Source organism: Taudactylus pleione, unplaced genomic scaffold (genome assembly GCF_031769625.1).
Source record: "Taudactylus pleione unplaced genomic scaffold, aTauple2 ptg000296l, whole genome shotgun sequence".
NCBI lineage: Eukaryota > Metazoa > Chordata > Amphibia > Anura > Myobatrachidae > Taudactylus > Taudactylus pleione.
The window spans coordinates 5,385,485-5,673,842 of NW_028284698.1; the positions used below are offsets into that span (position 1 = coordinate 5,385,485).

Consider the following 288,358-nt stretch of genomic DNA (forward strand, 5'->3'; position numbering starts at 1 on the left):
GGTACTAATGTGTGGCATAATGTGCATTTTGGCCATTATTTTGTAACATTATGTGAATAAGGGGCACCACCGTGGCGTAACATGAATAAAAGACACTACTGTGTGGCGTAATGCGAATAAGGGGCAGTACTGTGTGGCATAACATGAATTGTGGGCACTACTGTGTGGTTTATTTTTAATTGGTGGAATTACTTTAGTGGGCTGGAATATATCTAGCCCTCCATATCCCAGTTTGATACTGCCCCTACTGTTTATTTTTATTTCCCTTTAATTTGCCCCTACATGATGGACACATCCCCTACCTGGCACACTTGGGGAGTGGGGGCGCGGTAGCACACACATTCCCCCGGGCGCTATGGCTAACCGCTACACCCCTAGCTGCAGCAAACAGTGGGAGGGAAACAGATGACGATTTTCAGGCCTGGATTAAGGGCCACGGGCTGAAAATATTGAAGGGCTTATTATGAGAAGCAGAGAAGCTGTGACCAGTGCTGTGTGGGTGTGGCCAATGCAATGTGGGCGTGTACACTGTTACACTATCAGCCCCAATGTCTCCCTAAAGTGGAGATGTATCAAGATTTGGTGAGATAAAATTGAGAAGTTGCATAAAGCAACCAATCATTTTCTAACCATCACTTCAAAGACTGTGCAAGATAACAGTTAGTAGTGGATGGTTTACTTTAGGCGACTTCTCCATTTTATCTCTCTCCAATGCTTGATACATCTCCCCCATAATATGTAAAATTGAAAATTGCTTCATTTTGTGAGGAAAATAGAAATACAATTGTAACACTTATGATTTATGGCCGACTGTTTGGCCAGCTGGTGGCCGGTCATCATCATGCTGTCATGATGATGGGCCTATTTTTCATGTTGTGGCCTGGGGCTGGAGCTCCATCTGCCCAATTGTTAATATGGCCCTGTTTCTAGACTTTATGTTTGAGTGGAGAACCTTTCAGGGAACATGATTTGAATTCAATTGAAGACCAAATTCTCACATCGCCTCCCTCTCCTGTTGACTTCTAGCAGACTTTTGGAGCTACCACAGTTAAGGGGCCTATCCATTTAAAGACTTGAAGGTCTGAACGTCTAGCGTTCAGACCGTTAAGTTGCCGGGTGCTGAGCGGCACTGAACGTCTTTTCAGTGCTGCCGCACGTCCGGCTTCCTATCTCCTAACATGCCGAACCTGATGACGGTCGTCAGGTTGACCGGCATGTTGGAGAGATAGTCGGGGTCGGCAAGGACCCAGCATGCACGCACATCACTGGTCCTTGCCGGCTATCCACTAGCAGACTTTCTGCACGTTCCGACCAAAACCTCCTGGTTTTGGTCGCATCGTGCAGAAAGTCGGCAAATGAATAGGCCCCTTTACTGTTAATTTTTTTGCTGCAATAATATTAACCCTTTGTGCTGCAAAACAGCTGATATTTAAGCAGGGCTGCAGAAAAATAACCATCTTAGTAAATGACATTATTATTCATTGGAGCATATAAATTATGGTGCATACACACGGTCAGATTTTGTAGGACGATATAAACGATAACGATATTGTTTGTCTTTAATTAATTAATATCGTCCATTTTTTGGGGATGAAAGCAAATGACAATCAGCAATTTGCTCCCAAACGCCGCAAAATGGACTAAAAACTGAACAAATTGTTTTGATCAAACATTTAACAAACTTGTCTGACTACCATTTTCATCTGTTTTCTGGCATTTAGGAGCAAATTGCTGATCATCATTTACTCCCATACGTCACCAGATTTTTATTCCAACCAATCAACAAGTTGTTTGGTTGGGTGAAAGTTGGTCTAGTGTGTGGCTAGCTTTAGAGATGATTCCATGGAGTGAAGTATAAAAATAAAGTTTTTGGTACATTGTGTTTTTAAAATTATTTTAATTTTTTGAAAATTAATGTGAAAAATGTGAAAATATAATCAACTTTCAAAGAATGATGTTGTAATTATCTGATCTTGTTCATTTTTCACTGTTTATTCAACTGTTTTTTTTAACTGATCAGAAAGCAAAGTTAGTTTATCCACACTTCATGCATATCCACATCAAGATGCATCCCTCATCAAGCTGCCCCCAAGACTGAATGTCACTAAATAATATGGCTGATTAAGACACTGGCCTACATCTGAGCCACTGGTCAGCTGATTGAAATGCAGATTGATCAAAGGACATACATTGCACTGTGAGTTTAAGTAAGCAGGCAGTATGCCACTATACTATGCTTCAGTGAACCCCATCACAAACACAGGTAATGACTATTACTAGCAAGTCATAAAAGATGCACATATGTTAATGCACATATGTTAACAGACAGATGAATAGCATAGGTTGAAAATGCTGGTTGGAAGATGCACATACGTTTATAAACAGATGAATAGCATAGGTTGAAAATGCTGGTTGGAAGATGCACATACGTTTATAAACAGATGAATAGCATAGGTTGAAAATGCTGGTTGGAAGATGCACATACGTTTATAAACAGATGAATAGCATAGGTTGAAAATGCTGGTTGGAAGATGCACATACGTTTATAAACAGATGAATAGCATAGGTTGAAAATGCTGGTTGGAAGATGCACATACGTTTATAAACAGATGAATAGCATAGGTTGAAAATGCTGGTTGGAAGATGCACATACGTTTATAAACAGATGAATAGCATAGGTTGAAAATGCTGGTTGGAAGATGCACATACGTTTATAAACAGATGAATAGCATAGGTTGAAAATGCTGGTTGGAAGATGCACATACGTTTATAAACAGATGAATAGCATAGGTTGAAAATGCTGGTTGGAAGATGCACATACGTTTATAAACAGATGAATAGCATAGGTTGAAAATGCTGGTTGGAAGATGCACATACGTTTATAAACAGATGAATAGCATAGGTTGAAAATGCTGGTTGGAAGATGCACATACGTTTATAAACAGATGAATAGCATAGGTTGAAAATGCTGGTTGGAAGATGCACATACGTTTATAAACAGATGAATAGCATAGGTTGAAAATGCTGGTTGGAAGATGCACATACGTTTATAAACAGATGAATAGCATAGGTTGAAAATGCTGGTTGGAAGATGCACATACGTTTATAAACAGATGAATAGCATAGGTTGAAAATGCTGGTTGGAAGATGCACGTAAGTTTATAAACAGATGAATAGCATAGGTTGGAAATGCTGGTTGGAAGATACACATACCGGAAAGATGAAAAGAGAAGAAAGATGATTAGTCCAGTTTCATACAGGATATAACAGGTTTTTTTTAACTGTTCAGAACAGGGCCGGCTTTAGGGGTGTTCGACCTGTGCGGTCGAACAAGGGCGCTGACCTCTGGAGTCAGCCCTGGTTCAGAAAGCACACTTCGTGCATATCAAGCTGCACCCCTCATCAAGCTGCCCCTAAGACTGAATGAGGTGTATGAGTTCTAACCTCCAAATCGAGGTTAGGAAGCATAGCCATCTAGATCATACTTGCAGACAGTCAGCTCCCTCCTTCCAGGAGGGAGCTGAATGCCTGCATACAGTGGGGGGGCATGGCTGGGCAATGACTCAATATTGGGGGGGTGGGGCCAGTATGTGACAGCATGATCGCATCATCGTGGGCCCGCCCGCTCTTCACAATGCCAAAATTAAAAGGCATTGTGAAGTAGGGGGTGGGGCCACGATGATGCGAATCAGTGCAAATTGCAACATCGCCCCCCCCGCTGCGGGGGTTTCTATTAGTAGTCTGGAGGGACAGGCAGCAGTTGGGAGGCTTGCCTGCCTTTCCAGGTGGTCGGGAACAGCACCCGATATTCGGGAGGCTCCTGGCCAAATCGAGAGGGTAGGCAAGCCTGATCTAGATCCAATCTCCTTGAAGGTACTAAAATATTTAGTTTTAGCATATCCCATCAGTAAGGGGGCTTGCTCTGCTCAGTTTGGATCATTTCGACTTCAGGGCTTGGGGAAGAAAGGGCTCTGTTGTCTTTATGAGAAGACCTATAGTCCATGCTCTTGGGACATTTTGTTTTTGTACATGTGACTGAATCAAGATAATAATACAATAAATCAGGCACTTTTAGTCACCTGCGCTCAGTGTTGGACTGGGGCATTCAGCAGTAGGGGCCCAAGCTTAAGGGGTGTGCCAACCATTATAAAGTACATTCAAAGTACAGGGCCCCTTTATAAAGGAAAGACATGGGTGTGTCAGGACGGGATGCAGTCAATATCCCCGCAAAGGGGATGCCAGCGCTTAGAATACCGGCGCCAGAATCCCAACACCTGTCAGAATCCCAGCATCGACATCCCGAAGGTAAATACCTACAGGTGTCGGTATCCTAACCCTGTCTGTATGCTGGCTTCGGGACCACACACTCTGATTGGCAGAAGGGCTAATCTTGGTGTAGTTTCCACAGGAACAAACCAAGCACTCAAGTTCATCCATTATCCTACACCCAGTTACTGACCCCTAAAAGAGAGGGTGGAGCCCACCGGGGATTTCCCCTATACACCTGTTGGCCAGTCCAACACTGCCTATGAGGACCACATAGACCAGTGACAAGGAGGATCACCTACAGAGTCCAATAACATGGAGGATAATCTGCCTCAGCGATGTAACAGATCAGTAGTGAACAGACTAAACTCATGAAAATTGATTGAGCACACAAAATTGTCTCCTTCCACATAAGCACTTTAAGGGAATGACCACCTAATGACCTGTAGGTGTACTAACATATTTGTCTGGATAGTACTACATTTATTTGTGGTAATTGTTGTGATATTTACTAACACAACGGTAAATCTTCACAACATGACTTGGTGGGAAATATAAACTGGGGCGTGTTTCTCTACCGCCCAACCCCCCACCAATGTACTGCAGTTCCTGCCTCCCCTTTCCATTTTGTAAGTCTGTTTTAAGTTTTTACTGTGCAGAGCTTCCATAATGAAAATGATTTTATAAGACAACACAATATCAAATTATGACAGCAGAATGGAATTTTGTAAAAATCTCAGTTATAAATTTAATGAATTATGAATAAAATATAGGGATAGCATAAATATTGAATTTGAGCATTTAATAAAAAACACTTAAGGACCATTCAATATACAAAAAAGATTCCCAAGAACAGAGGACTACAAAATAGTATATAGGACAAAGCATAGCATGAATAGCAGACACAAGCTTGGTACATATGTAAACCACAGAGAAAGGATATAAAAATGAAAATATATATATTTTATATATACACACAGAAACACAGGAGGACAGATGTCTGTCCTATTTTTCTTGATTTCAAAGCAGTTTAGAACAACAAATTGATTATGTGGTTTTGAAAAGTGCATAGGTAATTGGAAAACTTGCAGATGCAGTCATAAATAATTGTGTATGAAGATGCAAATGTTTTACTCATGCTAAATCGCTTCCAAGATTGGAAGAAATGACAGGGTGCAAAATAATAATTATTTACAGTAAATATTACAAAGCTTAGAACACTGAACTTTACTTTCAAAGCAGGAAGAATATCTCGAGCATATCACACAAAAGTACTGTGATGTTTTTAAACAAGTAACACATTCAGCAAGAACAGTGGAAGACAGCAGATATTTATACAATGTTTTAGATTCTTAATGCACTAAACCTGTTCTACCATTCAACCAACTACCTTCAAAGAAAACCTTATAATATTTAAGAGATGGGCTTTTGTTGTGCTATTCCAAAAAAACCAAAATCAACATAACTGATCCACTTGAACTCAGCTGATGCAAACTTAAGCTAACAAGCGGTAAATTAGTATAACCATAACTAAGGATATTCTTCCAGGTATGTGACTTACATGCATAACACAATGGAAATGTGCATTATGGAAAGGTTGAGAGTTAGGAGCAAACAAAAAAGGAGCACTTTGTACCTTGGCAAAACCATGTTGCAATGCAGGTGGGCAGGTTTAAAATGTGTAAATATATTTAGAGTTAGGAAGGGGTGCGTCCTAGCTTAATTCGAGTTTTCAGCATAAAAACAAACCTGCTACATGCAAAGCAGCTAATATTTTACCTGCATGCAAAAAAAAAAAGAATTTACACCCTATGCATTTGAACATGGTTTGTTGCAATGCATAGGAATAAACTGCTCCTTGTACCTCCGTTTTTTTATTTGCTCCTAACTCTGAATCAGGCCCTATGTAAATAGTGAATATGCTATATAAACCCAAGCTTGTCGTTACATTTTACAAATGAAAGTAAGACACGTGGCAGTAGTAATAGCATGACTCAATGATGTAAGAGGACTATAGTGGAAAGTTTTGCAGTTTTAAGGAACTAAATTATAAGTAATTTTTGGCCCAAATTCTCCTCCTGGACTAAACATGTTACCTTACAGTAGTTGTATTTGTACAGTAGGTTATTGCCATATTAATGACAAAGCTTATCTATTCCCTAGGCTCAGTGAGGTCACTAGTTGCCAGTACTTTGATATACAATGCATCTGTAATATATGAAATTGTCCCTTAGAAACGTCCATTGACATTTCCCTGGAGAATTGTTCGAAACATTTTAATGCTTTTTATTAGCTATCAATATTAAGATGTGGTAGTAATTAGATAGTAGTAACCAACATTTAAGCTGTTGTATTATTTCTGTGTCAATGGAGTACAGCACTAGGGGGTGCTGAGAACCTGTGAAGATGTGGGAGCTCATGTATGCAATGTACAAGGGTTAAGGCACAGCACAGAATATTCTGTGATGGTTGTATGGTCACCAACTTGCTCCTAGATATCCACCAAGGCTCTTGGGTTTGTTAAGGAAGATGACGATATCTGCAGAATAATTTGGTGAAGAAAAGGTATTTCTGTTTATGTATGGACTGGGCAAACCAGTGCCCATAGTTTTTGGAGGGCACATTTGTTTGGTGAAATAGAGTAGTCTTAAAATATTATTGGGAAGCATTTTGCATAATTCTAAATAAAATATACATACAGAAAAAAGACCCATGTAATAAATGCTGCTTTCACTCCAATGATTCATTTTATACCTAAATGAATCCTAAAAAGAGCATTCTTTTAAGCTAAAAACACAAAAATGTAATTCAATGAAAGGGGTGTTCTACAGTGCTAGGTGGTTGGCTTCTTAATGCAACCTCTTCAAACGTCTTTGTCCCCCGTAAACCTAGAAGAAATTCTGTGGTGGAACTACCGTGGTTTTAGGGGAAACAGTAGCTACAGGGCACTGTGGTGAAGGTGCCCTTTGCGCTCCCCTAGCTCTCCCCCAAGGCCCCATTCTCCCACTCTGATCGTAAAATGTACATGCATACCCTGAAGACAACCCCACTCCAGTGACGTCCCTCTTCACTGCGTCACCCGATGCCGGGAGGGATGCTGTGCCTCCGAAAAGTGGACGTGACCTCTCAGGCAGAGGCGTAGTCATGCAGGAAGGGGGCGTGGCCTCACGGCCAAACCCACGTGGTCCCGTCACCATGCTTATTACTGGGGGGGCCGGAGGTGTGGCCTGCCCTGTGTGCAGTGCCGGCCGGCTCCCTCACAGTGTCAGGAGAAGAGTGCTGCGCTTAATTATACAGTGCAGCACCCGGCTCCTGTCACTGAAGGGGAGTCTGCACCCTGGTGTCACCCTTCAGTGGGTGACACCCGGGTGTGGCCCGAACCCACCTTGCGATGCCACTGCCCTACTCTACTCTTTTTTGGTGGCCCAGGAGGCTACAACAACATAGCTGGGCCACTAGGCAAGTTATTTTGCTATGAGGAACTGAGATGCACTACTCCGCCCTAGTTTGTGTTGGTATCTCCCAAGAGCAGACTGAATGCATAACAACATCTACAGCAGGTGCCAAGGTTAAAAAAAGAAAAGAAAGAGGGCGATTTATGTAACTCTAAGAGGTCCCTTCCAGGTCCATCCTTGGGTATTCCTCCCTCACCTTACACATGGATGGCCCTGCTATTTGCCACTCTTTTTTCAGTCGCCCCCCCATACACTTCACTTTTTATTTTTAAGATCTTAAATGTGTCTTTTTTGATCCGCATATGCTTTTATACAGTTGAAAGAAAAACTAAAAAAAAAAAAAAAACGGAAACAAAAACATACAAAAGGTGATGGATTATCAGTGAGGCTCTTTTAAAAAAAAAAAAGATCTTAAATATGCCTATTTTGATACACATATGCTTTTAAACAGTTGGAAACAAAACACAAGCAAAAGGTGATTATCGGTGAGGTTCATAAATAAGGATAACTGTACATGCTGAATTTAGCTTCAGAAACAAGTTGCCAAGTCATGGATGATGACTCACAAGAATGTGCAGATTAATAGCAAGATCAGGGGAAAAATGGCATATATTGTTTTAATTACAATGTGATTTACATGGTACATTTTTCAAAAATAAAAACCAAAAAAAAACAACAAATATTTTTATTCTACACCAAGCCCTTCGGTAGACAATAAGCAGCGTTTAGAGTTTATAAAATAAAAAATACTGCATCCCTTTTCTCAAGGCAATTTACAGACATCAAGACAGTTGAACAACTATTCATTGACTTAACTTTGTTCACAGTTAAAAACAAATAAGACATTTGTGACTACTGCACACTCTGGGGCATCTCACTCCAAGCCTTTGCTTTCTTCTTTGCCAAGGAAAACCATGGTGGTTCTTCTGGATTTTGTGGTTGAGAAGAGCGCATATTTCTCCCATCTTCCACCCGAACCTCTTCTGTTCCAGGTATACCTAAATAGGAGCACAGTGGCAATAAATACATACACTGTACCAAACATCTCTAGTAAGTCATATTACAAGATTTCCCTTGCAGTGGATGTTTTCCATTTCTGGGAAAGGGTGAAATAAATAGTGACTATTTATACATTTGTCTAATGAGGCCCATACATCTACGGCCCTGATTCCCCCGATGATCTGCGGTTTCCCGACTGCATACATTCCTGGCTGGCAATGCAGGAATGTGTAGCATTATCCATGGAGGAACAAGTGACAGTGAATATGAATCCACACAAAAGTAGTGCCAACCTCCTCTCCCTCCTCAGAGACCCATCACAACAACATGCCTATAGCTTATAAATGGGCTATCATGACAAAGAAAAAGGGTGAGAATTTTTATCATTGTTGGTGAATTGCTGTTATGTCTTATCGGAGAGGCCACTGAAGGTACTCTCTCATGTGACAGGCAAGGCTGGTATAATTACGTATTTGGCCACCACTAGTATAATTAGAAATTGTGGCACTGCTGGTTTAAGCAATGGTTAGAAAGGATCCTTTTTGTATAATCAGTGAGCAGGAACATAGGCCGTGATTCAGAGGCGCTCGCAAAAAGCGAGCGCTCGCTCTGAATCAGGGCGGGCGCTGTTTTTTTTAGTTGCGGCCTCTTGGCGCTCCCATATGCGAGCGGCCAGGTGATGGCAGCGATGGTCAAGACCATCGCGACCATTGGGCTTGCGACGAGACCCTTGTGGTAGGGTCTCTTTGCCGCAAGCCCAAGTGGACTTCCTGCTCTAATACAGCAGGAAGTCCACCTACTGACATCACGAGTGATGTCAGTAGGGCCGCCCACAAATGGCAGGCGTTCCTGCAGGAACGCCTCCATTTGCCCAGCCACCCCCCCTGCCCCGCCTTCCAAACGGGCCGAGCTGTCGATCAACATCGACAGCTGCCCCTTTTGGATGCGAGCGCCGGAGCGAGTGCTTTGTGCACTCGCTCCGGGGCTTGTGCGTGCGCACTGCCTAACAATCGACCCGCTTGCGAGCGGGTCTGAATCAAGCTCATAGTTTGTACTCCTGTTGTATAAGCAAAAGTTGTGGGAACAATTGTATAACAAACAGGTGGTAGTACTGTGGAGATAATGCTGGAAAGTCAGTGTAACTAATGCAGGGATTGATATAACCAAGCTCTCTAAATGGTGTCAATTTATCAAATGCATAAAAAAAAAACCGATGATTAAAAGACATGTTTGTAATATATTTTATTTCAATATCACATGTCATTACACAGGCTGCGGGAGGGCATGGTTAGGGTTAGGCAGCGGGAGGGGACGGTTTGGGTTAGGCAGCGGGAGGGGACGGTTTGGGTTAGGCTGCGGGAGGGGACGGTTTGGGTTAGGCTGCGGGAGGGGACGGTTTAGGTTAGGCTGCGGGAGGGGACGGTTAGGGATAGGCTGCGGGAGGGGGCGGTTTGGGTTAGGCTGCGGGAGGGGGCGGTTTGGGTTAGGCTGCGGGAGGGGGCGGTTAGGGTTAGGCTGCGGGAGGGGGCGGTTAGGGATAGGCTGCGGGAGGGCAAGGTTAGGGTTAGACTGCGGGAGGGGACGGTTAGGCACCTGGGAGAGACTTTAGAGTTAGGCTGCTGGAGGGGACAGTTAGGGTTGGGCTGCAGGAGGGGAACGTTAGGGTTGGGCTGCAGGAGGGGAACGTTAGGGTTGGGCTGCAGGAGGGGAACGTTAGGGTTGGGCTGCAGGAGGGGAACGTTAGGGTTGGGCTGCAGGAGGGGAACGTTAGGGTTGGGCTGCAGGAGGGGAACGTTAGGGTTGGGCTGCAGGAGGGGAACGTTAGGGTTGGGCTGCAGGAGGGGAACGTTAGGGTTGGGCTGCAGGAGGGGAACGTTAGGGTTGGGCTGCAGGAGGGGAACGTTAGGGTTGGGCTGCAGGAGGGGAACGTTAGGGTTGGGCTGCAGGAGGGGAACGTTAGGGTTGGGCTGCAGGAGGGGAACGTTAGGGTTGGGCTGCAGGAGGGGAACGTTAGGGTTGGGCTGCAGGAGGGGAACGTTAGGGTTGGGCTGCAGGAGGGGAACGTTAGGGTTGGGCTGCAGGAGGGGAACGTTAGGGTTGGGCTGCAGGAGGGGAACGTTAGGGTTGGGCTGCAGGAGGGGAACGTTAGGGTTGGGCTGCAGGAGGGGAACGTTAGGGTTGGGCTGCAGGAGGGGAACGTTAGGGTTGGGCTGCAGGAGGGGAACGTTAGGGTTGGGCTGCAGGAGGGGAACGTTAGGGTTGGGCTGCAGGAGGGGAACGTTAGGGTTGGGCTGCAGGAGGGGAACGTTAGGGTTGGGCTGCAGGAGGGGAACGTTAGGGTTGGGCTGCAGGAGGGGAACGTTAGGGTTGGGCTGCAGGAGGGGAACGTTAGGGTTGGGCTGCAGGAGGGGAACGTTAGGGTTGGGCTGCAGGAGGGGAACGTTAGGGTTGGGCTGCAGGAGGGGAACGTTAGGGTTGGGCTGCAGGAGGGGAACGTTAGGGTTGGGCTGCAGGAGGGGAACGTTAGGGTTGGGCTGCAGGAGGGGAACGTTAGGGTTGGGCTGCAGGAGGGGAACGTTAGGGTTGGGCTGCAGGAGGGGAACGTTAGGGTTGGGCTGCAGGAGGGGAACGTTAGGGTTGGGCTGCAGGAGGGGAACGTTAGGGTTGGGCTGCAGGAGGGGAACGTTAGGGTTGGGCTGCAGGAGGGGAACGTTAGGGTTGGGCTGCAGGAGGGGAACGTTAGGGTTGGGCTGCAGGAGGGGAACGTTAGGGTTGGGCTGCAGGAGGGGAACGTTAGGGTTGGGCTGCAGGAGGGGAACGTTAGGGTTGGGCTGCAGGAGGGGAACGTTAGGGTTGGGCTGCAGGAGGGGAACGTTAGGGTTGGGCTGCAGGAGGGGAACGTTAGGGTTGGGCTGCAGGAGGGGAACGTTAGGGTTGGGCTGCAGGAGGGGAACGTTAGGGTTGGGCTGCAGGAGGGGAACGTTAGGGTTGGGCTGCAGGAGGGGAACGTTAGGGTTGGGCTGCAGGAGGGGAACGTTAGGGTTGGGCTGCAGGAGGGGAACGTTAGGGTTGGGCTGCAGGAGGGGACGGTTAGGGTTAGGCTGCAGGTGAGGATGGTTAGGGTTAGGAGGAGTGGATTAGGGATAGAATTGGGGTTAGTATACTTACCAAAATAAGTTGGTATTCTTACCGTCTGCATTGTGATCATAGGGATCCCGTACCCAACTTGTCACTACACTCCTTTCTTAGCCTATCCTCAACTCGCTTAGTTGTCCCACCCCCCTCGCTGATAATTCCTATTTTTAAATTACCCGCATTTCAAGCCAATATCAGCCTTAGCTCCCTGGTTGGGAAGTGGCATTAGGTTTTTAAATGTTGTCTTTTCTGGTGTTTCATGACCTCCAGATTCAGCTGAGAATCACTCAAAAATTTTTTTTTTTAAATGTCTTCAAATCAGGCACCTCCATAACACATCTACATATCAGCATGGGGAAAGGCCTCTGAGCAGTTGTTCCCCAACTTCTTTAATGGGTGTTGGAGGGGTTTATCCTTTCTACACATATAGTGGACCTGTGCGAAACTTCAAGATTTTTGGAACAGGTGGTCAGAAGTGGGCCTGCATACGCTTGTCTACCATACCACCACCTCTCCTATTGCTTCAATTGAAATACTATCATAAACCAATCACCTTCATTTTCCATTCCACAACTTTTACATTTCCAACCACTGAAAACAGAATAATACAATTCATATTCAAAATAGGTGGCTGCCCCTCTCATCCCAAAATGTTATCTACTCCAGTTCTCAATCCAAATGTCATATCAGCACTAGAATAAATTAATACATCACTCCAGGCAACTGACAATTAGTGGCAGACTGAAAACTGCCATCAGCTTTTGGTGTCCACATTAATCTGGAACATGTTATGAATGGAATAAATCACATGTATTATCAACCATTCTCAAATTAAGGCACGACTACCAGGAAAGTCCGTATCCACCACCCCCAATGTTTGCTTTTTCACTATGAATTCCCTTTAAATCATTGTTTTCCCTTCTGTAACCCTTGAGAGCAGGTCCTGTGGCTATGATTACAAAAATGCTTGTCATATTGAGCTTTTCAGGGTCCTGTCAACCATGAAATAAATAAAACTTTTTAAAAATGTTGGTCTTAAATGTGAAAGCATGGAATCAAAACAAGTATATCACTATATCATTTGCTTAACATATGAGGTACATAATTTTTTACCTGGAATGTCAGTGGGTGCCAGCTCCGACTTCTTCACTTCTAGTTCCTGTGGACTGGTAACTATATTCTTTTTTGGGAAACATTCTGTGGTGCCCTAAAAAGTTACAAAGAAATTTGAAAAATAAATGACCATTTAGAAAGATCATGTTAATGGTATTGTATTGCAAAATCAATACATATATGTGGTGTGGTTAAATCTATGCAGAAATTAGCACAAATTATAGAAATTATGAAATATTCCTCGCGGATCAATTCCTGCCACAAAAATGGAAAATTAAGCTCTCATTTGGTTGTTACTCTCTGCCTAAGATAGGACAATAAGCACAGAGATAGGATAATATATATTCTCTTTTCTTCATACAGAGAATGTTCCAGCAAGAAAGGCACCAATACACCAATATCCTAGTTGCGGTTTTCTGTCTTCCTGAATGACGAACACTCATACAGCGCTCTCAGAGTGCGATGGCTCCATACATCCCCATTCTATTCCTTATGTCAATGCAGAACGATTTAATCAAAAATAATGTTCGAAATACTCATCTGACACCACCCTAAAGAACTAATAAAGTTAACAAATTATAAATTGCTTTATATAAATAATTAAAAAATAAACTATTAATATAATTTACAAATGTGTATGTGAACGTTTCAGAAGCTTAGCGGAATTTAAAATATTATATACAGGCTTGTGACTGTATGCTACCTGAGGGCAATGCTACTGAAGACACTGCAGCTAGCCTCCAGGTCTGTAACGTATTGGTATAAATGAATGGGTAACTCCACTTAGAAATGATGTTGACTCCAGGTGTTTTAACTTGTTGATAATACTAAATGAATTGTTTAACTCATATCCCATGCCAACTAAGATGCTTTTCTATGTGCTGGCCCATAATATGGAGAAGGCTTCAATAGTGTGAGTTGGCCTTTTCTTTATCCGTGTCAGAAAGACTATGTTTTATAGGAGTCTTTATAGAAAACCCTGCATAAATACTACTATATTGTAATGCCACTTTAATGCTACCTGCTACTGTTAAGTAAGCGATATGTCATCTGTATGGGATGTAGTCAGAAAGCCAACACTGTCAAAATATTGACAGTGAGAATGTCGACACATGAAATTAGGGTTATAGTTAAGGTTAGGTAGAGGTGGATGCAGGTGGGGGCAATCGCTCCACCACCCCCTCCCCACCACTTCTCGATGTTCTCCCGTAACACTTCTCTTCTGCCCACTACCGCAGGCCGCTATATAGTAGCGCAATGACACATCAGGCAGGTCTCTGCTCTCTTCCTGCTCTGATGTACTGCTATATAGTGGCCAGCGGTAATGGGCAGGACAGAAGTGTTACCGGGGGGGATTCTTAGCACGGACTACAGTTATTTGACAAACTTTTAAGTAATATGGAAAATTCTGACATCATCTGTGTCAATGTTCGGTCCAGATCAATATGCTGTTAGAATTGATTTTGTTCATAGATTTTAATATATTACACTTTGGCATCCTATTGAGTTATTTGCTGAGCACATCCATTTTCTGGTTCAGCTGGACTGGTATGGTGAGTGCCGGATGTGTGTATGGTTACATATTTTTATATACATATATATAATTATTATCTTTTATTTATACGGCGCCACTAGTGTTCCACAGCGCCTTACAAACTACATAAACAAATAAGTGAACAAGAAACCAGTGGCTTACAGTACAATACTGTGCAGGACAAGGACATTAGCAATTAAAACACTCAAAATAAGCAGCAGGGAGTCAGCAATCAAGTGTTAGGTGCCCTTGTGGGGAGAAAGGAGTAGAACAAAGTATAAGGAGAAGCACACGAGGGAAGAGGGCCCTGCTTGTGAGAGCTTACATTCTAAAGGCATGAGACAGATGGGGTAGACAGGGAGGAAAGAGCATGTAGTGGGTTAGGATGAGAGCTGGAAGGCCTTGATGAAGTAATGGGTCTTGAGAGCCCATTTGAAGATTTGTAGAGAGGTGGAGAGTCTGATAGGGAGAGGGAGAGAGTTTCAGAGGTAGGGAGCAGCACGGGCAAAATCTTGGAGGTGGGAGTGGGAGGAAGTCATTAGTTGGCAGGAGAGGCATTTGATGAGTGAAGTGGACAGCCATGAGTGTGAAAGGAGATGAGGGCAGAGATGTAATTGGGTGAGGGCTTTGTGAGTGCAAGAACCTTGAATTGGGTTCTGAAGGGGAAGGGGAGCCAGTGTAGGGCTTGAAGGAGAGGGAAGGCAGATGTAGAACATTTGGAGAGGAAGATGAGCCGAGCAGCAGCATTGAGGACAGATTGGAGTGGAGAAAGGTAGGAGTCTTGGAGGCCAGATAGAAGGAGGTTACAGCAGTCCAATCTGGAGATGGCCAGTGAGTGGATGAGGGTTTTAGTAGCATCCAGGGTGAGGTGCAGGGGTGTGGGTGTCTGTGTTTTCATTTATCATTTTTCAATGCATATAATTGTAATAATCGTTCGATCATACAACTTGCCTTTGTATGAATAGAATAAATTAGCATTTGGTCAATGTTTTACCCAAAAGTTAAAATCAGTACCTCAGCTTTGTCACTTTCAGTCGTAATACTCTGCTCTCTAGCAAGTGGATGATCCTGGAATCCTTTCTGCTTCAGTTTTGCCATCGTAATCCACGCAGGTTCTGAAGAGGAAAAACAACATGCATTCAATATACTTCATTGTCTAATTAAGTGCATATACGATTTATTATAGTGACTAGAAGAGCTTAACAAAGTTTCCCAAACTCTTGCTTAATAAAACAGTCACTGTTATTGCTCTCAGCTATACAAAGCAATACACACTTATAGGCTCAGCAAAGTTTATTAGTTACCAGTTATTTACATATTGTGCACACATAGGGTTTGATTCCGCCCAGGCACCGGACCCATACAGTGACAGCCTCAGTCACTCCGGTGGCATGTCGCTGCTGTTGAGGGAGGGGGGGGGGTGAGGCCGGGATCTTCATTGGCTGACAGAGATATCCTAGCCTCTTTCTCTGCAGCATCCGGCTTGCGTCACCCCATAGGTCATTTAGCCGGCTGATGTTCTTGCAGATTATACGATGCTGCGCTGTACAACACAGCTCAGGTAAGTAATGCATCTCGGAGGCATGATGTCTCCTGCTGCATTGCCATAATTGCATGGACGAAATTGCAAAGCTACTTGCGTGCAGCGTTGCAATTTTGTCCTAAGCTGAATCAGGCCCATATTCTATAGTTCTTTACAGAGAATATATGGCCATTCACGTTAGTCCCTGCCCCAATGGGGCTTACAATCCATGTTCCCTATCACATGCTCACACACACATACACACTAGGGTTAATTTTTTTGTCAGGAGCCAATTAACCTACCAGTATATTTTGGATTACGGGAAGAAACCAGAGAACCCTGAAGAAACCCATGCAAGAATGGGGAGAATATACAAACTCCACACAGTGAGGGCTAAGGTGGGAATCGAACCTAAACATTACACCATTTGTGCTGCCCAGTTTTAAAATGTTAAGCAGAGAATACAGAACACATCAATCAGATATTAGTTTTTAGTGTAGTGGCAGCAGTAATTGTGCTGGCTGAAGAGGATATGAAAATTATGCCATCCCATTATACACACTGAAAACAAATACTGTGATTATTATGATAAGGAACATGGCTAAAACTTTTCTAATGAAGTGTAAAGAAAGCAGATATTGGATTGGTTACTGTGGCTGATGTTCCTCTTACGCTAATGGCCTTACTTTTTAATTAACCGTACAGACGCAAAGCAGATATATAGTATAGAGTTACTATGTAAATCACATGGTTGCACCAATTAAAAGTACCTGCATTTTCTTGTGGTGACCGATCTTCTGCTTTTGGTCTCACTTGATTTCGATCTTCAGTGGCAGGAGCTGGTTTAGCAATTTTTATGCTATCAGAATGACCATGTAGAGTCTTTGTAGGAGTTTGCATGCTGCGAGCTGGAACCAATGACACAGTGTCCGCAGAAGTTGAGCCTTGCTTGGCAAACAAGTGTTCAGGGTTTTCATCACTGTATTTCCTGAAAGACGAAGTGCTCCTCAGCCTGACACCAAAAGGTACGCAAGATTCCTCATTGCTCATTTTAACAGTTTCATTTACCTTCTCACTGTTACTAAAATTAATGTCCATGATAGAATCATCTGTACCTTCAAATGATTCAGACCTGACTGTGCTAGCTGCCATATTCTTGCAGAAGGTGCTATCTTTCACATTAGATCCCACAGACAGTGCCCTTTGCCATGCTGGAGCTACAGTAAACCTCACTAGTTTGTTTGCTGTTTTATATTTACTGTCAGTGTTGGCATCAGTTGGTTTAGTTACTGGGGACACATCTGTGGAGGACTCCCTATTAGACAGAATGCCAACATCTCCGTCATGAGTCCCAGTGGCCAAGTGCATGGAGAATGAGTCACTAGTATGAGTCATTGGCGTAATTTCATTACTAGTGTCAGACTGACCCTTGCTGCTCTCGACAATCCTTATATAATCAAATGTCTCCACTTTCTGCTCGGATGGTGATGGGTCATTTTCAATGGATCCATCAATTTCAATATTTTCAACCAATTGATCTGAAGCTTCTGGAATTACTTCTGATAAGGTTATTTCCATTGTTACCGGGGTTTCTGCATGGATACTTTCACATACTGTAATACATTCTGGAGCAAATTTACCTATTTTTTCAACTTCATCATCATTTACAACAGAGGTAACTGGTTCTGATTTCACCAATTTATCTTTGGAGGTCTCACTTACAAGCAAGGTTACATCTGGTAAATCATTCTGGAGGTCTGATAAGCAGGCAAACACTTTCTCATCTTTATCTGTAAGGTTGTTCACGGTGACTTTATCCATTCCAGATACTGATGTGCTCTCCTGCTTTGTAATGGAATTTTCAGATACACCATACGCTAGAACTTGGCTGAGGTCTAAATGAACAGATTCTACTTCGGCATGGCTGAATTCGGAAAGTTTATCAATAGCTGTAATCTCATTCTGCTCTTCACAAGGTTGGAAACCGCAAGTCTTTGACAATGAAGAACTTTCTTTTGCCCTTTCTGTGTCATTCACAGCTGTGTCTAACAGATCTCCTATCGATAGCCGTTTTCCATGGAAATTCACATCGGCTTCATTATACATGGATTCATTTTGGACTGACACTATCGGCTTCCCAAGAGGCGAGGTCTCAGAATCCATAGTGGTATTGCAATGGTCTGTACTCGAGTTTGATGTATTCATTTCGAATGCAGTCATGTCCACTTCTGATTCCTGTACTACCATGTCTAAAAAGAATAAAAATTCAATCAGTACTTATTTTCCTCTATCATATCAGTTATTTCATTAATATACACCCCACTGATTTTCAAACCAGTCTACAGGCACCACCAGTGCAGATCTACTGATAAACTTAGAAGGTGTTGTACTGTGGCCTACAATTTATAAAACGATGGGGTCGCTTGTTTCATTTCTTTTATAATTTGTAGAACCTTTTTAAACGGAGGCAAATGTGAACTTGTTATAGGTTAATATGAATGGAATAGAGCACCCTAAAAGTCTGTGATTTCTCATAATGTAACAATGTCCAGATAAAAAAGTGACAAGTTCCAGCAGACTTGAGAAAGACAGAATGTCAAACAATATCTAATGAGTGGCCCTATCTGTATCTGTGTGATTGATCCACAACATAAAGATCAATGGGCATATACTGATGTGCTACAATAAATATAAATATATATATATATATATATATATATATACATATACATATACACACACACACACATTAATATATCCATAATATATATACACACACACGCACATTAAAATATATCTTACATATATACATACACTATATATATATATATATATATATATATATATATATATATATATATATACACATATATACACATACATACATACATACACACACACACACATATACATAAATATACAGTATATATTAGGGGTGAGCGGGTTCGGATTTCTGAAATCCGAACCCCCCCGATCCGAGGCAGATCCGAGTCAGGCTCGACTTTTCCCGCCTGACTCGGATCTGAAATCGAGGCAAAACGTCATCATCCCGCCTTCCGGGTCTCGCGGGTTTTGGATCCTATATAAGGTACCTGCGTCTGCGCCATTTTCTCACTCGGCTGTGGACAGTGAAGAGGGAGGGTGGGAGTTAGGGCTGGCTGGGCTGTGTAGTGTAGTGTAGTGTAGTGCAGTGCAGTGTTGTGCTGTGCTGCTGTTGTCCATAAGGGCTGTGTCCACTCCTCCAAAGTCCATAGGGGCTGGCTGTGTTGTGCTGTGCTGTGCTGCTGTTGTCCATAGCGGCTGTGTCCACTCCTCCAAAGTCCATAGGGGCTAGCTGGACTGTGGAGTGGACACAGCCCCTATGGACAACTGACTGCACAACAAAGTCCTGTCCTAAAGGGGTGCTGTAGTGTTGTCCAGGGGGTGCTCTGTCCATCAGGGGTGCTCCCCCCAAGTGCAAAAAAATATAAAATATTTTCTGTGTTTGTGAATTGTGTGCGCAGTAGCCGCACGTGCATCAACAAAGTAGTCCCAAGCGTGCGCCTGTATCCCATAAACAAAGGGCCGGCTGGATTGACCGCTAAAGGGTGCTGTAACCCCCAAAGTACACTCCAAACAAAATAAAAAAATATTTTCTGTGTTTGTGAATTGTGTGCACTGTGGCTGCACGTGCATCAACAAAGGAGCAGCGCCAAGCGTGCGCCTGTGTCCCATAAGTAAAGGGCCGGCTGGCTCATTTCTTAAAGGGTGGTGTAACCCACAAAGTGCACTAGTCTCCAACAAAAATAAAAAATTATTTTCTGCGTTTGTGTGCGCCTTAGCTGCACGTATATATCAATATAACATAAATGGAGGACCAAACTTTCGCCGATAAAAATAAAATAGGGAAAGATCAAGAACCACTTCCTCCTAGTGCTGAAGCTGCTGCCACTAGTCATGACATAGACGATAACATGCCATCAACGTCGTCTGCCAAGGCCGATGCCCAATGTCATAGCAGAGGGCACATACAATCCCAAATGACAAAGTTCAGGAAAATGACCTTGAAAAAAACATTTAAATCATCTGAAGAGAAACGTAAACTTGCCAATATGCCATTTACGACACGGAGTGGCAAGGAATGGCTAAGGTCTTTCCCTATGTTCATGACTAGTGGTTCAGCTTCACATGATGATGGAAGCCCTCCTCCCACTAAAAAAATCAAATGAGTTAAGCTGGCAAAAGCACAGCAAAGAACTGTGCGTTCTAAGAAGATATCACAAATCCCCAAGGAGAGTCCAAGTGTGGTGGTGGTTGCGATGCCTGACCTTCCCAGCACTGGACGGGAAGAAGTGGCTCTTTCCACCATTTGCACGCCCCCTGCAAGTGCTGAAAGGAGCACCCACAGTCCACTTGCTGATATGCAAATTGAAGATGTCACTGTTGAAGTACAACAGGATGAGGATACTGGTGTAGCTGGCGCTGAGGAGGAAGTTGGCGAAGAGGATTCTGATGGTGATGTGGTTTGTTTAAATCAGGCTCCGGGGGAGACAGTTGTTGTCTGTGGGATGAAAAAGCCCATCACGGTCATGCCTGGGAAGAAGACCAAACATTCCACCTCTTTGGTCTGGCAATATTTCTATCCAAATCCGGACAACAACTGTCTTGCCATATGTACCATATGTAAAAGGTGGAATAAGTAGGGGTAGGGACGTTAACCACCTAGGAACATCCTCCCTTATACAGCACCTGCAGCGCGTTCATAAAAAGTTACTGTCAAGTTCAGAAACTTTGGCTAAGACCGTAAGCAGTCCAGGGACACCTAAATCCCGTTGTCCTGTTGTATCCAAGCGCCTGCAAACCACACCGTCAACTCCCTTCTCGTCAATTTTCTCCTTAGTCAGGATCGGAAGTAGTCCTGCAGGCCATGTCACTGGCATGACTGACTCTCCTATCCGGGATTCCTCCGGAGGATCCTGCATTGCTACGCCTCCTGCTGCCGCTGCTGCTGGGAGTCGTTCATCATCCCATAGAGGAAGTAGGAACACCACTACTTTTACTAAACAATTGACCCTCCAACAGTCCTTAGCGAGGAGGATGAAGTACGACAACAGTCATCCTGAAGCAAAACGTATAACTGAGGCCTTGACTGCTATGTTGGTGTTAGACGTGCGTCCGGTATCCGCCATTAGAGCAGTGGGATTTAGACAATTGATGGAGGTAGTGTGTCCCCGGTTCCAAATCCCGGACAATTCCATCTTGCACCTCTTTTTTTTCTTTGCATTATGTACAGTTTGGGGCCTAGTTTTTCAAACTACCATCCTGTCTGCCACTGCAGTATCACTCCTAGATGGGTCACGTGTTTGTGCCGCCCACTCGTGTCGCTTAGCATAGTCATCCAGCTACCTCGGTGCAACCTTTTGGACATAAAAACACTATTGTGAGGTGTGAGGTGTTCAGAAAAGACAGGAAATGAGTGGAAATTAAGGTTATTGAGGTTAATAATAGCATAGGAGCAGAAAAACCAACACATTCTGTGATTTTAGCAGTTTTTATGCTTTTTTAAAAAGAAATACAGATCCAAAACACAAAACCCAAAACACGGAAGGGTGGTTTTGGCAAAACCAATCCAGATCCAAAACACTAAGAAAGATCCAGATCCAAAACACGAAAAGTGGCCGGTGCGCACACACATTATTTATTTATATTTATATTTATTTATATATATATACATACACACACACATATACACACACACACACACATATATATATATATACACACACACACATATATATATATATATATATATATATACATGCATACACACACACACAGTCAGGTCCATAAATATTGGGACATTGACAGAATTTTCAGATTTTGGCCTCTATTCACCACCACAATGGTTTTGAAATGACACAAACAAGATGTGCTTTAACTGCAGACTTTCAGATTTAATTTGAGGGTAATTACATCCAAATCGGGTGAACGGTGTAGGAATTACAACAGTTTCAATATGTGCCTCCCACTTTTTAAGGGGCCAAAAGTAATGGGACTATCAACTCAAAAGCTATTTCATGGACAGGTGTGAGCTATTCCCTCGTTATTTCATTATCAATTAAGCAGGTAAAAGGTCTGGAGTTGATTCTAGGTGTGACATTTGCATTTGGAATCAGTTGCTGTCGACTCTCAATATGAGATCCAAAGAGCTGTCACTATCAGCGAAGCAAGCCATCATTAGGCTGAAAAATCAAAACAAACCCATCAGAGAGATAGCAAAAACATTAGGTGTGGCCAAATCAACTGTTTGGAACATTCTTAAAAAGAAAGAACGCACCGGAGAGCTCAGTAACACCAAAACACTCGGAAGACCACGGGGAAACAACTGTGGTGGATGACAAAAGAATTATTTCCTTGGTGAAGAAAAACCCCTTCACAACAGTTGGCCAAATCAAGAACACTCTCCAGGAGGTAGATGTATATGTGTCAAAGTCAACAATCAAGAGAAGACTTCACAAGAGTGAATATAGAGGGTTCACCACAAGATGCAAACCATTGGTGAGCCACAAAAACAGGAAGACCAGATTAGAGTTTGCCAAACAACATCTAAAAAAGCCGTTACAGTTCTGGAACAACATCCTATGGACAGATGAGACAAAGATCAACTTGTACCAGAGTGATGGGAAGAGAAGAGAAGGAAAGGAACTGCTCATGATCCAAATCATACCACCTCATCAGTGAAGCATGGTGGTGGTAGTGTCATGGCGAGGGCATGTATGGCTGCCAATGGAACTGGTTCCCTTGTATTTATTGATGATGTGACTGCTGACAAAAGCAGCAGAATGAATTCTGAAGTGTTTCGGGCAATATTATATGCTCATATTCAGTCAAATACTTCAGAACTCATTGGACGGCGCTTCACAGTGCAGAATAACAATGACCCGAAGCATACTGCAAAAGCAACCAAAGAGTTTTTTAAGGCTAAAAAGTGGAATGTTATGCAATGGCCAAGTCAATCCCCTGACCTGAATCCAATTGAGCATGCATTTCACTTGATGAAGACAAAACTGAAGGGAAAATGCCCCAAGAACAAGCAGGAACTGAAGACATTTGCAGTAGAGGCCTGGCAGAGCATCACCAGGGATGAAATCCAGCGTCTGGTGATGTCTATGCGTTCCAGACTTCAGGCTGTAATTGCCTGCAAAGGATTTGCAACAAAGTATTAAAAAGTGAAAGTTAGATTTAGGATTGTTTAGTTTGTCCCATTACTTTTGGCCCCTTAAAAAGTGGGAGGCACATATAGAAACCGTTGTAATTCCTACACCGTTCACCTGATTTGGATGTAATTACCCTCAAATTAAATCTGAAAGTCTGCAGTTAAATAACATCTTGTTTGTTTCATTTCAAAGCCAATGTGGTGGTGAATAAAGACCAAAATATGAAAATTCTGTCAATGTCCCAATATTTATGGACCTGACTATCTATATATATATATATATATATATATATATATATATATATATAGTGATAGGATCACTGGTAAAGTGGTCTGTGGCAGGGACATTTGTCCCAGATTCCTGTCCTATGTGTTTTAAATCCCCAGGAGAAAGTCTGCGGTGTAGCAGACTTTGTCAAGATCGCACGCATAAGGGTCTTAAGGTAGGGAAACGGGAGTCCCAATCTGCCCTGTGGCATACAATCTCAGAACAGATAAAGGGGTCTATTTGTTAGGAGATAAAGTGAACGGAGATAAGGTACCAGCCAATCAGCTCCTAACTGCCATGTCACAGGCTGTGTTTGAAAAGTGGCAGTTAGGTGATAAAGTGAATGGAGACAAGGTACCAGCCAATCAGCTCCTAACAAAGCTTAGTAAATAGACCCCTAAGAGCCATGGTGCATAACTTACTGTGGTAACAGGGGAGGCATGCACAGCAGACACAGGGCCTATCCTCCTTGATGAGAGCCCGATGAGACACTAGTGGGGTTACAGACAAATTCTACCCTCTTTACACTTACTAAAACATGCTCTAATGGTTAGGCTGTGGCAGAGCCGTAACTAGACTTTTTGGTGCCCTGTGCCAGAAAGAGCCTTGGCACCCACCCCTCCCCCCACCTATTTTTAAATTAGGAATAAAAGACGCGTGCCCAAGAAAGGGGTATAAACTCATGGGAATAAAAAAAGGAAGCTACAAGTGCAAATGATTATAAATTAAAAATTTGAGAGCCCCCCCCCCCACCCTGCGTTGCCCTGGGCGCATGTCGTACCACCCTAGTTACCCTGGGCTATGGCGGCTGTCATTGTAACTCCTTACTATTAACTACTATTAGAGCAACATCCGACTAGTCACTAGGGGGATGTTCAGTAATTGAGTAGATGTTAAACTGCCCGCATCATGTACATAGAGGCCCTAGGTGTGGCATAAAGATCAACAGACAAAAGGTCGACAACACCAAATGGTCGACAGGTACAAAAGTTCAACAGGGACAAAAGCTTGACACAAAAATGGTAGTAATTTTTTTTCTACTTTAAGCCTAATCCTAACCCTCTCCCAGTGTCTAACCATAACCCACCCCCTGGTGCCTAAACCTAACCCTAACCCTCCCCCTAGTGCCTAACCCTAACCTTAAAAATGTGAAGTGTGTCAACTATTTTTGTGTCAACCATTTGAACCTGTTGACCTTTTGTCAGTCGACTTTTTGCCTGATGACCATTTGGTGTTGACCTATACATTGTTGACCTTTTCTCTGTTGACCTTTCATCCAGATACCAGACACTTTACAAGTTCTAATATGGTGCCCACAAGTGTCTATTTATGCGACTGGTGGGAGGAGAAACTGTCCCAAAAAGATCTTTACTGCTAAATACCATATAATATGGAACTCTGACCCAGAGAGCATTATAATATTTGAATAAAAATAAATAAACCAGTTACTTTATAATATAAAAGGTGTCCAAAGCCCAGACAAGCAGCATTATGGTCGTGTACTCCTGGAGCACAGATTGCGGTGCTCTGTAAAACACACTGGAGCATTCTTTCACTACCTTCTGTACATTTCACTTGCTCATTTGGTGCTTCTTGCTCTGCAGGTCGTTTTTCTGGGGGAGGAAGACTGACCAGTTGTTGTGCCTCAACCTTAGGAAAAAAACACAAACAAAATAGAGATTCATTTCCCCGTAATAGGAAATCTTTCATTTTAGAAGCAATTTATTTCACATGATAATAAATAAATGCTGGCTGTATAACATAATGAGCATTGAGAAACATATCAGTGAATATTACTACATCCTTTGCCATAAATAATAAGGCAGAAATGTATTCAGGGCCTGATTCAGAGCCGGACGCTATTTGCAGACGGTCGTTCTAAAAGAGGGGCCGGATATTTAAATTGAGTGCTCGCTCTTTGCGGTTTGTTGACGCCTCTGTCTGTGCGAGCGTCGAAAAATGCGCTCGCTATTTTGTAAAGACGCCCCTTCGCATCACACGTCATCTCCGGTATTTATTAGATTAATCTGGAACATCAAAAGGCATCTGAACTGCTCGCAGTGCTTGTGGTAGGATTTTCTTACCGCTATCACTGCGAGCAGTTCAGGCTAAAAGACAACCAAGTGACATGGTCGATGGCTCTTCTTTAATAATTATGCACTCCCATTAAACGCCCTTTTTACCGTTAGGCACGCCTGCGTTCGGATCTCCACTCCCCCGTTTTCAAGCACCTTCCCCTGTTACCACCCACAAACGGTACATTCTGTCAAATTAGCAGCCCCTCGCTGTTTTACGAGCACACGATTTCCAATCGCAATGACTGTTTTGCACATGCACATTACGACCCATACGCATGCGCAGTTGTGCGAACATCGCTCAGAGCGAACAAGCTGCTGCTTACGAGCGGCTCTGAATCAGGCCCTCAGTTCTAAAATTGTCTAACAAAGGCTCCACTAATTTCATTAGGTTGTTGCAGTTACAGTTGGCAATTCATCATCAACCAACATTTTTGAATAAAGTATTACTTTGAAATCGCATGCTTCTCTCCTTTGCTTTCAGCACCTTGCTACAGCCAGCTGCACAGGAATAGAGCAAGCTCTGCTGGAGTGTTAGTGAATTACACACAGGAAATGTGTTCAACGTACAGATCACTGTCCCTCCGGAGAGGAATACAGAAGAGCCCAAAAGCCCCTGATCAACGTTTTCAGCAATAGGGTCACCGGCACATCTAACAGTACATTATTAATAACAAATGTTCATATATAATATTATACATATATATATATATATATATATATATATATATATATATATATATATGTATGTATGTATGTATGTATGTATATATATATATATACACACACACACATATACATACACACACACACACAACTGCGATTTGAAGTCTGTCTTACTTGCTAAATAATGATTGAAAAATACAGATATTAGGCATTTGTATGCTGCCCAACCATTTAGATTGTGCAAACGATTAACCACATTTTGCCTGGGTACAGCTTGTTTAATCATCTGCAAATGCAGGGTCTTCTTCTCATTAGATTGCATTAAACTATCACCAGGTATGTCACCATACTTTATTTTTTCTTTGCTTACACCACTTACAGTTTCTCAATCACCACATAAATGCTCCCAGCGCTATGATCATATGGGCTTTTCTATGTCAGAGACACACTCATAATCCTGAATGGGCCCGGAACCTCCACAGTGTCATGCAGGTTCCTGCTATTGGTCCATTAACAGTCTTAAAGTTCCCAGAAAAGTGAAGTATGTCAGCTTCTGGGAAAGCGTTATGCATGTATGGTAAGGAAACAAGTGTTAAACGTTATTGTTAGCATGTACCTTTGTTGGCTTCACACTCATGGCCGGTCTTTTCCGCTTCTTTGGCTTAACAGCAATCCTGTGCTTTGCTGCTGAGTAATCCAGAAAGGCCACAAAAGTTGCCGGAGAAGTAAAATCTGCCGGGAGAAAGAGGCTAGCCGGAGAGGTGGGACACAAATGCACAGTGGAGTGCAATGGACTTAATAGGTGTGGAGATGATTCAGAAGATTCCTATAGAGAGAGTGGTAAACAGTCATTAATATGCGCATTAATTCTTCAAAGATGCAAACACAGTGCAAAAATATGTAAAAATACACCCCGCCAGCTAGTGTAGTGTCCCAATGTCTGCCTACACCACAGTAAGCAGGATTCTGCTAAATACACCACGCCAGCTAGTGTAGTGTCCCAATGTCTCCCAGCACCACAGTAAGCAGGATTCTGCTAAATACACCGCGCCAGCTAGTGTAGTGTCCCAATGTCTCCCTGCACCACACAGTAAGCAGGATTCTGCTAAATACACTCCGCCAGCTAGTGTAGTGTCCCAATGTCTCCCAGCACCACAGTAAGCAGGATTCTGCTAAATACACTGCGCCAGCTAGTGTAGTGTCCCAATGTCTACCTGCACCACAGTAAGCAGGATTCTGCTAAATACACCCCACCAGCTAGTGTAGTGTCCCAATGACTGCCTGCACCACAGTAAGCAGGATTCTGCTAAATACACTCCGCCAGCTAGTGTAGTGTCCCAATGTCTCCCTGCACCACAGTAAGCAGGATTCTGCTAAATACACCCCGCCAGCTAGTGTAGTGTCCCAATATCTGCCTGCACCACAGTAAGCAGGATTCTGCTAAATACGCCGCGCCAGCTAGTGTAGTGTCCCAATGTCTCCCTGCACCACAGTAAGCAGGATTCTGCAAAATACACCCCGCCAGCTAGTGTAGTGTCCCAATATCTGCCTGCACCACAGTAAGCAGGATTCTGCTAAATACACCGCGCCAGCTAGTGTAGTGTCCCAATGTCTCCCTGCACCACAGTAAGCAGGATTCTGCAAAATACACCCTGCCAGCTAGTGTAGTGTCCCAATATCTGCCTGCACCACAGTAAGCAGGATTCTGCTAAATACACCGCGCCAGCTAGTGTAGTGTCCCAATGTCTCCCTGCACCACAGTAAGCAGGATTCTGCTAAATACACCCCGCCAGCTAGTGTAGTGTCCCAATGTCTCCCTGCAACACAGTAAGCAGGATTCATCTAAATACACCCCGCCAGCTAGTGTAGTGTCCCAATGTCTCCCTGCACCACAGTAAGCAGGATTCTGCAAAATACACCCCGCCAGCTAGTGTAGTGTCCCAATGTCTCCCTGCACCACAGTAAGCAGGATTCTGCAAATTACACCACGCCAGCTAGTGTAGTGTGCCAATGTCTGCCTGCACCACAGTAAGCAGGATTCTGCAAATTACACCACGCCAGCTAGTGTAGTGTCCCAATGTCTGCCTGCATCACAGTAAGCAGGATTCTGAAAAATTACACACAGTGCAGCTACCATAGATATTAAACATATTTATCCATTTCTCACAGTGGTCACCACAATGGAATGCCAACTCAAGCCGCACAAAATATTATAGTGGTTGAATACCCTTGCTGCTTGCATTGTTTAGGATCTCTGTACGGTTTCTTAAGTTTAAGGTTAGTCCTCAGTCTGGGCAGCTTGGAGTAATGCAGTGGCTAAGCTGAATTATGGGTTAAGGATATTAAGGGGTAGATTTAATAAAGCTTGGAGAGAGATAAAATTGGAGATATATAGCACCAACCAACCAGCTCCTAACTGTCATATTTTCAACACAGACTGTAAAGTGACAGTTAGGAGCTGATTGCTTGGTGCTATTTATCTCCAATTTTATCTCTCTCCAAGCTTTAATAAATCTCCCCCTAAGTCTGGAATCATATTAGTGATACAATTAGAAATAACAAAATTACATTACAGTTGAAATGTGTACACATTATTCTTTGCCCCAGGAAATGGGAGGATAACTAATTAGGGAAATCATATGACTCCCTTGTTTGAAAGAGGAGACTCCTTTCTTTTAAACAATGTCTAGTGTCTTCCTAGGATGCCGGGTGATTATGAATGACTTTTCACCACCCATGCTCAATTACTATGAAACCCTTTAGAATTTTCATATATTTAAGAAGATATTCATAAATAAAATGAGTTTTCTACAATACAGTATATTTGAGAATGATTAATCTAATTAAACCATATTTGTAGAACCAAAAAGTAACCAATCCCATTATAAAACCACACCTAATGACTAAAGCATGCACATTTTATAGGATGACAATACTCCCACAAGCTGCACTTCATTTAATCATCACATCATATACGGTGCGTACATGCAACAGTAAAACTGAAACCCATGTGACCAAGCACACTAAACCTTTACAGTGTAATTTGACATCTGACTACTTCAACTACACAAAAGGGCTGATTTAGAGTTGGAAGTAAAACAAAAAAAAGCAAATAACTATACTTTGACAAACCACGCATTGGCTGTGCTGCACGGCCGATGGACAGACCGCCCGTACACACACAGCGGCAGCCGCGAGGAGGGGGGCAAGACACGCCCCCTGGCCGCCAGGACATGTGGACATGCAATGATGATGGTTTTTCAGGGTGTACGAACAACCATCATCTGCACATATATCTGTATAGTGTGTACCCACCATAAGATACATGCAGTATAATACAGATCCAGCCAGGAGCTGGTTAAGAAAGGACTTGACACAGGATTATGTATGCACAGTGATGGGATCCCGTCCTCCGGCATCTTAAACGTATCCCCTCCCGGGACTACCCAGTTGTAATATATAAGATTTTACATGTATATCAGTACAAAAGGTCTCTGTACTAGACATGTCGACAGTCATTTGACAATGCAATCACTTACAACAAGGGCATTTAATTTATTGTCAAGGTGTGAACAGAACATAAAAGTGATTATTAGAGTTTTACATTTTGAAAGAATCGACATTCTGCAAAAAGCATCTGGCACTGATGCTTCACATTTGTGCTGAGATCTTACATGTCATTAATCTTATTTCTTGCCAAAATTATCCACAAGGCAAACGCAGAAAACACCATCTGTTCTGATAAAAGCATCTAAATGGGGTTTAAACAAAAGCTGGGCATTCACTTATTATGCTTAACGTTATAAAACTGGACTGCAACAAGGCTTGTCCATGAGACTTATATGATAACCATGTAAACCCATAATCACCAAAAGGATCTATGTTATTATTAGCTGCTCTATATATTTTATCCATGTGTAATTAGAAGAATGTTTTATAGACAGATCAAAACACTGAGTGGCTTTAAAGTTGGCACCATAAACGGCGACTTCAGCTTCAATTTCCTAAACCATATGACTAAAATAGATCTTTAATATACACTGTGGTTTAACAATGCCCAACTTCTGACTGCCATTTATCCAAAGTCTTGATTATTTTGTCTCCCGGCCTGGAGATGGGCCATCTGTGGCTCTCTGAAATTCAGGTCAGCAGCTATCAATTGTGGTTTGTAGACCATTTTCAGAGTCATAGTTCAACTGTAATGACTGAAAGGCATCTGTGTCGTATCACATCAACAGGTGAACACAATATTCACTCCAAGAACATTGTGCATAGGGTTGCAAAAAAGCATTTTTTTAAAGAAATATTTTGCCATGGCAAAGAAACGCGTCAAGCCAATCAGTGTTTGGACTTTGATTTATTAAAAAAATTTTTTACCTTTGCAAGATCACCGATTTTGAATTTATACAGTGCTTGGACATGAATTGACTCTAGGATAAAGAGACTTAAAGGCAACCTAATAAAATTAACCCTACAGTGAAAGACCTGGAATTAAGGTGTTTTCAAGAAGAGGAATTCACACCAGCTGATTCTTGCCCTACATTTGTTAAACCACCTGCAACATATCCCAGCGGTCAGAATCCCAATGCCCGAATCCTGATGGTCAGCATTTTAGCCCTCCCCCTCTCCCAATCCTAACCCTCCCTCCCCAGTGCCTGACCCTAACCTCCCCCTCCCTGCACCCTAAACCTATCCCTCCGACCTTAGTGCCTAACCCTAACCCTCCCCTTAGTGCCTAACCCCTATCCTTCCCCCCAACCCTGCTACTTACCTTTGGGATTCCGCCGGACGGGATGACGGCGCTGGGATTGTCACAAGCGTCGGGACTCTGGCACCACCGGAATCCCACGGTCGGAATGTTGATCGCATATGTATATGTGTGAACAACCACAAAATACCCTTAATTTGCGCTACAATCAATTCTAGCAGTACCTCAAAGCGGGACCCCTGTCAGCGGGAACCTAACAGATACTATAAAAATAAAACAATAAACTTGAGAGCGCTAATATACAATGAATTACAAATTATTAAAATAATGTAACAACAATATTGAAATAAAATTTAAGGACAGTCCATATCTTTAAGGAGAATACTTGTGCTTGTTCCTATTTGAAGTGATTCAAAGCAGTCCAGAACAATTAGTCGCTTGATTTTTCTTCATAAGATGTGAAGGAACTGTAATGGTGAGTGGAAATGTCCTGTAAATGTACTGTCACACCAAAAAGTCAGAGGGCAGTGACTGTTTGTGGATCATGTTCCTATGTGTTTACAAGTAAGGCCTTAATTGGATGTTTCATTTGGGGAAACACTCATTAGTTGCATACTGCTTAGGACAAAGTAAAAATTCAATAATGAATGCGCAATAACAATAAGGTGCAGCTGAGGTGCAAAAGAAAGTACACACCCAAATGGTACTCAAATAAAGACAAAACAGAAAGTGAAAAACTATTGCATCTCTATAGCGCTCCCTATAGGACAAATTCACATGAAGAAAAAGCACCCTGTGTATGTAACACACAAAATGGGATATAATCACCTAAATAGACATATGAGAGTCCCCAATGGTGGAACTACTATGGTAGCTTGTCACTCCTTTGGACCTGGATACATCGATCCAATATACATGTACAGGAGAGAAAAAAATAATAATAGTGTAGTAGTCCTTTAAATGTTAAAAGGTTTAATAGTGGTTACACTTACAAACATAGAAGAAATAAAAGCATGTCATTGTATCTCCCAAGGCATATAGCAGGTCCGTGAGTCTTGAAAGCCAGATGGGTAAACAGATTAGGTCTCCGGATACCCAGTCTGGATAGGCAAAAAGACAACCACGATCCTCCAATTCCTTGGGACAGCAGAAAAAAACGATCTCCAGGAGGGCTGCTTAACGCGTTTCCGACCTAATGGTCCTTCATCAGAAGCATAGCCCTTGGGTGTGAAACAAACCTAATATATACCTACACTAATACAACACACCTGCTAACTAAAACAGCCGCTAATCGGTAAGTCCCGCTCTCTGCGCATGCGCACAGCTGATGCTGGTCACGTGAACTGTCACGTTCCACCTGCGTCACGCTGCCGCTGCGTTCCAAAAGTCCGGAAGTCCATCCATGACGCGGAAGTTCATCTCCCCCCACGTGTTATCAAACATCACGTTGCCGCTGCGTTCCAAAATACAGAAACTCCTTTTATTCCATAGCGCGGATCCAAAGGGTTGATGTATCCGTGTTCCACGGTGGGTTTCCATGGAAACAAACGGGGAAAAAAACTATGTCCTTATTCCACAACAGATCTCCATGGGAACCAAACGCAAACATAATATTATCTTCTTGGCAATGTATTGCGTTAGATGTTAAAGATCCTCAAATCCAATTATGTGGCACATACAACAAAATAAATAAAAATAAAAGATTAAAAGATAAAATCCATATAATATAAAATTCTACATATATGTGAAAGTGCTTATCATGCAGGAAAGTGTCTAATGTGCATAAAGTACAGAAAAAATTAAACCATTAAACCAGAAAACATTTTATCTCAAAGTCTCCATTTAGGCCCTTAGGTGTAAGGGTGCCTAATTTATGGATCCACTTCATTTCACTTTGAGACAAACGCCTCTCTATATCTCTCGTTCTCCACCTAGGTAAAATTTGTTGAATACCTACAAAATTTATTAAACCACATTCCTTGGAATCATGGAATTTTTTAAAATGGGCAGAGACTGAGTATGTTTCTAGGCCTTTACGTATATTATACACGTGTTCAGCCAGTCTTGTTTTTAAACACCTACTTGTTTTCCCCACATACAGGAGACCGCATGCACACTCCAGTACATAAATAAAATTTTTCGAGTGGCATGTGATGAAATCCCTAATGGGGAAAATACCTTTCTTTGTTTTTAATTCTATAATTTTACGATTTTCTGATTTTACACTCTTACACATTAAGCAACTTCCACAACGGTGAAACCCTTTAGTTCTCACACTATTAATTGTATCCTCATCAATGCTACTTTTGACAAGTTTATCTCTGAGTGCAGGTGCTTTTCTGTAAATAAAAACTGGCTTTATTGGTAATACGTCACCAATGATTGTATCCTGTTTAAGAAGATTCCAGTGATTATTAAAAATCTTTTCTATCTCTTTAAAAGCCACATTATAACGACTAATGAATGCCCATTGGAACTTATCATCCCTACTAGGTTTTCCCCCTTTGGGTTTGAGGAGGTCCTGTCTATTTATTAGATTTATTTTTTCTTGAGCTTTCTTTATCACTCCATTTGAATATCCCTTTGATAAAAACCGCTGTGATAGGTCTTCCATTTGACGTTCGCAGACCTCCTTTTCAGTACAATTTCTTTTAATGCGTGCATACTGACCAAAAGGAATATTATCAAGCCAATTGGAGTGATGTTGACTAGACCTATCCATAAAAGCATTAGAATCTGTCGGTTTTCTAAATGTCATTGTGTTCAAATGATCATCTATAATATAGATAGATAAATCTAAAAACGAGATCTCCTCATGACTACAAGAAAATGTCAAATTGATAGAAAAAGAATTAATATTTAAAACATTACAAAAATTTAAAAGGGCCTCTTCCTCTCCTCGCCAAATAAAAAAGACATCGTCAATAAACCGTTTCCAGGACACCAGGTTCGCCACCCTAGTCCCATTGGGCCATATTGTCAAATCTTCCCAATAGGCCATAAACATATTTGCGTAACTTGGGGCGAACCTGGTGCCCATCGCTGTACCAACCATTTGTAAATAAAAAATACCATCAAAATAAAAATAATTATTTGATAGTATAAAATCAATACTTTCTAAGATAAAAGTTTTTAAAACCTCATTATAGTTACTGGAATCTAAAAAATAGGAGACTGCTGCCATTCCTTTATCTTTCTCAATAATTGTATACAGCGTACTAACATCGGCACTACAAAGGAAATCTCCTTTTTGCCAAATGTATTCCGAAATCTTATTAAGTACATCACTGGTATCTTTAAGATATGCTTTTGTGGTCTGAACCAGTGGTTGAAGATAAAAATCTACTAGTGCAGATAAATTACTAGTAAGACTGTTACAACCCGAAATTATCGGGCGTCCTGGGGGATCTACAGGGTTCTTATGAACCTTTGGCAGTATATAAATAGTCGGAATAGAAGGATTCTTGATATTTAGAAAATTAAATTCATCTTGTGTTATAGCACCCTTCTCTAATGCTTTTGTTGTCAGATCTAACAACTGTTTACTAATCTTATTCGTAGGATCTGATCTAAGTTTCTTATATGTAATACCTTCATTTAATTGTCTGTATATTTCTTCCATATATTTTTCTTTTTTCAAAATTACAACCCCACCACCCTTATCCGCTGGTTTTATAATCACATTCTTGTCCTCCTTCAAGGATCTAACAGCTTGAAACTCATTCTTACTCAGATTTAATTTCCTTCTCTTGTATCATTACATATCATTTTATCAATTTCATCACATACCACTTTATTAAAACCATCAATACAGCTTCCTTTACAGGAAACTGAATAAAATGTTGAGGGAGGCTTAAATTTAGATCTATTAAGAGATTCATCACTCGTAGTGACCTCTTTTTCATTTTCTCTAATGAGAAAAAATCGTTTAATAGTCAATTTACGTATGTATTTTTGAACATCTAAAAATATTTCAAAAGAGTTAGGTAAATTAGAGGGGGCAAATTTTAGTCCCTTTTTTAGGACTACTTCCTCATGTTTAGTTAGGACATGATCAGTAAGGTTAAAAATCTTTCCATCATTTTGAACTCCTTCATTTAATCTGTCAATTCCCAACTGTTTCCTTTTAACTTTTTTATTATTTTTTCTCTTTCCCCCTCGTTTACCCCTATGATACGTAAATATACGTAAAGGCCTAGAAACACACTCAGTCTCTGCCCATTTTAAAAAATTCCATGATTCCAAGGAATGTGGTTTAATAAATTTTGAAAGGTATTCAACAAATTTTACCTAGGTGGAGAACGAGAGATATAGAGAGGCGTTTGTCTCAAAGTGAAATGAAGTGGATCCATAAATTAGGCACCCTTACACCTAAGGGCCTAAATGGAGACTTTGAGATAAAATGTTTTCTGGGTTAATGGTTTCATTTTTTCTGTACTTTATGCACATTAGACACTTTCCTGCATGATAAGCACTTTCACATATATGTAGAATTTTATATTATATGGATTTTATCTTTTAATCTTTTATTTTTATTTATTTTGTTGTATGTGCCGCATAATTGGATTTGAGGATCTTTAACATCTAACGCAATACATTGCCAAGAAGATAATATTATGTTTGCGTTTGGTTCCCATGGAGATCTGTTGTGGAATAAGGACAAAGTTTTTTTCCCCGTTTGTTTCCATGGAAACCCACCGTGGAACACGGATACATCAACCCTTTGGATCCGCGCTATGGAATAAAAGGAGTTTCTGTATTTTGGAACGCAGCAGCAACGTGATGTTTGATAACACGTGGGGGGAGATGAACTTCCGTGTCATGGATGGACTTCCGGACTTTTGGAACGCAGCGGCAGCGTGACGCAGGTGGAACGTGACAGTTCACGTGACCAGCATCAGCTGTGCGCATGCGCAGAGAGCGGGACTTACCGATTAGCGGCTGTTTTAGTTAGCAGGTGTGTTGTATTAGTGTAGGTATATATTAGGTTTGTTTCACACCCAAGGGCTATGCTTCTGATGAAGGACCATTAGGTCGGAAACGCGTTAAGCAGCCCTCCTGGAGATCGTTTTTTTCTGCTGTCCCAAGGAATTGGAGGATCGTGGTTGTCTTTTTGCCTATCCAGACTGGGTATCCGGAGACCTAATCTGTTTACCATCTGGCTTTCAAGACTCACGGACCTGCTATATGCCTTGGGAGATACAATGACATGCTTTTATTTCTTCTATGTTTGTAAGTGTAACCACTATTAAACCTTTTAACATTTAAAGGACTACTACACTATTATTTTTTTTCTCTCTCCTGTACATGTATATTGGATCGATGTATCCAGGTCCAAAGGAGTGACAAGCTACCATAGTAGTTCCACCATTGGGGACTCTCATATGTCTATTTAGGTGATTATATCCCATTTTGTGTGTTACATACACAGGGTGCTTTTTCTTTATGTGAATTTGTCCTATAGGGAGCGCTATAGAGATGCAATAGTTTTTCACTTTCTATACTGCTTAGGACACCAGGTCCTAACAGGATTATTCAGGGTTGAAAAGTTTAAAGTCTTTTTTCTTAAAGGTACAAATCTGTATTCCGATTGTACCCCTGAGGAAGTCCCATTTAAAGGGATGAAACGCGTAGGGTTATTGGTGCCATATCCATTTGTCCGTCAGGTTTCCACCTATGATCTCACACCCTTTGGGTGGTTAACATCTACCTAACAAAGACGTTGGCTATTTGACACCACTTTATTTGATGTAAGAAACTTTTTCTGAATTAATTTAATAAAAAACAAGAGATAAATTATCTTGTCAGTTATTAATACTAGGCCAATTGGCCAACTTTTTTGGGTGACTTTTTGGTGTGAGGGTATAATTACAGGACATTTCCACTCACCATAACAGTTCCTTCACATCTTATGAAGAAAAATCAAGTGACTAATTGTTCTGGACTGCTTTGATTCACTTCAAATAGGAACAAGCACAAGTATTCTCCTTAAAGATACGAACTGTCCTTAAATTTTATTTCAATATTTTTATTACATTATTTTAATAATTTGTAATTCATTGTATATTAGCACCCTCAGGTTTATTGTTATAATATATATATATATATATATATATATATATATATATATATATATATATTTATTACACATACACGCACACTGACTGTTTTTATCAGGAGATGACAGTGGTATAGAGACCAGTACTACAGTATATGCTTCTGATTTATGCCAGGTGATGTGGCTTGGTAGTAGTGGTAAAGGCTAAAGTTACAGTACACAGTATGGTACCTTCTTGAAGTGCCATATACATAGGACATTTATTAAAGCCAATGTGCATGTAAAATACAATTTACAAATGCAAAACAAAAAAACCCCTAAAAAACAGTACTACTGAATCGTCTATTAAAGCGATCGCTAAATTAATCCCTAACCTTATTATTTCTGTTTGGTATAGCATGGGTATATGTACATTGGGGACCTTATGGAAGGTAGTATAATTCTCCCGTTCTCTCTTTTACAGTCTCGTTATTCTTTGCCTGTGAGAGTTACTGCATTATATGCAATTTCGCCATTGGTTTCACAAACAGTCAGGCTCAAATGGCGTAACCCGTCCACCCCCTCATGTGCTCTGGTCTCAGCTACACAAAGGTCGGCCTAGAGAGGTGGCTTTTCATTTTGGTATAAAGTCCTACTTGGGCTATGTTCTTCTGATAGACCTGCAGCTCAGTTAACATGGTAGTCGGTGAAATGGATGGCTTGGCATGAATATGTAATGGACAGAGAGGGTGCTGCTCTCCCGACCAAATCATCCTGGTCGGATCCCCTTCAATTTAGTTTAAATTAATTTCCCACCTCTAGTTATCGTTTTACTTAGATATGTTTTACTATGTCTCTGTGATTATCCATTGTTTATATTATATTGATCTTCAGTTTCACATTATGTACTTTGATAACTATGTGCTTTGTATCCTCTCCCAATTCCCTTTTTGTCTGTACCCTACACAAATTTTCTCTAAAATATTATTGATTTGAATAAAAAAAAAAAAAACAGTATTAATTAAGTTCAATGAATACAAAAATCCATTTCCTTCACGGTAAGAAAAACATAATGTGTATTTTATTTTGAGCACTTAACTGCAAATTTCTAATAAATACTGCAATTAGATCACAGCAGCCACGCTAATAATAGTAATAGAATCAATAGGAGGGTTCAAAATGTACAAGATGCCAATCACAAGCGCATATTTTGCACCAGAGGTTGAGCACATGTACTTACTGTACTCAACCAACACTTGCACCCTCCGCCCACCACTGTCTGTTGCTTGGCCTTCATCAGACAGCCATGGACATGGATATATCTAATGCAGGTATCCTCATTCCTAGTCTGCCTATTATAAAATTATTTCTTATACAGCAGCGATTCTCAACTCCGGTCATCAAGTATCCCAAACAGGTCATATTTTCAGTATTTCTCTCTGTGGAAAAATATGGGATAATTATTGACCCACCAAAATACATGAACTCAACTGTGCACTATTAAGGAAATCCAGAAAACATGACCTGTTGTGGGTACTTGCGGCCTGGAGTGATGTATCACTGTAATACAGGAGAAAAGTTATGCACTTGACGTTAAAAACACAGCAATGGCACAAACTTACTTTATCTCATCCTGCATGAAGCGTTTCATTTATGAAACTTTATTAAAGAATTGAACAAAATAAATAAAGGAAAAACAGTGATAACTTTTAGAGATACAGGGGTCTATTTACTAAGCAGTGTTAGGAGACAGAGTGAAAAGTGATAAGTCTGTGATAAGGTGCCAGCCAATCAGCTTCCAACTGTCATTTTTCAAACACAGCCTGTGAGATGGCAGTTGGGAGCTGATTGGCTGGCCCCTTATCACAGATTTATCACTTTTCACCCTGTCTCATAACACTGCTAGTAAATAGACCCCACAGTGTGTAAAATTTAAAGTAACAGAAACAAAATCAGGACTTGTATTATCTATAAACATACATACATAAAATATGTACTAAGATCAGTAGCATAAAATTAAGGGGGGTGGTTGGCAAGTAAAAGTAGGAGAGAAAAAAAATAAATGAAGGGATTGGTGGAGGTAGAGCCGTATTACCAACAGGGTGGTCACCCAGGAGCCACACACATGGGACGGGGGTTGGAGGGGGGGCACACATAGCTACATCAACAGCGTTGGTGGCACTGTGGCATATGCAATCTAGGGTTTCTGTGTAACATAAGTGAACTGGGGGCATGACAGTGTGTCTAACACATTTCTGGTGCTGGAAGCATTTATACATATATTTCAATCGCCGGCATATCAGATTGGCAATTTTATTCCTATGGACCCCCACAAGAGTTCATCTGATCTTGGGTGATGATGTTTTATCAATTTATGAAGAAAAATACACATACTTGGTTAAAATGTAATATTTAACATAATATGAGATCCTCTGTTTAATACGGTGGAACAATCTAACAATAAATACATCATTTTTGCATGAGCACCAATGGATTAGCGACGGCAGTCGCAGAGAGGATTTATTCGCAAAGTGAGCGGTCACAGTTTAGGAAAGGTGACGAGGATGGTTAGAAACACGCAGACGTGGCGGGACCATTTCCTGGACGTGCTCTAGCTGCACAGACCCCGGCTCCTTTGGTGAGCCGATCTGTCTGAGACTGCATAGGATCACTAGGCTTACTCAGAAGTTCCATGTGTGACCGATGTTTCCGTAATTCCCAATTTTGTACATAAGCGCCGGATGTCATACACCAGAGGTAGGCGTCTCAGTGCACAATACGCTGGCTGAGACATTAGCATATTTTTGGAAATCTGCTGTATACAGAATCACAGTCGCGACGTAATTTGCGTCCATCTTCTTAATCATGCCCTATATCAAAAAGGCAGAAGCTGTGAGTTTTCAGTGCCAATATTAGGCAGAAGATGTAGGCTATGGCAAACTTCAGGAAATATTCAAGTAAACTGTAGTACATAGCATGCCTTTTGTCACTTATCGTATAGTCTGCTCTGACGGGGGAGGCTATCGGCATAAAGCAGATGAGCAAGGGATTAGCAGAAAATGCTTACACATTTGTGTCAACATGTTTTTCCATTAGTAATTACTTTCTGGAGGAGTTTTAACAAGCAAACAATAAAGCAGGTCCTCTAGAGAAGGCAGTTTGGTTTTAGGGGTGATTTAACCATTATATTATTGTTACAATCTAAAAGGATCTTTCAGACTTAACAAGAACTGAATCTTCAACTCCCAGTACTCTACAGGGTGGGAAAAGCAGAACATGACTGTTTATAACAGATCACAAAAGAGTGAGAGAAAAATGCAGCTAGAATATAATTGCATTCATAGCGGCATTCCATTGTGAAAATGGGAGACGTAAAAATAACAGCCCTTTCATCTGGCCTGCAGATGTCATGTCTCAGTATTTCCAGACTTTACAGCCCTGAAAGAGACTCTCTCAGCATTCTGTTGTTTACATGACCCTCTCCATGAGAAAAGTAGCATTGCTTTCATTCCACTTTCAAGTCAAAGAAAAAAAATCCTAAGTAATTTAAACCTTCATTGCACATGACATACACTTCCTATAAAGCTGGGTACACATTAGACTATGTGTACCCAGCAAGATCTCATGAGCAACGGGACCCGGCAGTACATACACAGTTACCGATGCCAGGAGCGATGGAGTGACGGCAGGGGGGGAGGGGGGGTAGCGGGGTCCAGGCTGCATTCGGCAGCATGGCTTTGCTAGCGACATCCTCAGATCTTACTGCATGTACAAAAGATCTGAGGATGCGATGGATGACCCGAGGGAGCGCGCGTCGGCATCCAGCGTACACACTGGACGATATGAACGATTTGCCGTTCCGCTGCATCGAAATCTGCCAAATCGCTCAAGATATTGTCTAGTGTGTAGGGGCCTTAAGACTCTGCCAGTTATCATACAATACCGCAATTATTACAATATATTCTTAAAAAAAATATATACAATATACCAACAAAATATTACAGAACCTGTGTAATATGATCAGGGAGAACATGAGGTAGGTATTTGGGGGCTCTGTGCAGGGGCGTTTCTAGAGAGGAGGGGGCCCATGTGCAGTCTCCAACACGGGCCCCCCTCCTCTCTGTCCGGTGGCCGGCAGCGCACTGAGCTGTGCGCGGCCAGCGCCGGAGTTATAGACTCTGGGCACTAGAGAGCACCTAGAGTTTATAGAGTATGTGCTGGTCATCGGGAAAATGGCAGCGGCGGCCATTTTCCCTGTACTGTGCATGCGCAAACTATGGGAAAATGGCCGCAGTGGCCATTTTCCAGTCGTTTTTACAGAGCCGGACCCATGCTTCGATGTGGGACTCTGGAGAGGTCATTAATACTATGGGTGTGTGGCCCCCTGGACCTAGGGGCCCGTGTGCCCTGCACACCCTGCACCCATTATAGATACGCCCCTGGCTCTGTGCAGACCCACAACTGACATTGTACAGTAGGGGTGGAGCCACAATGACACAGTCATGGCATCACAGACTCCAGGATTCTCCCAAAGTGTATATCTAAAAAGTTGGCAAGTACATATGATAATAGTGTGCTCTTCTATATTTTAGATCAAAAGATAAGTACTATAGAGTGTACAGGTTCCGATTTATATTAACATCTTATATCTGTAAAAATAAAATCTTACTTCTAATCAGGTCCTCTATGGCCAGAATTCAGCTAGTATTAGAACTGTAGTATTAACGTTTGCTAGGCAACGAACCAGTTAATTACCCTGCAGATGACTAAGAAAAATGTGGTGTGTACTAAACACTTGGCCTGCCAATGGCCCTCCAGGATGCGGATTGCATAACTCTACTTTATAACATAAATGATACTTCCCTTTCAATAGAATACTTATGATTTCCTGTAAAATACTCACTGCCAGTTAATACACAGTAATGTTTCTTCAATATCTATCACAGAGACCCCTGTTCCTCCAACGCAGATGCAATTGGGATTGTGGATTCAGGAGTTTGTCATAAAATTTGGGCAAACAAATGCCTTTTTGTACACTTTATTTGGGAGTGCCCCATATCCATACTTGGAGACAGGTCCAGCTGTACATTCACTGACATTCTTAACTATGGCCCCGAGGCCGGCCCATTCCTTAGGCAGCTGCCTAAGGGCGCTGGGACCTCAGGGGGCTGGAAAAAGAAAAAAGTAGAAGTATAACCACATACTGTATAAAAAATATCCTCGTTTTTGCCACATTTAGTAACCGCACTTTATCAAGAGAAAAATCTTTAAATACTGTACCTAAAGCATGGTGGGTAATGCAAATATAAAATATTTAAGAAGATAAAAAGGTGTACTAAGAAAAGATCTCCACGGAAAGGGTTTGGATAATCTTTAACTAGAGAATTAAACTTACGCTTCAGCAAACCTTTGATCTGTTACATTTCAAAAAGAGATACATTTAATATTATATTATTTATCATGGAGTATACTCTCAATACACTGCTATTACCCTTCATCATTCCACATTTAGCAGGATAGTCCTGATTTCTGTCTGGACAAAGGGTAGATCAGTTATAGGGCATGACCTCATATAAAATAAAATTTGGCTGGGTATGTCAAGGGAGTGGCTTGGCAAATCAAGGGCATGGCCAATTCACCCCAATTTCTATAACTTGAATGTTCTCAGATCGCTTGTTCCTAGTCATCAAGGGTGAGAATCTATAACTACGGTAATTAAATTAATTTACCTCTTTCAAATGTACTGAAACTTCCTACTTAGGTTGTTATTACTTGCCAAAGTGGCCCATTGTACAGACAGTGTAAATTAAATACATTATATAGCCAGCATACAGGTTTCATTTCTTCTGTCAAAACAATTATTACTTACAAGTATGTTTACAGTGTAAGGTTACGGTATGACGTTGTCCAAAATGGTCTCTTGATTGAAGATCAATTTAATCAGGGGTTAACATAAAGCATATAAAAGAGGTTCCAGACATATTTACAGGCTTGGATTGGAAAATAATAAAATAATAATTATAGCAATTTTGAAATAGTGCGATTATCCCTTAATTCATACAAAATGTAGTAAAACCAGACCTGAAAGATGCCTGTATGTACATACAAATATTGTACTGTAAGGAACATTCCAGTCATTGTGCTTGTTAAAAGGTCTTTTTATATGTGATTTTACAGTAGTAGTAATAATAATAATAATAATAATAATAATTATTATTATTATTGAATTTACATTTTTCTTTTAGGAGCAGTCAGAGCCTGATTAAGCGGGGGCTAGTTCCTCCGGGGGCCCCTCTCTCAGGGGGCACCCCTGGCCGGAGCTGCTCTGACCTAGTACTTGCAGTGCTAGTCACAGTGGTGCCCCACCAATTCAGCATTTTTTTTTTTTGAGACGATGGAGACACCTTTGTCTCCTTTTCGCACTGGCTTGGGACTGCGGTGCTTGATCAGGGCTGCCGTGCATGCATGGTAGTTCCTCAGATAGAGAGCTCGGGGTGAGATGTATTCTAGCAGCACTTATCGTGCCGCTACAGCTATTCCTGCTTCTCTCTTTACTGAGGCAAATATATGAACAAATATATAAACATTTCGTCTGCCCAAGTGGGGGAGTGAAAACTCCCCTCTCCGGCGATCCCTGACAGAGCACACAGCACATCAGCCTAGTGCTGATGCGCCACGGCTCACCTCCACTGGGCATATGCGAGATGTCCCATGCACAGCCCGAAGCACAGCAGCAGCCGCCGCAGCCAGGGCCAGTGCAGACCCTGCTGTGGTGGGGCAATGACAGCTGCAGAAATCAATAGCTGCAGCTGTCTGAATGGTCAGTGCCACTCATCATTCATACACTGGATGGCACATTGGCACGCTATCTTATAGATCGCAATGCCAATAATGATGGGGGTGCATAGCGCCACTGTCACTAAATCCCAATGTCACACCTTCATACATCTCCCCTTCTGTTTGGTAGAACTCTGACTGTATACAGCTGAGTCGTCCTGAAGCCGGGGGGCCGGATGTAACTTTTCCACTTCAGTCAGCTCACAATCACAGCCGGCATGCGAGCACTGCTGATACCAGTTCCTCTGTGTCTACCCGGCAGGTTTGAAGAGAGACTTACTCGCACGCAGCAGCCACTGCAAGTTAGCAGCCAGTGTTGGTGGGAGGCGGTACACAATGCTATTTGACTTTAGGTGGTGAGTAATGTGGGTGGGATGTAGTTATAACCGCCTCACGGGATGCCGCCAGGTTAAAATCCCGGCGCCCGTATCCCGAACAGCGGCCAGAACACCGGTGCCAGGATCCAGTCATCAGCTCAGATGCCGACGCCGGCATCCCGAACCTAAGTACAGCGGGCCAGGTTAGCTTGTAGCCGCATGGTGGGGGGGGGTGGAGGTTAGGTTTAGGCACCACAGGGGGGATAGGTTTAGGTTATGGGAAGGGGAAGTTTAGGGTTAGGCTGCGGATAGGGGGGCTTAGGTTTAGGCACCACCGGGGGGGAGGGGGTTAGGGTTAGGCAGTAAGGGGGGGGTGGTTAGGTTTAGGCACTAACAACAGACTTTGTGGGTGGCACAGTCGTCTGGAACGGCATCCTACTGCCAGAATCAATGCGGCAGTGCCATCCGTACCAGACAGGAACTCTACCCTGTTTGCTGACAGAAGAGTCTTGAAAACGCCGTGCACTGCTTTTTGAGTTCCAGGTGCCGGTGATGCTCCGGCTCTTATGTGTGATGTTATGATGTCATGCTCAAAGGGGCGGGTCTGGCACCGGGCAGCCGGAGTGCTAATTACGGCGCTGCCAAGGTGTGGTGATTCGTGTGGTGAGCAAAGGTTAGCCCGTTTGGTCCAACCCCACAGAAGGGCAACTGTAGCACAAATTGCTGAAAAGGTTAATGCTGGCTATGATAGAAAGGTGTCAGAACACAGTGTGCATCACAGCTTGCTGCGTATGGGGGCAGCATAGCCACAGACCGACCAGTGTGCCCATGCTGACCCTTGTCCACCTCCAAAAGCGCCTACAATGGGCGCTTGAGTAACAAAACTGGACCATGGAGAAATGGAAGAATGTGGCCTGGTCTAATGATTAACATTTTCTTTAAATCGTGTGGATGGCTGGGTGCGTGTGCATTGTTTGCCTGAGGAACAGTTGGCACCAGAATACACTATGGGAAGAAGGAAAGATGGCCAATATTCTGCTGGGAAACCTTGGGTCCTGGCAATCTTTGCCACACTGCAAAAATTGTTCAGGTATCGTTTGAGGAACTTGAAAAAGTTCAAGGTGTTGACTTGCCTTTCAAATTCCCCAGATCTAAATTCGATTGAGCATCTGTGAGATGTGCTGGAAAATGAAGTCCGAACCTTAGGGACCCCACCTTACAACTTACAGGACTTCTGCTAACGTCTTGGTACCAGATACCACAGGACACCTACAAAAGGTCTTGTGGAGTCCATGCCTCACTGGGAGAAGCTTGTGGTGGCGCGATGGGGACCTACACAATATTAGGCAGGTGGTTTTAATACTATGGCTAATGGGTTTATACATATTGTAACAGGATTAGGGGGACAGGTACCATTTCCTGGGGTAGATAGTAGTGACCAGCAGCCGAGAGATCAACCAAGTCTAAGGTTTATGGGACAAATTACCTCAAATAGTTTTATTAAGCTGAGAAATAAACTAAAACTTCAAAACAAACACATTGCCTGTCCGGCACAAACTATAAATAACTCTTTCCCTAACGTCAACTACAAAAGAATTGGAAGTTTCCGCAAGTATAGCTCACTTGTACCAAGTAGCAGGTTTGTTTTCTCACAGAGACTCTGCAGTCCCTTTTCCAAGCAGGGAGAGACTGCATGTCCAGCCTGACAACTTTTTCACATACTCACATAACTGCAAGTATTAATCGGCCTACTCTTAGGCTAGGGGCCCTAAAGACCTAAAATGTGCCTATGGATGGAGCCCGCTCTCACTCTCTATCCATAGCCCCAGGAACCCAAATTATCTTTTACCAAAGACCGAAAGCCCTTAGCAAACAGTTTAAACAACTGCAAATGTGTTCCTGGGGTTTTTAAAACATGCAGATCAGAAAACCTGCCTTCAAATACTATTCCAGTGTACGACTAACCACAGAATGGAGAAGCATTTTTCTGTGTGATATTCCACAAAGCTTCCAAGATTCCCCAAATGTGTACAACAATCCTCCAAAATCACAAAGATCCCATTAGCAAGCAGCTCACAATTCTAGAGACTTCTGTCCCGGCACTATAGTCCAAATATGTTCTCCCAGATGTTGGTTGTCAATGCAGCTGATAATCATCATTTGTACATATGCAAAGCCCAGGTTACAATTGAAGAGCCCTAAGGCAATGACAGTATGCATTAAACAGCAGGGGTGAGTTTCTCCTAAATAGCAGGGGTCCTGGTAACAGGACACATTTAGATTTGTTAGGGAGGGAGATTGTGGAGTCCTTGTTTAAAAAAAAATTCACAATAGTCCTACAGAACATAGCTGCTGGCTCACTGTGAGTTGCTACCTCGGTCAATCTCCTGCCCTTGGCTCATGTCTTGCTTAAATCCTACTTCCGTAATCCATTCCACTATCTGTGCTCAGCTGCTTAGCCAAGAGAAAGAAAAAAATAATACTGAGACAAGCAGGAATCCAATGTTAACAGCCCCTGGTTCTCATTCCCCCATTTATGCAGCTGTAACTTGAACGTTTGGCTATGATTTGGTGGAAAGCTCAATTTCAATTATTTTGCTCAGACACTAGAGTAAGTCACATATACATTTATAAAGCCCATTCTTACATATAGGAATTTTTCTTAGTAAATATACAGATTGTATTGCAATCCTCACACTTCGATTATAAAGTATAGTTACCGGTTCATCTTCACTGTCTGTCCCTCCTAAGCTTAAAGAGCTGCGTCTCTGTGTACTGCTGGGAGACTGACAAGTAGAAAAGAGAACAGAGGTTATCAATACATTTCATGAAAAAAGCTCTCCATGTAAGACGATTCAGCTGGGTCAGCAAAATCAACATAACATAGTGCCTGATTCAGAGACCGACGCTAATGCGATCGCAGCTGCGTTTTCTTACGTAACTGCGAAAATATGCTAGTGCAGAGGTTCAGAAACTTTTTAGAATCACAGCACCCTATAGCATTCAGCATTGTTTTCATGGCATCCCTAAGCCAAAATGTGTTATTGAAAAAGTCAGAAAAAAATAATTAAAAGTAAATTGTGATTGCCTGTCATCCTTACAGGGGCGTATCTATAATGGGTGCAGGGTGTGCGGGCAACACAGGCCCCTGGGTCAAGGGGGGCCCCGCACCGCACCGCACACCCTGCACCCATAATATTACTTACCTCTCCGGAGTCCCACGTCGGCGCGAGGGTCCGGCGCTGTAAAACGACTGGAAAATGGCTGCGGTGGCCATTTTCCCATCGTTTGCGCATGCGCAGTACAGGGAAAATACAGGGAAAATGGCCGCCGCGGCCATTTTCCCGGTGACCTGTGCACACACTATAGACTCTGGGCACACTCTAGAGCCGAGAGTCTATAACTCCGGTGCTGGCCACGTACAGCTCAGTGCGCTGCCAGGTGGAGAGAAGGGGGCCCGTATCGGAGACTGCACACGGGCCCCCTCCTCTCTAGAAATGCCCCTGCATCCTTAGGTTCAATTTTGTGGTAGTGGACAGGTTTATGCTTCTATTTGTCCACATATTTACATTACATTGACTTTAAAATAGTTTGATTTGATGTTAGACCACCAACCTGAGGCACCCCTGCAAGTGTCCCGAGCAGTGGAGGCTCCAGCACAGTTCAAAATTCAAATAGGGGAGTGAGCCCCTGTCAGCAGTGTTTGGCAGTGTTTGAAATGACAGTTGGTGTGGCTCCCCTATTTGAATTTTGAACTGCGCTGCAGCCCCACCACTGTAGCCGCCACTGGTCCCGAGGTACCCCAGGGTGCCACGGCAAACAGTTTGGGAACCACTGTGCAAAGATCACCCAAGCATAAAACCGCCCACTGCTGCCTTCTTACCGGTGTGATATTGCTGGCATTACCCTATAGAAGCCTATGGTCTTCTACTGCATCACGCTGCTATGAGGGATCCGATCGGATCCCTCCCAGCATGCTACGTGGCCGTCGCGTCACTCTGCACATGCGCAGATGGACTCCTGGGTCATAAACCTGGAAGTCCACGGCGCAGGGCAGATCGCAAAGGACAGCTCTTATCGGAAGAGCTGTCCTTTGTGCTGCTGATCGCATATGCGATCAGCAGGGAGGCGGTGACCGGCAGTAAGTGCTGCGAGATGTTAGTGCATCTCGCCCCTGAGCTGAAAGGGTGGATAGGAGATAGCTAAGATAGGAAGAGTGACAATATATTTAAACACATGTAAAGAAGATAAAATAGTTTGGGGTTAAAAGTAATTACAAAGTTATGCAGGTTTATAAAGTCTATATTAATTGTGGGACAAACACTAGATCAATAGTGTTACATTATTTCATGTACTATTAGTTGTATCTTTTATAGACTATTTGGTACTTGTGTAGTTTACAGACTCATTGCAGAGAGAACCAAAGTGTCCTAGACTCATTATTATTATCAATCATGGTAATGATTATTAATCATGGTAATGTCTAAATCCCCTTCACGGATAGTACCCTGAAGTCATGAGCCAGTGTCCAACGTCATTCCCTACCATCCAAGTGGGCATAGAGGGGTAATATAACCTTGTGGCGAGCGTTGCGAGCTACAGAGTCCAAAGGGTAGCGAGCGTAGGGAGCCCGCTAGGGGACAACTTTCTTCTTTAGGTGGGGACAACTTTCGGTACTTGTGTACGTAAAGTACACAAGTACCAATTAAAACATTCATTGGGTTCTCTCTGCAATGAGTCCATAAAGTACACAAGTAACCACTATTGTATACCATAAAATACAGAAACTCAACAGCTTTACAATATGTAATAATGTTTTATTGATAATCTTTCTCATGGACAATCATGTGCCTTATAGTTATACTATTCAGCTATAAACAAAGGCATGTCAGATAAGGCCTTAGAAACTTACCTTTCCCGATGACTGTGCAAGAATCTCATGCAATGAGTTTATCTCTGGAGGACTCCTTGGTAGCCCATCATCTTCTGAAAGTGCCCCAGAATCCTCCAGCTTCTTGGGGACAATAGCCTGTGGTGGGGAGCCTATACGAATGTTCTGCTGGAGCTGCCAAACACAACAACAATGTATGTTCAGCTCAACTACAGCGGGCTGAGCATTAAACTGTGCTGCTGAAGTGAGCCAGCTCAGCAACAAGATATTTTGTGAACAATTGGCTTCTGCATTTGATGAAAAGTAATTATTTATTTAGCAACTTCCATTATTTCTCAGTAGTATAAATGAACACGACTAAGCTTGGGAAATGCTAAAACTGCCTCATAAGCTAAGGGATTGCAGCCATTTCCTATTATATTCTACACATTTAAAAATTATATTTCTCAAGTTAGCAAAAGGCCCTAGAGTTTTTATTCCTTTGAGACATGGTTAGTCAAGCTTGTTCCATGGCCTCTCTAATATACTGACCTGCCACCTACATTTTTAAAGCAATAAAAACAGAATTACTCTATAACAAGGTACCCTTTTATCCCAGAAAACAAAGAAGTTTAGATGGGCAAGAATAAAATCCATTAAGTTCTGGTCTACCCAATGTAGCAAAAAGAATTTTAAGACCCCTTCCCACCATTTCTTGTAACCGGGATCAGGACCATGTTGTGTTACTCAAGGCAGCCGCTGCAGCTCACAGCACAAGAGGTCTCCAGGATTTTAAACAAAGCTGAATATAATCCTCAATTCAGGTTGCATGGTGGAATAGGACTTAGCTAATTGAGATTGTCCAAATTGTACTTTTTTCTATAGTAAGAAAATTGAGGTAGAATACAAGTGCTATTATTACGGCGATAACTATGGCTTCACAGCTTTCACTGCATATTGAAAGGAACCTTTATACTGTTACTGTGTAACATCCCATACCTGTAATACTTTCACTTTCCCAGGTGTGCTTTCCTGTGTAATATCCTCCTTCGTAGCGTTCTCCATCTCAGATATAAAGACGCTGTCATGGGACACCGCCTTGTTTCCCATATTTCCTCTGGCCCTTTAAAAAATAAATTTGGTAAAAATGAACACCTATTTGGGGGAAATGTATATACAATTACGTTGCACATATGAGTGGAAGTATGAGATCTCCATAACCTCCCGTCACTGCTAAGACACAGCGTCTGACTGGCTGCTGGATCTGCTGAACAAATGATCACTGCTAAATAAACAAAACAGAAGACGATGCTTTGGACATCTGAGGACCACATACAACAATCTTCATCTTCTACATCCAGAAACTGCAACCACTATCTCACTGCACTGCACAATGTGAATCTTGATAGTATTTCTTGCTACTTTCCAGATTATTTTCCCATGGTCCCTTGCCACTCATTCTCAGAACCCTACCTATCGTCGTTACTATCATCATATGGCATCATTTTACATTAAAAAATGCTTCAACCTTCCCTCCCACTTTATCCGTATTGCCACTTTACTACTCCACTTCCGTCTAATTTATAATCATGACCTCACTTTCCAAAATATTGCATTCTAAATCTTACAATCATCACCTCTACTTCTCTGTCATTATGGTTCAAATAGCTGTTGAGAGACCACCAAATTACGCCCGTCCCCATATCCCATGCTCTTCATTCGCATTCTGTGCTCTGCAAATGTCCAGCAAACCTCAAAACATAATCACCTGTCTCCTGACACTTTCATGATACTTTACATGTGACCTATTGAATGTGCACTCTGGGCCTGATTCTTGTGTGGCAATGATGCATTCGCAAAGAAGATATGTTTGCCATGGGTATGGGGATAGAATTGTGGGTTATACAGAGGTGAGTGTCAGTGGCGGGCTGGGCCGGGGGGCAGGGTGCCATGTGCCCCCCGGGCCGCAGCGTCATTCGGGCCACGGGCAGTCTGTGTCACTGTGACACAGACTGCACCGCGTGTGTAGCGCTGACCGAACGGAGTTCGGTCAGAGCTACACAAGTGACAAACACACAGCCGCCAGCACCGGCAGCTGTGTGTTTGTTTTGATCAGCAGCCAATGAGAGTCTGCCAGACTCTCATTAGCTGCTGCTGCTGCGCCCACTGCAGGAGCCGCTCCATCTTCTGGCTCCCGTAGTGGGCAATGGGAGAGGCGTCATAACGTCATATGACGTCTCTCCCATAATGCAGAGCGGCCCGGCCCAGGAAGGACAGACGGAGGAGCGGATGGCGACGGCGGGAGCGGGGATTCAGGTAAGTGTTTTTTGTTTTTTTTTACTACGTGTGTCTACTGGGGGGGGGGGGGGAGGCTGGCACTACAAGGGAGAGACCACTACTGGGGGCACCACAAGGGGGAGACCACTACTGGGGGCACCACAAGGGGGGGGACTACTACTAATGGGGGCAATACAAGGGGGGGGACTACTACTACTGGGGGCACTACAAGGGGGTGGGGGGACTACTGGGGTCACTACAAAGAGGGAACCACTACTGGGGGCACTACAAGAAAGAGGGACTACTACTGGGGGCATTACAAAGGGGGAACCACTACTGGGGGCACTACAAAAGGGAGGGACTACTACTGGGGCACTACAAGAGGGAGACCACTACTGGGGGTACTACAAGGGGGAGATCACTACTGGGGGCACTACAAGGGGAGACCACTACTGGGGATTATAACTGGGGGCACTACAAGGGGAGGACTACTACTACTATGGGCACTACAAGGGGAGGGGACAACTACTAGGGGCACTGCATATGGGGAGAGGACTACTACTAGGGGCACTACATATCTTGTCCATTAGATATAATTATCGGAAATATAGGAGAAACGGCGCACATAGAACAACATATACCATATAAACATTGACTGATGAATCACTGCCAAAGAGATGAATAAAACTCATACAACTTGGCAATAAATGGCTACTTTGTATCAGATATAAGGCAATATTGTGAATCACCAGAAATATTACAGATGAATGTTGCAAATAGGTTACAACATTGATAATCTAAGTTACAACTGCTTATATTGAAGCTGATAAATGGACTATTATTAAGTAGATCAAACCAGGTGATTGATACCAATTTGACTAATTATTCACAATACATAGTACGTGACCCAAGTGTAGTCAGGATTAATTTTTTATGTAGCACTTTTTTCTAACTTTTTCACATACATCTACCCTTTTTTTATATATTAGTTTTTCCTATTAAGATTAATTATTTTTAATGATATTAATAAAGGTTAAATTTTATTTCATGTGGATGCCAAGAAAGAAATACCAAGAATACAATACCAACTTCAAGAATTACATATAAGTGGAGCCAGCTCTTTATATATTTACTCTGATGTGCACCCGACAGTCTCAGTGCGTTTTTTCTTCTTTTTTTTTTTACACTTATGTACATTTCATGAGCAGGGTAGCACCATCCCCACCAATTGTTTCAGCCATATAGAGAAGGAGTATTCTGTTACCAATTGGAATATAATTAAGGGATGTGAGAGATTAACTATATATAACAATATTATGAGAGATTCAGTGCAGAATTTATTTTCTTTTAAAATTTAAATCATAATTGTTGATACAGTGATGCAATCTATGGTGGGTCCTACCTTTTTGAGGGAGGGGGAGTGCCCGTGCTGCAGTAGAGGTCGTGTCTGGAAGGAGATTCCAGACTTCATTCGATTGCACATGCATAAAAAAATCTAACAGGGGAGACAAGCCCAGCTTCAAGGGACTACATCAGCCGCACCCACAGAAGCCAGGTTTCACTGGAGCAATAGAAGCAGAAGTGGCTTCTCATTGGAAGTACTTTCTGCAAATGGCAGTCCAGACTGGCAGACCTGGGGGGAGAAAACACATACCCCTGGGACTGACAGTTTGGCGTGTGACTAGCAGAAAGCATTTCCAATGAGAAACCACTACCAGGGTACAAATTAAGGCACTTATTGAGAATGGTGGTGGATTCTACTGAGGGGCTGCAGCTCTTAGGTAAAATCTGCCACTGATACAAAGTCGTTACTCAAAAATGGCACCAATATATATCTCTTTACATTGTCTCAAAATATCTTTAACCTCAACTCATCTGCTCTGCCAAAGATCTGAACCTCTAATCCAGACTCATGATCTGCTTTCATACCTGTTTTCAGGACACCAAATGGCAAAAACGTATGTGAAATGGTTTACAAATTAATTGGGTAGCCTGTGTTCTGAAGTGATCAATTCAATATACTTTCTTATTAGAAACCTTAAACATTAGAGAACATTAGCATAGCAGTCCTAGGGATTCATTAAACAACTCTGCTAGCCTGACATTGATTTGTTCATGGCTACGGAAGAGGTTATGTCCTCTACAGCAGTGGTCGGGGAACAGGGGTAAATTACCCCACATGGGGTAAAAATGAAATTCTAGAGGGTAATGGACAGACAGCCGGGCATGCATATGAATTATTCTATAATATAGAATGATTGATATGCATGCCCAGCTGTGCCGTAGGGAGGCTCTAAGCCGGACGGCCACTGAGATGATGTTACCAGCGGGTGCCCGGCTCCTTCCCTGCAGCGCCGCGTTAGCCGGAGGCTGGAGTTCTCTTCTGAACTCCATGGAGCTTCCACCTCTCTCCATGCGCACTATGGGAGAGACGTCATGACTTATCGCTCCCATAGTTCAGACGAGCAGCCGGGGCGGACAGGACGGCGGTGGATGCAGGAGCGGGGATTAAGGTAAGTTTTTTTTTTTTTTTTACAAGCGGCACTACAGGGGCATTATATGGGGGCACTACTACAGGGGCACTATTATATGGGGCACAACTACGGGGGCACAACTATATGGGGGCACAACTACAGGGGCACTACTATATGATTTCCTTCCTTTCAAATCAAGGGGTAACATCTGTGTATCTAAATATATTTTGGGGTAAAAGGTAAAAAAGTTCCCTGACCCCTGCTCTACAGATAAGAGGCTTTTAGAGACATCTGGTTCAGCTGGTTGGACTTTAAGGTCTCTGCCACGTTTAAGGATCCCTTACTTTGCCTTCCCCATAGGTGGCACTTAGCACCTTGCTATGTTTCTTGGATTTCAGCCTCCTAGCGCTGACTAACTCCACTGGCTCTCTGGATGGTACTCCTAGGATTCCCATCATATTACCTTACATTTTGGGCCCTTGAACCGTCCCTTTATAATTCATGACAAGTTCATATGGAAAGGAATGTTATATACTCCCATCGTCACTCGCAGACACCCTACCCCTCCCCCCCACCCCTCTCTTTCCTTTGTCTATCTTTCCTTCCCCTTCTGTTATCCAAAAGTTATGTAAAGCATTTCCTCATATTTTGGTATTTGCAGATACAGAAATGTGCTTTGTCAACAATCTTTATTTTTTCCTAAGAACACCCACCCCCTTTTTTGTGATTTTCAGTGGGTTCAGATATACTCTCTGCATAAAAGCACATAAGAATATATTTCCATTATTTACCACTTCCTATAACAGCAGATTTGATTTGTACAATTACAGTAATATCCCAGGCCATGGGGGTGCACCTCTAAGTGTTTCTTACACAGGTTCATCAGCAGGATGAAAGGCAGTTGTTTTGGCCCCAGATGCACTGACATCACTGCTGGACTGGCTGGGTTTTAAGTTGCTCTCTGTGCTTGGAGCTGGGGATTCCTTTCTTTTCTTTTTGACAAATAATTTTTTGAATGCCTGGAATTTAGATTTCTTTTTTCCTGTTGAAAACAGATAAGAGAAAAAAAAAACACAATGTTAGCATACAGCAGAGGTTCCCAAACTCTGCCACTGCAGTCCAGGTTTTAAGGATATCCATGCTTGAGCACAGGTGACTTAATTAATACCTCAGTCAATTTGATTTAACCACCTAGACTGAAAAATGGATATCCCTAAAACATGGTCTCTAATGGGGGAGTTTGGTAAACCTGGCATACAGCGTTGAAATTATATTTGGTTTATTATGGGTTATGGGCACAATCAAAATATAAATAAGCGTATACCATTTTCACCATCAGCGTATACCAGTTTCATTGTTTCAGATTGTTCTCTTTACATTTAGAATAATAATTTGCACAGATAACTAATGCTGGGTACACACTGGCTGATATATTGGCCGCTCAACTGATCGGCCAATATATCGTGCCCCCATCGGCCAGTGTGTACAGACGATATGTATGTGAACAACGTTGTTCACAGACATATCACATTGGCTGTGCTGCACAGCTAATGAACAGATATGTCTGCAGACATAACTGTCCATCGGCAAGTGTGTACGGGCGATCAGCCGATCGCCCCATCACAGTGCAGATGGACAATGACCCGAAGCATACTCCAACAGCAACCAAAGAGTTTTTTAAGGCTAAAAAGTGGAATGTTATGCAATGGCCAAGTCAATCCCCTGACCTGAATCCGATTGAGCATGCATTTCACTTGATGAAGAGAAAACTGAAGGGAAAATGCCCCAAGAACAAGCAGGAACTGAAGACATTTGTAGTAGAGGCCTGGCAAAACATCACCAGGGTTGAAACCCAGCGTCTGGTGATGTCTATTCGTTCCAGACTTCAGGCTGTAATTGCCTGCGAAGGATTTGCAACAAAGTATTAAAAAGTGAAAGTTAGATTTAGGATTGTTTAGTTTGTCCCATTACTTTTGGCCCCTTAAAAAGTGGGAGGCACATATAGAAACCATTGTAATTCTTACACCGTTCACCTGATTTGGATGTAATTACCCTCAAATTAAATCTGAAAGTCTGCAGTTAAAGCACATCTGCAGTTAAAGCACACCATTGTGGTGTTGAATAGAGGCCAAAATATGAAAACTCTGTCAATGTCCCAATATTTATGCACCTGACTGTAGCTCTGGAGCCCCCTATTCTGCTCTACTCTGTATGCACAGGGGACCAGCATATGATTCTAACTGGAAGCCAGTTTAACCATCTAGTTTCACTACTTTAAACAAAAACAAAATGTTTTTTTTTTAAATTATAAAAATAACAACATACAAGATTTTCTACATAAAATACAATAGAAGGACAAAGATCCTATTCAGTTTACACCTTAAACTTTAAGGTGACCTGTGAAAAAAATAAATAAATCAAGAATATATATAAATTGTGGTTTATCTCCACAACAACAGTAGACAAACAAGGCAATTGTCAATGCACTTTTATTCACAGTTGTGTTAGCCCAGCAAAAGAGTTTTCAAACCCCTATTTACTTGCAGGTAAATTGGTCTGGATGGCATGCGGATTGTGCAAATTTGTGAACTGCTGGAGGTTACTTTCTGGCTTATAAAACACTGTGACTAATCAGTGAGACATTGCTTTGAAGTTTAGTAAATGTGTAGACCATAGTTGGGTGTAACACTATAACAGAGTTGCCTGTTCTATCTCAGTGTGGAAACCTTTTAAACAGAATCTGAGACAAAGACAATTTCTGGCCACATTGTAATGTTTGCTTTCCAGAAAATTAGAACTGCAACAATGTAAGTAAGAACACAGAGATCACTTTACAAGATTGATTCTTTGTTAGGAGTGGAGGAGAGAGAGTGAAATTATTCAACTGCAGAAGAGAAGAAGAAAAAAACATTTATACTGCTGTTTCCAAAAACATCTAAAATCTCAAATTTAAATAGCCATGACATACAATTAGTGATTAATGGACTTATTTAACCAAAATGTTGAAAAGTCCCTTCGCTGGAAAAATAGGCTTGTTTTCTCATTGCCGTATAAGCTAATGGGGTTACTGCCCACAAAAATGAGGATTATCCCACCCGCAATAACACTTTTGCATAGGGATGTCGGTATTGCTTTGTTAATGCCATGTCAACATTAACAATAAAAATAAATAAAACTGCAAATGTATTGATTAGATAAATTGTTTTCGCATTCCTTTAAAATAAATAATGTAATTGCCCTGCCCCTCACAAAATAAATTTATTTCTGACAAAGGGGACAGTAGTTAGTTATATCTACCACTGTAATTTATATGATTTTTTTTTAGTTTAGTATGTAATAGTAACGGCAGGTGGGGTAACTGTTCTGTGAGGTCTTGGAAGCTCCCAGACCTGCATCAGTTGTAATCAATTACACTAAAAAGAGACATTAGGTCAGTGTGATCCAGCACATGTCTGACATACACAACAAATGATTTTTCTGTAATGTGATTATTATTATTATCATTTATTTATATGGTGCCACAAGTGTTCCACAGCGCCTCACAAAGTACATAAAGAAATAGGTGACCAGTGACTTACAGAGCAATAGAATACAATACAGGACAAGGACATGGATAATATACATTGCTACATTAGCAACCACATGGATAATATACATAGCTACATTAGCAACCACATGGATAATATACATAGCTACATTAGCAACCATAACACCCACATAAGCAGACGAGCATAAGCAACCAAGTGTTAGGTGCCCTAGTGGTGAGTAAGAAGTAGATGAAAGTAAAGTAGGGAGAAGCACAAGAGGGTAGAGGGCCCTGCTCGTAAGAGCTTACATTCTAAAAGGGAGGACCAGACAAACAGGTGTGACACAGATGGGGTAGAAGGGGAGGATGGAGCATGTAGCAGTGAGTTAGGATGACAGCTTGAAGGCTTTGATGAAGTAGTGGGTCTTGAGAGCCCGTTTGAATGATTGTAAAAAGGTGGAGAGTCTGATGGGGAGAGGAAGAGAGTTCCAAAGGTGGGGAGCAGTGTGGGCAAAATCTTGAAGGCGGGAGTGGGAGGAAGTAATCAGTTGGCATGAAAGGCAACATGCATTAATAGAACGAAGAGGGCAGACAGGAGAGTGAAGGCAGATGAGATCAGAGATGTAAATGGGAGAAGATTGGGTGAGGGCTTTGTAAGCGAGAGTGAGAACCTTAAATTGGGTTCTGAAAGGTAAGGGGAGCCAGTGGAGGGCTTGTGGGAGAGGTGAGGCAGATGTAGAGCTTTTGGAGAGGAAGAGGAGCCGAGCAGCAGCACTGAGGACAGACTGGAGAGGAGAGAGATTGGATTTGGGTACGCCAGATAGGAGGAGGTTACAGTAGTCCAATCTGGAGATGACTAGTGAGTGTATGAGGGTTTTAGTAGCATCCTGGGTGAGATAGGGTCTGATCTTGGAAATGTTTTTGAGATGGAAACGACAGGACTGCATGAGGTTCTAGATATGTGGTTTGAAGGAGAGGGCTGAGTCCAGGATAACTCCAAGACAGTGTACTTTGGGGCTAGATGAGAGAGTTGTGCCACCAATTGATAAAGAAATAGTGGGAAGTGAGGTTATGTGGGAGGGTGGGAAGATGATCAGCCATGTCTTAAACATCTTAAGTTAAAGAAATCGCTGGGACATCCAGGAAGAGATAGTAGAGAGACAGTTGGGGATATGAGTCAGAAGAGAGGGGGAGAGATCAGGGGAGGAAAGGTTAATTTGAGTATCATCAGCATAGAGATGATAATGGAGGTCAAAACAGCTGATGAGTTCACCTAGAGAGGACGTATAGAGGAAGAATAAGAGTGGTCCAAGAACAGAACCTTGGGGAACATCTACTGTAAGAGACTGTGGGGGGGGGGGGGAGGAGTCATGAGAGGAAACAGAGAAGGATCGGTCAGAGAGGTAGGAGGAAGGCCAGAAGAAGATAGTGTCAAGTAGACCAAGGGAGTGAAGGATTTGCAGCAGGAGAGGGTGGTCCACAGTGTCGAAAGCAGCAGAGAAATCAAGGAGAGTGAGTAGAGAGTAGTGGCCTTTGGATTTGGTAGCAAGGAAGTCGCTGACGACTTTTGTGAGAGCAGTTTCAGTGGGGTGGAGAGAACGGAAGCCAGACTGAAAAGGGTCAAGGAGGGAGTGGGAGGAAAGAAAAGTGGTAAGGCGGTTGTAGACAATACGCTCAAGGAGTTTGGAGGCAAAAGGGAGGAGAGAGATGGGTCGGTAGTTAGAGAGAATATTAGGATCAAGGGTAGGTTTTTTAAGAATGGGAGAGACAAGGGCATGCTTTAATGCAGAAGGGACAGTGCTTGATGAGAGGGAGAGGTTAAGGAGGTGGGCAAGATGGGAGCAGGCAGGAGAAAGGTAGCGGAGGAGGCGGGAGGGGATAGGATCAAGGGGGAGGTGGAAGGGAGGAGGACCGGATGAGGGCCATGACTTCCTCTCCAAATACAGGGAAGAAGGATGATAGAGTTGGTATAGTGGATGGGGAGGGGTGATCCGGGAAAGGAGGAGGTGGAGAGCTGGGGGACTGGCTGGATATGATGTCCTGATGTACGGAATCAATTTTAGATGTAAAGTAGGTAGCAAAGTCAAGGGCAAAGATCAAGAAGGAGAGATGAGGAGGGAGTGGGCGGGGGATGGAGTTGAAAGTGGCGAAGAGACGCTGTGGATGAGAGGACTGAGAGATGAGGTTCTTGAAATATGACTGTTTAGAGAGGGAAAGGGCAGCACTGTAGAATGAGAGCATAATTTGAAATGGAGAAAATCTACCTTAGAGCGTGATCTTCTCCATTGTCGCTCAGTGGTTCATGAACACTTTTGCGGGTATCTGGTGCATTTGGAATGCCAGGGTTGAGGAGTGGATCTGCAAGTGTGAGTAGTGATCGCTGGAGCAACAGAGTCCAGAGCAGAAGTAAGGAAGGCATTGTATAAGGAAGCAGCTTGTTCAGGGCAGGAGAGAGAGAGGATAGGGGAGAGAAGTGAGTCAAGCAGGGAAGAAAAGGAAACGGTATTGATAGCCTCAATGTTACGCTTAGTGATGGTGGCTTTTGGAGGTAGAGGAGGGGAAGGAGAGAGGGACAGGTTAAAAGAGAGAAGGTGATGGTCAGAAAGGGGGAATGGGGAATTGGAGTAATCAGAAATATTGCAACAGTGAGTGAAGACCAGATCAAGCAAATGACCACTCACATGGGAGGGTGAGGAGGTCCATTGGGATAGGCCAAATGAAGATGTGAGGGTGAGGAGTTTGGAGGCAGAGGATTCTATGGGGATATCATTTGGAATATTGAAGTCACCTAGGATAATGGAGGGAAGGTCAAAATAGAGAAAGTGTGGGAGCCTGGAAGCAAAGTTGTCAAGGAATTTGGAGTGAGGGCCAGGGGGACAGTAAATGACAGCTACTCGGAGGTGTACTGTTAGAAGAGGCGTATAGCATGAACTTCAAATGTAGAGAATGTAAGGGATGGATCAGAGGGTATGGGTTCGTATGAGTAACTGGGGGATAGAAGGACCCCAACACCACCACCATGGCGACCCCCAGGTCGGGGGTGTGGGAGAAGGGGAGGCCCCCAGAGGAGAGAGCTGCAGGAGAAGTGGTGTCAGAGGGTAAAATCTAGGTTTCAGTAATGGCTAGGAGATTCAGGGAGATGTAGATGAAAAGGTCATGGGCAGGGGCGTAACAAGAGGTATGGGGGCCCCATAGCAAAATTTCCTCGGGGGCCCCCATAGGTCTACCTGTACAGTGCCCCTGTAGTTGTGCTCCTTATGCAATACCCCCTGTAGTAGTTCTCCTTATACAATGCCCCCTGTATTAAAGCCCCTTATGAAGTGCCCCCAGTAGTACCCCATATACATTGCCAATTATGCAGTGCCCTCTGAAATGTCCCCTGATGTCACTTATGCTGTGCCCCTGCTATTGCTCCTTATGGTGAACCTCCGGTAATGTCCCTTATGCTGTGCCCCTGCTATTGCCCCTTATGCTGAGCCTTCCGGTAATGCCCCTTATGCTGAGCCCCCAGGTAATGCCCCTTATGCCTGGCCCCCAGGTAATGCCCCTTATGCTGAGCCTCCGGTAATACCCCTGATGCTGAGCCCCCAGGTAATGCCCCTTATGCTGAGCTCCCAGGTAATGCCCCTTATGCTGAGCCTCCGGTAATGCCCCTTATGCTGAGCCCCCAGGTAATGCCCCTTATGCTGTGCCCCCAGGTAATGCCCCTTATGCTGTGCCCCCAGGTAATGCCCCTTATGCTGTGCCCCCAGGTAATGCCCCTTATGCTGTGCCCCCTCCGCTTTGTAGTACTTACCCGTCTCCACGCATGTCAGCGCTCGCCGCTCCGGTGTCTGTGCATGCCGCTGACAGGATCTAATTAGATCCGGCAGGCTCCTCACATGTCAGGTGATGCGGGTGACGTCATCACGTCACCCGCGCACTGCATCTCTGGAAACACTGGCCTCTGAAGCGATCAGAGGTGTCTTTAGTCTCTGATCGCCTCAGAGATCAGCGTTTCCAGTTACACCAGCTACAGAGGGTGCAGGGGGATGCTTGCTGGGCTGACGGGCCCCCTAAGCCGATGGGCCCCATAGCAAGCGCACCCCCTGCACCCTCTGTAGTTACGCCACTGGTCATGGGTGGGAACCAGTTTATTACAGACTGACCTGGCATTCCAGAGGGCACAGGATAGAGGGACAGAGTTTGTTGGAGAGATGTGATTGAGATTATCAGGGTTGCTATAGTGTGGAGGTGAAATTCATCTGGGGGACCGAGATGAAAAGAGAGTGTAGCAATAGTGCGGGCTCCAGTGCTAGGACGGGAACTTGTAGAAGGTGGGCAGGGAGGGAGATTATTGAGATGTGGATGGAGGTGGGGTGAAGTGACAGAGAGGAGGATGGGTGGAGAGATTAGCAGTGAGGTAGTAGGACTCCTATTGTGTAGTGATTTCCCCGTTTGGATTGCTCAGTGTTTAGAGCATTGTGCCTGTTTCATGTGTATATCTGACATCCGGAACATCCTAGCATAGCACTGCATCATAAAAAGTTATCTGAATGTGGTTGAGAACACTGGTTAGCCTGCTGTAAATGGGTGATTAATGCTCTGCTTTGTCACATGTACTTCTACTGCAATATGTTCAGCAGCCCTGTACACGTCTGTTTTGTTTCTGGCAATGTAACATAAGAGAATAAAATATAGGAGTACGCTTGGGAATAGCATATGGTTATTTACAAGCCAGATGTAGCATTTGAAAGGAGTATATAAACCACATTCTTCTAAGGGAAAGGCTTGTTATAAAGAGCAAGAAATAAACGGAGTAGCTCACAGATGTTATGTGGTGCGTACACATGTTCTGCAGAACAGTGTTTTTTTGGCTTAGTGTGTGTGTCTCCATGTGCTGGTCAAAGTTAGGAGATCAGTTCTGTCATCTGCATTGGATAACTCTTAATAAGGAAGTAGGCTCAACAATTGTTTACATAAGACCAGAAGAACATTAACATTGTAAGACAAGGTCCAAGTCTGAACTCTTATGCTTATTTGTATAACCTCATTCAAGCTCCATGTGCAGATTCCACTGGAGAAGTACAGTGGTCTAGTCAGCCTTGTTCGATCAGGCATAAATAGAAGCACTGCACCCAGACACCTATTAACATTAATATACAGGAACATCAAGTTAACAATATTTGTCATCTATTGCCTTATCATCTAAAAAGGCTCTTTTGTCATACCCCTTTCACATCGCAAAAATAACCCAGATATATTGACGGGTCAAGGTGCAGTGTGAATGTGCCACCAAACAAATTCCCAGGTAAAGCAACCTGGCATTTCAACCCTGCACTCGAGCAGGAATGAACACAAGAACAAGCCAGGTTGAAGTGCAATGTGAACAAGCCCTACCTGGGTTATCCAACCCGGGACTCAGCAAACATCGATAATTGAAAAGTCAATTTTTAAATGACATCCATAGGGTTTTACATGGCTGACCCGGGTCCAGTGTGAACAGGGCCAACCCGGGAATTACCCTGGTCGAAGGTGCAGTTTGAAAGGGGTCTGTCCTGGGACGTAGATGGGTTGGTTCAGTGTTCAAAATCCCGGGTCAGAGCAGAGTTTACGTTGTGAAAGGGGTATCAGTCTCACAGAGGTGTGATAATCCTTTCCAAGCATTATATTGGGTGCATGTTTTAGCTCACGCTAAATATTTGATTCAATTGAGGGAGAGAAGCGACATAGTCAGGTCTGGAAAGGTTTGGAAATCTATCCAAGAGCAGACAAAGCTCTTCAATTCAGAATTGATAAGAATGTAATTAAGTAATTAAGTTTTCTCCTCCATATTCCAAGTGTGCATAAAAAACACATTGATACATGAGAGAGTGCCCTGCATGTGGATGAAACATAAATCTAGTTGACAATGTCGCACAATGTTACATTGAAATTGGGCAGCATAGATGATATAATGGTTAGCATTACTCAGTGCTGTAAGTAGATATTTTGGTGCCATGTGCGAGAAGGATCATTGGTGCCACCCTTGGACAGCCAGGGCATGTTGAGACTTCTAGTCTTGAACACTATACATCACAGTCTGCATGTGGGCACTATACACTCTATACAGTACAGACAGCAGATGGGCACAATCAGTCAAAGTCCATGGACACCTGGTGACAGTAGCCATCACATGAGCCTAAGTTGGCACCCAACATCCGCCCTCACTCCTCCCCTGGAGCGACCACTGGGTATCCTCATCCTCCCTCTCCCCATATAAGTCTGCAATGCACCCAGGGCTCTATTCTGTACAGCAATTGGGTGATGCGAGCTCCTGCAGCCAGCTGCACTCATCTGCCAGCAGCAGATAGTGGGGTGACTTGCAGGGGGTGGGTGAGGATAGAAGGAGGGTGGCAGATAATGGAGACTGTCATGGGGTGGGCAGAGGGATAGTGGGCAGATCATAGAGGTGACTGGCAAGGGGTAGCAGATAGTGGGGTGACTTGCAGGGGGTGGGTGAGGATAGAAGGAGGGTGGCAGATAATGGGGACTGTCATGGGGTGGGCAGAGGGATAGTGGGCAGATCATAGAGGTGACTGGCAAGGGGTGGCAGATAGTGGAGTGACTAGCAGGGGGTGGCAGGGGATAGAAGGATGGTGGCAGATCATAGCCATGAGTAGCAATGGGTGGCATAGTGGGGATGGAAGATAATGGGGGGCTGGCTGGGGTGACAGGAGGTGGTAGATCATAGCGGTGACTGGTAAGGGGTGGCAGATGGTGGGGTTGGCTGATAATGGGGACTGGCTTGGGTGACAAAGAAGGTGGTAGATCATAGTGGTGCAAGGGGTGGCATATGGTGGGGTTGGCAGGGGATAGAAATAGCATGGCAGATAATGGGGTTTCTAGCTGGTGGGGGGCAGCCCCTGGTACTTCGTACCTGGCACAGGGGGCCCCCCCGACAGTCAGGGCAGTAAACACCACATCCATCACTCAAGCAGAGTCAGCTCAAGCCATTTAATACGGAGAAATGCGTTGAAGGCACAGGTGCTATCCTGCTGCTCTGTGTTACACTTGCTCTGACTATTCTGATTGCGCCCCGAATCAATTATCTACATCCGGGACCTTGCCAGCGTGGAACCTTTTGTCCCTTCGGGAACATATCCAGCTCAGCCCGCTCACGCTACTGCTTGCCGTGCTGTCGGCCACCTGCGAGTGAGGTTCCGCCACACAATGGGAGGACCAGCTGGCATTCATATCTGTTGTCAGCGGCAACATCGGTCCCGGTCTCTACCCACAAAGACTACCTATAGAGCAGCACGTCCATCTACTCTTACACTGGATGTGAGTCTGCAGCTCCCCAGTGAGATACTTTATACAGCGCAAGGTATCCGGACCAACTCCCGATAGCCGCTGGCTTACCTACTCTCCACTTTCTGGCATTCATGGACAGAAATTAAGTGTGGACCTTAGATTTTCACTTATTTCTGACTTGTGAGTATATCTCATTTTAATCCAAGTGGACAAGAGTCAGAGACTGTTTTCAAACAACACTGTCATCTTTATACATATTTAACATATTGGAATATTAAGAAAGGCTGACTTTGAGCTATATGCTCCCAGATTGATAAAAGATTCTGCTACTCTGTTTATATTGGAACCCCTCTACAATACAAGGCAACATTGGGTCACTTATATATTCTCAAACACCTTGGAACATCAATTAAATGCCGATTCTAAATATGCTTCCAGATTGCAATGAAAGACTGACATCTTGCCTATTTTGGCTCATTCTGAGTTCCTCTACAAAGTATCTATTAAACCAGTTCAATTGGGTCTCTGAAGGATTTGACTGTTTTTTTTATCATTTATTTTTATTTATGTTCATTTTTATTTATTTTTTATTTTCATTTATATGTATACTATTTATTAATTATTATTATTGATTCACATACTCCCGGGAGTTATAATCAAAATAAGAATAATTTATTGCATAGAAAATTTCATCCACATTGTATATATTTATCTAGTATTTTTGAGCGCCGCTAAGCACGGCACACATTTTCTGTATCACTATTTTTATGTGTGGAGATTGGCATTCTTCATGTGGTTTGTGCTGGTTGGCTGCTAGAGATACCTGATTAATACCAAAGACAGGTGTCTCATCTAACGTAAAGTTATTTGTTCTCCTTTTTTAGAGTCAGCACTGCGCCTGGAGTGGGGAAGGGTCTTAAGGATGCCGACCCCTCACCTCACCGCTAGTTTTCCCCCTCACATAGAGCAGACTCCCTGAACCCTGCCGCACCCTGGTGACAGAAAGTTTACCTGCGCTACTGAGGGCCGCCAGTGTCCTCCTCCTCTGTCCCACTGACTTCTCCATGCCTGTGTCTCCTTTCAGCTGCTGCCCTTCCATCCCCACATTGCGGGCTCCCACCATTGTCTGCCATCCAGTTACCTTGCACTGCCATTGGCCCAGGGAGATGTCTGTCAGAGCCAAGCAGCATGTGGGCCCTTACAATGCCCCAAAAGAAAGGGAGGAGGCAAATCTCTGGACTGCACAGAAGGAGCCAGACGCACTGCTAGTGACATACATTGCAGTGGGCGCCCGGCAACTAGATATTGCAGCGGCAGGAGGGCGTCCTGCTCTCTGTGCAATGGCACCAGCTGCATCGCTCTCGTTATGGCCCCGGGATTACTGCTTCACAGTACTGAGATCAGTGGTTTGATTCCCACCAAAGCCCTAACTGTGTGTAGTTTGTATATTGTCCCCATTTTTGCATTGGTTTCCTCCCACACTACAATTCATATAGGTGAATTGGCTGCCAACAGAAATTAACCCTTGTGTATATGTGTACACATGGTAGGGAACATAGATTGCAAACTCCACTGGGGCAGGGACTGATGTGAATGCCCACATATTCTCTGCAGGGGCGTAGAGAGCCCTGCAGGGCCCAGGTGAAGAGGGGCGTGGATTAATAGCGTGAGGCATGGCCACACACCCTTGAGAAAAGAAACACACACTTCTCCAGCGCCACTTCGCGCTGGGGAGGGGGGCAATGGGAGCAAAGCCAGGGGGGGCGCGATCAGTGTGATCGCTCTCCCCCACAGGCATAGGAGACTGCTGTGGCTGCTACTCAGCAACCACGAGCAGGCTCTCACTGCAGCTGTGTGCTGGGCTGCTGTGAGGGAGGGAGAAAAGGAGGGGGGGGTGGTGCCGGGCCCCTCAGAAAGCCCGGGCCTGGGTAAATAGTATCCGCTCCCCCCTTCTCGGCACCCCTGATTCTCTGTAAAGCGCTGCAGAATATGTACGCGCTATATAAATATCTGGTAATAAATAAAATTGAAATATATGACTGAGAATATAAATTAGTGAATCCGTTTGGCGAACACAATTCACACAATTTTCTGAAGCCTTGAATTCATTTGTTCAACCTTTATTTCAGCAAAATTAAGTAATATAATATAACGAGTTGCCAAAATTTTAAAATAACTTTACTAATTAGTAATCATTTTATGTAATAAACAATTAATATTAGTAATATAAATAATGTCCATATACCTAGAACATACTGTAGGCTATATCTAGCACAGACAATTCCTCTGTGGCAGCAAGCAAAGAATAATTTAAAACTGCAGTCACTGCAGCTGTCATTAGGGGGCAACCCATAATTGCTAAAGCAGTTGCCCCAGTGGAGTGGTTACAGAGTTAGGGGTGGGTAACTTACAATCTACAGAGCTCTGCAAGTTTTGTGGTCCCAGCTAGTACAAGTCTTGACGTCTCTCCCATAGTGCAGAGAGGAGCGGACGGCTGCGGTCACAAGCAGGAGCGGGGTTTCGGGTAAGTTTTTATTTTCTCTGTGTAAGGCGGCACTACTGGGGGCATACTACAAGGTGCACAACTACTGGAGGCACTTGTAATGGGGGCATACTACTGTGGGCACTTCTTTTTTTAAATCTCTTTATTTATTAAAAGGTAGATAACAGGTAAATACAAAAAGAAAAAAAATAATAATATACAGCCATAAAAAAAAGAAACAAAGCAATTATAGAAGCAAAACTACCATATTTTCTTGGTTTTGGTATTGAAAAACTGAACCATAAAAACAATAGCATCTAAAAGATATAATTAAGAGTATAAAATAAGAGAAAATGGATATAACAGGGGGGGGGGGGGGACAACCGGCAGCAGAGTTGAACAAAAAAGAAGGGAAATAAATAGAAGAGGTTCCAAGAATTCAAAAATTAAGGTCAAACTAGACCTGGAAGGGTGGTCCTATTAAAGTAAGAATACCAGGGGTTCCATACTTCATGAAATTTTGCTATTTTGTAATGGAGAAGGGCAGTGATATATTCCATGGAAGCAGTGGACCAGATTCTATTGAGTAATGCAGGCATGGGGGGTGAATATATTTTTTTCCGATTAATTGCAATCAGAATTTTAGCAGCGTTAAATACATGACCACATAGTCTGTTGTAGGGTTTAGGAGTGTCAGGAAATGGTTTACATAGCAAGACATGTAATGGATCTTTAATAGGTGCAGAATTGAAGATATTGCCTAGAAGCAATAAAACTTCATCCCAGTATGTTGAAATCAGTGGACAGTCCCATCATATGTGGAAGTAGGAGCCTTTATGTCCACACTGACGCCAACATAGATCTGATGTCAATGGGTAGATGGAATGAAGTTTTTCAGGAACCATATACTATCTGGTATAAAGTTTGTAAACAGTTTCTTTAAGGTTGGTCTTAATAGATGTCTTAGAGACCACCTGACGACTATCTGACCACTCCTCATCATCTAGATTCCTACCCAGGTTAGTCTCCCATGCTAGTTCAAATGGTTCCTTGAATTCAGTGGGGGACCCAGATAATAGAGAATATAGAATGAAAATAGCTCCTTTACGACCAGGGTTGTAAGTACAGAGTTGCTCAAAGGAGCGGAGTTCCCTGAAGGATCGTGATTTACTGAGGGAACTGATGAAACTAATTATCTGTAAATATGCAAAATAGTAATTCGGTTGCAAGCCATATTTTTCGCACAGTTCCTCAAAAGTGTGAGGGGCAAAATCCCCAACAACATGTAAAACTCTAGTGATACCCACCGCTACCCAGGGGCGCGAGTAAGGACCTACACAACCCAAAGGAAACTGAGGGTGTCTCCAAAGTAGGGATGTGCAGGCTCGCTTCTACTCGGTTCCGTTCGGTTTTTTATACCAAATCTTATTGGCTATCCAAAACTCGTGACAGCTGATACCCAATAAGATTCGGTAAAAAAAACGAACGGAACCGAGTAGAACCGAGCCTGCACATCCCTACTCCAAAGGGGTGTCAAGGGGGATGGATACGAGGCTAAGTCTAATCGTTTATTCACTCTGTCCCAAATACTCAAAGTGGCCTTGACATATGGAACCTTATGCACCGAGGCTGGTCTCCGATGTAGAGGGAACCATGGGAGAAAACCCACCCTCTGGTCCCCAATCAAATTGCTTTCAATATCCACTACTAGGGGCACTTCTAATGGGGGCATACTACAAGGGGCACAACTGCTGGGGGCATTTCTAATGGGGGCATACTACTAGGGGCACTTGTAATGGGGGCATACTACTGGAGGCACTACTACTGGGGGCACTACTACTGGGGGCATTGTGTAAGGGACACCAATGCTGGGGACATTGTGTAAGGGACACTATTGCTGTGGGCATTGTATAAGGGGCACTACTACTGTGAGCATTGTATAAGGGGCATTATTACTGTGGGCTTTGTGTATAAGGGTCACTAATGTGGACATTGTGTAAAAGGGGCACTACTGTGTGTCGTAACATAAATAAGAGACACTACTTTATGGTGTAATGTGAATCAGGGGCCCTATGTGCGGTGTAATGTGAATAAGATTGTGCACTGTGACTCCTAGGGCCGTAGCCCACTTTGTATACAAGTACTGTGACTCTGCTGGCCGTATCCCACTGGGTGGGTGCACTAACTTTCATTTCTGCCACTGCTGTGTGGCAATGTTTCATAGATGTGCTTTATACTGTGGTGTCTGTGTCGCTGCGCCGCTGCTCTGTCGCTTGGTAACCAGTCAGCTCACTGCAACCTTTGGCCAATAATGGTGAAAACTATAATTTAAACTGTGAGGTGGTCTAAATTGACTGTAAATGACTGGAAATTAATGTTATTGAGGTTAATAATACTCTAAAGTGATTAAAAATAGAATTAACAGCGCTCCAGAGAAAGGAATATCTAGGTGTCTCAGTGGTAGCAGCTCGGCAAGTGGGCAGTCCTACCCACGTAATATAATCTAAAACAATCAAGTACTATATCAAGCGCTAACCTCTGAGGATAAGTATTCGTGCATGTAGTGTAATTACATCCAAATACCAGACACGATGGGGGATGAACTCATCCGTTATGAGAGTACACAAATGAACTGCAACTAAGGATGATGGTGTATACCTACTGACTTAATGTTATGATAATCCAAACAATCCTAACAATCCTAAGGACATGCAAAAACGTTAATGTGATTTCAATATATTTATGAATAAAATATCACAGGATTTGTGTGCAAATCTGTATGACTATATGTGGCAGCTGTAGGTAGGGATCAAGTGGTAAGTTATGTCCAGGTAAGTCACTTTTGTAAACTTGGCATGCCCTGTATGATGATGAAGTAGTGTCTATAGAGATGCTGCGTCCCGCGATCTCTATGGGCTGAATGCCTGGTACCAAATATGCCAATAGAGTGAGGATGGTCGGTGGTGTGTCGTTGCCCGGGATGTCTTCGGGCTCGGGGGGACAAACACGGGTCTGACCAGTGTGTCCCGGACCGTGCTGCCCACAGTGTGGATCTGATCGGCTGTGCGCTACTGTGAAAGCGCCGGTCGCTCAGTCCAACCTCGTGGGTGAGCAGAGTCTGGGGAGGAAGCAAACCAGCTCAGGTGTGTGAACCCGACGTTGGATGCCCCCTCCAGTGAGCAGGAACTTACCTGGTCTGACCGCTCGTGAGTCATCCTCACCCCTCCAAGGAAGCCCTCTCTGTTCGGTCCTCTGCTTTGCTGATCCGCTTGCTTCCTGTGGACACTCGGTAATGTTGTTGTTTGTTCAAAACGCTCTGGTTTCCGTCTCTGTGCGCGTTGACGTGTTGGGTCACGTGACCGTAATCCCGATGATTGGTGACTAGGGGAAAAATACTGCCACTGATAGCTTGGTGTGCTGATGTCTCCAGGAATGTCTCAAACTCGTTTCGGCCCATAGAGATCGCTGGACGCCGCATCTCTATAGACACTACTTCATCATCATACAGGGAATGCCAAGTTTACAAAAGTGACTTACCTGGACATAACTTACCACTTGATCCCTACCTACAGCTGCCACATATAGATAGTCATACAGATTTGCACACAAATCCTGTGATATTTTATTAATAAATATATTAGGGATGAGCGGGTTCGGTTCCCTGAGAACCGAACCCACCCGAACTTCGGGGATCCGGGGCGATCCGAGCCCAAGCTCGGATCTCCCTGTCTGCCCCGGATCCCTCTCCCGAGGCAAAACCTCGAGATCTGCTGTCGGATCTCGAGGTTTTGCCTCGAGCGGCCATTTAAAAAAAAATGCCTTTGCCTTTAATGGGCAAAGTGCTGATTGGCTGACAGAGCCGTCTGTCACGGCTCTCAGCCAATCAGCATTATGGTGCTCATTTGCATGTAGCACGGACTCGTGAGATCCGTGCTACATGCATCTGTGTGATTGACAGTGACACAGAGCACAGATGGGTCAGTGAGACCCGTCTGTGCTGCTGTGTATTTCAATGACACAGATGCACGCACGGACCAGGAGATCCGTGCTACTTGCATCTGTGTCATTGACACAGAGCACTAACGGGTCCGTGAGACCCGTCTGTGCTGCTGTGGTAAATAAAAAAAAAAAAACCTGTGTAAAAAGAGAAAAAAATGGCGTCCTCCCCCCCAAAAAAAGAGCAACCAGCCCCGGGCATTAGTGACCCAGTGCTGGGTGTGCTTAAATACAGGGGACAAACGACATAGGGGTCCCCTGTACTTAAACACAACCAGCACCGGGCTAGTCAGAACCAGAGCTGGTTGCCAAAATACGGGGGACAAACGACGTAGGGGTCCCCCGTATTCTGCGCAACCAGCTCTGGGCTCTGATCCGGTCCTGGTTCTGGAAATACAGGGGAAAAAAATGAGTAGGGTTCCCCTGTATGTTCCAGAACCAGCACTGGACTTTTTCTAGCGGGGGGCTGATGCCACAGCCAGGGGAGCCCTTTCACCGGGCCCCCCAGCCGCAGCATCAGCCCTGACCGCTAGTCAGCCCAGGCCGGGGATCCCTGGAGAGCTGGGGACCCCCCCAATAAAGGGGTCACCCTCTCCAGGGCACCCCAGGCCCAGGCTGATAGCCCGGGGCTATCCCCGCCACCCCTGGTGGCGGTGGGTGGCGGGTTGATTGTGTGGTGTGGTGTAAATAAAGAATATCAAACATTGTCTTTACAAGTAGAACTGCAAGTCCCAGCAAGCCTGCCCCGCATGCTGGTACTTGGAGAACCACAAGTACCAGCATGCAGGGCATTAAGGGCCCACTAGTACCTGTAGTTCACCTGTAAAAAAATGTTTAAAAAAAACACAGGACACACACACCGTGACAGTATAAGTTTATTAAACATACATACACACACACACATGTACACATACTCACCTATGTAACCCTGTAGCATCGGTCCACTTGTCCGGTAAAGTATCCATAGGGGACCTGTGAAAAAAAACATACTCACCATCTCCTATGCGAGGTTCTGTCCTCTTCGTTCCAAAGTAGGCATCCCCGGACTTGGCAAAAAAAAAAAACGAAAACGCGATCCACGAACTTAGTACCGTTCTATAGAACGGTACTTCCCGAATGAGAGCTTAGCGGCGGGGTATCACCATGGAAACCCCGCTGCTAAGCGTTCATTGGCTGAGAGAGGCCATCTCCCGTCTCTCTCAGCCAATGAACGGCTCCCTCCATTGTAGTCAATGCTGGGAGCCGCAAGGTTATTAAAGTTTACCCTGCGGTTCCCACCATTGACTACAATGGAGGGAGCCGTTCATTGGCTGAGAGACGGGAGATGACCTCTCTCAGCCAATGAACGCTTAGCAGCGGGGTTTCCATGGTGATACCCCACCGCTAAGCTCTCATTCGGGAAGTACCGTTCTATAGAACGGTACTAAGTTCGTGGATCGCGTTTTCGTTTTTTTTTTTTTGCCAAGTCCGGGGATGCCTACTTTGGAACGAAGAGGACAGAACCTCGCATAGGAGATGGTGAGTATGTTTTTTTTCACAGGTCCCCTAGGGATACTTTACCGGACAAGTGGACCGATGCTACAGGTTACATAGGTGAGTATGTGTACATGTGTGTGTGTGTGTGTATGTTTAATAAACTTATACTGTCACGGTGTGTGTGTCCTGTGTTTTTTTAAACATTTTTTTTACAGGTGAACTACAGGTACTAGTGGGCCCTTAATGCCCTGCATGCTGGTACTTGTGGTTCTCCAAGTACCAGCATGCGGGGCAGGCTAGCTGGGACTTGCAGTTCTACTTGTAAAGACAATGTTTGATATTCTTTATTTACACCACACCACACAATCAACCCGCCACCCACCGCCACCAGGGGTGGCGGGGATAGCCCCGGGCTATCAGCCTGGGCCTGGGGTGCCCTGGAGAGGGTGACCCCTTTATTGGGGGGGTCCCCAGCTCTCCAGGGATCCCCGGCCTGGGCTGACTAGCGGTCAGGGTTGATGCTGCGGCTGGGGGGCCCGGTGAAAGGGCTCCCCTGGCTGTGGCATCAGCCCCCCGCTAGAAAAAGTCCAGTGCTGGTTCTGGAACATACAGGGGAACCCTACTCATTTTTTGTCCCCTATATTTCCAGAACCAGGACCGGATCAGAGCCCAGAGCTGGTTGCGCAGAATACAGGGGACCCCTACGTCGTTTGTCCCCCGTATTTTGGCAACCAGCGCTGGTTCTGACTAGCCCGGTGCTGGTTGTGCTTAAGTACAGGGGACCCCTACGTCGTTTGTCCCCTGTATTTAAGCACACCCAGCACTGGGTTACTAATGCCCGGGGCTGGTTGCTCTTTTTTGGGGGGGTGCACGCCATTTTTTTCTTTTTTTACACAGGTTTTTTTTTTTTTTTTTTACCACAGCAGCACAGACGGGTCTCACGGACCTGTCATTGCTCTGTGCCAATCACACAGATGCATGTAGCACGGATCTCCCGGGTTCGTGCTACATGCAAATGGGCACCATAACGCTGATTGGCTTCCTGTCTGCCACTGCAGTGCCACTCCTAGATGGGCCACGTGTTTGTGCCGCCCCCTTGTGTCGCTTAGCATAGTCATCCAGCTTCCTCGGTACAACCTTTTGGCCTAAAAACAATATTGTGAGGTGTGAGGTGTTCAGAATAGAGTGGAAATGAGTGGAAATTAATGTTATTGGGGTTATTAATAGCGTAGGAACAAAAAAAGGCCCATTTATGTGATTTTAGCGGGTTTTTTTTATTTTTTAAGAAAAAATCCAGATCCAAAACACAAAACCCAGAACCCAAAACACGGAAGGGTGGTTTTGGCAAAACCAATCCAGATCCAAAACACGAAGAAAGATCCAGATCCAAAACCAAAACACGAAAAGTGTCCGGTGCACACCCCTAAAATATATTGAAATCACATTAAAGTTTTGCATGTCCTTAGGATTGTTAGGATTATCATAACATTAAGTCAGTAGGTATACACCATCATCCTTAGTTGCAGTTCATTTGTGTACTCTCATAACGGATGAGTTCATCTCCCATCGTGTCTGGTATTTGGATGTAATTACACTACTCAGAGGTTAGCGCTTGACATAGTACTTGATTATTTTAGTTAATACTCTAGGAAGAAAAAAAAACTATTTATGTGATTTTAGCTTTTTTTTGTAAATTTTTGTAAAAAAAAATCCAAATCCAAAAGGCAGTCACCGCAGTTTGGAAAATCCAAATCCGGCAAAAATGGTCCGGCGCACATCCCTACTTATAACAACTATAAATTGTCACAAAAAGAAGGCAAAATTAAATGGTAATAACCCAGACAGTGCATACTAGAAGTAGTTGCTGTACTTGCACCTGCAGCACAAAGTCATGAAAATGTACAAGCAGCAGCACAGAAGTGCCTGTCCATATGCACTGTGTAAGTAGGGGCTCTGTGACATGCTTATGCATCCCATCCAAGCTTCCTTTGGTGGTGCTGTGTACCTTAATTTCCACCAAAGCCCATGGGTTTGTGTAGAAAAATGCTAGTATTTGAGAGGAGCAGAAATTAGATCTATAGGGGGAAAGTGGGCAGAGTGTGGGCCTTTCTTGATAGGATTGCACAAAGTTTTACAGAGCAGAGCAAAAATTAGATTTCATTTGTGGTACAATATTACGGATAGCAGATAAAATATAATAATAAACCCTTTACTTTTAAAAGGTACCAAAAAGTTCCCACTGCGCCATACAGAGAATATACATTGTAACAGCGAAATGTGACATATAATAGGTATAGCAAATGCAAGTAGATATATCTTTAGTACAACAGAGCAATAAAACAGACTAGGGGCCATATCCAATTAGCCGCGATAAGTCGCATTTCTGCCAAAAAATTTCACCGGTGCTAACTTTTCGCACAAAATGCGTGTCCTATTAGCTGCGGATTTTCGCACATGCGAATTCTTCATAGTCAAAAGCTGCAAAAAGTTCTCACCTTCTTAGAACAGGTGAAAAGTTGTGCAAAACCCCTATTTTTGGCTAAAAATTTCAGGAGTTGGTTCAGAACCCCTTGGACACCCCTCTTAATTGTTAATTAGGCAAAAATATTTGAATTAGCTTAATTTGGCCAATAATTACGTCATTTTTGGTGTGAAAAAGTAAAAAAAAAAAAGTGTTGGAAAATGGGTTTAAAGTAGTGGGATTGTTATTTTGGGGTGGTCTGTGGACTGGACAGGTGTTTTTAGGATTGCAGGTGCAGATGACAGGTGTATTTTTAAAAAAAATTAAAAATGCAGTTTTATGACACAAAAAATGTAACTACAGCATTTCATTTTTCAAAACATTGTAACTATAATTTTTTCACTGTTACCGAAAAATACATATAACAGCCATTTGACACAATTCAAGAACCCGGACAAGATAGAATAGGAACCCAGCGCCAATGAACAGAGGGATCAAACAATAGTTCAGCAGTCAAATAAGGTTATGTCAACCTTAATGAATAGAATAGAGCAAGAAAAAGAATGCGGGTGCGGGTTAGACTGTCGCCGCTTTCTATGTACTGATTGGTCAACCAAGCGGCTATAGACTATCCCCCACCCCCACGTGCTCCTTGTTTTATTCTTTATTATTTTTATTCTTTTTTCATTTGTTTGTTTACAAGTGAGCTATTAATTGCTCTGATGTCATATTGATATTTGTTTACATGTATATATGTTGTTCATGGATATACATATGTGTCCTTATGTGTTCACATATGCGTTCATATATGAGTATCTAGGTTTATAGTTTATTTAGGCATCAACATGGATGTAACATATTTACTACAGTGGTATACATTCACCGGATGGTCTCAACGAAGCACTTGAATTTTATGATTAATACATGCGGGTGCGGGTTGGACTGTCGCCGCTTTCTAAGTACTGACTGGTCAACCAAGCGGCTATAGCCTATCCCCCAAACCCACGTGCCCTTTGTTTTATTTTATTATTATTTTTTTGTTTGTTTATTTATAAGTGAGCTACTATTTGCTCTGATGTCATATTGATATTTGTTTACATTTATATATGGTGTTTTTTTTTCATGTGCATGCATGTGTGTCCTTATGTGTTTACATATGCGTTCATATATGTGTATTTAGGTTTATGGTTTATTTAGGCATCAACGTGGATGTAACATATTTACTACAGTGGTATACATCCACGTTTTAGATGAATGTATGGGGTTGATTTGTACATTGGATTTCGACCGATCCCTATGATAGGCTAGGTCGGTGACTATATGCACATCTCATACACATATATTTTTCTTTTTTCCTTATTACTTATTTTTTCCTAATTATGCATTTTTTGATATCCCTTTGAGGATCTCTATCTTCTCTCGTCAAGTAAACTTTTAATTGTATTAAGATTTATTCTATTTATTTATTAGTTAATTAATTATATTAACCTCGATTGTTTTGCATTTTATCTGTAGTTATATATATTTATAAGTAATACCCAGGTCTTTCAAGTTATATTTATACCGAGACATCAGACCAACTATGATGAGCATATATTTATATTATTTATATTATATTTTATTACTTTATTTATTGATATAATTTTATTTTGTTATTGTTATTTTATTCACTACTATTATTATTTCTATATAAATTGACTGTACTAATAATGTTCCGTTTATATTAATTACTGGTGTAACAGGATTGTTTATGGGTTGATCTGTGGCTTAATGGTTTAGCTTTACCCAGCTCTCTATAGATGGTTAATAATTGCAGCATAAGATCCATTGCAAGTAATTACAAACCTGTTGAATTAAACTCCTAATGAGTCACTATGGGTTAAGCCGACCAGATTGAGCTAATTAGCCAATCAATTTCATTTTAGGGTTATTTATACCTAATAACGGAGAACATTTTGGCTTGAAAAAGGCTACAGCAGTAGCCGAAACGCGTTGTCGTTCCCCTCTAGGAGCCTGGAGACCTTTCCTATTTTCCGACCATCTGCATCCCTCTAAACCAACAAGCCGGTGGATGCTGCCCTGACCTACCCTCGGTTCATCTGAATTTCTACCATTTAAAGATACAGTGACTGCACCTGGTAATCGAGCCGCAGGGCCCTTCATTTTCCACCACTGTCGGTGCCGCTGGCGGCTGCTACCCTGACCTAACCTCCGCTGCATTGAGACTTCTACTGCACTAAGGAGCTGAGACTTCACCTGTTTTTTGAGCCACAGGGATGTATACCTCTCCATTATTGCCTGTGTTGCTCTTTTGCTGAGACGTCAATACCTGGTCGTCATCCAAGCAAGAGGGAAAGCACCTTCCGTTATCATTCGTGCTGCCGCTACGCTGAGACGGCTGTTGCCCGGCACATCACATACAGGTGAAATTTGCTTACAGTCTCCACTTTACAGTGCCCCGGCTATTGATTGACTGTTTGGAGCTGGTATAGTGCTACTTGGAGTAGGCTGTCAGCCGCATCATATAACGCTGACTGCCCTTACCTGGCTTTATACAATTACTATCTTTGTTGCTCACGTCTCCTGATAAACATTTTCACTTCTATCGAGGTATCTATAGGGCTACAGCTCCAATCTTTGGAGATAGCTGAACGCTGGTATTCCAACTACAAGTGATTTTTTAATCCAGCCGCCCTTATATGCAGCGGCAATTAGTGACAAGGTGTATTCAGGAGAAGAGATGCCTATTGTGTTCCTTATATTGATGCTATAAACGAGACTTTTTACTGAAGATCGGCTATCACCATCTGGTCATATCGTATCCATACGAGACTCCTCATTGTCCCCTTAGGATCTCCATGGTCTCTATTATTATCATCATTAACGTTTTTAAATTAGTTATATTTGCATTACAGATTGCCTTTGTACTATTTGTGTATTTTTCACCCATTGTCCTTTAATATTGTGAGTCTGATCAACTCTATAGCATGTATATATGTTTATGTCATTTTTATGCATCTGGCTATTTAGCCTTATTATATTAAACCTATATTTCAATATATGTGTTGACACGGATGTCCCGGTATAGACTTTAGAGCGCAGTTTTTTTCTTGCTCTATACAATTCAAGAACCCCCAAATCTTTGATTATGTCCCCTAACAGACTTCTATACTGTTACCTAGTATTAGTTGGACTTTTTTGGGGTACTGGCAGTTTTTCCCATTTTCACCTGTACTTTTAGCCACTAACAGAATTGAGATTTTCGAACAAAAGCCGCATTGCGTCTTTTACAATAGTGCGAATAATGGGAGTGCGCATAAGTGCGAAAAGTGCCAGACTTGGGGTGAATGGTGCACTGTTACAAATGCAAAAACATAATGTTTTTGTGTCTAATTGAATATGGCCCTAGGTAGGAAGAGGGCTAGGAGCAGGAGTCGGGCAACTCATTGTAACTTTTTAAAGTAAGTGGCGGTGTAAGGCAATTTGGCACTTGATGAGCCTGTGCCGAATGTAACAGCACATAGTATCAGAGTCGCTGAAGAGCACTTGGAGACAACAGACAAGAGGTAGAAAGAATAGTGCTGACAGTAGAACATGAGGAAGGAGGGCCCTGCCTGTGAGAGGTTACATTCTAAGGCACACATTCATTTCAACTCCCCAAAAGGGCAATATTTTTCATCAGCTGAATTAACTGGGTTTTTGGAGGAAATGTATTAAACCTTTTAAAAAAGACAAGTGGAGTAGTTAACTAGGAACTGGTTGGTTGCTATGGGTATCATTTATCTAGTACATTCTATAATATGGTAGAGGATTGGCAGGTGTGTACATCAAATATATGTCTGTGAACGACTTCGTTCAAAGACATATCAGGTTGGCCCTGCAGCACAGCTGATGCTGATGTACCTGGCGGTAGGACCCGCTGACACTGACATCACAAATGGACGGGCAAATTTAAGTGCCCGCCCAGTTGTGATGTCAGTCCAGACACATCGAGCGGCCAATTAGTAAGTGTCTATATCTTACTAATCAGCTGCTCGGACGGCAGATCGGTCTATTGACTGATCCATTATCCTAGTGTACCCAGCATAGGTATCTTAAATGTTTTTTCCTCCACACACACAATAAGAGGAGAACTAGGCCATTATGGAGAGGCAACATCTGTGAAATGTTCTCTATGGACATATGGCAGTCTGAATGAGAAATACATTTTGTGGTCTAGCTGCTCTGTAATCTATTGAAATAAGCAGTCTAAATTATAGTATCATAGATTAGGAGAGAATTAAGTCTTATTTGTACAGACACATAAATGCAATTGTTATTTATTATGTACTGATTGAGCCATATCTCTTATTGTTCAATGTTAGGAATAAAAACAGCTGTGTGCATATAACCTGTCTCCCTTCCATCTCACATTATAAATAGACAATGAAGGACAAATCATATTAGCATAGAGATCCACAATCTCTAAGAGTAACCATCTACCTATAGAGATGTATGAAACCCAAAACTGACAGAATCTGAACTAAAAAGTTTTGTTACAGACATTAGGTAAACACTAAAGTCAAAATAAAGGTGGGTCTCCAATGGAAAAGAGATTGGCAGGTAGCTCCCCAAACTGAGAAAGCACCACCGCCTTCAGCAACAGTTGTTGGCGGTTTATGAAGGTGTCTTTAAGAGCTCTCTACAGACTATACTAGAAAAAGGGAAGTGCACCAGGAAACGTTAGTAAGCCTAATTAGATGCGCTACAAATCCAGTTATACTGTATTTAATAGTGCATTACATATTTAAGAAAATAAGGGGCATTTATCGAAACTAGTGCATTAAAAAAATAGTACTGAAAGATATTTGTTTATTTACTATGCTGCAATTTAAATATAAATGAACAAACAGTTACTTTGCAAGCAAATATTTACCTGAAACGTCTTCAGTAGCCTCTTTAGTTCCTATAGGATGCGTTCCCTCCGGCTGGTTTGCAGCCATAATTGTGTCACTGAAAAGAAGAAAACAACAATAAGGTATTTGAAACAATGCAGGGAAGTGTTGGTGGCTCACATATGGTATATCGTATATACGCAGTGTCATTACTCTGCAAAATGCAGCCTTTTATACCCTCACTGTTTGAATCTCACACATTTCACTAAGAAATTACGGAATCGGCATGAAAAGCCGGCTGTCAGGATGCCTCCTGGCAAAATACAGTCAGTGACATCCCAATGGTCGGCATCCAGACAGGGGTTGGGTATACTTCCCCCTTACCCGCCCTTCTTGTAGACTAACCCTAACCCTCACCATCCCACACCATAAACCCTAACACTTCCCGTTAGTGCCTAAACCGAAGTCTCCCCCCTTCGTACCTAAACCTAACCCTCCCCCCCTTAATGCCTAACCTAATCCCCCCCCCCCCCCTGCAGCTAACACTAAGGGTGCCCCGGACTTACCCCATTAGGGATGTTGTCCGTCTGTGTTCTGGCATCGGGATTATGATGGGTGTCGGTATTTTGACGCCTATCTTAAGTCCCGTCTCGGACTTTCAGCACCGGGATTGAGACCGCCGGCATCGCGGCCACCGGTCTCATAACTACATCCCGTTATTACTAGGCTTCACTTTATAATTAGTGTAGTAAACAAGTACCCTGGGACATCATACTCGGTATAGCATATCAACTTCCATCAACAACAGAGCTTAGTAAATCACAAGCACGCAGCAGGGACGGGGACAGACAGTGCTTGCCCTATTGCAAGTTTTAAGTAGAAGCCTGGCAAATCGACTCTATCCTCCCTTTCAATAAAGCAGAGTGGGGTCTCTGCTGAGCATGTGCCAGCACAGACCTCTGTTCTTGTGAGCATAGTATAGGGTTCTCAGGCAGGCACTGCCAGGAACCCCTACACCCCCTGCATCCACTGTAGTTCCACCTGTGGCATCAGGGCTCAAAAAAAATGTCTAGGGAAACTTCAGGTATCTACAGATTAAACAAATGAACTCAGGACCTCATTCGGAGGCGGTCGTTAGATGCAAGCAGTCGCACAGAATCAGGGCGGCCGCTTGCATCCTGAATGGCCACCTCCTTGGTCGATCGTTAAGCTGTGGGTTACCACCCACAGCTTAAAGACCGACCAGGTTGAAGGTCGCGATGGTGATCACCATCGCGACCATCAGGGCTTACGACCAGACCCTAGGGTAGGGTCTGGGTACTTGTAAGCCCCAGGGAGCTTTCTGCTCTGATGGAGCAGGAAGCTCCCCACTGACATCACTGATGATGTCAGTGCGGCCACCCACAAAACGCTAGGCATTCGTAAAGGAACGCCTCCGTTTTGGAAACCACCCCCCGGCCCGCCTACCAAACGGGGGCAGCTGTCGATCAACATCGACAGCTGCCCCTTTGGTAACGAGCTCCGGAGCGACAGAGTTTCTCTGTCGCTCTGGGGCTTGCGCACGCGCAGTGCGGCCGCTGCACGAGCGCAAGCCAAAGAATCGAGTCGGTTACGAGTGCATCGGCGCTCGCGACTGACTCTGAATGAGGTCCTCAGTCCAGTAATCTGCAAACCCTAAATCATGGCACTACTAATTCCCCCCAAGAAATATTTTCTAAACCATAACTGGTGATCTATTTGAAAAGCTCTCTGCTATTTAAGCAGATGTCCGAAGGTCAAAATAGCGATGCCTGTGAAGATGCAAAGGTTTAGGGCAGTGGTTCCCAAACTGTGCACCGTGGCATCCTGGGGTGCCTTGGGATACTTGCAGGGGTGCCTCAGGTAGGTGGTCCAGCACCAAATCAAATTATATATGGTCAATTTAATGCAAAAACATGACCAAACAGAAGTATAAACCTGTCCGCCACCACATAACTGAACCTAAGGATGACATATAAGCACAATTTACTTCACAATACAATTTTACTAGATTTGTTTCTGAATATCTCAATAACAAACTTACACTAAGGTGTGCCGTGCAAACAATGCTGATACTCTAGGGTGCCGTGATTCAAAAAAGTTTGGGAACCACTGGTTTAGGGGCCTATGTATTAATAATCCTGGCAGTGCTGCGATTATTAAAAGTCCGTCTTATGACTTTTTTTCATGTTACAAAAATGCCCCTGCTATGCACTCATTGTAACTGCAATTAACTTCAATTGCAGGGAGAGTGTAGCAATAACCTTTGTCCCTGCGAGTTACATTCCGGGCAAATTGGAGATGTCTTTCACATTTGTGAAAGACATTGCACATGCGCACAGCGTCAGTTACCAGAGCCAGATGGAGACTGCAGGTGAGGGATCTCCTGCAATTATGCCTCCATAGGCTTAAAGCGGTTTACGCCATCTGCGGATGGTGTAAGCCAACGTGGCCAAACATTGTATTCTATTCATGAGAGTGACGATTTCTTCCCAGACTCCAGCATCTTCAATTTCTACACGTGGTCTCTGCATAAGGAAGCCCTACTCTGCATTTGACTCCTATCACCAATTTTTTCTTTCTTAATACAAATTCAAGCCATATGCGTAATGTTAGTTTGATTTTTTTTATCATTTAAAGGAATGCCCTTGGTTAACTAGCAAAATGAAACATTTAACTAAAAAAAAAGTCACAAACTACTCACAACTGTATGAAAATATGTAATAACAGGGCACTCCCCTTATTTATTCCTACTTCAACCCTACCTCAGCCCAAGCATGCTTCAAACACAAGTTGTAATATAAAATGTAACTTACATTTACTAATGTGTCTAAATATATTACACTTTTAATCTGGTTTGCTGAAAGGATTTTAAGATGCAGTTATTGAAATCTGGATGAACAGCCTTCAAAAGTTCCAATTATCAACATTGCTTAAAATGCTGTGTTAGCCAGAGGCACAATAATCTTCCTTTTCTGCCAATGTAACTCAGTCTTTGGTGAGAATTAATCCTCTGCAATGGTTACATTAGTGCCCATTGAGCAGGGAGGAGACACCTGGCAGTTTGTTTCAGCCTGGGAGTTAGATACAAGTAATGCCGTCTACACACTATACGATGATTTGGATGATATGAACGATAACGATATCGTTAATCGCACTGAATATCATCCAGTGTGTATGCAAGACATCATTAACGATATGCGCTCCCGCAGATCATTATCGATGTCTTTCATCGCCCATACTTGCAGGGCAAACTGACAATATTGTCAGGTTCTGCAAGTACGGAGATGAGGGAGGGTGCCATCACTGAACGATATCGTTAATTATATCGTTTAGTGTGTATACTCAATGTTGTTAACAACATTAAGCCGGTCGTGCAGGGGAAACACTTAACGATATCGCTCATGGAGCATATTGCTAAGTGTGTATGAGCCTTGAGGTACAGACATACACACCTCACCTGTTGGTGAAATGACTGGAATGGTGATTAATGCTGAGGGCCGGATTCAGAGATGGACGCAATGCTGATATTTACACAGACTGAGCAATTGTTTGCCATTCATTGCACGTGTGCGTAAGCCGCATTGCGCACGCACCACTACTGATTTGCGAATACGGTCGCACAGAGGATTGACTCACAAATGTATTACTCTTCTACCTCATCACTTCTTACATCAATAGAAATCCCCGCTGAACAAAAATACAAAAAACGGAAAATATTTAATTAAAACAAAAAGGGGACCAAACAAATGTAATCAGCAAAATGAACCACTTAATAGGATTTTGGTCCATCACGTGCTGCTAATGTAGAGAATTGTGCAGGAAGGATGTATATACTGATCTATTGGTCTGGGGTTATGGTCATGTTTGATAGAGTTCCTACAGAAATGCATTAGATGCTCACCTCAGTCAGCGACTCGTAAATATCATGTCACCTGGCAATAAATGAGGATTTGTTCCTAATTTGAAGCCAGAAACATGAAATGTATCCCCACAACACCCTATGAATGTCAGTGTATAACTATCAATATAGTACAGAAAATTAAATTATTCAAACCACTATTGCACAGAAACGCTTTAAAAATCCTGCTTGTTATAACATATTTAGAACTGCAACTGTCCTATTTATCATTGTTTTTCTTTTATAATGCATCACAGATTCCATAACGCTGGACAATCTTACAAATATGACATACATGAATGCAATAACTATAATAAGATATACAATGATGATATAATAACACATATCTAGATAGTTATAAGCCAGCAACAACTGCTATGAATTTCAAGCTTGTAAATGAACAAACCGAAGAAAATTCAGCATGAAATGTCAGAGTCATACAAGGTAGACAGATGTGACACAAAGTAGAGAGCATCCTCCCAGTAAGAGTTTACAATCTATTAGGTACAAATATTTATCTATTGGCAGAATAGGTTACGTTTCTCAGAACATACTGTATTAATCTCAACCTCCTCACTGCTAGTAATGCAAAACAGCTGGCTGGGAAAAATGTAACAAAAGGAAATGCCTTTGGTGTAAAGGGTCACATTCAGTCTGTAATTACACTGAAAAGAAAAAAAGTGCAAGCTCTTACAACCGGTATCTATTCTGCAGACCAGTTCAAGTCATGGCTTTACACAGGTCATGTCAATGACTCAGCTAATGAAAGCTCTATTATTACTAAACACTGACAGACTTCTCCAGCTTTTGAAAACAGATGCTATAAAACAACAATAGAAATACAAGCGCTGACTCAATTTAACCAGCCCTACAGACCTTTCAATAAAATAAAGTGTATGCGAACAGAAGAATGCCATTGTTTTCATAAGAGCAACAAGTAAATACTGCATGGAAGTCTGTTTTGCAGACAGATCTTGGCGGGTATTCATGAAAGCGAAAAAATGGAGAGAGAAAGTGCCAACCAATGTGGTCCTGTCACTTTACAGGCTGTGTTTAAAAAAATGACAGGAGCTGATTGGTTGGTACTTTATCACTCTCCAAGGCTTAGTGAATAGACCCGCTTGTGAGGGTGTGTGTAGAGAGTGCTGTGGGCTATTATGAATTGTGCTTATCAATCTGATTTCAGACGGATCTCTTGCACTAGTTAGAGTGCTGGTGAAAGTGTTTGTTAATAATGATGATGGCTATTTGATCAAGTTCTTGGATAGATGCATGTAACCCAGCCTAAGGGTGAGTACCTGCATTTAGTTCCATGCATGCAACTCTGAATCGCCCCATCATCTATCCACATTGGGTTTGAGCTGAATTGTTCAGCCAGCTTTTTGTGCTACGCAGTGCAAAGCACTGATGTTGGCAGATAACGCAGTGGGGAGTGTTGGGCAAGGCAGATAGCTACATATGCCGAGCACATTGAAAACTAAAAATGATCGATACAGAAGATTCTGCTTATATTTTCAAAATAGTTGAGTCTGTTTTGCAACATTAACAATGTGCTTTTTTCTGTAATTAGGCAGTAAGTTTTGGAGGGCAATTTACAAAAGAAAAAAAAAATCTTAATGCAATTAGCAGTGTATTGGCACGTCCACACCCAATTGGAGCTACACCCATCTATGTAATTGGCCTGTACAATGTCAAAATGAATACAAATTGTTGTTTAAGATAGGATGTTGTCAGCATCACAGGATGCCGACAGTAAAAATACCAGCGGGATCCAGCTCCAGAATCCCGAACTCTGCATCCCGAAGATAAGTATCGGCGTTAGGGTTAAGCACTAAAAGGAGGGTTAGGCAGTAAGGGGGGAGGGTTAGGTTTAGGGTGAGGTGAAGGGAAGGTTAAGTTCAGGGTGCTGGGAAGAGGAGGTTAGGTTTATTGCGTGGGTAGGTTAGGTTTAGGCACTCAGGGGGTAGGGTTAGGTTTACGAAAGGGGGTGGTAAAGTTTAGGCACTGGGGAGGGGGGTTAGGTTTAGGCACCAGGGAGGGAGGGTTAGGGGTAAGGGTTAGCGTTAGGCTACTTACCTCGAAGTGTTGAGATTATGACTGTTGGGATGTCACCGTCGGTATTCTGACCAGCGGCATCCAGACTACCGGGATCCCATACCCAAACCCTTAAAAGGTTTATTACTAAAATGCATGTGTGGCCACTAAGTACCCAAATATGGTACAAAACCCACTGCAGTTTCCCCCCCTAGGTAATTCTAACAATTTGTACGAGTGACCAGATAAAAAATAAACTTTTTATATTTAATCATTCTTTTCAGTTGAAGTAAGTACAGTAAAGTCTGACTTATTGTCCAGCTATGTAACGAGCAAATATGAAATGTTTCAATTGACTACAAAGAAAGAATGCTTCATGTGTGATTATGCATGTGAGATTTCATATAAAAATGATTACAATAATACAAAGAAGATATTTATAACATAAATATCTTCTTTGTTTATCATTGTAAACCTGGGACTGCAAGGAGAAGAGAGATGAGGCAGCAACAAGTCAGCCTCGCTTCTGTATAGTCAGACACTGCTTGCAGGGCCACACCACTGGCAGTAAGCTGCACAGAAAAAGAGCTAAAAGAGGCATTCCTCTAAGTATCAGGGGGCGTGCCTTGAGCACTGGACACATTGGATGTGTCATGTGACCAGGAAGTGCACTGCGTAGAGATCTGAACTCAGTCAGCAGCAACAAGAGAAGACACAGTGATGCTGGTAGGAGAATCAATGGACACTGAAGCTTAGTGTAGTGAGGGGAGAGTTCGAGAGTAGGGGGTGACAAACTCCCAGCACCAGACCCATTTCCATGTGTGCCTCCCCAGCCATTGACCTCACCGCACGTCACTGCCGTAGATGTATCAACGGCCCTGCTCTGGAACTGCGTGAGGCAGTGCATTTCAGAGAGTTGGAGCCACAAAGCTAAAAGCTTAAGCCCAGAATGATATATGGGAGGCTATAGGTACTGCTAATATTCCTTTATCTAGTAAGCAAGTGGAAGGGTAAGGCATCATAATCTGCTTTAGTACAATTTGTTAGCCAATGACTATTGTTTGGTTGTCCAATGACAGGTCTGCATATATTTGGCCAACTTAAGACAGTATAATATTCATTGTTAGGTTTCCCAACATGGGCACATTATGTCAGAGCACCTTCACTTTTCTAGTGACAACAATAAAAACAAAAACACTGCATGCATGGGAATAACCAAGGATATTAAAATATTTACTCTCATAAAACCAACCCTGCCAATACAACTATACATCACACATGTAGATTTTGGTAAATCCTTTCAAACTACAAACAGCTGTAGTAACGAAGCTCTTATTTGAAATAAACTCTGGGAGGTTTAGAACATTGTTGTCTTTGAATACAACAAAACAGGATCACACTTTGCAGTAAAGTTGTTAAGTCTTTGATAGGACAAAACCACGGCTTGTTTTTAAAAATAGGAAAAGCTGCTAAATACAAGAAACGCTGCATGCGATTCAGACACAGCAGGCAGCCTACACTGCACTGGATCTAATATCAAAGGACTGAAAAATACAAAACTTTATCACTTCCCTTCCCGTGACCCACCCGCGCCCATAAAAAGCTCCAGCAATTTACTGTTCTGCAATTATAGCCATCATTGTGATGTGTTGTGACTGGAGCTCAGGGCAGCTCATGGTATCACGTCACATAGTGGTACAAACATTGTGACAAAGTATTGAGAGGGAGATGTTTCAAAGCTTGAGAGATAAAGTGGAGAGAGATAAAGTGGAGAGAGACTTTAATGTCACTCTGGTACACTTGTACTTTTATGGGGTGTGAGCAAAAACTAACAATATTATCCTGCCTGGCAACCTGTTTAATAGTAGCGCACGAGATTCAGATGGATCCTAGCTGCTATTTGAATCTGCCCCATAAATGTCCTGACATGCTAGTATAGAATTAATGCTATAGGCAGACTGACAAAATCTGGGCCTTTCAAGTGTTTAGATATAAATGTAATCTAAAGTGAAAAAAACAAAACAATAAATGCCACCAATGGAGTGGGTACAGCAAGTTTGTAGACTGAATCAATATTTTTTTACTCTTTGCTTTGGTGGGGATATGCCTCAATGTATGGGATACACATGCACTGTAGAAGAAGGGTTGGAGTGATTGGGTTGCTGTCAGGGAAAGAGGGTCCGAGTTTGAGAGAGGGAGATAAGAGCTGTCCGCAGCAGCTAACAGTCTGCAGTTCCCTCCCTTCAGTGCCTGCCCTCCTGTGTCCCAGGCAGCCGATGAACGGCGATGTGCTGCCGGGTGCAGGGGACAGAGAATCGGAGAGGGGGCCCCAGCTGTAGCTGTGAAGACCGGGGAGCAGCAGTACGCACCCTGCTCGGTTGAAGAGGTGTCAGCGATGGTCAAGTGCCCGGCAACAGCAGCTGAGCGCTGGACATGGACAGCTAACAGTGAAGCGTCCCACTGACAAAGAAGGCAGAGCTGCTGTCAGTTAGCAGAGCTGTGATGCTGTGTTAGTGGATAGTGGGCAGGTCCGGCTGTTCAGGAGGCGGAGATCCACATCTGGCATGGTTGCATCTGAAAAGGAGGCGGGGATCGTGGGGAGAGATGCCGCTGCGCTGGTAACCAGTCAGCACATAGACTGACCAGACAGCGGTGTCAGTGTATCCAGTGTTGTAGGCTGCCCGGAGGGAGCATGTTTCAGCAGCACTAGGAGATGTTAGTGGAGAGCATCCAGTAGCAAGTGGGTAACGGCAGTAGTACCGTGCCCATAGTGGATACAGTTTAATCCACCATACTCACCTAGACGCTGCTCAGCCATACAGCTTACAGACTTAATATTTGTATTAATATTACAGCAGCACCTGTGTGGAGAGCCTGGAGGCATACAGAAGTGATAGGGGAAATGAACCTGGGTACAGGTATTAGAGATTTTATGGGTAGCCCAGCTTTATTTCAGTGGAGAACGACAGCGTACACAGGCCTGCCATAGCAGCGGTTATTAGAATAATATATTCAGCAGCAGCGCAGAGGTCAGCACTAAATGAAAGGTGGAGGTCTATTATGGATCACTAAATGGTGCAAGCCACTTACAATAAACTTGTATAAGTTCCATTGTATCCATAGCTGACTGTCTGAAGGCCGAACTATGACCCAGGAAGCCTGTTCTGAGCCTTCCACTGGATGGATTTGGACGAAACTTCACAGTGTGATAACATTGGATTCTAGAAGATGTACTAGAGGATTAAGGTCCTGGTTGGACCCCCCCCCATTGGTGTACACTGGGCAGAATTTTAACCGAGGAAGCCTATTCTTGGACTTCCACTGAATGGATTTGGATGAGAACTTCACAGAGGGGTGGCAATTGGTCTTGGATGACTAATAAAGTGGTTGGGGTCCTGGTCAGAACTCATGGCGGAGTGCTCCAGGCACAACTTTGACCCAGGGAGTCTGTTCTAGGCCTTCCACTGGATAGATTTGGACGAAAACTTCACAGAGTGGTAACTTTGGATCCCAGAAGACATACTAGGGGGTTGAGGTCCTGGTTGGACCTCCAGTTGGTTTACGCTGGGCAGAACTTTGACCCGGGGAGTTCCGGGCCTTCCACTTTATAGATTTGGTTAAAAACTTTACACAGGGGTGGCAATTGATCTGGGATGCCTAATGGAGTGTTTGGGGTCCCGGTCAGACCTTACGGCAGAGTGTGCTGGGCAGAACTTTGACCCAGTGAGATTGTTCTGGGCTTTGGACGGATTTGTACGACATCACATAATAAAACTTAATAACTGGAAGATTTAAATCTAGGCAACGCCAGGTACTACAGCTAGTTAAAATAGAAGTCTACTTACTTGTCATATTCCATTCCTTATTATTTATTAACACACATGAGTTAGGGGTTTCCCAAACAGGCCCACACTGAGTACTAATACTTAGGTGGAGGCACTAACAAAAGGAGGTACACCACTTAGTGGGAGGATATGTGGGTAATAACAGGAAAAAGAAAAACCATATGGCACCTGGTCCCACACACCCTTGTTGGAATTGATCTTATTTGATTGCTGCAGCTATCTGTTTGGAGGGGATTGCCACCCCTCTCTATAATACAAGATTAAAAGATACACAATATGACAGACAGCGCTGCAAAATAGATCAATCACACATTGAATTTAAATAATTCAAAATATATATTTTTAATTATTTATATCAATGTGTGATTGATCTATTTTGCAGAGCTGTCTGTCATATTGTGTATCTTTTAATCTTGGATATGTGGGTACACTAAACCACAAGGGAGTTAGTAACCAAGTGTCCCTTTATAGAGGTTCAAGTGGGGTTACACCAGGAAAGTACATATACTGTAGTGGTAGAGGGTTGCTCCAAAGCGCCTAAAAGTTTAATGTCTATTATATGAATGGTCATGTATAAATAGCGTTTATGTATCAAGAAGTGAAAAGTGTGGAGTAGTACACCAGTGGAGAAGTTGCCCATAGCAACCAATCAGCTTTGAAGTAGCTTTTATCAAGTACAGTCTATAAAAAAAAAAGGTAGGAGCTTATTGGTTGCTATGGGCAACTTCTCCACGATTTTCAGTGCTTGATACATAAACCCCACTATGTGGTTATTGGCCTGGAATTAGTATGCATGAGTTATACTAAAAAAGGATAGTAAAAAATTTAATAAACAGAAAGAAAGAATAGTGTATTGGAGTGGTCTTACTAAGTTGCAATTCTTGTTGGTTAGTGACCTACAGTAGCCTGAGGAATGGACAAGGACCAGGAAATGAGAAACTTGACTAAGGAGAATTGCTGTGGTCCATCTTCAAAATACATCTAGAATATCATTGCATATAGCAATCACCGTCAGGAAACATTGTGAGTTTGTCCATGAAAATACTAGTACAGTGTCGTCACCCAATTCAATGCATGAAAAGCGTGGTGTTTTTGTTTTGTTTTTAATTGTATTTATTGATTTTTCAGAAAGACATTCAAGAAAATTCAATAAACAATTGTAAATTGTATATAAAACACAGAAAAGCCAATATTGTACACTGGGATAAAAATTGTGTGAAAATATACATTATAAACAACATACATTACTGTAGACCTCAATGTCTTCAAAAATAAATCTAGAGTACAGTTTCATCTAAACATGCCTTGGGAAATAGTTAGGGAGATTCTGAAATGAAATTCCTATATAAGAACCAGTCCGTATTTTCAAATATTTTAAATATTTGGGATTGGGTGTCAGGCATACTTGCCGACTATCTGGCTGCCCCTTCCGGGAGGGAGCAGCCAGATCGGCATGACTGGGGGGCGTGGCCAGCAAACAGGGGCGGGGCCGGCCAGACGACGATATTACAGGCAGTGTGAAGCAGGGGGCGGGGCCAAAATGACGCGATTCTGCGTGTCGAGCGAGATGATGTGGCAGTGCGGGAGACGGAGCAACGGCGTGGCCGCACGATCACATCATTGTATCCCCGCACCCTCTTTACAATACCTGCCTCCCACTGCGGGGGGGAGTCAGAGGCTGCCGGGAAGGCTTGCCTGCCTTTCCAGGTGGCAGGGGGTGACACCCAATTTTCAGGAGGCTCCCGGCTAAAATCGGGAGGGTAGGCAAGTATGTGGAAGAGTGGACTGTCTATCATAATATATTTTTAACAGTAATTAGATGACCTCGTTAAACATAGGAGGAGAAGTGGGGGATATCCAGGATTTTAAAATTACTTTCTGGACGCAAATGTTTATTATTACTACCACCATCTTCTAGTTTCCAAGACAAAAGTTAGCACAAAGAAAGGCCAAATGATCTAAAATTTTGAGTTTATAAAAGAAAGTAATTTGTTCCAAAAGTGCTGGATATATCTATACTCCCAAAAGTTATGGTAAAATGTAGCTAGAGAGCTTTTGCATTTTGGACAGTTACAAAGCAAAGCCCACCATAAGACTTCCTTATGCAGGTAATTCAAGCATTTAAATAGCACCTCTCTTGGTCAAGCCCCTGCATGAGTGCGTTGTGGCCCCACCCGATGAGCACGTTTAATAATCAAGTCTGTGCAGACATCCTGGATTTTTTAATAGAGCAGGAAGCGTATTACTAATAAAATCAGTTAATCCAGCACCTTTAATTGTTTCAGGTAAACCAATCAATCTCAGGTTATTGCAGCATGACCGGTTTTCTAGGTTGTCTTTTTTGTTATATATTTGATTATGGGTTTTAGAAATTTTGGCCGTGGTTTGCTTCAGCTCTGCCATGTCGTGAAACAATTTGCCTACATGATGTTCTGTGTCTAAAACTCTCTGTAAGAGTTGTGAAAGCTGTTGTTTAATGTCAGCTGTTTGTACCTGTAATAAGGGAAGCCAGTAGCTTCTCTTACTTTTCTAACCTTGTCCCCCATAAGTACCAGGTGTGTTTGGGGAAGATATCTGCTCTCCGGGGTCCGGAGAAATTGAGCCTGAAGCCCTAGAACCTTCCTCTGTAGGTAGCGTGAGGAGAGACGCGGTATGGTCTGCAGAGTGAACAGTGTCCAGCGCCATCTTGAATTCAGTGTGGCGTTGCTCCTGTCTCGGACTCTGGTTTATGCCCGGCATGAGAGGAAAAAAGTACCTATCCATGCAGTCAGGGCTGGATTAACAGGTGGGGGGGGCACGGAGTTTGGCGACAGGGGCGATCGTCCCTGGGCCCCCACACCTGAAGGGGTTAAAGTGAACCGGAGGAGACGGAACCAGTTCCGCCTCCTCCGGTCAACCTAACCCCGGCGCCGCAAGGAGGCACCATTTGCTGAGATTGTAACCAGCGGGCGCCCGGCTCCCTCCCAGCAGGGCAGCCAGAGCCGGAGACTGGACTGGAGGGTTCCGGGTCACGCAGTGCACTATGGGAGAGACGTCATGACGTCTCTCCCATGGTGCAGAGGAGTAGCCGTGCGGCCTGGACGTGGACGGCAGCGAGGCTTAAGGAAGTAATAGCTCTTTTTTTTTCTTTTTGTAGTGCAAGTGGTTATTGTACTGGGGGCATTACTCGGGGGGGGGGGGGACCATTACTGGGGGCATTACTCGGGGGGGGGAGCATTACTACTGGGGGCATTACTCAGGTGGGGGCACTACTATTGGGGGGCATTACTATTGGGGGCACCACTTCTGGGGGCATTGCTATTGGAGGCTCTACTACTTGAAGGCAGGGCATTACTACAGAGGAAGCATTACTATTAGGAGCACTACTACTGGGTGCATTTATAGAGAGGGTACTACTGCAGGGGGCATGACTACTGGGGCCACTATCACAGGGGCCATGACTACTGGGGGCACAACTACAGGGGTATTACTACTGAGGGCATTTAGACAGTGGGCATTACTATTGGGCACACACATGGACATGACTACTGGGGGGTATTACTATTGGGGGCACAACTACAGTGGTATTACTACTGGGGGTATTTATACAGGGGGCATTACTATTGGGGACACTACCACAGGGGGCATTACTACAGGGGGCATGACTACTGGGGGCACTACTAATGGGAGAAAAGCATAGGGGGCACCACTCCTGGGGGCACTACTACTGGGTGCACTGCAAAAAGGGCACCACTACTGTGGGCACCAACACTACTGAGGTCCCCATTGCACATACCCCCAGTTTGTCACATTTAATAAGGGCCCCCACATGTTTGTTGCCCAGGGGCCCCCACAGACCTTAATCCGGCCCTGCATACAGTGCATAACAAGCTCTGTGCCTGGGGGTGGCCAGAAGCTCAAGGTGGAGGCAGATATCAGCCTTGTAAAAGGTAAAGTAGGTGGTCAGCAGCGGATCTGTCTCTATGAGCTGCTGTACATGCTGTAGCCGGAAACGGAAGTCGTTAATCAAACAGGAAGGTTGGAAATAGAAACTGAAAGTGTGAGCAGCGCAATTCTACAGCTGCTTTTTCTACAAATATGAATTGTCCCTTTTCTTATAGATGCTACTATATACAGTATATCTATCTTTACAGTGTCTCTATATATACATATATAGGGGCGCCGAGAGGGGGGGGGGCGGGTACAGATTACCCGGGCCCGGGCTTCCTGAGGGGCCCGGGTCCGGCGCCGCTCCCTCCCTCATAGCAGCCCAGCACACAGCGTGTGCTGAGCTGCAGTTGGAGACTGCTCGTGGCTGCTGAGCAGCAGCCACAACAGTCTCCTATGCCTGTGTGGGGGAGCGATCACAGTCATCGCGCCCCCCCTGGCTTTGTGCCGGGCTGAGGGGGCTCAGGGCGCCCCTCCTCCCCAGCGCGCAAATCTTTTTTTTTTTCTCGGCAAGGGGGCGTGGCCACGCCTCCCTCAATTAGGCCACGCACCCTATTACCGGGGCCCGCCACGGCTCTTGGAGTGCCTGTACATATACACAGTATATGTATATATATATAAAATTTATGTGTGTGTGTGTGTGTGTGTGTGTGTGTGTGCATGTGTGTGTGAGTGATACATGCCTACCCCTCCAGGGACCTTCAGATTTTTCAGGTAACCCCCTGCACCCTGGATGAGTAGGCACTTCTCCTGCATTCCGCCCACTTCCTAGTAAAGTGGGCAAAATGGGGAGAATATTTCCTGGTATCGGCGGGTCCGTGAATAGGGGGGGGGGCACCTAATGGCTCTATTCTATGAAAATTGCATCATTTGGCCCCGTTCTCTATCTAAATATTACAGTGAGGGACGGGGGATCAATGACGCATCCCATCTGGCCCTATCGCCAACACCTCCTTCTCCTTCCCGGGCTTCTTCCCGGGGATGAAAACTTATAAGTCGGCAAGTATGGTGTGTGTCTGTGTGTGTGGCGTGTATGCAATGTATTATTCACCTATACATACAGTGTATACACTGTATATCTCTGAAGAGGAGGTCCCGATAACGGTTGATGATAATGAAGAAGACTATTATAACCATTTAAATCTTATAGAAAAATTAACAGTCAAGGAGTTAAAGGGGTGGTACGATGTGATAATACTAGAGAAATATCTTGAAGTGTGGCGCATACCTAGGGGTTTGAGATTATTTTTAAAAATCCTACCCTTAATACCCAGGATGAAACTTTTTGGGGTATTTGGAATTCCATTCTAGATGCTTGTTCAGCTAAACTTATAGAACTAATCATTACTGAACGCAAGAAGGAATTATTAAAGATTGAGGAGGAATCAGGTCAATTAGAGATGGCAGTAGCAAAATTCGAAAATAGTGAAGAGTTTAAAAAAAAGAGACGTTAATGATCCACAATTTGAATTGGAGGGTTTGGAAGATGAAATTATTTACGAGAAAACAAAAAGTTTAGTCGTGATAAAATAAAGATTATATATGTCAGTGGAAGAATCCACAATTGGTCTGACAATGATATGAGATTAGATGCAAATTTTCAAACAAATAACCAAATGTTGAAAAATACTAGATCTTATGATGACCATGTCAATAAGTCTTCTAATTTTAAGACTACCCGTAGATCTGATTGGCAAGATGTTAATTATGGGAGGAGAAGAAATCCATCTAACCAATTACCAGATTATGGTAATAGAAGGGAGAGATTCATTCCCCGTCAATATGGGAGTTACAGACAACGAATTCCCTTGAATATACAATCGAATATACACTTATAACAGACATGAGGCATTAAGATCACCTTCCCCTAATGTTGTTCATCAAAAAATATATAAAATATATATATATATATATATATATATATATATATATATATATATACACACACACACACAGTACACATATAAACAGTATAAACCACAAACACTTCCTGAAGCAGCAAAGTGTGAATAAAGGAACATTTCTACCTACTAAACGTGCGTGCTGTTTTTACACTTTGCTGCTTCAGGAAGTGTTAGTGGTTAATAATGTTTTGTTTACGACCGTGCACCCCCTTGCCTATTATGAATGAGTGCTACCTTCTCTGATCTACTGATCTCTATCTCATATATAGATTTACACTAACTTAAAAGTTAACTCTTTGATATATATATATATATATATTAGGGGTGAGCGGGTTCGGATTTCTGAAATCCGAACCCCCCCGAGCCCCCCCGATCCGAGTCCGATCCGAGTCAGGCTCGACTTTTCCCGCCTGACTCGGATCTGACATCGAGGCAAAACGTCATCATCCCGCCTTCCGAGTCTCGCGGGTTTTGGATCCTATATAAGGTACCCGCGTCGGCGCCATTTTCTCACTCGGCTGTGGACAGTGAAGAGGGAGGGTGGGAGTTAGTGCTGTGTAGTGTAGTGTAGTGTAGTGCTGCTGTTGTCCACTACTTCAAAGTCCATAGGGGCTGGCTGTGTTGTGCTGTGCTGCTGTTGTTAATAGGGGCTGTGTCCACTACTTCAAAGTCCATAGGGGCTGGCTGGACTGTGTTGTGCAGTCAGTTCTCCATAGGGGCTGTGTCCACTCCAAAGTCCTGTGCAGTGTCCCAGTCCTAAAGGGGTGCTGTAGTGTTGTCCAGGGGGTGCTCTGTCCATCAGGGGTGCTCCCCCCAAGTGCTAAAAAAATAATATATTTTCTGTGTTTGTGAATTGTGTGCGCAGTAGCCGCACGTGCATCAACAAAGTAGTGCCAAGCGTGCGCCTGTGTCATAAGTAAAGGGCCGGCTGGCTTGACCGTTAAGGGTGCTGTAACCCCCGAAAGTACACTCCAGTCCAAACCAAAAAAAAAATTATTTTCTGTGTTTGTGAATTGTGTGCGCAGTAGCCGCACGTGCATCAACAAAGTAGTGCCAAGCGTGCGCCTGTGTCATAAGTAAAGGGCCGGCTGGCTTGACCGTTAAGGGTGCTGTAACCCCCGAAAGTACACTCCAGTCCAAACCAAAAAAAAAATTATTTTCTGTGTTTGTGAATTGTGTGCGCAGTAGCCGCACGTGCATCAACAAAGTAGTGCCAAGCGTGCGCCTGTGTCATAAGTAAAGGGCCGGCTGGCTTGACCGTTAAGGGTGCTGTAACCCCCGAAAGTACACTCCAGTCCAAACCTAAAAAAAAATTATTTTCTGTGTTTGTGAATTGTGTGCGCAGTAGCCGCACGTGCATCAACAAAGTAGTGCCAAGCGTGCGCCTGTGTCATAAGTAAAGGGCCGGCTGGCTTGACCGTTAAAGGGTGCTGTAACCCCCGAAAGTACACTCCAGTCCAAACCAAAAAAAAATTATTTTCTGTGTTTGTGAATTGTGTGCGCAGTAGCCGCACGTGCATCAACAAAGTAGTGCCAAGCGTGCGCCTGTGTCATAAGTAAAGGGCCGGCTGGCTTGACCGTTAAGGGTGCTGTAACCCCCGAAAGTACACTCCAGTCCAAACCTAAAAAAAAATTATTTTCTGTGTTTGTGAATTGTGTGCGCAGTAGCCGCACGTGCATCAACAAAGTAGTGCCAAGAGTGCCCCTGTGTCATAAGTAAAGGGCCGGCTGGCTTGACCGTTAAAGGGTGCTGTAACCCCCAAAGTACACTCCAGTCCAAACCAAAAAAAAATTATTTTTTGTGTTTGTGAATTGTGTGCGCAGTAGCCGCACGTGCATCAACAAAGTAGTGCCAAGAGTGCGCCTGTGTCATAAGTAAAGGGCCGGCTGGCTTGACCGTTAAAGGGTGCTGTAACCCACAAAGTACACTCCAGTCCGAACCAAAAAAAAATTTATTTTCTGTGTTTAGCCGCACGTATATATCAAATCGATATAACATAAATGGAGGACCAAACTTTCTCCGATAAAAATAAAATAGAGAAAGATCAAGAACCACTTCCTCCTAGTGCTGAAGCTGCTGCCACTAGTCATGACATAGACGATAACATGCCATCAACGTCGTCTGCCAAGGCCGATGCCCAATGTCATAGTAGAGGGCACATACAATCCCAAATGGCAAAGTTCAGGAAAATGACCTTGAAAAAGACATTTAAATCAGCTGAAGAGAAACGTAAACTTGCCAATATGCCATTTACGACACGGAGTGGCAAGGAACGGCTAAGGTCGATCCCTAGTATGTTCATGACTAGTGGTTCAGCTTCACATGACGATGGAAGCACTCCTCCCACTAAAAAAATCAAAAGAGTTAAGCTGGCAAAAGCACAGCGAAGAACTGTGCTTTCTAAGAAGATATCACAAATCCCCAAAGAGAGTCCAAGTGTGGTGGTGGTTGCGATGCCTGACCTTCCCAGCACTGGACGGGAAGAGGTGGCTCTTTCCACCATTTGCACGCCCCCTGCAAGTGCTGAAAGGAGCACCCACAGTCCACTTGCTGATATGCAAATTGAAGATGTCACTGTTGAAGTACAACAGGATGAGGATACTGGTGTAGCTGGCGCTGAGGAGGAAGTTGGCGAGGAGGATTCTGATGGTGATGTGGTTTGTTTAAATCAGGCTCCGGGGGAGACAGTTGTTGTCCGTGGGATGAAAAAGCCCATCACGGTCATGCCTGGGCAGAAGACCAAACATTCCACCTCTTTGGTCTGGCAATATTTCTATCCAAATCCGGACAACAACTGTCTTGCCATATGTACCATATGTAAAGGTGAAATAAGTAGGGGTAGGGACGTCAACCACCTAGGAACATCCTCCCTTATACGGCACCTGCAGCGCGTTCATAAAAAGTTACTGTCAAGTTCAGAAACTTTGGCTCAGACCGTAAGCAGTCCAGGGACACCTAAATCCCGTTGTCCTGTTGTATCCAAGCGCCTGCAAACCACACCGTCAACTCCCTCCTCGTCAATTTCCTCCTTAGTCAGGATCGGAAGTAGTCCTGCAGGCCATATCACTGGCATGACTGACTCTCCTATCCGGGATTCCTCCGGAGGATCCTGCATTGCTACGCCTACTGCTGCCGCTGCTGCTGTTGCTGCTGCTGCTGGGAGTCGTTCATCATCCCAGAGAGGAAGTAGGAACACCACTACTTTTACTAAACAATTGACCCTCCAACAGTCCTTAGCGAGGAGGATGAAGTACGACAGCAGTCATCCTGAAGCAAAACGTATAACTGAGGCCTTGACTGCTATGTTGGTGTTAGACGTGCGTCCGGTATCCGCCATTAGTGCAGTGGGATTTAGACAATTGATGGAGGTAGTGTGTCCCCGGTTCCAAATCCCGTCTAGATTCCACTTCACTAGGCAGGCGATACCGAGACTGTACAGAAACGTCAGAAAAAGTGTCCTCAGTGTCCTGAAAAATGCCGTTGTACACAATGTCCACTTAACCACGGACATGTGGACAAGTGGAACAGGGCAGACTAAGGACTATATGACTGTGACAGCCCACTGGGTAGATGTATCACCTTACGCAGCAACAGCAGCAGCGTCACCAGTAGCAGCATCTCAGAAACGCCAGCTCGTTACAAGGCAGGCTACGCTGTGTATCACCGGTTTCAGTAAGAGGCACACCGCCGACAACCTCTTAGAGAAACTGAGGGAAATCATCGCCCAGTGGCTTACCCCACTTAGACTCTCCTGGGGATTTGTGATATCTGACAACGCCACCAATATTGTGCGGGCATTACATCTGGGCAAATTCCAGCACGTCCCATGTTTTGCTCACACAATAAACTTGGTGGTGCAGAATTTTCTGAAAAGCGACAGGGGCGTGCAGGAGACGCTTTGGGTGGCCCGAAAAATTTCTGGCCACTTTCGCCATTCAGCGACTGCGTGCCGAAGACTGGAGCGCCAGCAAACACTCTTGAACCTGCCCCGCCATCACCTGAAGCAAGAGGTTGTGACGCGGTGGAACTCAACCCTCTATATGCTTCAGAGGATGGAGGAGCAGCAAAAGGCCATACAAGCCTATACATCCACCTATGACATAGGCAAAGGAGGGGGTATGCACCTGACTCAAGCGCAGTGGAGAATGATTTCCGTGTTGTGCAAGGTTCTTCAGCCCTTCGAACTTGCCACACGTGAAGTCAGTTCAGACACTGCCAGCTTGAGTCAGGTCATTCCCCTCATCAGGCTTTTGCAGAAGCAGCTGGAGAAAGTGAAGGAGGAGCTAAGACGGAGCGATTCCGCTCGGCATGTGGGACTTGTGGATGAAGCCCTTCATTCGCTTTGCCAGGATTCCAGGGTGGTCAATCTGTTGAAATCAGACCACTACATTTTGGCCACCGTGCTCGATCCTAGGTTTAAAGCCTATGTGGTGTCTCTCTTTCCGGCCGACACAAGCCTGCAGAGGTGCAAAGACCTGCTGGTGAACACACTGTCAGCTGAAGCGGAACGTGACACGTCAACGGCTCCTTCTTCATTTTCTCCCGCAACTGGGGCTGCCAGGAAAAAACTTAGGTATCCTAAGCAACCCGCTGGCGGTGATGCAGGGCAGGCAGGACCAAGTTTGGACATCTGGTCCGGACTGAAGGACCTGGCAACAATTTCTGACATGTCTACTGTCACTGCATATGATACTGTCACCATTGACAGAATGGTGGAGGATTACATCGGTGACAGCATCCAAGTAGGCATGTCAGACAGTCCATACCTGTACTGGCAGGAAAAAGAGGCAATTTGGAGGCCCCTGTACAAACTGGCTCTATTTTACCTGAGTTGCCCCCCCTCCAGTGTGTACTCCGAAAGAGTGTTTAGTGCAGCCGGGAACCTTGTCAGCGAAAGGCGTAGGAGGTTGCTTCCACAGAATGTGGAGAAGATGATGTTCATCAAAATGAATTATCAGCTCTTCCAGGGAGACCAGCCTCCAGAAGGTACAGAGGGACCTGTGGTGGTGGATTCAAGTGGGGACGAGTTAATACTTTGTGAGGATGAGGATGTACACACTGAAGAGGGTGAGGAATCGGTGGATGAGGAGGATGAGGATGACATCTTGCCTCCGTAGAGCCAGTTTGTGCAGGGACACATTAATTGCCAGCTTGTTTTGTGGGGGCCCAAACGAACCAATCATTTCAGCCACAGTTGTGTGGCAGACCCTGGCGCTGAAATGATTGATTTGTTAAAGTGTGCATGTCCTGTTTATACAACATAAGGGTGGGTGGGAGGGCCCAAGGACAATTCCATCTTGCACCTCTTTTTTTCTTTGCATTATGTACAGTTTGGGGCCTAGTTTTTCTAACTGCCATCCTGTCTGCCACTGCAGTGTCACTCCTAGATGGGTCACGTGTTTGTGCCGCCCACTCGTGTCGCTTAGCATAGTCATCCAGCTACCTCGGTGCAACCTTTTGGACATAAAAACACTATTGTGAGGTGTGAGGTGTTCAGAATAGACTGGAAATGAGTGGAAATGAAGGTTATTGAGGTTAATAATAGCATAGGAGCAGAAAAACCTACAAATTCTGTGATTTTAGCTGTTTTTATGCTTTTTTTCAAAAAAATACAGATCCAAAACACAAAACCCAGAACCCAAAACACGGAAGGGTGGTTTTGGCAAAACCAATCCAGATCCAAAACACGAAGAAAGATCCAGATCCAAAACCAAAACACAAAACACGAAAAGTGGCCGGTGCACACCCCTAATATATATATATATATATACATACATACATACATACACACACCCTCCCCTAAATAACCTGTGAATTTATGTATGTGTGTAATATGTGTATATGTGTGAGACTATGGGGGTCATTCAGACCCACTCGCGAGCGGCAGTACGCTCGCAAGTGGATCGATCTTCCCCACTGCGCATGCGCACGACGGAGGGAGCTCCGTCGTGTGCATGCGCGAGACCCGGCGAGCAACGGGCTTTCCATCGCTCGGGGTCTTGCACCAAAGGGGGCGTGCTGTCGATGTTGATTGACAGCACGCCCCCTTTGGTGGGCGTGCCGGGGGCGTGCCTGCCAGACGGAGGCGTTCCCATGGGAACGCCTACCGTCTGAAGCCGGCCCCACTGACATCACTAGTGATGTCAGTGGGAGTGATTTTGGCTCTGATAGAGCCAAAATCACTCCTGGCCTTGCGGCTGGGAAACCCAACCGCAGGGTTTCCCTCGCAAGTCCGATGGTCGCGATGGTCAAGACCATCGCGACCATCTTTTTGCACGCTCGTATATGCTGTGGGTGGTGACCCACAGCTATACGAGCGCCCAGGAGGACGCTCCATTTTAATGGAGGAGGGCCCTGATTCAGAGCGAGCGCTCTGGTCAGAGCGTCCGGCTCTGAAATCAGGGCCTATGTATGTATGTACACTGGTGGCCAAAATTGCGAACACATTTTGAAATTTGAATGTTTATCAACTTCAAATGCTTCTAAAAAACGGTTTCACTTCATGCAGTGCAATGATTCATATATCAAATGAAAGAAAATTTAATGCTGAATTCAACACAATAAACAGAAGTCAAATATTTGCATTACAAGGGAAGTTATGCCGTGAAAACAACACTTAGGGTGAAAATCCCTGTGTACTTATGATGTTACTGTCCTATCAGTATTTTGTTGGGTATCCTTTATTTTTCAAGACCGCAGCACAGCGACGTGATCCAGGATTGTAGTGTTAAGTGAAAATGGTCTTTCGAATGCAGCAATTGCGAGAGAAATTGGTGGGAATGTGACATCAGGAGTACGAAAGTTTTGTTTACGCTATCAGGAAACACAATCTATACAAAACAAAGAAGGAAAAGGCCGGAAAAAGTGCACAACAGCTGTTGATGATAGGAGAATAAAACAAATTTGCGTCAGGGACAGATGGATGTCATCTGCGGCCATTAGCAGTAAACTGAGTGCAACTGGTGTTTTTGTCAGTGCAAGAACGGTACGGAGAAGACTAACGGAGGTTGGCCTAAACGGTAGGATTCCCCGAAAAACACCATCCTACAACCAAAACTTCTACCTTCTATCAGGGATCTTTTTCCAGATAATGCCCCATTTTTTTTTCCAGCAGGATTCAGCTCCCTGCCACACTGCACGGACATGCAAAAAGGGGTTCACAGAGAATGACATACAGGAGCTGGGATGGCCAGGAAACAGCCCAGACCTGATCCCCATAGAACATTTGTGGTTCTGTTTGAAAAAACTGGTACATCTGAGGCGTCCATCCAATAAAAGACAATTAATTGAGGCTATAATTGTCTCATGGCACCACATAAAAAAGAAGGAAGAGCTCCAAACATTGGTTGGCTCAATGACACATTGCTGTGCTGCTGTCTTGAAAAATAAAGGATACCCAACGAAATACTGATAGGACAGTAACATCATAAGTACACAGGGATTTTCACCTTAAGTGTTGATTTCACTGCATAACTTCCCTTGTAATGCAAATATTTGACCTCTGTTTATTGTGTTGAATTCAGCATTACATTTCCTTTCATTTGATATATGAATCATTGCACTGCATGAAGTGTAACAGTTTTTATAAGCATTTGAGGTTGAAAAACAATCAAATTTCAAAAAGTGTCCGCAATTTTGGCCACCACTGTATGTATGTATGTATGTATGTATAAACCCTGGAACAGTCCTGCATTTCAGGGTGAGGGGTAAGTAGGGAACACTAACCTGCTGTGCAAGGCTGGGGAAGCAATTTACACCCCCCAGTGTGACATGACATAGGGATGTGATGTGTTGTCATGCCCCTTTTTCATATGTGCGCCAAAGGCTTGCACGTGTAAACCAGATCTCTGTGTCCCAAATGATGCACTTTAGGGCCCCCCAATCTTTAGTACCCCGGACCCACCAAATCCTTAATCCAGCTCTGGACGTCTCTCCTCTCCAGGCTCCACACTCCCACAGTGGCAAGATTGAGGTGTGAGGAGCCGTTTTTCTGGTCGCGTAGGCAGCGTCCAGTACAGTAACTGACTGTGGGACACAGTACATACTGTACACAAGGCGGCAGACATACAGCCCTCAGACCACTCCAGACACAGTTGTCAGTCTCTGTGTCTGGTCAGAGTATAAATGACCAGGTGAGTGCTGACTACATCTGGGAGAGAGTTCTGGTGAGGGGGATGGGGTAGGGTATTTCTACGGTGTGGGTTATGCGTGTGGGGGCATTTTTACTGTGTGGCATATAATGTGTAAAAGGGGGGATTTTCAATATGTATAGAGTATTACTACTATGGTCATACTGTGTAAGGTTAATTACTACTGTGTTTCATAATGTGTGAGGGACACTACTACTGTGCAGGGACACTACTAATATGAATGGAGGGTGCTATAGTTTGGCCACACCTCTTCCCCACAAGACCAAGGTCCTGTTTGGTGCGCTTGGGAAGGGGGAGATGGGGGGGGGGGGGGGGCGCCAAAGCTCTTTCTTGCACAGGGCACCAAAATGTCTAGCTACGGCTCTGTCAGGGGGATTGCTACTATTTCAGGGAGTCTCCCTGACAATCAGGGAGAGTTGGCAAGTATGGTTGATGTGTAATAATAAGTTAGTGCTACTTATATTAGCAGGGGGTCTATGTACTAAGCCTTGAAGAGAGATAAAGTGGCGAGAGATAAAGTACAAACCAATCAGCTCCTGTCATTTTCAAATACACAGACTGTGAAAGGAAACTTACTGGCTGATTGGTTGGTACTTTATCTCTCTCCAAGGCTTAGTACATCCCCGTTCCCCTAGGTCATCTGTCATTAGATTATAAAGTACCACTCACAATATGTGTAAAGACAATATAGGCAGAAAGCTAAAAAATACCAAATGTTTATTTTATTTGCTGGCAAACCTGATCTCCCAGTTGGCAATACTTAAGCGAACACCCAGAACGATTGTTGAGGAGCAAAGGCCCCCATACACGGTGCGATATGCACCGTGTGATGCGACGAGGGATCCGACGTCTGACATATCGGGCAGTCCCCACACACGGAGCGATCGGGTGTCCAACCACCCGATATGCTGGCTGCCCCTTCCCCCACCTGCATGGCGCTGCATGGGATCGCACATCGCATCCCCGGATCAACTGAACCTGCAGTAAGATCTGGAGGCGCGATGGACGACCCCACAGGTGCGCGCCAAATCGTACCAATCCGTCAGATCGGCTGCTTTATCACACCGTGTATGGGCACCTTAAGAGTCCTTCTAATGTAAGCCAGACTGGTCTATGAAAATATATGGGAACAATGTTTTGCAATGCAAACTATTAGTTATCTATGTAATATAGAAACTAGGGGTGTGCACCGGCCACTTTTCGTGTTTTGTGTTTTGGTTTTGGATCTGGATCTTTCTTCGTGTTTTGGATCTGGATTGGTTTTGCCAAAACCACCCTTCCGTGTTTTGGGTTCTGGGTTTTGTGTTTTGGATCTGTATTTTTTTGAAAAAAAGCATAAAAACAGCTAAAATCACAGAATTTGTAGGTTTTTCTGCTCCTATGCTATTATTAACCTCAATAACCTTCATTTCCACTCATTTCCAGTCTATTCTGAACACCTCACAATAGTGTTTTTATGTCCAAAAGGTTGCACCGAGGTAGCTGGATGACTATGCTAAGCGACACGAGTGGGCGGCACAAACACGTGACCCATCTAGGCGTGAAACTGCAGTGGCAGACAGGATGGCAGTTTGAAAAACTAGGCCCCAAACTGTACATAATGCAAAGAAAAAAAAGAGGTGCAAGATGGAATTGTCCTTGGGCCCTCCCACCCACCCTTATGTTGTATAAACAGGACATGCACACTTTAACAAACCAATCATTTCAGCGCCAGAGTCTGCCACACAACTGTGGCTGAAATGATTGGTTCGTTTGGGCCCCCACAAAACAAGCTGGCAATTAATCTGTCCCTGCACAAACTGGCTCTACGGAGGCAAGATGTCATCCTCATCCACCGATTCCTCACCCTCTTCAGTGTGTACATCCTCATCCTCACAGAGTATTAATTCGTCCCTGCTGGAACCACAGGTCCCTCTGTACGTTCTGGAGGCTGGTCTCCCTGGAAGAGTTGATAATTCATTTTATGAACATCATCTTCTCCACATTTTGTGGAAGCAACTTCCTACGCCTTTCGCTGACAAGGTTCCCGGCTGCACTAAACACTCTTTCGGAGTACACACTGGAGGGGGGGCAACTCAGGTAAAATAGAGCCAGTTTGTACAGGGACCTCCAAATTGCTTCTTTTTCCTGCCAGTACAGGTACGGACTGTCTGACATGCCTACTTGGATGCTGTCACCGATGTAATCCTTTAACAGACAGATGCACGCTTGTCGCTGCTGCTTTGAGGATGCAAGTGCGGCTACAGCCCACACAATTCACAAAGACAGAAAAAAGAAGAAGAATATTTTTATTGTTTGTGTAGCACACTTTGAGGGTGTCACCACCATTTAATAGACAGACGCACGCTTGTCGCTGCTGCTTTAAGGATGCAGGTGCGGCTACAGCCCACACAATTCACAAAGACAGAAAAAAGAAGAAGAATATTTTTATTGTTTGTGTAGCACACTTTGAGGGTGTCACCACCCTTTAACAGACAGACGCACGCTTGTCGCTGCTGCTTTAAGGATGCAGGTGCGGCTACAGCCCACACATTTCACAAAGACCGAAAAAAAAAGAACAATATTTTGATTGTTTGTGTAGCACACTTTGAGGGTGTCACCACCCTTTAACAGACAGATGCACGCTTGTCGCTGCTGCTTTAAGGATGCAGGTGCGGCTACAGCCCACACATTTCACAAAGACCGAAAAAAAAGAACAATATTTTAATTGTTTGTGTAGCACACTTTGAGGGTGTCACCACCCTTTAACAGACAGACGCACGCTTGTCGCTGCTGCTTTGAGGATGCAGGTGGAATCTAGACGGGATTTGGAACCGAGGACACACTACCTCCATCAATTGTCTAAATCCCACTGCACTAATGGCGGATACCGGACGCACGTCTAACACCAACATAGCAGTCAAGGCCTCAGTTATACGTTTTGCTTCAGGATGACTGCTGTCGTACTTCATCCTCATCGCTAGGGACTGTTGGAGGGTCAATTGTTTAGTAAAAGTAGTGATGTTCCTACTTCCTCTCTGGGATGATGAACAACTCCCAGCAGCAGCAACAGCACTAGGAGGAAGTGGTTCTTGATCTTTCCCTATTTTATTTTTATCGGAGAAAGTTTGGTCCTCCATTTATGTTATATTGATATATACGTGCGGCTAAAGCGCACACAAACACAGAAAATATTTTTTTATTTTTGCTGGAGAGTAGTGCACTTTGTGGGTTACACCACCCTTTAAGAAATGAGCCAGCCGGCTCTTTACTTATGGGACACAGGCGCACGCTTGGCGCTGCTCCTTTGTTGATGCACGTGCAGCCACAGTGCACACAAGTCACAAACACAGAAAATATATATTTTTTTGTTTTGGAGTGTACTTTCGGGGGTTACAGCACCCTTAACGGTCAAGCCAGCCGGCCCTTTACTTATGACACAGGCGCACGCTTGGCACTACTTTGTTGATGCACGTGCGGCTACTGCGCACACAATTCACAAACACAGAAAATATATTATTTTTTTAGCACTTGGGGGGAGCACCCCTGATGGACAGAGCACCCCCTGGACAACACTACAGCACCCCTTTAGGACTGGGACACTGCACAGGACTTTGGAGTGGACACAGCCCCTATGGAGAACTGACTGCACAACACATTCCAGCCAGCCCCTATGGACTTTGAAGTAGTGGACACAGCCCCTATTAACAACAGCAGCACAGCACAACACAGCCAGCCCCTATGGACTTTGAAGTAGTGGACAACAGCAACACTACACTACACAGCCCTAACTCCAACCCTCCCTCTTCACTGTCCACAGCAGAGTGAGAAAATGGCGCCGACGCGGGTACCTTATATAGGATCCAAAACCCGCGAGACTCGGAAGGCGGGGTGATGACGTTTTGCCTCGATTTCAGATCCGAGTCAGGCGGGAAAAGTCGAGCCTGACTCGGATCGGACTCGGATCGGGGGGGCTCGGGGAGGTTCGGATTTCAGAAATCCGAACCCGCTCACCCCTAATAGAAACTAATTCTTATTTTAGGTGAAACAACAGTTGTGTTGCCACATACCTTCATTCATGCAGACAATTAAATCATTAAAAAAATCAGTTTGAAAAGAATAGTTTGAAAGCTCACTATCCTGTACAGCCCCCAGCCAGACCCGCTGCCAGTGTTGAATGTGCCGCCTGGTAGCTCTATAAACAAGCAGTCATTTCAAGGACAAGTGAAACTGGCCAGACATCCTACATCAAGTTCCCTTTTCTGGAATGAAACGAACCGCTGAATAACAAAGCGCATCGCCAAGTCCATGCCTCGATTGTAAAAAGAAAAGATGCAGCACACTCATGGTCCATTGCAATGTGTATAGTGTCGCTGGTTCCCTGAAGTATACCGGGAGGCCTGTACATAAACTATAGGGAAAGGTCATCATGAAAGTATGAAACATCCAATACTACACTACATAAGGGGTGGATGTAGAGTTGGATTCAAACTCACCCCATAACACAGAGAAAAACATTGTTGAGACACATACTGTACAGGGAAGCAGAATATATGCTCAAGCAACAAAGAAATCATCAGTCAATGGTACATTCACACTAACAGCCAATCACAAGATCACTACTCAGAGCCGTAACTAGACTTTTTGGTGCCCTGGGCCAAAAAGAGCATTGGCACTGCCCCGTTTTTCAAATAGGGACATAAGATGCAAGACCAAAAAAGGGGTGTGGCCTCATGGGCTGCCATCAGAAATCGTGGGGCAGACACTGTATCTCCATGTGTTAGGTATCTGACTGCCATGTGAGAGGTGATTGGTTTGAGTCCCGTGTATGACAGTGTAAATAAAAGAGGATGTGACTGAAGGTGCTTGGGGAGGTGCCCAGATTGAGGGAGGGTCAGCCAGGGAGAAGATAGGGTCAGCCAGAGGAAGCTACAAGTGAGAATGATTATAAACAGAAAATTGACAGGCCCGATTGGTGCCCTGTGCCATTGGTGCCCTGTGCCCTAGTTACCGCCCGGTCACTAAAACTGGTGACCATCATCCTCTGCTATTTATGCCTGCACCTGATCACTTGCAAATAATATGGCTCTCTTAACAGGTATAACTATATGAGCATTTGTGCCTGATTCGGTGCAGCTATGCCCCGGGGTCCTGCAGTATCAAGACCCAGGGATAGTTCTCCTAAAGTTAGTGCAAAGGTACAAACATGTATAAGTACTGTAGTACTCACAATTTGTACATGAGGCATCAGACACACAGCAGGACAACAACGTGCGTCTCGCTGTGGCTTTTACAAGGTTAGCCTTAGCAGTACTGAATTAGGCATAGACGCTCATATACAATTATGCCTGATATGTAAATGTTGTTCCAGGGCTCCAGGTACGCTGCGTGACAACGGCTGGTGGCTCAGAGTTATACAGAATCACAGAGTTTCAGCCAACTCTGCAGCAGCATATGCAGGTGAGCCACCGTTTGTTGTGATGCAGAATCAGATGTTGTTGGCGGGCAGCTCTCTGTACCGGTGGTCCCTGGGATAGGAGATCAGACAGGTGTCTCAGGTCCCAGCTCACTCTCTAGCACCAGTGGCGAGTGCTCAGTAGCTTGCTATAGTGCAGACTGAGGGGTATCCTCTCTGACCCCTATTGCAGGTGTTAGCGGGGCTCCCGGGACAGAGTAGATCAATGCTGTAGCATCAGCGGGTGCACCACTGCAGTGGAAGATCAGCGGCACACTTGTTTTCCTCTCTGAACCCCACAAGTGCTACTTTACATGCTATAGATGGAGCAGGCGCCTCCATTGTCTCTGGGAGTTACGCCTTAGGGCACAAACCAAGAATTCTGAAAACGGGTGCGTGTCGCTATGTTATTCCAGAGGGGGCAGCCAGAATGTCGGCAAGCATGTTGGGAGGTATGAGAATATTGTGTTTTTTTTTTTCACAAATTGGTCAGAATCCAAGCATGCCACCAGAGCCGTAACTAGACTTTTTGGTGCCCTGTGGCAGAAAGAGCATTGGCGCCCCCTCATTTTTCAAAGGGACATAATGCACCCAAAAAAGGGCCATAGCTTTATGGGGAAGGGCCAGGGAAGAGATGACAATTTTTATATATCTTCTTTAAAGGGCAAGCACACCATATTCATTATTTTTTTTTTTTAGTTCTGCATTAAAACTTCCTCTGCTCAGAAAGGGATACCTCCAGGTTACGTCAAAACTGACAACGTGACATATTACACTCCTGGAAACTGTGCCAAGCTGGATAAAGCAGAACTCCATCTCTGGGTGGTATATGATTTAGTCATACATGATACCTCATTATACCTGTACTTCTCAGGTCATGCCGAGAAATCACTGTCTCATATGGTTGCTTTGTACATTGTGCTCTCAGTAATGTCAGTTTCCCACAGTAGCATTATTTCTTTGCATGTAGTCACTGGGGAGTATCTGAGACGTTTCCAACCTTCTTGTTTTCAATTTAGCTCTATATATAGCCTCACTTCACATGATTAGCAAGATAACCCTAATCCTATACTGATGAACTTCAAAACAGGATAAGTCAGCTGTCTGTAGCAGAGATTTGGTCAGGGCCAGAACACAAGGTACCACTATGGTCTTTGCCTGCAGCTCTTGGGGTTCAAACCAGCCAATATTACTGTCATCAGTTTAATAGGTTATATACACAATAGAGGTCAGTTTAGATGGGTAGAAACTAGAAGATAGATCATCCAACGGATTGGAACTACCATCGTATAGTGCAGAGGTTCCCAAACTCCGCCATTACAGTCCAGGTTTTAATGGAGTGAGACTTCACGCAATAAAAAATTGAATATTTTGTAAATTTAGGGACTGGTGCAGTTAGCGCAATACCCGCATTTTTAACTTTTCGCACAAAACTGCGTATCATGCAATCCTATTGCCAAAGTATTCGCATGTGCGAAAACTCAATAGACGAAAAACCGGCAAACTGTTTTCACCATCTCACAGCAGGTGAAAAAAATGTGCCAAATGCCTATTTTTTGCTAAAAATATGGGAACTTGGTTCAGAACCCCTTGGACACTCCCCCTATTGACTAATTGGCAAAAATAAATTTTTTAATTAACTTAATTTGGCCATTAATGAAATGTCAATTTTGGAGTGAAGAGAATAAAAGTAGTGGAAAATGGATTTAAAATACTGGGTTAGGTACTTTGGGGGCTGTATGGATGGGTCAGGTGTTTTTAGGATTGCAGGTGGCTGCAGCACGTGTATTTTTAACATTTTGTAAAACTGCACTTTATAGACACAGAGTTATATTAGCACTTATTTTAGTGTACCCTCAATTTAACTATAGCAATTATTTTCTCCAAACAACATTGCTTTTTATCATTTTTCAACACTTAAGCAAATATTCATATAACAGCTATTCGACACAATTTGAAGATCCCAAAATACTTTTATAAGGGTTATTAATACACTTCTATATAGATTTCCTATGTCAGTTAGGCCTTTTATGGGGTACAGCAGTGCTCAGTGTGCCGGTATGCAACGGTATGACATACTGGCACTTCAAGCACTAGACGTTTCTGGATTTTTTTGCAAAAAGTTTTTTGACCTACACATCTGAAAGCAGAAGCGTGGCTTGAGTCTCACTCTGGCACTTTCTGGAGCCCTGCTGTGCCCGTCCTCTACTACCCGGAAAGCCTGTCAGTGACACTGCCAACACAATCAGGGACGAAACTACCGCCAGTGCTCCGCACCGGGGCCCCTGGGAAGTAAGGAGCTTGCCGTTGACGCCCCCCCGCCACGCAGCGGATGTTGGCAGCTGCTACCTGTCACGACAGCTTATTAGAAGCAGCGAGTTATCACTTCTGTGAGGAGCTGAGATAGCTCCTGCTGTGAGTGCCACTGATCTTATACTGCGGCGAGCAGTGAGGCAGCCGCTGCTGTGTGGTCTGACGAGTTCCATAGCCCTCACCTCCTATGTGTATCCCACAACCCCTGTGTCCCCCACCCTCCTATGTGTACCCATGATCATTTTTTAAAAACATGCACCTACCACATGAGAGGTCCACCTAAGAGCTCACACCCGTAAGGGTGTAGGTGGCAGATGACATCTATCCTTCTGTACTGCGGCAGGTTTACAAAAAGTTTTTTTTTATGCTTTTTATGTATTGATTTGTATTGTAAATTGTTTTATATATTTTTACCTCTGTTGATATACAAAGAATAAAATATTCAGGTGTAAGAATTAAGAATAATATCCCAAACAAACAAATGGTGATTTGAAGAGTAACTGGAAGGTTGTGTTTGACCAACAGCTAATATTGCAATAAATCCCCTAAGTAGTGAAAATTGCACCAAAGGTACCCCATATATATATTATTAATATATATATATATATATATATATATATATATATATATAGATATATAGATGACTTGGGGTATTTAGCTCGGCAGAGGGTGGATGGGTGCAGTGTTTAGGTGCTTATTGAGGGTCCACACGGTTTTCAAGTAAACAAACAAACAAACGATGCTTTTACTTCCAGCTTGTGAAATTCAGGATACAGAAAACAACTAAACACAATCCTGGTGGCCTTCCCTGTATCACACAGATATAGGCCCTGGCTTTCTCAGCCCACAGCTTTACTGCTTCAATGTCCCATGGTCAGAGAGTTTTGTGGTCCCCCCTTGCCAGGTCCGGACACCGGCCTCCTGGCCCCCAATGGCTCGCTCAGCTTCACTGGGCTCTCTGGCTGTCACAGTCCCAACTAGACTGTCTCTCCCGGCCTGACTACTCAGCCTTCTCACTAGCTCACACCTGAGCTCTCTCCTCCCCCCCCCCCCCCCCCCCCTTCCATACTTACAATCCCCCTAGTTGCCGGGCTGCTGCTACTGCTGGGTGGCCGTGATGATCCTCCCTCTTTCTCAGTGCTGTAACTAGACATTCTGGTGCCCTGTGCGTGAAAGAGTATCAGTGCCCCCTCCCCCCCCCCCTTCTCCCGTAATTTTGAACCAATTAATATTCACATTAAATAAATAAAAAGGAAAAATAGGGAAATAGTGATAGAGTTTATATACAAAGAAAAAAAACCTCCAGAGCTGAGTATTTCATACTACTATATCCCACCCTCCTCCCCTCCCAGGATTTTCCCGATGCAGATGTACAGCACCCACCTGGCCAATTGGACCACACTGGCAAAGTCAGTGCAGATATAGTTTTATTTTACATAACCATGGTGCCATCAAACAGCCCCCTTTCCCTGGGACCCCTTTCCCTGGGACTCCTATGTCTCACACACATACTCTGTGTACTCAGAAACCCACCATGCGCTACTGGCATGGGCTCACTAGGCAGCTGCCCAGGGCCCCTCGATTCTAGGGGCCTACATGCAGGAGCAGGCATGGCTGGGGTGCATCTACATGGAGTGTGCGGCCATTAGCTCCGTGCATAAGACAGCCACCTGAGAGGCGTCAGAGAAAGATGCTTCCCGACTGCTCGGATTGTGAATTACACACAGAGCTGCCAGACAGCATTCTCCATCTGCCTCCCAGCCTGCAGCCACAATGCTGTATTAAAGGGGTGGAAAGACATCCCCCGGGACCCCCCCTTTTTCAGGAGCCCCCATACTTTAATCACAGTTGCAGGTCAGAGCAGGAACTGCACTGTGAGCTAGAGAAGAGAAGAGGTAGGTGGAGCCCTTAAATGAATGACCTTAGTTAATTAATTCAGCACCATCTTGAACATGGGTGTATTATCGTGCACGGAGCTGCCTGATCTCTTATCTCAATGTTTTCATTACAAATTAACAAAGCAAACATGCATTCTGTAATATATACAACCACTATAGCTATTATATATTTGTATGTGTTTCCTTGTAAAAGCACAGCTATTACACCCATTAGGTTATAAAAGTATAACCGTATTTATCTTCTGCTACACTAGGCACATTGTCCAGCGTAGAAAATATTCCACCTATAGTGGGAGCCGCCTACATTTTGGTACATTTTATAAGCCATCTACAGGAGCCTTCCTTTCATGAAGGAAAGTTTACATACTTTCACTTGGGCAGAAATTCATCTCTCCAACCAATCCCAGAAGACCAAAGGTGAATCTGTTCCAAATTATCTGGCTGCAGATGTTTCCTGCCAACATTTTTTTTGTTGGTTAATAATATTCAGTCTATATGGAAAAGGTGTGGAACTGGAAATGTAAAACTTTTTTTCTCTATCTATTTTTAATTTGCAGCTTTTTAACACCAAGAATGACATGTGGAGAGGAGAGCGTTTGTGTATATTTAAAAGCTTGCAAAATCTTGATTCTCAGCAGCACTGGAATACTATACTTTATTTAACTGCAGATTAGGAGGTAGAGATCTGAGGCTTTGGAAAGGTAACAGGAACTAAAGACAAAGGGGCCTATTCATCATCATTTAATTTTCACAAAAGTGGGTGAAAATGCACATTATCACCTGCAATTGTGAAAATTAAGTTATTGGGCCATTCCTCAAGGAGGTAAAGCAGGAGATATCACAGATATCTACTACTTACCTTCCCTTTGCGGAATGGCCCGTTGTCCCCATACACTGGTATGGGTACAGTATTTATCAAGCTACAAAAATATAATATTTTCAGAGCTTGACTGCGGGAGCATTCGCCATCTTCCCGAATGCGATGATGTCATGCATCCCGCCCCCAATCTCTGCACACACTGTCCCTATATTGTACCTACAACCACAAACTGTCACCCTCCCCCAATCGTGTCCCCCGACCTTCCGCCTTCCCATCCAGTGTCCACTAGCCCACAGAGTTGCCTTAACCATATACCTTAAAGTTCTCACCCCCACAGTGTCACCCCTAACAGTAGTTTACTGTTAGTAAGGAGACAGGAGCAATACGTAGGAGTCGGAGAGGAACAAAGCATGATAGGGTAGAATGACCCCATACTTGTCTACCCTCCCGATTCGGCCAGGAGTCTCCTGAAAATCGTGTTCAGCTCCTGCCCCCCGGGAAAGGCAAGCAAGTCTCCCGGCGATGCAGCAGGGGACCGGCGACGCGTTTCATGCTGAATCGCGTCATTGTGGCCCCGCCCCGCTTCACAATGCCATTAATATCGGCATTGTGAAGAGGGGGCAGGGCCACGATGACGCGATCGCGCTGTCACGCCCCAAAATTTGCTTCATTTAACAGCCACGCCCCCTTTTGCAGCGACCCGCCCCCCCCCACCCCGCCGAGAATGCCCAAGAGTTCCCTCCCTGAAAGAGGTGGCGAGATGTCGGCAAGAATGAATGACCCTAGTCATTCCCCAGGGCAGCACAGACGGTGTATTGGTTAGCATTACTGCCTCACAGCAATGAGGTTGTGGGTTCAATTCCAACTTCGGCCATGTGTGGAGTTTGTATGTGCTGGCGTGGGTTTCCTCTGGGTGCTCCGGTTTCCACCTAGACTCCAAAAATATACTGGTAGGTTAAATGGCTCCTAACAAAAAATAACCCTAGTATGTATGTGTGTGTGAGCATGTGGTAGGGAATATAGATTGTAAGCTCCACTGGGGACAGGGACTGATGTGAATGGCCAAATATTCTCTGTAAAGCGCTGCGGAATATGTGTGAGCTATATAAATAACTAGTAATAAATAAATGACCCGAGTTGCTATACACAAACGAAATCTTTTTTCATTCGGTGATAGAGGGACAGATGTTGAGATGTCCCAAGGCTTGTAAGAATTGCAGAAAAAACTGTATGTGACTGCTTTGCACTGACTTGGTTGAGACTGAGCCCTATCAAAGCAGTGGGATAAAAAAACTCTGTTCAAAACCAGTCCGAACCCAAGCGAGAGACAGATTTGCTTAGAGGCACGACATCCATTCTAAAGCTCATCAAAAATAACAAACCAAGCATATGCATAATGCAACTCCTGAGACCTGCACAGGTACATTTTAAGCACCACATGAAAAAGATTGATATATTGGGGTCTTTGTACTAAGCAGTGATAAGTGACAGAGTGAAAAGTGATAAATCTGTGATAAGTGCCAGCCAATCAGCTTCCAACTGTCATCTCACAGGCTGTGTTTCAAAAATTACAGTTGGGAGCTGATTGGCTGGCACTTATCACTTTTCACTCTGTCAACTCTGTCAGTCACTTACCACTGCTTAGTACATAGACCATTGTCTCTAATTTTTAGGATGCAGGCATAGGGACTACACAACCAACTCCTGCCTCATAGTCATGATAGAAAAGTATAGAGCCCGATGGCTCCCCAGGGGATCTGTACCTGATTTCACCGTGGAGTGCAGCAGGTACATACAGTCAGGGGAGGCAGAGCCTTCCCTGTCATACTCCTGAGATTTGATATAAAAATGATTAGAATAATGCAAAGAAGATATTCATAACTTATAAACATGTTCTTTGTTTATTATAATCATTTTTATAGTTAACACTCCCCAACTTTGTGGAGATCCCTGGGACTGCAGGGAGACGAGAGATGAGGCAGCTCTGCTTGCAGAGCTGGGGGCAGGGCCACACCATGGGCAGTAAGCTGCACAAAAAGAGAGCTAATGAGCCTTGAGCACTGATGGACATTTTGAATGTCATGTGACCATGTAGTATACTTGCCTACTTACAATTTCCAGGGAGGAGAAGCTGGTGGGCGAATTTGGGGGCGGGACCGGCCAAAAGGGCATCATTAAGCCCCGCCTCTCATGGGAATTTGACTTGACTACGCATATTTTAATTAGGTGGCAGGGCTAAATTAATCATAGAATCGCATCATTAGGTCCCGCCCCAATGCACAGAGCCGCAATTCGCCGCCAATAGTCTCCCCATTCTGACTACTTCACTAGGAAGTGGGCAGAATACAGGAGAAGTGCCTAACCTCCGGGGATTGCGAGGGGTTACCCGAAGTATCGGGAGCCTCCCGTGAATTCTGGGAGGGTAGGAATGTATGCCATGAAGTCCACTACAGTGTTTATAGATCGGAGCTCAGTCAGCAGCAGCAAGAGAAGACACAGTGATGCAGGTAGGAGAATCAATGGCAACTGAAGTTTAGTGTAGGGAGACTTACAGTGGGTAGGGGGGTGAGACAGGCTCCCAGCACTCAGACCCATCACCACGTGTGCCTCCCCAGCAATTGACCTCACTGCACGTCACTGGATTGCAGCTACTGTGAAGACAGTTTCACACTCCTCATGCTGCAGCTGGAGGAACACCACACAGTCACTAACGGACTGAAACACTGACTCCTCCCCCTGATGACAGCTGGTCACATGGTCATCAAAGGTCCTTCTGCTCACGGATCTAGCATCTTTGAGGAGAGTGCTTAGCACTGCCTGCGCGGAAGTGGGCATGCGCACTGTATTCCCAAGATTTAAATCCCGCCGTTTTTGGGCCAAAATCCCGGAATCCTGCAGATCCCGATTTTGGTATTGGCCTCCCTAGTTGTTTGTAAATGAAAACGTGCCTGTTTGGAGCCATATATTTCAGGGTATGCAGTCAGGATGTAGACGGTCTAAATGCCGACCGTCGGCATCCCGACTGTCTAATCCCGGCAAGTGTCTAATGACAGGCGTCGAAATCCTGATGCCTGTCATTAGAACTACGCCGGGAGTCCGACACCCGGCTTACCAATCAAAGGTAAGCCGGGCGAGGACAGCTGTCCTGGGAGAGGGAGGGTGGAAGAGGTTTAGGTTAGGAGCTCCCGGGGGTAGAGTTAGGATTAGACACCCCCCCCCGGGAGGTTAGGGTTAGGCTATGGGAAGGGGAGGTTAGGGTTAGGCACCTCCCCGGGAAACTTAGGGTAAGGCTGCGGGGAAGGGGGTGTTAAGTTTCGGCACTTGGGGGGAGGTTAGGGTTAGGCACCCCTAAGGGGGGGGTTAGAGTTGGGGGGGGGTTTGGTTAGTAAACAGAAGTAATACCTGTCGGGATCTTCACTGCCGGGCTTCTGCTGTCAGGATTTGAACCGCCAGCGTAAATCATACTGATTCCATATTTCGGACCCAGTATAGGGCTAGTCTAAGTGTGCATTGATGATGGTGACAACTAGAAGCAAACTGAGCACGCACACAAGCGGCAGGCGCACCAGAAGATGCATACAACTCTGCAAATGAGTGACTATAGACATTTCTATATACATAGTGAGTCTAAATACTACTTTAAATGCCTAATAATACTGAGCATGTGCAAAAACAGATGACATTTACGTTACCCTGAGTGTACGCTCAAAGGTGATATTGCCATCGGCTCAGACAGTAACAGAAATCGAGCGGCACAGTGATGGGTGTACCTGGGCAGTGACTGGGAGGTTGCCCGAAGTGAAAGCAAAAAAAAATAAAAAATCTGTTTCATAGGGGAGTAGCTGGTGCGGCAGTGAAATCAGCTGCATTCTCAGGCACAGATCCACAGCCAGAGGCCACGTTCAGACAGAGAAATTGCAACTGCCATAGGGCTAGTGCAAATGTTGATAGTGTTACAGCATACAGAGACCCTGAGAGTGGGCGGCTCAGTCCTTGCACGTTCATGCGTACGCTAGTATACAAGGAGACTGCTGAAACTAGCATTTGCATATTATCGCTCCCGGAACCCCGCCAACATATGCAAGAGCAGACGCAGTAGTGTCCACTACTGAATCAGGCCCAATATGTGTAATTGCTTTTCAAGGTGCACATCTACTTAGACACATCCCTGTAAAATTAATCTGTGTCTGGCTTCGGCGGGTGGCGGATGCTGTGAGAAAAGCACAAGGTGGAAACAGAAGGAAAAGTCACCTCAGAGTCAGACCTATTAGCCTTAATTATTTTTCATATATATGCCCGAGTCTAGCCCGATTTATAGTTTCAATTGTGCAGAGGACATTGGGTCTTTATTATGTGTCACTTTTTAGAACATTGGTAAACGTGCACCTAGATATGCAGAGCATAGGCAATGCTGCTGTAAATGGGCCATCTGTACCTCTTTATCTTATTTATTAAAACCCCATCTGGTTTTTGCAGCTTACGGTGGTAGTAGGCATGCTCGGGCACCTAATCCACATTCAGCGGGAATCACCCACGATACACTCAATTCCTCTCATTGGATGCTGCTAATTTTTACAGTGCTTGCCGCCATCTTGGCCAACACATCTCCTGCAAATCCCAAGAAAAGTACAATATAGAAAACCAACATTTATTTGCTCTGCAGTTTTTTATTTTGTAAATAATATTTAATAGAACATTCACAATTATAAAATGGTTTTATATAAGTCATATTATTACAACCCACTTTGGGACATGCCTATTTTTGAAAAAGCACTTCAGGGAGATTATGAAACCAACACCTATTAACAGTAAAGTGGGCGTAAATTACTACATCTAAGAGGCGTGTCATAAAATTGATTTACATACAAATGTTAACGAGCCCCAAAGTAGTTAGTAAGAACAAACTGGAGATGAAAACACACTTATACTTTTCAGAAAATACATGTAGCCATAGGGATCATTGTGCAGGGAAATGATAGGAATAATCCCAAAATGTATAAATCTTTTTCTTTTTATAGAACAGCTTCATAATGGGGGTAAAGGCGTGTATCCACTACCTGATTAAACAGAGCGATTGAACAAGAATGACATCATTCAATCGCTTGTTAATCGGACACAAATCAAGCAGCTTAATGTAAAAAACGACCAGTGATGCGCGCTCCCGCTGGTCGTTTTTGACATCATCACCCGAACATGCTGGTCAATCTGCCGATAACGAAAGATTGGCCATGTTCGGGGATGAGGGAGGGTGCCTACACTGAACGACTGATCGTTCAGAGTAGGCACAGCACAGACTGTAAAACTACTGCACGATAACAATGTCGTAATCGTGCAGTCTTTTCACAGTCTACTAGTGGATGTGCCTTTAAAGTGCAATCAGGGAAATTGCTACACTCTTCAGGGATGCAGGGAGATTGATTGTCAGGGAGACTCCCTAAAATAGTAGCAGAGACAGTAGGCAAGTATGGTTTGGGAACCTTCATCTTGGAAGCTCCCAGTCATCAAGAGCAGAGACAGATTTGACCATATGCAACTCCTATGCTCAGGGGAGTTTCTAGAGAGGAGGGGGCCCGTGTGCAGTCTCCAACACGGGCCCCCTCCTCTCCACCCGGCAGCGCACTGAGCTGTGCGCAGACAGCGCTGGAGTTATAGAATCTGGGCATTAGAGTGTGCCCAGAGTCTATAATGAATGCACAGGTCACCGGGAAAACGGCCGCGGCGTCCATTTTCCCTGTACTGTGCATGTGCAAATGACGGGAAAATGGCCGCAGCGACCATTTTCAAGTAGTTTTACAGCGCCGGACCCCGCGCCAATGTGGGACTCCGGAGAGGTAAGTAATATTATGGGTGCTGGGGGTGCGGTGCGGGCCCCCCTAGACCCAGGGGCCAGTGTTCCCCGCACCCATTATAGATACGCCCCTGCCTATGCTTCTTTTCTGCCTTTAAGAAGAAGCTGCTCTTACATGAGCTTACAATTAATATTTTCTTTTTTCAGTCCTACTGTGATAGTAGTGCTACTGAATAGCTGAGATTTATTTTTCTTTACATTTAAGAAGCAAAAGGAGTGCAAAGATGGAAAAGTTTTAAGAACAGTTCCAGAAGCCAAGGTGCTGTCACCTATTAACCCCTTCTAAGCAAGATTTTTAATACTCAGATTAAGGGGTCCATTTACTAAGCAGTGTTAGGAGACAGAGTGAACAGTGATAAGGTGCCAGCCAATTAGCTCCCAACTGTCATTTTTCAAACACAGGAACGGATTGGCTGGCACCTTGTCACTTATCACTCTGTCTTAATAAATAGACCACTAAATGATCCATACCTTCTTTTTTTTTTTTTTTTTTAACTTTCTCTGCACTATAGGTTAGTTATCACAATTCGTTCTAGCAATTCACCAGCTATCTATATAAATCACAGCATTTGAAAGAGATTATACAAATGTTAAAATGATCCGAAACCCTACTTAAATTAAGAGGCAGTAGAAAAATAAAAACAGAAAACCCGTAAAGCTATCTCAGCCAAGATGTATATTGCATAAAAAATATACATTTAAAGAAATTAAGAGTAAAGTGTAAATAATGTTACTTAGTCCTATAATTTAAACGTTAACAGGACAAGAAAACCAGCTTTTCTTCTTCAAGCCTAATTTGTGTAAAGCAGTATCTAAAGACAGAGCAACAAAGGAACAAAGAAACAAGTGATGACTTACTTTTTACCTTTCAGACAACTATACAGTGCAGACATTGTCTGGCTGTGCTACAATCCATTTATATCATTGCCTTCCTTGTGGTGTCCTGAGCTCTGGCTATAATATACAGTACAGGTCCTCACGATCCAATTCTATAAATCCCCACACATACAGCACCTAACATGTCGAGAAACACCAGTCACAGCTAATCGGGCAGACCCATGATCTTCAGCTGGAAGTAAGGGAGGCTGTTCTAGTTCCATAAATGGATAATCACAGTGACCTCCCCTTCTCCATGCTCCCTCTCTCTACCTCTCTCATTCACTCCCTCTCTCTCTCTCCTTGCTGTGGAAACAGCATCCCAAGCATAGAACACCATAAACTGCTTGACAGCATTGCCTCAAGGCAAGTATCTTTGAGGTAATGAGAAAGTAGTTCTGCTATGGTGCCTTTTAAAACAGATTTTACAGCAATTCTAACAGATGTATTTTAATAATTACATTTTCACTTTGTACTAGCACTTTTTCCCCCTACATCCTTGATGGTATTAATCTGAGAGAAAAGCTATTTTACATATCAAATTTATAAATTCTTATAGATAATGTTATAGAACCCTCTCTCATATCAAAGAGACTTCTCATTTATTTTTCAAATGTTACACTAAGTAATTAATGTGCATTATACATATGTAGCACCTGGAGTATCCAACTTTTAATTTCAGAATGTGGTTCACCTTTCTCCTATGTGTTAATGCACGCTACAAGTAAAATAGACTATTGGTTAACTACTAAAACTGGCATTTTTTTCCTGGCAAAACCAGTCAGAAATTGTAATTTAATATAGTTGAAAAAAATATTGAAATAATTTTATTGAAAAAAAAAATTAGAGATAGATAGATCTATCTATTAGGTGCCTAGCACCACCACATGTCCAAAGGCCTCTATTATAAAATAACTTCCCGATCCCCATTGGCAATAGACCAACCCCAGTGGTCATAAATCCTTGTCGATGTTAATAGTACCCAACCACCCCCCCCTAGTAGTAAAAAAAATCAGTTTTACAAACCAACCCTCCTTTGAAAAAAAGCCCCCCTCAGCCACCTTACCCTGTGACCAGTGTATTTTTTTATTTCGTACCCCCTCCAGAATCATATTGCTTTATTTAAATCCTCCCCCACTGATACTAGATCCCCCTGGGGATTACCGCCACATGAGCATATACCCCCCTTACCTCACATGCACAATGTTGCGGAGCGTATGTCAGGGGGGACTGATGATTAGTCCCCTCAGCTGCAGCTTGTCTCTGCACTTGCAGAAATCATCCAAATAGTGCTTGAGAGACACCTAAATTCCCCTGTGCCTGTTCTCATGAGATTCTAGAGAGCAATTCCGCCAGTGATGTTGTGACAGCCGCAACAGCCTCTCTCTGCCTGCTGTGTGTGTGTGTGGGGGGGATCCCCCTCACCCCTCTTCCTCCTCTGGATCGAACCGTACCCATAATAATATTTCTTCCATATTTTTGTGTAGGGGGCGTAGCCACACCTCCACGATTAGACCGTGCCCCACTACAGTACACAGGCCAAGCCCCGCTTTCTACATACAAATCATACTTACCGACTTTCTGGCAGCCCCCTCCGGATTGGTGCAGCAGAGAGGGTGGGGGTGGTTTAAGTAGGCGTGTGATGTTTAAGTGTCAAACCACAATCAAGGAAACACCAATATTCTGCACATGTTGTGTAGCAGTAGCTAAATATTCAAGTATAGGTTGCTGGGTTGGGATATTTCTCCAGTGAAAGTTGCAGAAAGGTAGCCTACAGGCTACAATAGCTAACCCCACCTAAAGATAGCGTACACTACCAAGTGCTAACTCTGAAAAGCAAAGCTTTTTGAAGTTGGTAAATTGGCCATTTTTGCCATTCTTCCCCAGCAGCGTAACATAGGGTATTTGGCGCCCATGGCAAAATGCTGGGTGCAGCAGCCAGTAACAGTCTTTCTGACTATTATTGGCTGCTAACCCAAACACACCGCCAACAGGTAGTACATTCATTGTCAGTGAATGTGCAACCTGGCGCTGGTGTGTTTGAGTGTGTGTGGTGCCACGGACCGCACTGACCTGAACACACACAACCCCCCCCCTCTCGCCATATCCGACACCACCCAGGGCAAGTGTCCCACTCAACCACCCCTAGTTACGACACTGGGGGGATGGTTGTGGTATCCAGGGGCGGCGAATGCGCAGACACATTACAGAGAAAAGTATTTGGATGGGATTCGCAGGGACAAAGCTTTAATCACAAGCTCTGTCCCTGAATACGGATGTTAGTACATCCCTGTGATAATTCTTAAATTCACAATGCGAATTTAGGGCCTGATTCAGACCCGCTCGCAAGCGATTCGATGGCCGGGCAGTGCGCACGCGCGAGTCCCGGAGCAAGCAAGAAATCACTCACTCCAGGGCTCAAAACAAAACGGGGCGGCTGTCGATGTTGATCGGCAGCTCGCCCCGTTTTGTAGTCGGGGAGGGGGGGGTGGCTGGCCAAACGGAGGCGTTCCCGAAGAAATGCCTGCTGTTTGAGGGCGGCCCTACTGACATCACTCGTGATGTCAGTAGATGAGCTTCCTGATGTATTAGAGCAGGAAGCTCACTGAGGCTTGCGGGAGCGAGACCCTACCACAAGGGTCTCATCACAAGCCCGATGGTCGCGATGATCCATCACCTGGCTGCTCGCAAAAGTTGTGGGTGGTCACCCACAGCTTAGCGAGTGGCCAAGAGGCCGACTCCAAATAAAAAAAAAAAAACTGCCCTGATTCAGAGCAAGCGCTCTGAAAGAGCATTCGTCTCTGAATAAGGCCCTTAGGGCGGTTTCAATTAGTTTCGCACTAGCAATAAAGTTTCTCATGCCGGACTTGTCGCCTACATCAAGTATTTTAGATGCGGAAATTTATCGTGGGCGTCCCCGCTATTCGCCCTATTCAATTCCAAAATATGGGGAAAAGGGCGACACGCGAAGTCAGAACAAGCAGAAAGTGGTGTCAGAATCCGGGAAATTAGCCTGAATCCCCCAAATAGATGCAGAAACATTGGGAATCAATGTAGTAGTGCCCGAATAGCCCTAATAACACAGTTTGGGGTACTTCAGTTGGTGCAATAGCCTCTAATTAGCGTCTTTGCACAAGTGGTGTAGAATGGCATAAAGCAGTAGTTTTTGGAGCAAATAAGTAGTCCTGTCAAATTTGGGATACCTGAAAATGGGTGCTAGCATCTTTTATTGTCTCTAAAATGAAGTTTTTAATAAAGTGAAAATCCGCCCTCATAAAGCACCTGCAATCCCCAAAACACTTAGCCCCTTCTTAGAGCACCCCCAGAACCTTATTTCGCTAGTTTGTATGCTTGTTCCCCCACTTTGTACTTTTTTGCCCCCAAATTCAAAGTATTTTTTGGGGTGTTACTTTTTTCAGGATTTTTTTGACGCAGTTGTCCATTGGGGGGGGGGGGCTGTCCCAAGGGTTCTGAGTGTTTTCCCCACCTTTGCACCCCAAACAAAAATTTTGCACTTCTTTTCTCCTGCTATTCAGAGGCGAATCTTTTTCGCCTATTGCATTGACTTTCCACGTACGCGAAAAGCGGATGGAATTGAATACGGAGGCAAGTTTCCGACAGGCGAAAAGTTGCAATTCGCAATACTTTTTCAAATTGAATACGGGCCTTAGTCAGAAATATCACACTACAACCACATTTTAATTGCGGATTGCAGTAAATAGGAGCCTAAACACCTTTAGTTGTAGGTGCAGTTTGTTTCTAAAATATGTTCCGATGCCCCTAATAAAGCAATAATATGTAGCGAAATAATATATTTGTATTACTATGATTTAGAAAACACTCAGTTCTTACATTGGAATTCCTACACAATTAAAATGTGCATCCAAGAGTAACAGGTGAAGACGTGCACTGAAATATGTTTCGATAATTTTACATGTTATTATAATTGAACGGCTTATAAAAAGTGTATACATGATTTTGGCAGTGAAAATACATTACTGTTTGTTTCTACTGGTGTCATGAAGATAATTGGCCCATGGGCATTGCTGCCAATCTGCATATTATTAGGCACGTACAGCCAATGGAAACATAAAACACATGCAGACAATAGAATATGAATCTGTACTATGGTCAGGTCAGAACAAGAAAAAGGAGAAATCTCCAACCACACAATATCCAGAAGAGTTTTAGGGACATATTTATCAATATTTGTTTTTACTAAAATAATGTGAAAAGGGAGTTTTAACACCCTTTGATATATTTAAGTGATACTTAAATATTGTGAAAAGGGCTTTTGGAGGAGAATTCACAAATTTCTCCTCAATACCCTCAAATTTCGCATGTAAGTATTGTGACCTTCAGTTGGGTTGAGGGTCCCTCTCCTGGGTAGAAGGACTCCTTTCGTACACACACAGCAGCAGGGAAGCAGCACACCAGTGTGGATGCGAGTACAAGCTGGTCGGCGCCAGTCTTTATTGTACAACGTCAGAAATTACATAAATGAAAACAAACATAAATCCTAGCCCAGTCTGGGCTCTAACTTCACAAGTGATTTCCCTCACTACATGAACCTGGCAGGGCCTAATACCCTCGCCAGCAACAAAAGCACAGCACAGTCCTCACAGCTAGGTTTTCCAAGTGTCTATGAGCAAACTCCCTGTCTGCTTCACCAGGTGAGACCCTCAGCCCCAAACAAACTAAGCATATGTTGGCCATTCTCAGCTGGAAGCCCTAATGAGCCTGTTACCAAGCTGAAAGGCCCAAAACCTGGAGGGGCCGTGGGTGGAGCCCTTCCTCTCACCCATAACTCCCAGGACACAAACCGGCTTTTCAAAAAGCCGAGACTCAAGCCTGCTACACTGCAGACTTTCTCCTGGGGATTTAACACACATAGGACAGAAATCTGGGACCAATGTCTCTGCCACAGACCCCTTTTCCAGTGATCCTATCACAGTATGCAGATCGCAGTTCCCATACCTGTAATGGGAAATGCCATCTGTTTCAGATTTACTAAAGAGGAAAATAATTTTGGGGGGAGCCTTGCAAAAATAACGCCATATGTAGGCTTCCCTCCATTTACCCTACTCCTGCTCTGCCCTTTCTGCAAGCTGACAGACAGAGCAGATCCCAGAGTCACTTTCTGTGGCCAACTTGTGTGTCTAATAGACCAAAGGCTGATCCATACTTATCTCCTCCCCTGGAACGGTCGGGAGGCTCCCGAAAATCAGGTGGCGCTCCCGGCCACTCAGAAAAGTCCACCCAGCCGGCCGCCTACCCCCAGAACCCCTCCTCACCCCCCCAGCAGTGTTGGGGCTGATGATGCGATTTGCGCTGAACCGAGTCGTCATGGGCGTGCTTCACAATGCCGGTAATCTCTGCATTGTGTGGCAAGGGCAGGGCCATTATGACGCGATCATGCAGCTCCACCCCTAATGCTGGGTAATCTCCCAGGTTATGCCTCCCTGCTGTGCCAACCTGGCTGCCCCCACCTGGAGGGGGCAGCCTCAATGTCACCAATTATGGGCTGATCTCAGAGGAAATAAATAGTTATAACAGAAAATAATGAAGAGAAAAAATTACCTCCACGCTGCACCCGGGGATCAGTGATCAGTCGCTCCTTCTGTGACCCGGTCAGCTGATCTGTGTGGTCAACTGACGTCCCAGCCGGCATCTCAGCTGACCACACAGATCAGCTGCCCAGGGGTCTCAGAAGGAGCCCGCTGATCTCCGATTCCTGGGTGTAACGTGGAGGTAATTTTTTTCATTATTTTCTTTCTCTGTAATCAGCCTGTGGTCTATAAGACACACAGGCTGATCACAGAAGCTGGCTCAGGGTGCAAGGACATTAAGGGCGGCGCATGCACAGACACATTTTCAGGGTTGTGCAGGTAAGGGTATCGCAGGGACAGAGCTCTCATAAGCGTTGTCCCAGGATACGAATTATATTACAATCATGACATATTTGCAAACATTAAATTGCTAATGTAATTTAATTTTTCACATCACAACCACAATTTATTTACGAATTGTGAGAAAAATGCCTTTTAAAGAGTGTACTCACTGGGGTATGGTGAGGACAGGCATGCTCATACTAGATCAGTGTTGGCTAACCTTGACACTCCAGCTGTTATGGAACTACATAACCCAGCATGCACTGCTACAGTTTTGCTATGAGGGCATGCTAAAACTGTGGCAGGGCATGCTGGGATATATAGTTCCACAACAGCTGGAGTGTCAAGGTTAGCCAACACTGTACTAGATTGTGCTGGATTCCTCTCAATCCATTATGAAAAAAAAAATTGAGTGCAATGACTAGGATGAAATAATCCATATGGCCGTAACGACCCAAGTCTGAACCCTCAGGGTGTACACATGGGAGAATGTACTTCCAATACTTTTACAGTAGATTATTTTGTAAAACATGCAAGAAACATGAGCTGTGATGAACATGCTATAAAATGTACATGTGGCAGGGAAATCCCCTACCACAAAGACATTTTGTGAATGTAGAGAGCCAATGTGCTCTGCTCTCCCCCGCTCTTTCCCCCCCCCCCCAAAAGTAACCAAGGAAGTAGTTGGTGTGTCTTGACACTGGAGAGGTCATGCTGCTTATATTTACTCTCACTGATGCAGAAGTATAGCAAGCTGCACAAACATTTACTACTACCTAATGGATACTGGGAAGGCTGCACTGACATGAAAGTGATTATGAAACTTTTGAGTACATTGGGAACACAAATGAAGGGAATGGCTCAGGGCCCCATTTAATCATGGTATGCATGTCAGGGGCAGCTTAAGAGGGGGCCAGTGTGCATTCCCCGTGCGGGCCCCCTCTCTCCACACCGACTTACATGGCTGGCCGGCCACCGCAGAAGCAGTAGACTCTGGGCACTAGAGTGTACCCACAGTCTACTGCGCATGCGCAGAACGCCGGAAGAATGGCCATGGCGGCCATTTTCCGGTGTTCTGTGCAGTGCCAACACCCAACGCGGAACCACAGACAGGTGAGTTTTCGCTAACATGGTTGCAGTGTGTGCGGGGCCCCCCTGGACCGGGGGGCCCGTGTGCCCCACACACCCTGCACCCATTATAGATACGCCCCTGATGCATGTGTACTGCTCAAACTGCACCCATGATGGCTATCCCGGGAGCCTGAACATAGATATTAGATCATTTTACAATTATATTAAGAATGATCCCGGGGGCGGTTTATCAGAGCTAGGATAGGGATAAAGTACCAACCAATCAGCTCCTGTCATTTTTCAAAACAGCATGTAAAACCCAAACTCCACACTCTTTTGTATGCAAGCAGGGCAATATAAAGAGCATGTGTCGCCTTCACACTATATAAAACCCAGTCTATTCTATGTATCCATACCCATTTATCTTAATACTTGCTGCACTGCTTGTTAATACTTGCTCCATTTTAGTGCATTCAAAGTATGTCACAACGCTTGAAAATAGGTTGATCTGTATGCAAGCACACTAAGGGCCGGATTTCCCGCTAGCCACCCTAGGCGCTCGCCTAGTCCCCAGCGGGACCCAAGGGGCCTGTGGACGGGCCCCTTTGCCCGAAGAAATTACTTGATCACAGCGCTCCCAGAGGAGCACTGCGCGAGTACCACGTGACGTCATGCGGTCCCGCCTCCATTCCCAGAGAGCCTCCGGGCAGACTGCATCACTGTGATACAGCTGCCTGCGCAGACGCGCTGCAGCGCTCAGGATGGTTCCCGCGACGTCGCTGCAAGACCTGTCCCCCGCCGCCATTCTTCTTGTGCCGCTGTTGGAGCCACCAGGAAAGTCTAAATTTCGGGGCTGTGATGGATGGGGCTATGAGGAGGGGCTGTGATGGAGGGGGCTATAAGGAGGAGCTGTGATGAAGGGGGCTATGAGGAGGGGCTGTGATGGAGGGGGCTATGAGGAGAAGCTGCAGAGGGGGGGTATGAGGAGCTGCGATGAGAGGTCTGTGATAAAGGGGTTGTGACCATGGGGGACCATCTTCCTTGTCAAAGTTACATGTGTTATATATATTTTTCACCCTTGGGTGGTACATAGGGGCCCTTACAAACTTTTGCTGTGGGGCCTTCAAATACCTAGTTACGCCCCTGGTCAGAGGAGCATAGCGTGCATGACCTAGCGACGGCGCATGCGCGGATACATACTGTATTTTGCAAAAAATACAGTGAAACGGGGATTTGCAGGGACGGAGCTTTATCCTGCATGCAAATGTTGATACATACTTGTGATGTATTCATATATCGCATTGCGATATTGGGCGAATTTATCACAGCCAATCTGCATCGGAGATGTGGATTGTGATTAAATATGCCCCATAATATTAGTTTGAAAACAAAAATATTTTAGTGGATTACAGGGGATTTCTTCTAGGATATTCCCTTTATAATGTAGTGTATAGCTATTTTAGTGGAGAGAAAGGGGGGTTTGATGCACTTTTTTTTTTTTTTTTTAAATATTGTGCTTCTGATTGCAAAATGACAAAAAGGTATTCCCTTACTGAACTGAGAACCAGACCAGGATATTTATTGTTGGGGAAGGTTGATTAAATTATTAATTTATTTGTGGAGCTTCTTCCATTAATTTCAATGGGGTTCCTGCACACCAACTGAAATTAATTTTCAATTGAAATGAATCAGAAAAAAAAAACACCATGCCACTTGTGTCTGGACACATTTGCACATGATTGGAGTCTATAACAATCGCCCAGCACAGTGGAAGCATGATATCTGTTGGTTGGAATGAAAATCTGGTAACGTATGGGAGCAAATAACAATCGACCATTTGTTCCCAAACACTGGAAAACGGACAAAATTGTCTTTCAGACAAAATTAGTCAAATCAGTTTGATTTAACCAATTTGTTCGAACGACCATTTTTGTGTGTTTTCCAGTGTTTGGGAACAAATGGTCGATTGTTATTCAGGCTTACCTACCCTCCCGAATTGGCTGGGAGCCTCCCGAATATCGGGAGCCACTCCGGGCCCCCGGAAAGGCAGGCAAGCCTGCCGGCGGCCACCGACTGTCCCGACCCACCGCCAGAGTAAAGATAGAAACCCCTGCAGCGGAGGGGGCCGGTGACGCAATTCGCGTCATCGTGCCCCCCCTGCTTCACAATGCCGTTAATTTTGACGTTGTGAAGAGGCGGCGGGGCAACGATGACGTGGTCGCGCGGTTATGCCCCCGGCCCTGCCCCCAATACGTCATCATTGCCCGGCCACGCCTCTTGCTGTAAGCAGACATTTAGCTCCCTCCCGGAAGGCAATTATGTTATTTGCTCCCATACATTACCAGATTTTTTCGTTCCAACCAACCCGATTGGACAGATCATTTTATAGTTTGTACCTAGCTTAACAGTGGCTTTTCTCTTTATAGCCACCCACCATGTTACAGATATCTTGGTACAGCTGTTTGTCCTATCTCAGCTCCTTGAAAAACAAACCTTACTTATTTTCCTGGTTTTGACAACAAAATCCGTCTTCTCCCTCCTTCCCATTATGGATAAGTAAATACTGGGCACACAGATTCCTTAAAGGTTCAACAGAAGCCCAAATTTCCCATTGCAATTATAGATGAGGAAGGAAAATTACAAAAACACTAATGATATAGCATTGAGAAAACACGGACTGCGTACGGTGGTGTCTGTGTCAGGGAAACTAATTCACAAACCAAATACTCAGGAGCTGGACATATTTGTGGGCTAGGATGGGATGTGAATTATTATCGGACAGTGTAAGGTTTGGAATTTCCTGTAGAATAACAGCAGCCAAAAATGACATCCATTACTGAACTATGGCTCACTTGTTAGAACATACGAGCTACACTGCCCATAAACACACAAGACACAGGCTAAAAAATCTTAAAAAATACTCCAAATGGAATCTCTGGTTAAATACATCTCAGTGGCTGTGTCTCAACCATTAAATACAGTACCACCTCCACTAATAAATACTTTGGCTCCAATGTACTGTAGGGTTGTACATAAACAAAATGTGCTGCCCCCCCTGAAAAACTGCACTTTTTTCTCCTGTGCACCAAAGAGGTTCCTCCCCCATCATTTTACATTCAGTTAATGAGCTTGTGCAAGGACATCCTGCTCTCACTCTACAGTATGATTACCTGGAGTAAAACGCCAGATCCGCAGGCTCAGGAACTGGAGAAGCTATACCCAGTAGAGGTGAAGGTACCGTCAGGAGCACTCAACCAACAAGAGGAAGTGCAGTGAACAAGATGTACAGTACTCATGGAAGTAACAGAGGATTGTGGTTAAGGTTTTGAAGCCCTCTATTCCACTGTCTGATGTCAGTGTTCATGTTCACACTGAATATGAATAGTGTGTGCAGTGTACAGCTGCTCAAAGAACAACAAAGAACATCAACACTCAACTCTGCTCTAGGGACAGATGGAGTGGTTACATGAGAGCAGCGGGACCTATTGTCAGGGGCGAAAGTGGACCGGAACTGGGAAGAACTACATTTCGTCAGTTCTCTTTGGAGACGGAACCAGTTCCGCCCCCTCCAGCCCACCTTACCCGGCCAGTCAGACCTGCGCTGCAGGGAGTTGCTGGTCGCCCGCTGAGATTTTGTTACCAGCGGGCGTCCACCTCCTTCCCTACAGCGGCAGCCGGAGGCTGAAGTTGACTCCTGAGCTCCGGCTTCCGCAATGGGCACTCTGGGAGAGACGTCATGACGTCTCACCCATAGTTCCGAGGAACAGCCAGTCGGATGGCAGCAGACACAGGAGTGGGGTTTGAGGTAAGTATTGTGTGTTACTGTTTATTTTTTTGTGTAAGGGACACTACTACTGAGGGCATTACAACTGGGGGCACTACTAAATGTATTAGGAGCAGTGGCGGATTTTGCCCCCCAGTAAAATCTGCCACCTCAGTTGTAGCGAAAAAGCGGATTTTGGTCCGCATGGGCATAACTGCACATGATATTGCGCCAGCAAACCCGTGGCTTTCCCTTGTAAATGTAGATGTAATGTTATTTGTGTATAGGAAATGCCCTTCTGAAGATGAGCAAATAAGGTCATAGGAAGATCTGTCTTCCTGGGCCAGCCATAAAACGGTCTGGACGTTTAGGGCATAAAGAAATATATCCATGGAAATTACATGACATCGGGCCAGACCCTTGATAATAAGTCCCCTGTGTTCTATTTAGGATCAGAGATCAAAGAAGGATAGACACACATAGGGGTATTCAATATGAAACATAAACTTCGCCGTCTATGCGGGTCGAAGTTTTCGCCGCACATCGGAGCTTTTGCCGGCGAAAAAGTATCGCTCGCGCCCCTGATTATACCCGTATTCAATATGAAATCGTCGAAAACGGCACCCGGCGAATGTAAAATCAGCGAAAACTTCGCTGATTTTTTGGGAAATGACCCCAACACCCCCAAAAAGATGCTCTGACATGGGGGATCACTCTGGATACCCCCGATTAGCCCTGCTGAAGGTTTTTGGGGTCTTTAAACGGGCTCAATAGCTGCTATTTTGGGGATTTGGGAAGGTGGTGAAGAATAGTATTTAGAAGGTTTTTTTGCAGAAAATAAGTAGTCCCGGCAAATTTTGGGTACTTGAAAATGGGGGTGAGCATATTTAAAAGTTGCTAAAGTGAAGTTTTAAAAAATGTGAAAAATCCACCTGCCGCAAACACCAGCAATGAAAAAAAACACCTGGGGCATACTTGGGGATGCCCCTAGATTGTAGTTCGCTAGTTTTTAACTTTGTACCCCCCCCAATTTTTTTTTCACCCCCAAAATGAAAGTGATTTTTTTGGGGTCTTCTGAGGTATTTTTATAAAAAATTTTGACACAGTTTACCTTTGGGGGACTGTCTGAAGGTTGCAGGGTGGTTTCCAAAATGTTGCACCCCAAAACCCCAATTCTGCATTTTTTTTCGCCACCCATTCCTTGTTGATACTTTTTCGCAGGGTCGAATGCAATATACTTTTCGCACCGGCGAAAAGTTTTCAAATTGAATACGGTGTAAAAGTAAAAACGACGAAAATGACGTCATCCGAGCGAAAACATTGCAGAAACTGCGTTTTCGCTCCATATTGAATACCCCTAACAGTCGTGAAAGGTGTGTATTCCCCCACCTAAGTCCATGGGTATGTTTATTGACACAAGTCTGTGATCCCAAACATCTCAGCTTCACAAAAGAGCCGAAGGTATAATACAAGAACCGCTGCTCGAAGGACCGAGAAACCCTGGAGCTCCAGCTGGATGGTCAATACACCATACTTGCCGACAATCAGCTCCAGCCTTCCGGGAGGGAGCTGATTGTCGGCTATTAGCGGGGGGCGGGGCCGGCCATTGGGGGTGGAGCAGGGGGTGGGGCGGCCATTTAGTGTCATACTGGGGGCGGAGCCGGGGCGTGGCCACACGGTCGCGTCATCGTGACCCCGCCCCCTCTTCACAATGCCGTGATTTTCAGCATTGTGAAGCAGGGGGCGGGGCCACGATGACGCGATTCTGCGCGAATCGCGTCACCGGGCCCCCTGCTGCGGGGATTTCTGTGTTTTTCAGGGAGGGAGGTGGGGAGGGTCGGACACTTCCGGGAGGCTTGCCTGCCTTTCCGGGGGGCCGGGAGCGGAACCCGAAAATCGGGAGGCTCCCGGCCAAATCAGGAGGGTAGGCAAGCCTGCAATACACTGAGCTGACAAGCGTTAAAATCACCCCTGGGAGAGAGGTGAGGGGGGAGGCCTGGAGAAGGCAGGCATAAATATGTGATTCAACTATTGTTTGTTGTTCATTCTGAGAGAGGCTATCGAAAGATATAGATGATCCGGAGTCCCCACTGGGACTGCCTCATCCCACAACCACTTAAGTGTCGTGGTTTGTTTATTCCATATTATTTTATTTCTGAATTTGCAAGTAATTGTGAGTATCATTTTTTACCATTATTATATTCTTGTAACTTTTTGTAACTAAGCTTTGAAGATATTATTGAATGAAAACATTAATTCTAGTTCTGGAACTGTGTTTTTATGACCCAAGGCCTCATATGGTTCATGTTACCTATTTTGCTCAGTATTGAGAATTGTGTGTGCAGGTGAGAGCAGAAGCCCACCTTATGCTTTAGCATTAAAGATTTCCTCTGCTGGTGGCAGTTACTACTAACAAAAGTGCTATACATTTTTTACTTTCAATGATTACTTGTTTTTCTTTTACAACTTTATTATTTTGAATCAACTAGAAACTGTTAAAACATGTAACATGCATATCATAGGCTGATGTCATAGGGCCCAATTCAGCAGTGCAAGCTAGTGATTATCGGGAATCGGCGCATGTGCAGCACCCGTTCTGCGCATGTGCAATCCCGCACGCAGTCAGTCAGAAGACTGTCAGAGATTTTTGGACAGGTTGGGGGTGGCATCTGTTTTCCAAAATGGAGGCATGGCGTCCCGTTGAGGGGGAGTGAAGAGGCCAAGATCTCCATCGTCTTAGGGAGATTTTGTGGCCTCCTTTGTGCATCTGCGGTGGCCGGATCGAGTGACCGCATGGGTCACTTAGCCAGCTGATGGACACGCAGATGGTCCAATGTTGCGTCTTAGGACGCAGCTCGGATCAGTAATGCATGCAGGAGACATGACGTCTCCTGCTGCATTACCATATTAGGGCTATCACAGTTACTACCATGTTAGCAGCAGTTATAGCAGCTCAGTCCTCTGCTGAATCAGTCCCATAGTCACATATTCTGACAGATAAGGGCCCTATTTATTACAATCCGCATTTAAAATGCGGTTGTAGTGTGATACTACTGACTGAATTTGCATTGCGAATTCAGGCAATATCACAGGGATTTATTAAAAATCCCTTGCAGGCACTGAGCTTGTGATTAAGGGCTCTATTTATTAACATTATTTTTACTAAAATAAAGTGAAAAAGGGTGTTTTCACACCCTTTTCACATTATTTTAGTTTCACCTATAGTTATTACAGGGCAATTGGAGTAGAATTCGTAAAATTCTACTCCAAACCCTAAGTATAACTTATTTTTAGTAAAGCAGATTGCATTTCCCATAACTGTAATGGGAAATGTGATCCGACCATAGTTACTAAAAATAAATGTGAAAAAAATATCGGGGAAAGCCCTGTGATAATAACGCCACCTTGAGGTGGCGTTATCCAGGGTCTCCCCCGGTTACCGGACTCCTGGCCTGCTCTAACGGGGAGAGCAGAGCCGGTCCCAGTAATCAGCTGTGTGGTCTAAACAGACCGCAAGCTGATTACTGTAAAAAAAAAGAAAAAAAAAATAGTAAAAAAAAAAATTACTTACCTGACTCCAGGGACCGGTGATCGGGGCTCCGGTGATGACTCCCCTCCGGTCAGCTGGTCTCCCACAGTGCACTGCTGCCCGGTCATCAGGTGATCGGGCCCCAGTGCAGTATGGGAGATCACCTGACCGGAGGAATGGAGAACATCACTGGAGGCCTGGAACATGCAGGTAAGTGTAAGTAAGGGAGAGGGGGGTCTCGGGGGGGTCGGCGATCGCGGGGGGCGGGGTTTAGCGCAGGGGCTTAGCGCCGGAGTGGGGGTAGCAGCGGCGCCCGGTCGGCGCATGCGCGGGCACTTAATCAGGGTATTTTTTGCGAAAATACCGTGATAAGACTACGAAGGGGATTCGCAGGCACAGAGCTTTATCGCAAGCTCTGTCCCTGCAAGGGATTTGTAGTAAATCCCTGTGATATTGCCTGAATTTGCCTGAATCTGCATTACAAATGCGGATTGTAGTAAATAGAGCCCTCTGTGATAATGCCTGAAATGTGATAATTAGGGCTTGGAGTAAAATGTTATGAATTTTACTCCAATTGTCCTTTAGTAAATTTAGGTGAAACTAAAATAATGTGAAAAGGGTGTGAAAACACCTTTTTTCACTTTATTTTAGTAAAAATAATGTTAATAAATAGAGCCCATGGTCTCTTTTCCATAGTCTCTTTTATGCAGAAAATGGCAGTGTACTTTCTTGCGTATTATTAGTATTTTATTATTATTCCTACTCTGATTTATGGGGCAGGGACCATTAGGACACTGCTTTCCCTGTATGTCTAATTAGCACCTGGATACACCGCCTCCCCGTCACAGATGATTTAATAGATCAGGTCCGGCCAACCTGTGGCCCTTCAGCTGTTGTGAAACTACAAATCCCATCATACCCTCACACTGATGCAATTATTGGACTGATCACTCCGATAATTGCAAAGGCGTGAATGCAGAAACGTTTGCAAATAAATGATTCAAACGCTTCTGGAATGGTCGAATAGGGAGTTCAAATCTTGTGAGCTGCTTAAAATTAAGATGTCCAACCTCCCGAACCCACTGAATTAAGTAGCTCAGTGCGTACAGGATGCACACTGATCAGATACCAGTTTCAAGGACTGGAGCATTTATCTGATTTGCAGAGTGATCTACACAGTGTGTACCAGGATTTAGTTCACAGATGTAGCTGTAAAGGAGAGTAGGCAGGAATACCTCAGTATGATCTCTTACTTCACTCATTTACAATAAAACATTTCCACCTGGGGTTCTTTATATTGGGTTAGAGCATGTTTAAGGGAAAGTTAATCACAAGGGGCTCTATTTACTATAATCCGCATTGGTAATGCAGATTGTAGTGTGATATTACCGACTGAATTCGCATTGCGAATTCAGGCAATATCACAGGGATTTACTACAAATCCCTTGCAGGGACAGAGCTTGCGATAAAGCTCTGTGCCTGCGAATCCCCTCCACAGCCTTATCACGGTATTTTTGCAAAAAATACCGTGATTAAGTGCCCGCGCATGCGCCGACCGGTCGCCGCTGCTACCCCCCCCCTCCGGCGCTAAACCCCGCCACCCAGCGCTAAAGCTCCTCCCCCGCGACCCCCCTCTCCCTTACTTACACTTACCTGCATGCTCCAGGCCTCCGGTGATGTTCTCCATTCCTCCGGTCAGGTGATCTCCCATACTGCACTGGGGCCCGATCACCTGATGACCGGGCCGCAGTGCACTGTGGGAGACCAGCTGACCGGAGGGGAGTCATCACCGGAGGCCCGACCCTGGAGTCAGGTAAGTAATTTTTTTTTTTTCCTTTTTTTTTTTTTTACAGTAATCAGCTTGCAGTCTGTTTAGACCACACAGCTGATTGCTGGGACAGACTCCTGGCTCTGCTCTCCCAGTTAGAGCAGGCCAGGAGGCCGGTAACCGGGGGAGACCCTGGATAACGCCACCTCCAGGTGGCGTTATTATCACAGGGCTTTCCCCGATATTTTTTTCACATTTATTTTTAGTAACTCTGGTCGGATCACATTTCCCATTACAGTTATGGGAAATGCGATCTGCTTTACTAAAAATAAGTGATACTTAGGGGTTGGAGTAGAATTTTATGAATTCTACTCCAATTGTCCTATAGTAACTATAGGTGATACTAAAATAATGTGAAAACACCCTTTTTCACTTTATTTTAGTAAAAATAATGTTAATAAATAGAGCCCATTGAAACTAAACTTTCCTGCTTTTAAAGGAAATATTTTAACATCCCTCCAGAGTACTATGAATATACATACAGTCAGGGATGAGCCAGACTTTTGTCACCCGGGGAAAAGATTCTGCTCGGGACCCCAGTGGATAGTAGTCACTCTTGGCTTGCTTGAGTACAGAGATTAACATTGTAAAGACTGAAATATTTGCAGGGTGAGGGCAAACACATTAAATTGCCAGCACCTGCTGTATTCATACTGTGCTTCTGCAAGGTGAGGCAGGAGGAGCCTGCTGAGCCAGCCAGGTATGCCTTGGTATGCCATCTGCAGTCCTATCTGTGACATCAGTTTTACAGCAGGCTACTAGGTGCCAGTGATCCCTAAGACATGCACACTGCTAGTATTATGGATCACGTCACAGCACAGTGGCTTCTCTGTGTGTGCGCTTCCCAGTACTGTGTTCGTTGCTTCTGGCGGCGGCTGTCTGGTGGGGCTCTAGGTGTCCGCCTCGGATGCCTAACGGATAATTCGGCACTGCCTGCAGGAGGAAATGGGGGGGGGGGGGGGTGTCTGGGTGATGCCCAATAGGATACTCTTACCAGTCTGGACTCCGGACCCAGCCTAAAGAGACTTAGAGGGGTATTCAATTAGGTGCGAGAACAGCAAAAATGCACATGTGGTGTTTTTCCTGCAGGTGCAGAATTTTTGCTATTCAGTTAGGTCCTTTTCATTATTCGAGCGGCGGGAGGTTTTCTTTTTTCACACCTCCAGAGCACAACCAATTTTTCCTAAAATCCATATTTTAAGGAAAAATGGTTGGGAATTGCTCTGGGACCCCTGTGGCACCTCCCTAATGACTAATTAAGAAATTGGAAGTTAGTCAGTAATTACCTTCTGAAGAGGTGTCTTCTGTAGCAGCGGTGTGTGTAAGTATGCTGTCTATGTGTAGTATGTGTAAGTGCATGTATGTGTGATTGTGTGTGTGTCTGCGTGACCACCAAGTGTGTGAGCCCATAGGCAGCAGCAATATGAACTATGGCCCTCATTCAGAGCCGTACGCTCTGAGCAGAGCGCACGCTCTGAATGAGGGCCGCCCTCCATAAAAATGGAGCGTCCTCCTGGACGCTCGTATAGCTGTGGGTCACCACCCACAGCCTATACGAGCGTGCAGTTTGATGGCCGCGATGGTCGTGACCATCACGACCATCGAAACTGCGAGCCGGAGCCTGCGTTTGAGGTTTTCAACCGCAAGCCCCTGAGTGATTTTGGCTCTATCAGAGCCAAAATCACTCCCACTGACATCACTAGTGATGTCAGTGGGCCGGCTTCTGACGGGAGGCGTTCCCGTGGGAACGCCCCCGTCAGGGAGGCACGCCCCCGGCACGCCCACCAAAGGGGGCGTGCTGTCAATCAACATCGACAGCACGCCCCCTTTGATCAGACACAACGAGCGAAGGACTTTCCTTCGCTCGTCGCGTCTGGCGCATGCGCACGACGGAGCTCCCTCCGTCGTGCACATGCTCAGTGCAGACCATCGACCCACTTGCGAGCGGACATCCGCTTGCGAGTGGGTCTGAATCAGGGCCTATATCTCCCAGCAGCCACCCCTTCCCAGCAGCCCCTTGGCCTCACAGCAGCACCCTTGACTCACAGCAGCCCCCTCCACAGTGCAAAGATGGAGGTGAGTTGACTGGGAGCTGTGGAGACCATCAGAGAGGAAAGTCGTCGTTTTTTTTTTTTTTTCTCGTACTGCGGGGTGATCAGTTCTGAAAACACTGCATGCATGTTTTAAAAATTGATTACCACAGGTATCGGGAGCGCGCATACCCACTGTAATTCAAAATTGGGCGCGTGGTCTGCGTATTTGCAGAGAAAGCCTCGCTCCCAATTGAATATGCCCCTAAGTGGTAAATTTACGAAAGGTCGATTTAAAATCGATCTAAATCACAGGTTCTCAAACTCAGTCCTCAGGATCCCAAACAATGCATGTTTTCCAGGTCTCCTCACAAATTCACATGTGAAATAATTAGCTCCAGCTGTGGATTTCTTAAATGTGTCAGTGTGTAATGAATACACCTGTGCACTTACCAGGAGACCTGGAAAATGTGAACTGTGTGGGGTCCTAAGGCATACTTGCCTACCTTTGTTGTCTCTTACCCGGGAGATGAAGCAGGCGAGTTGCGATGGGGGCGTGGCCTGATGGGCCGTGTAATTAAGCCCCACCCCTTCATGATAATTATCGCAATTGACACCAATTTTAACAGGGGGTGTGGCTAAATGACGCAATTCATGAAAAACCACATCATTAAGCCCCGCCCCCTACAAGGGGACGGGATTGCTGCGGAAATTCTCCCCACTCACTACGAAGTGGGCAGAATGCGGGAGAAGTGCCTACCCTTCCGGGGGGTTAACCGATAAATCGGGAGTCTTCCGCGAAAACAGGGAGGGTAGGCACGTATGTCCTAAGGACCAAGTTTGAGAAACACTGATCTAAATACGGGCTTTCCGAATGCAAAATCCCTATATTTATCATCCGTAGGGTTTCAACTTCAATTGGAGTTGACACCCTATGGATGATATATATACAGATTTTGCATTCTGAAAGCTCATCTATGTTGATCGATTTTAAATAGATTTAATCTGACCTTTAGTAAATGTACCCCTAAGTCTCACGAGATGACCTAACATCTTGCAAGACATTAGACTGATCTCCGTGGCGGCCGCTGTAGGCATGCCGCGAACGGCTTCCTAAATATCTATAGCATATTGAGCACATGTATGGAGAGAGGTTTCCAGAAAAGGAGTTGGATATTTTTGAAAGAGTATAAAGGGCACAATATAGTTGTCTTAATATCATGGGCAGATTAACAATGGGGCAGATGGAGCTCCAGCTCCAGGTATCCATATAAAATGTATGTAGGGGGTGTACACACCCACATGGCACTGGCCAGGGGCATATTCCCTGTCCGGGGCCCCCATCTCTCTGCCCAGCTACAGTCAAACTGACAGCAGCAGTAGACTCCGGGCACTAGTCTGTGCCCGGAGTCGACTGCGCATGTCACCGGGATAATTGTGCGGCACCCATTTTCCCGGTGATTTCCTACTGCGCATGTGCAAAATGCAGAGAAAATGCTGCATTTTGTGTAGTACTCCTCCTTGAGGAGTGTTAAAAAAAAAAAAAGTATGAGTGCAAGGTGTGCGGTGCGGGCTTCCCCCTGGACCCAGGGGCCAGTGTGCACAGCACACCCTGCATCCATTATAAATATGCCCCTGGCATTGGCCACACCTCTTCTGCTTTCCACAATAGGCTGTTGATAATTTCCAGCCCCAAGTCCTTATGGTTATAAAATCTGTCCCTGCTTAATATAGCAATTAAATATAAATCAAATGATGCAATTTAGTCAGAAAAAAAAGTTATTATATTATGTTTGTATGACTTCCCTTAGCAGGTAATCATCTATTATAGTCTGCTTTTTATAACTTGTTGTGTGTGTCACTGCTGCTAACCAGGACATGAGGAGAAGGAAATACTAATATTAATATATATATATATATATATATATATATATATATATATATTTTTTTTTTTTTTTTTTTTTTTTTTTCAAATAAAATACGGTGCAATGTAAAATTGTATATCAAATTTTGATTAACAAATCCTACTTATATAATACAATAATACCTGCAGGTAGCCTTGAATTGTTATTAACAATGCTATTAGATACAATACAATACCTACATCAACCAATTTATCTTAAAATGCAAATATAAAAAACATACAGTACGATATGTTCAAAATTCTTTTTAGTAGAGGCTGCTTTCCCAAGTGCGGTCTCTTGCCAGTATGGACCAGAAGGGTTCTACGGAATGGTGATCTTGGGGAGCGCCAAACTCCAATTATGCAGGTTCAAATTTTCCCTTGATATTTTCTGTTTTAATGTCCTTTTAAAGGGATGAAGAAGGGATCCACTTTCAGTTTATACAATGATACCCTCAACCAAAGTACACCCAATGACAATCGATCAGTTTCTGTCTGTTTTGTTAATATTTGGTTTTATTTAAAACAAATAAATGTAAAAATTAATAAAAACCTTACTTCACAATTATATCATGGCCATTCTGGGTTAGATGGTGTTACTAACTCGCTGTCACCACTTAATGGGGCGAGCTCATTGACAGCTCGTTGAGCCCACTTTTTGGTCACAAGTCACCCAACGCGTTTCGTCAACAATGACTTCTTCAGAGGTGTTTAATTCAAAATGTAGGAACTTCCAGCCTAAACTTTAATCCTCAATCAGGATGGCAAATAGTATGTCCTTTAAACAGCACTCAGCTGGAGATATCCAATGGAGGGCAGCTTCCCTGCAACAGTGTACAGCTCACAGGTCAGGACAGGTCGCGAAACAGTGCTATTACATTAAGAAAAGTACAGAAGAAATATATATGAACACTCTAGCTAGCACCAACAACAAAAAAATACAGTCTACTGACACTCATCATAACTTCCAATGTTCCTTAGGAAATACATTTTGGTCATTAACTTTTATATATAGTAATGGAAACAACTTTACACTCCTATAAAGCTTTAGCATATACACTATGCAAACAAAAGTGATTGGACACCCCCACGTTTCAGCTGGTTTGACATAGGCTCACTAGTTGTAATGCATGGTCACACATTAACTCTGAGAAGTATCGAGATGTTCTCGATAACTCTGTGCTCTCTGTGGCAGTTCTACGGAAACAACAAATGTTTTTATCAGGACGACGACAATGCCACCGGTCATGTTTCCAGGGCGACGTTGGACTGCTATACAGAAAATTCGGTAACCCGGATGGACTGACCATTTTTTGGGGCACGCGCACAAACAGTTGGGGGCGGGGCTCAGTTTTTCATCTTGCCCTGGGCTCCAAAGACCCTAGTTACACCACTGCTTAATTTACCCTGATTTTCAATGTTAGCAGGTATGATATTTTATAACATTTCTAAGTATATTGCTAGTTTAAAACTGTACTTTCAAGTTTTGCAGTGAAGTCAAGCAGTATTTACTGGTAGCTATGCATCATAATTACTGCCAGTCACCAGAGGCATATTTATAAAGTCAGATAAGAAATGTTTGGAGTGATACAATTCTAGCCGTTGTTTACAGGCAAAAAATACATTGTGATCACCCTTTAAATAAACAATTTGTAGATATTGAGTCATGTGTATTTAAACTAGAATGTGATTTTCCTGTCAAGACCTTTAACCTGGTCTAGACTGTATGCAAGGAAGGGCAAGGTGGGATTGCCCTGTGCAGTGACTAACGAGAGAGATATGCTGGGTACACACTATACAGATATATCTGCAGATGTTGGTCACTCATACACACTGCTTCTGCCCGCGGATCCCAGCGGCCGAGGGCTTCCCGCCCCCCCTCCCTGTGGCTGCCGATGTATGTGTACGGGAGGTTGCAGAATGCCCGTACACACTTGCCGATGGACAGATATGTCTGCATAAGTCCATTGGCCAATGCAAAATTTCTGGACGGCAAGCAGATGGACGCAAGCCCGACCACCGGCTTCCCAAATGTCTAATCCCAGCAAGGTACAAACGACAGGCGTCGAAATCCCCACGCCTGTCATTTTACCTACGCCGGGAGGCCAACACCCAGGCTAGGGAAGGGAGGGGTTAGGGTTAGGCACCCCCCCGGGACACTTAGGTTTAGGCAGCGGGGAAGGGCGGGGGGGATTAGGGTTAGGCCTTGGGGGGTAGGTTAGGGTTACTTACCTTTAGCAGCAGTTGGGATCTTCACGGTAATACATACCGATCCTCTGTGAACGACGTCGTTCACAGACATATCGCGAGTACACACTGGCCGACGAGCAGCAGATATATTGGCCAATCAATTGATCGGCCAATATATCGATCAGTGTGTACCTAGCTATAGTCAGAGCCGCCAAGAGCCAAGGCGGGCCCCGGTAATAGGGGGCGTGGCCTAATCTCGGGAGGCGTGGCCACGCCCCCTTGGCGAAAAATAAATAAATAAAAAAGATTTGCAGCGCCGGCGCTCTGAGCCCCTCAGCCCGGCGCAAAGCCAGGGGGGCGCGATCAGTGTGATCGCTCCCCCGCACAGGCATAGGAGACTGCTGTGGCTGCTGCTCAGCAGCCACGAGCAGTCTCCAACTGCAGCTCAGCACACGCTGTGCGCTGGGCTGCTGTGAGGGAGGGGGGGGGCGGCGTCGGACCCGGGCCCCCGCCAGGCCCCTCAGGATGCCCGGGCAATCTGTACCTGCTCCCCCCCCCCTCTCGGCGCCCCTGGCTATAGTCACTCTTACTACCACTTTCAGAAATATGACCCGGGAATTTCCCTGCTCAGACCCAGGTTTTTCACCTCTGCAAAATGATGGGTTTTTGTTCGAAATACCCTTTCAAACTGTTCCATGAGACACATTATATGAAATTGCATGTAGCCATAGTTGTGCCTTATAACTAATGCAGGGAAATGGCACTGACTATACCATTTGTATGTATATATCTCTGATTTTTATTTTCCCCTAGTATATACCAGTTAAATAATGGGGTAAGGGACAATCAGGGAGATTGCTAGACTCTTCAGGGAGTCTGCTACTATTTCAGGGAGTCTCCATGACAATCATGGAGAGTTTCCAAGTATGCTATAAAGGGACTGAGTAGAATTCCTATATTGGGACTGGCACTGTTCTCCTCCACCCACTGTCACTGCGCCTGTTCTCTTTTGCCCACTGTCACAAATGGCACGGTTCTCGTCCGCGTGTGATAATGTCATCAGCATGCATCAGGCAGCCCTGGCTGACCAATCAGAAGCACTATTCACACATAACCCATGTTGTCTACCCGGGACGCAAGTCCCAGGAAAAACCCTGGTCAATAGCAGGGGAGCCGACCCTCGAACATGTTCCCAGGTTGGTGCCATTCAGACTTAAGCAAGACCCATATAGTTTGGCCAAGCCCTGGCAAAAACCCAGGAATCTCGCTATGTCTGAAAGGGGTATAACAAGAGAATCACCCCTCTAACCTTAATAATCTGTGAGAAAAGGGTGTTGTTGGAAAATCACAGGAAAAAAGTCTCCAGCAGGTGGAAGATTCAGGGGTATATTTACTAAAGATCGATTTTAATTGATTTAAAATTGATCAACATCGATGTTGTTATCTACAATATAAGTTTCTTTATGAAGTCCGTGGAATACTGCCTCTTTTTTTTTTTTGCCTCGGAGGTGTAGGGTGCTGACCAGTGAGAAGGGCATAATTACATTTTGAATGACAAAATATTATATGTGATGCATCACTACAGCAGCGATATAAATTGTTGGCCTTAAAAATAAATTATTATAATATATATATATATATATATATATTACATACACATGTATAGTGTATGTATACACATATACACACACGTATATCATACTTGCCTACTTTTGAATATGCAACACATATGAGCGCGCGTTAAAGTGGACGTGTACTGCTACATCTGAGAGGCGTGTCATAATATTGACTATACATCCAAATGTAAACGAGTCCCAAAGCAATATCTACTTGTTGATGAAAACACACTGATACATATATGGATATACAATGACAATATGGAGCAGACAGGCAGCAGGTCCATACTGAATAGCAGGAAGAGGGGGGCATAGATGGTGTACAGTGCAGATGCACTGCGGGGTGGGGGACTAGTGTAATGATAGTGACCATGAGGAGAGTGAGGGGGGAAGAAGGGGGTGGGGTCCTAGTGTAATAATGACAGTGACCATGATGAGAGTGAGGGGGGTGAGTAGGAGGGGTGGTGTGATCACGGGGCAGGGTGGTTGCAGGTCCTAAAGTTTGATACTTACCATGAGCATGAGGACCTGGATAGAGACTGTGAAGCAGAAGCTGCACTGATCCTCTCCTCACACTCAGCTGCTGCCAGTGATAGGGAGGGACCCCGGGCTGACACGGGCAGCACAGCCAGCAGATGGTGGTGAAGTAGGCAGACACTACAGGCTAGTGTCCGTGTACTTATTGTTCAGTTGGGGGGGGGGAGGGAAAGTTCCCCCCTACACTAGAACGATTAGTTGGGCAAATCAAACAGGTTTGAATTTCCCAACAGGTTGGACCAACCGTTTCCTTCCGTTTTTCAGCGTGTGGGAGCAGGCAAATGATTATCGTTTGATCCAAAACACACTAGACTATTATCATTCTATGATAACGTTCTAGTGTATGGCCAGCATTACACTAGTTACCGTTAGTAAATATACCCTTCAGGCATAATTAAAACACATTTCGAGCATGCAGGCCAACAATTATCTGTGAAGATCTAAAAGTACCAACATATGCTGTGTTGTCCATTCGTGTGATCATTTTATAAACAGATTACATAGAACGATAAAACAAAATACAAAAGTTCTTTCTGCTCAAAAGGAGTTTAATAATCACATGCAGGTCACATCAGTTCCAGCCAGCAAACATCCCTCCCCCCACCTAGTAAATCCATAGGGGTCTGATCACCAGGAGCATTGTGGCTATAGGGTTACATACCCCTCCATTATATTCCCACTTGGTCTAATCTCTACCTGAATCTTGAACATTTTGGATTTTGAATATTATTCTTAAATTTCAGGTTAAAATATGTGATAATTTATTGTGATCCATCTACAATGTCTCCAGAAGGAGTGCACAATGGTAGCGCTGGCATAGTATTTCATTGTTTGGTTTATGGTCTCATGTTTCAGCAAAATCTAAAACATTTTTCCTACTATAAATTGTAGTCCAGTTGCCTGTTCCATAATCATAGCCTTACTGCAATATTGCCGCAATGTACTGGATGAAATGGGTCATACTGGAATGTATGGAATAGATTACAGTATAGGTAACTTGTCTTGGAATTCTCATTTAGCTGCCTATTTATCAAGAGTTATCATAAAAGTATGCATAAACTAGTGTGTGCAAAAAAAAAAAATTATATCGCAACTATGAACTAATAGCCCAATTATTTCTTTATTACCAATGCAGCAGTTTTCACACAAATCTCCTACAAAAGGTTAACTATCTGTGCAGACTGCAGTCTCCATTATTATAAATGGGGACTAAGGGGCCGGATTCAGCAGTGGACACAATTGCGATTATGGGCGCAGATTGAGCGATTGTTTGCCATCGTGCATGCATGTAAGCCACACTGCTCACGCGCAGCGATTGCATTGCGATTATGATCGCACAAGGAATCCATCACAAAGTGAGTGACAGGCTCTCAGCGTTTGAGAGTGGTGATGGTTGGTAGGAAAAAAGCGGGCGTATCTGTCCATTTAAATGCAATCTCATGAATTAGCCACTGCAATTGCATATACAGGATGAGAGGTCTCTGCGAATTAGGAGACTTGCAGTGTTTGCAACTGTTTAGACTTGTAAATCCTGCGTGCGTGCCTGATGTTTACAAAGAAGAGCAACATTGGATGCATATGAGAAGGCAACAGTGGGCGTTTATATGTCGGCTGTGCTTTGGTAAGCGTTAGCAAATTTTAGCAACTGCGATCCGTAGGCGATTGCAGTTGCATCTGCTGCTGAATCAGGCCCCAAGATCTGAACCCTTTGTACCAACCTCAGTTTGACCCCATTGGTTTACACCATCCTCAGACGGTGTAACCAAAAACTACATTTTAGTGCAACTTAAAAGTCCTGATTCAGTGCTGCATACAATTTCACCTTGCAGACATATCTTGCCATTCTCTGCACTACACATGCTCCGCAGCCAAGCATTCACACTCATTAGTCGCAATTCCACTTGTAGTTCAACTGACATAACTGGGCACCACTGGATATATCAAGTTAACTTTATCTGTGGCATTCACATAAAGGCTACGTTTAGTGAGGGCACGTGGAAGGAGGAGTATACAGAATTGCAGGCTATGCAGGGTTGTGTGTAAGCAGAGATCTGTGCAAAAGATATAGGGTTGCTGTGACTGCACGCTGATAACGACGACTGCTATGGAAACTAGCATATAGATAGAAGTGGTGCAGTCACAGATGCATTCAGATTGGTATATGGATGAATATATGAATTAGGCTCAGTGGCATGGAGTACAGCCAATTTGTGTTACAGATTGAATCGGCAACATGCAATCAAACCCGATTTAGTGTTTTTTTCTGCTGACTTTACCATGAGCTGCGATGTTCAGACAGACTGCAGGGACTCGCACGTGGGGTAATCTCCACCAATTGCATAGCTCAGGGGCGGCAATTAGCCGTGGGGGCAAATTGATGACCCCCTCAGCTTCTAACTGGCATTTATCTAGCACAGCCATTGAATGACAATTAGAAGCTGATTGGTTGCTTTGGGCAACTACTCCACTTTATCTCTCTCCAAGCCTTGATACATCTCCCCTCATATGAGAAACAAGTTATGCCCTGTTCTAGAAATAACAACAAAGCATTACAGTTTTTGGACACCATGATGGAGACAACAATTAATTTATCCTATTTATAATGCACATTTCAAGTATTAGAACCTGGAAAGCACATTAACACAGCACAGTTCTGCTAGTGACATACTGTAGATAAGTTTTATTGTCGCATAATGAATTTAAAAAAAACACTATAGCTATAAGCTATTTCTCATTCTTAAGGGTTCATCCACATAATTGTTTAATTGAATTGTGTTACATATGAAACACAACTTGAGAATAACTGACCCATACTTGCCAACTCTCCCTCATTGTCAGGGAGACTCCCTGCAATAGCAGCAATCTCCCTGACACCCTGAAGAGTCTAGCAATCTCCCTGATTGTACCTTACTCCCATTATGAAGCTGTTATATATATATATAAAAAAAAAAACAGAAATATACATGCAAATGGGATCAATAGTATCATTTCCCTGCATTGGGTATAAGGCACAGTGATCCCTGTGGCTACATGCATTTTCTGAAATGTGTCAGTGTGTTTTCATCAACAAATAGACCTTACTGACTGCTTTTGGGCTAGTTTACATTTTGGATGAAGTCAATTATATGACACGTACACGCCCACTGTAACACACGCTCATAGGTGTTGTTTTCACAATCTCCCTGAAATGCTTTTTCAAAAGTAGGCAAGTATGTACTTACCTGGTGGACAGATATACTCATACCTATATTGTGTTGCCCAGAAAGGCAGCTATGCTATATGGCACACAGGGAAATTACTTCTCCCTGCACTTTTCTTACAGGCAAAGGGGCCTACTTATTAGTATTACAGCGATGACAGATGACAGTATCAAGGCTATATAAAAGAGTACTGTTATTAAGACAGCAACTCTGGTAAGAGGCTGTACTGGCATGGATCGGCATCTCCGATATGCGATAAATGGCGCAGATCCTAAAAGTTCTGAAAATGATGCAGAAGCTGCAGTCTAAGCATGGTTTTCAGAATAAAACAGCTTCATAAATAGGCCCCTCATATTGAGACAATAATAGAAATAAAATTAACAAGGTTTACTACAGTTTTCTTTTTTCCCTTTTATTCTCTCTCTACTTTTAACTATATAAAAACACTGGGATGACCACTGGACTATAACATTCAGCTTACTTTCTGTGCTGACCCATGTAGTTGTATTATGCTAGCTTCATTTCAATTGTACTTGTATTTTTATTGTATATTTGCTTTTGTCAAAATGTACGATTTGATTCAGTGTTAAAGCTACGTGTGCTCTGTATGCTGTCTCGCTACTTGCACTCCTTTTGGTTTACCCAATAATACTACTTTGTTTAAAAAAAAAAAAAATGAACATGGCATATATTGCTAAAAAATACCCAAAACTTCATAAACGTAAAAAAAGTCCAACTTTCATTCATAATTCATCGATTTAAATGTTGTCAATATTTGAATCCTAAAACACTACATGGTTTAGCCTCATTTGTGTCTTCAACTAATCATGAGAGTTGGGGTGGTTACACAGTTGCACGATATCGGGCCGATTTTGGCATATCGGCATATCGCGCAGTGTGTATGCCCAATTATGCGCTCCCACAGGTTGCATTCAATATCGTGTTATTGGCCATGCTACATGACCAATCACACAATATAATATGTGGGCTGTGCAGTGTAATGAAGGACGATATGAGGCACTGGTCTATCGCTCATTACATCGGGTAATGTGTACCAGTAATCTAGCATTATCCAGGGTGAAGGTAAATCACCCTGACCATTGGCAAGATTATAGGTCGTACAGGTGTGTACCCAGCCTCAGGTGACCCTAATAACATCTTTGTTACATGTGATGTGGCTCTTCTGCATTCCAGCTTAAATATTAGAGAAGAGCATCTATAAAATGTGTTAAGCTGCTGAAATTCAACTGGAAGGGACACACTTGTCCGGGCATAAGTACAGGGGCAAGACCTGACTTTTGGGATTTCAGAGTACTAGACAATTTATATTCTTTAGCAGGTAGTGCGGGAAAAAAACTTGGGTTTGGAAAGTCCCTCCGCAGGGACTGTGTGCTAATTGTGTGACAGTGGCGGCTCCAGAGGTGGGGCCACAGCACAGTACAAAATTCAAATAGGGGAGTCACACCATCTGCCACCCCAAACGCTGCCAAACATCGCCGGCCGGGACTCACTGGCAGTCGGTGTGGCTCCCCTATTTGAATTTTGGACTATCACACACTTAGCACACAGTCAGTGTGGATGGACTTTCCGAACTCCCTATATAAAACAATTACACATAAATACACCCCTCCCGCCCATACAAACACAAATGCCAACATTTTGGCCTGCAAATTCACACACTACTAAAACAAATAAGCACAATGACGTATAGTATGCATGTGCCATTACCAACCTTTACCAACATAGCATTTAAAAAATTTTTTGTCCATACTGGAGTGCACTTTAGCAACAAATTCAAGAAATGAAAGGGCTCTTTTCCTAAATGGACACTCACGTGCATGTCACATGAACTAGGACCACAAAAAAAGGCAGACGTAGTGATTTTCTGAGGGAATACTTGTCACTCTCTCTCCTATGTTAGTATCACGTGTCAAAACAATCCTTTATTATATGAAGCATGAAAGAGATATCTGTATAGGCCTCTTCATTATACGTAACAATGACACAGTACACCCTTAGCACAATTGGGAAGCGCAACACTTGATATCGAGCCATGAAAATAAAAGAAATATTTCAGGTTATGACAAAGTATATTATGATAGAACTAGTCCTACAAAATGCTTACAACTAGTACACAAAATTGTCCTACAACTTTATTAAATAAAAGAAAATAGATATAAAGCAGTCCTTAAATAAAGGTTTCACAAACTCGGTCCTCAAGGCACAATAACAGTTCAGGTTTGAAGGATATCCATGCTTGTGCACAGATGATATAGGCAAACTGAAAGAGGTACTAATGAAGTCACCTGTGCCTAAGCATGGATATCTTTAAAACCTGGACTGTTAAGATGCCTTGAGGTCAGAGTTTGGGAAACACTGCCTTAAATAATAATTCCACCTAAAATGAGATCAGTTCGGTTTGTAATAACGTAGGAAAAATCTGTCCCACATGACTACTTACCTGAGTTGCATCATTCACAGGTCTCCTTTGTACATACATATCGATGTTCTTCTGGCAGTGTGTAATTAGTGATCAGCCTACTGCCCATTTGAAAAAAGGATTGCAGAAGGAAGGAGTTTGCAGCAGACATCAAGGGTCTTTTCTCATTCCTGCCGATTTAGGGTTCTAGTCATACTTGTCTACTCTCCAGGAATGGTCAGGAGGCTACCGAAAATCACGTGGCACTCCCGGACACCCGGAAAGGTGAACATGTCTCCCGGGGGTTGGGGCCACCCGGCCGCCGACTTCCCCAGTGAAGTGGGTGTCCCAGGCAACCAATGATGCAATTCTTGTTAAATCGTGTCATCGTGGCTCCACAATGCCAGTGTTCTCGGTATTGCATAACGGGATGTGGGGCTACGATGACGTTATCGCGCCAGAACCCCTCTGCCGTGTCCCGCACCCTGCAGTGCCAGCCTGGCTGCCTCCTCCCGGAGGAGGCAGCCAAAAGGTTGGCAAGTATGGTCCTATTTATCATTACTGGGAAATTGGCCTTCTTAATTATCATATATATAGGTTGAGTCTCCCATATCCAAATATTCCGAAATACGGAATATCCAAAATACGGAATAATTTTGGCATGACTGAGATAATGAAACCCTTGATTTTTGATGGTTCCATGTACACAAACTTTGTCTAAGGCACAAATTATCAAAAATATGGTATAAAATAACCAGATCCGTAACTAGTCTTTTTGGTGCCCTGTGCCAGAAAGAGCATTGGCGCCCCCCTCATTTTTCAAAGGGACATAATGCACCCAAAAAAGGGGAATGGCCTCATGGGGAAGGGCCAGGGAAGAGATAGGAGAGGCCAGGAGATGCTGGGGATGAAATAAGAGGAAGCTACAAGCAAGAATGATAATAAACAGAAATTTGACAGGCCCAAACAGCGCCCCCTGCCCTGTGCGATGGCACCGGCCGCACTACCCTAGCTACGGCCCTGAAAATAACCTTCAGGCTGTGTGTATAGGGTGTAAATGAAACAAATTTATTTCATGTATGTACACAAACTTTGCTTGAGCCACAAAATTATTGAAAATATTGTAGAAAATTTCTTGCAGGCTGTGTGTATAAGGTGTATATAACACATAAATGCATTCTGTGTGTATATTGGGGTCCCATTCCCAAGATATTTCATTATGATATGCAATTATTCCAAAATACGGAATATTCAGTTATCCAAAATACCCCTGGTCCCAAGCATTTTGGAAATGGGAGACTCAACCTGTAATGTATTTATTTACCAATAATCGTTTGCCAGGACAGCAGCTCCGATAAGAGGATGTCCTGGCAAAAAGCTGGACAACAATTTCTGCCTTTCCTAACACTGTTCCTAACAGTATGTGAAAACATACTGGAGGAGGATTGAGACTACCTGGTAGGTATCTTCTAATTCCCCAATAGCCACAAAGTTGAAGATGGTGTTAGCCAACAGAGGCCAAACTCCGAAAGGCTAAGCTTTTTGGAGGTTGGTAAATAGTGCCAGACAGAGGTCCCCATTGAGAATAATTGGGACTGCGGTCTGTAGCGTTATTAAGTCTAATGCAGATATCTCTGATATATCTTGCATCAATCTCTTCTTAAATAGCCCCGATATATAAATCTTCACTGTTTCCGCATGATATAAAGGGCAAAAGGCGCATGATGAATATGCCCTCTAGACTTTATCTACACAGGCAGTGTTTACACACCAACAACACAGTGCCAGCAGGAATGAGCAAGGTTCAAATAAGGCATCAGGAGCAGTGGCGTAACTAGGGCAGGGCGAGTGGGGTGCGTGCCCTGGGCGCCGTTGGACCGGCGGCACGGGGGGCGCCGCCGGCCACGGTACCGGCCCGCCCTAGTTAGCCAGTGTAGCGCCAACCGCAATGAGTGCGGTCAGCGTTACACATTTACACAGGACCGGCGCTAAGCTTCCAGCGCCGGTCCTGTGCTTCACACCTGAGCCCGTTCCCTCCCCCTGAGCGCTTGCCCAACAGCGCTAGGAGGCGGGCTCAGGCTGTGCATAACACACGCATCGCCGCCAGCGCTGGCGGCGATGCGTGCGTTAAACAGCAGCCAAATAAGAGTCAGATAGACTCTCATTGACTGCTGCAGCACCCACTGCAAGAGCCGGACTTCCGTCCGGCTCCTGCAGTGGGTAATGGGACTGACGTCATGATGTCTGTCCCATAATGCTGAGCGCGCCAGCCAGGGCGGGAGCGGCGTCACGAGCAGGAGCAGAGATTCAGGTAAGTGTAATATATATATATATATTTTTTTTTTTTTAACCTATCAGCACAACGGGGGAGGGGTGTGACTACTACTGGGGGGACCTCTACTGGGGGAGGGGTGGCTACTACTGGGGGCGCCATTGGGAGGACCTCTACTGGGGGGTGGGCTACTCTACTGGGGACTACTACTTGGGGGGGGGGGGGGAACTACCACTGGGGGCATTATAAAAGGGGCCTACTACTAGAGGCACTGCACTCGGGGGACCACTACTGGGGGCAATAATAGGAAGGGCCACTACAGGGGGCACTGGATAGGGGGGATCACTACAGGGTGCCTGCATAACGGGACCACTACTGGGAAAACTGCATGGGGGGGCGACTACTGCTGGGGGCACTATATAAAGGGCACTGCATAGGGGGGGGGGGGGACTACTACTGGGGGCAACATATAAAGGGCACTGCATAAGGGGATACCGCTACTGGGCGCACTGCATTGTGGGGACTGCTACTGGGGGCACAGCATAAGGGGGAACACTACGTGGGGCACTGCATTTGGGGGGGCCACTACTGGGGGTACTGAGTAAGGGGAACTAATTGGGGGCTGTATAAGGGGGACCACTACTGGGGATACTGTATAAGGGGCACTACTATGGGCCTGCATAAGAGGGACCACAACTGCATACTGGGGGTACTGTATAAGGGGTACTACTGGGGTTAAGGTGCATATGGATAGGAATGTTCAGCATGAAAATAAAGGGGTGTGTCATGTTGACACACCCCATTTTTAAGTGACCACGCCCATTTTTTTTCTCTCGGGCTGTTGGTGGGGGGGGGGGGCTCCCTTTTCAAATTTGCCCTGGGCTCCAAATACCCTAGTTACGCCACTGATCAGGAGATAGGCCGGATTTCATTAACTCTGCACCACAGTTAAGTAGTATTTTGGTTATGCTTTAACCTATGACTTTCATCCCAAAATGCAGAATTATTCTTTAAAGTTCCCACAAAATGGCAGTATCTGATACATCTTGCACGGTACATACTTTTGCCATGTAGGAGAGTGCAAATTATTTTATCAGCCAATCCTATTGTGCAATTTAGAATGACATCTTCTCCATAACAGATTGGGCAAGAAGGAATTTGCAAAAGTTACAAGCATTAGTAAAACTCCCCAAAGAATACAGGCTCCCTGCAGAGCTTTTCAATAGATGTAACATGAGCACACATGTATCAATAGGGTTCAACACTTGCACAAATTTTTACAAAACAATGCGTGTGGGCTGCAAATAATGGCACCTGCCCAAACAAATTATAAGTTGATCTGTCAAATTAGAAAATCTAGACTCCTTTAATAACACTACAATTAGAAGCAATTTTTTACTGAACTTCAACAACCAATCAGCAACTACTTTTTATTATCCGTTTACGGCAAGTTAGTCAATGGAAGCAAGTGTCAGACTGATTGCTATTGGTTCAGTGAGTGTTTGTAAACTACCGGTAAATGCAATGGTAGCTTGTGAGCTCTGTCATGAGGTTATCAGGCACCCAGACTAGCCCTCACCATAAAAAGGCTAGGCTAGTGCAATCTTGTCTGTTCTACTGAGGCAACATGGTGGCACAATGGCTACCTTTGCTGCCTTATAGAATTGAGATCATAGGTTTAATTCCAACCAGGCGTGTTTCAGCTGAAAATTTAAAGCGGCACTAACATTAAGTGTAAAGCCCAGCGAGATTTACAATTATTGTTAGTGCCACTTTAAATTTTCAGCTGAAACCCACCATGAAACAGAGGCTTAGAAAAGCCATCACTTTGTAAATATTGCCCCAGAAGTTTGTATGTTCTGGCGATGTTTCCTCCCACACTCCATAAACATACTGATAGGTTAATTGGCTTCAGACAAAACCCCTTTTGTGTATATACGTCCATATGATAGAGAATACTACTATGGCCAAATTCATTGTGCATTGATTACATGATCATCTTGAAAGAATCCAGAAATATGATTCCAGTATGACATTAGTACTTACATCTCAGAGAATGAAGTTATTTTTATATTAGGGAGTTTTAATTCCTGCTGGTATCCAGAAGGCCCAGGAAAACAAAATTATGAAGAGCAATGGCCCTAATTACTGCCACTATTCACCCCTCCCCCTAACTAAAACAGTGCTTGAATGCCATAAAGTCCCATAAAACTGGTAATGTTCTGTAGTAACTCCGTAAAACAAGTACAAATGTGTGTGGTCTCATTCAAGTTAAAAATGGTCTCAGTTTTATGGAGCCTCACTACTCCCCTAAGTAAATCCAGAACATATATTTCCACTGAAGTCTCAAAATATAAAAACATATGTAAATGATAGCCCATAAAATAAGACTGTAAGGACATCTACTGGACAATAAACGTTCCAAAAGTGACAAAATTACTTATAGTTAGCTCTCTTCCTCCTATAAGACACAGAGTTTAAGGAAAAACCAACTAGAATTTGACAACAATGCAATATAAAAGCCAGAATCCAATTAGTCATCAATTGTATCCACATAAAAAGGTAACAAATTACAAAATTATTTCACTTAAAATATTAAAACTAAAATATATGGGTAATAAACTTAAAATGATCTATTCCCCAGGGTCCTAAGAATGAGTCAAAATAATAACATAAAAAATGAGGGGGTAAAAAAAGATCCTAAAAAAGTGAAACATTGCAGCCTACAGCGACATAAATAAGTACTAATAACACATACCTTAGTGAATAACCTATCCTATGTAAAGATAATATGTACACGGTCTGTTAATGAGCTCCGCAAAACAGGTAGACTGCACAACTGAAACACATTAAAAAAAATGCATGTGAGCAAATAACCATCTACTAAGACTACAAAGGAAACGTGTTTAAAGATTCCTGGGCAGATTGTATTAAGTTTGCACAGGAACTTGTCGCTACCATCCCTGCCTCTGTGGCTGTGATTTTCATACAGATACAAAGAGACATCTGTAATAATAACCTGAATGGAGGTGGCTGGTGCATACGTTACAGCTCCCAGTAATGATGATCTGTCTGTGAACGATCCACTGTGTTTACGGGGAAAAAAACCCAGATACAAAGATGCTACTTACAGCTCCGGCTCCTTCCTGCCTCCCTCATATGACTCCATCCAGAGAGTTTCCTCCTCTCTAGCCAGCCCAGTAATCCGGCCAGCAGCAGTCACTCTCCGGCTCAGTCACCGCCCATGTCTGAGGCTGGTGCAGAGGTGCTGACTGCCGTGCTCTGAATGGGGATGTAAACTCAAAAGTGGATATCAGCTATGTGGAACGTGAGAGGAACAGTTTAGCCCAAATTAATGCAATCGTTTGTCTCTTATTTTCTCACACTAATGAGGCTGGATAGAGATTGCTGATTTAATTAGACAAATCAACTCAGTTTTCAATATGAATTTGTTGTGGAATTTTTAAAAAAGTTTCTTGCTTCTGCATAAATTGCTTTATCATGCTGATGCTAGACTTTGGGGCCCATTTATTAATGAATGCACTTGTAATGCGATCTGGGCATGGTGTTACTCATGATCGAATTGCAAGATATGATTGTCCAGCACATGTAGGGACAGGAGCTCCGAAAGGAACCCGTCCCTGCGATGTGCCGGAGTGCTGTCACAGCTATTGCGCAGTCCCGCTGACTACACATGAGCAGGGCCGGCTCTAGGCGTGTTCGACCAGTGCGGTCGCACAGGGGTGCCACCCGTAGAGGGGCGGCACCCCTCCCCAGCATCCCGATTTCAGCGGGACAGTACTGTCCTGCTGTTCCACCCGCAGGCTGAAGTGGCATCACATATGAGGCGTGGTCTATTGTAATTAGGCCACGCCCCCAAATTCGGCAAAGCCATGCGCGATGTTAGGGCGCCTTCTCGAGGGCCGGCACAGGGTGCTCCGAACCCTGGAGCCAGCCCTGCACATGAGCTGCCACCATTTCTGGGGGAGGGTTTCTATAGAACCCTGTCTGTAAGTTCTGCAATGTGTAGCTCATTGGCTACAATGGGCTAACGCCATCTTCAGATCACATTAGCTGCGGGGGCCAATATCTGGAATGCATCACATTCTGGATGTTGGTAAATCTGGCAGCATTGCATCCCCCATAGAAACCTATGGGGACGCAGCTGCCAGCGGGAATGGAGGGTTCGCAGCAAGTATCGGATATATCTGCTGCAGTCCCTCCTTCATACATGGGGGCGATGCTAAATATTTAAAACACTAGAATAAGCCGCAAATATGCGCAGTGTAAGACTCCCTGGATGAGTCTTTAAAAACGTGAAAGACTACTCCCATATGACTGGGATGTATGCCGGGGATGTAACTCGCAGGGACAGAGGTTATTGCTACAGCAGTCCCTGTGAGTTGTAACTGGTAAATAGCGGGGATAATCATGTAAAAAATTATTATCCCAGCTGCAATGTACATTGAAAAAAATTGCGGCACTCCTGCTTTTGTATATAGGCCCATTATTCTGAGAATTATTCCAGGGACAGGCAGTCTTCCCCCTCTGTTAGAATTTGGAACCCCCTAACACAAAGGTTCCCAAACTTCACCATTACAGTCCAGGTTTTAAGGATTTCCATGTTTGAGTCAAGACTGTTAAATCTAATTAAGTCACGGATATTCTAATATGTGGACTGTAATTGCAGAGTTTGGGAACCTATGCACTAACATAACCTATCTCTTAGCCAGCCATTTTATGTGGGAGACCCATGTCTGGTCCAGATTTTCCTACATGCTTTCTCAACTAAAAACAGATTTAAATCACATCTTTAAACATCAATTAATTGATTACAGGTTAATTCTATCAAAAAGTAAATGGGGAATACACACCAAAGAAAATGTGTTTCTTATGAAAGAATATCTTTGCTTAGTACAGGTTGAGTCTGCCATATCCAAATACTGCGAATTACGGAATGAACATGACTGAGATAGTGAAACCTTTGCTTTTTGATGGTTCAAAGGTACACAAACTTTGTTTAAGGCACAAAATTATAAAAAATATTATATAAAATTACTTTCAGGCTGTGTGTTTAAGGTTTACATGAAATATAAATGAATTTCATGTATGTTCACAAACTTTGTTTGAGACACAAAATTATTGAAAATATTGTATAAAATGACCTGCAGGCAGTGGCGGATCTAGACTTTTATTTTAGGGGGGGCGGTTTCCATTTAGCGCCGACTCCTCACCTCTCCAGTCCTGACTCCTCCTCTCTCCAGTCCAGACTCCTGCCCTCTCCAATTAATTTAATTAACACCTTGCCTTGCCAGCCAATGAGGTGAGCTGGGAGGAGGAGGAACGGACCTGTGACTCTGTAAGTCTCTGCACTAAGCAGCAGGGAGCTCAGCTCGGCAGGGGGTATATATGCTGACAGGCAGTTAGTAAGGATGGAGGAGAGAGGGTCCGGGAGGCGGGAGCAGGACTGCTGGGAGTTAGACAGGGTGTGTGCGTTCATGTCACAGTAAACCCTAAAATTTTCTCTAAATACCCCATTTTTCTATAGGCAAAGCTACCATCTATGTATATATAAAGTATGAGGGCAGGTGTTGTAGGAAGCACACACACATACAGTATATGGCACCCTGAGAGCCTGTACTAACAGACACGCATGTCCTATGTGTCTGGTGTCCCCGTAACCACTACCCATGTGCTATTCCTACCTGCCATGTCGCTCTGCCCAATCACTGCCTGGTGCCTGCTATCCCTGTGGGGCGCACATCTCACTGCCCAATCCAGCCTGATCATCAACTGGCAGCAGCATAGACTGAGCAGCAGTGGCCCCAGTAACAACTGTGACTGGTGATGCATCCGTGGTACTTTGTAATGGGGTTTGGTCCTCGGGAAAATGGCCGCTGCTCCTCGTCTCTAGAGACAGCCAGGGTACACCTGCTACTGCTGGTGTTCACCCTCTAGTGCCCGGATATCTACCGCCTGATATCTGCAACAGTGTGACCGGCTGCTGGTTGCTATGGGGACAGGAGTGCTGTCCTGCTACAGCCGGGTTTGTCCTGCTCTGTCTGTTGGGGGGGTGATCGCCTCAATCGCCACCCCCCTGGATCCGTCAGTGCCTGCAGGCTGTGTGTATAAGGTGTATATAAAACATAAATGCATTATGTGTTTAGATTTAGTTCCCATTCCCAAGATATTTCATTATGGTATGCAAATATACCAAATTACGGAATGTTCCGATATCCAAAATACTCCTAGTCCCAAGCATTTTGCATATGGGAGACTCAACCTGTAAAAGCAGTCATTTAATGAGCTGGATGAATAATTACGACAGCACACACATCAATTCACTAAGAACCAGTGTCTCAAGTACAATGAATTATGCAGCAATGTACAAAAGATATTTGTAACTTACAGCAGTCCCTGCCCCATTGGAGCTTACTTACCTATTTTTCAGAAATATCCATGAGACTCCCAAATTTCATAGCATTCTCCCGTATTCCTGAGATGCAGACCAGCTGAATCCCGACAAGGGACTTGAGATAGGCGTAGAAATACTGACTCCTATCTTAATGCCGATGCCGGAACCCCGAAGGATGCCAGCCCGAACGAGGTAAGTCCGGGGCACCCTTAGCGTTAGCCGCGCGCGCGCGGGGGAGACGTTTTGGTTTAGGGAGCGTAGTGGGGTTAGAGTTAGACACCCCTAGGGAGGAGGGTTAGGGTTAGGCACCCCCGAGGGGAGGTTAGGGTTATGCACCCCCCGGGAGAGTTAGGTTTAGGGTGCGGTAAGGGGGGTAAGGGTTAGGTACCCCCGGGGGGGTTAGGCACTAGAGGGGGGAAATTAGGACTAGGCACCACTAAGGGAGTGTTGGGGGGGTAGGGATAGGGTACTTACCTGCACTGTCAGGATTTTCTTCCTTTGGGCTGCCGGCATCGGGATATGAATCCGACACCGGCTATTCAGCCGCTGGGACTTCATACCCGTTAGGCACTAGGGGGGGAAATTAGGATTAGGCACCACTAAGGGAGGGTTGGGGGAGAGAGGGGTAGGGATAGGGTACTTACCTGCCCTGTCGGGATTGTCTTCCTTTGGGCTGCCGGCATCAGGATATGAATCCAACACTGGCTATTCAGCCGCTGGGACTTCATACCCATTTCTAACAAAGTAGGCAAGTATTGTCAAAATTCCCTAACAAGCACACATACACTATGGTCCATTTTAGTCAGCAGTTAATAAACCTAAAGGGCCGTAACTAGGAGTGTGAGGGCGGTGTCACCGCATAGGGCCTACGGTCTAGGGATCAATAGTTTTTCACCATCAGTAATAAACCATAAATGGTTTGTTTATGCACATGCGCTTCGTCCTCACATGCCCATAGCAAGGTAGCTTCCCATCGATAGTAAAAACACAATCATCATCAGAACCATTAATGGTCAATCTCAACGCTACTAGGGGCCGGCACTGTCACTCCCTAATGGCCTCTACTTTTGGCTAGCAGTTTGTATGGAACAACAGCCTGGAAGCTCTGGGCACGCAGTCTACAGAACTGCCCGGAGCATTCTTAGGATCCCCCAGGTACTGCTCTTCTTCCTGTTCCTGGCAGCCCAGCCACTGCACTAACGATTTCTCATGCATTAACACGTTCTATCATAACAGATTGTAATAGCTGAAGAGCAAGGCATGAAATGGACAACACAGAAATGCATCTAAAGCAAGGGTCAGCTTTCATTATTATGTTTTTTTCTAAACTAGGCAGTTGGAGAAAGTTGTGCCCCCATCCTCCGTCTTACTGCATTATTATGGAAATGCCACACTGATTGACAGCCCCAATACAACTGCCTGCAGTATCCAAAATAACTTTGGTAGTGTCAGGCAGTTTAGAGGGACATGACTTTGGTGATATGATGTGGAACAGGCGTAGGGGCAGAGAGAGATGCCTCCTTCACTCTACACCTAGCTTTAAAATAACTTTTAGTTGTCCCAGATGCATCTATTCCTTCAGAGCCTGCAGGGCTGATAAAAGGTATAACATAAATAGGCAGAGGTCCCTAGATACGGACCCCAATCTGACTGCTACATGGGGAAAAGTGCATTCTTCAATTAGCACATATACTTGAGTATATTATTATCATATATTATATCTGAAGCAACAACATTTTACGCAGTGCTGTCTATTAATGCAATCATGATACAAACAATTTCAGTACAATGGCATGCAGCTGAAGGCAAACATGGTGTGAGGACCAAGGTAGTATATAACCCACTGTTTCCCAAACTTGGTACTCAAGGCACCCTAACAGTCCAGATTTTCTGGATATCCATGCATAATCACAGGTGACTTAAGCTGGGTCCACACGTAAAGATTATCTGTTCAACCATCCAACTAGTTGATTGGTTGGAATGAAAATCTGGTAAGGTATGAAAGCAAATGACAATCAGCAATTTGCTCCCAAATGCCGGAAAATGGACAAAAACTGTTGTTTGAACAAATTGTTTAGATCAAACATTTAACAAACTTGTCTGACGACCATTTTCATCTGTTTTCTGGCATTTAGGAGCAAATTGCTGATCATCATTTACTCCCATAGGTTACCAGATTTTCATTCCGAACAATCAACTAGTTGGATGGTCGGACAGAAAATCTTTACGTGTGTACACAGCAGGGGCAGAACTATGGGAGACAATGGAGGCGCCTGCCGTCGGGCTCCAGCTCTGAAGGGGCACCTCCTCCATTGTCCACAACATATTCACCCTATTTAGGGCTGTAACTATGTACTTGGAGTGTACTGTCACAGTTATGTTGCTCGTCTGCTTCCTTTGATTTGGATCATCTAACCATAGATAACTACCAGGCGCACCGATAGCTGGCCCGGGTAAAGGGGGCATGGCCTAATCGTGGGAGGCGTGGCAGTCCTAATGGGTTATACATAATTCTACCAGCCTCCCCCTCACATGGCATCTTCTCACCAAATAAATAACCCTGCAGCTGGACAATTCATATGCAGGTCACCAAAATGGTAATTGAAAAAAGTACATTTATTACAAACAATGGGTTACATGTTGCCTAATATCTTGTGATCCATTACATAATCATGACACTTCCCCCTTAAGAAGGTGGCAAAGAGAACAGTGACCCGCTTCACAGTTTCTCCTGCTCACCAGTCATCACACTTTCACCCTGCCTGGAGATTCCATCAGCATTACTATTTTCAGAACCCTTTCTGTGCTGGATAGTAAAGTTATATTGTTGTATGGTTATGCTCCATCTTAGTAGCTTTGAATTATGTCCAGTTATTCTGTTCAGTCAACAAAGAGGATTATGGTCTGTAATGACAGTGGAGTATCACCCATACAGATATGATTGCACTCTCTGCATGGCACTATGGATAAACACTCTTTTTTTCAGTGTGGTGTAGGCCACCTCTCTGGTGTTCTTCCCCTTGTTCAGTTATCTGACTGAGCTCCTAGCCTATAGTCGGAGGCATCTGTCTGCACTGTAAACCTCCTTTTGAAATCTAGGGCCTGCAGTATTGGGCCAGAGCAAATTTCAAAGCAATGAATGCTTTTGTCCAAGTAACCATCTGAGGAAACTTATTTTTTTGTTAAGTCAGTCACGGGTTTGACTAGTGTGCTGTGGTATGTGCAAACTTTTGGTAGTACCCGGCAGTTCCCAAAATGACTTGTTTACTAGTCTTATGAGTAGGCCACTTAGTAATAGCCTCTACCTTTTCTGGTACCTCCCCTCAACTCGGTGCCCAAAGTACTGTACCTCACACATTCCAATTTGGCATTTCTCAGGTTTGATAAACCTGACACAGCTATTTGGTCTACCACATTGCTCAGATGGATCTGGTGTTTCTCCGAGGTCTGGCTGAACACTGCAATGTCATTCAGATAGGTAACAGACTATTCCTCCTGGTCCTCTAGAACACAGGTTCTCAAACTCGGCCCTCAGGACCCCAAACAGTGCATGTCTTCCAGGTCTCCTCACAGAATCACAAGTAAAATAATTAGCTCCACCTGTGGATCTTTTAAAATGTGTCAGTGAGTACTGACTGCACATGTGCACCTACTGGGTGACGTGGAAAATGTGTGGTGTCATGAGGACCGAGTTTGAGAACCACTGCTCTAGAAGATCATTGACCAGGCACTGGAAAGAGACAGGGGAATTTTTCATCCCAAAGGGCATTACCAGAAACTCATATAGCCCAAATGAGGTGATAATGGCAGATTAATCCTGGGCCTCAGGTGTCAATGAGATCTGCCAGTAGCCCCTACTAAGATCCATACTAGTGATATAGCATGCCTGGGCCATTTCAGCAGTTAATCTATCCCCGAAATAGGATAGGCATCAAAGACAGTGGCATCATTTAACCATCTATAGTCCACACAGAACCGGGTGCCTCCACAATCCTTTGAAATCAGCACCACTGGAGCAGCCCAGGAGCTGTGGGACATTTGAATTAACTTTAACTGTAGCATTTCCTCAATTTCCCTCTTCATATTTTCCAGCACTTCCAGGGAAACACGATATGTGGACGACAAATTTCCCCAGTCAGGTCCTTGTTCCTAAGGGAAAACCTGGTTAGTTTCTGACATCACAGAATTCATACTATCCACTTCAGAGACATATTGGGAAACATGACATTTTTTGGAATCATACAACTTTGTCCCTATCTCCAGACAAGAGGCCACTTAAAAATCAGGGCTAGTTATTCCAGGCTCCACAATATCTACAGCAACCACATTCAAAGGGCTCTGCTTTGATGGGTAGGAGTATGAGAGGGGCACACACTACATCTCCAGGGTTTCCCACCATCTGACAAGCATGTCAGGATCACCAGTAGTTGGCTATTTCAGTCAGCATTCCTGGACAGTAAATATTGTGTTCTAAGTATGACTTTTATTTAAGCCCAAATGTTCTGCCAAAGGGACATAATGAGCTACTCTCAACAATCTTTCTGTACACTGAAGTGCCAAAAGTCATGAAATAGATACCTAGTATTGTGTGGGACCCCCACTAGCCTGGGAAGGTGCAGCAACTTGACGTGGCATCGATTCCAATAGTGGACGGAAGACCTCTGGAGAGATGTTGACCAATGCCATCTGGATAGCAGCCCACATCTCCTTGATATTTGTATGTGCAGGATCCTGGGTGTGAATGGACCTCTCCACCATAAATGCTCAATTGGGTTCATGTCAGGTGGACGTGGTGGCCACACCACTTGTCGGAACTCTCCAAAATGCTCTTCAAACTAATTCTGGACAGCTTGGGACTGATGACACTGTGCATTATCCTGCTGGAATATTCCATCATTGTGGAGGTACATGAAGTTCTTGAAGGGCTGCAAATGGTTATCAGGCTATGCAACATAGCAGTTACTGGTCAATGATGTGCTCAGCCGGACCAGCAGACCCAACCCATGCCACATAAACATACCCCACACCATTATGGAACCTCCACCAGTCTGCACAGTGCCTTGTTGACAACTAGGGTCCATGGCCTCATCCCAAAACAACTGGAACTTTGACTCATTGGACCACGCCACATGTTGCCAGTCCCCTAGAGTCTGGTGTTGTAATGTTAACAGGGGCACTCTGGTGGGTCTTCTGCTCCCATATCCCATGGAATTTAAAGGATGCTGCACTGACCTGCTGGATATGTATCTGGTACCTCCAGCATTAAATGTGGATGTGATTTAAGCTAGAGTTGCTTGTCTGTTACCATGGACAAATCTGGTCAGACACCACTGGCCATGATCATTAAGCACCCGTGGACAGCTATTGCATTGTCCACTGGTGAGTGGTAATTCCTTCCATGAGATATTCCCGGGACACACATGACACCGTAGACCGAGGAATGTTGAATGTCAACAACTTCGAAATGGAATGTCCTATCCGTTGTGCACCCACTATTATGTCCCATCTAAACTCCGATAATTCACGTCGCCCCAGCCTAGCCAGTGTTCAAACTGACTCACGAGATATCAGAATACAACTGATGCAGGTCTGGGGATTTCCAAGGCGTTACAGTACGGTGACGCAACCTACCATTACTTTTATATACTGCTATCCCATGACTGGCTGCCTCCTGAGATGATTTAGGGTCACAATCTAAGACCCACTTTTTCACATCAGCTGGGCACAGCAAGAAACTGCTCCTGAATTATTAAATCTTTCAGGCTATCATATTGAATAACTTTCAACCCAACAATCCACTGATGGAAAAATAGTGGACAGTTGGGCTACAAGTCCAGAATAGGTATCCGGGGCACTGCATTTTAACTCTCTGAATTTTTGCCTGTGAGCCTCAAAGGTGATATTAAAATTCTGCAGCAAAGCCATCATGATAGCTGCATAATCTCTATCAAGTACAGGGGAAAGGTCTGCAAAGTCCTCCAGGGATTTACCTCTCAGTCCATGGCAGGGGCGTATTAAGAGAGGAGGGGGCCTGTGTGCAGTCTCTGTCTGGGCCAGTGGCGTAACTAGGGCAGGGCGAGCGGGGCATGTGCCCTGGGCGCCGTGGGACCAGCGGCGCTGGGGGGGCCCCTCTGCCGCCGGCCACGGTACCGGCCCGCCCTAGTTAGCCAGTGTAGTACCGACCGCAGTGTGTGCGGTCAGCACTACACATTTACACAGGCTTCACAGCGCCGGTCCTGTGCTGCACAGCTGAGCCCCTTCCCTCTCCCTGAACGCTTGCCCAACAGCGCCAGGAGGAGGGTGTGTTAACCAGCAGCCAATGAGAGTCAGACAACTCTCATTGGCTGCTGCTGCTACTGCACACACATCACTGCCGAGCGGCAGCGATGTGTGTGTGAATCAGCAGCCAATGAGGTCAGACAGACTCTCATTGGCTGCTGCTGCACGCACATCACCGCCAGCGCTGGCGGTGATGTGTGTGTTAAACAGCAGTCAATGAGCGTCAGATAGACGCTCATTGACTGCTGCAGCCGCAGCGCCTACGTGAAGAGCCCGACTCCCTTCTGGCTCCTGCAGTGGGTAATGGGAGAGACGTCATGACGTCTCTCCCATAATGCAGAGCGCGCCAGCCCGGGAGGGCTGACGTGCGGACAGCAGCGTGGATTCAGGTAAGAATTTTTACTTTATTTATTGTTTAATTTCAGTGTGTATTATCGGGGGGGGCTAAGGAGGGGACTACTACTGGAGGGTTACTACTGGGGGCACTGCTTCAGGGGGGACCACTACTGGGGTCTACTACAGGGGGGGGACTATTACTAAGGAGGGGACTACTACTGGGGGCATTGCTTTGAGGGGGGGGGCACAAGACCACTACTGGGGACTACTACTGGGGGGGATACTACTGGGGGCACTGCATTGGGGGGGACCACTACTGGGGTCTACTACAGGGGGCACTGCATTAAGGGGAACTCCTACTGGGGCCACTATAAAGGGAACTGTGTAGGGGGTACTACTTCTGGGGGCACTACATTGGGGGGACCACTACTGGGGACTACTACTTGGGGGCACTGCATCAAGGGGAACTCCTACTGGGGCACTATATAAGGGGCTTACTACTGGGGGGACCACTACAGGGGGCACTGAAAAGGGAGAACCACTACAGGGGGCACTGCATAGGGGGGACAACTACTGGGGGCCTGCATAAGGGGGACAACTACTGGGGGCACTGTATAAGGGGAACTAGTGGCGGGTTGCATAAGGGGGACTACTACAAGGGGAACTGTGTAAGGGGCACTGCATATGGGGGATCACTACTGGGGGCCTGTATAAGGTGAACTAATCGGGGGCTGCATAAGGGGGACCACTACTGGGGGTACTGTATAAGGGAAACTACTTGGGGCCTGCATAAGAGGGACCACTACTGGGGGCATTGTATAATGGGGTTACTATATAATGGGTCCACTACTAGGGGCACTGCATAGGGGGGACTGTATAAGGGGCACTGCATTAAGGTGCAAATGGAAAAATGTTCCCAGTGACAAGTAAGGGGTGTGTGTCATGTTGACACACCCCATTTTTCAGTGACCATGCCCATTGTGACCACGCCCATTTTTCAGGCGCACGCGCCTGCGGCGCGCGCACATAGTTGGGGGGGGCCTTCATTTTCAAATTTGCCCTGGGCTCCAAATACCATAGTTACGCCACTGGTCTGGGCCCCCTCTTCTCTAGCCTACATCACAAGGGAGTAGATTCTGACACAGTGCCAGTCTACTGTACATGCGCAGGTCTCTGGGAAAATGCAGTGGCGGCTATTTCCCTTGTGATTTTTTTACTGTGCATGCGGAAATTGCTGGGAAAATGCGGTGTGGGCACCCTTGGACCCAGGGGCCCATGCGCTCCTTACTCTCTGCACCCAATATAAATATGCCAACTGGGGTTATATATTGTGTGCCCGCTGACTTGGAGACAGTGAATACTGTCTGCAGGTTTTTTCATTCCTCACTGGCAGTGGCATTTTAAGAGAGGAGGGGGCCCTGTGAAGCCACCGTGCAGGCCTTTTCCTCTTCGGCAGTGGAGTAGACTCTGGCTTTGTGCCAGTGTCTACTGCATGTGTGCAGGTCTCTGGAAACATGGCGCCCGCTCTTTATTCCCAGGGACATCACTACTGCACATATCACTGGGAAAATGGTTGCTGCTCCATTTTCCCGGTGATTAAAGCATACTTGCCTATCTTTTTTTGCTCCTCCCCGGGAGAAGCAGGTGGGTTGTGATGGGGGCAGGGCCTGATGGTTGGTGTCTTTAAGCCCCACCCCCTTTGTGGTAAATTGCCTCGATTGGTGCAAAATTAAATAGGGGGCAGGGCTAAATGACAACATTCATGAAGAATTGCATCATTAAGCCCCACCCCCTACACGGGGACCCGCGATCGCCACGGAAATTCTACACATTCTGCCCACTTCCCTAGGAAGTGGGCAGAATGCGGGAGAAGTGCCTACCCTTCCGGGGGTGCTGGGGGTTACCCAAAAAATCGCGAGCCTCCCGCCAATACCGGGAGGGTAGTCATGTGTGAATTAAAGTCTGCAGAACCAGCTGAACAGGGATTCCAGAGAGGTAAGTATACTAATTATATGGGTGCAGGGTGTGTGGTGGGACCCCCCTGGACTCAGGGGCCCGTGTGCATAGCACACCCTGCACCCATTATAGATAAGCCAATGCTCACTGGAATTATTAGAGGCTTCTGAAAGCTGAGGAGCATTTGTACTAAGGGCCTGATTCAGCACAGATCGCAAGTCTGCAGTCGCATGCACCTGCTTGCTGCGAAAATATGCAAATGAGTGCGATCGCAGTGCAATCACAGCACTATACCAAGATGCCCACCACTGTATAAAGTCGCCCACTTCCCATTACACACATCCGCAAGTCAGCAAAAACATCGGTAACATCGGACCCATACACACAGTTGTGGTTGAGCTGACCCTGACTCACAAACGGCGAAACTTCCTGTCGCCATCTAGATCTCTGGCAGCATATATGCCATTCCAGGGACTTAATTATGCACGCCCCTGTAACGGCGTTCAAATGCCCAGGCACGCCTGCGTTCCTTCGACCACCCTCCCTCTCCAAACAGTGCTTCCTGTCAATCATTTCTTTGTGCCGCTGCGTTCGCATACTTGATCACAGTGGCCGGCTTGTGCACGCACACTGCGATGCATAAGCATGCGTAGAACGCAAACATCAACCGGTTGCGTGCATCCGCAGCTTTGTGATCCAACCTGAATCAGGCCCTAATATCCAATGTCAGTCGATTCTCAGGAGCAAAGCTGGAGTCTAACTGGCTCCCTCCTGCGTCTGAGCTCTGATTTGTCCCCAAGAGTGCTTAGCAGGGGCGTAACTAGGTATTTGAATGCCGCATAGCAAAAGTTTGTAAGGGCCCCAATGTACCACCCAATCATGAAAAATGTATATAACACATGTAACTTGGACAAGGAATATAGCCGCCCCCCCTAAGCCCTGGACCCCATAGCAGCTGCTATTTCTCTCTCACACACAGCCAAATCACTTAAGTACTTGGAGAAGTGACACTCCCTAGGGCAACCTCATGTTGTTGAGAAGGGCAAGCTCAGAATGTATAAGACCTCATACTTTTACCATTATCTGTATGTTTGATCACTTGCTGGCAGTCCTAATGGGCTATACATATATCTGCTAGCCTCTCCCTTACATGGCATCTTCTTGACAGATAATTAACAGTATAGCAGGACAGTACACATGAAGGGTCATTTGCTGGTCATTATGCTGGTAACTAAAATAAATACACTCAGTATACCCAAAATACTACATGTTGCCTAATATCTCGTTATCCATAACATAATCACAACATTGTTCTTCCCCCAACAAGACTTTAAACCCTACGTTCTAGATTTAGGGTTAGGGTTTAAATAGTGAAAATGATATGTCGACATGCATGATGTCGACATAATGACCAAGTCAACATAATTACCATGCTGACATGGCTGCTTGTGTGCGCCTGCAACTCCATCCATCTCTGAATCAGGCCCTTAGCATGTCCTGAATTTTCTGCCTTGTCCTCTCCTGCTTTGACTTTCATCTTTACTTTTTGCTGTCTGAACTTCCACCCCAGCCTGGTCTCTGATATTTTCTAGTTCCTGTGGATTTAGAGATTGGTGTCCTCTCATCTGTCTATGCTCATGAGCCATTGTCATCTCTACAATTGTCCTATAATAAACAGTATTGATGTAAATCAGTCTGTCTTCTGTCTCTAGGAAAAATTCAGGTATTTAAACTTTCAAGCTCAACTCTACATTGTACAGCAGAACAATGCAACAACTGAAGCAGGGAATCATTATGGCACTCAGACAAAAATTACAAAAATGTACTGAACTTAATTGAAGCTGCATTACCACCTTTGGCAGAAGTATTATAACTCTGACAGAGAAAAATATATACAAATATGTAGCCTATAGCTAAAGCTAAGCATATTGGAGCTTGGTAAATGGGTACTGAGGCCCTGATTCAGAGCCGGACGCTCTGACAGAGCGCTCGCTCTGAATCAGGGCCGTCCTTCTGGATTTCTAGAGCGGCCTCCCGGCTGCTCGTATAACTGTGGGTGACCACCCACAGCTATAGCGAGCGGCCAGGAAGATGGTCGCGATGGTCAAGACCATCGCGACCATCGGGCTTGCGACGAGACCCTTGTGGTAGGGTCTCGTTGCCGCAAGCCCTGGAGTGCTTTCGGCTCAATCAGAGCCAAAGGCACTCCCACTGACATCACTTGTGATGTCAGTGGGGCCGGCCCCAGACGGTAGGCGTTCCCATGGGAACGCCTCCGTCTGGGCAGCCACAGCCACCAAAGGGGGCGTGCTGTCACTCACCGTCGACAGCATGCCCCCTTTGGTGCGAGACCCATTGCGACGGCTTGCCCGTCGCTATCTGGGTCTCGCCCATGTGCACGACGGAGCCGTGTCCATCGTGCGCAGGCGCACTGGGCCAACATCGACCCGCTTGCGAGCGCTCGCGAGCGGGTCTGAATCAGGCCCTGAGTTCTGCAGAATGATTTAGCCTAATAAATAGCTCAGAGATTTATATTATTTCCGCATGATTTTAAGGTAAAATAGACTTTAGGCCAATAAAACTGAGGGCCTGATTCAGCAAGGAACGCAGTTGCTAATACACACGCAATCAGTCGATTAATTCGCACTGCGCATGCATATGCATTGCAGCATGTGCCAGACGCTCCAGTCTGAACTGCGTACCCAGAGGCCACGCAGACCCATGGTAGAGTGATTGACAGGAAGTGCCGTTTGTGGGTGGTGACTGGGGGAGGAGGGGCAGGCAAATGCTGGCGTGCCAGTGCATTTCAAAGCCATTGCATGGTATGCATAAATTAGCCACTGCGATACCAGACGCCTCCTGAGGTCTCATAGCATGCGCAGAAGTTAGCAATTTCTGAGCGAGGTCTGGGCTTCCTTAACTGTGCGTATGGGTCCGATGTTACTCGATGTTACCGATTGTTTCGCTATGTTGCCCTAGTATACGGATGTGAGTAAGGGAAAGTGGGCGTCCTTATGTCAGGCTGCGTACGCAATGTGGGCAGCACAGACAGTGTAATAGTTAGCATTACTACCTCACAGCCCTGAGGTCATGAGTTCGTTTCCCACCACGGCTCTACCTGTGTGGAGTTTGTATATTCTCCCTGTGCCTGCGTGGGTTTCTCCGGGTACTCCGGTTTCCTGCCACACTCCAAAAATATACTGTTAGGCTAACTGACTCCCAACAAAAAAATTACCCTAGTGATTACCCTAGTGTGTATTAGGGATGTGCGCCAGACCATTTTCGCCGTGTTTAGATTTGGTTCTAATCCGTCATATTTGGATTTGCCAGACTGCGGTGACTGGCTTTGGATTTTTTCACAAAAATTGACAAAAATTTTTAAAATCACATAAATTGAGCATTTTTTTGTTCCTAGAGTATTATTAACTTTAATAACATTAATTTCTAGTCATTTACAGTCATTTTAGACCACCTCACAGCTCACAATATTGTTTTCACCATTATTGGCCAAAGGCTGCAGTGAGCTGGCTGGATGCAAAGGCCCCCATACACCTATGCGATTTCTAGACGATCACACGAGTTTGGACTCGACGTACATTCATTCTTGTTGAAATCGTGCATTTTTTCATCCAATGCGCGCTCCCGTGGGTCCTTCAGTCGTATCTTATGATCATATGTGCAGCACATATGTTCCATCGTATCGTGTTCAGAACGTGGCATTTTTTTTTACATGCGATCCATCATCTGGTAATTCAAGTCATTTCAATGACTGTTTGTCCCTATTCCCTAATGAGCGCGTGAGGCACAGGATCGATCTTACGACAGATCCTGTGCTAAAAGAAAAAAGAAATGGTGACGACGGGACTGCAGGGTACTACGATGTGAATCGGATCGGATGCTGATCACATAGGTGTATGGGCCCTATAAGCAACAGAGCAGTGGCACAGACACCACAGTTTTTTAAAGCACATCTATGAAACATTGCCACACAGCAGTGGCAGAAATTAAAGGTAGTGCAAGATGGTTACGGTGCTTGTATACACAGTGGCAGGGGCGTATCTATACTGGGTCCAAGGGGGCCCCGCACCGCACACCCTGCACCCATAGTATTACTTACCTCTCCGGAGTCCCACGTCGGCGCAGGGGTCCGGTGCTATAAAGATGACTGGAAAATGGCCGCCGTGGCCATTTTCCCGTCATTTGCACATGTGCAGTACAGGGAAAATGGCCGTCGTGGCCATTTTCCCGGTGACCTGTGCATACTCTATAGACTCTGGGCACACTCTAGTGTCCAGAGTCTATAACTCCAGCGCTGGCTGAGCACAGCTCAGTACGCTGCTGGCCGCCGGACAGAGAAGAGGGGGCCCGTGTCGGAGACTGCACACGGGCCCCCTCCTCTCTAGAAACGCCCCTGCACAGTGGGCTTATGGCCAAGCAGTCATGGTGCTTGTATACATAGTGGTTTTATGCCCAAACAGTCACAGTGCTTGTATACAGAGTGGGGTATGGCCCAAGAAGTCATGGTGCTTGTATACACGTGGGGTACAGCACCAACAACAACAAAAAAGTAGAGTATAGCGCAGTGTGCTGTCAGTGCCCCTATACATAGCCATCAGCAGAGTATAGCGCAGCGTGCCCCCTTAGCCTATCAGCAGAGCGGTGCGCAGCGTGCGTGTGCTTCCTTCTGTGTTTTTTCTATACAAGGCACCGCTTACGGGACTCGGTGACTTGTATAGAAAAAAAGTCTGACATCATTCACATGATGTTCGGACTCGCCGGGGGATCCGAGTTGGCGGGAACTTGCGTTCGGGTGGACTCGGATCCCCCATGGAATCCGGACCGCTCATCTCTAGTGTGTATGAGTGTGCATTTGATAGGGAACATAGATTGTAAGCTCCACTGGGTCAGGGACTGATGTGAATGGCCAAATATTCTCTGTAAAGCGCTGCGGAATATGTGCGCGCTATATAAATAACTGGAAATAATAATAATGCACACAATAAAATAGCACCGCAGATATTAGCAACTGCGGTGCGTGCGGATAAGCAGCATAGCGATCCATGCTGAATCAGGCCCTGAATGAATGTATATGAGTGAATGAGTATATTGACTGACTCTTTGCTGCCTCCTGCTGGTGCAAATGGTGTATATGCATGTAGCCCATTCACTACCAATATTCATCCTCCTTACTTCTGTTACTGTGATCTGTGTTTGGTGTTCCTAAATTTCAATTAAAGTTGCGGAACTGTTCTCCACAGGGCACATATCTCAGAATACAAGTTGATACAATATGAAAGTAAATTCTGCGACAAGTGGACATGTATTATTTAGCTGCTACTATCTCAATAAAAAAAAAAAAAGTTACGGATGATATAAAAATATCTTTGTTAAGTTCTTCTATGGTATCTTCAAAATACACTATGGACCTCATTCAGACCCGCTCGCAAGCGGATCGATGCTTAGGCCCTGCGCACACGTAGCGGCCGCACTGCGCGTGTGCAAGCCCCGAGGCGAGAGAAAAATTCTCTCGCTCCGGAGCTCACTACAAAAGGGGCGGCTGTCGATGTTGATCAACAGCTTGCCCCGTTTTGTAGGCGTGGCCGGGGGGTGGTTTCGCAAACGGAGGCGTTCCTTAAGGAATGCCTGCCATTTTGTGGACGGCCGCACTGACATCAGCAGTGATGTCAGTGGGGAACTTCCTGCTCGATTAGAGCAGGAAGCTCCCTGGGGCTTGCGGTTGCCGAGACCCAACCTTGACCATCACGACCATCAACCTGGTCGGTCGCTAAAGCTGTGGGTGCTGACCCACAGCTTAGCTAGCGACCAGGAGGCCGCACTTCAAACTACAAGCGGCCGCCCACATTCAGAACGAGCACTCGCATTTTGCGAGCGCCTCTGAATGAGAGCCTATATCCAATCACTGAGGGGTAAATTTACTAACGGTAATTTTAGATTTTAAATCGATCAACGTTGACAGGCTTTTCAACCTCAAAATCCGCATATTTATAATTTCAGATGGTGTCCACTTCAACCCTACGGATATTGATTATGCAGATTTTGTTGTTGGAAACCCGTCAATGTTGATTGATTTAGATCTGTCTTAAATTGGTCTAAATTGACCGTTAATAAATTTACCCCTTAGTGTAAGTGCTGCTCACCAGATACCAATGTGTTATATGCCTTTCATGGCATATAGATGGATGACTGGTAAGTTCCCTATATCTCAGGAGGTACCAATGTGCCTTCTGCATCAAATATACCCACTTTCTTTCTCTGATCAGCAGCTCATCAGGGTTTCAGAGATGAAAAACATTTTGTCCTGTGCCTGCTGCTTTGGGTATATGTAAGCTGTCCTGAAAACGGCTCCGGCTGGAGTCGAAATGTTGACCCTTTGCTGTTAACCTTGATAGACTTATAATCTATTAAAAAAAAAAATTTCTGTCCAGCTTTGTGCTCTCTGGTGATGGCACTTAGTACAGATAATTTTGTAGAGCAGGGCAAATTCAATAGGCCAATCATTTGGGTTTTAAAAGTAATATTATACTTACAAGAATAGATTATCAGTAGTGATCCCTTACCCCGAGATCTCTGTTTAATGGAACCTCGGTTTGAGTAACATCATACAGATGCAAGAAGTACGATAGTATGGGATCCCTCCACTCTTACAGTGATCATATCTTTTTATAGTAACCTTACAGGGGAACATAGATCCCTACAATAGCAAATATGGGACCAGGCTGCACTGAGAAAACATCTGGGGTCCCAGTGGAAAGACCACACATTGTACCGGATAACATATTTGTCTACTTTCCTGGAATGTCCAGGAGACTCCTAAAGTTTTGTGGAGTGCCAAGGACCGCCAGGAGGACAGGACAGGCTCCCACATCATGCCCAATTCCTAGTGAAGTGAGTGGGATGGGGACACAATAATATTATTCTCAGTGAATCATGTCACCATAGCTCCATCATCTCTGTGTGTCTGTAATGCTCCATGAGGGGCAGGAACATAATGACTCCTACTTTGCCCCTCACAGGGGCCAAATCCACCTCCCCTCCAGCAACTCTACCTGAGGGAGAAAAAAGTAGGAACTACATACCAGTAATGGGGAGTTTATACTTGCCGACATTGTCTCCTCTCTTGGAGAAGCCCAAAGAAAGGATGCAGCTGACAGCTTTGGGGGCGAGCCGGGCTCTCTATGTCATTAGGCCCTGGCCCTGTCATGGCAAAATGCCAGATTTGCAGGTCTGTGGGGAGGGTTAGTACCAAATGATGTGATTAGTGTCATTTAGCACTGCCCCTCCCTACAGACTCGATATTCTCTGTAAACTTCAGTTCAGGCTATATGTAGCAATTAATTTAACAGAAGCCACGGCCAAAGGTGGACAACGACTGGTGTCACACAACTGTATGACTGCATCACAAATGCCCTCTGCGCGCCAGCCTCACTCCCAGGCTAAATGGCAGCAGTGACAGGTGCATGCCACAGGCTTAACAAAATAGTTAAGATGAGGAACATAGTAACAAATCCAAAAAATATAATAAAAGCTGTGTATTTATATTCAAATTAGGAAAATATATATGACATGGAAAATATTTTTCTTTAGGTCATTAAGATATTTCGCTTTAAGTAATAGAAAAGATGCATTCTGTTCCACAATCTCTAATTAGACCAATCATGATGTAGTACTCAGCTCACCAGGTACCACTGCCATGACAATGAGCCCTGAGACAGTACTGTGTCTCGGGAGACAAGTATCTCTGGGATTACACTCTCGCCAAGCTGAAAACAATGCTGATACATGCAAAACATAATTATCTATGTAACATAAGCTTTATTAGATGTTTACAAGACATTATTATTATTAATGCCATTGATATGTAAGGCATCACAGGGCTCTGCAGTGCCGGACAGAGCATACATAAAACATATACATTAATAAAAGTGGCATAATCCATTTATAAGTAACAACATGCTCATTAGGGAGAGGTGATCCAGAATAGAAACACACACAGTAAAATCCCCAAACACACCGCTGTTAGCCAGTAAAATACACTACATAAAACTGCTTCCTATTGTAAATAAAATGCAGGAGTCTTACAGACATTTGTCATTCTACTAATAGAGTCGCCCTAATGCTAAACAATAGTTCCTATATTATGTCACATATTCAAGTGTTTTATATTGACAGCTAACTTACCAGGAAATATATCAAAACAAAAGCCTGCATAATGGCACTACAAGGACCAACAGTCCCTGCCAGCTAGCGATCCTATCTTGGCAGAAACAGGCATTACGTGAAATGAACGGAGAGCATTATATCCACAGCCATCAAGCAGCCATGTTAAAAACGGATGTAAGCAGAGACGATAGAGTAGATCAAGGATGGGGAACCTCAGGCCCGGGGGCCGTATAAGGCCCGCGGAATCATTTGGCGTGGCCCTCTGAGCTTTTTTCTGCTAGTCTCGAATGGCACCCTGCAGCAAGTATTTATGCAGCAGTGCCACCTGGAGCGTCCTTAGGGTGTTTCAGACAGTCACACCGCTGCCCTTACAGCTCCCCTGAGGATGCTCCGGACATTGCTGTAATCACCGGCGTTTGAGGCTCCGTCCCATGTGGCGTCACACAGAGGAGGCGTGGCCTACACCAGGCCCGAAAATAAAGTTGTATTTATCAAAATGGCCCTCGGCAAAAAAAAGGTTACCCACCCCTGTAGTAGAGGATCTTGTCACATGGCTAAATAAACGAGGATGCATGGAATATAAAAGAGGAAGAATGAATGAATGTGGTAGGGATGTTTGGAAAGATAGATAGCTCTTGTGCTTCAAGATCCATGATGGATGTCTTCATTACTGGACTAAAGGGACTCCAGGTCCTCAGCCCAACCCCCGAGCTGTCAGATATGATGATATAGTTACATAATAAGTATATGTCCTGATCTGAAAGATGTGGACAGTAGGTACTCGGGCCAAATGGTTAGTGCTGACTTGGTAACATTAGTGCAGTAGGCCTTTGACCGCATACAACATTGTCCAACTGCATGCAGATGTTGATTAGGATAGACAGTCTTTCAGGGCTAATACACACTGGGATTTATGACCAATTAGGTCTAGTTGCAGCGTATTAGCATCTGAAGGAGAAAACTGTAGGAGACAGTTTTACAAAATCTGCTTTTTTTGCCAAGTGTGTGGCTGTGAAGGCAAAATAATTGAATTTACATTGCAAAACATACTGCAGGACGAAGCAACATATCAGTGTTCGGTAGAGGGCAAATACTTTTAAAGATAATGTATCTAGTGATACATAGTATAGTGTATAGTGATAGGGATGTATTAGGTAGGGACAGCTTGATAAAAAGCAGATGAAATGATGTTATGGTGGGATGGGTACAGGATGCCAGTGCTCGGTGGACCGAGGGTCAGCCAGCATCCCGACAGGGTTAGGATACTGACACCTGTCGGTAGGTGTCCTAACCCTCCCCCTCTCCCTCCCCGGTGCCTGAACCTAACCTCCCCCCTAGTGCCTAAACCTAACCTCCCTCTCCCCACACCCTAAACCTAACCCTCTCCCTAGTGCCTAACACTAACTCTCCCCCTAACCCAGCTACTTACCTTTGGGATTCCCGTGGTTAGGATGCCGGAGCCGGGTCTTTGACAGGTGTCGGGATTCCAGCGCCGACTTTCTGACCACCAGAATCCCATGTCCTGTGATATTGAAAGTATCCCGTTATAGTTGTAGCGTGAAAGTTACATTGGGACATGGCATTAAGGAATTGGAGAACACATGTTTTAGAAGGGTTGGGTATCGGAGGCCGGCAGTCGGGATGACGACCGTCAAAAAACTGAGCGGCATCCCAATGCTTAGAATCCCGACAGGGGCTCCGTAAGTATTCTAACCCTCCCCCCTTCACCTCCTAACCCTAACCCTTCCTGCATCCTAACCCTCCACCTAGTGCCTAACCCTAACCCTCTTTTTCTACTTATATATCTTGCGAGAATATATGTTGTGTAACTGCTGGCACAGAGCTGTGCCATCTAGTAAACACACAGGTGCTACATACAGAGGAGAAATAAATGGAAAGGTTACGTGAGAATAAGTAGTGATCTGAAGCAGAGAAGGCATAGTGATGTAATCATGTTAGGACAGAAGTAACAAATCAACATAGCCCACAATCTGCAGGACGTTACATCGGAGACCGTTCTGGCAGCTTCCATGCATTAACTACAGAAGGTAGTTTCTGATCACAGCTTATGGAAATGTTATCAGAACCTGCCTTTCACAATAGCTCGAAAATCTGGCAACGTGAGCTGCACATCGGCAGCTAGCATTAAGTTGAATCTGCCCCAAATACTCATGCAGAAAAGTAGTCTTGGAATGGATGTGTGAGGTAGGAGTATCGTAAAGGGTAGATTTACTAAAACTTCTAAAACAGACAAACGCTGGTGATACCCATAGCAACCAATCAAATTCTGTCTAACATTTCTCTATTGCATTCTAGCGATAGAGGGCCTGATTCAGAAATGGACGCAATGTTGATTTTTTTACTCAGATCGAGCGATTGTTTGCCATTACACATGCGTGTCAGACGCGCGATTGTTTTGCGATTAAGACCGCACAGAGGATCCATTCACAAAGTTGGTGACAGGTAGTCAGTGTTTGGGAGAGGTAAAGGGGGGTGGCTCGGCAAACACATGCGTGTCTGACTTTTTAAATGAGGCTACATTGGCGTGCATAAATTAGACATTGCCAGTCAGGAGAGCTATAGTGTTCGTGGTTGGTCAGACATGCCTGCATATGCAGCATGGCTGCCTGATGTATGTCGATGTTACCGCTGTATACACTGTTGTACGAAGTTGGACGCATATGAGAAGGCAGCAGTGGACGTACCTGTGCTCAACTGTGCTTTGGAAGCAGGGAGGAGCCGCACCCTGTGCAGAACAGGTAATATTCGCCCCTTTACTCTCGCGCTGCTGAAAATGGAGGTGTGGCCTAATTACCATAGGATATGCCCCCTAAATGGCGTTATTTGGGGCGTGCCCGTATGGCACGCCTCCTGTTAACGTCAGGCTGGGGGCAAGCCCAGCACTACGTCAGTAGCTGGGCTGCCCTCAACCCTCTTTCTGCACTGAATGGATGCCGCACACATGCGAGAGGCATCCATTCCTCTTCTCCGAGGCTGGCACAGCTGTGGCGGTGGAGGTGCCCAACATCCCGACCGCCAGGGGGACACTTCGTCCCGTGGGTGGAACAGCGCCCGAAAAACGGGACTGTCCCGCTGAAATCGTGAATGGCTGGGAGGGGTGTGCCCTCTATGGGGTGGTGCCCCTGTTCGACCACACTGGTCGAATATGCCTGAGGGGCTTGGAATTGTTGGGAGGCATAACCCTGAAGATAGTAAAATCACGCCCACCCCACTTTCAGCAGCTGTGATCACCAACAGTAAAACATAAAGGTAAATTAGGAGGGGATTTGCAGTGGTATAACAGAAGGTACTATAAGGAGAGGACGTTACATTTCTGTGCTAGAAGTTCAAAGCAACTGCTTTATATCAGTTTGGGTAAAATGCCCCAATATTTAAAGTCTCATTGAATAAACAAATCTCCTTGTTCATCACTAAGTTAAATAAAAAATATATATTTTTCTTGATCAAAGCAAATGTGCTTGTATGGTGAACATGTCATATTAAAACTATAGCTCTACGGCCTATAGTGTACTCTGAAAGTAATATAAAAAGCTTCAAACACAGAAAAGTGACACATAATAAAGGCAGCTCCAATCTACAAGTATTCTCATGGTTTATTTAATGGTGCATACAGACGGTCAGATTTTTCCTTCAGATCTGAACGATAACGATTTAAAAATCGTTCAGTCGTTCATATCTGAAGGAAAATCTGACATATCTGTCAGATGAACGATTTGAACGATGCGCGTTCCCGATGGTCAGATAACGATATCTGACATCTGATGTGTTTGTAGTCAGACTTGGACGATTTCCATTTATTTTAATGCAGTCAAAAATTGTTCAATCGTTCAAATCGTTCAAATAGTTCAAATCTTTGGTAAAAATCGTTCAAATCGTTCATCTGACAGATCTGACAGATCTGACAAATCTGACGGTGTGTATGCTCCATAAGCCACATATAAGGCTAAATTGAGATGTGCTTTACAGGGTTGGTGCTAAAGGAGGTAGAAGGTTGGACTTTAATGAACAGTGCACCACTGAGGGAGAGCCTTCTAAGAGTGGAAAAGTGGACATGTGGAGAAGTTGCCTAGAGCAACCAATCAACTTCTATCTATTATTGTATATAATGTACTGGAAAAATGCTAGCTAGGAGCTGAGTGGTTGCTATGAGCAACTTCTCCACTGTTTAGAAGCCTAGATACATCTTCCCCCGAGTGTGAAGAGGAAGCATATACATTCATGTGGATTGGGTTGACCATCAAGCAATACCCTCCAACATCGTATGTGGGCAGATAGGGACAGGGGGCATGGCCACATCACAGAGGGCCCACCCCCAGAGCATGCCTAGTCCCTCCTATAGTCTTTTAACTGCCATGCGCACCAGCCCCAACTGGCCAATGATCGGGACAATGCAGTACTGATCATGAGAACAGACCAGAGCAGGCAAATTGGGACTGTCCCTCTGAAATTAGATTGACAGAGCTGACACTTGCACCTTAAGGGAATCTACACAGATTGAGGCCTGCCTGCAGAAAAGAAAGGACTCTTGGTAATGAAAAAGAATAAATAACCTTCTCCTTAATACACCAAGTAATATCATATTTACAGACTCTATGATAGTTGTCTGAAGACATTTTCTTTCTGTCTTTAGTCATAGTTTGAACTACTGAATCTGAGAAACACTTATTTTTTCAGATCTTGGCGTCAAGAGCCATGCCATCAAATTTAACCGATGAATGTCTTGACAAACAATCGGCCTCTGAGACAACAGGTCCTGTCGAAGCAGAAGACTGATCCCCGAACCCACTGCCATGTATCTCTCAGTGCCAAAGTCTCTTTGGTCTGGTGCTACTAATATTACTGGAGTTCATTTAGTTTTTATCTCCCTGAGGACTTCCAGGAAATATACTGTAGGTATTGGTGGAAAAATGTAAGCTAGACAAAAATTCCAAGGGCCCACCATAGCATCTATTAGAAAAGCTAAAGGATTCCTCACTCTGCAGCAAATCAAGTCCGTCACAAGGTCTGGCTGACCTCACCTTTTTTCCAGAATGTTGAAAACTTTCAGATGCAGAGACCACTCCCCTAGAAGAAATGACTGGCAACTCAGAAAGTCCGCCTTCCAATTCTCTATTGCTGGAATAAAAACTGTGAATATAGCTGGAACATGGATCTCTGTCCAAGATAGTATCTGAAAAAATTATCTCACCACCAGGGACCTTCTTGTCCCCCCTGATGATATATGTATGCATCTGCTGTAGCATTGTCTGACTAGATACTTACAGGCTTAATAATAGATTGTGCTTTCTTCAATGTGTTTAGAACCGCTCTTAGGGCCTAGTTTCAGACCCGCTCGCGAGCGCTCGCAAGCGGGTCGATGTTGCCCAAGTGCGCACGCGCACGACGGAGGCGGCTCCGTCGTGCGCATGCGCGAGACCCGAATAACGACGGCCAAGTCGTCGTTATGGGTCTCGCACCAAAGGGGGCGTGCTGTCGATGGTGATTGACAGCACGCCCCCTTTGGTGGGCGTGCCGGGGTGTGACTGCCCAGACGAAAGCGTTCCCATGGGAATGCCTACGTCTGGGGCCGGCCCCACTGACATCACTAGTGATGTCAGTGAGAGTGCTTTTGGCTCTGATAGACGCATGGGTCTCGTCGCAAGCCCGATGGTCGCGATGGTCTTGGCCATCGCGACCATCATTTTGGCCACTCGCTATAGCTGTGGGTGGTCACCCACAGCTATGCGAGCGGCCAGGAGGCTGCACCAAAAAGTAGGAGGGACGGCCCTGATTCAGGGCGAGCGCTCTGTTATAGCATCCGGCTCTGAATCAGGGCCTCAGTTTCAGCACATTATTTGGAAGCCTTGTTTCCTTTGTGGACCAGATTCCCTGAAAAGTTCTCATCCTAGAATACCGGCATCAGTCATGATAACCAACCAATCTTGGATGAGGAAGGAAGTTTTCTGACATGATCCACCATCTGAGAGACCAACTTGTCGCCGGTGACAGGAAGATAAATTTAGTTGATAGTCATTGTTTGGAACGCAACCAAGTTTTCAAAATGTTTAATTGGACTGTACTGCTTCAAAAAAGAAGACCCTCTTCCCTAATAGCTTCATGCAACAAAATATCAATGGACTTCTCACCTTCAAAAGTTTTTGGTCTAAATTTTGAATGTCTCTGATATTTTCTGTTGGCAAGAATACCCTGGCTAGTTGTACATGAGGTCTTAAAACCTCATGCACCAACTGGGAATCATCTTGGACTTTTTAAAAGTGTATTATATTGGCACTACTACTGTGGCATAATCTGTAAAGGGCATTACTGTGTGACATAATGTATAAGGGGCACTTTTACTGCATGGCATAATGGTTATAAGGGGTACTACTTTGTGGAATAACCTGAATGGCTCTGTGTGGCATAACCTGAATGGGGTCTGTTTGGCATAACATTAATGGGCTCGGTGTGGGGGCAAATGTACGTGTTTTGTTTACCTCTGGTGGGGGCCCTTTTAAGATCTTGCTATGTGGCCCAAAAAGTTCTAGTTATGCCTTTGCATGCAAAACAGAGGCTCTGGATTTCTAATATGAACTGTTTGCTCAAACTGAGGTTAAAAGGATACTTTTGCAGCTTTCTCACAGGTTTTTGGCAGACTGCCAATTTCCACTAGAGCCAGCCCTGGAACCTGTGTATTTTAAGAGTGTCGACATTTTTAGCAATTGTGTGAGTGTGTAACCACGGTGAAGTTCAAACCTAGGCAAAAACCTAATCCTGGTCAAACTACACCACCATGCCAAATTTGGTGGAGCTAGGTCCAAAACTCTGGACGTGCATAAAGGACAAACAGATGAACAGACAGACAGGCTTTCTCGCTTCTTATATAGATTGTACCACCCTCATGAAAAGACCGTTTCGATCTTGAAACTTTGACACCAGTGCTTAAAGTGGTCCTAGAGACATGGTGGAACTCACCTCCCCCTCCTCGGCACTATCTTAATAAAGGGACAGCGCACCCCAATTCAAATTACGCCACACAGTAGCACAATCTTATTCACATTACACCGCACATAGTGCCCCTGATTCACATTACACCACATTGTAGTGTCCCATATTCCTGTTATGACACACAGTAGTGCCCCTTTTACACAATGCCTACATTAGTGCCCCTTATACATGATGCCCACAGTAGTGGTGCCCCTAATACACATAATGCCCACAGTAGTAAAGCCCCTTACACAAAATGCCCCCAGTAGTGGTGCCCCTTATGCAGTGCCCACAGTGGTAGTGCCCATTATGCAGAGCCCACAGTAGTGTTGCCCCTTATGCAGTGTCCCCAGTAGTGGTGCCCCATATGTAGTGCCCCCGGGAGTGGTGCGCCTTATACAGTGCCCCAATTAGTAGTGCCCCCAGTGGTAATGCCCCCAGTAGTAGTGCCCCCATTAGTAGTGCCCCCCAGTAGTAGTGCCACCCCCAGTAGTTACAGTGCATCTGGAAAATATTCACAGCGCTTCACTTTTTCCACAATTTGTTATGTTACAGCCTTATTCCTCAAAATTCTACACAGATTTTTGCTAATTTAATATAAAAAAACCCTAAGAAATCACATGTACATAAGTATTCACAGACTTTGCCATGAAGCTCAAATTTGAGCTCAGGTGCATCCTGTTTCCACTGATCATCCTTGAGATGTTCCTACAGCTTAATTGGAGTCTACCTGTGGTAAATTCAGTTGTTTGGAAATGATTTTGAAAGGTATACACCTGTCTATATAAGGTCCCACACTTGACAATGTATGTTAGAGTACAAACCAAGCAAGTCCAAGGAATTGTCTGTAGACCTCCGAGACAGGATTGCCTCGAGGCACAAATCTGGGGAATGGTACAGAAAACTATCTGCTGATTTGAAGGTCCCAATGAGAGAAGTGGCCTTCATAATCCGTAAATGGAAGCAGTTTGGAACCACCAGCACTCTTCCTAGAGTTGGTCGGCCATCTAAACTGAGCGATCATGGGAGAATGGCCCTAGTCAGGAGGTGTCAGAGCTACACCATTCTGTGGAGGGAGGAGAACCTTCCAGAAGGACAACCATCTCTGCAGCAATCCACCAATCAGGCCTGTATGGTAGAGTGGCCAGACGGAAGCCACTCCTTAGTAAAAAGCACATGGCAGCCCGCCTGGAGTTTGCCAAAATGCACCTGAAGGACTCTCAGACCATGAGAAACAAAATTCTCTGGTCTGATGAGACAAAGATTGAACTCTTTGGCGTCAATGCCAGGCGTTATGTTTGGAGGAAACCAGGCACCGCTTATCACCAGGCCAATACCATCCCTATAGTGAAGCATGGTGGTGGCGGCATCATGCTATGGGGATGTTTTTCAGCAGCAGGAACTGGGAGACTAGTCAGGATAGAGGGAAAGATGAATGCAGCAATGTACAGAGACATCCTGGATGAAAACCTGCTCCAGAGCGCTCTTGACCTCAGACTGGGGCAACGATTCATCTTTCAGCAGGACAACAACCCTAAGCACATAGCCAAGATATCAAAGGATTGGCTTCAGGACAACTCTGTGAATGTCGATGAGTGGCCCAGCCAGAGCCCAGACTTGAATCCGATTGAACATCTCTGGAGAGATCTGAAAATGGCTGTGCACCGACACTTCCCATCCAACTTGATGGAGCTTGAGAAGTGCTGCAAAGAGGAATGGGCGGAACTGCCCAAAGATAGGTGTGCCAAGCTTGTGGCATCATATTCAAAAAGTCTTGAGGGTGTAATTGCTGCCAAAGGTGCATCAACAAAGTATTGAGCAAAGGCTGTGAATACTTATGTACAAGTGATTTCTTTAGTTTTTTTTTTTTATTAAATTTGCAAAAATCTCAAAAAAACTTTTTACACATTGTCATTATGACGTATTGTGTGTAGAATTTTGAGGACAAAAATGAATTTATTCCATTTTGGAATCAGGTTGTAACATAACAAATGCACTGCATGCCCCCAGTAGTAATGCTCCCTAGTGCCCCCGGTAGTAGTGCCCCTTACACACAAGAAAACAGTAACACACAACACTTACCTTAAGCCCCACTCCTGCGTCCACTGCCATCCAACTGGCTGCTCCTCGGAACCAGGGCCAGATTAACAATGGGGCGGATGGAGCTACAGCTCCAGGCCTCAACATAAAAATAGGCCCATTGTCATGACAACATGATGTTGACTGACCATCTGCTCTCCATATGGTCAGCCATAAATCATAAGTAGTAAAATTGTATTTCTATTTACCTCACAAAATTAAGCATTTGTTTTATTTTACATATTTAGGGAGACATTGGGGCTGAGAGTATTGTGGTGTACACGCCCACACAGCACTGGTCACACCCACACAGCACTGGTCACACCTCCTCTGCTTCTCATAATAGGCCCTTAGTCATTTTCAGCTCCAGGCCCATGTGGCCCTTAATCCGGCCCTGCTCGGAACTGTGGGAGACCTCTTGACGTCTCTCCCATAATGCCCACTGAGGGAGCCGGAGCTCAGGAGTGAACTTCAACCTCAGGCTGTCACTTTAGGAAAGGAGCCAGGTGCCCACTGGTAACAAAATCTCAGCAGTCGCCCGGCAACTCCCTGCGGCGCAGGTCTGACAGGCCAGGTAAGGTGTGCTGAAGGAGGCGGAGCTGGTTCCGTCTCCAAATAGATCTGATGGAACAAAGTTCCGCCCCGTTCCGGACGACTTTAACCCCTAGTTGGCATAAAATAAACCATTGAAGCCTATTGAAGTCCATTTGGAGTGCCATCTGCTTCTTCCTGTATAGGAGATACAAGACGTATGTCATTTTGGGTGGTGATTGTCATTATCTGGCTATGGTTGCGCTGGTGTACCGCTTGAAAACATGTGTTTTCGGGTATTTTACCTCAAATATTCAATGATAAATGGGCCCCTTAGTGTAAAATGTCCCAGCAGGTTTGGAGAGAAGACAGTTGTTGTTTTTCAGAATCTCCTATTGTGGAACTCTCTAATAACTGAGGGAAGCTAAACTGATTTTATGTATAGATAGATACTCGTAGTATATGAAAGGATGAATGCAATTAAAATTTGAGTTATATTTGCCTTTTGCAAGATAATATATGCTAACTCAGTTTGTGCTTTAGGAAAGACAACTGGTTTGGTTGGTAACAAGGAAATTTAGTTACTTACTGTAGTAGTTCCCTTGAAATGTGTTTATTTATATGATGTGATATAGCATGCAGGGCCGTTTCTAGGGGCAGGCGACCCGTGCACTCAGACGGGGCGCTCTACCCTGACCAGTGTTTGCAAAATACGCACCGCGCTGCAGGCAGCGTGGGACTACATTTTTTATAAATTAATGCCGAGATCTGCATCAGTGCTGTCAGAGTCTCCCTCTAACTAGGGGTGTGCACCGGCCACTTTTCGTGTTTTGTGTTTTGGTTTTGGATCTGGATCTTTCTTCGTGTTTTGGATCTGGATTGGTTTTGCCAAAACCACCCTTCCGTGTTTTGGGTTCTGGGTTTTGTGTTTTGGATCTGTATTTTTTTGAAAAAAAGCATAAAAACAGCTAAAATCACAGAATTTGTAGGTTTTTCTGCTCCTATGCTATTATTAACCTCAATAACCTTAATTTCCACTCATTTCCAGTCTATTCTGAATACCTCACACCTCACAATAGTGTTTTTATGTCCAAAAGGTTGCACCGAGGTAGCTGGATGACTATGCTAAGCGACACGAGTGGGCGGCACAAACACGTGACCCATCTAGGCGTGAAACTGCAGTGGCAGACAGGATGGCATTGAAAAACTAGGCCCCAAACTGTACATAATGCAAAGAAAAAAAAGAGGTGCAAGATGGAATTGTCCTTGGGCCCTCCCACCCACCCTTATGTTGTATAAACAGGACATGCACACTTTAACAAACCAATCATTTCAGCGCCAGGGTCTGCCACACAACTGTGGCTGAAATGATTGGTTCGTTTGGGCCCCCACAAAACAAGCTGGCAATTAATCCGTCCCTGCACAAACTGGCTCTACGGAGGCAAGAAGTCGTCCTCATCCTCCTCATCCACAGATTCCTCACCCTCTTCAGTGTTATGTACATCCTCATCCTCACAGAGTATTAATTCGTCCCTGCTGGAACCACAGGTCCCTCTGTACGTTCTGGAGGCTGGTCTCCCTGGAAGAGTTGATCATTCATTTTATGAACATCATCTTCTCCACATTTTGTGGAAGCAACCTCCTACGCCTTTCGCTAACAAGGTTCCCGGCTGCACTAAACACTCTTTCGGAGTACACACTGGAGGGGGGGCAACTCAGGTAAAATAGAGCCAGTTTGTACAGGGACCTCCAAATTGCTTCTTTTTCCTGCCAGTACAGGTACGGACTGTCTGACATGCCTACTTGGATGCTGTCACCGATGTAATCCTTTAACAGACAGACGCACGCTTGTCGCTGCTGCTTTGAGGATTCAAGTGCGGCTACAGCCCACACAATTCACAAAGACAGAAAAAAAAAAAGAATATTTTTATTGTTTGTGGAGCACACTTTGAGGGTTACACCACCCTCTAACAGACAGACGCACGCTTGTCGCTGCTGCTTTGAGGATGCAAGTGCGGCTACATCGCACACAAGTCACAAAGACCGAAAAAAAAGAACAATATTTTTATTGTTTGTGTAGCACACTTTGAGGGTGTCACCACCCTTTAACAGACAGACACACGCTTGTCGCTGCTGCTTTAAGGATGCAGGTGCGGCTACAGCCCACACATTTCACAAAGACCGAAAAAAAAAGAACAATATTTTAATTGTTTGTGTAGCACACTTTGAGGGTGTCACCACCCTTTAACAGACAGACGCACGCTTGTCACTGCTGCTTTGAGGATGCAAGTGCGGCTACATCGCACACAAGTCACAAACACATAAAAAAAATAGTTTTTTATTTTTTGGAGCACTTCGTGAGTTACACCACCCTTTAACAGACAGACGCACGCTTGTCGCTGCTGCTTTAAGGATGCAGGTGCGGCTACAGCCCACACAATTCACAAAGACAGAAAAAAGAAGAAGAATATTTTTATTGTTTGTGTAGCACACTTTGAGGGTGTCACCACCCTTTAACAGACAGACGCACGCTTGTCGCTGCTGCTTTGAGGATGCAAGTGTGGCTACATCGCACACAAGTCACAAACACATTAAAAATTTTTTTTTGATTTTTTGGAGCACTTTGAGAGTTACAACACCCTTTAACAGACAGACGCACGCTTGTCGCTGCTGCTTTGAGGATGCAAGTGCGGCTACAGCCCACACAATTCACAAAGACAGAAAAAAAAAGAACAATATTTTAATTGTTTGTATAGCACACTTTGAGGGTGTCACCACCCTTTAACAGACAGACGCACGCTTGTCGCTGCTGCTTTAAGGATGCAGGTGCGGCTACAGCCCACACATTTCACAAAGACAGAAAAAAAAAGAACAATATTTTAATTGTTTGTGTAGCACACTTTGAGGGTGTCACCACCCTTTAACAGACAGACGCACGCTTGTCGCTGCTGCTTTGAGGATGCAGGTGGAATCTAGACGGGATTTGGAACCGAGGACACACTACCTCCATCAATTGTCTAAATCCCACTGCACTAATGTCGGATACCGGACGCACGTCTAACACCAACATAGCAGTCAAGGCCTCAGTTATACGTTTTGCTTCAGGATGACTGCTGTCGTACTTCATCCTCATCGCTAGGGACTGTTGGAGGGTCAATTGTTTAGTAAAAGTAGTGATGTTCCTACTTCCTCTCTGGGATGATGAACAACTCCCAGCAGCAGCAACAGCACTAGTAGGAAGTGGTTCTTGATCTTTCCCTATTTTATTTTTATCAGAGAAAGTTTGGTCCTCCATTTATGTTATATTGATATATATACGTGCGGCTAAAGCGCACACAAACACAGAAAATATTTTTTTATTTTTGCTGGAGAGTAGTGCACTTTGTGGGTTACACCACCCTTTAAGAAATGAGCCAGCCGGCTCTTTACTTATGGGACACAGGCGCACGCTTGGCGCTGCTCCTTTGTTGATGCACGTGCAGCCACAGTGCACACAAGTCACAAACACAGAAAATATATATTTTTTTGGTTTGGAGTGTACTTTGGGGGTTACAGAACCCTTTAACGGTCAAGCCAGCCGGCCCTTTACTTATGACACAGGCGCACGCTTGGCACTACTTTGTTGATGCACGTGCGGCTACTGCGCACACAATTCACAAACACAGAAAATTATTTTTTTTTTGGTTTGGACTGGAGTGTACTTTCGGGGGTTACAGCACCCTTTAACGGTCAAGCCAGCCGGCCCTTTACTTATGACACAGGCGCACACTTGGCACTACTTTGTTGATGCACGTGCGGCTACTGCGCACACAATTCACAAACACAGAAAATAATTTTTTTTCGGTTTGGACTGGAGTGTACTTTGGGGGTTACAGCACCCTTTAACGGTCAAGCCAGCCGGCCCTTTACTTATGACACAGGCGCACGCTTGGCACTACTTTGTTGATGCACGTGCGGCTACTGCGCACACAATTCACAAACACAGAAAATAATTTTTTTTTTGGTTTGGACTGGAGTGTACTTTCGGGGGTTACAGCACCCTTTAACGGTCAAGCCAGCCGGCCCTTTACTTATGACACAGGCGCACGCTTGGCACTACTTTGTTGATGCACGTGCGGCTACTGCGCACACAATTCACAAACACAGAAAATAATTTTTTTTTTGGTTTGGACTGGAGTGTACTTTGGGGGTTACAGCACCCTTTAACGGTCAAGCCAGCCGGCCCTTTACTTATGACACAGGCGCACGCTTGGCACTACTTTGTTGATGCACGTGCGGCTACTGCGCACACAATTCACAAACACAGAAAATAATTTTTTTTTTGGTTTGGACTGGAGTGTACTTTCGGGGGTTACAGCACCCTTAACGGTCAAGCCAGCCGGCCCTTTACTTATGACACAGGCGCACGCTTGGCACTACTTTGTTGATGCACGTGCGGCTACTGCGCACACAATTCACAAACACAGAAAATAATTTTTTTTGGGGGTTTGGACTGGAGTGTACTTTCGGGGGTTACAGCACCCTTAACGGTCAAGCCAGCCGGCCCTTTACTTATGACACAGGCGCACGCTTGGCACTACTTTGTTGATGCACGTGCGGCTACTGCGCACACAATTCACAAACACAGAAAATAATTTTTTTTTTGGTTTGGACTGGAGTGTACTTTCGGGGGTTACAGCACCCTTAACGGTCAAGCCAGCCGGCCCTTTACTTATGACACAGGCGCACGCTTGGCACTACTTTGTTGATGCACGTGCGGCTACTGCGCACACAATTCACAAACACAGAAAATAATTTTTTTTTTGGTTTGGACTGGAGTGTACTTTCGGGGGTTACAGCACCCTTAACGGTCAAGCCAGCCGGCCCTTTACTTATGACACAGGCGCACGCTTGGCACTACTTTGTTGATGCACGTGCGGCTACTGCGCACACAATTCACAAACACAGAAAATAATTTTTTTTTTGGTTTGGACTGGAGTGTACTTTCGGGGGTTACAGCACCCTTAACGGTCAAGCCAGCCGGCCCTTTACTTATGACACAGGCGCACGCTTGGCACTACTTTGTTGATGCACGTGCGGCTACTGCGCACACAATTCACAAACACAGAAAATAATTTTTTTGGGGTTTGGACTGGAGTGTACTTTTGGGGGTTACAGCACCCTTTAACGGTCAAGCCAGCCGGCCCTTTACTTATGACTCAGGCGCACGCTTGGCACTACTTTGTTGATGCACGTGCGGCTACTGCGCACACAATTCACAAACACAGAAAATATTTTTTTTTTTGGTTTGGACTGGAGTGTACTTTCGGGGGTTACAGCACCCTTAACGGTCAAGCCAGCCGGCCCTTTACTTATGACACAGGCGCACGCTTGGCACTACTTTGTTGATGCACGTGCGGCTACTGCGCACACAATTCACAAACACAGAAAATAATTTTTTTTTTGGTTTGGACTGGAGTGTACTTTCGGGGGTTACAGCACCCTTAACGGTCAAGCCAGCCGGCCCTTTACTTATGACACAGGCGCACGCTTGGCACTACTTTGTTGATGCACGTGCGGCTACTGCGCACACAATTCACAAACACAGAAAATAATTTTTTTGGGGTTTGGACTGGAGTGTACTTTCGGGGGTTACAGCACCCTTTAACGGTCAAGCCAGCCGGCCCTTTACTTATGACACAGGCGCACGCTTGGCACTACTTTGTTGATGCACGTGCGGCTACTGCGCACACAATTCACAAACACAGAAAATATATTATTTTTTTAGCACTTGGGGGGAGCACCCCTGATGGACAGAGCACCCCCTGGACAACACTACAGCACCTCTTTAGGACTGGGACACTGCACAGGACTTTGGAGTGGACACAGCCCCTATGGAGAACTGACTGCACAACACAGTCCAGCCAGCCCCTATGGACTTTGAAGTAGTGGACACAGCCCCTATTAACAACAGCAGCACAGCACAACACAGCCAGCCCCTATGGACTTTGAAGTAGTGGACAACAGCAGCACTACACTACACTACACTACACAGCCCTAACTCCCACCCTCCCTCTTCACTGTCCACAGCCGAGTGAGAAAATGGCGCCGACGTGGGTACCTTATATAGGATCCAAAACCCGCGAGACTCGGAAGGCGGGAAGATGACGTTTTGCCTCGATTTCAGAATCCGAGTCAGGCGGGAAAAGTCGAGCCTGACTCGGATCGGACTCGGATCGGGGGGGCTCGGGGGGGTTCGGATTTCAGAAATCCGAACCCGCTCACCCCTACCTCTAACCAATCACGGCAGGCGGCTGCAGTAACTTCGCAAGCGCACGGTGCAGCCAATAGCCGCCTTCCCTCCTCTCCTCCTGGGTGTCACATGTCAGGAAGAGGCACACACATCAGCCACACTGACTACGGACGCCGGCTGAGACCTCTGTCCTACTCCTGCTGGCTGCCCTCTACACACTGTCGCCTGAGACTGTCTGTCCCCTCTCTGGTCTCACTAGGTGGTTGGGGCTCAGCTGTCCGCTCCCATCTGCTGCGCCCGCACTCTGGACTGGGCATGGGACAAGTGCAGCAGAGTGCACCAGGTAACTGCACTTCCGCGGGGGGAAGGGGGGCAGGGGTATGTGTGCATGCAGCATGTGTAATGATTATGTCAGTTGTGCAGGGTGCAGCATGTCGTGTAATGTATGTTGGGGGGTGCATGATAAGAGAAACAGGAGGGGGTCTGGCTGATTGGCAAATGGGGAAGGGTCTGGCGGATTGAAAAATGGGGAGGGTCTGGCTGAATGACAGGGGGGTCTGGCTGATTGACAAACATGGAGGGGTCTGGCTGATTGACAAATGGGGGGAGGGTCTGGCTGATTGACAAACGGGGGGAGGGTCTGACTGATTGACAAATGGGGGGAGGGTCTGGCTGATTGATAAACAGGGGGAGAGTCTGGCTGAATGACATGGTGGGGGTCTGGCTGATTGACAAACAGGGAAAGGTCTAGCTGATAGTCGAACGCGGTCTGTCTGATTGACACACAGGGGAGGCTGAGGGACACAAGAGGAATTGAGGCTGAAAGACACGGGCAGGAGGCTGTAAAGGCTGGAGGCTGGAGTGACGGGGCAGGAGGCAGGAAGCTGGAGAGATGGGGCATGAGGCTGTAAAGAAAGGATGTTGGAGAGACACAAGAGACTGCAGGGGATACACGGGGCATGAGTCTGGTTGAACCTCTGTTATATTATGATGACATTGGTTATATTTTTCTACACAAACAGGCATCTTCTGGACCATGTGATCTGCTACATGAATAGTGAATACCGAATAATAAAGAAACACCATCTGCCCAGAGAGGATCAGTTTCTTCAGAGGTTCCATGTTGCAGAGAAACCACCATACAGGTAAGGTGTATTTGGAACGGAATGTAGTAATTCAACTCCAAACTCACGGACACGTTTTACAGCAAAATGCATTTTTTTCCTCGCATGCTCATGATTATGGGAGAAGGTGGGGGAAAAATATATACATTTTTTAAGTTAGCAATGCTTAGACAAAGTACCGAACCTCTGGTACACCTTTGACAATGAATAATCAGGCACTTGGAGGCATTTAAAGAGCACAGTATAGCCAATACAAACTGACCGTTTTCAAGTGAATTTCTCTAATATGTTAAAAAATTGGTTAAATTATGTGGGACAGGTACCTCCCAGTAAGTACCCCTCAGTGTCCCTTCCCTCTCCCTCCCTGTAACATCTACTCATTGTTCCTGCTCTCACCGTCCCTGTAACTTCGCCTTAGTGTCTCTGCCTTCACCCTCCTTATAACTCCTTGTAACTCCACCTCAGTTTCCCTACCCTCAAAAGTGACAAATTGGGGACATGTTACAAGGACATGCCCCCTCCCAGTTTGCCACGCCCCCTTTCCAGGAGCGCGCGCAGCAATGCCCTTTCCATACTCAGTGACCTGCACTTCAAATATCATTGCATTATTAGTGATGTCACTGATTACATGGCTCAGAGAAGTAAATATTTTAAAGGGGGGGGGGGGGGGGGCGCATTTTGAATGCTTGCACTGGGAGCCAGATTGGCTAGAAACTGCCCTGATAGCATGATTGGTTAAAAGGAACACAGGGCGGACTTACCCACTGTATTGGAGTGGCATAAAAGAAGGCCTGTGAGCCTGGTTTAATAGATATCTTTTTGAACATAAAGAACCGCTGTAACATCTTTGAAACTAATCAGTGATCGGGCGGCAAGTGAGGTCATCTGGTCACAGTATATATATAAACAAATGTGGCTTTCACTATTTACTGGCTGATTTGTGTGTTGTGCATGTGGAGGACTGGTAAAGCATCCACGCCTTGTTAATTGAAAGATACAAAAAATAAAATAAAATCTCATCAATCAGCTGTAATTGCAACAGGAAAATAAAATGGCAAATTTGGGAGCTCTCAATGCAGTCGATTCAATTACATGTGACTTTACATGCGGCCATACAGTACTGTACCGTTGGACAGTGGCAAACGCAGGATTTTAAAAAGGGGGTTTCCAATACTTGGCTACAAAACCAATGGCAAAAAAATTTAACCACATACAGGCAGCACTCCTCGGGTACTCAATAATCCAAGCTTGTTAATCCAGTACTGTACAACATTTCAGATTAATTTATTACATATTTTGGCAAAGCCTTGACGAAATATGTAATAATTGCGTTAACAAGCTTGGATTATTGAGTACCCGAGGAGTGCTGCCTGTATCTGATTGTATGATCAAGACTGAGCAGTCTGCACTCCGGCTATTGAACTTTATTTGGAGAGCCGTCTACTTGACTATATTTATGTGGAGCTTTTCAGCTCCTCGAAGAAATAAAAAAGGCGGCACTGTAAACATACACTGTGACATATACACGCACACACACACCCACTGACACAGACACACACTGACAAAGCCTAAACACACACACTGATAAACACTACACACACATACACACTGACACACACTCACTGCACTGACAAGGACTACACAATCACATACATACTGATAAACACTACACACACACATACACACTGATAAAGCCTACACACGCTGACACACACACTCACTGCACTGACAAGGCCTACAGACACACACTGATAAACACTACACACACACATACACACTGATAAAGCCTACACACGCTGACACACACACTCACTGCACTGACAAGGCCTACAGACACACACACTGATAAACACTACACACACACATACACACTGATAAATCCTACACACACTGACACACACAGCCACTGCACTGACAAGGCCTACACACACACACACTGATAAACACTACACACACACATACATACTAGGGGTGAGCGGGTTCGGATTTCTGAAATCCGAACCCCCCGAGCCCCCCCGATCCGAGTCCGATCCGAGTCAGGCTCGACTTTTCCCGCCTGACTCGGATCTGAAATCGAGGCAAAACGTCATCATCCCGCCTTCCGAGTCTCGCGGGTTTTGGATCCTATATAAGGTACCCGCGTCGGCGCCATTTTCTCACTCGGCTGTGGACAGTGAAGAGGGAGGGTGGGAGTTAGGGCTGTGTAGTGTAGTGTAGTGTAGTGCTGCTGTTGTCCACTACTTCAAAGTCCATAGGGGCTGGCTGTGTTGTGCTGCTGTTGTTAATAGGGGCTGTGTCCACTACTTCAAAGTCCATAGGGGCTGGCTGGACTGTGTTGTGCAGTCAGTTCTCCATAGGGGCTGTGTCCACTCCAAAGTCCTGTGCAGTGTCCCAGTCCTAAAGGAGTGCTGTAGTGTTGTCCAGGGGGTGCTCTGTCCATCAGGGGTGCTCCCCCCAAGTGCTAAAAAAATAATATATTTTCTGTGTTTGTGAATTGTGTGCGCAGTAGCCGCACGTGCATCAACAAAGTAGTGCCAAGCGTGCGCCTGTGTCATAAGTAAAGGGCCGGCTGGCTTGACCGTTAAAGGGTGCTGTAACCCCCGAAAGTACACTCCAGTCCAAACCAAAAAAAAATTATTTTCTGTGTTTGTGAATTGTGTGCGCAGTAGCCGCACGTGCATCAACAAAGTAGTGCCAAGCGTGCGCCTGTGTCATAAGTAAAGGGCCGGCTGGCTTGACTGTTAAGGGTGCTGTAACCCCCGAAAGTACACTCCAGTCCAAACCAAAAAAAAAATTATTTTCTGTGTTTGTGAATTGTGTGCGCAGTAGCCGCACGTGCATCAACAAAGTAGTGCCAAGCGTGCGCCTGTGTCATAAGTAAAGGGCCGGCTGGCTTGACCGTTAAGGGTGCTGTAACCCCCGAAAGTACACTCCAGTCCAAACCAAAAAAAAAATTATTTTCTGTGTTTGTGAATTGTGTGCGCAGTAGCCGCACGTGCATCAACAAAGTAGTGCCAAGCGTGCACCTGTGTCATAAGTAAAGGGCCGGCTGGCTTGACCGTTAAGGGTGCTGTAACCCCCGAAAGTACACTCCAGTCCAAACCAAAAAAAAAATTATTTTCTGTGTTTGTGAATTGTGTGCGCAGTAGCCGCACGTGCATCAACAAAGTAGTGCCAAGCGTGCGCCTGTGTCATAAATAAAGGGCCGGCTGGCTGGACCGTTAAAGGGTGCTGTAACCCCCGAAAGTACACTCCAGTCCAAACCAAAAAAAAATTATTTTCTGTGTTTGTGAATTGTGTGCGCAGTAGCCGCACGTGCATCAACAAAGTAGTGCCAAGCGTGCGCCTGTGTCATAAGTAAAGGGCCGGCTGGCTTGACCGTTAAGGGTGCTGTAACCCCCGAAAGTACACTCCAGTCCAAACCAAAAAAAAAATTATTTTCTGTGTTTGTGAATTGTGTGCGCAGTAGCCGCACGTGCATCAACAAAGTAGTGCCAAGCGTGCGCCTGTGTCATAAGTAAAGGGCCGGCTGGCTTGACCATTAAAGGGTGCTGTAACCCCCAAAGTACACTCCAGTCCAAACCAAAAAAAAAATTATTTTCTGTGTTTGTGAATTGTGTGCGCAGTAGCCGCACGTGCATCAACAAAGTAGTGCCAAGCGTGCGCCTGTGTCATAAGTAAAGGGCCGGCTGGCTTGACCGTTAAAGGGTGCTGTAACCCCCGAAAGTACACTCCAGTCCAAACCAAAAAAAAATTATTTTCTGTGTTTGTGAATTGTGTGCGCAGTAGCCGCACGTGCATCAACAAAGTAGTGCCAAGCGTGCGCCTGTGTCATAAGTAAAGGGCCGGCTGGCTTGACCGTTAAAGGGTGCTGTAACCCCCGAAAGTACACTCCAGTCCAAACCCAAAAAAAAATTATTTTCTGTGTTTGTGAATTGTGTGCGCAGTAGCCGCACGTGCATCAACAAAGTAGTGCCAAGCGTGCGCCTGTGTCATAAGTAAAGGGCCGGCTGGCTTGACCGTTAAAGGGTGCTGTAACCCCCGAAAGTACACTCCAGTCCAAACCCAAAAAAAATTATTTTCTGTGTTTGTGAATTGTGTGCGCAGTAGCCGCACGTGCATCAACAAAGTAGTGCCAAGCGTGCGCCTGTGTCATAAGTAAAGGGCCGGCTGGCTTGACCGTTAAAGGGTGCTGTAACCCCCTAAGTACACTCCAGTCCAAACCAAAAAAAAAATTATTTTCTGTGTTTGTGAATTGTGTGCGCAGTAGCCGCACGTGCATCAACAAAGTAGTGCCAAGCGTGCACCTGTGTCATAAGTAAAGGGCCGGCTGGCTTGACCGTTAAGGGTGCTGTAACCCCCGAAAGTACACTCCAGTCCAAACCAAAAAAAAATTATTTTCTGTGTTTGTGAATTGTGTGCGCAGTAGCCGCACGTGCATCAACAAAGTAGTGCCAAGCGTGCGCCTGTGTCATAAATAAAGGGCCGGCTGGCTGGACCGTTAAAGGGTGCTGTAACCCCCGAAAGTACACTCCAGTCCAAACCAAAAAAAAATTATTTTCTGTGTTTGTGAATTGTGTGCGCAGTAGCCGCACGTGCATCAACAAAGTAGTGCCAAGCGTGCGCCTGTGTCATAAGTAAAGGGCCGGCTGGCTTGACCGTTAAGGGTGCTGTAACCCCCGAAAGTACACTCCAGTCCAAACCAAAAAAAAAATTATTTTCTGTGTTTGTGAATTGTGTGCGCAGTAGCCGCACGTGCATCAACAAAGTAGTGCCAAGCGTGCGCCTGTGTCATAAGTAAAGGGCCGGCTGGCTTGACCATTAAAGGGTGCTGTAACCCCCAAAGTACACTCCAGTCCAAACCAAAAAAAAAATTATTTTCTGTGTTTGTGAATTGTGTGCGCAGTAGCCGCACGTGCATCAACAAAGTAGTGCCAAGCGTGCGCCTGTGTCATAAGTAAAGGGCCGGCTGGCTTGACCGTTAAAGGGTGCTGTAACCCCCGAAAGTACACTCCAGTCCAAACCAAAAAAAAATTATTTTCTGTGTTTGTGAATTGTGTGCGCAGTAGCCGCACGTGCATCAACAAAGTAGTGCCAAGCGTGCGCCTGTGTCATAAGTAAAGGGCCGGCTGGCTTGACCGTTAAAGGGTGCTGTAACCCCCGAAAGTACACTCCAGTCCAAACCAAAAAAAAATTATTTTCTGTGTTTGTGAATTGTGTGCGCAGTAGCCGCACGTGCATCAACAAAGTAGTGCCAAGCGTGCGCCTGTGTCATAAGTAAAGGGCCGGCTGGCTTGACCGTTAAAGGGTGCTGTAACCCCCGAAAGTACACTCCAGTCCAAACCCAAAAAAAATTATTTTCTGTGTTTGTGAATTGTGTGCGCAGTAGCCGCACGTGCATCAACAAAGTAGTGCCAAGCGTGCGCCTGTGTCATAAGTAAAGGGCCGGCTGGCTTGACCGTTAAAGGGTGCTGTAACCCCCTAAGTACACTCCAGTCCAAACCAAAAAAAAAATTATTTTCTGTGTTTGTGAATTGTGTGCGCAGTAGCCGCACGTGCATCAACAAAGTAGTGCCAAGCGTGCGCCTGTGTCATAAGTAAAGGGCCGGCTGGCTTGACCGTTAAAGGGTGCTGTAACCCCCGAAAGTACACTCCAGTCCAAACCAAAAAAAAATTATTTTCTGTGTTTGTGAATTGTGTGCGCAGTAGCCGCACGTGCATCAACAAAGTAGTGCCAAGCGTGCGCCTGTGTCATAAGTAAAGGGCCGGCTGGCTTGACCGTTAAAGGGTGCTGTAACCCCCGAAAGTACACTCCAGTCCAAACCAAAAAAAATTATTTTCTGTGTTTGTGAATTGTGTGCGCAGTAGCCGCACGTGCATCAACAAAGTAGTGCCAAGCGTGCGCCCGTGTCATAAGTAAAGGGCCGGCTGGCTTGACCGTTAAAGGGTGCTGTAACCCCCGAAAGTACACTCCAGTCCAAACCAAAAAAAAATTATTTTCTGTGTTTGTGAATTGTGTGCGCAGTAGCCGCACGTGCATCAACAAAGTAGTGCCAAGCGTGCGCCTGTGTCATAAGTAAAGGGCCGGCTGGCTTGACCGTTAAAGGGTGCTGTAACCCCCTAAGTACACTCCAGTCCAAACCAAAAAAAAAAATTATTTTCTGTGTTTGTGAATTGTGTGCGCAGTAGCCGCACGTGCATCAACAAAGTAGTGCCAAGCGTGTGCCTGTGTCATAAGTAAAGGGCCGGCTGGCTTGACCGTTAAAGGGTGCTGTAACCCCCGAAAGTACACTCCAGTCCAAACCAAAAAAAAATTATTTTCTGTGTTTGTGAATTGTGTGCGCAGTAGCCGCACGTGCATCAACAAAGTAGTGCCAAGCGTGCGCCCGTGTCATAAGTAAAGGGCCGGCTGGCTTGACCGTTAAAGGGTGCTGTAACCCCCGAAAGTACACTCCAGTCCAAACCAAAAAAAAATTATTTTCTGTGTTTGTGAATTGTGTGCGCAGTAGCCGCACGTGCATCAACAAAGTAGTGCCAAGCGTGCGCCTGTGTCATAAGTAAAGGGCCGGCTGGCTTGACCGTTAAAGGGTGCTGTAACCCCCGAAAGTACACTCCAGTCCAAACCAAAAAAAAATTATTTTCTGTGTTTGTGAATTGTGTGCGCAGTAGCCGCACGTGCATCAACAAAGTAGTGCCAAGCGTGCGCCTGTGTCATAAGTAAAGGGCCGGCTGGCTTGACCGTTAAGGGTGCTGTAACCCCCGAAAGTACACTCCAGTCCAAACCAAAAAAAAATTATTTTCTGTGTTTGTGAATTGTGTGCGCAGTAGCCGCATGTGCATCAACAAAGTAGTGCCAAGAGTGCGCCTGTGTCATAAGTAAAGGGCCGGCTGGCTTGACCGTTAAAGGGTGCTGTAACCCACAAAGTACACTCCAGTCCAAACCAAAAAAAAAATTATTTTCTGTGTTTAGCCGCACGTATATATCAAATCGATATAACATAAATGGAGGACCAAACTTTCTCCGATAAAAATAAAATAGAGAAAGATCAAGAACCACTTCCTCCTAGTGCTGAAGCTGCTGCCACTAGTCATGACATAGACGATAACATGCCATCAACGTCGTCTGCCAAGGCCGATGCCCAATGTCATAGTAGAGGGCACATACAATCCCAAATGGCAAAGTTCAGGAAAATGACCTTGAAAAAGACATTTAAATCAGCTGAAGAGAAACGTAAACTTGCCAATATGCCATTTACGACACGGAGTGGCAAGGAACGGCTAAGGTCGATCCCTAGTATGTTCATGACTAGTGGTTCAGCTTCACATGACGATGGAAGCCCTCCTCCCACTAAAAAAATCAAAAGAGTTAAGCTGGCAAAAGCACAGCGAAGAACTGTGCTTTCTAAGAAGATATCACAAATCCCCAAGGAGAGTCCAAGTGTGGTGGTGGTTGCGATGCCTGACCTTCCCAGCACTGGACGGGAAGAGGTGGCTCTTTCCACCATTTGCACGCCCCCTGCAAGTGCTGAAAGGAGCACCCACAGTCCACTTGCTGATATGCAAATTGAAGATGTCACTGTTGAAGTACAACAGGATGAGGATACTGGTGTAGCTGGCGCTGAGGAGGAAGTTGGCGAGGAGGATTCTGATGGTGATGTGGTTTGTTTAAATCAGGCTCCGGGGGAGACAGTTGTTGTCCGTGGGATGAAAAAGCCCATCACGGTCATGCCTTGGCAGAAGACCAAACATTCCACCTCTTTGGTCTGGCAATATTTCTATCCAAATCCGGACAACAACTGTCTTGCCATATGTACCATATGTAAAGGTGAAATAAGTAGGGGTAGGGACGTCAACCACCTAGGAACATCCTCCCTTATACGGCACCTGCAGCGCGTTCATAAAAAGTTACTGTCAAGTTCAGAAACTTTGGCTAAGACCGTAAGCAGTCCAGGGACACCTAAATCCCGTTGTCCTGTTGTATCCAAGCGCCTGCAAACCACACCATCAACTCCCTCCTCGTCAATTTCCTCCTTAGTCAGGATCGGAAGTAGTCCTGCAGGCCATGTCACTGGCATGACTGACTCTCCTATCCGGGATTCCTCTGGAGGATCCTGCATTGCTACGCCTACTGCTGCCGCTGCTGCTGTTGCTGCTGCTGGGAGTCGTTCATCATCCCAGAGAGGAAGTAGGAACACCACTACTTTTACTAAACAATTGACCCTCCAACAGTCCTTAGCGAGGAGGATGAAGTACGACAGCAGTCATCCTGAAGCAAAACGTATAACTGAGGCCTTGACTGCTATGTTGGTGTTAGACGTGCGTCCGGTATCCGCCATTAGTGCAGTGGGATTTAGACAATTGATGGAGGTAGTGTGTCCCCGGTTCCAAATCCCGTCTAGATTCCACTTCACTAGGCAGGCGATACCGAGACTGTACAGAAACGTCAGAAAAAGTGTCCTCAGTGTCCTGAAAAATGCCGTTGTACACAATGTCCACTTAACCACGGACATGTGGACAAGTGGAACAGGGCAGACTAAGGACTATATGACTGTGACAGCCCACTGGGTAGATGTATCACCTTACGCAGCAACAGCAGCAGCGTCACCAGTAGCAGCATCTCAGAAACGCCAGCTCGTTACAAGGCAGGCTACGCTGTGTATCACCGGTTTCAGTAAGAGGCACACCGCCGACAACCTCTTAGAGAAACTGAGGGAAATCATCGCCCAGTGGCTTACCCCACTTAGACTCTCCTGGGGATTTGTGATATCTGACAACGCCACCAATATTGTGCGGGCATTACATCTGGGCAAATTCCAGCACGTCCCATGTTTTGCTCACACAATAAACTTGGTGGTGCAGAATTTTCTGAAAAGCGACAGGGGCGTGCAGGAGACGCTTTGGGTGGCCCGAAAAATTTCTGGCCACTTTCGCCATTCAGCGACTGCGTGCCGAAGACTGGAGCGCCAGCAAACACTCTTGAACCTGCCCCGCCATCACCTGAAGCAAGAGGTTGTGACGCGGTGGAACTCAACCCTCTATATGCTTCAGAGGATGGAGGAGCAGCAAAAGGCCATACAAGCCTATACATCCACCTATGACATAGGCAAAGGAGGGGGTATGCACCTGACTCAAGCGCAGTGGAGAATGATTTCCGTGTTGTGCAAGGTTCTCCAGCCCTTCGAACTTGCCACACGTGAAGTCAGTTCAGACACAGCCAGCTTGAGTCAGGTCATTCCCCTCATCAGGCTTTTGCAGAAGCAGCTGGAGAAAGTGAAGGAGGAGCTAAGACGGAGCGATTCCGCTCGGCATGTGGGACTTGTGGATGAAGCCCTTCATTCGCTTTGCCAGGATTCCAGGGTGGTCAATCTGTTGAAATCAGACCACTACATTTTGGCCACCGTGCTTGATCCTAGGTTTAAAGCCTATGTGGTGTCTCTCTTTCCGGCCGACACAAGCCTGCAGAGGTGCAAAGACCTGCTGGTGAACACACTGTCAGCTGAAGCGGAACGTGACACGTCAACGGCTCCTTCTTCATTTTCTCCCGCAACTGGGGCTGCCAGGAAAAAACTTAGGTATCCTAAGCAACCCGCTGGCGGTGATGCAGGGCAGGCAGGACCAAGTTTGGACATCTGGTCTGGACTGAAGGACCTGGCAACAATTTCTGACATGTCTACTGTCACTGCATATGATACTGTCACCATTGACAGAATGGTGGAGGATTACATCGGTGACAGCATCCAAGTAGGCATGTCAGACAGTCCATACCTGTACTGGCAGGAAAAAGAGGCAATTTGGAGGCCCCTGTACAAGCTGGCTCTATTTTACCTGAGTTGCCCCCCCTCCAGTGTGTACTCCGAAAGAGTGTTTAGTGCAGCCGGGAACCTTGTCAGCGAAAGGCGTAGGAGGTTGCTTCCACAGAATGTGGAGAAGATGATGTTCATCAAAATGAATTATCAGCTCTTCCAGGGAGACCAGCCTCCAGAAGGTACAGAGGGACCTGTGGTGGTGGATTCAAGTGGGGACGAGTTAATACTTTGTGAGGATGAGGATGTACACACTGAAGAGGGTGAGGAATCGGTGGATGAGGAGGATGAGGATGACATCTTGCCTCCGTAGAGCCAGTTTGTGCAGGGACACATTAATTTCCAGCTTGTTTTGTGGGGGCCCAAACGAACCAATCATTTCAGCCACAGTTGTGTGGCAGACCCTGGCGCTGAAATGATTGATTTGTTAAAGTGTGCATGTCCTGTTTATACAACATAAGGGTGGGTGGGAGGGCCCAAGGACAATTCCATCTTGCACTTCTTTTTTTTCTTTGCATTATGTACAGTTTGGGGCCTAGTTTTTCTAACTGCCATCCTGTCTGCCACTGCAGTGTCACTCCTAGATGGGTCACGTGTTTGTGCCGCCCACTCGTGTCGCTTAGCATAGTCATCCAGCTACCTCGGTGCAACCTTTTGGACATGAAAACACTATTGTGAGGTGTGAGGTGTTCAGAATAGACTGGAAATGAGTGGAAATTAAGGTTATTGAGGTTAATAATAGCATAGGAGCAGAGAAACCAACAAATTCTGTGATTTTAGCTGTTTTTATGCTTTTTAAAAAAAAAATACAGATCCAAAACACAAAACCCAGAACCCAAAACACGGAAGGGTGGTTTTGGCAAAACCAATCCAGATCCAAAACACGAAGAAAGATCCAGATCCAAAACCAAAACACAAAACACGAAAAGTGGCCGGTGCACACCCCTAATACATACTGATAAATCCTACACACACTGACACACACAGCCACTGCACTGACAAGGCCTACACACACACACACTGATAAACACTACACACACACTGAAGGTGCCCACACACATACCGATGTCCTCACGATACGATTTTATGGCCAATTTCCTCATGAACTTTCACGGGAGCTCCCTTGCCGTCATGACCACGATTTGGAGTTAAAAATGTCCAATCTGACTAAAGATCTATCTTGCAGCCAGTGCATTGTATCCCAGATTGGCTAATCTGCCCTACAGCACGGCAGATCAGAAGATGCGATATACGTCAAGCGGGGACGCGCATCGGCATCGTGCTCGTGAGTATAAACTCACGATTTGTACTTTTTTTACCCGATTCGTCGTCACGATTCGTCGAAATCGGCCAAATCGTGTAAAATGACGCTATGTGTGTGGGCACCTTGACACACACACTCACTGCACTGACAAGGCCTACAGACACACACTGATAAACACTATACACACTGACAAAGCCAACACACACACTGACACAGACACACAAACTGCACTGGCAAAGCCTATACACACACAGGGGCGCCAAACGGGGGGGAGCGGGTACAGATTACCCGAGCCCGGGCTTCCTGAGGGGCCCGGCGGGGGCCCGGGTCAGACGCCGCCCCCCCCTCCCTCACAGCAGCCCAGCACACAGTGTGTGCTGTGCTGCAGTTGGAGACTGCTGTGGCTGCTGAGCAGCAGCCACAGCAGTCTCCTATGCCTGTGCGGGGGAGCGATCACACTGATCGCGCCCCCCCTGGCTTTGCGCCGGGCTGAGGGGGCTCAGAGCGCCCCCCTCCCCGGCGCGCAGCGCCGCGACAAGGGGCCATGGCCACGCCTCCCGAGATTAGGCCATGCCCCCTATTACCGGGGCCCGCTTTGGCTCTTGGCGGCCCTGTACACACACATACACTGACAGACACACACACACACACACACACACTGCACTGGCAAAGCCTATACACACACACTGACACAGACACAGCCTATACACATACACACACTGCACTGACAAAGCCTAGAGTCACACACATACACACTGACAAAGCTGGCACACACACACTGAAATACACACTGACACAAACACACCTCTCACTTGACACAAATTCAGTCATATAACTACAGCGCTGGCATGACTTATTAAAGATCAGCTCCCGCCACATGTACTACATTACACCCACCTCACGATCTCTCAGCCTCCCACAATGCGGTGCCCACATGGGAATTGGAAACTGCCCGGGAGGAGCTGCGCGCTACTGCTGCAGCTCCCCCTACAGCCAGCTCAGCCAGGTACAGTTGCTGGCTCACACAGATCACTTTACAAAAAATTTATATATATATTGCTAAGCTGCGCTGCGCTGTAGTGGCGGCCAGGGGGGGTTTCTAGGTACTCAGAACCCCCCCTGCGTGCACGTATGCCGTTGGACTTGTTGTTTATCCACAAGTCTAGGATGATTATTCAATTTGGGAGCGAAAATTCCATGCTGGACTTTTCGCTTCACATCGGATGTTAGAGTGGTGATAAAGTATCGGGCGCGTGCCCACTTAAAAGTAGCGAAAACTGGACCCGGCAGAATTGGATTTACGAAAAAAAATGGTAATTTTCAGGAAATGTGCCTGGGACCCCCCTAAAGATGTCCAGACATGGGGGATCACTATGTGTACCCCCATTTTTGCCTGCTAAAGGAAGTCGGGGTTTGTTATAGCTGCGGCAGGTGCATATTTACGGCTATGAAGAAGTGGTGAAGAATAGCACTTAGATTTTTTTTTGGGGGGAAATAACTATTCCTAACAAATTTGGGGTACATGAAAATGGGGGTAAGCATATTTTTAAGTCCCTAAAGTGCATTTTGAAAAGTTTGCAAAAGTGCACCTGCCGCTACCACCCGCATTCTTTGAAACACCTGCCGCATACTTGGGAACCCCCCCCTGAATTAATTTCTTTATTTAAAAACATGTTCCCCATATTTTTCTTTTTTTTTAAATCCCAAAATTAAATTTATTTTTTGGGGGGTGTCCCTATTTTTTTTAAAAAACTTTTTTTGACACAGTTCATTTTTAATTGACATTCTCAGGGGTGCAGGCTATTTTTTTTAAGCCTGCACCCCTAAACTCCAATTCTGCACTTTTTTCGCCACCTATTTCAGTCGTTAAAAGTTATCCCTGTTTTTTTCAAAGACTTTTCGAACCTGCGGGGATAATTGAAACATGCGAAAATGACGTCATCTGCGATAATTCCGACTTCTCGCAGCCTAATTGAATATGGCCCTTAGAGTTTAATTGAATTGACCCCAATGACTGTAAATGGTTAATTTATTTGGGAAACACAGCTCTAGTGGGAGTGAATTAGTGCAGATGCAGCTGGCTTAGCAATACTCAGGATAAGGTTACAGCCATTGTAGCAGCTAATATGGGAGTGTCAGATTAGCAATTTAGAAGGTAAATTCAAGCAAAGTTTAGGGGCTTGTCTAGACAAGCGTCTTCTAAAAATATTCTCATCCAGCATTGTAAGAATGTAAGAAAAGATCTCTGCATTTCATGCTGGCATCATTAGTGCATGTATGATTTATTGGGGGCAGAGGTGTACTTATGGTATGCAATACCGGCAGCCGGCTTCCCGACTGTCATATCCCGGCAAGGGTGAAATGCCGGGCGTCTAGATGTAGCCGCCCGGCATCCCGATCGTAGTGATGCCGGGCGCCGCGAGCGGACAGCCGCGGGGGTGGAGGGTTAGGTTTAGGGCTCCCAGGGGGGACTTAGGGTTAGGCACCCCCCCGGGAGGGTTAGGCTAGGGGGAGGGAGGGTTAGGGTTAGGCACCCCGGGGGGGGACTTAGGGTTAGGCACCCCCCTGGGGGACTTAGGTTTAGGCAGCGGGGAAGGGGGTGGTTAGGGTTAGGCACTTAGAGGGGGGATTAGGGTTAGGCACTTGGGGGGGAGGTTAGGGTTAGGCACCCCTAAAGAGGGTTAGGGGGTTAGGTTAGGTTAGACAATACTTACCTATCCACGATCGGGATTTCCAGCGCTGTCTTGCTTCCGCTGCTCGGAACTCTGCTGATGTCGAGCTGCCGCTGACGGGAATCGAACCCGGCATGCGGCCGGCGGTATTTCATACCGATTCCGTACTTATAATAGATGCGGTGCACACAGGCCGCTGGGTCCAGGGGGGTCCACACCACACACCCTGCACCCACATGTTGTAATAATTACCACTCCAAAGTCCCGCATTGGCTGTAGCGCTGCACAAAATACCTGGAATACGGCAGCTGCTGCCATTTTCCCGGAGTTTTGCGCATGCGCAGTAGGGAAATCGCTGGGAAAATGGCAGCCGCCGGGGAGAGAGGAGGGAGCCCCAGACAGGGAATGTAGCGGCTTGTCTGCACATCAGATGTGTGCACACACTATGATATTGATACTTGCATGATTTGCAGTGGAATTTGCTTGTGTCTGTCATGTTATGTCATGTTATGTTTCGACTAGGGGTGAGCGGGTTCGGATTTCTGAAATCCGAACCGCCCGAGCCCCCCCGATCCGAGGCCGATCCGAGTCAGGCTCGACTTTTCCCGCCTGACTCGGATCTGAAATCGAGGCAAAACGTCATCATCCCGCCTTCTGGAACTCGCGGGTTTTGGATCCTATATAAGGTACCCGCGCCGGCGCCATTTTCTCACTCGGCTGTGGACAGTGAAGAGGGAGGGTGGGAGTTAGGGCTGGCTGGGCTGTGTAGTGTAGTGTAGTGTAGTGCAGAGTAGTGTTGTGCTGCGCTTTGCTGCTGTTGTCCATAGGGGCTGTGTCCACTACTTCAAAGTCCATAGGGGCTGGCTGTGTTGTGCTGTGCTGCTGCTGTCCATAGGGGCTGTGTCCACTACTTCAAAGTCCATAGGGGCTGGCTGGACTGTTTTGTGCAGTCAGTTGTCCATAGGGGCCACTCCAAAGTCCTGTGCAGTGTCCCAGTCCTAAAGGGGTGCTGTAGTGTTGTCCAGGGGGTGCTGTGTCCGTCAGGGGTGCTCCCCCCAAGTGCTAAAAAAAAAATTTTTTTTCTGTTTGTGAATTGTGTGCGCAGTAGCCGCACGTGCATCAACAAAGTAGTGCCAAGCGTGCGCCTGTGTCATAAGTAAAGGGCCGGCTGGCTTGACCGTTAAAGGGTGCTGTAACCCCCAAAGTACACTCCAAACCAAATAAAAAAATATTTTCTGTGTTTGTGAATTGTGTGCGCAGTAGCCGCACGTGCATCAACAAAGTAGTGCCAAGCGTGCGCCTGTGTCATAAGTAAAGGGCCGGCTGGCTTGACCGTTAAAGGGTGCTGTAACCCCCAAAGTACACTCCAAACCAAATAAAAAAATATTTTCTGTGTTTGTGAATTGTGTGCGCAGTAGCCGCACGTGCATCAACAAAGTAGTACCAAGCGTGCGCCTGTGTCATAAGTAAAGGGCCGGCTGGCTTGACCGTTAAAGGGTGCTGTAACCCCCAAAGGGCACTTCAAACCAAATAACAAAATATTTTCTGTTTGTGAATTGTGTGCGCAGTAGCCGCACGTGCATCAACAAAGTAGTGCCAAGCGTGCGCCTGTGTCATAAGTAAAGGGCCGGCTGGCTTGACCGTTAAAGGGTGCTGTAACCCCCAAAGTACACTCCAAACCAAATAAAAAAATATTTTCTGTGTTTGTGAATTGTGTGCACTGTGGCTGCACGTGCATCAACAAAGGAGCAGCGCCAAGCATGCGCCTGTGTCCCATAAGTAAAGAGCCGGCTGGCTCATTTCTTAAAGGGTGTGTAACCCACAAAGTGCACTACTCTCCAGCAAAAATAAAAAAATATTTTCTGTGTTTGTGTGCGCCTTAGCCGCACGTATATATCAATATAACATAAATGGAGGACCAAACTTTCTCCGATAAAAATAAAATAGGGAAAGATCAAGAACCACTTCCTCCTAGTGCTGTTGCTGCTGCTGGGAGTTGTTCATCATCCCAGAGAGGAAGTAGGAACACCACTACTTTTACTAAACAATTGACCCTCCAACAGTCCCTAGCGATGAGGATGAAGTTTGACAGCAGTCATCCTGAAGCAAAACGTATAACTGAGGCCTTGACTGCTATGTTGGTGTTAGACGTGCGTCCGGTATCCGCCATTAGTGCAGTGGGATTTAGACAATTGATGGAGGTAGTGTGTCCCCGGTTCCAAATCCCGTCTAGATTCCACCTGCATCCTCAAAGCAGCAGCGACAAGCGTGCGTCTGTCTGTTAAAGGGTGGTGTAACCCTCAAAGTGCGCTCCACAAACAATAAAAAAATTCTTATTTTTTTTTCTCTTTGTGAAATGTGTGGGCTGTAGCCACACCTGCATCCTTAAAGCAGCAGTGACAAGCGTGCGTCTGTCTGTTAAAGGGTGGTGTAACCCTCAAAGTGCGCTCCACAAACAATAAAAATATTCTTCTTTTTTTTTCTGTCTTTGTGAAATGTGTGGGCTGTAGCCGCACTTGCATCCTTAAAGCAGCAGCGACAAGCGTGCGTCTGTCTGTTAAAGGATTACATCGGTGACAACATCCAAGTAGGCATGTCAGACAGTCCGTACCTGTACTGGCAGGAAAAAGAAGCAATTTGGAGGTCCCTGTACAAACTGGCTCTATTTTACCTGAGTTGCCCCCCCTCCAGTGTGTACTCCGAAAGAGTGTTTAGTGCAGCCGGGAACCTTGTCAGCGAAAGGCGTAGGAGGTTGCTTCCACAAAATGTGGAGAAGATGATGTTCATAAAATGAATTATCAACTCTTCCAGGGAGACCAGCCTCCTGAACGTACAGAGGGACCTGTGCTTGTGGATTCCAGCGGGGACGAATTAATACTCTGTGAGGATGAGGATGTACACAACACTGAAGAGGGTGAGGAATCGGTGGATGAGGAGGATGAGGACGACATCTTGCTTCCGTAGAGCCAGTTTGTGCAGGGACAGATTAATTGCCAGCTTGTTTTGTGGGGGCCCAAACGAACCAATCATTTCAGCCACAGTCGTGTGGCAGACCCTGGCTCTGAAATGTTTGGTTTGTTAAAGTGTGCATGTCCTGTTTATACAACATAAGGGTGGGTGGGAGGGTCCAAGGACAATTCCATCTTGCACCTCTTTTTTTTCTTTGAATTATTTACTGTTTGGGGCCTAGTTTTTCAAACTGCCATCCTGTCTGCCACTGCAGTGTCACTCCTAGATGGACCACGTGTTTGTGCCGCCCACTCGTATCTCTTAGCATAGTCATCCAGCTACCTCGGTGCAACCTTTTGGACATAAAAACACTATTGTGAGGTGTGAGGTGTTCAGAATAGACTGGAAATGAGTGGAAATTAAGGTTATTGAGGTTAATAATAGCATAGGAGCAGAAAAACACACAAATTCTGTGATTTTAGCTGTTTTTATGCTTTTTTTAAAAAAAATTACAGATCCAAAACACAAAACCCAGAACCCAAAACACGGAAGGGTGGTTTTGGCAAAACCAATCCAGATCCAAAACACGAAGAAAGATCCAGATCCAAAACCAAAATTCGAAAAGTGGCCGGTGCACACCCCTAGTTTCGACTGAATCATAACAATTTCTACAAATACATTAAGAATTACATGTTTATTACCTCCAAAACCTTTTACCAACCTTGATTAGCTTTCTTAACTTAACTACAAATAAAGACACAGACACCATAGCTTGGCTAAAAAGGTCACAGCTTTTATTTATAATTGAATCAATCAACCTAACCAGGGTGGCAAAGAGACGCTGCAGACTCAGTTCTAGCTTTTAACTTACTCGAAAAATGATGGGGACGACTAAGATGATTCCCCTTCTAGACGCACTTAAACTGCAAGGGTCTCACTTCCCTCCTGGGCCAATCCGAGGCGTTTCGTGCAAAAACGTCCCCCCGTGCGGAGCAGGACAAATTTGCCAAATACATCGAGGGCAAGTGCCCCCATAATTATCTTGCGCCCCATAAAGCCACTGAGCTGCAGCGTACTTCCGCCAAAGCCAGGCCCTAAAAGATACTGGCCTGCCACCAAGAAAACTACCTAAGAAAAGAAAACAAATCCTTAACAAACAGACTCATACCCAGAGCATTCAAATGAACACCATCATGCCGGAAGAAACGTACCAAATCACCCTCCAAAAAGCCGTGACTCACAACCAAACAACCAAAAAACACAACATGCTTGGTCACTGCAACGTTCACCTACCTTCGCATTCTGTCCAGAGCACCAAACTTTCTCACTCCTCTCCACGTCAAACGGGGCGTAATCTTTGACCATACAATTTGAACGGACGGCCAACGCATGCGAATCGCATCCAAAATCTTGTGCAGACTCACAATTAAACCCACACCTGTAAGCTGACCGACATCATTCCCACCAACATGCAGGACCAACCAGTTGGGTACCCCCCATTTTGTCACAGAGGAAACAATTACAGCCCACACAACTTCCACACGCAAACCTCTCACTGTCACGGCCAGGGTATTTCAGCATGGCGCTAGGCGAGTGTTACCTGTGAGGTCATTGTGGCGCGGGCTGTCTGGTGGCGGAGCTGGTGTCTGGCGGGGGGCTTTGGCTGCGCGCGTTGTTGTGTGGGCCTGTTGTCACTCTGCGCTGGTAAGGCCTGGCGGCGTCTCCATTCCGTTTGGCATGGGCGCCGCCATCTTGCCTTCTGGCCATGTGATGCGGCTGGCCAATCCTGGTGAGTCACATGTTCCCGACGGCCAGTAACAGCACGGCATGGGGTATTTAGGAAGGGTCAGTGCCTTCCTTCTTTGCCAGTGCAACGTGTATCTCAGCCTAGCTGAGAGGGAGTTCTCTGTGCTTATCCTGTTCCTGTGAATTCGCTGTCTGCCAGTCTGCCTGTCAGCTCCTAGCTCCCACTAGACTACCCCGCTTCCTCCATCACCCTTGCCCATACCTGAGTGCCTGAGCCTGCTGACATCCTGCGCTTCAGTTCACTACCTGCATACCTGGTTTGATTATTTTCAGTTTCACTACCTGCACACCTGGACAGCTCTAATTGTTTCTACTTGGACATAAACCCTTTTACTCCCACCACAGAACTCTTGTGCACATTTATATATTCCTGGACTTTTATTTACTGCCACATTATATGTCTACTCAAGCACTTATTAAAAATCCTAGTTTTATTTTCAAATCTGCTTCTGTGATCGCTCCTGCTACCACCCTGGGTCCACAAACAACCCAGAACATAACACTCACTCCAATCCAACGCACCAAACGACCACCAAGAGGAAAACTACCACCTCGACCCGAAACATGCTTCTCTGCCCAAAAAATATATGAATGGCCAACTAGCCATACCTGGCTGTCTTCCTTCGCCAACACTGTATAAGAAGAAAACCCTACCAATGAGAAACCACACCAAACCTGACTCAAATAACACAACTTAGTAACAACACACAGCAACTAAACTAGCAGGGATGCAGAAAAGGGGGATAAACAGGAACCCGAGTGAAGGAGAAAAACTAAAAAACCTACCCGTGAACCAAATTGGGCCAGATCATGGCTAACGGGAGGAAAAACTAAAAAATTCCCTCACATCCCCAATTGTTGAACGGTAGCCGTTCAACGATTGGCAGGTAAGCAACGCTTTCGGGTTATCGCAAGGTGCGCGTCTACAACTTATTGCAACGCACATATTACTTGTAACTCCCTGACTTCCAACGCCCCACTTTTCGGTTGTCCGAAGGAGGTGCCCCCGCAAGCGCCGCGCAAGTGGCTGCCCCAATTCGGAACGAATGGGTGCCATAGTTCGAATGATCCAATCCAAGCTCTTCTTGAAAACTGCGGCGAACTGAAACTTTGTGAGAGGCTTGGTATCTAAATGTACTAACCACTGGAACCCCCCAGCCGGGCGCACCAACATGTACTGGGATGCTAAATGAAGTGGGCAAATATTACAATCCTGCTGTTGTGGAAGCGTTACCCATTTTCCCCTGCTGGTCTGATCCGTTTTAGAAAAGCAAAGTTTGCAAAGTATCGCTGAATCTCTAAACACAATGTCCTTGAACAGCAGCCCAGAGGACACAGATGCTTTATTAACGGCTACTAATTCGCTGACCCTGAAAGCACCAAAAAATGCAGCAGAAAAAGCCAAACGGAAAAGAGAAGCCTCAAACACATCAGAAGCTACCTTCTCCATAATCCTAAACAATGCCGCCAAAAGTTGGGTGTCAACCGGCGGACGGAATTGGCACGAGCAGGAAACTCCCTAGCCCAACCCTTAATGGCCTTAGTCAAAAGGAAAGATTTGGTTGGGTCGTGTAAACCCTTCAAATCGCAAAAGAAGGAGATTCCTGACAGAACCGACCCCACGTAGGCCCTAGACTTCCCTTGCTGATATCTCTCCCAAACAAAGGAGGAAAGCAACTCCTTCGGGGACTTACCCTTCGTTAATCAGGTTACCGCAGTAACCGCTCCTTTCCCGCCATGCAGCCGAGTATTTGCGGAGAGTCGATGGAGCGAGCGATTGCATCGCCAAAACCTCTAAGCTGGCCTGATGATCTGCCACACAAACGAGGGGCACATCAAACCAACAGCAGCAAATGGTGCTAGCTCCCGAAAGCGCTGAAATTGAAAACGAGATAACGCGTCTGCAATCTCGTTAACAACCCCTGGCACGTGACGAGCTCAGAATTTAATATTGCCCTCTAAACAACGCAAAATTAAATGATGAAGCAATCACAAAACTAACGGAGAGGATGATCGCTGGTTATTGATGGCGTGAACCACCCCAAGATTGTCGCACCAAAAAATTACCTGCCGGTTACTAAGTCGTGCTGACCATAGTTCAGTGGCAACAACAATCGGAAAAAGTTCTACGAGCAACAAATTACTTGTCAAGCCTTCTTCGCGCCAAACTAAAGGCCAAGCAGCAGCGCACCATTCCCTATTGAAAAAGGTACCTAAACCAGACGATCCAGCCGCATCAGTAAAAAGTTGCAATGATCCATTTCCCACCGGAGGAGCCGGCCAAATCCGTTCACCATTAAATTGAACCAGAAACCTGGCCACACACGAAGATCATCTTTTATCTCCGCCGATAAACCGATATGTTGATGCGGCCGTCTCGACCCAGCAGTGGCCCTCTCCAATTTTCTACAAAAAACTGTGCCCATGGGAATTATACGACAAGCAACCGCAACCGTGTCTATCTCAATTCCCAAATATGATAAACGAGAAACGGGACCTTCTGTCTTGTCGCGTGCAATAGGAACGCCTTAAACACGAAAAAGAGCCTGCGCAGAAAAAAGGAGGTCTGCACAGACGTCACTCTCTCCCGGACCTATAAAGAGAAAGTCATCCAAATAGTGTGCAACGCCCGCCTGTCCAGTGCCGGCTCGAACACACCAATGGAGAAAAGAGCTGAATTTCTCAAAATAGGCACAGGAAACCGCGCATCCCATAAGCAAACACTTGTCAACAAAGTAACCGGACTCTAACTTGAAACCCATAAATTGCCTAGCGCCTGGGTGTAATGGCAATAAATGGAAAGCTGACTCGATATCTAATTTTGTGAGCTCCATATGGCTCCCTCCGTGCAGCAACCAATGAGAGTCTGTGTGTCTCTCATTGGCTGCTATTACAAAAACACAGCTGCCGCTGGCGGCTGTGTGTTTGATCTGTGTAGGGCAGACCGCTATCACAGCGGTCTGCCCTACACTAGAGGAGCCCTGACGTCAGATTCTCTCGCGTTCGGGTGGACTCAGATCCCCAATGTTCGGAGCGGTTCGGATTCTGTGGAATCCGAACTGCTCATCTCTAGTCGGGATACCAACCTTCTGGATGTTGCTGTCGGTATTCTGACAGGAGGCATCCCGGCAGCCGGCATTAGAAACCCATTCCGCTCACCACCTCTCTCTCTAGCAGCTCAAACCCTCCTTACTTAACCTCACTCCATGTACCACCAGCAGCTCACTCCCCGTGTCCCTCCAGCAACTAAGTTTCCTGTGTCCCTCCAACAGGTCACCTCCCCATATCCCTCCAGCAGCTCATCTTCCCATGTCCCAGCAGCAGTTCACCTACATGTGTTACACCAATAGCTCACTCCCCTTGTGTCCCACCAGCAGCTCACCTCCCAGGGTCCCACCAGCAGCTCCTCCCTGTGTCCCTCCAGCAGCTCACCTTCATGTCCCACAAGCAGCTCACCTCCACCTGTCATTCCAGCAGCTCCCCCCATGTCCTGCCAGCAGCTCATCTCCCCCGTGTGCCACCAACAGCTCACCCCTTTGTCCCTTCAGCAGCTACCCCGTGTCCCACCAGCATGTCCACCCTGTGTCCCATCAGCAGCTTCATGTGTCCCACCTGCCGCCCCCATCCAGCAGCTTACCTCCCCTCTGTCCCTTCAGCAGCTCTCCTCCCACTCTGTCCCTCCAATAGATCACCTCCCCCTCTGTCCCTCCAGCAGCCTCTCACTTTCTTCTTTGTACACAGTGTGCCTGCTCCTCTTCATGGCTTCTCTTCACTACAGCACATGACATCACGTACGCTGCGCCTCAAAAAGGAGCAGCCGGGATCTGAGGAAAGGAAGACAGGCCAAGGGACAAAGCACAATACATATCCTCTATTTTGCTGGGTGGCGCACAGCATGGCAGGCACTCTGTGGGATTCCTCTGAAAAGATGAGACTTTGGCATATTGCAGGCAGTCACAGTCTAGGACCACTGTGGAGGCGGAATTAGTTCTGCCTTCAAATACAGGTGACATTACGCAGTCCCACCCAGTTCCAGCACACTTTAACCCCAGCACCTGTGGATCTTTTAGAATGTAACAGCCAGTAATGAATAAACAAACTAGGAGATCTGTAAAACATACACTGTTAGGGGTCCCTGAAGACTGGAGTTGGGAAATACTGCTCTTACCCAATCCGTACCTCCAAAGACAGTTTCAGATGGAGGGGCAGGACAGAGCAGCAGTCAAAACAGCTGACAAAGTGGTTTAATCTCTCTGGGGCCTTGCCCAGCACTCCCGAAGATGGTAGATTGTCCCCAGAGACTCTCCCCGCACTGCCGTCTCCTCAGTGACCGGGGGTCAAGTGCTGTACAATAACATCACAGTGCAGTGCCTGGCTCCCGGTCACAGAAGAGGAGCTGGTATTTTACTCCCTCGGATGGTGACACATGGTGCAGTTCACCCCCCCCTAGTGAAACCACTGGTGGAATAGCATCAAATCAAATCTAAAGTATTAATAATCCCACCACTGTAACCTATGTATTGCACCTAAGATGGCTGCTTTAACTGTCAGATCATTCTGTGGGTATTAGTAATTCAGTATCTCACTTTCTTTCATTTATAGATCCCCAATATGTATAACATCTCAAAATATTGCTTATTCTACACATCATAATTTGCGCCTAAAACAGCTGCCTCACTAGGTATTTTTATTAGTACCTTGTTTCTCCGATAATAAGACACTGTCTTATTTTTTTTTTTGTCAAAAAAACTCCATATGGCTTATTTTCGGGGTAGGGCTTATTTTAATTAACATTGACAGCATCATGCCCTCAGACCTGCTTTTATCCCCATCATGGCCTCAGTCCTGCTTTACAAGTCTTTACTTACCATTATTTTTTTTTACTCTTTTTTTTGTTAGGGCTTATTTTCGGGGTAGGGCTTATTTTGGACCGTTTTTCAAAAGTAAGGGTAGGGCTTATTTTCGGGGTAGGTCTTATTATCGGGCAAACACGGTAGGATGAACAATCCGTGGAACTAATGATTCTGTATTTTATCTTCCCATTTGTATTTTGTATTTTATCAGCTGTATCTCCCCAAAGTGTAGTCATATCTCCATGTATTTCTTATTTCTTCCAGTGTAACCTATATACAGTAGTGCGCCCAAAATGGCTGCCTCGCCAGGTACATTTTTGGCTGGGATTAACAATCAGTGGAATTGATCACTTTGTAGGTAGCTTGTTTGTATATTGCATATTCGTAGTTTGTATATCTTTGTGTGTAGTCATAGCTGCATTTATTGCTGCTCCCACCTATTGCAACTTATCCAGTGCGGTCAAGATGGCTGCCTCGTCTGTTACTCTCAAGTGTGATATGAACAATCCATGGAACTGATGATTCTGTATCTTGCAATTGAATATAATATGTTGTATTCATCCTCTGTAACTTTTTATTGTTCCCAAAGATAGCTGCCTCCTTTGTAATATGGTGTATTTACTGCAATTGTAAAGCGCTTTGAGTACCTTTAGAGAAAGTGCTATATAAATATTATTATTATTAAGTCACCTATTATAGTTAACAATACTCTTGTCCTCCGAAATGCAGACTTACACATTATGAGACGTAGGGGCCTATTTATCAGTGAATGCAATGGCCACTTGCAATTTAAGCAGGGTACACACTGGCCAATATATTGGCCGATCAATTGATCGGCCAATATATCGTGACCCCGTCGGCCAGTGTGTACAGACGATATGTCTGTGAAAAACGTAGTTCACAGACATCGCATGGGCTGTGCTGCACAGCCAATGAATAGATATGTCTGCAGATATATCTGTCCATCGGCAAGTGTGCACGGGTGATCAGCCGATCGCCTGTACACAGGGGTGCAGAGAGGGGGGAGAGCCGTGAGCGGGTACTACTTACCCGACTCCGGCATAGCTCCCCATCCACAGCAGCCCAGCACACGCTGCTGTGTGCTGGGCTGCACTGAGAGACTGTCTGAGGCTGCTAAAGCAGCAGCCCGAACAGTCTCCTATGCCAAAGGGGGGAGCGATCACGCTGATCGCGCTACCCCATTGGCTGTGCGCCGGGGTGAGGGGCACATAGCTCCACCCTTCCCAGTGCCGCAATTTTTTTTTTTTTATCTTCGAAGGGGGCGTGGCCACTCATTCCGCGATTAGGCCACGACCCCCCCCCGGGCGCCGTTACCCGCTGCAGCACAGATGTTGGTCATTCAGTGTGTATGAACTAGGGGTGTGCACCGGCCACTTCGTGTTTTGTGTTTTTCTTTTGGATCTGGATCTTTCTTCGTGTTTTGGATCTGGATTGGTTTTGCCAAAACCACCCTTCCGTGTTTTGGGTTCTGGGTTTTGTGTTTTGGATCTGTATTTTTTTTTAAAAAAAGCATAAAAACAGCTAAAATCACAGAATTTGTGGGTTTTTCTGCTCCTATGCTATTATTAACCTCAATAACCTTAATTTCCACTCATTTCCAGTCTATTCTGAACACCTCACACCTCACAATAGTGTTTTTATGTCCAAAAGGTTGCACCGAGGTAGCTGGATGGCTATGGTAAGCGATACGAGTGGGCGGCACAAACACGTGGCCCATCTAGGAGTGGCACTGCAGTGGCAGACAGGATGGCAGTTTGAAAAACTAGGCCCCAAACTGTACATAATGCAAAGAAAAAAAAGAGGTGCAAGATGGAATTGTCCTTGGGCCCTCCCACCCACCCTTATGTTGTATAAACAGGACATGCACACTTTAACAAACCAATCATTTCAGCGCCAGGGTCTGCCACACGACTGTGGCTGAAATGATTGGTTCGTTTGGGCCCCCACAAAACAAGCTGGCAATTAATCTGTCCCTGCACAAACTGGCTCTACGGAGGCAAGATGTCGTCCTCATCCTCCTCATCCACCGATTCCTCACCCTCTTCAGTGTTGTGTACATCCTCATCCTCACTGAGTATTAACTCGTCCCCGCTGGAATCCACCACCACAGGTCTTTCTGTACGTTCTGGAGGCTGGTCTCCCTGGAAGAGTTGATAATTCATTTTTATGAACATCATCTTCTCCACATTTTGTGGAAGCAACCTCCTACGCCTTTCACTGACAAGGTTCCCGGCTGCACTAAACACTGTTTCGGAGTACACACTGGAGGGGGGGCAACTCAGGTAAAATAGAGCCAGTTTGTACAGGGGCCTCCAAATTGCCTCTTTTTCTTGCCAGTACAGGTACGGACTGTCTGACATGCCTACTTGGATGCTGTCACCGATGTAATCCTCCACCATTCTGTCAATGGTGACAGTATCATATGCAGTGACAGTAGACATGTCAGAAATTGTTGCCAGGTCCTTCAGTCTAGACCAGATGTCCAAACTTGGTCCTGCCTGCCCTGCATCACCGCCAGCGGGTGGCTTAGGATACCTACGTTTTTTACTGGCAGCCCCAGTTATGGGAGAAAATGAAGAAGGAGCTGTTGACGTGTCACGTTCCGCTTCAGCTGACAGTGTGTTCACCAGCAGGTCTTTGCACCTCTGCAGGCTTGTGTCGGCCGGAAAGAGAGACACCACATAGGCTTTAAACCTAGGATCGAGCACGGTGGCCAAAATGTAGTGGTCTGATTTCAACAGATTGACCACCCTGGAATCCTGGCAAAGCGAATGAAGGGCTTCATCCACAAGTCCCACATGCCGAGCGGAATCGCTCCATCTTAGCTCCTCCTTCACTTTCTCCAGCTGCTTCTGCAAAAGCCTGATGAGGGGAATGACCTGACTAAAGCTGGCAGTGTCTGAACTGACTTCACGTGTGGCAAGTTCGAAGGGATGGAGAACCTTGCACAACACGGAAATCATTCTCCACTGCGCTTGAGTCAGGTGCATACCCCCTCCTTTGCCTATGTCATAGGTGGATGTATAGGCTTGTATGGCCTTTTGCTGCTCCTCCATCCTCTGAAGCATATAGAGGGTTGAGTTCCACAGCGTCACAACCTCTTGCTTCAGGTGATGGCAGGGCAGGTTCAAGAGTGTTTGCTGGCGCTCCAGTCTTTGGCACGAAGTCGCTGAATGGCGAAAGTGGACAGAAATTTTTAGGGCCACCCAAAGCGTCTCCTGCACGCCCCTGTCGCTTTTCAGAAAATTCTGCACCACCAAGTTTATTGTGTGAGCAAAACATGGGACGTGCTGGAATTTGCCCAGATGTAATGCCCGCACAATATTGGTGGCGTTGTCAGATATCACAAATCCCCAGGAGAGTCTAAGTGGGGTAAGCCACTGGGCGATGCTTTCCCTCAGTTTCTCTAAGAGGTTGTCGGTGGTGTGCCTCTTACTGAAACCGGTGATACACAGCGTAGACTGCCTTGGAACGACCTGGTGTTTCTGAGATGCTGCTACTGGTGATGCTGCTGCTGTTGCTGCGTAAGGTGATACATCTACCCAGTGGGCTGTCACAGTCATATAGTCCTTAGTCTGCCCTGTTCCACTTGTCCACATGTCCGTGGTATGGTGGACATTGGCTACAACGGCATTTTTCAGGACACTGAGCACACTTTTTCTGACGTTTCTGTACAGTCTCGGTATCGCCTGCCTAGTGAAGTGGAATCTAGACAGGATTTGGAACCGGGGACACACTGCCTCCATCAATTGTCTAAATCCCACTGCACTAATGGCGGATACCGGACGCACGTCTAACACCAACATAGCAGTCAAGGCCTCAGTTATACGTTTTGCTTCAGGATGACTGCTGTCGTACTTCATCCTCGCTAGGGACTGTTGGAGGGTCAATTGTTTAGTAAAAGTAGTGGTGTTCCTACTTCCTCTCTGGGATGATGAACGACTCCCAGCAGCAGCAACAGCAACAGTGGCAGCAGGAGGCGTAGCAATGCAGGATCCTCCGGAGGAATCCCGGATAGGAGAGTCAGTCATGCCAGTGACATGGCCTGCAGGACTACTTCCGATCCTGACTAAGGAGGAAATTGATGAGGAAGGAGTTGACGGTGTGGTTTGCAGGCGCTTGGATACAACAGGACAACGGGATTTAGGTGTCCCTGGACTGCTTACGGTCTTAGCCAAAGTTTCTGAACTTGACAGTAACTTTTTATGAACGCGCTGCAGCTGCCGTATAAGGGAGGATGTTCCTAGGTGGTTAACGTCCCTACCCCTACTTATTTCACCTTTACATATGGTACATATGGCAAGACAGTTGTTGTCTGGATTTGGATAGAAATTTTGCCAGACCAAAGAGGTGGAATGTTTGGTCTTCTGCCCAGGCATGACCGTGATGGGCTTTTTCATCCTACGGACAACAACTGTCTCCCCCGGAGCCTGATTTAAACAAACCACATCACCATCAGAATCCTCCTCGCCAACTTCCTCCTCAGCGCCAGCTACACCAGTATCCTCATCCTTTTGTACTTCAACAGTGACATCTTCAATTTGCATATCAGCAAGTGGACTGTGGGTGCTCCTTTCAGCACTTGCAGGGGGCGTGCAAATGGTGGAAAGAGCCACCTCTTCCCGTCCAGTGCTGGGAAGGTCAGGCATCGCAACCACCACCACACTTGGACTCTCCATGGGGATTTGTGATATCTTCTTAGAACGCACAGTTCTTCGCTGTGCTTTTGCCAGCTTAACTCGTTTGATTTTTTTAGTGGGAGGAGGGTTTCCATCGTCATGTGAAGCTGAACCACTAGTCATGAACATAGGGAAAGACCTTAGCCATTGCTTGCCACTCCGTGTCGTAAATGGCATATTGGCAAGTTTACTTTTCTCTTCAGATGATTTAAATGTTTTTTTCAAGGTCATTTTCCTGAACTTTGTCATTTGGGATTGTATGTCCCCTCTACTATGACATTGGGCATCGGCCTTGGCAGACGACGTTGATGGCATGTTATCGTCTATGTCATGACTAGTGGCAGCAGCTTCAGCACTAGGAGGAAGTGGATCTTGATCTTTCCCTATTTTATTTTTATCGGAGAAAGTTTGGTCCTCCATTTATGTTATATTGATATATACGTGCAGCAAAGGCGCACACAAACACAGAAAATAATTTTTTATTTTTGTTGGAGACTAGTGCACTTTGTGGGTTACACCCCCTTTAAGAAATGAGCCAGCCGGCCCTTTACTTATGGGATACAGGCGCACGCTTGGCGCTGCTCCTTTGTTGATGCACGTGCAGCCACAGTGCACACAATTCACAAACACAGAAAATTTTTTTTTCTTTTTTTGGAGTGCCCTTTGGGGGTTACAGCACCCTTTAGCAGTCAATCCAGCCGGCCCTTTATTTATGGGACACAGGCGCACGCTTGGCACTACTTTGTTGATGCACGTGCGGCTACTGCGCACACAATTCACAAACACAAAAAAATATATTTTTTTATTTTGTTTGGAGTGCCCTTTGGGGTTACAGCACCCTTTAACGGACAAGCCAGCCGGCCTTTTACTTATGGGACACAGGCGCACGCTTGGCGCTGCTCCTTTGTTGATGCACGTGCAGCCACAGTGCACACAATTCACAAACACAGAAAAAATATTTATTTTTTTTGCACTTGGGGGGAGCACCCCTGATGGACAGAGCACCCCCTGGACAACACTACAGCACCCCTTTAGGACTGGGACACTGCACAGGACTTTGGAGTGGACACAGCCCCTATGGACAACTGACTGCACAACACAGTCCAGCCAGCCCCTATGGACTTTGAAGGAGTGGACACAGCCCCTATGGACAACAGCAGCACAGCGCAACACAGCACAGCACAACACTACACTGCACTACACTACACAGCCCAGCCAGCCCTAACTCCCACCCTCCCTCTTCACTGTCCACAGCCGAGTGAGAAAATGGCGCCGACGCGGGTACCTTATATAGGATCCAAAACCCGCGAGACCCGGAAGGTGGGATGATGACGTTTTGCCTCGATTTCAGATCCGAGTCAGGCGGGAAAAGTCGAGCCTGACTCGGATCGGCGTCGGATCGGGGGGGCTCGGGGGGGTTCGGATTTCAGAAATCCGAACCCGCTCACCCCTAGTATGAATGACCATCATCTGCAGATATATCTGCAGATCACTCGATCTGCAGATATATCTTTCAGGTGTGTACCCACCTTAACTCGCTGTGATTTGCTATGACAGACACTAATCTACTGTTTCAATTCAGCATTGCTCTATTACAAAGGGCTCTATTTACTACAATCCGCATTTGTAATGCAGATTGTACTGTGGTATTACCGACTGAATTCGCATTGCGAATTCAGGCAATATCACAAGGATTTACTACAAATCCCTTGCAGGGACAGAGCTTGCGAGAAAGCTCTGTCCCGGCGAATCCCCTCCGCATTCTAGTTACGATATTTTCGCGAAAAAATACTGTGACTAGTGCCCGCGCATGCGCCGACCGGCCGCCACTGCTACCCCCCCGGTGCTAAGCCCCTCCCCCATCACTAAGCCCCGCCCCGTGCGATCGCGAACCCCCTGTGACTTCCCCTCCCTTAATAGCACTTACCTGCAGTCATCGGTGCTCTGGTGATGTCTTCCATGCCTCCAGTCAGCTGATATCCCATACTGCACTGGGACCCGATCAAATGATGACTGGGCCGCAGTACAGCATGGGAGACCAGCTGACCGGAGCGGAGTCATCACCGGAGCCCCGACCACCGGTCCCTGGAGTCAGGTAAGTGAATTTTTTTTTTACTATTTTTTTTTTTTGCAGTGATTAGCTTGCGGTCTGTTTAGACAACACAGCTGATCACTGGGACCGGCTCCGGGCTCTGCTCTGCCTTTTAGAGCAGAGTAGGAGCCCAGTAACCGGGGGAGACCCTGGATAACGCCACCTTCCGGTCTCGTTATTATCACAGGGCTTTCCCCGGTATTTTTTCAATATTTATTTTTAGTAACTACCAGGCAGATCACATTTTCCATTACAATTATGGGAAATGTGATCTGCTTACTAATAATAAGTGATACTTAGGGGTTGGAGTAGAATTTTACGAATTCTACTCCAATTGCCCTATAGTAACTGTAGGTGAAACTAAAATATTGTGAAAAGGGTGTGAAAACACCCTTTTTCACTTTATTTTAGTTAAAATAATGTTAATAAATAGAGCCCCAAGACAGCTACTCTGATAAGTAGCTGTCCAGATGAAGCCTAACATCCAAACTTTTGCAACCAATAATAGTGGCAAAAGTTTTAACTGATGGCTTTCGTCCTGACAGCATTACTGCGCTTGTGTGACCAGAGTAGGAGGAGGGATCCAAATTGATACCTCTTCACAATCCTAACCCTCTTTCCATAAGAGGGAACAGGCTTAGCGGACTAATGACCCAGTGAAGTTATGAAAACCTTCAGTTTTTCAGAACTTGATAAATTGTATGGTGACTTCGTTGAAGAACGAACCTCAAATTAACACATTGGCCCCTTGATAAATAGAGATGAAAATAAGACTTCTGTCAACTGAGCATGAAGATTGATGCCAGGCTTGCCGACTTTCTGGGAGCCCCCTCCGGTAGGGGGAACCAGGTCGGCGCTGCAGGCGGTGTGGTGGCGGCAGTGGTGGTTGATGCAGGGGCGCGATCAAGTCATCATGGCCTCCATCCCCCGCTATGCAATAGCAACTTTTCCGGCATTGTAAAGCAGAGGGCGGGGCTACGATGACGCATTTCAGTGCAAATTGCATGAACGGACCCCTCCGGACTGCCCACTTTTGTCTGATAAGTGTGGGCAGGGGGAAATGGCAGCCAGTGCAGGAGACTTGGGGGTCTATTTACTAAGCCTTGGATGCAGATAAAGTGAACAGAGATAAGGTACCAGACAATCAGCTCCTAACTGGCATGTCACAGGCTGTGTTTGAAAAATGACAGGAGCTGGATGGCATCTTATCTCCGTCGACTTTATCTCCATCCAAGGCTTAGTAAATAGACCCCTTGACCTCCCCTGTTGGGGGCCGGGAGCGCCACGCAATTTTCGGGAGCCTACCGACCATTGCGGGAGAGTCAGCAAGTATGATTAAAGAGTACGCTTCTCGGTATTAACAATTGTGGCCAGCATATCGCATTGCGCTTAATGGAGCATACACACGGTCAGATTTGTCAGACTTGGCAGATTTGTCAGATGAACGATTGAACGATTTGAACGATTTGAACGATTTTACCAAAGTTTTGAACGATTTGAACGATTTGAACGATTGAACGATTGAACGATTTTTGACTGCATTAAAATGAATGGAATCGTCCAAGTCTGACTGCAAACACATCAGATGTCAGAAATCGTTATCTGACCATCGGGAACACGCATCGATGATCGTCCATCGTTCAGGCATGTCAGATATGAACGATTTTCCTTCAGATATGAACGACTGAACGATTTTTAAATCGTTATCGTTCATATCTGAAGGAATAATCTGACCGTGTGTATGCACCATTACAACTGTTTGTGGAGTAAACTCATGCATGCAGAGTGAGAGCTCTCTATCCTGTCCTGTACTATTCCGTACCTGTATTTGGTGATGGGATGCTATATAGTACTCTGCCCCCCTCTCACAGCGGGGATGAAGTCATCGGTTACGAGCTGTCTGTCCCGGTAAATCCGGTCAAGGAGTCACTTGACTCATTACCGGTCACCCTAGGACGCAGATTACAACTGTTTACCCTAGGACACAGATTACAACACCGTGGAGCTGTCCGCCGGGCTACAGCATTACAGCGGGCACTGCAATACACCCGCTTCCTTCCTCAGCCATCCAGAGCAGCCCGTTCTCAGCCGCCTGGAGCTGCGCGATATAAGTCCGGCCGAACCAGCCGGGCGACTGTCACACTCTAGGCACTCCTCCTCCAACCGAGACTAGGTAAAGTAAAGGTGCCCACACACATAGCGATTTTTCATCCAATTTGGCCGATTTCGACGAATCGTGACGACGAATTGGGTAATAAAAGTACAAATCGTGAGTTTATACTCACGAGCACGATGCTGATGCGCATCCCCGCTCGTCGTTCCTCGTATCCTCTGATCTGCCGTGCTGTAGGGCAGATGAGCCAACCTGGAACACGATGGAAGCCGATCATGAGGGGTTTTTCCCTCATGACGAATCGTACGATTCATCGCACAACACGGAATTTGATTGACAGCTTCCTGTGCACGCCCCATCGCCATCTTGTGCAGCATCGTGTATGGAGGATGATAGACGCACTTTGGGAGCCTGCACACTGGAAGTCTTGTTTTGTTGGAAGTTTGGTGAGTATTTGTACAGTTTAAATGCAACCACACTGACCACCAATATGTGCCCCCCCACTGCCCACCAATGTGTGCCCCCAGGTAATAAATGCATGACCCAGTCACCGCCCACCGTATTGAGGTGGGCGGTGGCTGGGTCATGCATTAAGCTCCCACTGCCCACCAATGTGTGCCCCCAGGTAATAAATGCATGACCCAGCCACCGCCCGCCGTATTGAGGCGGGCGGTGGCTGGGTCATGCATTAAGCTCCCACTGCCCACCAATGTGTGCCCCCAGGTAATAAATGCATGACCTAGCCACCGCACACCGTATTGAGGCGGGCGGTGGCTGGGTCATGCATTAAGCTCCCACTGCCCACCAATGTGTGCCCCCAGGTAATAAATGCATGACCCAGCCACCGCACATCGTATTGAGGCGGGCGGTGGCTGGGTCATGCATTAAGCTCCCACTGCCCACCAATGTGTGCGGTGTAATGTGAATTAGGGGTGTGCACCGGCCACTTTTCGTGTTTTGTGTTTTGGTTTTGGATCTGGATCTTTCTTCGTGTTTTGGATCTGGATTGGTTTTGCCAAAACCACCCTTCCGTGTTTTGGGTTCTGGGTTTTGTGTTTTGGATCTGTATTTTTTTTAAAAAAAAGCATAAAAACAGCTAAAATCACAGAATTTGTTGGTTTCTCTGCTCCTATGCTATTATTAACCTCAATAACCTTAATTTCCACTCATTTCCAGTCTATTCTGAACACCTCACACCTCACAATAGTGTTTTCATGTCCAAAAGGTTGCACCGAGGTAGCTGGATGACTATGCTAAGCGACACGAGTGGGCGGCACAAACACGTGACCCATCTAGGAGTGACACTGCAGTGGCAGACAGAATGGCAGTTAGAAAAACTAGGCCCCAAACTGTACATAATGCAAAGAAAAAAAAGAAGTGCAAGATGGAATTGTCCTTGGGCCCTCCCACCCACCCTTATGTTGTATAAACAGGACATGCACACTTTAACAAATCAATCATTTCAGCGCCAGGGTCTGCCACACAACTGTGGCTGAAATGATTGGTTCGTTTGGGCCCCCACAAAACAAGCTGGCAATTAATGTGTCCCTGCACAAACTGGCTCTACGGAGGCAAGATGTCATCCTCATCCTCCTCATCCACCGATTCCTCACCCTCTTCAGTGTGTACATCCTCATCCTCACAGAGTATTAATTCGTCCCTGCTGGAACCACAGGTCCCTCTGTACGTTCTGGAGGCTGGTCTCCCTGGAAGAGTTGATAATTCATTTTATGAACATCATCTTCTCCACATTTTGTGGAAGCAACCTCCTACGCCTTTCGCTGACAAGGTTCCCGGCTGCACTAAACACTCTTTCGGAGTACACACTGGAGGGGGGGCAACTCAGGTAAAATAGAGCCAGTTTGTACAGGGACCTCCAAATTGCTTCTTTTTCCTGCCAGTACAGGTACGGACTGTCTGACATGCCTACGTGGATGCTGTCACCGATGTAATCCTTTAACAGACAGACGCACGCTTGTCGCTGCTGCTTTGAGGATTCAAGTGCGGCTACAGCCCACACAATTCACAAAGACAGAAAAAAAAAAAGAATATTTTTATTGTTTGTGGAGCACACTTTGAGGGTTACACCACCCTTTAACAGACAGACGCACGCTTGTCGCTGCTGCTTTGAGGATTCAAGTGCGGCTACAGCCCACACAATTCACAAAGACAGAAAAAAAAAAGAATATTTTTATTGTTTGTGGAGCACACTTTGAGGGTTACACCACCCTTTAACAGACAGACGCACGCTTGTCGCTGCTGCTTTGAGGATGCAAGTGCGGCTACAGCCCACACAATTCACAAAGACAGAAAAAAGAAGAAGAATATTTTAATTGTTTGTGTAGAACACTTTGAGGTGTCACCACCCTTTAACAGACAGACGCACGCTTGTCGCTGCTGCTTTAAGGATGCAGGTGCGGCTACAGCCCACACATTTCACAAAGACCGGAAAAAAAAAGAACAATATTTTAATTGTTTGTGTAGAACACTTTGAGGTGTCATCACCCTTTAACAGACAGACGCACGCTTGTCGCTGCTGCTTTAAGGATGCAGGTGCGGCTACAGCCCACACAATTCACATAGACAGAAAAAAAAAGAACAATATTTTAATTGTTTCTGTAGCACACTTTGAGGGTGTCACCACCCTTTAACAGACAGACGCACGCTTGTCGCTGCTGCTTTGAGGATGCAAGTGTGGCTACATCGCACACAAGTCACAAACACATTAAAAAAATAGTTTTTTATTTTTTGGAACACTTTGAGAGTTACACCACCCTTTAACAGACAGACGCACGCTTGTCGCTGCTGCTTTAAGGATGCAGGTGCGGCTACAGCCCACACATTTCACAAAGACCGAAAAAAAAAGAACAATATTTTAATTGTTTGTGTAGAACACTTTGAGGGTGTCACCCCCTTTAACAGACAGACGCACGCTTGTCGCTGCTGCTTTAAGGATGCAGGTGCGGCTACAGCCCACACATTTCACAAAGACCAAAAAAAAAAGAACAATATTTTAATTGTTTGTGTAGCACACTTTGAGGGTGTCACCACCCTTTAACAGACAGACGCACGCTTGTCGCTGCTGCTTTAAGGATGCAGGTGCGGCTACAGCCCACACAAATCACAAAGACAGAAAAAAGAACAATATTTTAATTGTTTGTGTAGCACACTTTGAGGGTGTCACCACCCTTTAACAGACAGACGCACGCTTGTCGCTGCTGCTTTAAGGATGCAGGTGCGGCTACAGCCCACACATTTCACAAAGACCAAAAAAAAAAGAACAATATTTTAATTGTTTGTGTAGCACACTTTGAGGGTGTCACCACCCTTTAACAGACAGACGCACGCTTGTCGCTGCTGCTTTAAGGATGCAGGTGCGGCTACAGCCCACACAATTCACAAAGACAGAAAAAAGAACAATATTTTAATTGTTTGTGTAGCACACTTTGAGGGTGTCACCACCCTTTAACAGACAGACGCACGCTTGTCGCTGCTGCTTTAAGGATGCAGGTGCGGCTACAGCCCACACAATTCACAAAGACAGAAAAAAGAACAATATTTTAATTGTTTGTGTAGCACACTTTGAGGGTGTCACCACCCTTTAACAGACAGACGCACGCTTGTCGCTGCTGCTTTAAGGATGCAGGTGTGGCTACAGCCCACACATTTCACAAAGACCAAAAAAAAAAGAACAATATTTTAATTGTTTGTGTAGCACACTTTGAGGGTGTCACCACCCTTTAACAGACAGACGCACGCTTGTCGCTGCTGCTTTGAGGATGCAAGTGTGGCTACATCGCACACAAGTCACAAACACATTAAAAAAATAGTTTTTTATTTTTTGGAACACTTTGAGAGTTACACCACCCTTTAACAGACAGACGCACGCTTGTCGCTGCTGCTTTAAGGATGCAGGTGAGGCTACAGCCCACACATTTCACAAAGACCGAAAAAAAAAGAACAATATTTTAATTGTTTGTGTAGAACACTTTGAGGGTGTCACCACCCTTTAACAGACAGACGCACGCTTGTCGCTGCTGCTTTGAGGATGCAGGTGGAATCTAGACGGGATTTGGAACCGAGGACACACTACCTCCATCAATTGTCTAAATCCCACTGCACTAATGTCGGATACCGGACGCACGTCTAACACCAACATAGCAGTCAAGGCCTCAGTTATACGTTTTGCTTCAGGATGACTGCTGTCGTACTTCATCCTCATCGCTAGGGACTGTTGGAGGGTCAATTGTTTAGTAAAAGTAGTGATGTTCCTACTTCCTCTCTGGGATGATGAACAACTCCCAGCAGCAGCAACAGCACTAGGAGGAAGAGGTTCTTGATCTTTCCCTATTTTATTTTTATCGGAGAAAGTTTGGTCCTCCATTTATGTTATATTGATATATATACTTGCGGCTAAAGCGCACACAAACACAGAAAATATTATTTTATTTTTGCTGGAGAGTAGTGCACTTTGTGGGTTACACCACCCTTTAAGAAATGAGCCAGCCGGCTCTTTACTTATGGGACACAGGCGCACGCTTGGCGCTGCTCCTTTGTTGATGCACGTGCAGCCACAGTGCACACAATTCACAAACACAGAAAATAATTTTTTTTTTGGTTTGGACTGGAGTGTACTTTCGGGGGTTACAGCACCCTTAACGGTCAAGCCAGCCGGCCCTTTACTTATGACACAGGCGCACGCTTGGCACTACTTTGTTGATGCACGTGCGGCTACTGCGCACACAATTCACAAACACAGAAAATAATTTTTTTTTAGGTTTGGACTGGAGTGTACTTTCGGGGGTTACAGCACCCTTAACGGTCAAGCCAGCCGGCCCTTTACTTATGACACAGGCGCACGCTTGGCACTACTTTGTTGATGCACGTGCGGCTACTGCGCACACAATTCACAAACACAGAAAATAATTTTTTTTTGGTTTGGACTGGAGTGTACTTTCGGGGGTTACAGCACCCTTTAACGGTCAAGCCAGCCAGCCCTTTACTTATGACACAGGCGCACGCTTGGCACTACTTTGTTGATGCACGTGCGGCTACTGCGCACACAATTCACAAACACAGAAAATAATTTTTTTTTAGGTTTGGACTGGAGTGTACTTTCGGGGGTTACAGCACCCTTAACGGTCAAGCCAGCCGGCCCTTTACTTATGACACAGGCGCACGCTTGGCACTACTTTGTTGATGCACGTGCGGCTACTGCGCACACAATTCACAAACACAGAAAATAATTTTTTTTTGGTTTGGACTGGAGTGTACTTTCGGGGGTTACAGCACCCTTAACGGTCAAGCCAGCCGGCCCTTTACTTATGACACAGGCGCACGCTTGGCACTACTTTGTTGATGCACGTGCGGCTACTGCGCACACAATTCACAAACACAGAAAATAATTTTTTTTTTGGTTTGGACTGGAGTGTACTTTCGGGGGTTACAGCACCCTTAACGGTCAAGCCAGCCGGCCCTTTACTTATGACACAGGCGCACGCTTGGCACTACTTTGTTGATGCACGTGCGGCTACTGCGCACACAATTCACAAACACAGAAAATAATTTTTTTTTGGTTTGGACTGGAGTGTACTTTCGGGGGTTACAGCACCCTTTAACGGTCAAGCCAGCCGGCCCTTTACTTATGACACAGGCGCACGCTTGGCACTACTTTGTTGATGCACGTGCGGCTACTGCGCACACAATTCACAAACACAGAAAATATATTATTTTTTTAGCACTTGGGGGGAGCACCCCTGATGGACAGAGCACCCCCTGGACAACACTACAGCACTCCTTTAGGACTGGGACACTGCACAGGACTTTGGAGTGGACACAGCCCCTATGGAGAACTGACTGCACAACACAGTGCAGCCAGCCCCTATGGACTTTGAAGTAGTGGACACAGCCCCTATTAACAACAGCAGCACAGCACAACACAGCCAGCCCCTATGGACTTTGAAGTAGTGGACAACAGCAGCACTACACTACACTACACTACACTACACAGCCCTAACTCCCACCCTCCCTCTTCACTGTCCACAGCCGAGTGAGAAAATGGCGCCGACGCGGGTACCTTATATAGGATCCAAAACCCGCGAGACTCGGAAGGCGGGATGATGACGTTTTGCCTCGATTTCAGATCCGAGTCAGGCGGGAAAAGTCGAGCCTGATTCGGATCGGACTCGGATCGGGGGGGCTCGGGGGGGTTCGGATTTCAGAAATCCGAACCCGCTCACCCCTAATGTGAATAAGATTGTGCACTGTGACTCCTTGGGCCGTAGCCCACTGTGTGAACAAGTACTGTGACTCTGCTGGCCGTACCCCACTGGACGAGTGGGAGGGCCCAAGGACAATTCCATCTTGCACTACCTTTCATTTCTGCCACTGCTGTGTGGCAATGTTTCATAGATGTGCTTTAAACTGTGGTGTCTGTGTTGCTGCGCCGCTGCTCTGTCGCTTAGTAACCAGTCAGCTCACTGCAACCTTTGGCCAATAATGGTGAAAACAATATTATAAGCTGTGAAGTGGTCTAAATTGACTGGAAATTACTGAATATTAATGTTATTGAGGGTAATAATAATCTAGGAAGAAAAAAAAGCCCAATTTATGTGAATTTTTTGCTTTTTTTGTCCATTTTTGTAAAAAATCCAAATCCAGTCACCGCAGTTTGGCAAATCCAAATCCAAAGCCGGAAGACGAATTAGAACCAAATCCGTCAAAAATGGTCCGGCGCACATCCCTAATATCAAAATGTGGAGTGCTATTTTATCTGTATATATAATAGGGAACTCAGAAAGAGGCAAAACGTCATCTTGCACGGACGAACATCATCATTCCTGGACTTTTGTCCAGGAATGATGATGTTCGTCCGTGCAAGATGACGTTTTGCCTCTTTCTGAGTTCCGTTTTTTTGGAGGGAAAAATCCGAACTCCACGTGCAAACTCGAACCTATCCGAACCTGCACATCCCTAATATATAATCACCTTTCAGATTTAAACACTTGTTGTAATGTGGCACCAGTCTTTCAATACCAGTAGTGTAGAAAAGTGTGTCCTTAAATCGGAACCACAATTCCACCTCAGCCTTGACCTCATTGTCGCTGTTGAAACCTTTGCTGCCCAAATATCCTTTGAGCGCTTGAAACAGAAGAAAATCGCTCGGTGTACGCTCTGGGGAGTATGGTGATTAACCAAAAATTTCCTTGCCAAATTTTGTCAGCAGTTCCTGTGTTTGTCTTGCCCAATGAGGATGTGCATTGTTGAGAAGCTAAAAGACTTGCTTCGACAACAAGCCTGGTCTCTTTCATCTGATGGCAGCTTTTAGTTGTGTCAGAGTTTTACAGTATTATTCAGCATTAACTGTTCTTTCCCTTTCAAGAAAGTAAACCAAAATCTCACCAGGACTGTCTCAAAAGACCTTAGTTTTTCCAGTAGAGTGGACAACTTAGGCCGCTTTTTGAAGCATTTTCCTCAGGAGTTTTTCATACCATGCTTTGTTTCTTCATTTCTAGAGTGTGATGGTAGACCCATGATTCATCTCCAGTAACTATTCAAGAAATCAAATACTCTCCTTGTTCATGATAAAGTCCCAGGCTTCCATTAGTTCTGTTTTTGTGGTCATCAGTGAGCAATCCTGGAACCCATCTTGCATACACATTACGAAAATTCAGTTCATCACGCAATATTCATACAATTGATAAGCATGTAATGTCCTTGATTAGATTGTCTTGAATATTGGTTCTGACAAGTGCACAAATTGCTGTGATGGTCTCGGTGTTGGTTGATGTGCTCGTTTTTCCACTTCGTGCCTCATTGTGAACTTCCGTGCGATCTTCAATGAACTGTGATTGCCACTATAGAACCATTGACAGCAGGGGCAGATTGGCCTTTACCTACAGCGGGAAGATTCCAGGTGGGCCGATTGGGTTGTGGGGCCGCTTGTCACCTGTGGCCCCGCCCCTATACACGTCACCCGCCCAAATCTTAGCAGTCTCTTTCTTGATAGGCAGCCCGCCGGCTGCCTGTCACAACTAGCAGTGCCGAGGCCCGGCCGCTGATAGTGTAAGAAGTGGAGAGGCCCCAGGACTGACAGGAAAGGTAAGTTAAGCAGCAGCAGCACAGGTTCGGGACATCGCTCCACCCTCCTCCCCTCCTCTTGCATTGTGCAAACATAAGGCCAGCAGGTGCAGCAAGATGGGGGGAGGCTGCTCAAGTGCTCCTGTGTGCTCCCCCCCTCTCTCTCTGAAGGGCCCCCCAGTCTTTAATCGCAGCTACAGCAGCTGCGATCTGAAATTAATTGAGAAGAATGGTGGAGGTGGAGTCAGAGTAGGGGGCGGAGCTACACGGCACTGTTTGAAGTCAGGGCCAGGAGCAGCATGGATGGGAGCACTGAGAGGAGGAGGAGCAGCAGCTGCAGAGTGTAAAGGTGCCCACACACATAGCGATATTTTACACAATCTGTCCGATTCCGACACATTGGAACGACAGATCGTGTAAAATATGGCCAAATCGTGAGTAAATCGTGAGTCCCCACTCACTATCACGATGCGATGCGCGTCCCCGCTGGTCGCACATCGCATCTTCAGATCTGCCGTGCAGTAGGGCAGATCTGACAATCTAGGACGCGATGCACTGTAAAAAGTCTGACTGCAGGAGAGATCGTTTGAAGATTGGACACCAAATCGTGTGCAGATTGTTTGGAGATCGTGTGCAGAGCTGCCGGGGAGAGTTTCAAGGGAAATCGTACACAAATCGTACACATCGGCTGATCGTGGGCAGATTGGTACGTGTGTGGGCACCTTTAAGGTGCCCACACATATAGTGACATTTTACACGATCTTGCTGATTTCGACGAATCGTGACGACGAATCTGGTAAAAAAAGTACAAATCGTGACGATGCCGATGCACGTCCCCTCTCGTCGTACATCGCATTTTCTGATCTGCCGTGCTGTAGGGCAGATTAGCCAACCATGAACACGATGGAAGCAGATCGTGAGGGTTTTTTCCCTCATGATGAATCGTACGATTCATCACACAATGCGGAATTTGACTGACAGAAGCCTGGACACGCCCCATCGCCATCTTGTGCAGCATCGTGTATGGAGCAAGACAGTCGCACATTGAGGAGCCTGCACACTGGATTCTTGTTTTGGACAAGTTTTGCTGAGTATTGGTACAGTTTAAATACAACCACACTGACCACCAATATGTGCTCCCCACTGCCCACCAATGTGTGCCCCCAGGTAATAAATGCATGACCCAGCCACCGCACACCATATTGAGGCGGGCGGTGGCTGGGTCATGCATTAAGCTCCCACTGCCCACCAATGTGTGCCCCCAGGTAATAAATGCATGACCCAGCCACCGCCTGCCGTATTGAGGCGGGCGGTGGCTGGGTCATGCATTAAGCTCCCACTGCCCACCAATGTGTGCCCCCAGGTGATAAATGCATGACCCAGCCACCGCCCGCCGTATTGAGCCGGGCGGTGGCTGGGTCATGCATTAAGCTCCCACTGCCCACCAATGTGTGCCCCCAGGTAATAAATGCATGACCCAGCCACCGCCCACCGTATTGAGGCGGGCGGTGGCTGGGTCATGCATTAAGCTCCCACTGCCCACCAATGTGTGTAATATAACAAAAAAATAAATAAATTAACATGTATTTTACAAAAAATCACCATACATTACATTTAAAAACACATGTTATTTAAAGCTGGGGGTCTTCTACCTTACGGTCTCCAGCTGTTGTGGAAATACAGATCCCAGGATGACCTGCCACCCACCTTTGAAACTGTTTTTAGGGCATCCTGGGATCTGTAGTTCTACCACAACGACAGGCCCAAAGGTGGAAAACCCATACTGTCAAACAAAGAAAAACATTATATTACCAAGCAATAAGCACATGACATTCCTGTAAAAGAAAACATGATTAGAATACCATAACAAACCTTTAAAAACCAGTAAAAAAGATAATATTAAAACATTAAAAATGTGAACTATAACAACTTTACATTTAACAAAACTATATACACAAATATTTAAATGTCCTTTTTTTTCTTATTCATAGATAATGTCCATGGATTCTGAACGTGAATTCGTTACAGGATTCATTGAAATCCTGCACTCGAAAGAGTGTCTGTGGAAGATCAGTTCTCGGAAGTACCACAATAAGTCGCACAAGTTGGCTGCACTAGAGGAACTTTTGGTGTGAACGAAAAAATAAATATCTGATGCAGACCTAAAGACTGTACGGCAAAAAATTCAAAATCTCAGGACAGTGTACATCAAAGAAAAAAAGAAGGTGGATGACTCCAAAAAATCAGGAGCGGGCACAGATGAAATATATATTCCTGCACTGTGGTACTACCATATGATGTAATTCATCAGTGAACAAGAGCCTCAAAGGTAATCAATCATCATGATGTCTGAGCGTGAGGGAGATGAGGAGGTTGCAGAAGTCTTGGTAAGTAGTGACACAGTTTAAACCAAAATCCTTAATGTTTTTGTTGTTAAATCCCAAATGTCCAATTTAGTCAATAGTTCACAGACAGTCCTCCTGCCATGGTACAGCACCTGGTCCATTGAAATAGGGCATGTACTCCTCCCTCACTTCTTTGGCACGTGCGTTGGATGTTGCTGTAATTGGTGGTGCAGACACAGATGTCAAATGTTCAATGTCTTCCAGGGGTCCTACATCTTCTGCTCTAGCTGGGACAGGTCCTCGTTGAGTAGATTTTCTTCGCAGAAAGTTGTGCAGCACACAGCACGCCATCACGACCAAGTCTATCTTCTCCACATGTAGATTGATGGTGGTGTGGAAAATGCGGAAGCGGTTGCTCATTATTCCAAACGCATTTTCCACAATGCGCCGTGCCCGGGATAGATGGTAGTTGTAGATCCTTTTCTCTCTGGTCAGGCCCCTGTGTGCAAATGGCTTCATCACCTGTTCATGTAATGCAAAAGCCTCGTCTGCAACGAAAACGTAATTTAGGCCGTGCTTTGTCTGGTCCAGTGAGGGCAAGTTGAGGGTTTTGTTGGCGAGTCTCTGGTAGAAAGCCATCTTTTTGAAGGACCCACCATCCGAAGCACGGCGATTCTTGCCGACATCCACAAACAGAAATTCGTAGTTGGCATTCACCACTGCCATGAGAACGATGCTGAAGAATCCTTTGTAGTTGTAGTAGTATGATCCGGTGTTGGCAGGTGGGTTGATGCGGATGTGTTTCCCATCGATGGCTCCTCCGCAGTTAGGGAAATTCCAACGTTGTTCAAAATCTTCCGCGATGCTGGTCCACTCCTCCACGGTGTTAGGAAACTGTAAAAATAGTAAAAAAAGGGGTTAAAACATGACTATAATTTTTTTTTATATCTTTTTTTCCTATATAGACTCCCACCCAACACCCTGATTTAGCATCCACACCGGACCTCAGTCTGCTCGGTGGTGACAGTGATCCGGAGAATAGCACACAAGTGGAAACTCCACTTCCACCTGGACCCTCATCTTCTCAACAACCCCAAAAAAAGAAAAAAAAACAAGGGAGAAAGGAGAATCTTACTGAACGTGAAGACCATTTTTTACAAAACGCAGAATGGCTGCTGCAGAAACCCCCCAGATGCAATAGATAATTTCACAGCTCATGTGAACAGCACATTGAGAAATATGGATACAGATATCCAAAGAAATTTTCTAAGGTTAACCCACTACCTATTGAGTCGCTGTATGAACAAAAATCTCACAAATTCTACATACATTGCAGATCCAATGCTATTTTCCCCTGCCCCAAATAGGTATGTCCGTCCCCCCCTGCCCAGTTAGATATTACTCCCCCACCAAGCACCCCAAGCACCAGCACGACCTTGTATAATGCTCTGCTGGATGCAGCAGATGAGTCGCCCCAATATACAGAGATGTAAATTTATTTGATATTTAATTTGGTAGTTTTTTCTGTCTTGCTTTTAATGTCACCAAATTTTATGAATTCTAATAGGTGCTTGCTGCATGGGATAGGGTGGTGATGACGCCATTTGGACAAGGTCACTACGCACATGGCACAAGTACAAATTGCTGGAAGCTGGGGCCACAATGTATACTTGTGCCCAAGGCCGGTTCTAGACATTGTGGAGCTCAGGGCGAAAGTTCACAGTTGCCCCCCCAAAAAAAACCAACTTTTTGTAGATGACGTTCTTCTGCACGCGCTGAAAGCACACACACCTCCGGAAAGGGGTTGTGTCCTTGCGGAACCCCCCCAATTTATCAAACTGTGGGGCGTGCCCAGCACTTATGAAGGTGCTGGGCTTCCCCCAAGCTCTCCTCTCGTGGCGAATAATTGCCATGTGCAGTAATGCGTCTTACACCGTATGTCTTACACAGTAATGCCCTATATAACACATTATGCCACATGCAGTAATGCCCTGTATAGCACATTATGCCACATAATTCCCTTTATAATACAGTATCCCCAATTCAAATTACGCCACACATTAGTCCCTTATTCATGTTATGACACACAGTGGTGCCCCTTTTACACAATGCCCAAATTAGTGCCCCTTATACACAAGGCCCACAGTACTGAGTAGTAGTGCCCCTAATACAATGCCCACAGTAGTAGTGCCCCCTATAGTAGTGCCCACATCAGTAGTGCCCCTGTAATAATGCCCCCTATAGCAGTGCCCACAGTAGGAATGCCCCCTATAGTAGTGCCCAAAGTTGGAATGCCCCCAGTAGGAATGCCCTCTTATAGACATGTCCCCAGTAGTAATGCCCCCTTATAGACATGCCCTCAGTAGTAATGCCCCCTTATAGACATGCCCCCAGTAGAAATGCCCCCCTATAGACATGCTCCCAGTAGTAATGCCCCCCTATAGACAAGCCCCCAGTAGTAATGCCCCCTTATAGACATGCCCCCTTATAGACATGCCCCCAGTAGTAATGCCCCTGTATAGACATGCTCCCAGTAGTAATGCCCCCTATAGACATGCCCCAGTAGTAATGCCCCTTATAGACATGCTCCCTGTAGTAATGCCCTTTATAGACATGCCCCCAGTAGTAATGCCCCTTATAGACATGCCCCCAGTGGTAATGCCCACTTATAGACATGCCCCAGTAGTAATGCCCCTTATAGACATGCTCCCAGTAGTAATGCCCCCCTATAGACATGTCCCCAGTAGTAATGCCCCTTATAGACATGCCCCCAGTAGTAATGCCCCCTTATAGACATGCCCCCAGTAGTAATGCCCCCTTATAGACATGCCCCCAGTGGTAATGCCCCCTTATAGACATGCCCCTAGTAGTAATGCCCCCTTATAGACATGCCCCCAGTAGTAATGCCCCCTTATAGACATGCCCTAGTAGTAATGCCCCCTTATACACATGCCCCCAGTTGTAATGCCCCTTATAGACATGCCCCCAGTAGTAATGCCCCCTTATAGACATGTGCCTAATAGTAATGCCCCCATGCCTCCCTTCTGAAAAATAAAAAATACAAACACAATACTTACCTTAGGCCCTGCTCCTGCGTCCGCTGCCGTCCGGTCCGACCACGGCTCCACCACGGATCTATGGGAGAGACGTCATGACATCCCAGCCATAGTGCTCTCTGCTGGAGCCGGAGCTCTGGAGTGAGCTACGGCTGCCTTTGCAGGGAGGGAGCCGGGTGACCGGGGGATTCCAGCGCTGGGTTTTTTTTTTTATTATGGGATTTTTTTTTTTTACCTTCTGGGGACTCAGTGGCGCCCTCTAGGGGCCAGTGCCCCGGGCGACTGCCCTTTTAGCCCACCCCTAGAACCGCCACTGCTTGTGCCATATGTGTATTGGCCTGTTCAAACTGGCGTCTGACTCACCCTATCACATACAGCCGGCTACCTATTGGGATTCATAAAATTTGGTGATAATGGCCCTCATTCAGAGCCGTACGCAAACAGCAGTACGCTCGTTGCGTTCCGATGTTGACTAACCGCGCCTGCGTCGGTGTAACACTGCGCATGTGCGTACGGCAGATTGCGAGCTTTTTTGGTCTCATTCGTCAAATAGCGTACAGGAAGTGACATGTCAAATGTGATTGACAGAACAGGGCGTTTTTGGGTGTTGACCGGGGTGGAGATGGAAAAACGCAGGCGTGGCGAGGCGTTTTTGGGGCGTACATACATTAGCAGATGCGAGCGTAAAATGTGTACGGACCGACTCATATGTCACTGGATGATCCTCTTTCCCTTCAAAATGCTCGCACAGCTTAGGGTCTGGATTACTCGACCACATTGGCGATGGCCTTCTCCTCCATCCCGGCACTCAACGATGTTGCTGCGATTAATCGCGGGTGGTCAGAACAACAATTAGTGTTGGATTGAAAACCGGCTTGGTATGTGTTTTGAAAGCAGTTTTTTGTGTTAGCACAAAAGCGTACGCAGGTGGAAATCAGAGCTGCTAATGTGATGATTACACAATCAATTTACGTACATTTGTGGTTGTTTCTTTTGGCCTCAATTTGTTGGTTAGGGCCTATTGTAACAATAATGTCATCATGTTTTTTTGGTTTTTACCTTTTTCTTTTGGCCTGTTGAATTTGCATCGTTATGTTAAATTTGAAACGTTCCTTAAAGAGCCCTTTTTTTGGGGGGCATGTAAAATGTGGTTTTTGCCAGTTTGTGCCTTTTGGCCCAGGATTAAATGTAATCCATTTTGACAATAATGTGAGAATACAATGTCAGTTTTTTACTTTTTTTTATTGCTCAAACAAAAAATACAAAAAAACCCCAATTTTTGGCAAAGTTTTTTTGCAGGGTTCATTCCCAAAGTTACAATAATTGGGCCAACATAAAAGATTTATGAAATGTAGAACACAAAATTAAAAACAATTCAGAAGAAAGGAGAGGGAAGTTTTGACCAGAAAGGAATATGAGCCAAGCACAGAAGGAGTGTGGGAAAAGTCGCCATTGCTGTCACCGTTTTTTCACCCGTTTGGCTGGGGGAGGGAGGGCGCCAGACCGGGTCCGGGTTGTCATCGGGCTTGCCTGTCCAGAGGCAGATGTTGTGGCCTCTGGACTAGGCACAGGGCTAGGCACATTTGGAGGATTGGCTGATGTTGTGCCAGAGGTGGAGGATCCTGATGTTCCGGCAGGAAGGGAGGTCGGCTCCACCATGTGCTGGCGAACGAGCTGCTCCAGGACATTGGCGATGCGGATGTTGGCCCTGGTATTTTCCGCCAGGGCCTGACCAATGGTCACGTTGGCCGCAGCATTTTGCTCCAGGGCCTCAGCCACCCGTAGCAGACTGGCGTCCATCCTCTGCAGAATCTCCGTATGGAAATCCGATTTGAAATTGAGTTCTGTGAGGAGGGCCACTGCCTGCGAGGGGGATTGCCCTGGACTGGCTTCTGCAGGGTCCTCAGCCGGATGTACTGGTTCCTCCCCTGCAGAGCCAGCAGAAATTCGGCGGCCAAGGCTCCCCTCTGGAGCAGACTCATCCGCCTGTGTCTCTGTTCGGAAAAATGAGAAAAGACTCACATTAGAATCTACATATTGGCCCACTAACATTTCAGAGTTGGTGACATCACAAGATTTACCTGGGACAACATGAGGAGCCGCAAAGTCTGGCATGTCGTATCCATGTTGGACACGCCAAACACCTCCACAGGCTGCACACACCCCTGTGCCAGCTCTTCTAAAGCCGTCAACTCCAATGACACAGGGGTGGGACCCCCACCTGTCCCCCTTGCATACCTAGCCCTGTCCGCGAGTTTTTGCTTTAGGCGATATTTGAAGTCGCCCCATCTGTGGGATAAAATGGGAACCATTATCCTTTTGTTTAAAATGGGGTTTGTTTATAGGGGGGGCAAGTGTTTACTTACCGCCGTTTGACATCCCGGGCTTGACGGACATAATCACCCACCCTATTGACAGCAACGGCTACCTCTTCCCACATTCTCCACTTCTGGCTTGTACTCATATTCCTGTCTGCCTGTGGCAGGATGTCCACACACTTCTGAATCAAAACCTCCATCTCCTTTCTTGTGAAATGTGGCTGCCTTTTCTTTTTGGCAGCTTTGGCCGGAATACTGGGCCCAGCAGCCTCTTCCATGTCATCCTCCTCACCTATTTGTGTAAATATGCAGATTTCTCAAATTCACAACTTGCCCAATCTTATGTTTCAAATTAATCATTGAGACAAAATGCATGAAAGACTTACCGCCTGACTCTTGTCCATTGTTTCCCTGGTCTGTAGCCATGTCTGAGGTCCAAACAAGAAATACACCAGAATTTAAATGTTGTTTCGTGACGTATTTATACATGCGTCCTTATTTTGCGGCCGCATCATTGATTGTGCGTTCCTATGATCCCTCCTTAATTTGTGCGGGAAACGAAACACTATTTATTTTTGGATTGTTGGAGGTTACCTTGGTTGGAGTTTCTTGTTTGCGGATTAATGAGTTGGCGTTTGGAGTTTATTTTGTTTGCTAGATTTGCGTTTTTATTTTCCGTTTGCTTTATTTTGGGATTTTTTTTTGGCCTCGTTTCTTGATTTGGTAAGTTTTGTGAAGTCTAACTTTGGTTCAATTGGTGTCTCCTTTTTTTTGTTATTGTTCTTAATATTTTGATCCATAATTTCATCTCTTTTAGGTTTTTTTTTATTTCGGACCCAAAGACCTTTTGATTGGGAATCTTATATATTTGCTCTTGGTAAGTCAATTTTTTAACTTGTATTTGCGAACTAATTAGCGCATTTTTCTCTGTTTGTTTATTAACTTGTATTGGCGAACTAATTAGCGCATTTTTCTCTGTTTGTTTATTAACTTGTATTTGCGAACTAATTAGCGCATTTTTCTCTGTTTGTATAGTGACTTGTATTGGCGAACTAATTAGTGCATTTTTCTCTGTTTGTATAGTGACTTGTATTGGCGAACTAATTAGCGCATTTTTCTCTGTTTGTATAGTGACTTGTATTGGCGAACTAATTAGCGCATTTTTCTCTGTTTGTTTATTAACTTGTATTGGCGAACTAATTAGCGCATTTTTCTCTGTTTGTTTATTAACTTGTATTTGCGAACTAATTAGCGCATTTTTCTCTGTTTGTTTATTAACTTGTATTGGCGAACTAATTAGCGCATTTTTCTGTTTGTATAGTGACTTGTATTGGCGAACTAATTAGCGCATTTTTCTCTGTTTGTATAGTGACTTGTATTGGCGAACTAATTAGCGCATTTTTCTCTGTTTGTATAGTGACTTGTATTGGCGAACTAATTAGCGCATTTTTCTCTGTTTGTTTGTTAACTTGTATTGGCGAACTAATTCGCGCATTTTTAAATGCTTATTCATCCTGTAAAATTGTTTGTGGTTGCCCTTTAGCATTTTTGGCTTACATTTGACCCCATTTTGATGTACTGTGTGCAATGTCGTTTTGCTCTTTGCCCAAATGTGTGTTTCGCCTATTTTATGTTTTGTCTAGCACCAAATTTAGAAACATAAATGCCCAGACTAAACTTTTACAAATTAATATTGGGATTATTTTCAGTTTTGACGTATCATGACAATACCCCGGCATGTAAGTAGCAATGGATGGTATCATCAAGCTAAGTTGTTTTAATTTTCTTTTGGGGTGGGTCTAAAGCCTTACATTCAAATCTTGCCATTTCAGGTTGATCTTGGGCGGATTGTTCTGGCCATGCTCCCGGAAGCCGACCAACCTCAATCTCGTCCCAGGCGTAGGCATCGTAGGCGTGCAAGGCCCCAGATATTTCGAACACGTGTCACCCTTTTTGGAATGCCCGATGATGAGGTTTTAAGACGCTACCGTCTTCCTCCCAGAATCATCATAGACACTCTCTCATTAATAGAGAGTGATCTTGAGCGGCAAATTGACAGTCCAACAGCAATACCACCACTTACGCAATTTATGGCGGTGTTACATTTCTGTGCCTCAGGATCGTTTCAAACAACGGTGGGAATAGTGGCGGGCATCTCACAATCCTCCTTTTCCAGGATCCTGAGGGCAGTGATGGAGGCACTTTTCAAGCACCTCCATCATTTTATTAAAATGCCTTTGGATATGGGTGCCCTTAGTGTGGCCAACGCCAATTTTTACCAAATAGCTGGCTTCCCACACATCATAGGGGTTGTGGATGGTACTCACATACCACTTCAGCCTCCAGCACGGCTGGAGGCAATATTTCGCAACCGTAAACACTATCACTCCCTGAATGTAATGGTGGTATGTGATGCCTCCCTCCAGATCCTGTCCCTGAATGCAAAATTACCAGGAAGTGCACATGACTCCTTCGTCATCCGGCAATCAGGGATATGGCACAAATTAAACAACCTACAAGCTGGTGATGCGTGGCTCCTGGGTAAGTGGAGACCTTTAGTACATAACAATGTTAAGCTTGATACACAGTGATCCTGATGTTGTCTATTCTTTTTCACAGGAGACAGTGGATACCCTTGCATGCCCTGGCTGCTCACTCCTTATTTGGCTCCCACACCAGGCCCACAAAGTGAGTTTAATACCGCACTTACAGCCACCAGGCAAGTGGTGGAGCGCTGTATCAGCCTTTTAAAAGGCCGATTCAGATGCCTCCACCGCTCTGGTGGCGAGCTCATGTATTTGCCGGATATGGTTTCGAAAATTGTGGTCCTGTGTGGGATATTTCACAACATCGCCATAAGGAGTGGTGTCCCAATGCAGCCAGAGGATGCCTTACCTGAGGATGGCCCCCCCGAGGTTGGTCGGAGGTCAGTATGTGGGGGGGCCATACGCGATGATGTGGTGGCCCGATATTTTAGGTCATTATTGACCAAACAACAGTGTGTATACCCAATGTGTTACGGTTTTTTGGCATTCATCTTTTTTGATATTAATTCTTGCACCATCTTCTGTTTGTTTGCATAATCTTTGCCACTCCCACGATGACTACTTCCTGCTACCCTTCAAAAACCTTTATGTGGCAACTTCTGGAATATATTATGACACCCATATTGCTACGCCAAATTTGTGAAATCATGTGGGCATGGACCTTCGTCAACCAGTTCTTGATTTGTTGTGTGTTTGTTTCCTGTTTTTGGTATGTGGTGTATTTCTGATTATCACTGTGTGTTTTGTTTGTGAGTGACCACTTTGTTTTTTGATTTCTGTTGTGAATAAATATTTGGAGAGTGTAATTTGTTTCCTTTTTGGGCACGTTAGAAGCAAGTGTAAACAAACTCCCAAACGTCAATTTTACCTAAGGGGTAACCCAGTAATGAAGCAAGTGGAGCTAAAATGTAATATGTTTTCGGGGTACTAACCAACACACCAAGGAATCCTGTACAATCAGTTGGCTTCATAAGATTGGCCTAAGCAGATTGGCCACCAAATAGGAACCTGTAAAATGTTGTAAACTATCATGTTGTCCACCCCAAAAAAGGAAAATGACATTGGTACTGGGAGGTGTTTCTTGTGCCTGTTTGCATTCAAAATACAACACACAATCTGTAGTGAGATTCTTTGGCAATCCTTGCTTGAAGAGTCTACTTATGTCAGTGTAAAGATTCTTGGATTTACTAAAAACGCATGAGCCAGAGCGTGAATTAAAACTGATTTATTTGTAAACAATTTGAAAAATAAAAAAAATAAAAACTAATTCCTAAGGAGGACCGCCAGATGGTCAAGGCCCTGCAGAAGCCCGGTGACTTGCTCCCACATACGTGCCACACACTGACAGATTTCTGCCCGACGCCTCTGTTCCTCTGTGGGTGACAAAAGTTTGGGGATTAATACATCAATAATGAAGCAACATTCCAAAAAAACACAAAACAAGCAAACCAAAACTTAAAAGCTTGTGGCCAAAAAAACATTACACGGATAAAACCCAGCACCCCAAAATGTCCTAGGCCAAAAATACAAGGGCCCTAAAAAAATGCACACAGGTGTGATATGTGTATGGTGAAATCAGCAGGAACAGGTAAAGACAACCCCCAAAAATACCCTAAGGCGACAGAAAGCCAACAAAAATGGGGACGACACATAATTACATACAAACAGTTTGTGGTGGCCAAAACAAAAAAAAAAACATACCGTTCGGCAAAACGCCAGAGCGAGAAGCCACTCCCTCGACCACCACGGAGGTGGCTACATTCCCCAAACCTAGGGGCAGGGTGTTGGAAGAATCCTGGGAGGGGGTATTTGGAGGAGGGGCGGATGGAGGAGAGGGGGAATTGGGCTGGAGGGGAAGTAGACCAGAAATCTCGGCAACAGGGTCTGGGGAGGAGGGGGTAATTGAGGAATTGGGGGTTGGAGAGAGGGGCCGGGAACCGTCGTCTTGTCTGCCGATGACGCCGTAGTCTTTGCTGTGCCCCTAAAAGATGTAAAAAATATTGTGGTTAGTTTCAACAGAAATCCAAAAAAAAAAAAAAAAAAAAAATATAAGTACAATGACTAAATAGGAGAGACATGAAAACATGCACATGCAGATATGACTACAATGACTAAATAGGACAGACATGAAAACATGCACATGCAGATATGACTACATTGACTAAATAGGACAGACATGAAAACATGCACACGCAGTTAGGGCCCACAAGATAAACTTGAAAACCAGAGTCCATAAAACTTACTTTCCTCGATCTGCATGCGAAAGCATGCCAGCAAGCGGGGGGTACGCCGGTGCAGGTGGGACCACCTGCGCTCCAGCTGGCCAATATGTCGGCGTGAGCCGAAGGAGCGCAGGCGGCGACGTACCTCCGCATATGCGGAACGCTTTCTGCTATTTGAGATGGGTGGAGGCTGACTGGTGATCCGCCTGTCCATCACCTCCGTGAGCACCAGCAGTTCGCGCCTGGTGAATGCGGCGGATCTCATGATGGCAATGGTGTATTTTTAGAAAATTATTTTTAATAAAGCACCAAAAAAAAATTTGATTGGCTAATGTATTTGGGAAATTAACAGGACAAATTCTATTGGTTAGTGTATGAGTCATGTGTTCGACAGGGCCACAAATCTCTTGAGAGTTATGATAGGCTTGATGCAGTGACATGCGTAAGCAAATTTAAATAAAGAAATGAACCACAGAAAATTTGTGGGGATACAAACAAATAGAACAATTGTTTAATTGTGGCTAACATGTCTTTTGAACAATAAAAGCGAAGGTTTCAGCCGTACGTATTCTGCGAGTAAACACAAACACGGACAAGATTAAAGTTTATTGCATTGTGTTGAAAAAAAAAACCAATTAAGCTAATTGATACATTGATTGGCATGATACGATTGAGGGAGGTAGGCAGAAAAAACGAGCAGGTAATCGGAATCTGACAGGCCCACTTCCGGTTTGTACTTGTGCGTGCGTTCCCTTCAAGCCATTTTGGGGATGTACGCTCGCTATTTGGCACGCTCGTTAGTTAGAGGAGGGGTCGCCTGAGTTTGGGGAGGATTTTTAGCTGCGTACGAAAATACGAGCGAGTGCTTGAATTTAAATATTTTTTTACGTACGCCGAACGTATGTACGCCCACTTGCGAGTGGGTCTGAATCAGGGCCAATATTCTTTTGTAAAATTGTTATAAAAAGAGGATATTGCACACAGTTTAGTGCACACTTTCAGTTGCCTGCAGGTCAGTGCACATTGTACTAAATGAAGGCTATTTTTTGCTTTATGTTGAGTAAAAAATAAAAAAAATGTTTTTCTTTACATAAGAAAACAATGTGTGGTGTGTTTTTTTTAACTTACCTTGCAATAGTGGTACTGTAGCACTTTTACGATGGCTTTGCAGGTCTCCGGAATGATGACGCCCAAGGACTGAGGTGAGATGAGTGTCCCAAACTTTAGGTCTTCCAGTGACCTTCCTGTAGTCAGGTACCTTAGGGTAGCCACCAGTCTGTCTTCAGCAGGGATTGCCCTCCGCCACCTTGTGTCCTGTCTCTGGATGTGGGAGGTCAACAGATGCAGCAATTCTTGGAAACTGGCGTCATCCATGCGCAGGTAGTTCCGATAGTCGTCCGGGTTGTTCTCCTTGATCTCCATCAGCAGGGACATGTGAGAGCGGGTATCCCTTTGTAGCAGCCACTCCTTGGTCCAGCATGCTCTTGTCCTTCTTCGCTGGGCCCTCTTCCTAATCTCCCGGACCCCAGCTTCAGCGACCAACACTCTATACTGATAGGCAGAGCCGTACCTAGACTTTTTGGTGCCCTGTGCCAGAAAGAGCATTGGCGCCCCCCTCATTTTTCAAAGGGACATAATGCACCCAAAAAGGGCCATGGCTTCATGGTTAAGGGCCAGGGAAGAGATAGGAGAGGCCAGGATATGCTGGGGATGAAATAAGAGGAAGCTACAAGCAAGTATGATAATAAACAAATATTTTACAGGCCCAAACAGCGCCCCCTGACCTGTGGTGCCCTGTACAATGGCACCGGCCGCACTACCCTAGCTACGGCCCTGCTGATAGGGATGCATCAGTACAGAATTCAGGAACAGGATAGAATGCAGGTAGGTAGCACACACTTGCAGGTAGAATAAACTTTGTAAAAGGCAAGCCAAATACAAAGAGCACAGTAGCAATGTACAGGATTCAGCAGGAATACACCTAGCCTCATCTAGTAGCAGAACAGATTGTACACAGAGTTTAAAGGGTTCCTGCTGTTTATACTCCCTAGATAGCCCCTCCCATTGTTATGGCTATTTAAATTTCCCACCAATAGTCAAGAGCCTGTTTTATTTTTATTTTAAACTCACGATTTGTTATGGCCAATCTCACGATGCGTACGATCCGATAGATCGTGAGATCGTAAGACAGATTGGGTGTCTTTTTTCCAAAATCGTGATCACGACGGCAAGGGAGCTCCCGTGAAAATTCATGAGGAAATTGGTCATAAAATCGTATCGTGAGGACATCGATATGTGTGTTGGCACCTTAAGGTAAGTGGGACACTATAGTATTGTGTATTTGTGACATATGTGTGATTGCATATGTGTGTGACAGTATGTATGTGTATGTGACTGTGTGTCTGTATATATGTATGTATGAGTATATGTGTGTGACAGTGGGCCTGATTCAGAGCTGCTCGTAAGTGGCCGCTCGTTCGTTCGGAGCGATGTTCGCACATCTGCGCATGCGTATGGGTTTTAGTACGCGTGCGCGAACCAGTCAGTGCGGTCAGAAATCGTGTGCTCGCAAAATAGCGAATGCCTGCTAATTTGAGTGACAGGATGAGGCGTTTGTGGGTGGTAACAGGGGAAGGTGCTTGAAAACGGGGAGTGGAGATCCGAACGCAGGCGTGCCAAACGGTCAAAACGGGCGTTTTAAGGGTGTGCATAATTAACAAAGCAGCATCATTGACCACGTCACTTGGTTGTTTTTTAGCCTGAACTGCTCGCATGATTGCGGTAGGAAAATGCTACCACAAGAATAGCGAGCAGTTCAGACGCCTTTCGATGTACTCGATTAATCTAATAAATAGCGGAGATGACGTAGGATGCGAGCGGCCAGGGGGCGTTTTTTTCAAAATAGCAACCGCATGTTTTGTTCGCTCGTTCAGACATAGAGGCATCAACAGACCGCAAAGAGCGAGCACTTCATTTAAATATCCGGCCCCTTTTTCAGAACGACCGTCCGCAAATAGCGTTCGGCTCTGAATCAGGCCCAGTATGTGTATGTGTGTGACTGTATGTATGTTTGTGTGTGCCTGCATATAGGGGGCATATCATCATCTCATGTAGAGGTGGGCATGCCCCCAGCATAACCAAAATGGGGGGGAGCGGCCTTCAGGAATTTCACATAAGGCCACACCCCTTGCCACGTGGCCACACCTACTGTTTCGGGCACGTGCCTTCGGCGCGCACACATGGGGCCACTTTCAAAATATTTTCCAGGGCCACTTTAAATTCCTAATCCGCCCCTGATTGACAGTGAATATTGACAGCACTTTTTGCATTCAAAAACCGTATTACAGCACGCACTTCACAGTCGGACATATTTTGCAGTGGTATCTCCGTTACTCAAAGCCGCCCAACTGACACTGGCAGCAGAGTGGAGTATGACTCCGACAAAACATTCCTCCAAGCCATAAGCTAGTCGCATAACCTTTTACTTTCCCTTGCAATAGGGAAAATAACATTTGGGATACCCCTCGTAATAATTTGAACATATCACTGTAGGGTGCTGTGGTATTTTGTGGTGCTATATAAGTAAACAATAAGAATAATAAAGTCACCAGTTTTCTAATTTTTTCTTAATTGAATTAGACAATAAATGAGGATCACCTGAGCAGTATGTTCAAAGAAAAACTGAAATGTTTGATCAAAAGAAAAGGTACTTCTAATGTGGCAGAAGTTTGAACTTTAATGCGATATTTACACTTTGCACAGCGCGTCTCCCCACAACTTAGGCGCTAGCTAGTTGGTAGAGCTATATCCAAAGAGTGGAGAGTAGGTGCGCAGCCGAGAGTGGGGGATATATTTATCAAAGTTCGATTTTATGTTCGATTCAGCTCACCTGAAATCAAATCAAATTCAATGTTGAAATCCCTGTCAAAATCCCACATTTACTAAAACTCGATTTTGGAAGCCTTTTCTAAATTGAATTTGATTTGGTTTGATTTTGAATAGTGATTTCTTGTTCGATTTTACATGCCCATGTCCAAGTCGAACACCAAATCGAACACAAAATCGAACTTCAAATCCCCAAAATAATAGACCTGCTTCATGCTGCATTTTTTAGCATGAACAGGTGTGAATTACACAGCTGCATCCACAGATCAGTGAGGAAGTATCGTCCTTAGAGGGCGGTACTTATGTCTGTGGCTTGGAACTTTGCGCTTTTTTGTTTAGGAAAACGTGAATGCCTACATGGAGAAGAGGACGTGTACAGGGATTGTAGGTGAGTGGGAGTGTAATAAAATTCTACTTTCACGGTGTGTGTCTTGTGTTTATTTTAATATTTATGTTGCAGGTGAACTATTGGTACCAGTGAATCCTTAATGCCCTGCATGCTGGTACTGGGATCTCTAGTTCTCCTGTAAAAGACAATGTTATTTAGTCTATTTTTATACACAATCAACCCGACACCTACCAGCCATGGGTGTCGAGGATAGCCCCGGGTTATCAGCCCAGGCCTGGGGTGCCCTGGAGAGGGGGAACCCCTTTATTTTAGGGACACCTCCCCAGGTATCCCCGGCCATTATTCAGGTATAATGATTTGGCCGGGGGACACAGTGAAAGGGTACCCCTTCTGTAGCATTACACCCCTGCTAGAAAGAGTCCGGTGCTGTTTTGCAAAATATAGGGGACTCCTACAGCTTTTGTCCCCCATATTTTCACAACCAGGACCACGTAATTTTTTTAAAAAAATTACGTGGTCCTGTTTGTGAAAATATGGGGGACAAATACACTTTACACTTTTTCACACACAGAAGCATGCACTGATCTCCCTGATCTGTGCATGCATCTGTGTAATTCATACCTGCTCATGCTAAAATTGCCAGAATGAAGCAGGTCTATTATTTTGGGGATTTGAAGTTCGTTTTGGTGTTCCTCTTCAAATCGAATATTAGTAAATGTGGGATTTGTTTGTTGGTCTATGTAAAAGTACCGATGATTTTACAATGTTCGATTTTGTGTGTGATTTGGTTTTATGTTTGATTTGACATTCAATTTTGGTAAGTCTCCAAAAGCAAAATCGAATGAAAACCGAATGCAAATCGAATGTGAAATTATCCAAAACTCAAAATCGTAAATTAGTAAATATATCCCTAGGTGCGCAGCTGAGAGTGGAGAGTAGGTGCGCAGCTGAGAGTGGAGAGTAGGTGCGCAGCTGAGAGTGGAGAGTAGGTGCGCAGCTGAGAGTGGAGAGTAGGTGCACAGCTGAGAGTGGAGAGTAAGTGCATAGCTGAGAGTGGAGAGTAGGTGCGCAGCTGAGAGTGGAGAGTAGGTGCATAGCTGAGAGTGGAGAGTAGGTGCATAGCTGAGAGTGGAGAGTTGGCGCGCACCTGAGATTAAACAAGGTGGACAGATGCAAGCCAAAGCGATTTGCATTTATTTTGCTTTGTAAATGAGGGTCATAAATACTTACATACATTCTGTTAAAATCTGTGATCATAAAAATATTGTACCCCTATTTTTCTCTGCAGCAGTAACACACACATGCTGCCAACATCAGCATAGTGTCGAGCAGTCAGTGGCGGGCTGGGCCGGGGGGCAGGGTGCCATGTGCCCCCCGGGCCGCAGCGTCATGCGGGCAGTTTGTGTCACTGTGACACATGCTGCACCACGTGTGTAGCGCTGACCGGACGGAGTTCGGTCAGCACTACACAAGTGACAAACACACAGCGGCCGGGCTTGACAGCTGTGTGTTTGTTTTGATCAGCAGCCAATGAGAGTCTGTCAGACTCTCATTAGCTGCTGCTGCGCTGACTGCAGGAGCCACTCCATCTTCCGGCTCCCGCAGTGGGCAATGAGAGAGGCGTCATGATGTCATGACGCCAATCCCATAATGCAGAGCGGCCCGGCCCAGGAAGGACAGACGGAGGAGCAGATGGAGACGGCGGGAGCGGGGATTCAGGTGTTTTTTGTTTAATTATGTGTGTCTACTGGGGGAAGGTCGGGCACTACAAGGAGGGAGACCACTACTGGGGGCACAACAGAGGGGGGGACTACTACTACTGGGGGCACTACAAGGGGGGACTACTACTATTGGGGGCACTACAAGGGGGGGACTACTACTACTGGGGGCACTACAAGGGGGGGACTACTACTACTGGGGGCACTACAAGGGGGGCTACTACTACTGGGGACACTACAAGGGGGTGACTACTACTGGAGGCACTGCAAGGGGGGGACTACTACTACTGGGGGCAATACAAGGGGGGGACTACTACTACTGGGGGCATTACAAGGGGGGGACTACTACTACTGGGGGCACTACAAGGAGGGAACCACTACTGGAGGCAATGCAAGGGGGGACTACTACTACTGGGGGCACTGCAAGGGGGGGACTACTACTACTGGGGGCACTACAAGGGGAGGGACTCCTACTACTGGAGGCACTACAAAGGGGGAACCACTACTGGGGGCACTACAAGAGGGAGGGACTACTACTGGGGGCACTACAAGAGGGAGACCACTACTGGGGGCACTACCAGGGGGAGATCACTACTGGGGGTACTACAAGGGGGGGCACTACAGGGGGGGGGGACTACAAGGGGGGACCACTACTGGCAGCACTGCAAGGTGGAGACCACTACAACTGGGAGGACTACTACTGGGGGGGACTACTACTACTACTACAAGGGGGGGACTACTACTGGGGGCACTACAAGGGAGGGACTACTACTACTGGGGGCACTACAAGGGGGGACTACTACTACTACTAGGGGCACTACAAGGGGATGGGACAACTACTAGGGGCACTGCATAGGGGGGAGGGGACAACTACTAGGGGCACTGCATAGGGGGGAGGGGACTACCACTAGGGGCACTGCATCGAGGGACCACTGCTGGGGGCTCTATAAAAAGGGCAATACCTGGGGGTACTGCATAGGGGGAGACTACAACTGGGGCCACTATTTAAGGGGCACTGCATAAGGGTTACCACTATTGGGGGCACTGCATGGGGGGTGGACTGCTACTGGGGGCACTATATAAGGGGCACTGCATAGGGGTACCACTACTGGGGGCACTATATAAGGGGCTTACTACTGGGGGCACTGCACAGGGGGGACCACTACTGGGGGTACTGTATAAGGGGCACTGCATAGGGGGATCACTACTGGAGGCCTGCATAAGGGGTCCTCTCCTGGGGCACAGGGGGGCACTGCATATGGGCACCACGACAGGGCTGCCCCTAATCTTTATTTTTTCTTTACATTAATCCCATATGGACCCGCCTCCTCCCTGGAACACTTGAGGGGGGGTGGTGGGGGGGCGCCGTAGCACGCACATTCTTCGGGCACCCTGGCTACATGCTACTCCTCTGCCAGGGCCGCCTGCATGCATTTGCCCCCAGGCTAAAAGTTGCCAGCCAGCCCCTGCCAGCAGTGCCCACATACTGTACATATAAGAGCTGCTTCTGAGTTGCACGCAAGTGGCTGCAGTTGTGTTCAGCCACGGGAACAGCATTTACTACCTCATGCTAATGCAAGCGGGAACCACCATCGCCCATTGATAATACACCAGCCGCCGCAACCATCATCATTAGTATCGGTACTTGCACCAGCCCCATGCTAGGTGCAAGAGATCCGTCAAACACAGATTTCACTAGCCTGGTACTGTATCCATCTCTGAATCCATTCACATCCTCTGGCTGCCTCTTCCTGTAAATTTGATTCTTACCAAAAGCCTGGGCGCATATATGAGTGAGAAACCATTTAATACCTGCAGCTGTGTGAGGTAGACAGCCACACTAAATAGCGAAAAGTGGTTTTAAAGAAAGCGCTGGGAGAAAAAGGGTTGTTATAGTAAATGAATATATTAAACATATAATGCAATGACTGAGATATGTTTAGAAAACACACTTTTATTATTTTAAGATTTTAAAACATATTTACCAATAAATGACATAATTATGATACAAAAGTCACCTATTAAAAGGGTAAACTATTGAGCCTAAAGTAACTCAAATGTAGTGTCTCTCACAAATTGCGAATTTAAGCACTAGACTGATGAAAGTTATTTTATGGCTCATCATTAAGGGGCAAATCATTTGTTTTGGGTGGATGTAGCTCCTGTCTAAAGTGACCGGGAGTCAATCAATTGTTTTCGGTGCCCAGCCCTTAGGCTTACTTATCACAGTTTTCTGTTAACACTCACCTGACGTGCAAGCAGAAATCAGCTTAAAGAAGGACTTTGGGGCTGGGCGTCAATGCTGGCCGCTTTAATGGCACTTAGCATGAGAGAAGCCGCTTTACGTGACTAATCCTGTAAATTTGAGTGCGCGAATGCGGCCATCACAACCAGCGCGTGGCTTATCACGCAAACAGTTGAATAGCTCCCATCACTTTAGATGGGAGCTACGGGCGACCAAAATAAATGAATCACCCTCTTGGAAGTAGTATATAAATGGGCACTGTGCATATTGCATGCTTTACGCTGCGGACTTGCTACCTTTCCCACCCACGAGCCTCACTGTTACAACTATTTACAATTCAGCTTTGTGTGAAAATTATTACAATTAATAGTCTTCAAAAACGAATGCACAACATAAATGATCAGAACAATCCAACAAGACTTTCTCCTTTAGCAACCTCTGTTACCATAAAACTCTATTGCCCTGATTCAGAGTTTTATGACTGCTTTGAGAACAGCTGTTACAATTTTTTGCACTCTGCATGCATCCTAGCTGAGTACACAACTTGGAACAACTACGGTCGTATGCATTTCAGTTGTATCTATACTTGCGGATGAATGGCTGTAACTGAGTGCATTTGGGCATTAGCACATAGGCTAAGTGTTCCGAGGGCATGTCATGGCCTTCTATGCGGAATTGCAGACTATGCAGAATTGTGTGTACGCAGTGTTCCATCTGACTTTAGACAGATTGCGTTCACCAGGTATAGGGTTGGTGCAGGTGTGCAGATAGTGTTGCCAACTAGTATCACAAGTGAATTGATAGGTGCTTTGTGGCCGACTTGCGTGCAACTCTGAAACAAGCCCCATGTGTTCACCGTTACTTGTTTGTCCCTAGAACTTAAACTCAAAGTTGTGATCATTTTCAGTTGCGGTTTCACGGAAGATCAGAAACTAGAAAATACAGATGACTAATCTGCATGTACCACTCCATTGGAGTGATGCAGAATGTTTTACCAGATTAACGATACTGCATTTGAACCTCTATTCACCCCTGCCTATACCTTCTGATATCCTGCCTATAAACCTCTAAGGATGACACTATTTTACGTACGCAGTTATACAGTAAATAAAGACTCCAGACCTAGAATCTGTGGTTCTAAAGCACAGAGTATTATTCAAGTAAAAGTACAGTCAGTTACACGCTAGTTATAAGTACAATTTAGCGCAAAGGAATTATACAGACCCAAGTACAGTTATACATACGCAGCGCTCTGGACCAGATGTAGGCATCAGCAAGAAACCCCTCGTCAATCAGCATTCAGCACGAAGACTAGAAACCCAGGGTCAGAGCACACATATTTATACCCCCCTAAAATAGACAACACAATAGAGAAGTTTGTTGCTAATACCATTGGTCCTAAAGGAGAGGGCATATGTTACAAGGCATCTAACAGGTTGGTTCAAATAGACACAGTCCAGCCTCTAACAACTGGTGGTCTCTGGTTTCCCGCCTCATGCAAATCCTAACAGTTGGTCATATAATGTACATTTTGTTGCTTGAAGTCTCTGCGGTCCATAAGTTGAGAATGCCTGTTGCGATCTCTACATCGATGTTACCGGAATACTGTTGAGAGAGTACGCATCAGTACAATACCAAACATGGCTTACTTATCACATATAAAACCTTAGTTACAAAATAATCTTTATTTCATAGCAATTATAGTAACTGTGCATACTTGAATCTTATACCTTAAAGCTTATGGAACCTTGTATGTGAATATGTAATGTGTGAGTATGTGGGGTTTGATGTAAAGACACTAGTTAACTTGGGGCAGATGCATGTGCATGAAGCTAATATTCGGCGCTTTCATACAGGATCTTATGTATTTGCTAATATGCGACTAGTTAACTGCGCAATTGTGCGTATTAATGTGTGTATGAGAAATGGTGTAAGATGCAATCGCATGATGCTAATAGTAATATCGCCACATGTACTAAAGTGTGAGTTTATTTAAAATGGCGCTTGGGCGGCCATTCGCAAAATGGCATCTTGCGGCCAGTCGCAAGATGGCATCGCTGCGATTCAATTTTAAAATTATCTTGTCTCAGCCAATAATCCAGCTTCGACAAGATGCAATCAGAAAACGCTGTTCAGTAGTTGACTGCAGGTCACTGCAGTGCCAGGCCACAGCATAATTAATTCAACAGTATCTGTGGCAGGCTGGATGCTATACACAAAGGTAACCAGTAACACAGTAGTATAGAGCAGAGTCACTGATGCTGGCAATGCAATTGGTGGAAAAGAATGGGATTGAAATAACGGCGGCTGCACAGTGAAAACCCGAAGGTAGGAGATCCCTAAGTATCCTAACCCTCCCCTTTCCCCCCCCCCCCAACCCTCCTTTAGGAAATAATTTCCTCTTCCTAGAAGGTCTGTGATACCGGTGGTCTGTGTCTGCTGACGCAAAGGGACGTATTTAATTAGGAACAAAAAGCCATTTTCACGTGTTTTTTTTGCGATAATTTTGCCTTTTTTTTTCTCTGTATTCAATTCCATTCCGTTTTCGCCTATGTAAAAAGATAAGGCACTGAAATAGGCGATACTTTTTCTCCACAGAATAGCAGAGGATAAAAAGTGTAAAACCTATATTTTGGGGCGCAGATGTTGGGAAACCACTCAAAACCCCTGGTACACCCCCCTCCCAAATGACAATTCACCCAAAAGAAGAAATAAAAATTTCCAGGATTCCTCAAAAAAAACGCCTTTGAAATTTGGGGCGAAAATGACAAAAGTGGGGGGACAACTTCAAAGACTAGCGAAATAAGCTTCTAGGGGAGCTCTAAGAAGGGGCCAAGTGTTTTGGGGATTGCAAGTGCTTGTATAACAGAGGAATTTCACTTTTCTAAAACCTCACTTTAGAGACATTACAATATGCTAGCACCCATTTTCAAGCACCCCAAATTTGATGGGACTACTTATTTTCACCAAAAAATACTGCTTAATGCCATTCTTCAGAACTTTTGCAAAAACGTTAATAACAAGGATTTTAAACAACTTCAGTACCCCAATTAGTTTTATTAGGGCTATTGGAACACTTCTACATTGATTCCCAATGCTAGTGCCTCTTTTTTGGGGGGGTAAGACTAATTTCCACAAGTCTGACAGTACTTTCCGCCTGTACTGCATTCGCCGCTTGCTGTTTTCGCCTGTTTTGGATGAATACATCGGAAAGCGGGGACGCGCATGATAAGTTTTCACGTCCAAAACACGCGATGTAGGCAAAAAGTCGGGCAGGCGGAACTTTTTTGTGGATGCAAAACTAATTGAATACGGCCCAAAGTGTCCTTAGTGCACTGAAAGTGGGTTGATGTGTGATCACCAGCCCCTCTGCTCAGCTCCGCTACTTACTGTTTAGAGGGGGATTGGTCCTGTTTGTCACACGCTGCACTGCTCTCTGTACATATGGGAGGGAGAGAGGAGGAGAACCAACTACAGCAGGTCGATATATGGCCACTGGGGTGGGACGCTAATTTCACATAGGGATCTATGGCCACTGGGTAGGGTGAGGAGAATGGTAATGTTACAGGGAGGATCTAAGGTTACAGGGGTGATGAGAATATGCAAATGGAGTTTAGGGGTAGTGCTAAAGGGTACATCAACACTACATGGGAAAAGCAAAATTCTACAGGGGGTACATTTCTACGGGGTGACGGAAAATACTACAGGGGTGTGAGGATAATGCTACAGGTGGGATCAAAGGCTACAGTGATGATGGGACTATGCAACAGGGGTGGGTGGATAATGCTAAAGGACCATCAACATTACATGGGGGAGGCAAATGCTAGAAGTGGTCAGGTGGCTATACAAGGGTAAACAGAAAATGCTACAGGGGCGAGGGACAATGTTACAAGGGTCTTGGAATAATGATACAGAGGTCTGCCACCAGGACAGATTTCGTTTACTACAATTGTTTTAGGAAGAATTTCTTAACCTAATTCTTTAAAAAAAAATCAACAATTTCTAAAACTTTTTATATATATTAGCCATGTAAGTGCTTACAGTGTAAGCTAACCATAAGAAAGCTAATTCTGCTTCTACGTTACAGTATGTTGTAGATAATATAAATGCACAGGGTGGTTACAGCTTGCAGGTCCCATCAGCAGAAAGGGGGATAGTCAGTATATTGTCAGATGCAGAAAGGAGCCAGTGAGCGGGCTTTGGTAAACCCCCTGTGTTTTTCAGAAGCTAATATTAGCATCATTTTCTGCAAAAGCAGGAAGCCGTTCACTCATACTTCAACTGGCTGGTTCTATCTCAGACCCAGATGCACACTGTTCACACCCACAAATTTGGACATTAATTAGGTAAGAACAAGCTTTATATTAACCTGCCCAGCACATTACGGTTAAGTAAAAAGTAACTTTTTTAAAAAATTATTTTATCTTTCTCTGTGATAGAAATGATAATGCATTTGTCGCTTCTGGAGCTTTTTCCTTAAATACGAATTGCTGTTTTACTTTACACCATTTGCAAACAAGAGAATGGCAATTAAGCAGCTTAAACTGAAAATATTGTGTGCATTTTTATTTGTAGAATTATTGCTTCTGTGTCACTTTATGCTGTTGTATTTCTTCAGAACTATGTGTTTGTTTTACAGTTTGCCATTGAATCATGTTGGTATAATTAATGTTTGGCTAGCTATTAACCTTCAGACTCTGATTAACATTATGTATGCTCAGTTTACTCCTTGGCTGTATCTATGCTTACTGTTATTTTACTAATAAGGTATAATACTGTTTGCCTGCCAGCCTGCAGATGCTTCTCTCACAAGATACAGAGTGCAAGTACTTTGCATTGTGACATATAATGGAATACATGAAGACAGGAGGCTAGGGTAGGCATGCAGAGTTGACTCAATGTTTTTCTTCCTGTAAAATACTTTTTTAAATAATAATAAATAGGTCTAAACTTTGTGTCTTTTGACATTGGTTTTTATGCAACATATATTCAGGTGCTAGAATTTCATTGTGTTATTGTGGTGTCATTTGTTTTGCCTGCATATGCAGTGTACAATATTAAATGTAGTAATTTTTGTAAAAAATAAAGTATACTAAATAATTTCCAGGTTATATAAGCATCCATGGCATGTGGCATTATGATATTATATACACTACTGTACAGTCTTTAAAAATACAGCTTTTTATATAAGTCTATGATTTATGTTAAATCAAATAATATATATATATATATTATATATATATATATATATATATATATATAAACGTTAAATATTTTCAGGCTCAAGATCTTCAGGTGGGGCAAACTATGAAAAATAAAACGGGTGCCAGATGTTGTAGTCTGCTCCTTTGAGACAAGTGCAGTATAATTATCCTTGCCTGTGCTGTCTTTGTTAATAACTGGTGTGCTTTGAGATCATTTTAATCCCTGTAAATAATATCATGTTTACAACATATCAAATGTTTTTGTCACCTTTGTATCATACGCATAGGTTTCTGATTGTTTTATCTTTAAATGAGAAAATAGATGAAATTATAGAATGTGAAGCCAATATCAGCAAAATAAAGTGAAAAACTGTCCTTGTCAATCTAGCTGCATTCATAATATTTTTATTGTTATAATACAGTAAAGCACCTTGTGCCAGAGGCAAATGTAACCCAATTTGGATTGTATTACATGTGCCATGGGTCATTGTCCAGATCTGCAAAAACAACTAATGTGTGGAAACGGAAGGTAGTCAAGAAGCCGACGGTCGAAATGCCGACCGCTGGCTTCCCGACTAGGAAATCCCGGCAAGGGACTAATGATAGGCGCCGAAATCCCGACGCCCGGCATACCGAACGAAGGTAAGCCGAGCATTGCGAGCGGACAGCGGCGGGGGGGAGGGTTATGTTTAGGGGCTCCAGGGGGGACTTAGGGTTAGGCACCCCCCGGGAGGGTTAGGGTCAGGCTAGGGGGAGGGTGTGTTAGGTTTAGGCACCCCTGGGCGGAGGTTAGAGTTAGGCACTAGGGGGGTGGTTAGTGTTAGGCACCCCTAAGGGAGGGTTAGGGTTCGGTACAGTTAGTTTACTTACCTGCCAGGATCTTTACTGCTGTCGGTCTTCCGGCGTCAGGTTTTCCCCGCCGGGCTTACGTCTGGTGGTAAATCATATCACAAGCGTGGAAACAGCAGAAGGGGGGACAGGCATCTTGTGCCGCAGCTGATTTTATATATTGGTGATCTCTTCACCTGTAATCATTGACATAACAAATCCCTTTATTGGCAGTTGCGCCTAGAGCAAGAGTTAGATTTTGACTTTTTTTTATTTGTTTGCTGTTTACATTAGTGAGATATGGTTTGTAATAGTCTGCCTAGGTTCAGTAGACCATATTCTAGGATACAGCTTTCTTCTTGCAAAAATAATGTGGTACATTTATGAAAACTGGTGCATAGGAACAGTACTTGATTTTTGCTTTCATTTTGTTATCTATAATCTCACAGCACTGGGGTCATGGAGTGCCTACTCTCCCAGAAACATGCGGGAGGCTCCCGATTTTTCAGGTAGCCCCCCCACACCCCCGTTAGAGTAGGCACTCCTCAGGCATCCTGCCCACATCCTAGTGAAGTGTGCAGAATGGGGAGAATCTTACCTTGATTCTACGATCCACCGGGAGGGGGAGGGGCTTAATTAGGCAAATCGATGATAATTGTGCCATTTGGCTACGCCCCTTATTCATATGTCCATGATTCCCAGCATTTCGTCCCGGGGGACGGGGCCTAATGACGCGATAGTCCGGCCCCGCCCCATCAAGGCCCACATGCATCTAAGGATGGAGCAGACTTCAAATGTCTGTAAGTATAGTTCGATTCCAACCAGGGCCCTATCTGTGTGGGATTTGTATATTCTCTTCATATTAATATGGCTTTCCTCCGGGTACATCTGATGCCTTCTACTATCTAAAAACAAACAGTTAATTTTTTCTGTTAAACTAACTGTAATGTGTATATGGTGTCCATAGGGTAAGGAATATGGATTGTAAGCTCCTCTAGATCATGTTAATGACTAAATATGCGCTGTAAAGCACTCAGTAATATGTGTGCCCTATATAAATAACATAATAAATACTATTGATGATAACCTTTTTTTTTATAATATATATATATACATATATCCACACACGCACGCAGTAGCCTCTTTATTATGCATACCTTTCTAGTATAGGGTAGGCCACACTTTGCACCTAGCACAGCCTGAATTCTTCATGATATGAATTCACCAAGATGCAGGAAATATTCCTCAGAGATTCTAGTCCATGTTGACATGATAGCATTGTGCAGTTGCTGCAGATTTGTCCGAGAGCTGAGCTTTCAGAGATGCTCTTTGCATGCTACTGTTGTATTGCATAGTTATTTGATTTACTGTTGCCTTCTTGTCATCTTGAACCAGTTTGGCTTTATACTCAGGCCTCTCTCATTAACAAAACCTGCTGCTCACTGGATGATTTTTGTTTTGCATACCATTCTCTGTAAGCTCTAGAGACTGCTATATGTGAAATTCCCATGAGATCCGCAGTTTCCTAGTTACTCAAAACACCTCACCTGTTATGTTACCAAGGGCTCTATTTACTACAATCCGCATTAGAATGCAGATTGTAGTGTGATATTATCGACTGAATTCGCATTACGAATTCAGGCAATATCACAGGGATTTACTAAAAATCCCTTGCAGGGACTGAGCTTGCGATAAAGCTCTGTCCCTGCGAATCCCCTCCACACACTTATCATGGTATTTTCGCAAAATATACAGTGACAAGTGCCCGCACATGCGCCAACCGGCCGCCACTAAGCTCCGCCCTCATCACTAAGCCCCACCCACCGCGATCACGACCCCCCCACTTAATTGTACTTACCTCCGGTGATCGAGCTCCGGTGATGTCCTTCATGGCTCCAGTCAGCTGATCTCCCATCCTGCACTGGGACCCGGTATGTTTCAAAGATATGCTAATGAATGCAATTGCAAAGACGTCGCACGGCCAGCATACAGACGCCCACTACCGCTATCTCACATTCGTAATACCTTGCAGTCCTGCCTATACATTGGAAACATCAAGTAACATCGGCCCCTCACGCAGAATTACAGCAGGTCTGACTTTCCACAGAAACTGCAAGTCTTGTTGAACGCAGTCAGTACTCGAGCTGTGTATGCCGTCTCAGTGGCTAATTTATGCATGCCCAGGAAACAGCGTTCAAACAGACAGACACGCCTGCGTTTCTCCGACCAATCCCGTCATCACCCCCAAACGCTCACAGCCTGTCACTCACTCTCGCTGCCGGGAATCGAACCATACCAATTCCGTCATGGGCGTGTAGGCGGAATTACAACCAATTCAAAGCTGTGCAAATGTGGTAATGCAGCTGATTTAAAATGTTTGTCACATTTTTATCATCATCATCATTATTATTATTATTATTCAGATTCTGAGTGGTTCCCTGCAAATAATAATTGGCTTTTACAACCCTGCTAAGTCATACTTGCCTACCCTCCCGATTTGGTCGGGAGCCTCCCGAAAATCGGGGTGCCGCTCCCGACCTCCCGGGAAGGCAGGCAATCCTCCCAGCTGCCGCCCACCCCTCCTATCCCCCCGCATTAACCCCTGCAACCCCCGCAGCGATTCGCATCATTTTGGCCCCGCCCCCTGCTTCACAATGCCTATATTATTGGCATTGTGTAGCGGGGGCGGGGCCAAACTGATGCCCCCCCCCTGCAACGCCTACAAGTACCTGTCACCCGCCCGGCCACTCCCCCTTGTCCCCCTGTCCTGCCGATCTGGCTGCTCCCACCCGGAAGGAGCAGCCAGAAAGTCGGCAGGTATGTGCTAAGTGCTACAATGGCCCAGAGAGGTGGTCTCATTTCATGTATTGGATTTATTTATTGTGGTATAGAGATCAGATGGTTGTATTACAAATATGTGTAAACCTTTCAGTTATGAGTTTGCAACAAAATTAGCATAAAATTGGGTGTGTTGTGTATTCTGGAGTAGTGGAGATTGTAGCTGGTAGTCCCCAGAGGGAGATGTCAGGTGATGGAAAGAGCCTAGAAAGTCTGGTCATATAAGAATAGGGATTGCAGTAGCAGGAGGAGCAGCACAGTAGAAGGGATGCATACAAATTGTCTACAGTCACTATGTGGACAGTGCCTGTGTAGACAGCTGAATGCCAGCACTGGGATCACAATTCAATTGAATGGTACGTAAAACATATTAACCTAGTCAGCATTATAACTTTAAACATGCTCCCAAAGCAGAATGTTTAAAATTAGAATGCCCGCATGGATAAAATGCTTTAAGTAGCATTTCAACCATGTTGGGATCCTGGCCCCGGCTTTCTTATGTCTAAATAGCCGGTCACATACTTGTCAACTCTCCTTCATTGTCAGGGAGACTCCCTGAAATAGTAGCAATCTCCCTGACTCCCTGAAGAGTCTGGCAATCTCCCTGATTGCAACTTACCCCATTATGTAGCTGTTATATAAAAGAAAAAACAGAGATATATACATTCAAATGGGATCATTAGTATCATTTCCCAGCACAACGATCCCTATGGCTAAATGCATTTTCTGAGAAGTATCAGTGTGTTTTCATAAATACGTTGATCTTACATAAGCTGGCCATACACCTACGCGATTTCGGACCGATTACTCGATTTTTGACGCGCCATACGATGAAACGTTTGAAAATCGTGTGGTTTTTTGGGGAGGATATGATGCGATGAGTGCTCCAGCAGCTGTCAAAACGTATTGTGTGATCAGATGTGCAGTCCATCTTATCCGTCGTGTTCGTTTGCTGATCGTGCCCTTTTTTTTCAGCATGCGATGAATCGTGCGTCCGAGCTGTGTCATTTGTTAAAAAAAAAAACACTGATGCACGCACAGGGAGATCCGTGATGCATGCATCTGTCTATAGTAAAATAAGCACAGATGCACGGATGGGAAACAGTCGGATAGCCGACGGACGGAATCCCGACCGCCGGCTTCCCGACTGTATAATCCCGGCAAGGGTTAAATGATGGAATCCTGATCGATGGTAAACCGGGTGACGGGCGCGGACAGCCGCGTGGGGGGGAGAGGGTTAGGTTTAGGGTTCCCGGGGGGGATTTAGGGTTAGGCACCCCCCGGGAGGTTAGGTTTAGGCTAGGGGAAGGGGGTGTTAGGGATAGTCACCCCCGGGGGGAAGTTAGGGTTAGGCACCCCCCCGGGGGACAGGTTTAGGCGGCGGTGAAGGGGGGGTTAGATTTAGGCACTTAGAGGGGGGATTAGGTTTAGGCACATTAGGGGGAGGTTAGGCACCCATAAGGGAGGGTTAGGGGGTAGAATAGGTTAGAGAATACTTACCTGGGGATGATCGGGATTTTCAGTGCTTCCGGGCTGCCGCTGTCGCCGGCCGTAAATCATACTGAATCCGCAGGGATGGTTCAGTGAGAACTATCCATGCATCTGTGAAATTTTTTTTTTTTTTTAAACGGCATGAACCCCCACCCCCAAAGACCAACCAGCCCCAAGCTTTTAGGGACCCAGTGCTGGTTGGGCAACATATGGGGGACAAACGATGTAGGGGTCCCCCGTATGTAAGCACAACCAGCACCGGGCTAGTCAGAACCAGTCCTGGTTGCCAAAATACGGGGAACAAATGACGTAGGGCCCACCCGTATGCTGCGCAACCAACACTGGGCTCTGATCCGATCCTGGTTCTGGAAATACAGTGGAAAAAAATGAGTAGGATTCCCCTGTATTTTCCAGAACCAGCACCGGCCTTTTTTTTAGCGGGGGGCTGTTGCCACAGCCAGGGGAGCCCTTTCACCGGGCCCCCCAGCCGCAGCATCAGCCCTGACCGCTAGTCAGTCCAGGCCGGGGATCCGTAGTAGAACTGCAGGTCCCAGCAAGCCTCCCCAGCATGCTGGTACTTGGAGAACCACAAATACCAGCATGTGGGGCAAGTTCAAAAACCCCTCTATTATCAATACAGCACCCCCACTTATCTGTTTCACACCATTTACACCTCCACGTACCTGTCCCACATAATTTACACAACCACGTACCTGTTCCACATTTTTTACAGCTCCTTCTACCTATCCCACATCATTTACACCTCCACATACCTGTCCTACATCATTTACACCTTTACATACCTATCCCACATAATTTACATCTCCACATACCTGTCCCACATCATTTATACCTTTACATACCTGCCCCACATCATTTATACCTCCACATACCTGTCCCACATAATTTACACCACCACATATCTGTCCCACATAATTTACACCTCCACATACCTGTCCCACATCAATTACACCTCCACATATCTGTCCCACATAATTTACACTTCCACATACCTGTCCCACATAATATACACTTCCACATACCTGTCCCACATAATTTACACCTCCACATACCTGTCCCACATCAATTACACCTCCACATACCTGTCCCACATAATTTACACCTCCACATAACTGTCCCACATCAATTACACCACCTCCACATACCTGTCCCACATCATTTACACCTTCACATACCTGTTCTACATCATTTACACCTCCATATACCTGTCCCACATAATTTACACCTCCACATACCTGTCCCACATCAATTACACCTCCACATACCTGTCCCACATCATCTACACCTCCACATACCTGTCCCACATCATTTATACCTCCACATACCTGTCCCACATTAATTTCACCTTCACACACCTGTCCTACATCATTTACACCTCCACATCCCTGTCCCAAATCAATTACACCTCCACATACCTGTCCCACATCAATTACACCTCCACATACCTGTCCCACATTAATTTCACCTTCACATACCTGTCCCACATTAATTTCACCTTCACACACCTGTCCTACATCATTTACACCTCCACATACCTGTCCCACATCAATTACACCTCCACATACCTGTCCCACATCAATTACACCTCCACATACCTGTCCCACATTAATTTCACCTCCACATACCTGTCCCACATCATTTACACCTCCACATACCTGTCCCACATAATTTAACCCAGTATTGAGCTTTTTAGGGAAATTCACCCGAAAGTGAAGATTTTCCCTACCATTTCACCTGCTCTGGGGGATGCGCACCTGTTTGACTTGGCCACGCCAATTTGTTTGCGTAGCTGAGGCGGACACTAATTTTCATACTAGCCACTTTTAAATATTCCATACCCCCACTTCAAAATTCCCACTTCGACCACTGCCTTGTACTATACACACACACCATTACATATATTCTGAAGGTATAAAACAAGAAAAAATGTAAGGATGAAAAAATCTACATATAAAACACCACAAACTTTGCTCCATCTTTGTCGCCTTATGTACAGACATGGATACGCACATATAGTGACTACAATGTCAGACTCCACCAAAATACAGACATAGGGACTCCCAATCGTGTTGTTCAGCACTACCCTGCCATTATTCAGGGTAGTGGTAGCATCTAGATGCCCTTCACCAAGTGGACCCTGACATCATCCGTTACTATTAATGTGGACATAGAGTGGGAATAGTAACCTGCATGGTGAGCATACAAAATTCTACTATTTGTGGCCAGATCCTAGAGTCAAGGCAAAATAACAGCACTGTCAGGGCATGGAACCGCACTACCGCCCTCACTCCATGTCACGTCCAGGTCAGATGGATTCTGCAGAAAGTCAGGATACACAAACTGCTCTAATATATGGAGGTATTTCATATAATTACTTTATGAATTCACTTAGATTTGCCTTATTAGGTATAGTGAGTTTATTTATATGCATGGTACATGCTAATTGAAGTTTCATATATTGCTCATTATTTGCCTTGTAAGGTTATTATAGGACCCACGGAGTGTCCACATTATTTTTCTTTGTTTATATACTTATATCCTTCAGTATTGCTATCAACCAGTTCATTCCTATTACACTATGTTTTTCAATTTTATCTTTTTATATATCTGACTATGGGCCTGATTCATTACCGATTGCAACTGCGATTTCGCACGCAATTGGCCGATTGTTGCGTCCTGCGCATGCGTATGCATCACAGTGTCAACCGGCCACTGCGATCCTAGTTACTACGCATTACCCATCGCAGAGTGATTGACAGGGAGTGCCATTTGCGGGAGGTAATGGGGCGGTGGTCGGCGAAACGCAGGCGTGCCAGGCGTTTGAACGCCATTTGAGGGTCGCGTAGAAATTATCCACTGCGCTGCCATACGCAGCTCGAGTACTCATAGCGTGGGATGAAGTTAGCAATTCCTGAGTAAGGTCAGAGCTTGTGCAAGTGTGTGTGAGGCTGCGACGGTACTCGATAGTACTGATGGTTTTGCAGCCTTGCTAAACATTCCGGATGTGTGTAAGGTAAAGTGGGCATCCTTATGTTGTGCTGCGACGGCATAGCGATCGCAGTGGATAAGCATATTATCGCAGTGATACTACGTGCGTAATCGCTATTGCAGTCGTAGTTGCAATCCGTAATGAATCAGGCCCTATGTTGACAGTGATCCAACAAAAAAAAAAAAAGGGGGAAGATTTTCGTAAAAAATGTTCTTGACTTGCCACGATTATTTATGATAGCACCATCTTCCTTCACACCTACCATCAGTATTCTGAGGAATCTACGGCAGGGGTAAGTATGTGGTGGAGTTCCGTCAGTGAATTGATAGTACTGACTGGAACATGGCGGCTTAATGGCATACATTTTGGAGGAGTCTTATTGATATTAAAGATGAACTTGCTTGCACAGATCCTTATGTGAAATTAGAATAATTTATGTATTGCTGCATTACTATAGAGTCAGACTCTCATCTAAGCGAACAAAGGAGTGAAAAGAAAATGTTTTCTCATGAAAACACTCCTTGGTCTACTGTGTGCAAACAGGAGACTGCAGACTCATAACCTATGTAATTAGGTCTGACTTGCCTACCCTACTGAACTGCCTGGTGGCAATCCCAGCCGCTCATAAGAGTATTCAAGTCTTCCAGGGCTGCCTGATGCCCGACCACTTCCCGAGTTACGTGGGCCGTCTGGGTGGTTGATAACACAATTCACACAGCATTGTGATATTGTATCCCAGTCCCCCTTTTTACAATTCCAGTAATATTGGCATTGTATAGCGGAGGGCTGGGCCATCTGGGATCATGCACCACGCCCGCCACACAGCCCCCCTGTGCTGCACCATGTCCCCCTGTAGGGGGCAGCCAGAAATTTGGCAAGTATGAATAAGGTGGGTTGTGAGGACCATCATCAAGGGAGACAACCCCCTAGCAAAACAAACATTTATATTGTGCTAATGCAGGACACTTTTTGATAAATTGCCCTCTAAGTAAAAGGGGAAAGAGGGGGGAATGGGGTCATATTCATCATATCCCTCTTAATTTGATATTGTTTTAGGTATGCCTTGGTTGAAAAAGAACAACTCAAAGATAAACCTGCATACTCAGGAGGTCTCGCTAGCTACTATGAGATCTAATATAACTCTTGCGGGTTCTGTACATGGAGAAACAGAAACCAATCACCTTGTATTTAACAAAGGACAAGTAGAGAGTCTCCCTGCACACAGGATATATGATTGTCCAATAGACATTGTTCCTGGGCAGGGGCAGATTGGGATGGAAAACCAGCTCGGGAAATTTATGGAAGCAGCCCTAATGGGGACTGGGCTGTTGGTAAAGTGGGGTCTGTTGAGGGGGGATCCCTTCTCATTGGGCCTCATTCTGAGTTGGACACAGTTGCAGCCGTCCTTGCATCTTTTGCTGCTGTTGCGCCTGTGACTTTAGGCTAATGATGCTACAATGCTCTTTCCTAGTGTACAACCGTGCATCTGAATATGCAAGGACTGAGACGCCACCATCGGTCTCTGCATTGGAACTTTCACCAGCCCTATACTAGGTGCAGATCATCCATCTAAGTATGGCCTCCAATGTGCCAACCCCATGTAACCGCCCTAGGAATACCTATACACTAATTGGTGCATACGTCTGAATCTGCACTGCAACTCAGACACATGCGCAGATGAAAAACAATGCACAAGAAAACAATAAAACACATAGGCCCCTGCAGGAAAAAAATAACAAATTGTCCTCCACAAGAAAAAAAATAGGGTGAGCAGTGTACTTCCCTGGGAATGAGGGGAGGGGGGGGGGGGCGTTGGTGAGTAGTGTATGTCCCCGGCCTGGTGGGTACTGTATGTCTTGGGGGCCAGGCCGTAGGGTATGATCCGGAGGCCTGGGTGTTACAGGTTTGTTCCAGAGGCGGGGATGGTAGTTAGGGTGGGTACTGTACTGTGAGGTCAGGAGGTAGGGCTGGCGAGCCAATCGCCCCCACTGGAACTAGCACCTGGAGCACGAGCTTCATAAACTCCGTCGCCACTGTGGTCAGGCTGGGAGCAGCAGTAGTGGGAAGCAGGATGGGTGTAGTAATAGTTGTGGAATGCAGAAGGCAGGATGGGAGTAGTAGTGGTAAGTGGGGGCAGGATGGGAGTTGCAGTAGTGGGAAGCATGGGGTTGAATGGGATTAGTAGTAGTGCTGGTCAGGGGGCAGGTTGGGAGTAGTAGTCAGAAGTGGGGTCAGGATTGGAGTAGTATTAATGGCAGAGTAGGGGCAGGCTTAGAGTAGTAGTAGTGTGGGCCCAGCTGGGAGTAATAGTTCAGAACAGGGGGCAGGATGGGAGGAATACTGGAAAGCAGTAGCAGAATGGGAATTGTAGTGTGGAGCAGGGGGCAGGATGGGAGTAGTGGTGGGAATAAGCAGGCAGGATAGGAGTGGAAGAAGTTGAACAAGAATCACCTCCACTCCACAATCAGTTCACCGCAGCTCGTGGATCCCGGCTGCCGTCCCTCTCTCAGCGCTGACAGCAGCTTCACAAAGCCAGTGTGAGTGAGTTGGGAAAGCCCCTGCCATCCGTGTCCCGCTCCTTTGGCTCCTATTCCGAGTCTGTCCCAGGCACAGATGCACATACCCCGCTCCCCTGCATCCACCTCATTTTCAGCAGCCCCATGGGACAGGAGTCACGGGACGGACCAGCCTGGTGGAACGCAAATCTTGGATGAACGGCAGCCAGCAGGCAGTATCGGCCAGCCCGGCAAAGTGGTTTATGGGAACGGCCCAGTGGGAACTTTCCCGTTTTCCCGGCGGCCCAATTCGCTCCTGTTCCTGGCGCACAAATACCTTTTGGACAAATCTACTCTTTTACAGAACCTGAGCTAAAAACCTTAAAATAATATAGTTATGATAATCTAGCTCAGGGTTTTATCCGTCCTTCTACCTCACTAGCGCTGGAGCGCCAATCTTCTTTGTAGGAAAAAGGATGAATGCCTAAAACCTGCATTGATTATAGAGCACTGAATGTAGTTTAAATGGCTGGATACCGTAAACCTTCAAGCAAATGCCTCCATTTTTAGGAGCCAAAATAATGGCAAGGCATTCCCTGTCTCCGATGGAGTAATTGGCTGCTGAAAAACTGTTTTCCATTCACCTCCACTTTATCTCCTAAGAGCCTTTTCGACTGAGCCGCGACCCGTGTTGACACGGCAATAACCCGTTTTTTTTGCGGCGGTGGAAAAGGGGTATAAATCACAGATTAAGCTGGAGTGAAATTTACTCCATTGATGGTATAGGAATACCTTTGGTAACCAATCTGTGTTCTGTCCTGGCTGTCAGGCGCTGGTGTAGTGCAGAGATTAAGGGAAGCTTATTAACAATGACACTGGTACTATATAGCCTTTTTGCTGACCATACATTCTATGATATCTCAGGAGATATTTCAGTAATTGGACCAATGAATACAGTATTAGGATATTGGCACAATACTGCAGAATATATAGCCTGAGAACAACCCAAGTGCCTGACAACATCAGGCATGTTCATATATCCAGTCAGAAGATAAACCAGGCTTGCCAACATTTAGCTCCCTCCTTCCGGGAGGGAGCTGTCGGGCTTGCATGGCTGGGGGCGTGACGCGGTCAAAGGGGGTGGGGCCCGGCAGGTGATGCGGCATTGGGGGCGGAGCATGGGGCGTGGTAACGTGATCACGTCATCGTGGCTCCGCCCCCTCTTCACAGTGCCGTGATTAATGGCATTGTGCAGCCGGGGACGGAGCCACGATGACGCAATTCAGCGTGAATTGCATCACCGGCCCCCCTGCTGCCGGGGTTTTTCCTTACAAGCGCGGGGGGGTGCGGACACATCGCCGGGGGCCGGGAGGATTGAGTGCCTTCCTGGGAGGTCGGGAGCGGCACCCGATTTTTGGGAGGCTCCCGACCAAATCGGGAGGGTAGGCAAGTATGAGACAAACTGGTAACGCAGGGGCTGACTTTGAGGCGCACGCAAAGTGGCTGTGTTTGTGAACAGTCGCGAAAAGCAAGATTTACTACCTTATGCTAATGCAAGATTCTGTATAGCTAATGCGGGGATTTGTGCATCTGCAAGTGGAAAGCCGTGCCGCCCATTGATTTTACCCCAGCTGCCTCAAATTGTATCTGCACTAGCACCAGCCCCATGCTACCTGAAAGAGATCGGTCAAAAACAGGCTTTCCTTCCCCGTACACAGGACTCGGAAGTGTATGGAGCTTAGATACACACCCACGACACTCCCACAAGTTGGGGTTGGTCTGTGTAACTGCCCAGTTGAAGCCCCGAAACACCCAATTTCACAGAAAAACAGATCCAGCCAAACTCCATCCAACACAAAATAGGACGGACATGCGCGAATATGCCTAAATTCGCATCTGCACGTGTGCTTTATGCAAATACTCGCCATTTCCATCCGTGCAAATAGAAGCGTCTGATCCGTCCCCAATCTTCTATCACCTACACCTGAACTCCACAATATAATTACTATTTAAAAAATAAATAAATAAATTATAAAAGTCATTACTTCACTCTCCTGACTTTGTTACACTCTTTATCAATATTTGCTCTTCAAAGAACGTTATTTCTGTGCTTGCAAAGAAACTTGTTTTGTGACTGGATCATAGTCCTTCATTTTTATATATACAGGGATGGTCCACTGTACAAAAAAAGCAGCAGCATTATCTCCCGTTCTATTGTTATTGTTTGATATAATTTTATTATGTAATATATCTAGTAATCATGACACATTCAGATCTTTCTCCCTGATTGTGAAGTGCTACAGCATATGTAAAGGCGGGTATCCACTACCCCACAGTGAAAAGACTGAACGATAACCATATCGATATCGTTCAGTCGTTCACTACACTGCAGGGTGCCCACACTGAACGATATGTCATTCAGTGCAGGCACAATCAATCATCTGCAAACATGCTGAACCTGACAATATCGTCAGGTTGACCAGCATGTTTGCACAATGATAGATATCTAAAAGATGTCTAAAATACCAAATTTTCAAACGATGTTCAAAAGATTATCAAACGATCGAACGATATCGATATCGTTATCATTCAATTGCTAGGCACCTTAAGTGTGAAAATCTGATTGATGACAATAATAATAGTACAACAAATAAAGATGTGTAGATGAGTTTAAATGTATATGAAAAGTTTTAAATAAGTTTAAACCTAGAACGAACATCTTCAATTATCGAATACCACACCTGCCTAAAACTTTTGCACAGTATTATATATATACCTTACATACATGTTATATGCTAGATGGGATATCAGGCGTTGCCCGATTTGAAGACTCTGAAGTTCACCTGCAGTCTTTATTTGTTTATATTGTTCTCGCCTATAACCCCATTCAGTTGATCCTGAAAAGGACCCCACTGTATGCTAACATGCATGCAAAAAGTGGCATAACTACCATGGGTGCAAGTGATGCGGCTGCTATGGTGCGGGAGCTGTCTCTGTGGCCTGCCGCTCCCCCTGCACCAGTCACACACACAAGGTGGGCTGGTCCAGTCAGGGCTGTCGAGTGGAGCCTGGGTGTCAGCAATGTTAATTTGGTGCCGGCCCGCCAGCTGATTACAGCTGGCACACTGGCAGGCTGTAATGGAGAGACAGCACCGCTGGTCACAAGGCATCAGAGCTCGCGGACTGGCAAGCCAATCGGCAGTTGCGGCTCCTGATTGGCTGCCGGTCTGCAAGCTCCGATTGGCTCACAACCGGCGCCAGATTCAAACTTTGCCGGCACTGTCTGGCCATTGTCTGCTGCCTGCCAGGTTGCCAGCTGTAATTAGCTGGTGGCCTGGCCCCAAATCCACACCTGCTGACTGTTGATCGCACACAGGGGAAGGCGAGCGGCTGCTGGAAGGACATGGGGAGGTAAGTTGCTGGGGGGGGATAATATGTAAGGGGCACTATTATTGTGTGGAATGTGTTAGATGAGGCTCTACTACTATGTGGCATAATCTGTAGAGGGCATTACTGTGTGGTATAATGTGTAAGGGACGTTACTGTGTAGTGTAAGGGGCATTATTGTGTGGCATAATGTGTATAAGGGATACTACTGTGTGGCATTACCTGAAAGGTAAGTCTGTCTCCTCTCTATTGTATTACCTATGTGAGTGTTTAATCACAGCAAGGTCTCCTTTTACAAATTGTTTGCTAATTAACAACAGATGGCAATTAGGAGCCATCTTGGATACACCATATAAAAAGCCCTCATAGCAGCCATGTCACCACCTTTGAAAAAACTGTGGGTACAACACAGCGAAATGCGTCAAATTGGCTGCCTTCTTATACCATCCATTCACCACAGGAGTGCCGATATATGGTCAAAGTAGCGTGTTATTCAGCCAAACAAACGGACTGCCGAACCTCTGCCCGGGGACCAACTCTTGTGGAAGTCTATCAGCACTGCTAATTAGGACCCCTCAATTCAAGTGGACATTGGATTTGGTAATTATTAGTCTGGAATGATTCTCAGAACTGTACATGCTCAGTACCATTGGATCAATACCTATTGGATTATTATTTAAGCCTCCCAGCATCTATATGAGACCGATGTGATTGGTGTATTGGACTGCTTTTATGCTTCCTTTATATATAATAATATGTATGTCGATATTTTGCATGCTTTATTAAATCAGTAAATTGTTTTTATCTTAAATGAGTGCTGTTACTCTTTCCATATCTTTTTCAATATCCTTGAGGACTGACTACCCTCTTTTTATACAGCTGCTCTAAGTTAGTATTTATATTTGCTTATTTGTTATTTCTGCACCCTGTTCAGCGCTTCTGTAGTGTAATTACTGTGTTTTTCTATTACCTGAATGGGCTCTGTGTGGCATAACCTGAATGGGCTCTGTGTGGGGGCAAATGTATGTTTTTTCTTACCTCTGGGGGGGCAGCCTTTTAAGTTCTTGCTAGGTGGCCTACAAAGTTCTAGTTACACCCTTGCATGCAAATGCAGAGGCTCTGGATTTAATATGAACTTGCATGAGTCATCAAGTTTGCTCAGACTGAGGTTAAAAGTATACTTTTGTAGCTATCTCACAGGTTTCTGGCAGATTGTCATTTCCACTGGAGCCAGCTCTGGAAACTGTGTAATTTAAGAGAGACCCCATTTATAAGGATTGTGTGACAGTGTGTAGCCCTGATGAAGTTCAAACCTAGGCAAAAACCTATCAAGTAAAAGAGCCCCAAACCATCATGCTTCCTCCTCTATGTTTGACAGTTGGTGTCACGGATTCATTTACTAACATCAGCTTATAAAAACCGCCCTTTCCCGGAATGTTTAAGCCCAAAATGTTAAAAAGGCAATGCTTTACTAAGCCTCTGCTTAGTAATAAACCCCACACACTGTATATCTATCCTTTCACCTACTCGACAGCTTACAAAAAGCCTGCATGGTGAACTAAAAATGTAAAATTTTAATTCATTGGCCAATAAGACCTTACAATCCTCAGTAGTCTACTAGTGGTGCTTCATTGCCCAGGCAAAACTTTTTTTCATTGCACCCATTATTTGTTCCCTGAAAAAGTCCTTTTTCTAACCTAAATGTCTTTGTTTCTATTTTCTAGCAGCTCTGTACTTGTCTTTGTACCATTTCAGGTTATACAATGGAATTGTTACAATTTTAATACAACTGGAAAAAATGGAAGCATTTAATATAATTCTTGCTACTTTTTAATTTTTTTTTTTTTTTTTAATACTTTTAAACTCTCCCAAGTTGTATTTTATGTTTAGATGATTAGAACTGTTTAATAATATAGTGGTTACTCTTGTATTGCAGATTGACTGAACACAATGATTGCAACTCCGGTATACGATGACTCTGAAGTTGTGGAATTAAATTCTGCTTACCGCCTGTATCTCAAACCAAAGACAAAGTTAATAATTTCTGTCATCCTTCCAGAAGAAACAGATCAATTCAGACCAATATCAAATTGGGACATTCTGGAACAATTGAAGAATTTGGTTGCTCCGGACTATTTCAGTTCTCTCAGGGTTTCGAGAAGCACAAGGGAGTTTATCCGAATTGAAGGTGAAACAGATACTAAATGCCTATCTCACATTTTTTGGGAAAAACTTAATGGGCAAACCCTTTTAATAAGCTACATGACCAAACCGCTAAGCGTAGAGGTCACTGAGGCTCCTCCTGAATTTCCTGCTAATGAAAATACTATGGATTTACTGTCGCAAATGGTGGGAGATTCTGAGGTCATCACAGGGAATAATATGTTTCCACCTTGTATTCACTTGGAGGGATTGCCATGTAAGTGGTTTTCAATTCTGGGCTTAAATGCAGAAAAGCCAAGTGAGGAGGTTGTGAGGAACACTTTTGAAAAATATGGAAATATTGCTAACATTGACATTCCCATGCTTGATCCATACAGAGAAGAGACTGGTGGAAGCCCACTGACTGGCGGTATCCTGCAGCCCTTCCATGCTTTCCTCCAATATGAGAGCCAAGCAAATACCTTAGATGCAATCTGTTCATTGCAAGGAATGAAGCTCATATTCACTGCGGAGGATGGAAAATCTCTGGCATGTGATATAAAGGTAAAATATTGTAATAACATGGGTAAAAAAATGGGGTACTTTACAAACCACAGGTGCAGTACAGCAAAGTCTGCATTCTCTCTGCATGACTATTCAGAGATAAGTTGGGCGGGAAAGTTGATATAAAATTAAGTGCCTGTGTTGTGCAGTGACTGAATCATGGTCAATGGATTCTTGGGCACTCTTGCACCAGACAGTAAGATAGACCAGGTTTATCATAGATGCACAGATAGCAAACTGGTGCTAAACCCAGCAATGGCACAATTATTAACAAGTTATAGCTACATCTGTCCATTTCAGTGATGGTGGCATTTGAGCCATCATTATCCATTTGTACCTGTATGTGCCCAATTTGATGCACTCCAAAAGCAAAGATAGGAAGCACATTAGAAGTAGGGTTTCCACTTTAAAACTGTCAGATTTCCTGGTCTGTACCTGTTTTTTCTCTGGTTTTCCTGGTCAAATTCCCTGTAAAATTGTGTACTTAAAATGATGTGGTAAGTACATAACAGAAGAGCTAACAAAACTAACTACAGACAACGTAAAATGTAAAACTGAAAAATAAATTCTATCCGACCAAGAAATAGAATCTGAAAGTGAAAACACTATACCTTAACATTGCAGATTTCCCCGCAAACAGGCTGCTGCAAACCAGGAAAAAACAAAAACAAAAGTGGAAACACTGATTAGAAGTTTTTTGTTTTCTTTTTCAGCAGAAATGGAGCCATCACCTTCTTGATAAGCTGTCATTGTTCTTAAGGGTTTCTTATGAAAGCTAAAATATGTTTACACTTTTGTAGAAATAAAATCTTCAAAGGCAGGAAAACACCATGGGGACCTTTACAATACATTGGCAGTTTGTTACTTAACATGGGGATTTATTCAATAGCATTGTGCAGTTATTATGCTTTTTTGAGAAAGATGTACAGTAGCCCTAAATAACAGTATTATTTTCTTCTTTTAGGGTGCTACTTGGGTGTTACTTTGCAATTTTTATTTGTTTTTTCAAACTGTTTAAATAGATATCTGTTGATACAACCAACCACTTTAGTGAGGAGGCGGTAAACAAGCGGTCTGCTGAGCGCCTTAAACTACAGGAGCTGGAACAGCAGAGAAAACAAGAGAAAGAAGAGGAAGCAGAAAGGTAGGATGAAAATAATACTGTAATCCACAATATATGAAGGTCCATTAAATTATATCTTTATAATACACAAGTGATCAAATAAATCCTCAATCACTTCTAATATCCATATAATTTACAGTAGTAAAGTGAATTATTCCATACATACATATATTACATATATATATTCCATATATTATTATTATTATCCTTTATTTATATGGTGCCACAAGTTTCCACAGCGCCTTACAAAGTACATAAATAAGTGAACAAGAAATCAGTGACTTACAGCACAATACAAAGCAGGACAAGGACATGGTTTATATACATTGCTGCATTAGCCATCATAAGACTCAAATAAGCAGCAGGGCGTAAGCAGCCAAGTGATAGGTGCCCTAGTGGGGAGTGAGGAGTGGATGAAAATATAAGAGGGGAGAAGCCCACGATTTGGTGTTAAAAACTGTCCAAATTGACCCAGGATCTATCGTGCATCCTAACTATTTCCAGTGCATCGTGACTGAGATTGTCAGATCTTGCCTGCAGCAGGCAAGAGCTGAAGATGCGATGTACGACCAGCGGGTACAACCATCGGCAGCGTGACACTCACGATTAGGACACATTTTACACAATCTCTCGTTCCGATGCGTCAGTATCGGGCGGATGGTGTAAAATATTGCCTAGTGTGTAAGCACCTTTACATCCAGTTTACTTTGGATGTGTTGCTCCTAAAAATAACCAAATCTTATTGGAGTATTATGTAGGTGTCCTATGGGGAGGAAAAGGTGATAAGAAGAAAGCCATGTCATTGCTCCTGACGTCATTACATCATACTTTAAGAAAAGTACATGTATCTGAATAATTGGTAGAATTGGTGCATAACACTAATTACACAAAAGTGCAAAAAAATTCAAGAAAATGTCAGGGGTATTTTTTTTTACAATTGTTCACATTCCCTTGAAATGTAAATATATTTAGGCTAATACAGTGTGCTATCAAATGAAAGCCATATCTTTTATCAAAAAATTTATAAAATGTGCTTGGTTAGTCTTCAAGCAGGCCAAGTGGGTGTCATTGCCCCTAGCTCATGTACTTTGTATTCACTGGACATTCAAGAATATCTGGACCAGCTGGAACTGTTTCAGACAGGCTGAGCTGGATGACTAGGGTGGAGTACAGATGCTACCATTAGACAAAAACATTGAGCGTATCACAGCCCGGCGTGGTTTATATCTTGTTCTATGATGCTGCTAGCCATTGATCCTCCATGTCATACGGTGGTAGTTTAGCGCCGTCACTGAGACAGAGGAGCAGCAGCCGTTAACATCATAAGCAGCACTACCTCTGACATCCTGTCCACTACCTGCTTCCTATTTACCCTACACAGTGTAAGATGTGTGGGGGTGGGTGCAGCTCCTGAGGGGAGGGCATCCTGAGAAGCAGGGACACAGCACGGGGGCTGTTCCATCCAAAATGAAATATTTAATTTTGCATGGTTATCATGTATGATGCAAACTACCTCCAGCTATGAAGCGGTTAAATACATAAACAAACCATTTTAGTTACTTTATTGTACTAAAATTATAATTTCTTAATTGAAAGTGAATGTTGAACATAAAGTTGGGTTCAGAGACTATGGGGTATATTTACTAAAGGTCAATTTGAATTGATTTAAAATCGATCAACATCGTGTTTCTGGGGCTAAATCACACATTTGCTAACAGACAATGGCCCTGATTCAGAGCCGTTCGTTAACAGCAGTACGCTCGTTGCGTTCCGATGTTGACTAACCGCGCATGCGTCGGTGTTACACTGCGCATGTGCGTACGGCAGATTGCGAGTTTTTTTTGTCTCGTTCGTCAAATAGCGTACAGGAAGTGACATGTCAAATGTGATTGACAGAACAGGGCGTTTTTGGGTGTTGACGGGGGAGGAGATGGAAAAACGCAGGCGTGGCGAGGCGTTTTTGGGGCGTACATACATTAACAAATGCGAACGTCAAATGTGTTCGTACCAACTCATACGTCACTGGATGATCCTCTTTCCCTTCAAAATGCTCTCACAGCTTAGGGTCTGGATTACTCGACCACATTGGCGATGGCCTTCTCCTCCGTCCCGGCACTCCACGATGTTGCATCGATTAATGACGGCTTGTCAGAAAATCAATTAGTGTTGGATTGAAAACTGGCTTGGTATGTGTTTGGAAATCAGTTTTTTGGGTTAGCACAAAACCGAACGCAGGTGGAAATCATAGCTGCTAATGTCAGGATTACACAATCAATTTGCGTACATTTGTGGGGGTTTATTTTGGGCTCAATTTTTGGTTTTTGGACTATTGTAACAATAATGTCATTATGTTTAGGTTTTTTTGTCCATTTTGTTTTTGCCAGGTGAATTTGCATCCTTAGGTAAATTTTTAAACGTTCCTTAAAGAGCCCTTTTTTTTTTCCATGTAAAATGTTGTTGTTGAACGTTGTTGCCTTGTGGGCCCTGATTAAATGTAACCCATTTTGACAATAATGTCAGAATACAAAGTCGTACATTTTATGTAAATTTATTGCTATCTAAAAAAAAAATCATGCACATATTTTACACAAACATTTTTTGCAGTGTTCATTCCACAATATTTAATAATTGTGCAAACATAAAATTTTTTGTAAACGTAAAGCAAAAAATTAAAAACAATTCACAAGAAAGGAGAGGGAAGTTTTGGCCAGAAAGGAATATGAGGCAAGCACAGAAGGAGTGTGGGAAAAGTAGCCAATGCTGTCAACGTTTTTTCCCCCGTTTGGCTGGGGGAGGGAGGGCGCCAGACTGGGTCCGGGATGTCATCGGGCTGGCCTGTCCAGAGGCAGATGTTGTGGCCTCTGGACTAGGCACAGGGCTAGGCACATTTGGAGGATTGGCTGATGTTGTGCCAGAGGTGGAGGATCCTGATGTTCCGGCAGGAAGGGAGGTCGGCTCCACCATGTGCTGGTGAACGAGCTGCTCCAGGGCATTGGCGATGCGGATGTTGGCCCTGGTATTTTCCACCAGGGCCTGACCAATGGTCACGTTGGCCGCAGCATTTTGCTCCAGGGCCTCAGCCACCCGTACCAGACTGGCGTCCATCCTCTGCAGAATCTCCGTATGGAAATCCGATTTAAAATTGAGTTCTGTGAGAGGGACACTGCCTGCGAGGGGGATTGCCCTGGACTGGCTTCTGCAGGGTCCTCAGCCGGATGTACTGGTTCCTCCCCTGCAGAGCCAGCAGAAATTCTGCGGCCAAGGCTCCCCTCTGGAGCAGACTCATCCGCCTGTGTCTCTGTTGGAAAAATGAGAAAAGACTCACATTAGAATCTACATATTGGCACAATAACATTTCAGAGTTGGTGACATCACAATATTTACCTTGGACAACATGAGGAGCCGCAAAGTCTGGCATGTCCGTATCCATGTTGGACACGCCAAACACCTCCACAGGCTGCACACACCCCTGTGCCAGTTCTTCTAAATCATTCAACTCCAATGACACAGGGGTGGGACCCCCACCTGTCCCCCTTGCATGCCTAGCCCTGTCCGCCAGTTTTTGCTTCAGGCGATATTTGAAGTCGGCCCATCTGTGGGTGAAATTGGAACCATTATCCATTTGTTTTAAATGGGTTTTGGTTTTAGGGGGGGTCAAGTGTTTACTTACCGCCGTTTGACATCCCGGGCTAGACGGATATAATCACCCACCCTATTGACAGCAACGGCTACCTCCTCCCACATTCTCCACTTCTGGCTTGCACTCATATTCCTGTCTGCCTGTGGCAGGATGTCCACACACTTCTGAATCAAAACCTCCATCTCCTTTCTTGTGAATTGTGGCTGCCTTTTCTTTTTGCCAGCTTTGCCCGGAATACTGGGCCCGGCAGCCTCTTCCATGTCATCCTCCTCACCTATTTGTTTAAATGTTGAGAATTGTAAACTTCACAACTTGCACTATATTATGTTTCTAATTAATCATTGTTTCAAAATGCCTGAAATACTTACCGCCAGACTGTTGCCCATTGATTCCCTGGTCTGTAGCCATGTCTGAGCTCAAAACAAGAAATACACCAGAATGTTTGGTTTGGCTCGTGACGTATTTATACATGCGTCCTTATTTTTCGGCCGCATCATTGATTGTGCGTTCCTATGATCCCTCCTTAATTTGTGCGGGAAACTAAACACTATTTATGGCTTGGGGCGTCTCGAGTCGAGGTGGCGTTTTTGGATTGTTGGAGGTTACGTTGTTCGGAGTTGATTGTTGGCGGGTTTTGGAGTTTGCGTTGGTGGGAGTAGTTTTTTTTTGCTATATTTGCATTTTGTTTTTCCGTGCACATTTTTTCTGTTGGTTTTCTTTTTGGCGTTTCTTGTTTTGGTAAGTTTTTGGAAGTCTAACTTTGGTTCAATTTGTGTCTCCTTCTTTTTCTGAATTTTCTAACTTTTTTTTGCGTAATTTCATCTCTCTTAGGTTTTTTTTTGGCTCTGCCCCAAAGACCTTTTGATCCGGAATCTTATATATTATCTCTTGGTAAGTTCATTTTTTTAATTGTTTTGTAAATGTTCATGTTTGTCTTGACGCAACTTTGTGTGGCCTTACACTTGTAACCTTTGTTTTTCTTAGTCAGAAATGTTTATAAAATGTGTTTTTTTGGAAGCTGCGTATTTTTTAACTTGTATTTGCGAACTAATTAGCGCATTTTTATCAGTTTCTATTGTGACTTGTATTTGCGAACTAATAAGCGCATTTTTATCAGTTTCTATTGTGACTTGTATTTGCAAACTAATTAGCGCATTTTTAAATGCTTATTCATCCCGTTAAATTGTTTGGGTTTTCCCTTTAGCATTTGTTGCTTACATTTGGCCCCAATTTGACGTAGTGTGCGCAATGTCGATTTGCTCTTTGGGCAAATGTGTGTTTCTCCCCTTTTATGTTTTGTCTTGCACAAAATTTTGAAACAGAAATGCCCAGCATAAAATTATGTCTTTTTATATTGTGATTATTTCCAGTTTGCACGTATCATGACAATACCCCGGCATGTAAGCATCAATGGATGGTATCATCAAGCTAAGTTATATTTATTTTTTTTGGGGGGGTTAAAAAGCCTTACATTCAAATCTTGCCTGAGGGCAGTGATGGAGGCACTTTTCAAGCACCTCCATCATTTTATTAAAATGCCTTTGGATATGGGTGCCCTTAGTGTGGCCAAGGCCAATTTTTACCAAATAGCTGGCTTCCCACACATCATAGGGGTTGTGGATGGTACTCACATACCACTTCAGCCTCCAGCACGGCTGGAGGCCATATTTCGAAACTGGAAACACTATCACTCCCTGAATGTAATGGTGGTATGTGATGCCTCCCTCCAGATCCAGTCCCTGAATGCAAAATTACCAGGAAGTGCACATGACTCATTCGTCATCCGGCAATCAGGGATATGGCACAAATTAACCAACCTACAAGCTGGTGATGCGTGGCTTCTGGTTAAGTGGAGACCTTTAGTACATAACAATGTTAAGCTTCATACAGAGTGATCCTGATGTTGTCTATTCTTTTTCACAGGAGACAGTGGCTACCCTTGCACGCCCTGGCTGCTCACTCCTTATTTGGCTCCCACACCAGGGCCACAAAGTGAGTTAATGCTGCACTTACAGCCACCAGGCAAGTGGTGGAGCGCTGTATCGGCCTTTTAAAAGGCCGATTCAGATGCCTCCACCGCTCTGGTGGCGAGCTCATGTATTTGCCGGATATGGTTTCGAAAATTGTGGTCCTGTGTGGGATATTTCACAACATCGCCATAAGGAGTGGTGTCCCAATCCAGCCAGAGGATGCCTTACCTGAGGATGGCCCCCCCGAGGTTGGTCGGAGGTCAGTATGTGGGGGGGCCATACGCGATGATGTGGTGGCCAGATATTTTAGGTAATTATTGTCAAAACAACAGTGTTTATACTAAATGTGGTACGGTTTGTTTGAGAACATCTAATTAATTGTTTTTTTTTTCTCCATCTTCTGTTTTTTTCCATAATCTTTGGCACTCCAACGATGACTACTTCCTGCTACCCTTAAAAAACCTTTATGTGGAAACTTTGGGAATATATTATGGAACCCATATTGCAACGCCATATTTGTGGAATCATGTTGGCATGGTCCTTCGTCGACCAGTTCTTGATTTGTTGTGTGTTTTTTTTCAGTTTTTGGTATGTGTTGTATTTATGATTATCACTGTGTGTTTTGTTTGTGAGTGACCACTTTGATTTTGGAGTTATGTTGTGAATAAATGTCTTGAGAGTGTAATTTTGTACCTTTTTTTGAACGATACAAGCAAGTGTAACCAGGTTCACACACGTTACATTTGCCTAAGGGGTAATCCAGTAATGACGCAAGTTGAGCTAAAATGTAATATGTTTTCTGGGTCCAAACCAACACCCAAAGGAATCCTGTACAATCAGTTGGCTTCGTAATATCGGCCTGAGCAGCTTGCACCCCAAATAGGAACCTGTAAAATGTAGTAATATCTAATTTTGACTACACCAAAAAAGGGAAATGAGATTGTTACTGTTAGGTGTTTCTTGTGCCTGTTTTCCTTAAAAATACAACACACAATCTTAGTGACAAAAATTGCAAATCCTTGCTGTAAGAGTCTACTTATGTCAGTGTAAACAATCTTTGATTATGAAACAACGAATGAGACAGAACGTTAAGTTGAAAATATTATTTTATTTACATTTAGCAAAAAAACAAAAAAAACTAGTCCCTAAGGAGGACCGACATATGGTCAAGGACCACCAGCAGACCGATGATATGTTCCCGCATACGGCCCACACAGCCAGCTAATTCAGCCCTACGCCTCTGTTCCTCTGTGGGTTAGAAAAGTGTGGGGATTAATACATCAATAATGAAACCACATTAAAAAGCAAGCCAAAACAAACAAACCAAAAATGAAAATATTTTGAAACCAAGCATAATTACACCATTAAAACCCAGCCCCCCAAAATGGTGTAGCCCAAAAATACAAGTCCAAAAAACAGATTCCGACAGGTGTGATATGTGAAATCAGCAGTAACAGGTAAAGGCAACCCGAAAATTCCCCAAAAGTCTACCAAAAAACACAAAAAAAGGGAACGACACATGATTACATACAAACAGTTTGTGGCGGAAAAAAAACAAAATCAAAAACATACCGTTCGAAAAAACGGCAGCTCCAGAAGGCACTCCCTCGTCCTCCTCGGAGGTGCCTCCATTCCCCAACGATCTGGGCGGGGTGATTTCTGATTCCGGGGAGGGGGTAGTTCGAAGAGGGGTGGTTGGAGGAGAGGGGGAATTGGGATGGAGGGGAAGGAGCCCCGAAGTATCCGCCACAGGGTCTTGGCAGGCTGGGGAGGAGTGGGAAATAGGGGAATTTGGGGTTGTGGAGGGTTGGCTGGGGGTTGGGGAGAGTGGGCGTGAGCGCCGTCTTGGATGACGATGACGCCGTAGTCTTCGCTGTGCCCCTAAAAGATGTGAAACAAATTGGGGTTAGTTTCAACCAAAATCCGAGAAAAACACTATTTTATGACACAAAAAAACGAAAAACATGGCCATGCAGATATGAGTACAATGAATAAATAGGACATACATGAAAACATGGCCATGCAGATATGAGTACAAGGAATAAATATGACATACATGAAAACATGGCCATGCAGATATGAGTACAATGAATAAATATGACATACATGAAAACATCGCCATGCAGATATGAGTACAATGAATAAATAGGACATACATGAAAACATCGCCATGCAGATATGAGTACAATGAATAAATAGGACATACATGAAAACATGCACACGCAGTTAGGGCCACAAAGATAAACATGAAAACCACAGTCCCTAAAACTTACTTTCAGCGATCTGCATGCGAAAGCATGCCAGCAAGCGGGGCGTCCGCCGTTGCAGGTCCGACCACCTGCGCTCCAGCTGCCCGATCTGGCAGCGTGAGCCGAAGGAGCGCAGGCGGACACGTACCTCCGCATATGCGGAACGCTTTTCGCGATTGGTGATGGGTGGAGGCTGGCTGGTGATCCGCCTATCCATCACCTCCGTTAGCACCAGCAGCTCGCGCCTGGTGAATGCCGAGGCTCTCATGATGGCAATGGTGTATTTGTTAAAAATCATTTTTAATAAAGAGCCAAAAATAATTTTGATTGGCTAATGTATTTGGGTAATTAACAGGACCAATTCTATTGGTTAGTGTATGAGTCATGTGTTCGACAGGGCCACAAATCTCTTGAGAGTTAGGATAGGCTTGATGCAGTGACATGCGTAAGCAAATTTAAATAAAGAAATGAACCCCGGGAAATATGCGGGGAGAAAAACAAATAGAACAATTGTTTAATTGGGGCTAACATGTATTTTGACAAATAAAAGCGAATGTTTAAGCCATACGTATTCTGCGGGTAAACACAAACACGGACAAGATTAAAGTTTATTGCATTGTGTTAAAAAAAAAAAACAATTAAGCTAATTGATATATTGATTGCCATGATACGATTGAGGGAGGTAGGCAGAATAAACGAGCAGTTAATCGAAATCTGACAGTCCCACTTCCGGGATGTACTTGTGCGTGGGTTCCCTTCAAGCCATTTTGGGGATGTACGCTCGCTATTTGGCACGCTCGTTAGTTAGAGGAGGGGTCGGTTGAGTTTGGGGAGGATGTTTGGCTGCGTTCGAAAATACGAGCGAGTGCTTGAATGTACATATTTTTTTACGTACGCCGAACGTACGAACGGCCACTTGCGTCCGGGTCTGAATGAGGGCCAATGTTTTATTTGGTTTGTAAGTATTAGTAAATGTGTGATTTAGCCCCAGAAGCACCAGATTGATTTTAAATCGATTAAAATCGACCTTTAGTAAATATACCACTTCATCTCTCACTTGTACTGTTTTAATTTAGGTTTACTTTAAACCCATCTACTGTAATGTTCAGATGGGTCAGTATTATATATCTGCAAGTCAGGGGTGGTGCAATAATTACTCCGTTGGACGTATGGAGGTATATCCGCTTTTGGCAAACATAGGGGGAAAAAAAGCGCAATTGCTTCTGTATTACCACTTTCACACAGAGATTTGGACCACAGAAATTGCCGGGCAAGCCGGCTCAACCTGGGGGCCTGATTCAGACCCGCTCGCGAGCGCTGAGCGCTCGCAAGCGGGTCGATGTTGCCCAAGTGCGCATGCGCACGACGGAGGCGGCTCCGTCGTGCGCATGCGCGAGACCCGAATAACAACGGCCAAGCCGTCGTTATGGGTCTCGCACCAAAGGGGGCGTGCTGTCGATGGTGATTGACAGCACGCCCCCTTTGGTGGGCGTGCCGGGGGTGTGGCTGCCCAGACGGAGGCGTTCCCATGGGAACGCCTACCGTCTGGAGCCGGCCCCACTGACATCACTAGTGATGTCAGTGGGAGTGCTTTTGGCTCTGATAGAGCCAAAAGCACTCCAGGGCTTGTGGCAGCGAGACCCTACCGCAGGGTCTCGTCACAAGCCCAATGGTCCGGCTCTGAATCAGGGCCTGGGTCCTTTCTCTGCATGAAAGGGTCCACTCGTGTCAAAATTGCCGGGACTTCAACCATGGTCGCGACACGGGTGGACCCTTTCACACAGAGGGGATCATTCAGACCCACTCGGCAGTACGCTCGCAAGCGGGTCGATGTTCCCCACTGTGCATGCGCACGACGGAGGGAGCTCCGTCGTGCGCATGCGCGAGACCCGGCGAGCGACGGGCTCACCATCGCTCCGGGTCTCGCACCAAAGGGGGCGTGCTGTCGATGTTGATTGACAGCACGCCCCCTTTGGTGGGCGTGCCGGGGGCGTGCCTGCCAGACGGAGGCGTTCCCATGGGAACGCCTGCCGTCTGAAGCCGGCCCCACTGACATCACTAGTGATGTCAGTGGGAGTGATTTTGGCTCTGATAGAGCCAAAATCACTCCAGGGCTTGTGGCAGGGAGACCCTACCGCAGGGTCTCCATCGCAAGTCCGATGGTCGCGATGGTCAAGACCATCGCAACCATCTTTTTGGCCGCTCGCATATGCTGTGGGTGGTCACCCACAGCTATGCGAGCGGCCAGGAGGCCGCTCCATTTTCATGGAGGAGGGCCCTGATTCAGAGCGAGCGCTCTGGTCAGAGCGTCTGGCTCTGAATCAGGCCCAGAGACTGGACCCGTGTTGAGCTGGCAATTTCCCAGGTCCAAATGACCCGACAGTTTCATCTGAAAGAGTGGTAGGAGCTGTAACCTGGGTTCAAAAACCCGGGAAAGACCTGGGTCCAAGCCTCGGCTTCTGTGTGAAAGTGGTATAAAAACACCTAGCATAGCATTGTGTTTGGGTGTGAATGCCTGACAGAAGCGTAAGGTTTTCAAGCTTTAGCCAAATGTTTTTCGGATTTAATAGAGAACTGTTATCACCCTATTTGTACATGACCTAATAATGGAATAAAAACAAATTTTCATTATTATGTTGTGCACAAATAAGATAATGTTATTCTATCTATCTATCTATCTATCTATCTATCTATCTATCTATCTATCTATCTATCTATCTACTTGTAGTTATTTATCAAGTAACATTCTATAAAATGGTAGGTAGAAACTGGTTGCTATGGGCAACATCTCCACTGGTCACTCCTCCACTCTTTTCACTGCTTGATACACAGGGCCGGTTCTAGACATTGCGGAGCTCAGGGCGAAAGTTCCCAGTTGCCCCCACAAAAAAAAACACTTTCTTTAGATGCCGTTCCAGAAAGGGGGCGTGTCCTTGCGGAACACCGCCAATTCATCACACTGTGGGGCATGCCCAGCACTTACGAAGGTGCTGGGCTTCCCCCAAGCTCTCCCCTCATGGCGAATAATTGCCATGTGCAGTAATGCACCTTACACAGTATGTCTTACACAGTAATGCCCTTTATAACACATTATGCCACATGCAGTAATGCCCTTTATAACACATTATGCCACATGCAGTAATGCCCTGTATAACACATTATGGCACATGCAGTAATGCTCTTTATAACACATTACGCCACACGCAGTAATGGCCTTTATAACACATTATGC

The 288,358-nt window shown here is 45.1% G+C and overlaps 2 protein-coding genes across 4 annotated transcripts in view; one reads left to right on the top strand and one right to left on the bottom strand.

Annotated features, from left to right (window-relative positions):
* Positions 1-5,053: 5,053 nt before the first annotated feature.
* On the bottom strand, positions 5,054-156,356 carry KIAA1210 (KIAA1210 ortholog). 3 transcript variants are annotated; one of them, XM_088482807.1, is made up of 12 exons: positions 156,185-156,356; positions 79,877-79,953; positions 54,622-54,790; positions 49,997-50,120; positions 49,040-49,192; positions 46,848-46,913; positions 26,845-27,054; positions 25,047-25,137; positions 16,795-18,273; positions 15,517-15,617; positions 12,969-13,062; positions 5,054-8,719 (listed from the first exon to the last, which is right to left on the bottom strand). In XM_088482807.1, the coding sequence occupies exons 1-12, from the start codon at positions 156,220-156,222 to the stop codon at positions 8,574-8,576; spliced, it is 2,748 nt and encodes a 915-aa protein (XP_088338933.1). In that variant the 5' UTR covers positions 156,223-156,356; the 3' UTR covers positions 5,054-8,573. The 3 variants fall into 3 exon arrangements, with proteins under 3 accessions (XP_088338933.1, XP_088338934.1, XP_088338935.1); XM_088482808.1 differs by lacking the exon at positions 156,185-156,356 and adding an exon at positions 156,073-156,161; XM_088482809.1 differs by lacking the exon at positions 156,185-156,356 and adding an exon at positions 155,812-155,888.
* Positions 156,357-275,385: 119,029 nt separating this feature from the next.
* LOC148511674 (A-kinase anchor protein 17B-like) overlaps positions 275,386-288,358 on the top strand; it is a 22,176-nt gene continuing 9,203 nt past the window's right edge. Inside the window, exons 1-2 of the mRNA XM_088482895.1 lie at positions 275,386-276,144; positions 277,167-277,288. Of these exons, the coding sequence (XP_088339021.1) occupies positions 275,389-276,144; positions 277,167-277,288 (878 nt within the window). The 5' untranslated portion in view covers positions 275,386-275,388. The remainder of the gene's footprint in view (positions 276,145-277,166; positions 277,289-288,358) is intronic.

Bases quoted from the DNA above. Each gene is read 5' to 3' on its own strand.
- KIAA1210 (XM_088482807.1), bottom strand. From the start codon at position 156,222: ATGGAGTCATATGAGGGAGGCAGGAAGGAGCCGGAGCT. The intron at 18,274-25,046 runs GTAGTGAAAGAA...TATTCTTTTTAG, and splicing joins GCAAGTGAAATGTACAGAAG to ACATGGTAGTACAGGAATCA. The intron at 13,063-15,516 runs GTACTGATTTTA...GTAACTTTTTAG, and splicing joins CTGAAAGTGACAAAGCTGAG to GGCACCACAGAATGTTTCCC.